This window comes from Rousettus aegyptiacus, unplaced genomic scaffold, assembly GCF_014176215.1.
Source record: "Rousettus aegyptiacus isolate mRouAeg1 unplaced genomic scaffold, mRouAeg1.p scaffold_m13_p_6, whole genome shotgun sequence".
Taxonomy (NCBI): domain Eukaryota; kingdom Metazoa; phylum Chordata; class Mammalia; order Chiroptera; family Pteropodidae; genus Rousettus; species Rousettus aegyptiacus.
Window position 1 is genome coordinate 86,146,584 of NW_023416309.1, and position 243,793 is coordinate 86,390,376.

At 46.6% G+C, this 243,793-nt stretch overlaps 6 protein-coding genes, 1 long non-coding RNA gene, 1 other non-coding gene and 4 pseudogenes across 30 annotated transcripts; 6 read left to right on the plus strand and 6 right to left on the minus strand.

Annotated features, from left to right (window-relative positions):
• Positions 1–74,870: 74,870 nt before the first annotated feature.
• On the minus strand, positions 74,871–153,741 carry MRM1 (mitochondrial rRNA methyltransferase 1). Of its 5 annotated transcripts, XR_004951290.1 has the most exons (11): positions 152,303–153,741; positions 152,006–152,099; positions 150,273–150,405; positions 150,055–150,174; positions 149,693–149,849; positions 144,058–144,120; positions 112,998–113,125; positions 106,481–106,565; positions 90,426–90,529; positions 87,196–87,338; positions 74,871–77,976 (listed from the first exon to the last, which is right to left on the minus strand). XR_004951290.1 is itself a non-coding variant. In XM_036222301.1 (7 exons), exons 1-6 carry the CDS (start codon positions 152,863–152,865, stop codon positions 144,078–144,080), a joined length of 1,110 nt encoding a protein of 369 aa, XP_036078194.1. In that variant the 5' UTR covers positions 152,866–153,741; the 3' UTR covers positions 118,870–119,458; positions 144,058–144,077. The 5 variants fall into 5 exon arrangements, 4 of the variants coding, with proteins under 4 accessions (XP_036078194.1, XP_015998822.2, XP_036078195.1 ...); XM_036222301.1 differs by lacking the exons at positions 74,871–77,976; positions 87,196–87,338; positions 90,426–90,529; positions 106,481–106,565; positions 112,998–113,125 and adding an exon at positions 118,870–119,458; XM_016143336.2 differs by lacking the exons at positions 74,871–77,976; positions 87,196–87,338; positions 90,426–90,529; positions 106,481–106,565; positions 112,998–113,125 and adding an exon at positions 127,936–130,706.
• LOC118604432 lies at positions 105,788–105,922 on the minus strand. Its single transcript, XR_004951740.1, has one exon. It is a non-coding gene; the product is annotated as a small nucleolar RNA SNORA70 (small nucleolar RNA).
• LOC118604525 lies at positions 126,454–126,572 on the plus strand (annotated as a pseudogene).
• Positions 135,849–135,967, plus strand: LOC118604290 (annotated as a pseudogene).
• Positions 146,206–146,324, plus strand: LOC118604721 (annotated as a pseudogene).
• A 116-nt stretch (positions 153,742–153,857) lies between the features above and the next one.
• Positions 153,858–162,276, minus strand: DHRS11 (dehydrogenase/reductase 11). Of its 3 annotated transcripts, XM_016143339.2 has the most exons (7): positions 161,892–162,205; positions 158,875–159,084; positions 156,431–156,525; positions 155,626–155,755; positions 154,924–155,016; positions 154,646–154,711; positions 153,858–154,521 (listed from the first exon to the last, which is right to left on the minus strand). In XM_016143339.2, exons 1-7 carry the CDS (start codon positions 162,036–162,038, stop codon positions 154,480–154,482), a joined length of 783 nt encoding a protein of 260 aa, XP_015998825.1. In that variant the 5' UTR covers positions 162,039–162,205; the 3' UTR covers positions 153,858–154,479. The 3 variants fall into 3 exon arrangements, with proteins under 3 accessions (XP_015998825.1, XP_015998826.1, XP_015998824.2); XM_016143340.2 differs by lacking the exon at positions 154,924–155,016 and having other exon boundaries at positions 161,892–162,212; XM_016143338.2 differs by lacking the exon at positions 153,858–154,521 and having other exon boundaries at positions 154,580–154,711; positions 161,892–162,276.
• A 69-nt stretch (positions 162,277–162,345) lies between these two features.
• Positions 162,346–165,090, plus strand: LOC118603841. The gene is made up of 2 exons (XR_004951330.1): positions 162,346–162,426; positions 162,942–165,090. It is a non-coding gene; the product is annotated as an uncharacterized LOC118603841 (long non-coding RNA).
• On the minus strand, positions 164,264–194,970 carry GGNBP2 (gametogenetin binding protein 2). Of its 6 annotated transcripts, none has more exons than XM_016143342.2 (15): positions 194,794–194,969; positions 194,077–194,284; positions 187,306–187,386; positions 185,471–185,724; positions 183,465–183,563; positions 179,628–179,753; positions 179,424–179,537; positions 174,615–174,824; positions 173,399–173,573; positions 172,152–172,346; positions 170,169–170,316; positions 169,695–169,820; positions 169,462–169,610; positions 165,938–166,186; positions 164,264–164,915 (listed from the first exon to the last, which is right to left on the minus strand). In XM_016143342.2, exons 2-15 carry the CDS (start codon positions 194,167–194,169, stop codon positions 164,712–164,714), a joined length of 2,223 nt encoding a protein of 740 aa, XP_015998828.1. In that variant the 5' UTR covers positions 194,170–194,284; positions 194,794–194,969; the 3' UTR covers positions 164,264–164,711. The 6 variants fall into 6 exon arrangements, with proteins under 6 accessions (XP_015998828.1, XP_036078464.1, XP_036078465.1 ...); XM_036222571.1 differs by having other exon boundaries at positions 194,585–194,969; XM_036222572.1 differs by having other exon boundaries at positions 174,621–174,824; positions 194,794–194,968.
• Positions 194,971–197,331: 2,361 nt separating this feature from the next.
• PIGW (phosphatidylinositol glycan anchor biosynthesis class W) lies at positions 197,332–202,889 on the minus strand. Of its 5 annotated transcripts, none has more exons than XM_016143349.2 (2): positions 202,748–202,889; positions 197,332–201,469 (listed from the first exon to the last, which is right to left on the minus strand). In XM_016143349.2, the coding sequence occupies exon 2, from the start codon at positions 201,453–201,455 to the stop codon at positions 199,944–199,946; it is 1,512 nt and encodes a 503-aa protein (XP_015998835.2). In that variant the 5' UTR covers positions 201,456–201,469; positions 202,748–202,889; the 3' UTR covers positions 197,332–199,943. The 5 variants fall into 5 exon arrangements, with proteins under 5 accessions (XP_015998835.2, XP_036078518.1, XP_015998834.2 ...); XM_036222625.1 differs by lacking the exon at positions 202,748–202,889 and adding an exon at positions 202,305–202,739; XM_016143348.2 differs by lacking the exon at positions 202,748–202,889 and adding an exon at positions 202,283–202,739.
• Positions 202,890–202,968: 79 nt separating this feature from the next.
• MYO19 (myosin XIX) lies at positions 202,969–231,322 on the plus strand. Of its 8 annotated transcripts, XM_016143353.2 has the most exons (27): positions 202,997–203,102; positions 203,275–203,368; positions 203,783–203,939; positions 205,154–205,247; positions 207,990–208,194; positions 208,534–208,682; positions 210,067–210,180; positions 214,420–214,552; positions 215,216–215,285; positions 215,851–215,953; positions 216,569–216,665; positions 216,804–216,880; positions 218,250–218,340; positions 218,739–218,910; positions 220,582–220,655; positions 221,124–221,245; positions 221,441–221,554; positions 221,818–221,994; positions 222,362–222,508; positions 223,531–223,638; positions 224,586–224,656; positions 225,298–225,401; positions 227,088–227,251; positions 227,388–227,517; positions 228,809–228,894; positions 229,344–229,646; positions 230,555–231,322. In XM_016143353.2, exons 4-27 carry the CDS (start codon positions 205,236–205,238, stop codon positions 230,681–230,683), a joined length of 2,952 nt encoding a protein of 983 aa, XP_015998839.2. In that variant the 5' UTR covers positions 202,997–203,102; positions 203,275–203,368; positions 203,783–203,939; positions 205,154–205,235; the 3' UTR covers positions 230,684–231,322. The 8 variants fall into 8 exon arrangements, with proteins under 8 accessions (XP_015998842.2, XP_015998837.2, XP_015998838.2 ...); XM_016143356.2 differs by lacking the exon at positions 203,275–203,368 and having other exon boundaries at positions 202,969–203,102; positions 208,059–208,194; XM_016143351.2 differs by lacking the exon at positions 203,275–203,368 and having other exon boundaries at positions 202,970–203,102.
• Positions 212,317–212,430, plus strand: LOC118604784 (annotated as a pseudogene).
• Positions 231,200–236,099, minus strand: ZNHIT3 (zinc finger HIT-type containing 3). Its single transcript, XM_016143362.2, has 5 exons — positions 235,949–236,099; positions 235,789–235,820; positions 233,861–233,947; positions 232,757–232,840; positions 231,200–231,729 (listed from the first exon to the last, which is right to left on the minus strand). Exons 1-5 carry the CDS (start codon positions 236,032–236,034, stop codon positions 231,548–231,550), a joined length of 471 nt encoding a protein of 156 aa, XP_015998848.1. The 5' UTR covers positions 236,035–236,099; the 3' UTR covers positions 231,200–231,547.
• Positions 236,100–243,793: the final 7,694 nt, after the last annotated feature.

The window sequence follows — 243,793 nt, forward strand, 5'->3', positions numbered from 1 at the left end:
CACACACACGGATATATACACACATGTATTCTTGCTCTCTCGCATCCCTTGGTTGTCCTCCAAGGTGGCTTTATGCACAGGCTTCTCCTTTGTGGTTCCAAGGTGGCGGTGGCTATCCCAAATCTCACATCTCTCAGCTTCTAGTACAGCAAGGAAGGACTGTCTGTGGCAGGCTGTCTTTGCCATGGGAGGTCACAATGTCTAACACCTCACATACACTTCTGCAATGTGACCTCGCACTTCCCCACCAAGTGGTGGAGTCTAATTCTCCTCCCCCTGGATCTGAGCTGCCTTTAGTGACTCATTTGTAACCAACAGAATGTGGAGGAAGTAATGCCAGCGTGGTATTTGAGACTAAGTCAGAAGCAGCTTTGTAACTCTTGCCTCCCTCTGTCTCTCGAAATTTTCACTTTCCAGATTCTTTCCTCTTGAAGACATTTCCCCTTGGAATCCATCTGCCATGCTTTTAGAAGCCCATGCCACAGTAGGCACTCCAGCTAACAGTTCCAGCTAAGCTCAGTTTTCAAGTCACCCCAGGTGTCACATGTGTGAGTAAAGAATTCTCCAGATGATTCCAGCTCCTAGCTGTCCAAGTCACCTACAGCTTCCTAGGTAGGGCCCAGACTTCATGGAGCAGCAATAAGCCATTCTAGCTGGCACTCTCCAAATTCCTGACAACAGAATCTGTTATAAAATGGTTGATGTTTTATATTGATAAGTTTTAGATGACTGTTATGCAACACAGTCTTTCTCAGGAGCTCCGGAACAATCCATGTTGGTTCGGGTCCCCATGGGCAATCCCCTTGCGCTTATACGAGGGGCAGAGCCAGTCATTCTGACCCTAGGGTGAGTCAGCTCCATCAGAATGAGAAGAGAAGGTGAGTGGCAAGATTAGAGGTCACGCAGACTGGTTATGCAAAGAAAGCACAAGCCAAAGAACCCACTATTCTCATCACCCGGAAACTGATGAATACTCTTCCAGTCACATTCCTGGGCCTATGTACATACATAGGTATAAGATTCATCACAGATAAAGTACACTCTACAAGATATTTTGTAACTTTTAAAAATTTAATGGATCATGGGGCTCTTCTGACATCAGTGGACACAAATGTACATCATCAGTTTTAATGGCTGCATAAGATTCCATTATACGAATGAACCATAATTGATTTAACCAGTTCTCTATTGATGGGTCATTAAGTGATTTCCATTTTTTCTTTTTCTTTTTTTCTATTATAAATAGTGCTGAGATAAACATCACTGCACATACATCCCTGGGCTCGACTTCCATTGTTTCCTTAGGATAAATTCCAAGAAGTTGAATTGTAGATTCTAAGGTTATGCACATTTTTAAAGCTTGCCAAGGATTTCTAAATTCTTTCCAGAAATGTACCTCTTTTCTAAATGCCTTCCAGAAATGTACTTCTTGACACTCCTATTGTCCCATCAACAGGGCACAAGGGTGGCCATTTCTCCACACCTGCACTGGAATATTTGCCAATTGGAAAAGTGAAAAAAAATGATTCCTCATCACTGCTTTAATTTGAATTTCTTTGATTACTAGTGGGGTCAAGCACCTTCTCATATACATATTGACTACTTCTATTTCTTCTTTTGTAATATTGCCTGTTCAAGTCCTTTCACCAATTTTTTTTATTGCAGTATTCATATATTTTATCATTGATTTATAAAGCCTTTTGGTATATTACAGTGTTAACCCTTTGTTGGTCATAAGTCTATAAGCATTTGTTGTTTGTCTTTTAAGTTTATATAGGATGGCCACTCTTAAAATAGATATGCATAGCCCCTAAACAAAGCAGAGTATAAGCCTTCAGAAGCAGTTGAATCCTGGCCAGAGAGTTAACTACCCTTGTCAGAAGGGACCAAACACCTAAAAAAGAATCCAGGGTTAGGGAACTGGAAGGGCCAACAGAACTGACCATCCTGGAGAGAGGCTCAAATGCATCCACTAGGAGGCAGGAGGTAGCAAATGATGGTCAGACTGGGGAGAAGGGAGGAAGCTGGGGACTCTGCCCTCCTGCATGGCAGCCCCTTAAAAGTGTTTCCACAGCAGATTCCATCCCAGTGCAGGGCAGCTAGCTCTGGTTGGTTCTTGCTCCAGAAGCCAGGCAGGAACACAGGCCACCTTGGGGGCAGTGTCAAAGGCAGGAGGCCCTCAGAGTCTACCAAGTTTGGAGAGGCGTTTATAAGCAACCAGAGGAATATGAGGTGATTTAGCCCCAGGGGTCATTGAGGGAGTAGGGTCATTACCAGGGAAACGGAACTAAGTGTTCAGTCTAAAAGGGCAAGTCAAGGAGCCTGTAGTGGATGCTCTGCCCAAATCCTCTTTGCTGCTGTGTTAGCTGCTAATGGCTCTTAGCTGCCCTCTCTCTCTGGAGAATTGCTTTTGGCAAATGGGAGCTGCCTCCCCTGAGAGCTTACACATACCTGGGCAATGCACAACCAATGAGTGACTGACACAAGGGAAGGAGGGGGTTGCAAAAGGCTGACTCCTTTGCCTCAAGGAAAGACCAGCCCAGGTGCAGCTGATGCCCCAGAGCTCCCTGGGGGGTCAGACTGAAGCTAGAGTCCGAGACAGCATCCTTGCTAAGTAAGCTCTTTCCTTTGCCTAATTCTGCTTCTCTCATACCCTTTCTCCTAAGACCACACCCCTAAATAAATCACATGTACTCAAATCCTTGTCTTGGTCTCTGCTTCTAGAGATTCTGACTTTTAAGAACAGGCAAGTTCAGGAGCAGAATGGGATAAGATGAAAGGAGAGAATCCAGAACCAAGGCTGGGCTATTTGAATGGGCACTGTCCTCCTTGCTGGGAGAGATGGTGTGGGGGAATATATTGCTGTTGGATGCCCAGGACTCACCACTCCTCCTCAAAAATCAAAGCCCAAATTCCCTTTGGGACACTACTCCTATGCCATCCCTCAAGTGGTTGGAAGGGACTGTATCATCCACAGCTCCAGAGACGGGCTCTGTGTCCCCCCACCCTCACCTCCAGCCACAGTGACTGACTCGAGGATGAGCAGATAAACTAATCAGAGCCAATGAAACTCTGGGGCTTCTGGGAAAGAAGTGTACCCTCCTTTCCACCGTAGTGGGTCGACATCTATCCTAGTGCAGCACAGCTATTTCTGCTGCCTTATGGAGCTGAAGAATGGAGACAGCCATGTGCAACCAAACAGAGAGACAGATTCTGGTAATGTCATTTGGGCCCTGAATCAAACTGTATCTGTACCCAGACCTATACCTGAACTTTTTCATTCCGAGAACCAATAATTCCCTCTGAAGCCAGTCTGAGGAGGGTTTTCTGTCACTTGCAACCAAGAGTCCCAACAGACATGGACACTGTGTGTTGCATGGTTAGTACGGGGATCTAAAGAAACCCAGCAAACCCATACAAATTAAAGCCAGAAGAGCACCCCTAATCTGTCTGCCTTCACTTCTATTCAAAGCAGCCTGCTCCCTCCCAGGGGCTGCCGTGTTCACCAGGGCATTTGGGCCGGTGAGGCCAGTCCAGGGCACGCCCACCACTGTTGTTATCCTTCAGCTGTAGTGGCCCATTCCTTCCACTGTGATCTTCAGATTAATCCCCCTGCCCCGGAAATTCATCACCTCTTCTTTCCCCTTCTCTGGAGTGGATCAAAGTGAGGCCATTCTAGGCAAGGAGGAGCAAGGCCATTTCGAACACATTAATTGGGTGGTAAGGACGCTTCCTTCCTCAGGTGGAGAGGTTGCCGTGCTTCCTCTCAGGGCCAGGATCCAGGGAGGTAATGGGGTGTGGGAGAAAGACCATAAACTTTGGAGCTACACAAGCTTGGATTCTAGTCCTGGCACTTCCCAGTGGTACAGCCTGCCATTTGGCCTCTCCAAGCTTCAAGTTCTCCATCTGTGAATAAGCATGTTGAGGGCCAAGGGCGTGAAGCCCATAAAGCAACTTACTGGGGTCCAGAACAGGCTTCCTTAAAGTGCATGGGGTAGGGAGAGGGGTAGGGAGTGCAGATCTCTAGGTGTGACGGAGGCAAGGGTGAGGTCGCCTCCTGGGAGTCACAGTGCGAATGCAGGGATTTGGCAGATGGGGGACCAGTGCACCCCACTCCCTCACCTAGCGCAGAACCCGGGGCTCATGGTGCACACAGGGGAAGTTAAAGGCACCCCTGGAGATAGAAAAGTGGTCCAGGCAGTGCCAGACTGAGTCCTTTCGCACCCAAAAGGAGAGGCCAAAGTGACAGGGCCTTGGAGAGAAGAAGGTGCCCAAGACAAGCTTCCTAGGCAGTTTCTGCTTCCCAGGGCAGAGCTGGGGGAGGGGCGCATTTTCAGGCAAGTCTCCTTTTCGAACACTTTAGACAAGGACCTCAGAGGAAGATCCTGGGTCAGGACCTCCAAAGAGAGGAAATCAGTGTTTACTGAGCAACTACTGTTCGCCAGGCACTGGTGCTTTAAGTCTGCCCTCTTAACTAAAGCTCACGACAACCTGGAGAATAGGCATTATGCTCCCCATTTTGCATATGGGGAAACTAAGTCCCTTTGCCCTTAAGTGGCTTGCCTGAGACCAGCTGAGGGGCAACCAGCGCCAGGATTCTAGCATAGAAGGGTTAGGCTCTAAAGCTTCCTACTTTCTCAGCCCATCTGGGCCCTGGGTAAGTGGCACAATGACCCCTCTGCAATGGCTCCTGGAGGAGGCACCTCGCCTATACCCTGCAGCCTCCTGGGAGCCCAGGCCTGATGTGTGACATATGGAACTGGCCTGGAGCCGATCAGGCTAAGCCCAAGAGGCAATCCTGGCTCAGCTGCGGGAAGAGAGAGGGAGAGAAGAGGAGGGTCCACAGGGACTCAGGAAAGTTCCCCAGCCTCTGGGACCCCACCTTAACCTCAGAACCAGCTCCACTGCTCCCTGGAGGGGTGGCCCTTGGAGAGGGATTGGGAAGGGCACCTGGCCCTAGGGGGTGGCAGGGGTGTGCCTTCCTCCAAGGACCACTTCCACAGGACTCTCCCCCTGCATTCCCAAGGCAGCAGGGTAGAACAGGAAGAAAGGACAGAGCATAAAGGTACACAGATCTGGGTTCGACTTCAGCTTTACCATGTCCTATCTGTGTCCACAGATCTACCACTTAATCTCTGAACCTCAGATTCATCATATGCAAAACAGGAATGCTGTCCATCTATCTCCTGGAATCCTTGTGAGGACTGAATGAGGAAAAGTGTGTGAAAATGCCTAGCCTCTGCTTGGCACATAGCAGGTGCCCAGCAAACATTAGCTCTCACTCTCCACTTGAAATTCTCATTTGACAATAAAATCTCATCTAACCCATCGATGTGACTAAATTATAATCAAAACCTAACACTCACTGAATATAACTATGTGCCAGGCATTATTCTAAATGTTTTATATCTGTTATCTCATTTAATTCTCAAAGTATCCTCTGAGGTAGATATTGTCATCACTTGACTGATGAGGAAACTGAGGTACAGATGTTAAGCAACTTGCCCAAAGTCATACCACTAGTAAGGGGAAGAGCCGGGATCTTAATCCCAACACAGTTTGACTCTATGCTCCCTCTACCCCTCGCCATGTTCATTGTAGGCTACTAAGCCCGTACCATGAGTAAGTGCTGTGCTGGGGGCCAGAGGGGACTAAAAGAGATACATCTTGAGGTGCTTACGGTTTGGAGCAGGAGACAAAATGCACAGAAACACAAGTAAGACGGTGGTAAATGTCACAAGAGAAAAACTGAGTTGCGTGTTGTAAAGAGGGAAAGATCAATGCTGGAGACGGAGGCAGAGGGCTCTTCAGGGAAAGGGAACAGCAGGGACAAAGGAGTAGGGGCGGGAAGCCTCTATGAGGGCAACGGTGCATAAAGGGGAGTTTTGTGGTCAAGTTTAGAAGGACAAGTTGGGGCCGAATGATGAGTCTGCTTGGGGTTTGGGCCCTGTACTGGGGGTGAAGAGAGGGAGGCTGAAGGCTTCTCTGGACAGGAGGGACACAAAAAGGTTTATGCTGTATAAACCCAGCTCTGCCAGCAGCGAGGAGGAAGCATGGCTGGACAGGGCTGAGACATGAGCCCAGTTGAGAGGCAGCTGTAATGTTGTGATATGTGCTCATGAGGGTCTGAACTAAGGTGGGGACAGTGGGATATCTGTCCCCCTGTGATGGAAGGAAGAGAGTGAACCTCAGCTGGTATCCCCTACTTTGCCAGCCCCATTCCTTGGATGGTCAGCCTGGCTTTGGCCACCTGTTCCCACTGCCCAGTGATGTGGGCTGCAAGGGTCATTAACCCAAATCATGAACTCATGCTTCCTTTCAACACATCTGGATGGACAGAGGTCCCTCCCCCACCTTCACTCCCCCTCCAGGGGAGGATGAAGCTGGGCTTCCAGCCCAACTGAGCATTTTTCTCTCTGCAAGAATTCCAGAGACACACACCTGCCACTAACATTACACTACCATACTGCCCACTAGTACCATGCACATGTACCTGAATCGCATGGCATCACAGCAGGAGCACTAGACTAGGAGTCAAGAGGCCTGGTTGCAGGTCCAATTCTGCTACTCATGAGCTCTGTGGCCCTCAGCAGCTCACTTATGCTATCTGGGCTTTGACCATCTCATCTGTGAAATGGGGATAAAATGCCTGCCTTCCAGGATTGCTTTGTGGACTGAAAGAAAGTGCACATGAACATCTTCTATAAACTTGTGAGATACTGCTTAAATATTGAAATTTGTGTACATTTTCTTTGTGTACACTAATCTATTGAGTTTGACTCTCTACCAGGATCCAGGGAGTGAATACACCTTTGCATTTCCACATTCATAATCCTATTCCAGCCTTTGTTCACCCTGTGATGGGGAAGAACTTTGCTTGAAACACGCGCTATGTTCACATCCTGTGTATGACAAATGGGAAAATGGCTTAAAGGAGGAAAGACATTATCGGGACTAACTTCCCAATGCAGGAGACTGGTTGGTTCCTGGAAATCTTCCCAGAAGAATCAATTAAGTACTTTGCCCAGAATAGACACCAAATAAATTGTTGAGTGGAATTGACTCTGTCATATTTGCTGGGAGACAGAAAAATGGATCAGATGGATTCTTAAGACCCTTCCTCCATCTGACCTTCTACGGACCATATATACATGTTTGCATGTCTGCTGCCTGGGTGAGAGTCTAGGGTTGACACTCAGATGATCCACCTCAAACTGGCTGTGTGACCTTGGAAAGATCTCGTGCCCTCTCTGAGCCTCTATTTCCTTCTCTTAATGCCAATCTGAATGAGAAACATAATGAACATCCTAGGATAGTGTGCACACTTACATTCCATAAGTGACTGCTGAATAAATGAATGAGTGAATGAATGGCACTCAGTAAGACATACAATTCATGTTTGCTCTTCTTTCCTCTCTGGACTGAGTCTGTCCACTACCAAATGTCTCCAGGTTCCCTGTTGGTTCTGGCTTCTGTGATCTGTCTCCATGCCCAAGGCTCAGGCCAGGTGGAGGGTAGTTGAGGGATTTGGGGTCTGCAACTTCACACCCAGCAGCTCAGGCTGCCCTCCCGTTTCAGGGCATGGGCAGCAGGTATGCGTTGCTGTTCCCACGGGCCGCCCAGCTTAGCTGGAGGCTCTATTTGCTGGGAGAGTAGCCTGGGCTGCAGCCCCACTCTGACCTGCTCTTAACCCCCAGGAAAGTTACACAAACTCCTCCACGCTCCGCTGGGAGCCAGGTCACATAAGGTGGGGGCAGGAACAATACTTCCCCTTGTGCCCTGGGCCTATTCCACATCAGCACACATGGGGGAGGGACACAGGAGGCAAGCGGAGGGGGCAGCCTAGCTCCGGTTTCAACCATGCCTGGAAATTGGATCTTCCTCCCTGGCCAGAACTCCCTGAAGCATGAAGGGGGGCTGGAACCCAGGTCTCAGCAGGAGCCAGCTTTCTCTTCCCCATGTCTCCCACCAAGATCAGCTCTGTGACTCAACTGCAGAGCTGATCTGCATAACTCCTTATCATTGCATCTCCCTTCAGCAAATAAACTCCAGTTCTGTGATGTACCTACATGGTGGGGAGGAAAGGGTCTGCTCTGGGAATCAGGAAGCCTGGCTATGGTAATGCTGTTCCCAAGAAAGACACCAAGGGTTAGACTAGCTGAGGGCCGAGAATGCAGGATATAGAGCCAGGCTACCTAATTCAAATTCTACCCTGTCATGTATCACCTGGTGACCTCAGATCAGGTACCCACCCCTCTGACATTTCTGCTGTAATGGTACCTCCCTCTCTGGGTCATTATGAGGAATAAATAAGTTCTTTTGCACAACACACTTAGAGTAGAGCTCGACAAATGCCAGCCGTATGGTTCGTTCTCCACACAGGTTTAGGGGAAGTAAAGGCATGTACAATTTTCCCTTAACTTTCCAGGGAAGAGCACATTGTTCAAATTGTTTAAAACAGAACTACTTAAAATACATGAAACTGGCTGTCAAAATTTTGAAACATAATCAAAGTTTTGATTGCTCTGTGACAATGTAAAAATTGCAAATTTTTCATCAGGCAAAAAAAAAAAAGAAAAACAAAGAATTACTACAGCCAACCCCGTCGCCCCTCCCGTTTGGGTCCTGCATGCCCATCTAAATTAGTTTGCTCATGTTGACACATGCACAGCTTTGCATCACTTGAGACACACATTTCTTATTCTTCAGTCATTTTAAATTTAGGCTATAGTTGGTAGTGGTTGGGTTCTTTACAGGTAACTTCAGATGTTTGAAAACAATGTCAAAACAAAAGCCTCTCCTCTTCTTGACGATCTGTTACAGTTATGTCTCTCTCTCTCTATCCCTGTGCCCTTCTCTTTTAGGGACTTGCTTTCTTTCCTGTAACCCCCTCTTCTCTTCCTTGGTTCAGAATTCCTAAAAGAGAACTAACAGGACTATCAATATCCCAGAGCGGGAGAAAGCATTATGATTTGGAATAGGAGGCATTTCAGCACCAAGGACAGCTGCACAGTGTCCTTTCCTGCTTGTTCCCCCAACTCTCAAACATTTTAGTTATGCTATGACTATACCTCCTAGAAACTCATGCGCTCTGTAGAAGCTGGAGGAGGTGGCTGAGAGGGGAAGATCATCTTTAAGGCCCATTATAGCTCTGTGACCCTAGGATTCTTCATGTTTGACTTCCCTTATCTTTCTCCCTTTCTCCCTCCCTCCTTTCCTTCTTTCTTTTTCCTTTCATTTTTTGACAGAAACTTTCCATTCATTTTAATGGGCTTACAACCATCACACAGGGATAGGGACCAAAGAACAGAGCTTCTCATGACACGGCAGCAAACTGGCCTTCAGAAACTCTCAGAACTAAAGAGTCGCCAGACTTTCCCTCTGCCCCTAGTCATAGAAACATCATGTTAGTTCTCACAAAAGACTGAGCTGCCATAACAAAACCACTGGCTTAAAGAACCTCATTCTCATGTAACAGGATGAACAGGAGGGCTGTGCTGCTCCACACAGCCAAATAAGAACCCACTCTCTCAGTGAGGTTTCCTCCATTAGCCCTTGGTGATGTCTTTGTCTGCAGAGTCATACTGGGTCACAGGCATGTCCAGGAAGGAGAAAAGGTGGGAGGAACATATGAGTATTATTTTAAGGGCTTAAAAGTAGCAACATATTGCTTGAGCTCCCATTCCATTAGTGGGGACTTTGTCACACGGCCATACCAAGCTACAAAGGGGCTGGAGAATTTGGTTCCTAGTTAGGCAATCATATGCCAAACCACAACTTCACTGCTTTAGAAAAAGAAGAGAATGGACTTTGGTTCAACAACATTATCCTCTATTTAATGGATGAGGTAGAGCTGTGGAAATTGAAAGTTTTGCTCAGGGAAAGGGAAAGGAATTTATTGAGTCAGACACCATGCTAAGTGCTTTCATGTACACTTAAAATGCCTTGGGGTCTCATCTCTCCAAATGTCCAATCCAGTTATTTCACCAATCTTTGCTTGTGCTGTTTATCCCAACTGGAATACCCTTGTTTCTTGAATAAGTTCATCCTACCCTTTCTTTAAGCTCAAGAACCACCTCCTTAATCATAGAATTTTAGAACCAGAAGGAACCGCAAAAACTAGATAATTTGCCTCATTTTATAATTGAGGACACTGAGGCCAGAGAAAGAAAGAAACTTGCCCAATGTCACACAGTGAAGTATCCACATAGCTTGATAGCCCATAGCTAGGGCTCAGGACTCCAAGACCGGTGCTCCTTCTATGTAGCACTAAGAATCCCCATCTGCTCCCACAGGCTTCTGCCCTGCTTCTCATATTTCTTTAGACAAATCTCTCAGCCTCTCTAATCTCCATATTTTTAAACTGTGGAATGAAGAGGTTCATGTTATCCCTAAGGTTTTATTAGGACACAGACCCAGTCATTTAATGGTGGGGCCACCTTGGACTTTCAGATCCTAGCCCCTCTCAAAGATGCTGAGATACCTGTAGACAAAACGGTACTCCTTTCCACCTCCTCCTATGGATGAATTCATAGCAGAATCAACAGAAGCATTTCTTTCTTCCCACCTCCCCAGAGACCAGGATGAGGGCTTTACATGTTGTATCTCACTTATTCATTTAAAACTCCACGAAGAGTATTATTCGCCCCAATTTTTAAATGAAAAAACTGAGGCTCTGAGAGGTTAATAGCTCTCTGGGGCAAATGGATTAGCTTTGATCCTGGGATCCCTAAGGTGGAGAGGCAGGACCAGTGGGGGGCGGGGGTTTCAAGGAGATTTTGGCTTAATGCAATAAGAGCTTCCTACTAGAGCTGCCTCTAGAGAGACAGGCTGTCTTGGAAGGGAGGGATTTCCTGTTCCCTGGCAGTGTGCACACACAGGGTGAAAGATCAAAGGATTTTAGCGCCCTAAGAGTAAAGCAGGGACAATGGGGTTGATTCTATCAGTGATTCCCAAAGGTTATTTCAGGAGATACTCTGACTATCATTAAAGTAACATTTCTTACACAGAGAAAAAAGTTACTTCGATTATTTTGCAAACTTTCTGACTCTGACCAGGAGGTCTCTGTTCTGAGCTAGGACAGCTTGCACCTCTCTATTTTTAGTTCCCTTTTTACTAGGAGAGAATAAGCCTCAGGTTCAGAGCTCTGGTGCAGGTGGCGGGACTTGCTGGAATGGAATAACGTAGGGCTTTCTATTTTATTTATTTTTGTGGTTACCTTCTTTCATGGCAAATGATTCTGGTTTCCCCATCATTGCTGTGATATGAAGTTTCAATTAAAAATGAATATATTCTAAGAGAATGGAAATAAATGCTACGGACTAGGAGAAAATATTTGCAAAACACATATCTGATAAAGAACTTGTATCCAAAATATACAAGGTCTAAAACTCAACAAGAAAACAAACCACCTCAAAAGTAGGCAAAAGATTTATCAGCTCATCAGAGAAGATATACAGATGGCAAATAAGCATATGAAAAGATGCTCCACATTATATGTCATTAGGGGATTGCAAGTTAAAATAACAATGAGATGCCATTAACTACCTATTAGAATAACTAAAATCCAAAATACTAACAACACTAAATATGAAGCAACAGGAAGTCTCATTCATTGCTGATGGGACTGCTAAATGGCACAGCCATTTTGGAATACAGTTCGGCAGTTTCTTAGAAAACTAAACCCAGTCTTACCATGTGACCCAGCAATTGCACTCCCTGGAATTAACCTAAATGAGTTGGAAACCTAGATCCACTAAAAAATGCACATGAATGTTTACAGCAGCTTTACTTATAATGACTAAAACTTGGAAACAACCAGATGTCTTTCAAAGGTGACTGGATAAATGAACTGTGGTAATCCAGACAATGGAATATTATTCAGTGTTAAAAAGAAATGAGCTATCGAGCCATGAAAAGACATGGAGCAAACTTATTACTAAGTAAAATAAACCAGTAGAAAAGCCTACAGACTGTACGATTCCAACTATACGACACTTTGAAAAAGGCAAAACTATAGTGACAGTGAAAAATCAGTGATTGCCAGGGTTTCTAGAGGAGGGAGGGATAAGTGGGTGGAACACAGAGGGTTTTTAGGGCAGCGAAACTATTTTGTGTAATATTGTAAAGGTGAACATACAAAATTACGCATTTGTCAAAACCCATAGAACAGTATAACACGAACAATGAACCCTAATATAAACTGTGGATTTCAGTTAATTGAATCAATATTGGTTCATCAATTATAGGAGGTATATCACAGCAATGTAAGGTGTTAACAATAGGGTAAACTGTGGACAAAGGGAGATTGAGTATATGGGAATTCTCTATACTTTGTGCTCAATTTTCTGTAAACTTAAAAGTTCTCTAAAAAATAAAGTCTATTAATTTAAAAATAAATAAATGTATATAAGTTTAAGGGGTTTGTCACCTAGCAGCTCCACTTCTAGAAATAGAAACATAAATACCCCAAACCTGTCCAAGACTCCTCAGAGCAGCGCTGTTGGTAATAGCTGAATGTCCACCAACAGAAGAGTGGATAAATCACCTATGGCACATCCATACAATGGAATACTACACCGCAATGAAAAAGAACAAACTGCTAGAACATGCGACATGAATGAATCTCATAAACATAATGCTGACTGCAAGAAGCCAAATAACAAAGAGTCTATCACATATGATTCTATTTTTATAAAGTTTTTAAAAATGCAAAACTGATCCATGATGTTACGAATAAGGAGAGCTGTTCCCCATGGAATAGGTTTGAGATTACAAGGGGATCCATGGGGGTTTCTGGGGTTCTGATAATGTTTCCTTTCTCACTCTGGACACTGGTTACATAGGTGTGTTCACTTTGTGAGGAATTCATCTAGATATTCACTTATAAGTTGTGTACTTCTCTGTATGTACACTAACACACAAAAATGTGTCCATTAACAATAATGTATGTAAACAGTGATAGAGGGTGAAACCCCACCACCCAGCATTTCCCTCCACCATATGCCCAACAGAAATGTGTTCATGAGTCCAACAAAAGACATGTACAGGGCTGTTCACAGCAGCACTGTTTTTAATAGCCCCAAATCAGGAAAAAAAAAAAAAATCACACGTCTATCAAGAGGAGACTGGATAAGTAAGCTGTGGCGTAGTAATATAATCAAATGTTAAAAGGGGTAAACTATTGCCTCACCCAACAACACAAACAGAGCTCGCAGATAAAGTGGTGAGTGAAGGAAGCAAAACGAAGTAGGCCTAGTAGACGAGTTCATTTACATGAAGTTCAAAAACAAAATTAGTCTGTGGTTACTTTTTGGGGGTGCTGACCGGGAGAAGGCAAGAGGAGGCTCTGGTACTGGAAAGATCCCATATTGTGATGGGGTGAATACACATGTGAAAACGAGTCAAGTCACGCACATAAGATATGTGTACTATAAGTTTAATAAACAGGGGAACTCGAAAATGGCCGACATTAAGAAAGTAGAATGTAGATGACTAAAGTTTGGGAAGTAGTGGACAAGAAGTTCTTTTGGGGGCTGCCTGTCCTGACAGTGGGATCCTCTAATTACAGCACCGCCACCCCTCCTCACCAAGGGCCCCAAGGCCTAAGGTCAGCAGGTGACCTACCCCTTATCTGGCCTGGTGATCAGTGGAAACATTAGGGTTTAGGGGGTCAGACGCCAGTTGTCCCCACTCTGTCCCCAGGGCCAGCTCTGAGCCCTGCAACCCGAGGCTTCAGGATCATGAGGGCAGATTCCTGCCTGAGCCTTTACAAACAAACAGGAGGGCTATGGTGGTGCCATCCCTCCCTGATTACCCCCAAGGCATGATGGACTCTCTCCTGGGCTGTCCTGGCCCTCCCCAGCCCACCCCCATCTGGGACTCAAGCACCACTGGGCATCTTCCTATGGGCTTGGCCCCAGCGTCATTTTCGTCCCCCTAGTCTTCACTAGCTTTTCTACAGACTCACTAGAGAACATGTCATGTCCCTTCCCCTCTCCACACCTCATTTCCACCTCTGCAGAATGTGAAGACAAAGGAGATTCAGGACAGAAGCACAGACTAGCCCCATCCAATGTAGGGCTCCCTTCTGCAACGTCGCAGCCAGTTAGTTACCTAGCTTCTGCCCATACACCTCCTGTCATGGGGAGTTCACCTCTGACTGCTAGTGTGCCTCCTAGAAACAAGGTACAGCCAAGATGCGCTTCTTTTTGCAAAAAATTTAAATTATCTATTTAAAAATACAGATGTCCCTCTGTACCTTGGGAGATTGGTTCCAGGACCCCTGCAGATATCAAAATCCGGGGATGCACAAGTCCATTTTATAACCTATATTCGCATATAGGCTACAGCAGGGTATGCCTACATATCACTTCATGTGGATTCAGCGTAGTGCTTGATGCATGGTAAATTCAAGTCTTGATTTTGGGAACTTACTAAATTTTTTCTTTAATATTTTTGATCCACAGTTTGTTTAACCCATGGATGTGAAACCCACAGACACAGAGGGCCAATTGTATATAAATATGTACATAAATACATGTAGATACAGATATATATGCCTAATATGCATAGATAAGCTCTCTCTGGAAGGTATGCAATAAAACAAGCAATAACGGTTGCCTCCAAGAAGGGGAACTGGGGGTCAGGTACAGGAGTAGGAGGAAGATTTATTCCCTATTCTCACCCATTTGCACCTTTTGAATTTTGTACTTTGTGCATGCATTACCTAGTAAAAGTAGGTAGAATACTTTTGAAAAAACAGTTCTAGTTCTCACATTCTTGGCTGGCACAGCTCTGGGTGAGGTCAAGGCCAGGTACACCCACCCACAAGTCCATACACTGCCTGATAGAGATTTAAGGCTTTGGAAGCAAACATCTGAGCCCCAGTCCTCTCGCCAGTATTTGTTGTGAGACTGGCAAATTGCATTAACTTCTCTGAATCAAGATTTCCTTGTCTATGAAATGTAAAATAATGTCTTCCCCACTGGGTTACCATAAGGATTAGGTAAGGCAGTGTCTGCCTCTGCATAGGTGCTTGATAAAGTCTGTTATTATTAATCTTATCCCCTTACTGTACCTGCACATATACACCCTTCGGTTTATAAAGTATTCTCCTATTTAATTCTCATGACAATGCTGGTGTGTTTATTAACCCCATCTTACAGATGAGAAACTGAGGCTCAGTGGTTACATAGACAAAAGGTTGCCAAGCCAAGAGCCAGGTCTCCTGATGTCTACAGTGCTTTCTTCCTCACCAGGCTGCCTCTGGGTCTGGGATCTTTGTTAAGCATCTTAAATTATTCTCAGAGGGTCTTGGAGATGACCCTGGCCCTCTCCCTTCCACTCTTACCTCCAGTGCTCAAGACATATCTCTTTCCTGAGTCCCTGTCCCAGAACTCTGGGCATTTTGAGAAACGGAGGTAGGAGAGAGAGGGACAGGGCTACTCCACAGCCTAGCCTGGGCCATTCTTGACTCCACAGAAAGCTGGGGTCCCCGGTACTTGTTTGCGAGAGACCAGCAAACCTGATGGTCCCAGAGCGCTATGAAGATGTCACCACGAGAGGCCGGCACAGGGCAGGCAGTTGTAATTAAGACCTCGATTGGAGGGCAGTCATTGTGGGCAGAGAAGGCAGCTCCCTGGCCTCAGGCCTAGCCTAGACACTGGAGGGCAGTGATTCCCTAGGATTCCCTCTGGCCGTAAGGAACCAGCAAGCAGGCTCACCATCCCCAGAGAGGATGTGTTTGTGGGCTGTATTGCATTCAAGTCCATCTTGCCCCTGGGCTCCAGTGGGTACAGTTCACATCTGTTACGCTCAGCACCTGGCACAGATAGAGCCTGGCACATACTAGGCACCCATTAAATACCTGTTGAATGAATGAGTGGTACCCCACAGGCTGTTCCATCCAACCCAGCCTCTGTGCATTGCTGCCTCCACTATTCGCCCGTTTCTGTGCACTCCACCCCTCCCAGTGTCTGGGAAGTTCTGGCTGAAGTCTATGCTCCATCGTCCCTGCGGTGGCCTCACCCCTGCCCCTGTACGGGAAATAGAGTGTCAGTCTAAGAACGTGGGTGATGTTTATGAGAAGCCACAGCAGAGTTACTGCAGCCCCCTCAGCTCCCGAGGTGGAGGAGAAAATCACCGCTGTAAATTTCCCCAACTGCGCCCCGCCCAGCTCCTCCTCCGAGATTCTAGCCCCTTCGCTTGTGATTTACAAAGGGAGAGAAGCAGGAGCCTCAGCCACCTCTGCAGGATGGAAGTGGGCTCCGGCAGCTCCAGCAGAGTGGATGTCCTCACCCCAGGCGTGGGGCAGCAACACTGGCCATCCACCAACAACCTCCACCTTGGCTCTTCTGCCTCCAAGCTGGGTCCCCGTCATCTTGTCCTCCCCCCATGGCTCCCTTGGAAGCCAGGAAGCATTAGGACCCCCAGAGGCTCATTCCACAACAACTCTCCCTGACCTCTAGTTTTCCAACTGTCCACTGGGACCCCTGGAGGCTTACTCGGAAATGGCGGGGAGGAGTCCGGCCAGGGCCCTGCTAGAGCTGAGGAGAAAACCACAGCATTATTTCTTTTTCATTCATTCACCCATTCACTCACTCAAAGCCAGGCCCCAGATCACACAGATAGGAAGCTGTGGAGCATCCAGAGGGAATTGGGCAGGGCCTCATTCCACCAGGTAGTAATGGGAAAGAGCACTGGACTGTGAGTCTAGAGGCCTGGATACTAGTCCCTGACCTGCCAACAACCTTGATATGCCCTTGGGTAAGTGGCCCTTTCTGATGTCAGTTCCTCCACCTGTAAAATGGGGTCCTGGGTTGGGTGGGGGTGAGGAGCCTGAGGGGCCCCTCAATCCCTCCCACCCTGGAGTCCACCTCACATCCTGGGATAGTGCTCACTGATCTGGCTCCCTAAGTGACCCTCCTGCCCCAAGTCAGTTACACAGCCCCTCCTATTTCCCAGTTCTGCAGGGCAGCCAAGGGTGAACAGCTGTCCTGGACCCGCTTATATGGTAGCGGGTGGACAGCTGCTGCTTATGTGTCCCCTTCACCTCCAGGGCCATCGCCAAGGCAAAGGGCCCCGCCCCCCGCACCTTGGCCTGAGGGCACAGGCTCTTGGAAGCCCCTCCAACACGTTTCCAGTAAAATGTCTCCTTTTTTCTCCCTCTCAAAGTCTCCCAGAGGCTGAAGCCACCGTCTGGAACTTCTTATGCCCACCCCTCATCCTGGGCAGGGCTGCATTTCCTCCAGCTCCAGTAGGAACCTGGGAGCTTGCGGAGCTTCTGAGAGGTCCGGGTTGATGTATTTCCTCTACCAACTCCCAGCAGCAGGCAGACATTGGGAGGGCCCCCTAGAGCAGTGCCCCAGGGGTCAGAAAGAGGAGTGATGATGAAATGAGTGAGGTAGGGGGCAATCACTGCAGTTCCCATAAATGCTCATTGGGCTGAAAGCAGCCAATATGGCTGCTGGGTCGTGGGCAGCACTTGGCCCATTTGCAGTAATCTCATAGTCAGATAATAACAGCAGCTTCATTTATTGAGACACGCACTATTCTAAGCACTTTACCCATAACAGCTCCTTTAACCATCACAACGAACCTAAGAAGCATGTGCTAACTATTATCCCTAATTTACAGACAAGGAAACAAAAAGTTCAAAGGGGTTGAACTGCTTGGCCAAGGTAAGAGACTAGGGTCAGATTCAAACCCCAGGGAGACACTCATGCCTGAGCTCCAACCACCACCCTGAGTGTTAGGAGTAGGGCATCTCTGCTTTCCCCCTCTGCAGGAAACAGACCTGGAGACAGGAGAAAAGTCTCCCAAGGTCACACAACAAGACAGAAGCAATCCTGTTGCTCGAACTGGGTCTCCTGAGGGTCTACTCTGAGCTCCAGTCCATTCCCAGCCAGCCCTGCAGAGCCTCCGGGCAGAGTAGTGCCCACCACCCAGAAAATGAAGGTCCGCCCTACCCTTGCCCACTCTCAGCCTCTCCGTGACACAAGGGAAGCTGGATCTCATCACGTTTGTGGCTTCTCTGTGGCTATTTGTCAGTGGTCTGTAAGCTGCTCCCACAACACAAATCCCACAGCTCAATTTATCAAAGACCAAGTGTCATTTTTATTTTTGTTTCAGCCCATGTTCTTTGGCATTAGTTTTGCCCACCTGGAATTCAGCACAGCTGTTGGTAAGGTTGTTTGCTGCTCAGACACCTGACATGGGAGGCAGGGGCCTACGTTCTCAGGGAGTGGTTTGCCTCGGACACCAGAAAACAGCATACAAACTCAGTTGAATCAAGCTCTGAGTAGCTTTTTGCCTGCAAATATATATGTTTAAGGCCTAAATTCCTCTTGTATGTTTTTCCATCTGACCGGGGCGTTCTCCCAGGATGAGAATTGTGTCTCCCTCATTAGACTGAAGGCTTTCCCAGGCCCGAGCTGTAACTCCCTCATCAGACTGGTTATTTCCCAAAGACAACACTGTGTCTCCCCATCAGACTATTTCCTAAGGATAATGTTGTCTCCCCCATCAGATGGAGTAGGGTCTGTAGCCCCCTCCAGCCAGTCCCCATCCAGGGCACAACCAAATCTACACCATTTGGTACAGGGCAGCTTCTCCCGGAATGAAGTTTCAGATGACAGGAAAACTCCCCCATCCCTCCCACACCAACCCCAAAGAACCAAGCCAGAGAGGCCTCTGTGAAGGGCCACTGGAGCCTGTCCCCAGCCTGCAGGGCCCAGCGGGGCCCACCAGGCCCATGGGCTCCTCTCCCTGCCTGCCACCCCCACTGGGCAGCCCAGCACCCCCTGACCCCATGGCCTTCCATCATGGGAGATCTATAACATTTACAATCCCAAAACAAAAGGCCCCGAGGGCCGAGGACAGAATTCATCTTCCCAGCTGACAAGCCCCGTTAATTAACGACTTGGAAATCGATGACGAGAAGGGACAGGCAGCAAATGACACCTCATCACGGCCAGGAGGAGGGAGGAAATGTCCGGGGACTGGCGGACACGCACCGCAGGGCTGGCCGGGTGCCTGGGAGAGCCACCGCACCCATCTGTCACTGTCACTTCAAACACAGTCGACTACCCCCAACCCAGAAATTCTCATTTCCCACCACAGCGGACCCCCAAGAAAAGGGGGGTAGGTGCCCAAAGAGTGAAAGGAAAGTTCTTATGGAGCACCTACTATGTGCCAGGCATTGTGCTGGATGCTCTTCATTCATTGTAACCTCTTCTATGGAAGTTAGGTTTTATTATTCCCATTTTAGGGATGAGAAAACTAAGGGCTGTAAGAAAGTCAACCTAAGGCTGAGGCTGTGTTTTAAAATGTGTTCTAGGTTAATGAAATCAGCTCTTAGATCTAAAAAGACATCCAGATTAGAGAGAAGAGCTCTGGATTTGAGGGCAAGAGACCCAGCCCTACTATCTGTAATCTCAGACAAGTTAATTTCTCTGAGCCTCAGTTTCCTCATCTGTCACAAAGAGAGAATAACCCTCACCCTACATGCCAGATAGAGGGCTCATTAATCCTTATGGATGAGCCTAGAAAGCACTAAGGCCTACACTTGGGTAAAGGATCGGACATTATTTCTTGTCACTAGCCTGCTGATTACCCCCATCCAACTCTGGGGCATGACGGATGAAATGGTATGAGAGCTGGAGGGCAGTTCTGGAGAAGGGGAGGCTTGAGAGGGCTGAAGGGTGACCGTCAAAGATGCAAGGAAAGCACGAAATAGAAATAGGCCCCCTTGTACTCACCTGTGAGGAGCTGAATCTTTCTGTAAAGAGGAGATAATAAAAGTACCCACCTCGTGAGGTTGTTGTGGACTTGAGACAAATTATAAAAGTAAATGGTTTAACATGGCCTGGCATATAGTAAGTGCTCAATAAATGTCAGAAAGGGTTGATGTCCTCCTATTCCATCTCCCTCTCCCAAACAAATGCTTGTTGAGATGTGGCACAGTGGGAGAAAATAAAGTGTATGGATCACCTACCTGATCCAGGGCTCCATGCTGAGGGCTCCAGGGAAGGGGGCAACTTACCTTCCGCTATAAGGAGCTCAATGCTGGGACAAAGACAGAGCTCTCTGGGATCCCAAGGGAGATGCTGTCTGGCCTGGGTTGAAAGAATGGGTAGGAAGTCATCATGGAGGTACATGGAGAGAAAAGGACTCAGGCTAGGGGGAAGGAGTCCAGCCAGTGCTGGTACACAGTAGATACCTTCTCGTTTCCCCTACTTCCGGCCCAGAGCTCAGCAGAATCCCAGGGGCACAAGGGAGTGCCTTGTGGCCTTTGGAGTTACGAGGGTGGAGAGCTTGGAGGGGCTGGGGCCAAATACGAACGAGCCCAAATGCCATACCATACTAGGAAGTTCAGAGCCTCCACTTCTTCATCTGTGAAATGGGGTCAGATACCAAAGAAGATACCCAAGTGGCAAATAAGCACATAGAAAGATGCTCAACATAATTAGTAATAGAGAAATGGAGGTATCACTTCACTCTACTGAGAAGGCTATAATAAAACAAACACACAGAAAATAAGTGTTGGCAAGAATGTGGAGAAATTGGAACCCTCATGCATTGCTGGTAAAAATGTAAAATGATGCAGCATTTGTGGAAAACAGTTTGGAGGGTCCTCAGAAAGTTAACCATAAAATTACCACATGACCAGCAATTCTACTCCCAGGTATATATCCAAAAGAATTGAAAACAGAGACTGAAATGGATACTTATATGCCAATGTTCATAGCAGCATTATTCACAACAGCCAAAAAAGGTGGAAACAACTCAAGCATCCATCAACAGATAAATGAATGAACAAAATGTGGTATGTCTATACAATGGAATATCATTCAGCCATTAAAAGGATGAAATTATGACATATGATACAACATGGATAACCCTTGAAGACATTATGCTAAGTGAAATAACCCAACACACAAGGATAACTGTTGTATGATTCCACTTATATGAAATATCTGGACTAGGCAAATTCATGAGAGACAGAAAGTAGATCAGAGGTTACCAGGGGCTACAGCGAATGAGTAATGGGAAATTATTACTTAATGAGTACAGACTTTCTATTTGGGGTGATGAAAAAGTTTTAGAAATAGACAGCGATGATGTTTGCACAACACTGTGAATGTAACTAATGCCACTAAGTTGTGTACTTAGAAAATGGTTAAAATGGCAAATGTTTAAATTTTTTATTTTTCAGTTAGTTGGCATACAATATTATATTAGTTTCAGGTGTACAACACAGCGATTAGACATTTATATAACTCATGAAGTGATCACCCCAGTAAATCTAGTACCCATTTGACACCATTGTTATTACATTATTACTGACTATATTCCCTATGCTATACGTTACATCCCCATGACTATTTTGTACCTATCAATTTGTACCTCTTAAGCCCCTCCCCTCTTTCACCCATCCCCCTACCCCTCCACCTGGCAACCATCAAAATATTCTCTGTATCTATGCGTTTATTTCTATTTTTTGTTCATTTACTTTGTTTTTTAGATTCCATATACAAGTGAAACCGTATATTTATCTTTCTCTTATTTATAAAATGGCAAATTTTATATTATATATATTTTACCACAATTAAATGCTTTTTTAATCCAACAAAAAACAAATGGGGCCAAGAACCTCTTTGGCAAAAAGCCTGCTTTAGCTGCCTTCTTGGGACTACTCTGGGATCAGGGGAGCTCTGCACTGGGTAAGTCAGGGTGGGAAAATGAATTGTATTCTCCCTCTTGCTTCTTTCCAGCTGCCTCAAGTCCCCCCTCCTCCCTCAGCCCAAGGTACGGAGGAAAGTTGGCCAGGACTGGGCCAGCCTGGGTCTCCTCTGAGAGCAGATGGCTTCACTCTCCTCCTCTCTCCCCACCCCTAGCCCCCTTAAAGAAGAGACCTTTCCAGAATACGTCATCTCACCGAAGCTGTAAATGTCAAGTTTAAATTCATACGTTGTATCATCTTTGATTTCAAAGAGGATTACACCTCAGTTGTGAAAGGCAGCCACAGCGCAGGGCCCGAGCGGGCCTCCTGGGCCTCTGCTGGGCCCCAAAGCATTGTTAACTCCTTCCGATTCATTAGGTCTAATCCTAGCAGCGCTGAGTAAGGGGCCCTGGGCTGCACCCAGCACTCAGGACCATATGTGTCCACTGTATCACTCATCCGCTAATCCAGCACCCGTTGTGAGCACCAGTCCACTGGAAATGGGCTGCAGCCACCTGCTCTGGGCCGGAAGGGGTCCTAGCCCTGGGGGAGGGTCAGTCAGGGTCTAATTCGGCTCCAAAACCACCACAAATCCTTTGTGGATTGAGCCACAAGGATCACAGCATAAAGAGAAAGAGGTGGGGGGGGGGGTGTCCCAGGAGAGGTGGAAAGACAGATCAATCTGTCCAGCTATGCTTCTCTCTCCCAATATATACTCACATATATACCCAACATGAAGACACCCTCGCTTTGTACACATCTGCATACTCGCTCTCATGCAATATATCCACTTTCTCATAACATCCAGCAGCTGGCAGTACACCTGTGCACCTGCACACTCATGCACCCAGACACCACCGCACCTGTACACACTTAGCCATCCATATGCTCATCACAGCCAACACCCAGCAGAATACCTGTGCACCCCACACACTCACATACACACCACTCACATCTAGACATATCACATCCACGCCCACACACCCTCAATACACCCCCACACTCCTGTATACCCAGCCACACACACATCCATGCATACACACAGACCTGGCCCACTGCCGAATTTTCTGAGTTTATTTAATAAAAGAAGAGCCCCTGGCATTTCCCCCTTGACCTTTCCAATGCCCAGGATGCTAGAGCTGGAAGGGACTTTAAAGAGAATTGGGCCCACCCATCTCTCTTACAGGTAGGTAGACTGAGGCGCAGTAGGACGCGGGGCCTGGGAGGCAGTGTGGAAGCGTGGAAGGAGCAGGGCCCCGAGACCTGCAGCAGCAGCCCTGCGCTCACCAGCTGACTGACTTTGGGTAATTCTCTCGCTGCCGCAGAGCCCGTCCCTCGTCTAACTAAAACGTAACAGCACCCGCCCCGCGGGACTGCTATGAGGACATGAGATGATGTACAGGTGTGCCTTTGTTATTGATTTAGTTCCACACCACTGTAGTAGAAGACCACAATAAAGCAAATCGTAATCCCTTTGCTGGTGGAGGGGCTTGCCTTCAATTTTTTTTTTTTTTAAGACAACATTTGAGAAGTGCAGTAAAGCAAAATACAATAAAACAAGATATACATGTATGTCCAACACAAAAACATCTTATGCAAGTTGGCAAATGTCACAAGTGGACTCCTAGGGTCACCCATGAAGGAGCAGCGATGGTAAGACTAGAACCCAGACCCTTGGGTCTCTGCCCAGGCTCTCTATTGCCCACGGCTTTTCAGGAGAGAGGGAGCACCAGCCCAGATCCAGTGGCCAGCCCAGACTCAGGGCTTCGGAAGGCATGAGATAAATGGGTTACAGCTGGGGCGGGTCATGGCGCCCGGTATTCGCTCAGGCTTCTCCCGCATGGTGATCTGAGTGTTAGGAGAAATCAAGTTTTTCAGAGTAAACTAGTCACTGATAGCTCCCCAGGCCCAGGCTCCAAGCTCCTAGCGCTCACACCCTGGAGAGCTCACTAGAACGAGGCTGGCTGATGGTGACATTCAGCTAGGATAGGAGCAGAGGCCACCAGGTCACTAATCCTGTCCCCAAAGAGGGGACATATACAAGTACAGCTCCTAAGGCCAACCACATGCAGACGCGCTAGCAGAACCTCACCTGTCTATCCAACAGTCTTTCTGCCACCTGTTCACACTCAGGGGCATGGAGGAAGTGGACAGAAGTTAAGGTTGGTGGGGGAGGGGTTGCTTCTGTTTCATCCAAAACTTTTCTCAGGTCAAGAAAAGACACGTGCACACACTGGCATCAGCTCCTACCTCACAACAGCCGATCACGCACATCTCTTCTCAAGTCCACGTTCAGGGACACATCATATAAGTAGCTTGAAACTCACCACAGTGGGAGCATTTACACCATGGAACTTGGCGAGTGTTACAAGTCAGGGCTTTCTTCCCCAAAGAGCCAACTGTCAACCATTCATCAGCACCCCACTGCATGTGTTCCCTGCTCCCACTGAAGACCTTATGCTCCATGAGTACCTTAATCACCTGAACTCCCACAGCAGCCAATGCTTCACCTCCTTCTCCCACTTCTGAGTCTCAGTTTCCTCAACCTCAAAATTAGAGGAATAATAAGAGCACCTGGAGAGACCTGCTGGCGCTTCAGTGTGCACACAGATTGCTGGAGGATCCTGTTAAAAGGCAGATGGTGATTATCAGTCCAGAGCTGGTTGAGTGTCTGTAGTTCTGATAAGCTCCTAGATGCTGCTGCCGCTGGTCCGTGGCCCACACTTCTTTATTAACACTGAATAAGCCCCAGGCACAGGCATGGAGGCGGCCCTGAATCTTTGACCTCTGATCTGACCTCTCTCCTGAGCCTCAGGCCCCCTCCTAAGGACTCACAATCTCTATTTGAATGTTCTTCTTAGACTCAAACTCACTGATTCTAAAACAAGAGTTAGGAACACAGAAGCTAACCTGAAGATTCATCACTTCATCCTGAACACCTTCCTCCAGACTGTCATTCTCCCCAGCCGCTCTCTCTCACCCATGAACATCTCCTCTGGCTCTACCAGTCGAGCCAAGCCACCACCTTCTCACCCCTGGAAGACAGGTGGCCTGTGTCCACTCAACCTTGAGTGGGTCCCCGCCACCTTTATCTTGAAGTCCCAAGACTGCTGCATGCTGACTCTCCACCCACCTTGGCCATCTTCTCCCTCTAACAAGTTAGCTTGTCCATGTCCCAATTCAATGTTGCAGTCTGCTGTCCCCAAGAGGTGCTAAAGGCATCCGGGGAATTTGCTGTATCCTTAACCCCTCTACTCTGTCAAGGGCAGCAGGACAGTGACCTCCCAGGACCCAACCTACCCTCTTCTCTGAACACCCTCCTTCGGTGCTGATCTCTGCATCACCTAAAGGGCTAAGAGCCTTTTCTCAAATTTGTGTCCTCTACCTCATTCTCCGCCTACCAGGGGCTTCCCCCAGGGCAGGGACTGTGTCTCTCCCATCAGACGAACTCCCCAGGGCAGCAGCTGTAACTCCACCATCAGATTGGGAAAATCTCTCTCACACACATCAGATCAAGGAGACCTCCTGCCAGGGGCTGTGTCTCTCCTTGTCATCCCAGGGGGTCCTCTTAGCAGAAAGCATGTCTCTTCTATCAACCTGGAATAGGTAACACCATGTTTCCTTCTGTGACTCTGTCTGTGGGACTTGGGCCTTCTCCAGTGGAGCCTGGCTGAACCCCCCTCCCATCTAGGCACCCTGAATCCCAGCTTATCCCAGATGTGGCTCTCCTGGGCACGGATGGACAAGGGGGGAAGGAGAGAGGAGGAGGGAGGTGGAGGGAAAGGGAGAGGAAAAGAGGGAGAGAGGGAGAGGGGGAAAGGGTGGGAGGGAGGAGCAGGCCACTGCAATCACTCAGAGAGTGGGGGCTCTCTGCCCAGGGCAGAGACATCCTGGAGTCCTGTCTCCTTCATCACTCCCTCTTAGGCCCCCAACACCTGTTTACAGGGCTGCCCCCTGCTCCAGCCCAGAGCTCGCAGAGCCACAAAGACACTTGTTAATTAATTGCACTAATTAGCATGATGAGGCTGGACATCTGGACCCTCTCACAGGTGAGTTCAGATCTTCAGCACACTTAAACTTAGGACGCTTGCCCAGCAGGGACACCAGATCTAGCCTTTCAGACCTGGATTTCCTCCACAGACACAGAGCACCCCAGATAGAGAAGAGGAGCCAGATAAGGTGGGGGGTCAGGGAACCCTAAGCTGCATCCCCACCAAATACCTTCTCTGCCCACACTCTGGAGTGAGGGAGGGCAGGAGTGCCTTGCCCAGGGCAGGGAGGAGCCTCTTCAGTGGAAGAGCAGCTGGGCCCCTCTTCATACACCTGCTCACTTCCCCAGCGGTCCTTTTACCACTCAGTCCCCTTCATCCTCAACACCCAGGGCCACCCGAGGTCATCTCTATTTGAATGCTCCCCTAGGATCTCAAATGCACTGATTCTAAGACAAAAGCAAAACCACAAAGATTCATCACTCCTGCGTTTATTGATTCATCCATTCCCTCACTTATTCATTCAATAAATATTTATCAAGTACTGACTATGTGCCAGGCACTATGCCAGGCACTGAGTATACAGCTGTAACTAAAATATGGTATAGACATACAATGGACTATTATACAGCCACAAAAAGGAATGAGATTCTAATACATGCTACAACATAAACGGACCTTGAAAACATTATGCTAAGTTAAATAAGCCAGTCACAGAAGGACAAATATTGTAAGATTCCACGTATATGAGTACCTTCAGAGACAGAAAGTAGAATAAGGGCTACCAGGAGTTGAGGGGAGGAGGGAATGAGGACTTATTGTTTAATGAGTACAGAGTTTATGTTGCGATGATGAAAAGTACAGGACATAGATAGTGGTGATGGTTATACAACATTGCAAATATATTTAATGCCACTGAATTGTACAGTTACGAATGATTAAAATTATAAATATTATGTTACCATGTTAAACAAAACTGAAATCTCTACCCTTATGGAGTTTAGATTCTAATGGAAGGAGACGGACAGTAAACAAAACAAGTAAAATTTATTCTATGAAAAATGGTGACAAGTGCTATGGAAAGAAATTTAAGTCAGAGAAAGGGCGGGTCAGGGGTGGGGCTACTGTAGGAAATAGGGTAGTTAGGGGAGGTCTTGCCGAGAGGGGACCTTCCGGCAAAGATGCGGAGGTGGTGAGGGAGCATGTGGACATCTTGAGGGTGGACATGGCAGGCAGAGGGACAGAAGACAAAGGCCTTAAGGTGGGAGCAGGTCTGGTGTTTGTGAGGCGCAACAAGGGGGCCAGTATGGAGTGAGTTGGGGCGAGAGGGGTAGGAGAGGAGATCGAGGAGGAGCTGGGGCCTGATCAGCTAGGACATGCACACCTGGAGTGCTTACCATGCACCCAGCACGGATCTGTGAAGATTAGTCATGGCCCAGGACCTCTCTGAGCCCAACCCCATAAAACAGTACCTCAAAGCTCCAGGAAGCAGACTGTGTGCGCATGCATGTGTGTGTGAGTGATGAGTGTGTGAGTGTGTGTGTGTGTGTGTGTTTGTATGTGCCTCCCCTGGTAGATTCCATGAGAGGTTCACACCCCAGAAGGAATGCCTACCGTGGATCTCAGTGTGGCAGAAAAGGGATTGGAGGATGTAACCTGTTGGCAGCAGCGACCTGAGCATATTCTATAGAGAAGAAAACTACCGGTTCGCTTTCAACATGCTCAGAAGCACTCCATCCCAACACCCTTCGCCCTCCACGTGGGCCTCTGGCTCCCACTGTTGTTCCCCTACAGTCTACTGTCAAGCCAGTAGCCAGAGGGAACTCACTAAGCCCAAGTGAGATCATGTCCCTCCCCTACTCAAACCCTGCTATGACTCCCCACTTCCCTCAGAATCAAAGCCTTGCAGCAACCCACCAGGGCTACCTTGTCTGCCTCCCTTGGCCTCTCCTCTCTGGCCTCACCTCCTACCACACTCTCCCTCTCTCACTCCACCAGCTTCACTGGCCTCCTTACCTCCCCTTGAATGTGCCCGACCCAGTCCTGCCTCAGAGCTTTTGCACTAGCTGTTCCCTTTGCCCAGAAGTCTCTTCCCCAAAATTCTGCATGGCTATCTAGATCAGGTCTTTGCTTAGACGTCACCTCCTCAGTGAGGCCCTCCGTGATTACCCTATTTCAAATTGAACCCATGCCCACAACACCCTCTCTGCTCACTTTCCTCTTTTCCTCTACACCACTTATCACCACTTAATGCTGTTTAGCGTCTCCCTCCCACCACCACTAAGCATGTAAGCTCCAGGAAGGCAGGCGTTTTTATCTTTGTTCACTTCTTATCCCCAGTGCTTAGAACAGTCCCTCTTACCTAGTCGGTCCTCTGTCAAATGAATGAATGACTCTACCGGGAACTACAGTGAGGATAATACTCCCACGGGTGGGGGTGGGGGCGCGGGCGCGACGTGGGGGGGCAGTAGAAGAAAAAAAGAAGAAATCTGACATTTGTCTTTGTCTTTCTGTGAGCTGAGTACCTCACACTCAGGAGACTGATGCTGAGAGAGGTGAAGGAACTCGCCCAGGTCACACAGCTTGGAGGAGGGGGAGGAGAAGTGAGGTTTGCCTGCTTCAAAACCTGTTTAATTTATCCTGTGCTACCTCCAAAATTTTGGCATCCTGACCCTCTGGATATGGTACCTCCTCCTTGCTCCCCTAAAATGCTTTTTTCAACAGTTCCTCACATAAGGCAACAATCTCGCTCCTCCCTTCCCCTACCCACACTATTCCCACTGGGAATCTTGTTCTCAAAAACCCTGAGGTTCTGGGTTCTATTACCAGAAAGGAATCCCTGGGACCTTGAGCAAGTTCCAGCCCTCCTCCACATCCACACGTGCGAGCGCGCGCGTGCACGCACACACACACGTGTGCACACACACACGCACACGCACACACCTGTCTCATTGATAAATACAAGGGCTTCATTAGAAGATGTGGTAGATCCCTCTGGGCCTGCTTTGAGCTCCAGGCACTTACCTTCTCCCGGCAGAGCTACTGCCCCCACGCTGCGCCGGGCTGCCACCAGACCACCCTCTCTGAGCCTGCGCACCTGCACGCGCCTGCGCCCTCGAGGACGCAGCTGGCAGCTGGGCTTCCAGACGGACGGAGAGGGGCTAGAGAAAAACATGGGGGCTGGGGTTGACGAACTTGGGTCCGCCACAGAGCACGCGGTCAATGAAGCCCCGTAAAGCAAATGAAGTTAATACACCTGAAAACCACAGGCCTCACTCAGCGGAAGGTGACCCGGAGTCTGTGGGCCGGCCAATTCCCTCTTCTGATTGGATCGCCCTTCTTGGCCACATCCACTTTTCCAGCCCTAGGTTTCTGCAGCTCTAGACAAAGACCGCCTGGGGTTTATTTATCCCTCAGTCTATCTAGTTTGGGTTCTGGTTCAGTCTCCTCAACTGTAAAATGGGGCTATCGTATAGCACTTGCCCAGTGCCTGGCAATAGTAAACAATAAATGTTAGCTAACGCTGGTGATGGGGGAAGGGTGATGAAATGAAGCTGCGGGGAGCAGGGGTTCCCCAAGGAGACCCACCCTCTCTGCCCCTCTTTCCAGACCTTGCAGCCTCAGCAGGAAGGACAGAAATGGGTTTAATGTGGAAAGCAGCCAGTCTAAAAAGTAAGGCCACGTGAGGAAGGGGAAGACTAGAAAAGGGAACAGACTTTTGTGAAGCAACCAGCATGTGCTGAGGGTTATCTCCTTTTACCTTCACTGCACTCTGGACCCCTGGTGCCGTGGCTTGCCTCCTGCTGAACGCGCTGTGCACCTCTGTCACAGGTCACGCCATGCTTGCATTTACTTCCTCATCCGTTTTTCCTGCTATGAACATCTGGGAGGAATCGCCGGACCTTTTCTCTATTTGTGTCCCAGTGCCTTGTATACATGAAGATAGGGTAGCTTTATCCTCGTTTTCTATAGTAGACTATAAAGACATAGGAAAGTAAGTTCCTTGCCCGGGTACTTACTTACCAACTAGACTAGGAAGCAGGTGAGTGCTGTGGCCAGGATTGGGGGAGTTGGGGAACTATGAAGGCAAACAGAGCTGGGGGTGGGGGGAAGGCAGTTGGGGATGAGAAGTGCGGCCTTACAGCCTTTCATGATGCAGCAGCAGCACAATCACTGCCATCATTATTGACCACTTTCTGTGTACCCTAAACCACGGTAAGAGCTGTATACGCATTAGTCTCATTTCACCTTCCCAGCTATCTGAGAGGTAGGTGCTATTACTAGCCCCCATTTTATAGGTGAGAACACTGAGGCTCAGGAAAGCAAAGTGACCTGTTTTGCAGCCTTTAGGTTAGACAACAGCTACCTTGCCTCTTCCAGAATGCCCCATTTCCCACAGCCTCATATTTGAGACTCATTGATTGATTATCGATGGATGCATTTGTGGTCTGGCTCTGGAGCCTCTCAGTCAGGCCCTGGGCAAGGACAGGAATGAGGGTAGAGGCGGGGGTCTTTCAACCCCAGGAAAGGCCCTCAGGCTGTCCTCACTCCAGCTTGCCTGCTTGTGGCATCCACCACTGCCAATTCAACCCACCTTCCCTCCGCCTCTGGATTTAAAGGCACAGTGACAATTAATCACCAGATGACATGGAGGGCAGGCTGCAGAGGAGTTAATTAATTAGGGAAATTTCTCCCAGCCCTTTGAAGGTGAAATGTGTGGGGAGGGGACAGGGCCAGGGACAGTTATTATTCAAGCTGAACAAGCTGACTCTGAGAGAAGACTTCAAGAACAACTCCAGGGGAGCTTTGGCAGGGTGGAGACCTCACCAGGGTAGCACAGAGCATGACTAAGACCTCCCTTCTGAGCCTAGCTCTAGGTCTCCAGCCACAGAGGGTGGGGTCCCCCTCCTTAGCCAATAGGCCGGGGCATCCCTAGAGGCAGAAAGGCCTCTAGGAACCAACTCCCTCATCAAATAAAAGCAGCCAATGATAGTGCATATTCCAAAGCCCTACAGGAATGATTTGGGTGTCATTTGCACAGCTCGGGTGTTCCAGACACACAGATCGCTAGGAGGGGACTCTATCAGAGCATCCCAGGCTCAGGGAGGGAAATCAGGGATTGAGGTCTGGTCACAGGAGTGGAGGAAGGGGTGAGTCTTCAGCCCCCTTCCCCTTCATCATTGTGGCCTTAAGGGGTTAATATCTTGTGCTGGTGGGGACTCGACGCTATCTGCCAAGCTGAGTGACTGTCCTCAGAGGCAGAGAAGGGCTGGCCCTGGGGAACCCATTCTTAAGGGCAACAAGAAGACCCCCTCCCTACAACCACATACCAAATATCACCCTCTGTAGTATCAAAACTTCAAGGCTAGAGAGACATTAAGGTTACAGAGATGTTTAAGACCTGGTCCCTACCTCGAAGGCACCTGCAAACACTTCTACACTGCTGACAGACAAAGCAAATGCCTAAACCGAAATGTGGTAGCTGCAAAGTCCCTCCGGAGCACCAAGAAGGCCATCATTTATAATGACTAGGGGATCAGGAAAGACTCAAGGAGGTGGTGTCATCAGGAGTGAACACCCAAAAAGAAAGTTGAAATTTCAACAGGCAGAGGGAACTGCCTGAGCAAAGAAATGGAAGTGGCATCTTGCACAGCACATTTTGGGAAGGGTGAGATGGTGAGCAGGGTGGCTACAATCTAGAATGAATGGCCAGGGGTCATAGGGTAGGCTGGAAATTAGACCAGAGAATCAAGCTGGGCCCGACGGCAGAGGGCCTTCCGTGCTGTGACTGGACATAATTCAGACATGGTGGGAAGTCATTCGGGGTTTTAAGGCAGGGCCTGCCAGGAATGGAGAGCTCTGGGCTTTGGAAGGAGCACTCTGACAGCTGGGGGACAATGAGGGGTGAGGCAAGATTGGAAACCAGTGGAGAGGCAGGTTTCATGGTCCAGGAGAGAGAGACGATGGCTTCAGCCAGGAGATAGAGCAAAGGGGAAGGCAACTACAGTTTTGTCCACCTACTATGTGCTGGGCACTGTACTTGACACTTTTCATTCATCCTCTCCCTTCTTAGGATTTTTATTACGCCCAGGATTTGGGGGCAACTAGGGGGCTAATTAAGCTTAGGTGAGCAGGTTTTGCACACCTGAGCAGATGCCTTTGCTCCATTCTCTCCTCTCCCCTCCCCCTCAAAATCTCCTTCCTACCCTGCAGGAGGGTCAGGGGCTTGGGAACATTCCCCCCTCGCCCCCCCCCCCGTACCCAACTCAGGGACCCCCCATGGAGAAATTGTGAAAAGCGATGCTACACAGTCCACAGTGGCCTCCCACTCCCCCATCCCTGCCCCCTCCAATCACTTGTACGACAGGAAGAGAACCTAATCCTGAATCTGAAAAACTATGTGATGGAGGATTTACAGTATTAGAAGGCAAACAGTGGCAGGTGTAATTAGGAGAAAAATTTGTCATGCTCTCCACTTGGGGAAGAGAAGGGAAGGTCTGGCATCCCAATCTCCCCGGTGTTTACCCAGCGTGCGCACACGCGCGGGGGAGCGGGTGCTGGCCACGGGCAGATTAATATTTGATGCAAGGAAGAGAAATGCATGCTGTTCATGTTTATTTAGGATATTGTGAAATACAGTGAAATTTGCAATTTTATTGGATTTGGGGGGAAGGTGTTTTGGAGAAGTCTTAAGCTGCATGGTAGGACACGCACATCTCTCTGGAGCATAGAGGCGCCAGCTTTGGTGGCGAGCCCTCTTTACCCCCCTTCCCAAATCTAAACTTCCAGTTCCATTCCCTCCCTGAAATGAAAGAGGGTGGGCCCCAGGGGCTTAGGTGGAATAAGACAGAAATCTCTGCTGGGTCTCTTAATTTGGAGTTTAGTGGCATGAGGCTGGCACAAAGAGACGCTCTCTCTGGGGAGTTCTTGTCAATTACAGGAGGGCTGGAAGCCATGGTTGGGCAGCTTTAGGTACTGGTGACCTCGGCTGGCTTTGGCAGGTGCTGGCTGAGAGGAGTAGGAGAAAGGGTAGAGTGAGACAGAGAGCTGTTCTCTTTGTATTCAAGAAACTGGTTGATGGATAGAGCCTTAAAAGGCGTGAACCCAACATCCCTCCCCCAGTTTAGGGCTCTATTCTCCCATTTTCTTTCTCCAAGTGGTCATCTAGCCAGTGTTTTCACATCTCCAGTATTGGAGAACTCATTAACTGATTCCATTGTTGGACACTGCTGATGGAAAACTTCTTAGTAACAGCTGCATTGTTTCCAAGCTACATGGTTAGATTGGGGGGTGGGGAGGGGAGGCGGGAGGGGAAACAAGGGTTAGGTCATATGAAATACTCTCATTTGTGTTAAAATAAAGATTCTAAAAGATGATAAATATTTAGATAGATGATCGATAGACGATAGATAGATAGATGATGGATGGTAGATAGATAGATAGATAGATAGATAGATAGATAGATAGATAGATGATAGATGATCGATAGACAGATAGATAGATAGATAGATAGATAGATAGATAGATAGATAGATAGTAGATAGATAGATAGATGGTAGATAGATAGATGATAGATAGATGATAGATAGGCATGATGCACAGTAAATTTTTGAACGTAAACATAAATGTTGGTAACAGCAACTTTTTTTCTGGAGAGGGAAACTGGATGGATAAAACTGGGGAGTCTGGGAAGGGAGAGAGACCAACTGTTCACTGTAACTTTTGACCGATTTAAATTTTTCATCATGCTCATATAGTACTTTTCTCAATAAAAATACTACCTACTTTTTAAAAAGAAAATGTTTTTATTCAAAGAACAGGCAGAGATAAAGAGAAAATAGTGTGGTATGAAAAAGAAATAGGATGAGATATAGGGGAGTAGATGAGATAAAGGACTACAAGGAAAGTACAAATGCAATAGCAGAATTCACACACACACACATCACATTGATCATTATATTGAACCAAAGTCTGTCTGTCCCCTTATAGCTTCTACCTCCTTTCCCACTGTGTTAGTTCTACCTACTGGGTCACATGAGGAAGTCCCTTCCCTTTGCCCCATGGCAGCCCTTCAGGTATTTGAAGGCAGAACGACATTATTGCAAGAGAACCATATCAGGCATCTCTGAGCTGGACTGAATTGGAACCTGGCCCCTGCAAGACTTCTCCCCTCCACCACGTATTGCTACTCCTTTTCTCAAGGACATGCTCCCATGAGGCTCCCGAGACCTGCGGTCTTGCCCTCAGGGCTAGTGCTCCTCTTATGCTGAAAGCCTGGAGCAGGGCTGAGCCTCCTCCACTTCGGGGCCATCTCTGCAGTTGTCGCACACTCTCTGACCTGGACAGAGGCCCAATCTACTTCAGCAACAGACTGTAGACAACTGGAGCTCGATGGCCTCAGAGACTATCCAATTCCCACATTTAAAAAATGAGTAAATTCGAGGCCCAGGACTGTAAAGAGACTGGCCTGAGATCATGAAAGCAAGATCTGTTTTGTGTCTACTTCTCCTCCTTGTGTGGCCTCTGGAACTCACACCAGCATGGAACCTCGGGCAAGGCCACTGGGGCAAGTGGGAGCAATGCCAGCCAGCCTAATGTTGGAAGTAGCTTTGTTTCCAGTATAGATGGCAACAAAACCCAAAGAGCTATGCAAGCCAGACAGCACATAGATAATTCAGACGTGTGGAGAAGACAGAGGCGGGGCAGGCATCCACATGCTTGCATGTGCCCATCTGTGTGTGTGGCGTATACATGCACACATCTACCTGTATGGGTGGGGTCTGTGTGAATGCCCACACAAATGCGTATTTGTGTTAATGCAGAGATTATGCACGTGTACACGTGAATATTGGAGAACATGTGTGCCTACAACCACCAGGGCGTGAGTGTGTGTGCACAAGCAGCTCTCTCTACAACTGCTACAGCCCCCAGCACACCGACTTGCTGCATTTGTTCGCAAGGCTGACTCCTCCCCTGAACAGCGACCTGAGATTTTGTCTTTTTAAAAATTTTATTTCAATATTCCCAATGCCAAGTACACTCCATGGCATATAGTAGGTGCTCAATCAACATTTGCTGGCCCGAACTGGATTGAATTGAATTCAACTGAATTGAATTGGATTCTCACAGTGAGTCTCTGTGCATCTGTACCAGGGAGAGGAAATGAATTTGTGGCATGCGGGTGAATGTTCATGCATTGTCTGTGCATGGGTATCGGGCAAGTCTCCACGTTTGCACGTGGGTCTGCCTGCATGCCGTGAACGTACTCTGGCATGAGAGAATTCAAACCACAAGGAGGGAACATGCAGACGTGTGTGTGCATACGTGTCTGAGTATGTGTGCACGTGCCAGCTCCAGAGCCCTCTCATGTGTGCAGAAAACCCAGCGACTCCCCAGGTTCAGTAGAGCCAGGTTTCCTCCCGGTAAACCTGGAGCAGCTAAAATTAGTATGAAAATGGTAGTGTTCGGTTAAAAGGAAGGGGGGTGGGAAGAGATGAGGGTGCCCGTGAGTGCTATTTTATTTCTCAGTGAGAGGATAAAGTGATTTTTCCTACATAATTTTTGATGTAGAGGCTAAATTAGGCCAGAGAAGAGGGACAAAGCAACTTTCGCCCTCATTAGTATTCTGGCCGCGTTGGCCCAGCCACGGCAGTTATGTATTTTTGCAAGTATGCATATAATTTATTGTGGAGAACACAATTTACATGGTAGTCGATGCCTGTTTTATAGCCTCACAAATAGATGTATGAACTCAAGCATATAATGGCCCAACCAGCAGGCGCAAATACGTTCTAAATCTTCTAAATGTGCTTCACAAAAATGTAACTGAGGAATATAAAACAGATCAATTCTTGCATGTTATATATTGGTTTTTGATTTACAAATCTAATCTGGGACATTTCTTCAGAAATGAGGGAATTTTTTCCCCCCTCCTCCTCCTCTTCTTCTTCCACCAACTTCTTCGTGCACAGACCTCGCCTCCCGGTCAGGTGCCTGCAGGCACTGCCACCTCCCGGACGTGCATGTGTGCCCACACGTGTGCCCACATGTGGTGCACGCTCTTGTTTGGCTGTCTGTATGTGCACTCAGAGGTATGTTTGGAAGCTGCAGACTTTGGATGGAAGGGACAGTGTGATCTTTGCTCCATCTGTGTGACCTCCCCCATTTGAAGCTGAAAATTAAGGGAGGAGGGCTGATAAGAGGGCCCCAGAGGGGCGTGGCACCTCTCAGATCCGATCCCTCTGGGCTCCTACCTAAGTGGCCTATATTCTCCAGGACCTAGAATGGCTTCATAAGTGACTGGAGCATAAAAAGAAAGAGTCTTAGAAATGAAAATTAAACTAACACTGGTTGAGTTACAACTTTAATTTGTATTTTATTGAAAATATTTTAATCAAGTTACCTTCTTGTACATTACTTTTATAAAAAAAAAAAAATGCCCATTCCATCAATAATTGAATGGACAGACACATAAATTGTGGTATATTCATAAAATTGACTACAACACAGCAAAGAAAATGAATAAACTACTACCTGCAACAACATGGGTGAATCTCACACACACATCAGGTTGGCGATTATCTTTGGAAGAGTTTGGTGAGGGTATGAGGTGGGCATCTGGGCAGCTGTTCTAATTCTTGCCTGGGTGGTGGTTCCATGGGTATTCCATTGGTGATAATCACTGAGTACTTCTCTTTTTATTCACTTTTCTGTACATATGTTGTATTTTACAGTAATATTTACAAAAACAGCCCATGAGGGCTTATAATGAAAACCCAATGCCCTTCTTCCCCATCCTGCTGCCTGAAGGCAGCTCCTGGTAACCAGTTCTGGTTGTTCTCTTTGCATCTCTAGAAACATTGTGAAGCTTCTTTGGAATTTCTAGATCAATGAAATTTTATATTCCTTTTTATTTCTGTAAGGTCTCCACTTCCACTCTTGATTCTAGTAATTTGAGTTTTCTCTCTTTTTTTTCTTGGTCAGTCTAGCTGAAGTGTTGTCAATTTCGTTGATCTTTTCAGAGAACCCAACTTTTGGTTTTAGTGATTTTCTCTGTTTTTGTATCCCCCATTTAATTTATCCCTACTCTAATCTTTATTACTTCCTTCCCTCTGCTTACTTTAGATTTCATTCATTCTTTTCCTAGTAAGGTGGAAGGTTATTGATTTGAGATCTTTCTCCTATTTTAATGTAGGTGTTTACAGCTATAAATTTCCCTCTGAGCACCGCTTTTGCTGCATCTCATAAATTTTGGTATGTTGTATTTTTGTTTTCATTCATCTCAGAGTATTTTCTGATTTCCCTTGTTATTTCTTCTTTGACCCATTGGTTATTTAGGAGCGTTTAATTTGAGAATTTTCCAAACTTTCTTCTGTTCTTGATTTCTAATTTTATTCCACTGTTGTCAGAGAACATACTTTGCATGTTTTCAATCTTTTAAACCTGTTGAGACTTGTTTTGCACCCTAAGATATGGTCTCTCCTGGAGAACATTCCATGAACACTTAAAAATATGTATTCTGCAGTTATTGGGTAGAATATTCTACTATATCACTATTGAAAATAGTGTCTGTTAGGACTAGTTGGTTTATTGTGTTTTCCAAGTCTATTTCCTTACTGACTTTTATCCAGTTGTTCTGTCCATTACGTCAATGGGATTTTGTATCTCATCTACCTTATAATGTGCAAGTCACAGCCCTAGGTTCAGGGGCCTACAATCAGGAAGAAAAGAGAACCTCACTTCTACTGAGCTGGGCTACCCTATCCCTGCTCTCCAATGCAGGATATTCTCCCTCACCTCCCACAATGTCCTGTAGCCTGGCTCCTTAAATGGCTGTGAACCCCCATCAGCCTCAAATCTTCCCCACATCCCCATAATTACTAACTCTGGCAGGAGCAAAGTAAACTGCAAGAGGTCTTAAAGACCATGCAAGAGGTCAATGCCCTCCTGGTACAGATGGGGGAACTGAGGCCCAGGGAGGGGAAGGATCTTGTTCTAGGTTTCTTGGAGCCAGGCCTGCTGGTGTCCCATCACCTGCTCAGCCCACAGTGCCATAAATGACCCACTGGGCATCAAGAAAAAAGGACCTGTTAAAGTCACCCTCTGTGTCATTTCCAGTTGTAGTGTCGGGTGGTGGTATAGAGCAGGGGCATCCCGGTGCACTTAGAAGACCTATGCTTCCATCGCAGCCTCACTACTCTGAATCAGGTGACTGCGGGCAAGTCACTCTCTCAACTTCGGTTTCCTCTGAAAGCATCATGATCATTGGCATCATTTACCGAGTCCCCACTTTGTACATATATAATTTCATTCGGTCCTCCCAAAAGCCTTGGAAGAGGTTTATACCTTTGGGATAGGAGGAAACTGAGACCCTTTGAAGCAAAATAACTCCTCCAAAGCCACAGGCGTTCACTCATCACTCTTTCGTGGCTCCAAAGCTATAGCACAGAGAGCTGCCCTTACCTCACGGCCTTACCTCATGGCCTCCATTCACCCTTGGAGCATGGGTTTACATATTTAATGGCAGATTTGAAGCAAGATGGAGAATCAAATGATATTCATCACTGAGATTGCTGTTCATTTTGTTAGGTGTGATCACGGCATGGTCAGTTATCAGTAAGAGATACATACTGAAGTATTTCTAGATGAAATGGCATGCTGTCTGGCATGCTTTCAACTACCCCAGCAAAAAAAGAAAAGAAAAAAAAAAGAAGAAGAAGAAGGGGCAAATGAAACAAAATCAGCAAAGCTGATAATTGTAACTGAGTGATGGGTACTTGGGATTCATAAACTACCCTCTCTAGTTTTTAATGTTTGAAAATTTTTATAATAAAACATAAACAAAAACCCTCAGAGGTGCTGACTCCAGTTAGACCCATCTAGGAGAGTTCGTGGTTCTCAGATAAACTGGCCACTACTCAGGGACGAGTCCCACACTCTCGGCATCCCCAGGGTCAGCAGGGTTCTGTTCTCCTAATGGACTTAGCTGTGTTGTCTGGCATGCAAGTGTGGCTGTATGGTCACATGCATTTCTCTTCCTGTCCTGGCCACCTGCTGGCAAGCACCTGAGGAGGCAGGAGGCCAGCCCCTGATCCTGAGACCCACTGTTCCCCAGGAAGATGGAGACAATTAATTTCTTCCTTGACCTAGTAGGGCCGGCCTGAGAATAGTAGAAGGAATGGAGGTCTTTGCTTTAAATAAAAGAGAGAGTAGATATGACCCTTCAATCCTCTTCCCAGACAAACACCCCAGCCGGGGGTCTCCACCTGCCAGGCAGGGGAGGGGTTGGAAGGCTCACGCTGGACTTCCAGGCCTATATTCACAGCCTACATCCCCATGGCAACAAGCTAGTTAGAGGGTCCTCAGCACAGCCCCCTGGGGCCACTTATCTGCCCCCCAACCCCAGGAGGGCAGCATTAATAGGCTACTCTGCCTTTCTCCCCACTTGAAGCTCTCAGGCCTTCCAAGGTGACCCCCCTACTCCATCCTCCACAGACCATCTCCTTGGGGTACAGAGCCCAGAAGACAAAGGCTCTCCATCATGACCACACACACACACACCCTTCTCTCTCTCAGATGTACACACTTCTATCACACATACACCTCTCTCTCTCTCTCTCTCTCTCTCTCTCTCTCTCTCTCTCTCTCTCTCTCTCTCTCACACACACACACACACACACACACAAACACACACAGCTTGCCTGGCAGCTCCCCTCAGCTTGTTCCTAACTGAGCAAAGCCTGCTCTGGGTTCAATGGGAAGAGGGACACAAACATTTGCTTCCACACTCATTCATGCACCCACACACAGTCACAGAGATATTCTTACAGTTATGCACAGCCTGGCAGATGTGAGCAGTCAGAGCTTCACCACCATCCTCCTACCTCCCCCCGCCCCCCGCCACCTTCTCTCCCCACCCTCCCGCCCCCCGACACACACACAGAGTAGCTCCAGTCTGGGAAGGGTCTGGGCTCTGCTGTCAGGTGTAATCACACCAGTGAGGCAAGCCCTGCTCTACCACATGGCAATAGGTAAGTTGCTGATCCTCTTGGAGCCTTGGTTTCTTCATTTCTACATTGGGAATAATTAGATCGACCAGCTGTAAAGATTAAATTAGATCATGGAAACAAAATAAGAACTTAATAAATGCTTCCTCCTCCTTCCCACTGAACCTGGGACAGGCTCTGTCTCTGGAACTTGTAATGGGTTCTGGTTTGGTTAGGTTTGGCAGTTGGACAGCCTGGAGGATGACTGTGGGTTCTGACACCGACCAGCTGTCTGATCTAAGTAGTCATGTAATCTCTCAGAGCCTCTGTCTCTTCATTCTGGGTATCTGCAAGGATCACATTAATGTAACATTTAGTACAGAGCTTAGTATATTGCTGATGTTGTTATAGTAATAATAACAACCAGGAAACCATGCTGCCGATGATAGCAAACACTGTCTGAATAGACAGCTTACTGTGTCCCCAGCTCTCTATTGATACATGAGCCCAGCTAGTCCCCATGAAGTCTATGAGGGAGATAAAATTATTTCCATTTCACAGATAGGAAGATTGAGCTGAGGAAATGTTAAGAAACTCCTTCGGCCACAGAGAAAGTGGCAGCACAGGGATTGGAGCCTAAGCAGCTTAACTTTGCTCGAACCGCTGGACCACACACACTGGAGTGTCAGGAAGTGGTATCACTGTCATTATTAGAGAGACATCGTGGATCATAGACCTGCTCAGCCTGAGGGCCAGATCCCCTCACCTGGCAGAAGAGAGAAGTGAGGTCCCGAGAGAGGCAGCTCCTTACTGAGGTCACCCCTGTCACATTCTATACCTGATATCACCTCCCCGGTCTCATATTCCCTAGAGTGGGCCCCCTGGGTCGGAGGCTGCCAAGAATCAGGGGATCTTCAGCTGGCTGGGAGGGTGCCCAGGGGCTGGGAAGCCTGAGTCGGGCTCTGGCTGACAGAGATGCCTGAATCTTGCCGTAAGTCCCCCCACACTGCCTTTCTTTCATCCTTTCCTCCTTCCTTCCTTTCCCTACCCAGTTTGACTGAGTTTCAGTTCCTTGTAAGCATCCTCTCGTGCTCACCAAGACTGTCCCCATTCTCCCTTCCCACCAAACTGGGCAACTCATGGAGGAGCTGGATTTCTCTACTTCTGCAGAATCCTTCGCCCTGGAAACCCCTGCAACCACTTGGCTTCCTCGTCTGTAAAACTTGGGTACTGCACCCTAATTCACAGGGCTGTTGTAAGGAGCAACTGAGAGAACTTGGAAAATCCCATAGCCAAATGCCTGCATGTTTTGAGCACTCAGGAAATGTGGTTATATACACTTTTCTTATTACCAGTCTCAGCAGCACCTCAGGCCCCTGGCAGATCCCAGCGCTCCTCTCCCACTCCTTCCCCTCAGGCTTGGTCCCCTGGATCCCAAACTCATGCATTTCTTCCCTCCTCCAATGATCGGGTACTGAGGGCCTATTGGAGGCCGGGCCCTGTGCCAGGTCTGGCTATGATGTTCAATGCTCAATGAGGCCTTGTCTTCAGAGAAGTGAGCATTCAAGCAAGCAAGGGAGAGCACCCACACATAGAGAAATGTGGAGACAACCAGCTCTAGGGGATATCCTCATCATGGGATGCACATAGAATCTCCTGGGATTGCCATGCCCGGGGGTGGAAGGGCGCCTTTAAGGGGCTGGTCCCTGAGGACCTTGAGGTGGGGGACCACCCACCCACCTCACTTTCAGCAGATGACACCATTATTACCATCAGTGATTGACTCGTGGGGTTCTTTACATACCCCTATGCAACACACACACACACACACACACACCCCTCCACACACCCCTCAAGGATTTGAGACAAATTGCAAAAAACACACAACAGGGTAAAATAAAATTTAAATAAGTAGAGATGAAATTGTGGAGACTAAGGAAAAATGTGGGTAGAGATACCAACATTGGCATCCTCCATTAAGTAAGTACCTGCTGTATGTGGGACACAGACTGGTGATTCTAATTTTTCAAGGGAAAGGAAGACTTGGTGAAAGAGGGGACTGGCTATTTTTGAATACCAGAGTTTTAGATTTTGGAAAAGCTCCTAGAAGTGCCTGAAGTCGATCTCCTACACAGAGTGTATGCCCTCTCCTTCATTCATTCACTCATTCGTTTATTCAGAAATCCTTACTGAGTACCTATTGAGTGCCTGCTGATAAGCACTGATAAGCCAGCCAGCCTGGACAGAATTCCAGAGATCTATTACTGCTCCATCAATCTCTGCTCTTTACAAAGTGCTCTCCAAAGGTTTCTCTCTGGTGACTCTTTGCGATGACCCTGCAGGGGAGTGAACACAGATGCAGAGGTGGGGATCTAGCCTGCCAGGGTCTCTTATAAGAGGGAGAGTGGAGCCCAGGCTCAACTCAGCTTTTCTGGGATGGGAAAGGAATTGATGCCGGGCATTTTAAGAGGCTTTTTCATGTATTATATTTTATGTATCATAATGCAGTGTGATATAGGGCTAGATACTCAACTTCTCTGTGCCTCTCTAACCTCATTTGTAAAGTGGAGATAATTAAAAAAGACCTAATGTGCCAATGTTGATTTTGACAAATGTACCATAGTTACATAAGATGTAAACATTAGGGGAAACCGGGTGAGGGATTCATAGGAACTGTCTATATTACCTTTGCAACTTTTCTGTAAATCTAAAATTATTCAAAAATAAAAGTTTATTTAAAAAAAAACTCAGACCGTCTGATGAGTTTATTGTGAGGAAGACTTACTGAGCAGGTTGTAAGTATTGGCGATTATGACTTAATGCTCACAAAATATTGTGATGGCGGTTGATTATTCCCATTTTTCAGACTAGCCTCAGAAAAGTTCCATGACTGGCTTAAGTTCATACGGCTAATATTAGGCGACATCTGGATTCAAACCCAGACTTGAAACGCTCCAAAGTCCACACAACAACCACACTCTGCTCCCTCTAATATTTTAGAACTGTTAGTGACAAGGAAATGACCGCTTCACCAGAAGCAGTTGGGACCCTTAAGAACCGATTGTTACAATGATGAATGATCCAATGTGCTCCCCTGGGGCTCACATGGGTCCACCTTCATCTACCCCTTGGGACTGGATGGCGCATATCTGCACCCTGTGCTCTAGCCAGCCCGCAGGTGTATTAAGCAGAGTCCACGTTCTGGGCTGAGGCCAAATGTCCTTGGCGCCTCCCATAGCATAGCCAGGAACTCATTGCTTGGGCCCCAATTCCAAAGGCTGAATGGATGTCCACCTCCCACCAACCTCTGTCCCATGAGCTGACCCACCTCATGTGGCCATTGTCCCCTTCACTTTAAGCAAGGGGCTCAGAAAGGGCTCAGGGCTCTGGGTGTGGCCCCTCAGAGCTCAGTCATTCTTTTCCTCCAGGGATCTGGGCAGCATGGTGCTGCTCATGCAACTGAGTAAGGTAGCTTTTGGGGAGCCTCATCGGCTGCCTGGAGGGGACAGAGAGAGCATGGCCCAGCCTGCTCCGATGTATCCACATCAGATGACACAGCATTGACGTCTCAGCGACTCTGTGCAGTGGTGTGGTTATGGGCAGTCCTATAACGTTCCTAAGCCTCAGTTTTCTCATCTGTAATGGAGAGATTAATAACAATTCCTCCTATCCCTACCTACCTTTCAAGCAGAGTCTCAAATTACATAGGGCTCCCCAGCTCTGACCCCTGCTACTCAGTCCCTATACTTCCCTATGGCCTAGCACAGCCCACATGGGACTCAACACCAATTTTCTCGTGTCTCTTCTCCCCAGAAGTTTATGATTTCTTCTGTGGTAGCTCCAGTGTTTTACTTACCATTAGGTCCCCAGTGCCTAATAAATTAACAGTAGAAAACACTTGTATAGCATTTCTCTGGGCCAGTATCAACCATGTGAGGTAGATACTATTATTAATCTTATTTTATAGAGGAGAAAGCTGAGGCACAGAGAAATGTCCGGAACTGTACCTGGCACATAAAAAGTGTGTAATAACTGTTTTCATTAGAGAGATGGAAGGGTGGATAGGTGAGTTAATGAGTGGATGGATGAGTGGATAGATAGATATATGGGTAGATGAGTGGGTATATGAAAGGTTGGATGGATGGATGGGTGCATATGGGTAGGCAGATGAATTGGTAAATGGGTGAATGTATGGGTGAGGGGGCATGTGGGAGGATGAGTACATAAATAGATGGATGGATGGATGGATGGATGGATGGATGGATGGATGGATGGATAGGTAGATGGGTGGGTAGGTGGGTGGGTGGATAGATGAAAGGAAGGAAGGAAGGAAGGAAGGAAGGAAGGAAGGAAGGAAGGAAGGAAGGAAGGAGGGAGGGAGGGAAGGAGGGAAGGAAGGAAGGAAAAATAGGTGGATGGATAGATGGTAAATGTGTGGATAAGGGAGTGAATGGATGAATGATATAGTGGATAGGTGAATGAGTGGACAAGTGCATGGAGAGCGGGTTCAGAAAGTGCTTGTGTTATCAAGTCCTAGGAATGGAGAGATAACCTTGCAACCATTTAAAGGGTGGAGGCATTTATAAATAGCAAAGGTAACCTCCCTAAAACAGTGGGAAGACACTGAAAGCAGGAGTCTCCCCACCCCACATCCTTGGGCAGGAAGCTATCACCCAGGCCTGCCGATTTCTCCTCCCTCCCCCGCCCCCGCCCCTGACACCGCCCCCGGGCAGCCCCCCACGCCTGAGGATGAAAGGTTGGCAGTGGCAGCGGGTGGGCGGGTGACTTGTTCCCTCATTGTCTGTGGTAACCTTCCTCCCGGCTGCTTGTTCTGCGTAATGTTACACTTGTCTTCCTGCAACACTTGGATACCCGAGCCAATTTTGTCATGCAAATGAATTCAGCCCATTATAAATCCCGCGGAGGGAGAAGATCTCAGAGCCAGCAGGGGCGAGGCTACGCTGAGAGCGCCACTGGCTTCCCGGCTGCCCCCTTCACTGCCACCAAGGAAGGGGGTTGCAGACCTTTGCTGTGGGTCCTTGGTCCTTGCCTCCTAGAATCCCTGACTGTGAGGGCCGGAACAGGCTTTAGAGATGGATCAGCTCCAATCATAGGTTAATAATCTGGGGCCCAGAGAGGGCCAATGACTTGACACAAACACACAGCCAGTTAGCCAGGAGCCTCAAAGAGGGTGAGTCCTGCAGGTGAGAGCAGGGACAGAGGTACCCAACCAGAATGCTGGCAGCACGCAGGGTAGGGGAGGAAGAACTGACATTTGTTTCAAGTCTGTAACACTCCAGGCGCTTTCTACCATTCTGGGGTAATTCTTGTAGTTATTGTGTGATAGGTGTTGTCACCATTTTATAGATTAGAAAACTGAGTCCAGGGAGATGACATGCCTGGCCCCCAAGGCCACATAGCCTGAGGTGGAGATTTAAATCTCAGTTGGCAAGATTCAGGCATTCCTGAATCTACGTTCTTTCTACTCCACATTCTGCCACCCCTGCCAAACCTTGCCATCAGGATTCGGCCCCTCATTGAGCTGGTGACAGCTGAAGAGGGTGGGGTTGATGACAGTAGTGGTCCTTAGCAGAGCCTGACTTTCCAGGGGGTGAGAGTTTCAAGCTATTTGGAATGCTCAGGGCTCCCAGTGATCCACTGATTGAAGCAGTCTCCTTCCCCTGATGTTTCAGGCTCTTCCCCCCAATCTTCAACCCCCAGCCCCATAGGCACACTCACAGCTCCTGGCTCAACCTCCACTCTGCGCTCCTCCTTGCCTCCATGTCTTCATACAGGCTGTTCCCTCTGCTTGGAATGCCCTTCCCCACTTTGTCCACCTTCTGATCTTTCGGGCTTGATTCAGTAGTCCTCTTGACCTTCTTTCTCTACCCTAGAGAGTGTTAGTTTCTTCTTCTCTGTCCTCCTGTATTCTGTCACTCACACCTATTACACTGCTTGTTTGTAGGAATTTATATTGTGTCGGTCTTCCCTACTAGTCCTAGAGGGCCAGAGGGATGTATTACTACCAACACTGTGGCTAGGATATGGTAGGAGCTTGATAATAGAAGGTAGAGGGAGGGAGGGAGGGAAGGAGGGAGGGAGGGAGGGAGGGAGGAAGGAAGGAAGGAAGGAAGGAAGGAAGGAAGGAAGGAAGGAAGGAAGGAAAGAACTGGGAACCAATTGGCCCTAAAAGGGAGAAATGGGGCAGATATAGGGAGTCCTGGGTTCAAATCCCAGTTAGATTTACAAGCTGTATGAGCTTCATCCTGTTATTTCCTCTCTCTGGGTCTCAGTTTTCTCTCCTGTAAACTGGGGATGGTAAGGCCTTCCTCTTAGGTGGTTGTAAAGATAACAGAAGATGAGTATGGAACTCATGACATGTAAGAAGTGCTTAACAGATGCCAGGCCCCTTAACCTACCCCCTGCCAAGGTTTGAACTGTGGCCAAGTGCCCAGATGATATGAGTGGAGCTGTGCTGAGCTCGATCATATACCAGGAGAGGCTGTGTCTGGTGCCTCCCCATTGTCCCCACTGCAGACTCTAGCCAGCCACCCTTAGTCTGATCCTCTGTATGCCTCCATGTCTGTCTGGGGCCCTTCTTCCTGTTCTGATTCATCTCCCCCCAACCTAAATCACTAAATCCCTGTGCTCATGATGCTTCTTAGTCAGCCTGAGCCAAAACAAATGTAGATCAATTAACTGCTAAAAACACTCACATTCCTGTGCCTGCTCCAGGTCATGCTCAGCAAGCAGTAGACCAGAACAGCCTCAGATATGGGCCCAGGGCCCCTGGGGCCAGTGGCATGGCCTTCGGTCCTTTCTGCCTCCCATGGCTGCAAACATCTGTGCTTTCTCCTGCCTGGCCAGGCAGAAGGCAAGAGTCCCCAAGAGCTGGGAAACCTGGTGCTTTGTCCTGGGACCTGCTGTATGACCTGGGCCAGTTCCTTCCTTCTCTGGGCCCCAGTTTCTCAACAGCCAACTGAGAGGGATAGACTCAGGAAACACCAAGGCCTCGCCATTATGAGAGCAAGAGACAAGAATGAAACATTCACTTATAGCTCAGACATCTCTCCCCAGAGCCCTCACCCTGGGCCAGATGAAAAAGGAAGCTGCACAGAAGGCCCTTAGGGTCACCAGAGGAACAGTAATTATAAAGATAGTAACAAGTGTACTGAACACTTAGTATGTCCAGGCATTGTGTGAGCAAACCTTTTTAAATAAATAATCTCATCAGTCGTTACAACCACTCTATGAAGTAGGCTACATTACCATCCCATTTTATAGATGGGGAAAAAGGCCAGAGAAGGGCCCTCGTCCCAAACTGCACAGAGCCCAGGCCTCCTGACACTTCACCATTCCCGTATGGTTTGGTCCAGCCTGAATTTAGGACTTGAAGACATTGTGAGTCTCTCTGCCCAGATGTGCCCACTCCCCTTTGCTGGCTTTTCTGGGAACAGGGGCCGGGGGGGGGGTGGGTGGGTAGAAGGAAGGTGGTTCCATGATAAATGGAGGTAGGAGGATGGCCAGTGGGTTTACACACAAAATGTGCTTGTAGCTTTCCACAGCACCTGGCTCCTCAGGGGCACTCTCAAGAATGTACCAGGGAAGGGGAGGTCTTAGGTGTTAAGAGGACATGAACCTTGCATGCCTCCATGCCTGGGTTATGGGAGGCTCGCCTCTCCAATGACACTACATGTGAGGTATGGACAAGGGTAGAGGACCCCAGGATCAGAAGACCCTGCTCTGCCTTCCCTCACCAGTGGCCTCAGACACACCCCCTCCCTTCTCTGGACTTCATCCGTGCAATGTGGAATTGAACCAAAGACCTGCCTCCACCCCCCACACCACTCTGCCACAAACCCCTGCAGCTCAGTGAGCCCCAGGGCATCCTCTACTCACACTCCTGCTGACAAACTGGGGCCATGATGCCAGAGCCCCCTTTCGCCATTCATCATGGGCCCAGGGTCCACCCGGCTGCCCGCAGTCATGACGCTGCCTTTCGCTTCAGCTGGCATAATGTATGCCCCGTGCTGCCGCTCCAGTCACTCAATCCTAGCTGGTCTGCGGAGGCAGAGATAGCCCTTAATGAGAAGGGCCCTGGCTTTATCTGCTTTCTACTTCAGCCATTATCTCCCCCAGTCTATAGACACGCAGTTACCTCTGACAATAATGCTCAGAGGCAACAAATGCTGATGAGTTTTCTATGCAGTCCGCACAATAAGTCTATCAAAACAACCTCAGAAAATTATGAACCCCCGTGACAGACAAATACAACCAGCTTCGGCGTGAATTTAGAGCCCCCAACGCTACGATTCTTTTAATTCTTCAGGCCTCCCTTATCTCCGCTGTTCCTCTTCTGGTGGGGAGATAACAGTAATTCTTCTCTGTGCTGGGCTTTTTTTTTTTTTTCCCCTCTCCTTCCACCCTCCCTTGCTTTTTTTTTTTCCACCCACTGAGTGAGATGTTTTCCGTGTCTTTCTGCTTGCTAAAGATAAAGGGTTAAAGACCAACTTATGTTGGGTGCTGGGGAAGGGGGAGGGGGCATGGGAGAGGGGAAAAAAAGTAATCAGCATTCAAGAGATTGCTATCGGAGAAACCGCGCAGAGAACAGTAATTTTGCTGGCTTCCGCGAGGGCTCTCTCTACTCCCCCCCCCCTTTTTTATGAATGCACATAATGCCTGGAGTGTTGGGGGCAGATAAAAGAATTAGCAGCAGCCAGGGGGACGGAGGCCTGGAGAACAGGGGAGAATTAGAATGTCTATCTTTGTCTCTTCCGGCTCATCCAGCCAGCCGAGGCTCCCGGCTCGTAAACAATTTAATCTTTTTGCTACAGTTAAAATACAAAGACAGCAAGCCTCCTTCTTCCAAATGGAAAAGGGAGGAGGAGCAGGACACGAAGAGGATTGGGGGAATCTGGGGGGTGGGAGGATGAGGGAGAGGCAGATAGGAAAGGGCTGAGGCCACAAACTTTTCTGCTTCCAGTTTAACCCATTGGCCTTGAGACTTCGGAATTACCCCCACCACTCACCCCTGCGCGCGCACACACACACACACACACACACACACACACACACACACCCCTGTGCTGCCTCCCCTGGGGACAAAGCCTAGTCTTAGTTTGGCCCAGTCTACCTCCAGAACTGGAGGCTCAGCCCTTGGTAGGGGAAGTGAGGAGTCTCGCCCCTACCAAGGGTCCCTGGGCAGTGGTAGCTGTCGGCCTTTCCTTACTCCTCCTCCACTTCCTGCCTCTCCTCTCCTTGGCTCCTTTTTTCGGTCTCTAGTGAGAACTCAGGTCATATAAAAATGAGCACGCTGTCTCTTCCCCACCAGGCTGCAAGCTCCATGAGGGTTGGGACTACCGGGGCCACTGTGCCATTGTGCCCCCTGCACAGGGCAAAAAGATGGGGCTCTCTGCCTAGAATGGGGGCTCCAGTTGATCTCCTGCTTAAGATCAATGATGGAGAGAGGCTAGATGGGATGTAAGCACATGCTCCTTCTCCCTCTCCTGCTCCTTCACACAAACACGTGTGTGTATAACCACACAGTGGGAAAGCAGAACTCTAGGAAAGCACACAGCCTAGAAGGAGGAGAAGGCTTTCTGAAAGAACAGATCGTTTCAAAGAACCTGAAAATAAGGCAGAAAAAGAAGTCTTCTGATGGGGCCCTAGGGATAGGTTAGAGGAGGCGGGACCCCTCCCATCCAGGAAGCTAGTGGCCCATGTGAATAACCAGCTAGGCACCCTCTAGGCAATCCAAACAGCTGGCACCCCAAGTGTTCACCATACCCCCACACCGTGGCCACTTTTAACCATTCCAGCTGCACGCATGGTACGAGCAATACGAAAAGCCCACTTTTCATAGGGCCAAGTTGGAAGATGGTTCCTCCTCTGCCTTTATCTCTCCTGCAGTGCTAATCCCAGTATATCAGCACTGAATTTATTGCTCTCTCTTGTTTGAAACTCCTAAAGGGCCAGGATCAGGTCTTCCCCACCCCTGGATGCCCAAGCCCAGCACAGCGCTTGGTCAAGCTGGGTGAATGCTTGCTTGCTGAGTGAGTTGTGGATGAAGAGTGAGTGAATGAAGTAAAATAAAACAGGGAGGGAGAAGAGGGTGGGGGAGAAGGAGGCCTCTTTGGGCACCAGGCACACACTTGAAGAGGGGCCACTCAGGAAAAAGATTAGGGGGGTGAGGGCCCAGAAGAAGGATGGGGGCGTGGTCCAGAGAGCTAATCCTCTCTCCCCGTGCTCCACCAGCTGGAGCCACTCAGTGAATGGAGGGAACCAAAGCCGTGATCAGGACTCAACCAGGTGCACCTCTGCTGAAGCTCAGCCACATGCGGAGTGAATCCCCAAACCCACTGCTTGGGGCCCTTCCCCGAAAGGCATGGGAGAAAGCATGGGACTTGGGTCAAAGGATCTAGGTTCACCTCCCAGCTCTACCCCTAGTAGGTCAATCTCTTTGATCCTCAGTCCTCCATCTGTAAAATGGAAATAATAATGACCTCTACCTTGCAGGACTGGGTTAGCATCAATACAGTAGGCACCCAGCATGTGTAGTTCATATCCAAGTGCAAGCAGCCATGCCTTGTAATGACAAGCGTAGCAGACACAATAAACCAAGGATGTCGAAAACACAAACTCATTTCAAAACTTTACACAGCAGCTTTCATTTGTTCATTTGTTTTTATTATTTATTTTAGTTATTCATTCTACCCCTGCCATTTAATCCTTGGAAAACTAAGGCTGGGCTGAGCCATGATGGGAGATAAAAGCTGCTTTCTCTAGTTCCGGTGTCCCCTCCCAAGGCTGGGGAGGGGAGACTCCAGGAGGTGAGAGTTTGTATGTAACCTGCTCTAGGGTCCACAGCTTTACAGATAACCACCATCCTTCTCACCTTTCCCTTTTGGTCCCTTCACGTTTGTGACCCGGGCTGAGCTCTCCCTCTAGTCCCAACACCAAGCTCCACTTAAATATTCATCCTTCCTCACCCTGACTCCTGTGTTAGCCTGAAATGGCCCCCAGCGTATCCGAGGAGACATGGGAGTGGAACAGAGGGTATGAATGTAGGTTTTTTTTTAATAAACAACGTTCAAATATTTAGTGTTTATATCTTAAAATCAGATAAGTTATTTTTAAATGTGCATTAAGTATATATCATTTTGGTCATGTCCTAAGCCAGACTATCCTAAATTGTCCACATGTCAGAATCACTTGGGCAGCTTTAAAAAAATATTAGATTCTGAGCCCAAACCTAGAGATTCTGAATCAATGTGTGTGGGGTGGATTTGGGGGGTGAGAAGAGGCATTTAATATTTTTTTTACTTTTTATTTTTCGATTAGCTGTCATTCAATATTTTATATTAGTTTCAGGTGTACAGCATAGTGGTTAGACATTTATGTAATTTATGAAATGATCCCCTGATTAGTCTAGTACCCACCTGGCGTTATGGGGAAAAGGGATTTCTTAAAGGAGCCAGGTAATTCAGTTGAGGACCTGAATTCAGGATCTGTCTTTAGCCACAAAGAAATTAGTCTTCATTTTATTCACTAATTCAACAAACACTTTCTGAGCCCCGGCTATCTATCCATCTTTGTGTGTGTTGGGGTGGCAGGGGTAGGGGAAATAAAAAGAAGCCAAAAGCCCATGGGGCGCAAGAAAGCAGTGTCTAACCCACTGATAAAGATTCACCACTCACCGGCCTCCATCTAAAAAACCCACCCAACACTGATTTCTCCCTTTCTTATACCTGTAGGAGTTAGTGCCCCTTCTCTACTTAGGAAAGGAACAGGAATATATAGTAAAGAGTCTACAAAGTGTCATGCTATGCATTAGGGATTTAACTATATATATGATTGTATTTAATCCTCACAAAACCGTGTGTGGCAGCTGTTATACTTGCATGTTATTAATTAGGAAATAGAGGCACAAAGAGGCTAAAAAACTCATTTACGTTCACAACGCTAGCAAGGGGCAGGATCATCCACCCACCAAAAAATAAAAATAAAAATTGTGTGCTGCTTAAGTGCAAGGTTGTGGAATCCTATTTGTTATTAATCACAGTCTCTAGCATTCAATCATTCAGTCATCCATTCAGAAAACTGATAAACCACCCACTGTGTGCCAGATACTTAACTGTGGGGGATAAATAAGACCATGCCCTCAAGGAGTGAAGAATTTAGGAGGGGAACTTGGGCAACTGCAAGAATAATTCAGAGGCAGGGTATGAGTGCCTCCCAGGAGAGAGGCAGTAGCAAGTGATCAATGTTCAGTGGAGAGAGATTCCTTCCAACATCAAGGACTCAAAATGCCAGAAATCCAAAGGTCCTTGGCAAACATTGAGGTCTTATTTCATCAGAGAGGTGAAGCACCTTACCCAAGGTCACACAGTTGGGTGTGCCATAAATACATGATGAATCGAATGAAATTATTCACTAACTCCAATTACATCTTAACCACTAATAACTTGGCTCCAGCTCCCCTAATGGGATTTCCTCCTTGGACATCAGCTTTCCCTCCCCCCTTCCCACTGACATCAGCCAATTAGAGAAGGGCAGGTGCTGTGATTGGGGTCATGGTGAGAGGAAGAGAGATGGCAAGGGCCACAGCTCACCTCTACCTAAGGATGAGAAGGAGGTGATCAGTTTGGGGTGCTCACAGCCTCTCATGATGAAGAGTCTGAGAGCCCACCATGTGGAGAGAGTCCAGTTCCCCAAACATGAATGCCCAGGGAGGACACCTGCTTTGCACTCTGCACCCTTTACCCTCCTGTCAGAGCCAGCAAGCATGGGAGAGATGTGGAGCTACAGGCAGCGAGATATTCAGGCAGACCAGCAGGCCTGAAGACAGACATAGTCAAGGAGAGGAAGAATACCGCCCCCCCCCCCCAAGAAATACACAGACTCCTGAGAATAAATCAAGTATTGTTATACATAGAGCCACAAAACTACCTTCTGAGAGAGTCACAGAGACCCAGAAAGGTGCAGACAAACACAAAAGGATTCTGGAGCAGTCATATATCCACTTGTTTACTCCACAGAAATGGATTAGGCACCTACTATGTGCAGGCACAGGGAGATAAAGGCAGCCTTTGTTCTCATGGAGCTCATGGTCTGGTGAGAGAGAGCAAGCATGGAAACAGGAATTACAATACAGTGAGCAAAAAACACAAAGATGAAAAGAAGCCCAGAGAAGCACAAAAAAAAAAAAAAGAGAGAGAGAGAGAGAGAGAGCCAGAGAGAAAGGCACAAAGAGAAACCCAGAGATGTGGAGAAAGAGAAAAGCCGAAGTAGAGACACACAGGAGTGCTTAGAGAGAGAGCAAGAGAGGGGAATCCACAGATATGCACACAGGCGAAGTAGAGACACACAGGAGTGCTTAGAGAGAGAGCAAGAGAGGGGAATCCACAGATATGCACACAGGCACACAAACACCCACGCCCCTGCTGTGCGGAAGTACAGAAGAAGGCTCCTTTCCAGGACCCCCTCCAAGCAGACGCCAAGCTTTTTCCTGTGAGGATGAGGGAGTGGGGGTTTGGGGTTGGCCAAGCTTTCTGTTTTAGGAGCACAGCAGGCTCAGCTGAGGAAAAGCCAGGCCCTGATGAAGGCAAACAAGGTCTGCAGATGTTAGGGAGACGGCAGCTGCTGGGGCTGCTTCCCATCCCCCAAGTGTCCCAGGAGCCAGGGCCGAGAACCCAGCTCCTGTGGGTTCTCGGTGACGACCCTGCCTCCCCAAACCACGAGCCTTTCAGCTGGCCCAGCTGGAGTAAGGGTCTCTCCTGACCTTAAGAAAGTCCCCAGTCACCTAATCTGGAATCATGCATGCAGTCCTGAGAGCTAACATTCTTTGGGTTTAAGTTAAATTCCTCCTACTGCAGCTGAGGTGCAATTCCAGTGGGAGGCCACAGAGCAAGTGTTCCTTCATTCTCATCACCTGCTCAGGAGCCTGGCCCACTGGAGGTCACCTAAGGTAGCACCCCCTCAGAGAACCTCTAGGACCAGCTCCATCATACGGAGAAAGAGAGTCGGTCAGGGTGGGGAACTTGTCCAAGATTTCAGAGGTGGATTTGGAAAAGGGTCCTGACTAGTCAAAGCACCCCTTTCCCCCACAGCACCGGGCCACTGGTTACTAGCAGGAATGTGGCCCCTCAAGACTTGAACACAGGAGAACACAGACCACACACGGGACTGGAGAGGGTTTGGGTGTGGTCTTGGAGAAAAGGACATGAACCCGCCCCAGCCATCCCACACGACCTCACCCAAGCCCTATCCCCGCATCTAACAGCACAGGGTCAGACTCCCAACGAGTCACTTGCCCCTCCCCACCCCAATCCCCCACTACCTCCCTCCCAGTCACCTCCCACCACCTGAGCCCTTCTAACCTACTGTCCTCAGGCTCCTTCCTCATACCGTGTTTACTTCCACTCAGCAAAGATCAGGGAGGGCCTCCTCGCTGGGCTAGTCCCTGGAATGCGGCAAACTGCAACACTCCCTTAAGGAGCCAGTAGGCGGGCGAGGAAGCTGCAAGGGGGGCAGACCCACCCAGAACAAACAACCCCGCAAAAGGCTCCATTCGGACAGTCAGGACTCAGCGCGAGGATGGGGCTCATCCTTCCTGCGGCCCCTCTCCCTCGACCCCTCCGCGCTGGCCTCTCCTGCTCATCCTCGGCCCCATCCTCCCCAGCCTGACACTCGGATTCCCCGCGTTCCCCCACAGTCCTGTCTCACCGCACCCCGACCCCGACCCCGACCGAGCGCCGCCGGGTCCCGCGCATCCTCCCTCCGCCCCGCCGGCCCGCTCCGCTCGGTGGGAGCCTGCGGAGACCGCGTGCGCGCCGGCCTCTCCCGGGGGCGCGCGCGGGCCTTCCGAGGCTGTGCGCTGCGCACCCGGCCTGCCCCCCAGATGTTAAGTGCAGGGCCCAGACTTAAGTAGCAATTAAGGCTGCCCAGGAAGAAAGAGAAGGCCAAACAGCCTGTTTATTTCCCTCCTCCCTCCACTATCCCCACCACACACACCATCTAGCTGGAAGAAGAGAGGGAAAGAATGAGAAAGGGGAAGAAAAAATACAAACCACTAAACCAAGCCTCACTGCAATTAGGAGAGCCGGCTGGGGAAAAAAGATATGTATTAAATGGATGTTTCTGCACAAAAAAACCCAGGCTGACAACATCTCTGGCCTTGTAAGGGGGAAATGACCGTGCCTCGGTGTTTACATAGCCGAAATCAGGGAGAATTATGCTGTCATACTGACAACTGTAGGAGGACAATTTTAAAATTACACCGTTCAACACCTTTAATGATTTGTAACAGAAGAGGTGTGGCTACTCCTATTAAATGTGTTGCCAAATCAATAAAAGGGATAATTGGAGTTGTTAGAGCAAATTATAGCAGCATCTCTTCTGTTGCTGTACAATGTTCCCTTGTAAACTGCTATTACAGGCAGCACCGTATTTCTCTCTTATTTGGCCGCTTTGTAATGAGTTGGCATTTTGCAGCATAATAGTTCCACTTTCTTTTATGGAGCTCTCACTTTAACTTTTTCTCCTTTGTGCAGCCTATAATTTCCTCGCCCTCCCTGCCTCCCCACCTGTTTTCAGAGGTGGCCGCACTGCCTGTCAGCAGCCTCTGGGTGATAAACTATATTATTTCACATTATTTTCAGGCCTTTTCAATTGGCAGTCAGATGGGGCTGAGGGGTAGATGGGTCTGAGGGGATGAGGATGTGGAAGAGAGGGGAGAGAGGAGACGGGGCCAGGAGGAAAACTAAAAATGCACAGAAATCGAAAGGAAAGGGAATGAAGGGGCACAAGGCTGACTTGTGCCCGGGGCGGGGGCCTGGCGCTTTAAACACAGGACTTGCCAAAGGGTTCTGAGCTGAGCAGAGATTGTGGCTGGTAGGTGAACTGTTGGTATGAGGGAGTGTGCAGTACCCTGCCAGACCCCTAGCTTCATCCTCAGCACCTCTGCCTCTCTCTGCTCCTAAAAGCAAACTGATAAATGTCTCAGAACTGAGGAGCTATGGTGTCTTCCCTCCCCCCTCACCCACCCTCTCTTCCTAGGACAGAGGCTGGCACCCAGAGCTTAGGCCAGGCCACAGGAAGAGTGTAGGAGCTGCACCTCTGGAACCACCTTACGACTCCGGATAGATGCGTCTTAGAAGATGGATGAGCCATTCCCATTGCAGACAAAGCCTGAAGACACAGGGAATTTCTGAGGCACCATGGTCACGGCAGAGGCACGGAGATGGAGACCATCACAGGCCTGTTCCTGGCAATATGTCAAGAGTCCAAAGGCCTGGTTCTAGGCCTGAAAATACCTCCTCACCTCACCCACATACAGGCCTTGGCCCCTGGCTGGAAAGGACAGTGTTTCAAGGCAGCTCAGGACCAACCTTGCTGTATGTATCATTCACTTCCTGAGACAGCGATAAAAATCCCAGACAAACCTCACTGAGTCCCTGCATTGGGCTATAGGACAATCAATCCGAATTACTGAGAGGCCTCAATGAGAGACAATTGGAAAAGAAACGCCACTTTATTACTTCCACAGAGCTGCCATTCCTGGAACCCATCTGCTGCCAAGCGGCGCGGCAGCAAAACCTGCTCGGATGAGCAGATAAGACTTGATGGTGAGCAAATAAGATCCATTTGCAATGAGCAGCATCAATTTGCTTGCCAACAATAAGCGAAGTCCTAATTCTCTTTGGTAGGTTCCTTCTGGCTTTTGGAGTGTCTTCTTGTTTTCATCCTTCATGGTTCAAGTTAACTTTTTTCCCAAGAGGGCAAACGAAAGTCGACTTGCCTAGGTGCAACCAGAAAAAGTTTTAGATTATTGAGGTTTGAATGAACACCATTCAGCCTGTGACAGATTTCAAGGTACCAGTCACCCGCTTCCTAATTTTAGCAATAATCAGTCCCATAAAATCCCAGCGAAATGAAAACATGTGGACAGTCCCGTAGCATCTGCTTTTAGTAAGAGCTGACATTTTTCTTTATACAAGTCTATACTAACAGTGCTACAATTCAAGCAATAGTTAACCGTCAATCCCAGCAATGTTAAGGGTCTCTTATATTCCAGGCACTGTACTGAGTGCTGGGAGCCAGGGGTGAACAAAACAGAAACCACTGCTGTCCTCTAGGAGCTGACGTTCCAGTGAGGGGCTGATAATAATGATGATGATGATGAAAACGATCATAACACAGTAATCCTAAAATGGTGCAAAAGCGATGGCAAAGTGCTTGGTCTCACTAGACGCCACACGGCATAGCAGTGGAAAGGGCACCGCGCGGTCGGGAAGCCTGGTGTCTAGTCCTGGTCTGCACCTTTCCTTTCAGAGCCTCGGCCTCTTCATTTGTAAACTGAGGGCATGTTTATTCATTCTACACATATTTATTGAGGACTCACTATATGTTGGGAATTACATTAAGTACTGGAAATACAATAATGAGCAAGACAAATATAAGGCTTGCTCCTATGACGCTTACAGTCCAGCAGCACAGACAAGACATCAGTCAAATAGTCGCATCAGGATATAATTACAGAATGTGATGAATGCTAGGAAACAGAAAGACATGAGCTTATTAGTAATAACCCCAAAGTGGAAACAACCCAAATTCCCAGAGAAGGCCAGAGTGGCTGGAGTGGAAGGGGGAGAATGGTCTTAGATGAAGTTAGAGAGGTGGGCAAGGGTCCTAGGTAGGTGGGGACAGACCTAGGATTGGTCCTTGATCCAAAGGGCAAGAGAAAGCCACTGACGGGTTTTAGGCAGAAGAGGAACAGGATCTAATTTACGTGTTAGAAACACCACTAGTTGAGGATGTACTGGGCAGACAGGATTGGAGAGGCACAAAGTAGAAACAGGAAAGTCAGTTTGGAGTCTTTCCAGTGGTCTGTGAGAGCATTAACAGTGGCTTGCGATTGATGAATGAAAGATGTTTCACGTCATTAGTCATTAAAGAAACACAAAGTACAACCACCACGAGATCCTACTACATACCCAACGGAATGGCTAAAACTTTAAAAGACTGACAATACCAAGGGTTGGTGAGGAGGCAAAGCAACTGGAACTCCCATACACTGCTGGTAGGAAGGTAAATTAATACAACTACTTTGGAAAAAAACATTTGGTAATATCTATTAAAATTAAATGTAAGTGTACCCTACGACTCACAATAAGGTGACCAAAAGCCATGAGCTTTAATAGCTAAAAGCTAGAAACAACCCAAATATTTAACAACTGCAGAATCGCCAAATAAATTATGGTATATCCACACAATGGAATCTTACATAGCAATAAAAAATAACAATCCATTGCTGTACAGTGGATGAATCTCGTAACAGAAGTGAAGACATTTATATTTATACGAAGTTCAAAAACAGGTGAAAGAAATCTATATGGACAGCAGTCAGAATAACTATTCTCCTTGGAGGGATAATGACTCAGAGAGGAGAAGGGACCTGCTGCAAAGCTGGGAGCATTCTGTGTCCTGATCTGGGAGGTGGCCACGCTGGTGTAAAATACATCAAACTGTTTGTCCAGGGTTTGCTCCCTTCACTAAACATACCTCGAAAAAGGTATGTAATAAAAAAATTAACAGCGGCTTGGACTAGGAAGGTGACAGAGGTGACGGAGAGATGCGAACAGAAACGATATTTAAAAAGTAAAATAATGCCTGCCTAGTTCGCCTCACCAGGGTGTCCTCGGGATTGAATGAGATAATTTACGGGAAAGGTTGTCACCCCAGTGGCTTTCTTGCTGCGAAAATTCCAACTACAACAAAAATAATTCCAGGCTCAGAGCTAATTTGTTTCGAACAGTCCCACAACTAATGCAGACTTCCCTGCTCCTCGGGGAGGAGTGTATTAAGTGTTTCCCTGAAATGTGGAGTACTCGCCTTTATAGGAGGTATAGGTTCAACCAGGAGGCTCGGCATCGGCCTCAGAACCGACTAGGCTGGGAGACACTCTGACCTCCTAAGAGTAAAGAGGCCACCTGCTGTCCAGCTGCAGCATAAAGTCCCTTCTAGTGGCTGCCCCTAAGTCCCTTCTTATCCTAATTGCATTGAATCGCGCCATTTTCATGGGATAACGGGATTTCCGTGGGTGACACGGGTTGTAGCTAAGACTGGACGAGGCTGCTGCTAGTGAAATAGGATAAGGGGTTCTTAGGGGAAGCCACAGAGAGATCTCCCCAAGTGCCCTTCCCCAAAGCCATGTGAGGCAGGCATTTCTAACATATGAGGGCACCAAAGTTCAAAAGAGGAAAGGAGGCTGCCCAGTTCAAGCTGGCAAGAGCAGAGTCGAAACTGGAACCAGAGCTTCCAACTCTGGTCCATTGCCCTGCTGATCCACTAGTGTCATCCCTCCTTCCCCCACAGCCAAAGCTCTGACAGCATCGACCATGGCCAAGCCAAATTCACCGTCCCTTACAGGCACAGGCTCAGATGTAAAGGGTAACTGGTAAGTAACTTCATTCAGCTGACCCCCCTTTTTTTATACCCTGGGGGGCCATTTCATGGCTCACTCATCTTAAAGGTCCCCCAGGGAGCAGTGCTGCTCCGAAGGAGACAGTCCACTGGGGCACTAATGATGCAGACATGGGCAACTAGTCACATCTGCTCTGAAAGTTTTTCAGGCCAAGATCATTCTTGTCGTGGTCAATGATGTAGGATTGTGGGTCTAAATCAAGTTCCTGTCTATGACCATGATGGATATAAAGAGATCCATCCTGAGAGGGAATACCTGGGTTTACCTGTAAGAGGGGCCTTCAGTCCACCCGCACACACAGGTGGGGAGACCTTTCAGGTGCAGAGAATAATTATCAGTCTCCTTAACTTTTGTCTTAGGAAGCTTTCCCCTCTTCAGGATTCCAAAACCTGAGGTCATCCCTGCCCTCAGTGAGTGACTTGAAATTCCAGGCTTCCTTTTGCATGCTTGGTGGATAGCACAGCCAGGAATGTATTTCCCCAGTCCAGATCAAATGCCCAGATAAATGCAAGGTAGTAAAGGTCTCAGTCCAAAGACTCAAAGCATAAGAAAACACTTAATTTTTCACTAAAGCATGCAATTTAATTTCCATTCTGAGTCCACATTCCACTGGCAGTGGAAAAAAAAAATCATTATCAATCATTTCTGGATTGTCTCCAGTCTCTGCCCTTTCCCTAGACTTCCTTCTAAGTTACAGGAGGCTTATGCAGTGCTGAAGCTACCATGAGATCCGTCATGTTATCTGTTCACCCAGGCAGCCCCTCAGAGGACCCTTTCTCTTGCCCACCATCCGTGCTCTGCCCTTCCAGGCCATAATGGAAGACACAGTAGTGATTCTGCACCTCTTATCTGGGCACAGGATTCTCCGTGAAGCCATCTAGATGTCAGGCGCCTGGACCCGCCTCTCAGCCATTCCCTCTCAGCCCTCAGGGGTCTGCCTGGGCTCAGACCTCACCCTCTCAGGTCCAGCAAAGCCTAAACTCTCAACCTGGAAATGTCCCTTTCCCCAAGAGCCTGAGATTTTGAAGACCAAAATCTGAAAACCTTCATGATGTCTACTTTCCACCCTCTCCAACATGAGGGGAGGAGGGAGGGGAAGTTATGAGGGGAGAAAAAAATCAATAGCATTTCAAAAAAGATCCCACCTCCAAAATGATATTTAGGAAGTACCTATATTCAACAATAAACATTTATTGAACACCTAGAACATGCCAAGTACTGTGCTGGTGTCAAGAAATAAAAGACTTAAATGCGTTAAGGAGGAGACAGTGGTGTAAAGGAAAATTCAGACTCTGGCTTCACACTGCCTGGGTTCTATTCTTGGCTCAGTCACTCCAGCCCTGTGGCCCCACACGAGTTCCTACCTAACTTTAGTTTCTTCATCCATAAAATGGACTCAACACATGGTTTCAATGTAGTAATATTTATGTTTGTAAAAAGTGCCTAGGATAGGGCTTGACACACAGTAGATGCCTAATCAATGTAGTTGTTATGCAAAGGAAGCTGTGAGAGCCTAGAGGAGAAGCAGAAGGGTGCCAGATGACATGAATGCAAAAAAAAAAAAAAAAAGAAGAAGAAGAAGAAGAAGCATTTTTACTTCAAAAATATACTTAAGTGTAGGAAAAAAAAAAAAAAAGTCAACCATAGTCCCGCTCCCACCATACAGAATTAACCATTGTTAAAATCTTGGTACATCTGGGCATCTTAATCCAGATTTTTTTTCTAAAATAAAATCGCCCTATTGTTTTTGCAAGCATTATACGTGCTCATTATAAAGAGTTCAAACAATAACTAAAAATTCCAAGCTGAGAGCAAACAAATTCACCCCAAATCCCACCACTTGGGTCACTGATGGCTCTTTAAGCCTGTGGAGCATGGGAGTGATAAGGTCTGTGATTAGAAAGATCACCGGCTGAGGGTGGAGGAGAGTCTGGAGGCAGAGCAGAGAGTATACAGGAAATGACAAGGATTCACCCTAAGGTGGTGACAGTGGGAAAAAAAGAGGATGGACTGGGTGTGGATGGACAGCTGGGGCATATGCTCCCGTGGGCATCTTACACACTTTTCTGCTTCCAGCTAACTCCCTAGAAAGCCACACACCAGCACCACATTAGGTGAGCCTCCCGTAGCAAGGCCTTCATTGAGTCTGAGCTGTCACATTGTGTCCTCGGCTTTTATTTTTTATTTATACAAGAAACACATGAAGATCAGGGCTGCACCTGCTGTAAATCTGTGATGGAAGGCTTTGTCCATTACACTGCTCCCAGTCCCTGAGCAGTGCCTCGGGTGATGACTACCTGTTTGAATGTAGTACCAGGGAATGGTTTGTCTCTCTTGTAAAAAAGTGACATACTTTTTTCTCCCAGGTAGTGGAAATGAGGTAATCCAATATGTTTACATTTTTGTCCTGGTTGCCAAGAAGCTCAGAGTCTAATTTCATGTTACATGGTCTCTATACCTAAACACACTTACCTCTTCATTGCTTTTCCATTTTAATTTCAATAACTTTGTTGCAAGTGTATCTTTTGAGAAAATCCTTTATGAATAAGAACTCCCACCTCAGAGGCTGGGGGACAATGGGTATTTGATAAGTGTCTGACGAATGAATGAAGTACTAAACTAAAAAAGCCCACTTTTAATTTTACTTTTTAAAATGTGGCTGCTAAAAAAATTTAAACTTCCACATACAATGTTGCTCTAGATCAGGGGTCAGCAAAGGTTTTCTGTAAAACATCTGGAAAATCAGATAGTAAACACTTTAAACTTTGTGGGCCACCTTGGTATCTGCCGTCTGCCATTGTAGGGCAAAAGCAGCCATAGATGATAGTGAATAAATGAGTGTGTCTGTAATTCTATTACAATAATTCTATTTGCAAAAACAGTTGTCAGGCTGAGTAGCAGTTGGCTGACTCTTGCTCTAGAGCAAGAGAAACAGTATAGTGCAAGGGCTCGAGACTGGGAGTAAGAGAAGTTTGGATTATGGCTCTGCCTCTTGCCAACTGCGTGATTGTGGGTAGGTTATTTAACGACTCTAAGCCTCAGATTCTCTGTCCAAAAAAAATGGGGATAATTAGGCCAACAGAAAGTGAGCAAAGAACATGGAAGTATAACTCACAGAATACAAATGGCCAAGGGATGTACAAAATATGTTTAACCTCACTGTAAAAGACAGGAAAGATTAAGGTAATAATAAGATACATTTGCCTCTCAATTGAAAAGTTTTTTTTAATTATAAAGTGTGCACTTAAATGTATGTCTCCTACGTGGTTAGTGGGGATGTAAATCGATATAACCCTTCTAGAAAGCAATTTGGCAATATGGTTCAAAAATCATTAAAAATTTATACCCTTTGACCCAGTAATTCCACTTCAAAGAATCTATTCTAAGGAAATAATCAGAGATGTGGACAGAGATTTATGTACAAAGATGTTCACTGTAGCATTATTTATAACAATGAAAAACTGGAAGCAAATTACACATCCAGCAATTAGAATAATGATTAAAGAAATTTTGACCTATCAATGTGATCAATATTGAGCAGAAATAAAAATTGTGTTTAAAATATTCGATAGCACAGGAAAATGTGTCCTTTATGATGTCAAGTGGGAAAAAAGGTACAAGACTGCATATAGAGTGCTATGCTCAGAGTGGAGAGAGGAAACACATATATTTGCATAAAAAAAGAGTGGCAAAAATACACCAATATGCAGGCTGCCAAGTATTATCTCATGGTGGAGGGATTATGTGTGATATCTATTTTCTTTATCGTCTGTGTTTTCTAATGTTCTTCATTTAGAATGTATTACTTTTATACTCAGAAGATTAATATTATAAAAACCATAAGCCCTCAACCTAATCAAAAAATGGGCAAAACATACACATAGATGAGATGCAAAAGGGCAAAAAAGATTGAAAAATAGCAAATAAATATAAAGGTTTTCAATCTCAGTAGTAATCAGGGAAATTAAAACAACCAAGAATTTCTTTTTCATATACCAGTTTAGCAAAAACGGGGGGAGAGGGGGAGGAGGGGAATGTATAATAGCCATTAATGGCAAGGATAGAAGGTAATGGGGTTCCTCTCATATGCTTTGGGGAGGGTGTACTGCCTTTTTGGAGGACAGTTTGGCAACAGCTATAAAAATGTTAAATGCACATTCTGTTCCATTCAGCAATTCCACTTCTAAGTATTGAGCGCATATGCATAAAAGGCCTGTATTAGAATGTTCAGGGAAGCATTGCTCATTGCATTCAATATTCCAAAATTGGAAGCAACCCACATGTCCATCAAGGGGAGAATTATGGTGAATCCATTCTGTGGAATATTAGGTAGAAGTTAAAACAGTGAAAGAGTGAAAGAGATCTATGTATAACTGAATTCAAATGAGAAAAAAGAAAAGCAAGCTCCAAAACAATACAACAGAATGATCACATTTGTAGGGAGAAAAAAATCCTACCTCATAGCTCTGGAAAATTCTACCTCATAGCTCTTTGAGGGGGAGGGAGGGAGGCAAAGTGTGATTGGGTTGGAGGGAGGCAACAGGGCGCTTCTCACTTTGATTTCATAAGCTTCTCTCTCATTATTAAGAGCTTTGGGTAAATAGCTCAAGGTCTGGAAATGGATTCCTCGGGCTTAAATCCCGGTTCCACCATTTATTGTGTGGCTTTGGGCGAGTTGCTTACCCTCCTCTCAAACCCTAAGTTTCCTCATCTGTAAAATGGAGAAATCACAGTACCCACCTCAATTAAGTTCTTGAGGGAATAAAATGAGGTAATGTCGATCAAACACTTAACGCAGTGCCTGGCATATAGTTGGCCCTCCGATGTTAACCGTCATTCTTAGAACCATTACGATTAGAAACATGGCACTCAAATCACTTTTATTAAATACTTGTGCAAAGATAGAAATTGTAAAAGGGCCAACAAATTTACATACACCCCAATGAAAATGAGGACCCCAAACTAGGGAGGGAACTGTGAAAAGCCAGGCACCTGGGACACAGCAGGTCACAAGTTCAAGAGCTTCACCTCTGGAGGCAACCTGTCTTGGTTCCAATCCAGAATCTTCCACTTGCTAGCTGTGCAAGTTCTCTGCACCCTAGTTTCTCTGCCCCTCAGTTTCCTCACTCCAGACCAATGGATAATAACAGTGCCTATCTTATGAGGTTATGAGGGTAAAATGAGTTTTTATGGGATAACATTCTTGGAAAAGGGCCTGACCCAGAGTGAGCTTTGACTACCCTGGTGTTGTGATTGACAGTATGATCAGCAGCACAGTAGTAGTAGCGGTACTGAAGCTACTACTATTACTAAATGTCTTATCTCCCCCAAGTGGCCTCCAGCCTCCTCCAGGGCAGCCACAACATCTCATTCTTGTGAGCCCCTCACCAGTGCCTGATAGATAGTAGGCACTTATATATTTGCAAGATTGCTATCACTGCTTCAGTTTGATGTATCATTTTTAAAACAGCAAGAGGCAGCCCGAGGGATAAGGAGAACACAAGCTCTGGAGCAGGGTGGCCTTGAATCCCAATCCCGGTTCTTACACCTGAGTGACCTCAGGCTGGCAAGCCATTGACTGAATCCCCCTCACCCTCAGGATCCTCACCAGTGCGATGGCTTAATAATATTATACACCGCATCAGCTCATTAAGAAAGATAAAGGAGGTGATGCATGTGACACCCCCGGTCTACAATAGGTACCTGATAGTAGCTCCTTAATGCTACCCTGTGTGCTGGCTTAGCAGGGATGACAAAGGCACGCGTGTATTAAGCCTGCTTGGAGGTTAGGACAATAATTAGACATCGCTGCAACCTATTCACAGTATGTCACCACTCAGACCAAGTGCCTACGAGTGAATAGCCACTTGGAATGCAGAATTTGCAAACCCGTGAAGGGATAGTAACTTCATGGAGGCTGGGCTGTACGAAATATGGGTGGGTGGAAGTGGGTAGAATCTAAATAATAGCAACAACAACAAATAATATTATAATAATAATAATAATAATGATAATAATAATAATATTTAAAAAAACACCACAATAGCAATAGTGTCCGTGCCAAGGACTGAGCTAAGCACCTTACATGTATTAACTTCTTTATTCTTCACAATATTCCTCTACAACCATAAGGTTTTGCTCCCAGTATAGTTACTCCAATTTACAGATAGGAAAGCTGACTCTGAAAGCAGTGAAGACACTCTCCCAAGGCAGCACAGCAGGAAGTGGCAAAGCAAGGACCTGAGCCCAGGCCTATCTGTTTCTAGGATTCAAACTCATCTTCTTCCCGTGTGCATGTGTGTGTGTGTGTGCGCGCGCGCGCACACACACACACATACACACACACACTGGCCTTAGTGCCACCCATAGGCAAGGAAGAGTGGGTGGGTCTGCAGAACCTCAGAAGTGTTCACCTTGCTTTGTCTTCTTCAGGGTATGAAAAGGGGGCATCGCACAGCACATCTAGGCAGAACTGTGGCCCTGAACCCCAGCATCAGAGCTCCTGGTCCAACAGGAGCAGCCCTTATCCTGCCTTGACACAGGCAAGTGTCCACATCAATAATAAAATTTTTAAAATGTCTATACTTTCCTGAATAAGTAAGCATTTTTACAGTAAAAAAAAAATATATGTATATAAAACAAAAATAAAGGCTCCAGGGTGTTGGGGAGCCAGGAGTCAGGTGTTCAGGATCACAGACTAGTAAAATCCAAGAATACCCAGCTGTGCTGCCCTCTCAGGGCAGGTAGATGGCAGGGGGCAGGGGCAGCAGGCCAGGGACAGAGAGGTCCCCATTTAGTCAAGGCTGCAACCTTCACCCTCCCAAGACCTGGAGTACTCACAGGCCCGGCACCCAGGACCACCCCTCTCACCCAGGCAGTGATGGGCTGTCTGATTGTCTGACAGTTTTTTGTTTCTTACAGGATGGATAGGGTCTCAGCTCTAGACATGAGGGCAGTTGCTGTCATGACAGAGAAACTGTGGCCAGTGGGATCCATGCCTCGATCTCTTTATTTAATCACCAGAAGCTGTGCTTCGTGAGTGGGCAAGGGGTTTATGTGAGCATTTGACACATGAGAACAGGAACAATACAGAACCAAGTGACAAAAGCCAGCCCAGATATGTGCACAAGTCCACATGGCAGTGTGCAAGTGTCTACATGCAAACACTCGACTGAGAGTTAGTTACAAAGGGAAGCCAGCTAGAAACTCCCTATGTAACCTTACAGGGTTTTTTTCCAGGCCCAAGTTCCTGGGTTTTGTTTTCAGGGAGTGAAAAGGAGTCAAATGGTGAAACTGCTGCATTCAAGTGTGCAAGATGCAGTGAGAGAGAGAACTCAGAAGTGTCACTAGGGGTGTGTGTCGTTTGTTGACTGAACGGGCTGGGAGAGGCCACTGCTCCTTTCCCACCTAATCAAACCTCCTGGCATTGACAGAGGTGAATTGGGGGTGGAGAGATCTGCCTCACCATTATCTCTGCTCTTGTGGCACCTTCTCCTCCCTCCCCTCCTCCCTTTCTCCCTCCCTCTCCCTCCCTCTCTCCATCCCGGCTTTGCTCCCGCCTATGAAAAATCAGCAAATAAAAAGTTACATTAACCCCACCCTGACCTCACCGACATAATACACTGCAGGCTGATGCGCTGCCTTTGGAGGCTCGCTGAGAACCTGTCACTCTCCAATGTCCCGAGCACAGCCTGGGGAGCATTTATCGGATAATTAATATATTAAATGCATGAAAAATAGTTACACAGACTTCCCCTCCCCACCTAGAGAAGGGGGTAGGATGCAAAAAAGACAGATTCAGGCTGTATACCATCAATATAAAAGCATCCCCCGAATAGCCGTCATAAAAACTGTTCATAATTTTATAGCTTCATTCCTGTTGGAGCACCATAAAGGCAAGTCATATTTTTTACACTCAGGATGCCCCATAAAAAAAAGGAGCAAGCGAGCAAACGAGAACTTGGCAGGAGGCTCTTTTACTCTCACCTGAGGGTGAGGAACAAGAAGGCGCCCCCCACATTTGTCCTCTCTGACTCCCTTCTTCCACCCTTTCTTTGGCCCAGCTGTGATTTCTGATGAGTCCATCCAAATAATTATTAATTGGATGACTTTATTACTTTTTATTTGGCCTTTCCCCCCCCCCCCCTTTGCTGACTGCATATTTGCCTTTTATAAAAATGGAAGCAATGGTGGAGGTGGGTATCTCTGTATGTCCACATCCTTCAATTCCTTTACCTTTCTTCTGAGAGGCTGGGGTATGAGGAATGAAAGGATGGGAGTCTCATTGGACCACCCGAATCTGTTAAGGTTCAGGTGCAGTAGGGAGCAGGGGCCATGAACATATCTTTCGCAGCAGACAGTAAGGGCTCCAAACGAGGTGTTGGAGAGAGAGGAAGGAGAAAGGGCTAGCACAGAGCAACGGCAGTGCCTCTGATTTCCTGACCTTAAGGTGGTATAGGACGAGCTCCTCAGGGTCTCTCGCAGAAGCAATGTGTTCCTGCGCAGGACTCTCATAAGACACTCATGCAGGAGTTCCAGATCGGGGGGAGGGAAGCATTTGCGATTAGATACAGACCCATGCCTGACCCCATCCAGGAGGTGGTGAGGGCAGCCAAAGCTCAGAAGAAGGCTGTTCCTTTCCATATCAGCTGTGACGTGCAAGAAGACATGAACAGTAAGAGACCTCCTTGCAGCAACACCCCAAATACACACACACACACACACACACACACACACACACACGCTTAGGCCTTCAGAGAAACCTGTCATGTCATCCCCTTTCTAATCCTGGAGTAGGAAAGGAGGTGAGGGAAGTATCCCCCGCCTTCACAGCGCAGGAGGGAGACGCTGACATGCACTCCCGCCATCTCTGTGAGGAGCTGCGGACGCATGGGGGAGACAGATACTCGCGGAGAGACGCGTAAAGGAGGTGGCCCATCACCTCTCACACATTCTGGCCTACTGACCCTCAGGCCCGGGGTCTTTGTAGACACAAACACATGCAGAAAAACCAGGTGGCTGGAGCCAGGCGGGCGCCAGGGCGGCTTTGCGGCTCCCACTGTCTGTGTGGCTGCTGACCATGGTTCTGAAAAAGGGAGACTTCCAGGCGCTGAAGAAAAGGGGCCAGCTGGGCTGGTTTCCAGCCTGGCCTTACAGGTCCAGCTTGGCACACCCTGCCTCCCTGGGTATCTGCCACTTAGATAAGCATTGGTTGGTTTTTTCTCAGCTAAGCTGAATGGTGTGTGCCTCCCTTCTTTGGGGTTTCTGCAGTTTGCCTGCCTTTACTCGCCCCAGGGTCAAAGCTGCCCCAGAGTGAGTAGTGTCTCTCTTCAATAAGACTGAAGGATCTGTCATTGCAGAAAAGGCTTTACCCTGATCATATTGATGCCCCCTGAGATCTGTCTTCCCAGCAGTCTGAGTGTTCCCTGAGAGCAGTCTCTGGTACCTTCCATCAAAGAGCCTTTTCTAGACTGCTACTTTCATCAGACTGAAATCTCTTCAAGATATACTTTGTCTCCCCCATTAGACTTTACTATGCCAGGAGTTATACACCTCTCACTAGATTTAGAGTTCTTGAGCAAAATCTTGTCCCCATCATCAAACTGGGAGGCTCCCTAAGAACAGATGTTGTGTCTCCTCTATCAGATTGGGGTCTCTTCAAGGGTAAGGACTCAGTTTCACCAACCAGATTGGAAGCCCTGCACCCTAACCAGAAAGTGGGTTTCTTCCACTGGACTGGAATGCCTCCCAGATAAGGGTCTGGCACTCCCTCCTAAGACTGGAGGTTCCCCACAATAGGCACCTTCCATAAGGCAGGGAGCCCCTTAGGGACAAGAGTTCGATCACCAAGCCAGAAGCTTTTCTCAGCTCAGAGGCTTGTCTCTACCATAAGACTAGGGACCCCAAGGGAAAGAACTATGACTACTTCATAGGACTCTAGGGGCTCCTCGAGGGCACTACATTCCTCCACTATATGAGAACTTCCCATGCATCAGGCTCCCCCAGGGCACGAGGTGCGTATCCTTTGTTCAGCCCTGCACCAAGGACAGGTGCTTGTTTCCTGCTCTGGTTGAGTATGACTGCACCATCTGTGAACTGGACAAAAGAGACTACATTATCAGCCACCTCCGTGTGCCAGCCATGGCCCCAGGCCCTTCGTGTCCATTATCTCATGGCCTCACCACCACCCTGCATGGTAGATATCCTTATCCCCTTTCTGCACATGAGATGAGCCTGACACCAAGTCCAGCACCAACTCGCTCACCCCCAATCCTGCCCAACTCTGCCGATCCATTCCTATAAAAGAAGCCAAGAGGGCCTGCTCAGGGCCATAATTTCAGCGATTGAAAGAAATCAGGCTTAAAGCAGAGAAGAAGCTGTACACAAAGAGACATTCTTTCCTCTCCTTGAGTATTCAGGACTGAGGGTGGCTGTGAGAGAGCTGGGCCTAGCTAGTAACTAGGGGACTCATATTCTCTCTAGGAGCCCCTGTTAGCTCTGTGATTCTGCATGCACTGAGGAAGCAGGAGGTAAATGGAGAGAAGGAGGGTCACTGGGGTACTCTTTGCAAATCTGATTTTTTTTATTTCACTTTTTTTCTAAATGAAAGTCTAAGCCCTCTTCCTCCTCCACCTCCTCCTCATACCCAGCAGTGTCTCAACACGTTGGCGTGAGAGCAGCTATTAGTATCTCTACATTATACATTATTTTTTTTTCTGTGTATGTGTGAGTGTGTGTATTTAATAAAAACAGACCTACCTCCTCTTCTAGACCAGAACTAAAAATAGAGGTGGTGGTGGTGGCGGGGAGGGGGTGTAAGTATTCTCTTCCCCAAAAGGAAAAGCATCAACTAATTTGAAAAATATTTAAGAAACTCTGGGTCGTCATCCACTCGCCTCTCCCTGCTCCATAATTACACTGCAGTGCCTGATATTTTCATGGGACATTAAACCAGGAGTCAGGTGATGGGTTCCTTCCGTCTACGCCTATCCGTTAGCCGCCAGGCCCCCGCGGACCTTGACATTATTAATAGTCCTATTCATTAAGTATTACTCTTGTAGAATGAGTAGCATAATATTGGCCTGGAGATAGGAACAGGCAGAAGGAATAAGTCAAATTAATTTTCCGGAGCAAACGCCCCGGTTCTGTAAATGACATTCTGTACTGTTAGCATTTTAAATGTGGCACAAATGGCAGGAGACACAATTTGAAAGCAAAATACTAGAAGACATGGCTCAGGGTGGAACGTGGCAGCAGGAAAATCTAAGAGCATCAGGGACCTGAGGGTGGGAGGGTCTGGCCTGTGTAGCGACAGCAAGAGGAGGATTTTTTTTTAATGGGCATTTATTTTAAATGCAGTCGAGGGAGGAAAAAGGTAGGAAGGCAGGTAGTGAGGTCTGTATTGTAAGTGTGTGAGTGTGTGGAGGAGTGTCATGTGGAATAGGAAAGAGGAATCAATCACAGTTTTCTTTCCCTTCTACTCCCTCAAGGGGATGGTCTAGGGTTGCAGCTGAGGGCTTCCTGCCGCTTACTCCCCCAAAGGGATGATTTTCACCCCTTCCAAGCCTTTCTGACCAGGTCTAGAGAAAGCTAACTCACATGTTCTTACTTAATGTGAGGTTGGATAGGTAACAACACTCACTCATTCACTCAACCCTCCATCCATCTGTTCAACAGTACATGCCAATTCTGGGAGAAACCTTGTGTTAGATTTTAGAGAGTAGGGTACACACAGATTGGTTAGGCAAGGTCCCATGCCCTCCAAAAGCTTGGAGTCAGGTGGTGGAGTCAGGTGGTTAAGACAGAAGGAGCCTAGACAACTGTGGTACAATGCGGTTTGTAACAAGGACAATGAGGGAGGGAAATGTAAAAGCTGTAGAGTGCTCACGAGAGAGCTCACTCCTTTAAAGGACACTTGCTAGCATTTAACCCAGGCTTTGAAGGGTGGGCCGAATTTGGACATAGAATTTGGAGAAGGGCAATTCAGATGAAGGAAGTAGGATGAACCAAGACTGGAGGTATCTAAGGGCAACATTAATGAGGGCCAGTGAAATGCTGTCCAAAACAAAAGGCTTGGAAAGGGTTATCATTAGCCATGAGATTGGGAAGGGCACTCTCAGAAAGTCCTGTACGTTAGGCATCCAAAAGTACAGAAGCTAGTCTGAAAAAATGGTCCTTCCTGCAGTCCATACTACTACTTCATTCTCCCCAAGGGCAGGTGGTTGCCAGGAGCAAGGGTAGAGCACTGTGGACTGCAGCTCATGCTATGGATGGTTTCTGGGCCTGTGTTCCTGAATCCACATCAGTGGCTAAGCAAACCAGCAGCCTTGTTGGAAATAAGACTGTGCCTCAACAAAGTTAGGCTGCAGGCAAGTAAAAAGATGAATGTCTACTTATGTCCCCCCACTCTTCCCACCAAGAAGCCAGAAGCAAGGCTCTTTTCTATTTAATACTCACTTACCAGGAGGCTTTTTTGAGTCTAGCATTCATCACAATCTACTTAGGTACTCTCAAGTATGTCAAACATCCCAAGAGGATGGTAGAGCCTTCATCCTGGCACCTTGCCTAGAACTGGGTTTCTAAATAACTACGTTCCTGTCTTCCTTGTCCCATCCTCATCCAAGTTTCAGAAGGCTTTTTTTTTCCTCTTTGGAAAAGGCAATATCCGAACTTACCCAGATCCTGACTAGGACCTGAGACCATTCAGGACCTGAGGGAACAAAATCCCTGAGGTACAGACTATAGAATCCACCCTTAAGAAACCTGAATAGCAGATACAAATACACAACAACTTAATGTGCTGCAATATATCATGGGGCCTCAAGGGAGGCATATTTTAAAATGTTAGATCAACGATATCTATCAGTTTCATAGTAATTACTATACTTCAGACACTTTTCTAAGTACTTTTACATATGTTAACTAATTTAATCCTTGCATCAACCTTATAAAGTCAGTACTGTTATTATCCCCACTTTGTAGATGAGAAAACTGAAATGCATAGGAGTTAATTCGCCTGGACTTACACCAGTAATAAGTGACAGGTTCAGGATTTAAATCTAAGTGTCCTGACTCCAAAATCCATGCTCTTAATGCCAGTAGGTTGGCTAAAGCCTAGGAGACTCAGAGCCAGGGAGGTAGTCTGGAAGGTTCTTGGGGTCAGAAAACCCACATGTGTTAGCATCTTAGACAAACCTGACTGACCAAAGAATTCCAAGTCCAAAGGAGGAGATGCCATTTTGGTCCCCTTGACCCATGTTTGGCTTTGGCCTGTTCAGCCAGAGAGCTGCAGAGCCATGATGGGTTGGAAGTCAAGAGCCTGGTCCATCCCTATGGATCTTGGAGAAGTCATGGCCTCTCTGAGCCTCAACTCCTCATCTGTGAGATGAAAACTAGGAGGCACTTTCCAAAGTATCTCCCTGCTCTGACACCCTACTGAAGTGATTCTCAACTTTGGGTACACATTGGAATCACCTGGGTAGCTTTTTTTTAAAAAACACCAACACTTGGACTGCACCCCTGGGCCACTTGAATCAGAACCTCTTGAGATATAACTCCAAGACACTGGCAGTTTAAAAACTGCCCCAGGTGATTCTGATGTGCTTTCGTGGTCTAGAGAACACAGGTGCACTGAAGAACAGAGGCTGCACCCTCACTCTAGCCTAGTCAGAGATCTTAGAAACTGGTGGCCAGGGCTATGGTTGGAGGGCTGTGAGGAAGTAGGTTACAGATAAGAGACCATCCCGGTGGACCCAAGAGTCTCAGAGTAACCCCAGGACTTAGAGAGGAGCAGTCTCTCAAAAATGACTGATGAGAGTCAAACCATATCTCTGTGGACAAGTTCCCAAGCTTGGAACCATCAGAGGTCTTGGGACAGTGGGTTCAGTCACTCTTCTTACTCCTGCCTTTCAAGACTCTTAATGCCTAGCATCTCTCCTCATTTTTGGAGGTGTCTCTTAAGCTTCTCCAAGAGAACTAGGGCTCCCACCTCCCTCTGGATCCCTTTGGGGCACCATATATTTTGGGGAGCAAGTTAGGGACGAGAACCTCTTCCACCCAAAGCCAGAGAGGGAGCCCCAGCTTCCCCCCACAGAACTGAATAAATACATTTAGCACCGCCTCTGCCTTTTTTTCCCAATTTAGTATTGTTTAATATGCATTTAATCAGGCCATTCTGTATTACAGCGGCTATGTAGCGTGACTCCCCCCATGGGCACGAGGGGAGGGCGTTATAGGCCATTAGGCTAAAGTAATATGTATGAGGAGTCACTTTTCCCCAGGGCGCAGTAACTATTTTTGCTCCCCAGTTGTCCCCATTAAATCATTAAACCTCATGACTATACTTTCTGAACTCTACCATGATCTTTAAAAAGCCAAGCATTAAAGGGCAGCTGTCACCCTCCACCGCCCAGGCCTCGGCCGCTTTATGTATTCACAGCATTAAGTCCTTTGTCAGTCTATACATCACTGGTGCGGGGCGAGCAGAGCTGGGGGTCGTTACAGCGCTTGAGGAGTCAACATCCGGCCCCCCAGCTTTCCCCTGGGGAAGGTGCTAGGGGTCTGGCGACGGGCCCCTCCCTCCCTGGGAGAAGGCTGGTTATGCTGAGCTGATTGGAGAGAGAGGTGAGGGCACCAGAGTCTGTGAACTGTCCGTGGTGCTGAAGCCCTGTCCTACAAACGGATGCTATCCTCTCTCTCTCTTTCTAACCACACTTGACTTTCCCAACTGACAAGTGTTATTTCATAACCAAATGCTTCCTGAAAAAAAAAAAATCTTTACTTTTTCCTGTATCTAAGGAGTATGATACTGCCCAAGGAAAGTTGCAGAGTAGCAGAAACATCTGTGGGTTAGGATTTGAAAAGCTACTAACTGGCACAAATTGAACAAGCCTGAGCATCAGCTTCTTTGGTGGTAAACTGTGTTAATAATGCCAATCACACAGGATTATTAGATGTATACGATGTTCTTTTTGTTAAAATTATTTAGAAACCATAAACACTGTACATGTAACAATACATATTAATGGATTCATGATGAATATTAATTGATACTAATTTTGTTTTTGTTATTTAGTAAATATTTTCTAGTGTTACCTATTACTTACTGTTGTTATTGTTGATAGGTGTTACTCAAGAACCATCTCCCAGGAACTTCCTTCCCTCCTAGGAAATCTCTCCCAACAGGGGTGCGAAAGAGGACTACCACCAGTAGAAAAAGGGAGATGGTATGTTTTTATTTTGTTTACTTCTTGTGAATTAAAGTGGAGAGGACCCTTGAGTCCCTTCTCCCAAGACCTAGTCCCAACCCTGAGGGGCCCCTCCCTGTCCAACCCTAATTCCAACTCCGCAATCCTCACCCCTGACACAGAGGTGCTTTTCTCACTCTGCATCCCCTTGCCAGCCTCACCGTCTGTAAGCTGGGCAGGGAAGGGTTAAGCATCTCAGCAACCCCCAACAGGGTCCTCCTCAGGGCTGGGAAACAATGGAGCCATCAGTCTATATTTGACCTTTGCTCCCACGGCGTTTATGACTTATTCCTCTCCTCCACAGCCTGCTGAGATTCAGCCTTCAATCTCCCACCCCTTGCCAGAGCAGAGACGATCCTCCCTCCCCACCCCCCACCAACATCCTCCCCAGCCTCTTAGGCCTGGCTCCTTCCCCCTTTCTCTCCTTCCTTCTTTGCCTCTCCCAGATTTCTTAGTTTCATTCCCTGTTCTCTTGTATTTTCCCCCTCCCTGTATTTCCTCTTCATGCTCTCCACCCCAACTTTCACTTCTCTCTCCTTTTCTTTCTGTTTTGCCTTTTCTTCTCCTTCCTCCCTCTCTCCTCAGTTTTATCCTCTCCTTACCATTCTAATTTAGCATTGGCATGCCAGATTTGGGTGAGGACTCTTGGAAAATCTTAACTTGCCCTTGTCTCTCCCTCTAACACTCTCAAACCTATAGACTCCTCTCAGCTCATCCCCATCCCCTGACACCATTGTGTCCAAAAATGATCATGAGTTGGCTTAATAAAGGTATAGGGAATGGGGAAGGTACTGTATCCATTCAGGGGGTGGAGGTAATGCCACCTATACTGGAGCTGAGATGAACAAAGAGCCTTATCAAAGAGGAGGAACTCTAGTATGTAGAAACAAGAAATGATCATATAGGCTTGAATATCAGAAAGAACCAGATGCCAGTCCTAGCTTAACCACCTACTAACTGAGTGACCTTGGGCAAGCCATTTATCCTCTTTGAGCTTCTTCCTGCCCTGAAAAATGGGAGTTAATAATGCCTACCTTGACTTGGCTTGCAAGGTTCTTGTACGAATCAAGAAATATAGAGTGTAAAACTGTGTTGTAAACTGTCGAGGGCTGTATAAATTACAAGGTGGGAGGAGTCTTACCTGGCCGCCCTGCCCCAATCCCCACCCCTGCAGTAGGATAAAGGAAGAAGTAATCCCATACAGCTATACAACACCTACCAGTTTAAAAAGCACTTCGACAGCTTTTTCACTTTTAAAACAGCCTTGCGGATTAAGGATATATCATCAGCCCCATTTTATAGATGTGGGCATTAAGGCTTAAAAGCAGGTTTGAAGTGACTTGTTCAGTGACTAGTAAGTAATAAAGCCAATGCTCAAGCCTAAGTTTTCAGCCTCCAAGTTTAATGCTCTTTCCAACATCCCCTGTGGCTTCTCACTTGCCCTCAAGTCCCCCAGGCTGGCGAGCACCTGTCTCACCTGTTACCTAGCCTGCACTGCCTGTTTATACGCCCACCTTCTTCCAGCAATGGCCATTTCCTTAAAAAGAGAAGACATGTCTGGTGGGCATATAGTGAAATCGCCAAGTGAATGAACGAATGAATAAATGAGCACCCCTCCCCACCCTATCACACAGTGCTGCCCCAGGGTGCTGGTGACAACCCGGAAGACAAACTACAACTTGGTCCTCTTCTCCACAACGCCAGGGAGCTGCCACATGGCCATAGAGTAGGTTGTGGTCTCTGGCACCAGAGTGTCCCTGAGGGAGGGGTGCAGCCTGCCACCCCCCTACACACATACACACATTGTTCAGCCCCTGCCCCCAACTCCATGACAGCAGCCTCTGTAATGAATGACTCTGCAGTGGGGCCCAGCAAAAGGACAGGAGGGCACGAGACAAATCATAGCTGCCAGGCGCTAATCTTCCCCTGGGAAAGTCACCTCCACCCCCCTCATCCATCACTGGGCACTGGGCTGCCACCATATCCCCTCACGTACACACCCAAGACAACTGCCTGGGCCCCATGGATACGTGCAAGAGTGCACACAGAGGCGGGTTGCAGCGTACACGCAGGAGCTTCTGCACACAGACAAAAAAGGCCATTGTTGCTCCACACAAGGTCTTTGCCTTGGCTCTCCTACCCCCAGAAAAAATAAAGCCTGATGATTCTAAATAAACCCACTGAGCCGTACATTTGTTTAATTGCCTAAGAAATGTTCGTTGAGAATCTAGTTCAAGTAAAGCAATGTGGTGCAGAGGACACATTGATGAACAGAATAGGATCTAGTCCTGAAGGAGTTCACAGCCCAGTCGGGGAACAGAAACAGGCCAAGGGACATTAGGGAGGAAGGGACACAAGATGTGAGAGAGGAAGAAGATGGAGAGTCAGGAAGGGATTTCTCCCAGCTGAGGGTGCAGGGACAGCTTTGTGAAGGAGGATCTTGAAGGATGGGTAGAGTTTGCAGGGACAGGAAGAAAATAGTCCAGGAGTAGGGAACAGCATGAGCCAAAGAGAGTGTGCAAGGTGAAGCTGCATATGAGAGAGGGCAATAAGTTGTGCATGAAGAGGGGCAGGGAAAGATGAGATTGAGACCTGTTCACTGAATGTCACGTTTCCCCACACCCATCCATTCCCAAAACACACACACAAAGAATGCTAGCATCATGAAAGAGAGGAGGAGGTCCAACTCCTGCCATAGATCAATGTCATGGAGATGTGACCAGCCACATGTACATCTTCTCCCAGACAAGAGGCTTGGAGGTGCAGACCAATACCCACAAGCCATGCCACTATAGAGCCACTCTGTGCATACAGTCACCCTCCTAGCCAGCATTCACTGAGCATTGTTCTGAGAGCTTCAAATGCATTATTATATGGGGCATCAAATCTCCGCTGAATCCCAGAGCTCAGAATAGTGCTTGGCACATAGGAAGTGTTCAATAAGCTTTCATTGAATGAATGATTGATCTCATGGCCTCATTTAATAGGGTTGTTATGCTATAAGATAAACCCTCATCCTACAGAAGGGAAAAGTCAGTAACTTGCCCAGTGGTCATGCAACTAGTAAGTGCAGGATCCTGGCTGCAAACCCAGCTCTGTCACCAATGCAAGCTGTCTGCCAGCCATGCTCAGGAGCTGCAACTCTGCGTCTGACTTTTACATCTCTGCGGTCGTTGTTATGCTTCACAGAGGCATAATTTGAACCTACTTTCTCAGAATCTGCATAATCATGAACTATTGTAACAAGGAACTAATACATACATTTATACATTTCTATAGTTACACACACTCAGTCGGCCCACTTTAAGAAAGCCCAGTACAAACAAAAACAACCAATTTCTGAAGTAGATAAATCTGAAAGGGCTCATTTGCTTTACAGAAAAGTCTTTGCACTATTAAAAATAAAAGAAGAAGAAGAAGAAGAGTCATCAAAGGGTCTTTTAAGTGGAACTTCTCTGGGCACTGCAGTGCTTAACTGGAAGAATGGGAGGGTGGAGTGCAGGTGCTGATATTCGTGGATCGCCGGCTGTATACCAGGCACTTTACTACCCTGCAGAGGAGAGAATTTTAACCCCATTTGAGAGATAAGAAAAGTGAAGGTTGAACACATTCAACTAGGACCCACTGCAGGGCCCCAGGAAATCAGATACATACAGACCCAACTTTGGTCCCCATGGCATTTGCATTCTAATGTGGAGAAATAGGTAACAAATGAGTAAATAAATGAATAAGTGACTAAATCTTCAAGAAATGTCATGTTAAGTACTATGAAGGAAACACATAGGGTGTTGAGAGTTGGGGTGTCTAATGCAGATATGGAGGCATTAGGGGACCCCTTGGGCTCATCAGCTAGAAACTGGCTGTCTTTGTCTCTGGCTCCTCAGCTCCAGTACCGGGAAGGAAGGCAGGGAAGAAGGAAGGAAGGAAGAGAGGGGGAGAGGAAATGAGAAAGGAAGGAAAGGAGGGAGGAAGAGAGAAAAGGAAGGAAGGAAGGAAGGAAGGAAGGAAGGAAGGAAGGAAGGAAGGAAGGCAGGCAGGCAGGCGGCATTCAACCTGCTCCTTCTACCACGCTGCAGGTGCAGGAATCCAGTGGGAAGAGTTGCTAGAGAAGCAAAATGTATTAGAAGCCATCGCCCATTACAGACTCATCTGAAGTTAGCTCTGAAACCTTGGCACCAATTTTCTGAGAAAATAGAAAAGCGATTTGTCCAATTTCCACTCAGCCAGCAGGGTGGGAGCACTGCAGCGAGGAGGACCGAGGCTGTGGGTGGACAGGGCGACGCGGGCCGAGGAAAGTGAGGCGTGCTGAGGGGTTCAGAGCCAGACCATCCGGACTCAACTTCTGGCTCAGGGGAAGTTTTTGACCTCTTTGCCGTCCATCTTCCTGGTCTATAAAATGGGGACAATGATAATACTCCCTTCCTGTGGTTGTGGGGCAGGTTAACTGAATCAATGTGCACCACTGCCTGACAGAGTGACAGTCGAAAGATTTTAGCATTTAGCATGGTGGAGGGGTCAGAGTAACCGCGGATACAGTTGGGGAAAGAGGGCAGGAGGAGAATTAGAGAAAAGCGAAGGGAGGAGACACCGAGGGGACTGAGAAAACACATGTGCGTAGCTACAGGTTTTCCCTTCAACTGCCCCAAAGCTTAATAGATTTCTAAATGGGCTTATTATCACCACCTATGAATTCTTTTAAAGGACCTAATTATAAAACACCAAACTAGCTAATTAAGTTTCCTGAGCTCGCCTTGACACAGGTGCAAACAGGCTCTCTGGATGGCAGTCCTGGCAAAGCCTGCGGAGCTGGATCGATGGGTGGGGGCTGCCTTTGTCCCACAGTTAGGCCTGTGATCATAGGCTCCCTCTGGCCACTGCCAAGCCTTCAGAGATGCTTGCTGCCTGGCTGCTCTCACCTACCGGGTGGGGGCAAAGGGCCTACAGAACAGGGTCCAGCTTCCCTTGATCCTCTCTGGACTTGGGGCTGAGGATGTAGCAAGTGAGTGTCCCCTGAATCCAGCTTAGGAAGGGCTGCATGTAGGTGGAGTCATCAAGGAATCAGGCCCTTGGCATTCAGCCTTTCCTTTCTGAACAGAAAGGCCTAGGGCAGGGGCCATAGAGATGCTGTGCTTGTCTTACACATTACTGGAGAAATGGGAGTACTTAGGGGGCATAAAGTGGCAGAGATGGCTATGCACACTCCCATTAGATCAGAGGACCCCTGAGGGGGAGGGGCCGAGTTCTTGCGAGCTGGGATGGCACCATGTGAAACCCTGTCTCCACTACAGCTCCAAAGCGTGTTCCTCAGACCAGTAGCATCAGCATTACCTGGAAACGTGTTAGAAATGCAAATTATTGAGACACCACCCAGGGGTGGGGCGGAGCAAACCGTGTTGTAATGAGCGCCCCAGGAGATTCTGAGGCAGCTCCAGTTTGAGAACCCCTGCTCTGCTGTATCTAGGAGGAGGCCATTAATCAATGCAGCTGCCAGTGGTGGTGCTGCTGGCTGAGGGGGTATGCAGAGAGGCCTGTTTCTTAAATTAAACTAAATGATGGCTATTAAGGGAGCATCCCCTGCACGTAATTAATTCCCCTTTTGCTAAAAGGGGCAGGTGAGAATTGGACAGCTAATGATGCTCACCGCGTGCCTCACCCTCATCCCTCCACCACCCTCGTCTTCTCCAGGGTCTTTCTCTATGGCTTCACCACTCAAGTCTGACTCCCTTTCCATGTGGTGGTCCCACCAGAGCCTGAGACTTGTGAGCTGCCAAGTGCTCACTTCCCCAAGCACCATGCCATCATCCCCTTCTCCAAGTCGGTCACCCCTTTTGCCAAATCTGCTCTGGTCTAACTCCTCTGCAGCCACACGGGGTCCCGGTGTTCCTCCTTCACCAGATCATTTCCACTTTTATTATCTTGGCACATTAAATGTGTGCGTGGAATTTTGCTTACTGTTTAAACCACAGGTGCCAGGCTTTAAGAGGTGTGGAACCCCAAAAGTGGAAACCCACAGCCCAGGCCTTTCCGATTCCAACGAAAGCAAACCAAAGTCCTGGGGCTCTAGAGTTAGGCAGATCGCGTCGTCCTTTACTAGCTGTGTGACTCCAGACAAGTCCACTCACCTCTCTGAGCCTCATTTTCACAACTCTCAGATGTGGGTGATGCCACTAATCTCTTAAGGCCATGGTGAAGATGAACAGAAACTTCATGGAACGCACTCAGACAGCACTTGTCACACATTAGGGCTGGTGTCACCATCCCCTCCTCACTTCCTCCTTTGGTTTCCAGATGGGCTCAAAGGGGGCTTGTTCTCACTGATCCAGAGACATTTCTGGGTTGCACCAGCCCATCCCCCTCTTCCATTAATAGATTTTGGAGTCCAGGTGCCGGGGCCAAGTTCAGTGTAGTGCAACAAACCTTTCATGGGCACTTGTGGTGCGCCAGGTGCTCTGCCAGTAGCAGAAGATGCAGAGACAGACGAGGAAGGACTCTACTCTCAAGTGCGGTGGGAAAGACATATTGATAATGCATCCTGAAGAAGGGATAGAAGACAAGGGAGGAGGCAGAGTGGTGCCAGAAAGTAGGGTAGCTTTGGAGACAGCCTTCGTCACTAAGTAAGCAGATAACCAGGTTAGTTAACATCTCTGTATCCCCTTTATTCCTTTATAAGAGGTGGAAAAGAATAAGAACGTCAAAGAATAAGACTTACAGATGTTGTGGGTAAGCCCCTGGCCTGTGTGGAGGCTCAGAAAATGGTGTTATTATTATTTTTATAAAGGCAGTGGGCTCCTTGTCCTCCAGGAGCCCATCCTACCTCTTCAGGGTCAAGGTCTGAATCATTCTGGTGGCCTTGGGCTTTGAGGTTAACCAGATGATCCTTTAATACACAAAGTAACCCCAGACAGCTTAACCTCAGCTGAGGCGCAGAGGGCCCAGCCGCCCAGCAAATGCTGGCCCCAAATCCTGTGCTCCATTATTGCGTCTGAAAATCCGTTAAAATTTCACACAATTTCCTGCACAGCAGTGTGCTTCATAATGCTGAGAGCCAAGCCGGCCCAGTAATTGGGACTGGAGTGGGGCAGAGTCCAAAGCAATTAATCCAGCCTCCTTCCTTGTTTGCGCCAGGATAAGCCTGACGGGGTGGAGAGTAATTGGAAAGGAGCGGCCTCCATCCCCAACTCCAAATTAATATTTTCCTGTCCTGATTTAATTCCGCCCGGGAACAGTGACACAGAGACACGCCGTGTCAAGCGCTAAGTAATCCGCCACGAGCCACCTGAGGAGGAGAGGACTTTTCCTTTTCTTTGCAGTTGGTGGGGGGTAGATGAGGATGGCAGCTAACAAGACAGACCCTCAGAAGTTGGAAGGCCTCCCAAAGACATCTGTAGCCTTACTTTTGTCCCAATGCAAAGACATGCCACAAAGGAGGGGGGAAATCAGGGACTTGAGAAGGCGGATGGACCTGAGTTCAAATTCTGACTTTACCGCATACATGCGTGACCCTGGGCAAGTAGTTAATCCCACTAAGTCTCAGTTTCCTCATCTGTAAAATGGTGATAATCATACCTACCATGAATGATCGTCATGAGGATTCATTACAATAAATATGAGGCACTTAGTGCCTAGTTGGTGACTGTAAATAGCAGCTATTTTTCTTATTTTAGGTATGATGACCAGGAGCAAAGTACGATGCTAGACACTGAGAATACAAAGGAAAATAAAACATGTGCTTCATCCTTTAAGGAGCTTGCATTCTAGTCCCATATATTCAAGGCTGGTACACAATAGGTGTTTAATATATGCTTGCGCCCTGCCTCCTGCTGATGGCATCTTCAGGCAGGTAATCATTCAATCTCTGCTTGATCACTTACAATCATTCCATTGTTGATGCATTTCCCTGTGTGTCCACCTCTTCTAGCTGCCTTGCTGTCACCTCATGCCACTGGTTCTAGCTCTACTCTAGGGCCAGCTGGAAACAGGGTCTAGGCGCAGGAGCTGGGACTCAAGAATCTGCAGGTTTCTACTGATGATCTCCCTGCCCCAATTAGGCCATTCCCCAGTAGGCTTAACAACCTTGCAGTGAAGAGGAGAGCTTCAGCTGAACCTCTCTCATCCTCGGAGTGCTCACCCCAGGGGTTCAAGGTAACCTGTGGGGCTGGGGTAGGATTAAGCTTATCTACCCACAGGGTATCCATTCCTGGTACACATCCCACCCATTCCCAGACATCCCTTTCACCTCCCAAATAAACCACCTCCATTGAATCCTTGTCTCAGGGTCTGCTTCTGGGTGACATCAAACTAAGACAACCAGGTATTCTGTAAACCCTGAGGCCTGAGCAGTCCAGCCGTGGAACCCCTTCTAACAAAAGACAGCACCAAGGAACAGAGGGGACAGAACATGCCATGTCTATCACCCTAAGGATTTCAAGGCATTGGCAGAGGTGCCTGGTGGAAAGGCAGAGGGGTGCTTATTCATGAGCACACGGAGACCCCATTCACTCAGAAACACTGAAGGATACGAGGCAGTGGAAATCTCATATACTCGCAAAAGATCAAGAACCAGGGAAATTGGTTATGTATGTTCCCCTCCCCCTACGAGGTGGGAAGAAAAAGTTCAGGGTAGGGAGGGAGGAAGATGCCTCAGTGGGCTCCAAACACCCCCGGATAAAACCATTCAAACCAAAGCAGGGAGTTACCAGAAAAACCATGTTCGACAAAACTGCAGGGAAACACTATGCAAATGTCAAACTGATGAGGAGAGGAGGGGGAAGAGAGACAGGAATAAACCAAACATTAAATCAAATCAGTAGGAGAATAATAGCTAAACTCCTTCTTACTTGTAGCACTCAATTCTGCAGTCGATATGGTCAGGAATGAATGAATGGCCTGCTCAGAGCCACATCTAAATTCAATGTGTGTAGCACCCCAAACTCCACGAGGGGAACCAGCCAGCCAGGAGCAATCCTGCCCCACTCTGCATTTCCCACCCACAGAGACAAATGGGCATGGGAGGGGGCCAAACCTAGACCTCACCAATGAAGCTGGGGTGTAGTGGAGGAGCCCTGCGCTGGGGCTAGATGACACCGATGAGTCGCACCCCTTCTCTGAGCCTCAGAAAATCAATGTGAGAGGCAGCCTGAGGGCTTTGTTGGGCATTCAGGGGCACAGAAGCCTGGTAGTCGGCTAAGGAGGGGATGAAGCAGGTCAAATGGGGCCAGATGGTCTGCGTCCTACCAGGCTTTTATTTTACTGCATGAGTGCAAAATAAGGATTTGATGATATGTATATGTGTGTATGTGTGTGTATACATATATCTGTATATATATGTATTTGTGTGTATGTGTGTGTGTGTGTGTGTATATATATATATATATTTTTTTTAAGAAACTAGGATTGGAGAGGAGGGCAGGAGTGCTATCTGGAAGGAGAGAAGAGAAAAGCCAAGTAGGTGGTGTGATTAGAGTGTGGCATGTGATGTCATCTGCTCCCCTGTCTTCCCATGAAACTTCAGTAAAATCCACTCTTCTCACCTAGACTTTGGGAATTAGATGCATGTACGATGTGTGCTACACAGTGAGTGTGAGACAGAGCAGAGGCTGAAAGGAGCCTGGCTGCATTTAGGTCCCACATGCGGAGGATCTTTCCAGTCAGCTGCTCTCTGTTGCTCCATTCCACAGCCATTCATGGACCGCGGACAATGCACCAGGCACTGTGCTAAAGCTGGGAACAACCATGTACGTGATATGGTCCTGTCCTTGGTGAAAGACCAGAGTGGAGACACAACAGACATATCCATTCAGAACCGGGGAGGAATTCTAACGGGCAAGGCCAGGTTCTAGGGCCAGAGGGCAAATGAGCCTTGCTTGAGCAGCTTCTGAAAGCCAGGATGGGACCAGCACTTACTTTTTCTCATTCAGTCTTCAGAAACTAGGCTCAGAGAGTAAAGGATTGGGCTCAGGGTCACACAGCTGGGAAAAGGTAAAACTGAATGTGAACCCAGGTGTGTAACTTTAGAAACCAGCATTGCTCACAACACAGCAAACATGCTTATGTAGAAATGAAGATGCTAACAGTGAAAATGGAGCACTCTGTCTCTCTGCCCAGGGCAGCCTCAGTGCTACACTGCTCTCCCGACATGTGAAGGACCCCTGACCCCTAGCCTTGTGCTTTACCCCAGCTGTCTCCAAAGTTCCAGGCTTGACTTAGAGCCAGAAGAGCCTCTTTACTCTGCCTTCACCCTGCCCACTGCTCTTGCCCTTGACCTCAGTGACTTCAGTGGACATCTGTGGCCATTATCTACCTAAAATCTCTCTTTTAAAATTGCATCTCGAATTTCTTTTGGAGGCTGCATCCCTCTCCCACTTTGAGTCCAGGTAATTCTGCAGGGGCAGAGCCTACTCCCTAGCTCCAGAGAAGGCTATGATCCTGAAATCCTCCCTCTGCCCCTGGCTATAGTGATTGGTTCATAAGTGGTCATGTGACCTACCTGGGCCAGTGAAATTCAGTCTTGGGAATTTTACTGTTACTACTGGAAAAAAGATGTTCCCTTTGTTGAACCATTAGGATGTGTGCCTAGTGCTACTGGCAGCCATCTTGTCACCATGAGGAGAGAGCATGCCTGAGAAAGAGGCCAGACTAGAGGAAGACAATGAGAGCTAAGAGGTGAAGACAGATCTTTGATAATGTTATCTGAACTTCTGGATCTACTTTAAGACTCCCTCGGCCTCTTCAATAGTCAACGACTGCCTTTTTGCTAAAGCCAGTTTGAGTTTAGGTTTCTACTGGCCTCTTTCCCCAAACTGAAAAGAGTTGGGACTGATACAGGCATCAACATCTTATGGGAATGGTGCCAGTGTATTAACCACTGCCCACTATAACCCCCTGGAGAGGATCTGAGACCGAGCGAGTCCAAATCCATCTTTGACAGTGGAGGGAACAGAAACTCAGATTTTTTAAAAGTAATTTTCAAAGCCACAGAGCTAGTTAGGGACAGAACTAAGATCTGAACTCAAACATTAAGACTCTTATTTAAAAAAAAAAGAAAAAAGATTCTTATTCCTATATCCTTTCTGATCCATTGTGTTATCCATTTTGTCTAATTCTCAAAAGGTTTGTATACAGAGTATACACATTGTGTGTGTGTGTGTGTGTATGTGTGTGTGTGTGTTTCAGTTTCCTCAGAGAGATACTGAGGTCCCCAAGGGCCAGGATTGTGCCACTGACATTCCTGACATCTGCCAGACCCAAGTTAATGTGGTGGGTCCCCTCAAGTGATCCTTGCACATCAAGTATAAATGGGCTTTCTGAGAATGCCACCCTGGCTTGCCCAGGGCTGGGCAGTAATGTGGTTCTAGGAATGACATGCTGTGTGTCCAGGCGAAGAGTTCAAATTCTCTGAGACTCAGGCTAATGTGAAGTTAAACGTAATAAGAATGATACCAGAGAAAGAGAATTTTCATGAGTTCTCTCTTGTGATAAAATGAGACACTTGAAAAAAAGAAAGCTACTGAGTGTGTTTCACTTTAAGAAAATTCAATACAGAAAATCTAAATTTACCTTCTGAATTTAGAGGATAAGTGACAGTATTATAAAAGCATTCTAATTGTTATACCAGCTCCCTTGATGAACCAGGGTAGGCCTCTCCAGCAGGGAGGCAGAAACGAAAACAAAGACACTTAGATACAACGGGCTGAAGCCACGCCCACTGAAGACACCCGAGAGGAAGGCTAGGATCTCAGAGTGGGTGGAAGAAATGGGTGGACAACTGTCACTGAGACACATGATTGTGTAAGGCGGGCACACCTATGTAAAGTAGCAGCACCATTCCTAACTGAGCTGAGCCAACCCTCCCCCGGTCCATCCAAACAAGATCCTGTACCCCAAACCCTGGGGCTGCCTGGACCCCAGACCAAGTGCAGGAGGGTATGGTACTAAGTATTATGTATAACATCCCTCACTCTTTCCCTACCCATCCCTCTTCCTGGTGCCTGTCTTCCTGTGGGAGGAGTATCTTTTCCACACCATTGACATTGGACTTGATGATATGAATCCTTTTAGGGAATGGAATGGAAGCACACATGCCAAATGCCAGCCACATCCAAGCAAAAATCTTAGGAGCTCATATGTTTCCACCATCTTTCTTGCTCTTTTCCCTCTATCACAGAAATAACGTGTCTTTGATTGGGGCTGCTCTGTCGTTCTGAAACCCAGAATGAAGACATATAGAGCTGAGCCATAAACGAACCACAGCAGGTATGTGCCCTGAGCAAAAAATGAACTCTTGCTGCTGTAAGCCACTGAGATTTGGGGATTGTTTGTTACTGCATCATAAACTAGCAAAAATTGTCTAATACAGAGGGCAACTTTCACAGTTTTAAGGCTGCTGCTTCTGACAACTCAATGGGATAAGTGGCTCAGACGTGTTGCTTCAGATCATCAGACATGCATGGAAGTCACGTGAGATACTTAGTAAAATGCAGATTCCTAGATCTCTCTCCTGAGATTTGGAGCCAGTTCATCTAAGGAGGGCCCCAGGGATTAGTATTTTTGACAGACTTTGAAGATGATATGTGGGTTCTCAACAGACCAGACTTTGAGAAACCCTGATCTAATCAATCTAACCTTGTCGGTATCCAGAGAGGCCCAGGGTCATGTCCAAGGTCACACAGCAAGGTGATAACATGGAACAGATCTCCAGCTCTTTTTCCAAAAGCATACTGTCCTTCTCCAGAGAAACATGGGGAAGGCAGAAGGGAAAAGAGAAACTCACAGACTGAAAATGCGACTCTGGAGAGAAAGATCAGTAGAGGCCAGGAACGCAAGTTGAGCCAGGGTCCAGGTTCCAAGCTGAGGAGGCGGCTGCCCTGTGGGCAGGTAGTGAGGAGAAAGGGGTCAGATTACAGAGCAGCGAGGCTAGAGGAAAGAGAAAGAAAAAATAAAAATAGAAGAGAAAAAAAAGTCTTCCAGCCCTGGTGAGCCCAAACATCCCCAGCATCACTGCAGGAGCCGCCCCAGCCCTCTTCGATTTTGATGTACAGTTTGAAACAAATCAATAGCAGTATAATAATACTCAGCACGCTGTGTAATTTTTATATCATTAGTTTTCATTTTCCGCTCCCCATGCATCAAAAAACTTACAACGGGCTCGTAAAGTTTATTTAGTATTCCATGAATTCCTAATCAGTTTCATTTCATAATGATTCAGGAGCCGCCCGCTGCCTAGGCCCCCGTGTCAAAAAATCGATAAAACCAACACAGTTTTCCTGATGGCGGCTGCAAAAGGATCTATTGTGGGGGAATTATGATTTATGCCCTGGCCTGAACCGTGAGCAGCAGCCTCCACCCGCGGCTCAGGACTGAGGTCTTCGCCAATAATGATTTATGCACCTTCTGCTGGCCCCACCCTAGTTCCCTCCCTGCCCAGCTGGCCCCTGACACTGGGGGGAGGGGGCAGGGCCCAGCTGGGAGGGAAGGAAGAAGGCAAAGGAGGGAGGCCTACTGGCTGTCTGAGCATCCCTGCATGGGTCCAGCATCTGCCCCTAGTTCCACCCACCCCCGGAAAGGCCTGAGCAGAGAAGCGAGGTGTTTGGGGAGCCCCACCTGGCCCCAAAGAGCTACAGAGGGAACAGGACTGGGACAGGTGTGCGTGAGTGGGGTGGGGATAACCTGGCTCTCCAGCTGGGACCCTCGCGCCCATCCAGCCTTCCTTTCTGACCTCACAGATGAGCTCTTGCCCCACCCCTCAAACCAAGCAGTCACCGCCATCCTCTTGCTGGCCCTGCCCCAGGGAGGCTGAGTGGGAAAGAGGTCCCAAAGGTCATGGAGGCAAAAGGCCACACTTGGACCTTATGGGATACAAACAAGGAGGTGGGAGATTGCGGGGGGATTTGAGTCCTCCTCTCCATGAGGCAGTTTGGCTTGGTTTTCAGGACGCTCCACCCACACCTGAACCTCCCATCCCCTTTCTCCACCTATGGGTGATTAATAGGTCTAGGAGACTTGTTAATGGGATGGGCATTAGGGCCACAATTGGTTTAATTAACAGCAACTAACCTAGCCCAGAAAGAGAGATCTCAGGGTGACTTCATAGGGGAGAGGAGGCCATCATTCGACAGGCAGCCACCAGTATGTACACTCCCATCCACCTCCTGTCAGCTGGACCTCTTGGCCTCCCCATGGTGTGTGGGGAAGGCTGGGGGACCTCATTTAGGTGGACCGAAAGAGGCAGAGATTCGAGGACTGGGTCCCTGCAGGGACTCTGCCCCAGGTTAGAAGTGGCACTCTAGCCTTAGACCCAAATTAGAATAAGTGGGCTTCCTCCTCACATCATCACTTGCTTTTTCATTCCCTCACTCACCAAACATCCAGGAGACACCTCACAAACATTCTACTCATATATGGCTCAGAGAGGAGAAGGAATCAGCCCAACCTCACACAGGTGGAAAGTGGCAAAGCCGAGGTTCTAACCGAGGTTTCCTGGGCCTGAGAACATGGGGTGCCTGCTGGCCCTGCCCCGCTGCACCCGGGCGATCCCCCCACTCGTGGCCTGCGACCCTCTCTCCTGACCCAGTTTGAGGGCAGCACCTCTCCCTCTAGTTCCACTCCATCCCATGCACACGGCAGCATAGAAAGGGCCCAGACTTTGGGCCCAAATCTGGATTCGAATCCTAGTTTTTACCACTCACCAAATGAGTGACCTTGGACAATGTAATGAACCTTTCTGAGTCTAGCTTTCCTCACAGTAAAATAGGAGTAATCATTTCTGCCCTACAGATGGTGATGAGTCAAAAGGGCAGCTATATACAATGCCTGCCCCCAGGGCCGCCCCTGGTAAATGCTCCCCGCCCTTACCACCTACTCCGTCATTGCCTCTCAGCCTCACTCACTGCCCCCAGAAAGTCAGCTGCGGGGTGTTGGAGCTGAAAGGGGGACCTGGATATGTGCCTCCTCGTCCCAGGATAGTCAGGAAACCAAAACCCAGCCAGGACTTGGGCATCAGTGGGCTCCGGGCTGTGCTACTCTGAACTGCGACGGAAGGAAAGGAGCATAGCTGATGAGCCGAGTCCCTGCCACAGCCTCAGTTTCCCCATCTGTGAGACAATGGGTGACTCCTTCTAAGGCTGAAGCGCAGCAGCCCACCGTCCTGGGACTCTAGAAAGCAGCAGCTTCTCCCAGGTCCGGAGCCAGAGGGTGGGAGGGACTGGGTGAGGAGTAAGAGCCCCTGCATCTGGAGTGGAAGAAGGGGAGGGACCCCGGCCTGGAGAAGCCCTGTCTCGCCCTCTCCATCCCCGGAAGAGACTCGAGAGGAAGCTGGGACTCTCCCCGCGCAGCAGAGTCCAAATCATCCCCCACAGAAACGAGACCCTGGAGTCTCATCAGCCCAGCTTTGCCTCTCCTGCCAGGGCCGGATCTGCAGCTGTGGATCAGGCTGCCGCTGGGTCTCCCTGGTCTCTTTCCTGCTCTCCCTGCTTTTGTCCTCCACATCTCTGTTTCTCCAGGAAGTTTCTGATCCTTCTACCTCTTCTCTTCTACTCCTTCCCTCCACAATCGCTTCACCCACTGAGGAAAATAAATGTTTCATTCTCTAGGCCAGAGGAGTTCTAACACCTCCCCCACGGCAACCGCCAGTGCTAAAAGCCCCTAGACTTCCAGGGAACAGCCTCTCTCCCCTGCTCCTCTCTTTGCTGCCCTTTTACCCCCTCAGCTGTTCCACCACCCCTGGACGCAGTCAGTGACAGTCCCACTGGGAAGAGAGCAAAGTAGGCCAGGAGGCAGGTGAGTGGCCAGCCCGGGCCCAGAGCTGAACATCCACCTGCTGCCATTGCAACATGAACGCCTCCCGCAGCTGAGGGCACTAGAAGCACCAAAGGGTCTCTCTATCCCCTTCTTCAGGCCTCCTCTTAACACACACAGGCTCCTCAGCCCCAAGAGGACAGCTCTGCACTGAGCCTTGCTTCCTCCACCTCCTCCTCCTCCCTCCTTCTCTGCCCCAGCACTCACCTCTCATTCTGCCAGAGGCCAGATCCAGCCAGGCCCATCAGGCTGAGTCAACAGTATCAGCTGCTCCAACTCCTGGACAGTGGGGTCTCCATCAGCTATTTCATCTGTAAAACGGGCTCAATGAGTTTTCTTGTCAAAGGAAAGGACCGGGGTTGGATTATGTGCCGTGGTGGCTGTGACTCCTTTAATCCTCAGAAGTCATTGCACAGAGCTCAGTCCCCAGGACTATAACCCAAGCAAGGGCTCTTCCCGAGGCAACCCTACAAATCACAAAACTCCTCAACTGGCAGATTCACTGGAGATCAGAGGCTCATGCAGGGACACAGAGGTTCATGAAGAAAACAGGAAAACTAGGTAGGACCGAAAGGCATCTGTGTCCCACCAGGGTAAGGAGTCACTGCGGCAGGAGGGAGCAGGGGTCCGGGGTCAGAGGAATCCGAGTTGGAAAGTAGATTTGGCATCAGAAGAGCATTGGACAAGTATTTCAACTCTGGGATTCTCTGTTGCTCGTTTATAGAAATGACAATAATCCTGAGGCCCCTGGAGCACCCTGTGGATTCAACAGGAAGTGACAGGAAGGAGGGAGAGAGAGATGGGACTTTGGAGGCCGAAAGAAGGTCTGAATTGCAGCCAGATGACTATCTTCCTGTGTGACCTTCAACAAATTACCTAAGATCTCAAAGCTACATCATCCTCATCTGCACAGCGAGAGTGATTATCACCCTCTCTCAAGAGTTGTGCAGGTTACAGATGGTCACGTGGCATTTAGAACACAGAGCTGGCACCTAAGAACTTTTGTGTCATGGTGACAGTGCCTGGCAAAATAGAGGGATTCGATAAGTGTTTTTTATTAGGGAGGGGAGTAAAAACAAAAATTATTATGGGACCCCATAAGGGTGAGGTGTAGGCTCTGTTTGCTCATGCCTGGAGCATCTACAACACATTTCTAGCCATTTATGTTTCTCTGTCCCCAGAGAAGGGCAAGGACTTGGATCCCATGTGGCAATTAAGCTGAGGTTCAGAGAGGTTTGGTGAATTTGTTTTCAAGATCTCACAGAGAGGGAGAGGCAGGACTAAGACCACTCAGCACCACCTAGGCAGGACTCCAGATTCAGGAATTCACTGATCCCTCCTTCCTTCTTACACAATTCCCTAGAGTCATCACCACAGACTGAGTGATTTCGATGTGCCAAGCACTTGGCTAAACACTATAACCAGTCTATCTTATTTAATGCTTGTACCATCTATGACACAGGTTTTCTTATCTCCACTTTACAAATAAGGAAACTGAGGCACAGGGATTTAGGTGGTTTGTCCAATGTCACTCTGCTCACAAGTGCTGGAGGTTATAAGTTCTGATATCCTTAGACTGCGAACTTGACCAACTCGTTGCACCAGCAAAATCAGAAGTGGCCCAACCACCTACCCACAGGCTGGTGGGTCCCTGCATAGGTCAACCCGACAATTCTCCTGCCTCCCCCAAGGACCAACCCCTGCCCTTCCCAAGCTCAGGCTGACTGCATGCGAGGGGAGCCTGAGCTCTTCCAGGCCCCTGAGAATCTAGGGAAGAAGTCCCCAAAGGCCCCCTGCATCTGCTACCCTGGGCGTTCAGGATCTGTACTCTTCCTGCAAATCTAACTTAAACCTTTCAAGCTTTAGGGAAGTTCTGGACACCTCTCACTGACCCTTCCACCATCATTTCTACATGCCCCTCCCCAACCTGGTGACAGACTCTGGAAGAAGCAAGAAATGAGGTCAGTGTCCCCACTGGGAGCAGGTAGGGTCCACAGCTTAGACCTCTCCCAGCCCTCAAGTACCCACAGAAAAGCCCAGGCTTTGCAGGTGCTGGATTGGGGGCCCAGCCCTAGTTCTGCACCCCTCAGCTGTATGACACTGAGCCAGAAATTTTCTTAATCGCCTGAGCCCCAGTTTCTTCATCTGTAAAGTAGGATCGACCATCCTTATTGTCATGAGGTTTAGGTGCCACAATGGGCTGGAAGTCTGAGCATAGTGCTTGTGGGGCACATGGTGGGCTCCAACAAATGCTGCTTTCCTCTTCATCCTTCCCTGCTTCTCCTACCTCCCCATGGAATTGAGAGGCCATTTTCCATAGAAAAGCAAACAGTGGGGTGTTTTCCAATACCCTTGAAAAGATCTGGATGGAGCTTGTAACAAGCAAATTTACCTTTTATTGGATGCCAGGCACTGTGCAGGACAGGCCTCACATCGCATCTTATTCCACTCTCTCCACACACCCCAAGAGACAGGCATTTTTACCTATAGATGATGATCAAGCCCCAGAGAGGGGCAGTGGCTTGTCTGAGGTCACACAGCAAGTAAGAACCAGGGTTAGGAATCAGTTCTGTCTGCAGGTTGTTAGAGAACCGTGGGGGCTTTCCCAGCCCAGATTTCCCCCCTCCCAGCCTCCCAGGCTACCCCAGTGGCCTGCCAGGGGGGCTCTGTTGGGAAGACGCAGTATGTTACATGAACAAGGTAAGAGAGATCATTTGCTCCTCCACTTCATAGATAAGGAAACTGAGGCCTAGCAAGGATAAGAGGCCAGCCAAGGACATGCAGATGGGAAGGGTCTAGACTCAGCTGGAACCACCAACCTACCTCAGTTAAAAGGAAGTAAATTATTCGGCTATCTGCTTCAGAAGTGACATCTTCACTCTCTGACACGTGAAGACCAACTCCTTGGCCTGCCAATCTGAGCCAACTAACATTCCTCAATTCCTCAAGACTACTGGCCTTGAATCCCAAATCCTAACCCAGCCATGACTAATATTGTCCCCTTCCTCCCACCATAGGGATGTCCTCCAGGGCTGACCCTCCTTGAGGTCAAGTCCTAATGAGGGACTACACATTTGATGGCTTTCACATTTTACAGCCGAAGGTCAGATGTCATTACACCAAGACCCATTACAATGAAATCTTGGTGTTACCAAAATATTGCCAAAACTAGGCCACGAGACATGCAGCCAGCCAGATTAGTGCCTCCTGAAAGGATTGGGTAGAATGGTGATCTGCATGTCCCCGTTTCACAAATGTGAAACCGAGGCTCAGAGAGAGCTTACAGAGAAGTTATGAGTGACCTATGTGGGTCTGGGCACAGAACTTCTAAGGCTCCTTCCATGCCCCAGCCCTTCCTGAACCAGGCTCTAATGCAGGCACCCAGGGCAAATGCACTCACTCACTCTGAGAGGGACAAACGCAGGGGGTTGCTGATACGTATGCATCCTGGCAAACATACCATGGCTCCCCCTTTCCCCATGCACATGGCATGTGCACACAGACAGGTACACATGCACACATACTCTCATGAGCACACACAGGCTTTAAGGCAGTGGTTCTCAACCCTGGATGTACACTGGTATCACCCAGGAAGCTTTTAAACACACCTGTGTCCTGCCCCACCCTGGGGGATGCTGATGGAATGAATGCATATTAGTTATCATTGCTGCATAACAAATTACCCCCAAAAATGTAGCACCCAAAAACAACACTTCTTCTCTCACATGGTTTCTGAAGGTCCAGAATCCAGGAGCAGCTAGCCAGGTGGTCCTGCCTCCAGATCTCTAATGATACTGTAGTTCAGAAGGCCAGCGGGGCTGCTGTCCTCTGAAGGCTCGACTGAGGCTGGAGGATCTGCTTCCAAGACAACCCACTACCATGGCTGTCAGCAGGCTTCAGTCCCTTCATTGCACATGGGCTTCTCCACAGGGCTGCTTAAGTGTCCTTGTGACATGGCAGTTGGCTTCTCTCTGAATGAGTAATCCAAAAGAGTGCGAAGAAGAACCCTGGTGCCTTTCATGCCCTAACTGCCTAAATCACGCACTGTCACTTCTGCGGTTGTTTGTTTGTTTGTTTGTTATAAGGAGCCATGTTCTAGGGGAAGGGAATCTGATTCCATCTCCGGAAGGGAGAAGTTTCAATGAATATGTGGATATATTTTAAAAACAGCACAGTGTGTGAAGTGGAGCCAAGGCACTGGGATTATAAACACTTCTCAGGTGACTCCAAGCGCAGTCAGGTCTGAGACCCACTGAAATGGAAAGTCACCCACTGGGTTGAGGAGGGAGACTCAGTTGGATATAACTTCAGAGTTTATTCAGACCCAAGTTCCCCTTCCCCAAGGAAGCTCACATGCTGCCTCAGCCCAGCCCCCGGGTACATAGCTTCCGTCCCTCCCTGGCCCCTTCCTCACCCCCTCCAGCCTACCTCTGCAAGAGGCCTTCTCAAAGACACCCACCCACAGCCTCCAGGCCTGGCCCCCAGCCCAGTGTCACCACCCCTGCACTTGCTGGGTTCAGGCCTGTGCAAATATGTGGGTTTGTGGGCGCACGCCTGTGTGCACATGTGTAGATGCATGTGCCAGAAGGCTCACAGGCCAGGACACCCTGACAGAAAGGCCCCAATCCATCTTCTCCTCCTCCTCTGTTGTCCTTCCCTTCTTTCCCTTTCTCTCCACTTTTCCTCTCCCCTTTCCTTTCCTTGCTCCTGACCCTTCCGCTCCTCCCTGTCTCTCTTGGGTCTCTCTCTCCAACCTGATCCTACGGTCTCCATACGTACTCCCTCTTGCCTATCAGGGGCCAGAATGGCTTCTATGTAAATATCTTGATGGAGCAGCAAGTGCAGAGGAGCCCAGAGAGGATGTGGAGTGGCACTGGACTTCCCTGCCAGTCTCCAGAAAGTCCCAGCCCCAGCCATGCTGGGGTCTCAGGTGGGACCACTTTCCTTCCTCCATCATCAGCTCCCAGGCCGGAGAGGGTGTAGCTGAGGGGTGGTGGGCAGGAGCCAGAAAGGAGCCAATGCTAGGGCCACATCCATTTGCAAACCTCTCTGCTTCTCTCTCCCACTTAACTGCCTCTCTGCTCTGGGCCTGCCCTGCCAGCCTCCAGAACCTTCCTTCTTCTCCACATTCTCTCTCCGAGTTTCTCTGTCTTTCTGGCTCCCTCTCCCTCTCTCTCTGTTTCTCCAGCTTTCTCTTGGAGAGGAGCAGGACCCTGGCCATAGCTCCGAAGGCCGTGGAAATGGGAGGGCTGCACCTCATGAGGAGAGTAGTTCTGCCCTAGTAATAAGGAGGAAAGAGAACTCTTCTAGGGAATTAATGAGACCACCAAGAACAAAAGAGGCAACCAGCAGAGGCCAGGGAGGCGGGGCCCAGCTAAGCCGTCCCCGCAGAACTGCAATAATAGAGTGAGGAAAAATGGAGTAGAGATCCCTGTGGTAAAAACTATTAGAGGAGGCGAATTATAAAACTATTAACCAGAATGTAACTCCCAATTAAAAGATGATTTAACACTGGAACCTGATGGATGAATTTTGATTAAATGGAGAACTATTAGGAGCCCAGGGATAAGGCTGCTCCTGCCAGTTCTAAAAGTTAAAAGGCAGTTTGATATAAAAATTTATAAATTAAGGTTAATTACTTTAAATAACATGGCTGGAAGCAATGAAAGGAAATTTGTCAGAATCTCCAGAGTTTGGGGCCAGATGGATACAGATGTCCGGGATGGCCCCAGAGAACCTAGAGGTCAGGGCAGGGACAGCTGAGGCCACGAGAGGGCAGGTGATGTTAGCACTTCCACCAAGGCCACTGAGAAGTGAGGGGCTGGCTGAGGCACCAGGTGAGGATGCCTGCAGGATGGAGGCCTCAGGGCCCCAGGACTATCCCAGGGAGTTAGTCTGATGGAAAGGCCACAGCCGCTGCCTGGCAAGCCCTCCCTCCTACACTAGCAGGAATTCCAAGTCTAAGATCCACTGTTTACTGAGCACTCCGTGGGAATGAGGGACAACTCATACCACCTAAGTCCCGTCCAAGCTGAAAGAGTCACTGGCATCCCTTTGCCCGAACTGCCTGGCCCTGCTCTGCACACTCCACCCCATGAGGCCTGCCTGGCAGGACAGGGCCCTACGGAGAGTCTGCAGGGTGCGGGATGCTCTTCTCCAACGCTCAGAGTGGTGGGCTATAGCCACGCCACAAAGCCACCCCCTATTCAGGGCCCGGGGTCTTTCCTGGGCTGAAGGCTGTGCTTCCAGGAGGCCCAGGCTCTGCCCACACCCAGGATAGTCTAAATATTCTACTGCCAGGTGGTCCCCTGGATGCTCTGCCCTGCACAACTCATCCCCTCCAAGACCCCTCCCTGCCCCCAAAATATGCCCGCAGCACATCAAGGGGACAGCCCTGTGGTTGACCCTGCCCATGGCAGAGGACAATACTTAGCGTGCAGCTATAGCCAGAACTTAGGAGGCTTTGAAAGGCTGTGGTTCAGAAGACATTAATATAAGGCTGGTTTGATGGTTAGGAGACTAGGCACCCAAGCCAGACTTCGTGGGTTTAAGCTCCAGCTCCCAGTACTTACCAACCTATGTCTTCAGGATTTACCTCTCTAGGCTTATTTCCCCAGCTGTGAAATGGAGATAATATTCTCTCCTTGCAGAATTGCTGTGTAAGTGAGAGGCAAGCTCTAATGCGTAGTGGGTCCTCAATAAATGGCAGTGATTCTCATCTTCTGTCCACCAGTCTCATCTAAGAAATGTAGTTGTCTGGCAGACCTCTATTGAGGCTTCCTAGCACAGCCGCACAGGGAACATTTCTCAGACAGAAGATAAAAATACCTTATTTAGTCTTCCCAACATCCTTTAGAGTCAGTCATGTTATTATTCCCATTTTACAGGTAAGGAAACCGAGGCACAGAGGGTTCAGTCACAAGCCCCAGGCCTCACAGCTGGCAATGGACAGTCAGGGATTCAAGTATTTCAGCTCCTGAGCCCCACCTCACACTGCCTCCCAGGGCGCTGGGCTGAAGGCTTCTAACTTCACTCCTTCTGTGCCTCTTATTATAAACCTCGAATAAACTATTTGGAAGTAGAACCAGTGGGAAAGAAAGGAGGAAGTGAGAGAACAGAGGAAGGAGTAGGGGAAGAGGGCAAGGAGGGAGAAGAGGGATAGGAGGAAGGAAGAAGGAGGAAGGAAGGAAGGAAGGAAGGAAGGAAGGAAGGAAGGAAGGAAGGAAGGAAGGAAGGAAGGAGAAAAGAAAGGAAAAGTTTGGCAAGTTTATTTTTTCACAAATCCCTGTGGGGTTAGAAGTCAGGACAGTGTTTAACCTTGGGGGTGACTGGGCGGATACACCAGGGAGGTTCTGCTTCTGATATGGGTGCTGATTACTTTGTAAAAATTCATCACTCTCTGTAATGATTTTACTCTTTTCTTTATGTAAAAAAAAATTATTAAAAAATTTTAATTGAATATTATAATAGATGGATTTTGTTATATAAATTATACCTCAATAATTTTTTTTTTTAAAATAAATGTAGTACACCAAAGAGCACCCTTCCTCGGCTTTGCACGGTGTACTGCAGGACTGACAGACACCCACCGGACTGGCTCGTGGTTGGCCTGGGATGAGTCATTCCAGGGACAGCTTCTCAGAAGAAGGGTGTCCTGTGGAGGTGAGCTTCAGAGGAAGGGCCAGAGACACAGGGTCCCCTTCTTACCACACATCCTGGCCATATCACTGCCCCTTTCCGAGCCTCTCTCATTTTCCTCGGGAAGAAGGTGGGGAAGGAGAGGACGGGGAGGTCAACCTGAGAAGCATGGCTGAGGCAAAAGCCGGGAGGTGAGAAAAGAGGAGCTCCAGTCACAAGGAACGGGGAGCCCCTACAGGCTGGAACTGGCCAGATTAGGATGCTTAGATCAGGGGAAAACGGGAAGGGCGATTTTCTTAAAAAAGCCCCTAAAAATCATGGACATAAAATTATCATTGTAATTAAGACACAGCTAACGTGATACCGATGATCCCTTTCACAGTGTTACTATGAAATTTCAAGGCTTCGCAGGAGGATTTTCCTGGGCTAACAAGTCACACTGTCACCTGGGCTCTGATGGCTACGAGGCCTCGGCCCGGGCCACCTTTGACCCTTTGGACAGAGCTGAGCTGATATTATCATTTTCTAGCCTAATGAGCCTCCTACATCTCCTACAACACAGAGCTTAATGGCCATAGTGGCCCCAGCCTAAGATACAGCTCTGGGGTTAGAGATTAAGGGCCAAAGGTCTAAGTCACGGCCAGATTCACCCCTTTCCCTCTCTTCTTCTCTCTCCCTCTTTCTCTCTCTGCTCACTATTCCTACATTCTCTAAAACTTTGGTTTCTCATGGTAAAATGGCACTCCTAGCTCTGATCTTGCTGTGTTACTATGAGAACTAGAGACAATATGGATGAAGGAAGCTCCTGCCCCACAGTAGGTGGTCCCTAATGACGCCATAACCCACCTAACTCTGGGCCATCCTCATGGCCTCCTTAAACCTGATCACCTCCTAAAGGCTTCACGTCCAAATATCATCACATAAGGGGTTAGTGCTTCAACATATGAATTTTGAGTGAACACAGACATTCAGTCCATAACAGCACACCTGTTACTGGACGCTACTTTCACTGGACGCTACTGGACGCTACTTTCAAAGAAGGCATTAGTCCATTGCTGAAATGGAGTTCCAAGTTTTACTGAGCATCTCAGAGGGCATTTGCATTCCTAAGACAAATAAACACTTCCTAGAGTCCTCTTTTTCCATCTCCCACAGCTCAGCTCCAGTGCCTCAGTCTCCCCCTAAACTCTCACCAAACCCATCCTCTATAGTAGGTGCCTGGTTCCCATTGCTCTCCAGTCTGCCTTTTACTCTCTTCTATCCTTCCCACCCAGGAGAGATGTTCTGCCTTTTCTGAAGGAAATGGATCTGAGAATTCTGGGCTTCTTCCAATTTTCCTTAGACCCACTACCCACCCCCAGAGCAACTGGGGCCCAAAGAGGTCAAAACACAGAAACTTCCTTAGGGGCAGAAGAAGAGTAAAGCCTGGGGATCCTTGGGTGTAAACTTCTTTTTGGTCCTGTAGTAGGGAGTTGCTATTGTCAGATATGTCAACATACGATTACTGCCACCCACAGTTTTCTTGTCAAGGAGCTTACAGGCAAACCGAAGAAGTAACCTGAAATGGTTAAACAACACGAGAATCTGAAATACATATAACAGGTGTGCTGTTATGGACTGAATGTCTGTGTTCACTCAAAATTCATATGTTGAACCACTAACCCCTGATGTGATGATATTTGGAAGTGAAGCCTTTAGGAGGTGATCAGGTTTAAGGAGGCCATGAGGATGGGGTCCTATGATGGGATTAGTGCCCTTGTGAGAAGAGAGAGACCAGGGCTCTCCCTCTCTCTTTCTCTGTCGTGTAAGGACACAGGTTGAAGGCAGCTATCTGCACGCCAGGAATCAGGACCTCACTAAGGAACCAAATCAGCCAGTGCCTTGACCTTGGACTTGCCAGAACTCTGAGAGATAAATTTATGTTGTTTAAGCTGTGGTATTTTATTATGGCAGCTCAAGCTGACTAAGATACATGTTGTCTGGAAGGAGTGGTCAGGGAAGGTGTTCTGGAGTAGGAAAGACTAGAGCTGAGTCCAAAAAAGAAAAGAGAATGAGTAGGCCTTTGACCGGGGGAGAAGCGAGGTTGTTCCTGGAGAGCACTCTGAGTTACACAGGCGCAGATAAGAAAGGGCATCAGGAACTGACCAGTCTGGAACAGGAGAAGTTGAGAGAGGCAAGGCCAGAAAGGCAAGCTGGGAGCCACTCATGTTGGGGCTTGAAAGCAGGCTGGGTAGGGGTGAGGGGTCGGTCTTGGCTGTAGTCCCTGGGTCATGGGGACTTTTGGAGCATAAGAAGGAAGCTAACTGATGGCCAGTGGAGGCAGGTAGGGAGGACAGCCTGGGGTAGGAAGCTGGTTAGAAAGACTGCAGAGGTCCAGGTGAGGGGAAATGAAGGGCAGCCGAGAGCAGGAGCTGGGGTCCTAGAAGTGAAGGGCTGGATTCAAGTGCTGACAGTGACCAGACAGGGACAGAGGAGGGAAAGGGATGGGGGAGGCCTGGTTCTAGGTGTCAGCTGCCTCCCCAGGCTGGTTCTCATACGATCCCTAGTAACTCTCCCACCCCAGTCAATCTTAGCAGCCCCACTTCTATACCCTTCCCCAACCTTGACTGGGACTCGTGTGCTCCTCCCAGCCTCCATCCTTCCCTTCGGTGACACCAGATACCACCCTGTGACTTCTCTCCTCCCCTCGAAAGCACCAGGGAAGTGTTACTGGTCAAGTGCTGCCCCTTTAGCTCACGCAGGGAAGCTGGGCTCAATGCACTCACAGGTAGGTCAAGTTTATTTACAAGGGTTCAGGGGTACAATGTGAACTTTGGAGTTAGACTGACTACGTCTGGATCCTGACTGCCACCCACTAGTTGTACGACCCTGGACAAGTTAATGAACTTCCCAGGTCCTCAGTTTACCCATCTATGAAATAGGGATGATGGTGGTACTTACCTTATAGAGCTGTCATAGGACTGAAGGAGTTAATAACATTTAGCACAATGCCAGGCACATGGTGGGTACTTGAAAAATATTGACTCCTTTTTATATAACAGGTCCCATGCCAGACACTACAGGAGGCAAGACACTTATACATATAGGGAAAGGTCCCTGCTTTCATGGCCTTAACAGGGCATGCAAAGAAATAAATGCCTTTTGATATGGCGCAAAAGACAAAAGAAATGGAAGATACCACCCACCCTTAGGGTACCGTCAGTCTGGGGGGCGGGGAAGTACGCAGAGACTCCATCTCTGTCTTTCAAAAGCTTAGAGCCTGAGGGGAGAGACACAGTCCCCACCTCCAAGGAACTTGCAGCTTATTGGGAAAGGGTGGACCTTTGCACATCAAAGTCTCTCCCTGTGGGCTGTCCCTTCCTATATGACCACCTGGAGAACTCCTAGTCTTTCTTCAAACATCGCCTCCTCTGAGAAGCCTTCCTGGCTCTCCACCAGACACCAGGAGGCTACTTTCCTTGAAGTTCCCAGAGCACTTCGCTCCCTCCTCCATCCGAGCACTTCGTACCCTGCACCGAAGGAGATTCTGTGTGTGTGTGTGTGTGTGTGTGTGTGTGTGTGTGTGTGTGTATTTGCTTGTGCACATATTTGGGTGTTTGTCTCCAGGTCACCTTCCCCTGGCCCACAAACCCCCACGTTTGCGAAGGTGGAAACCAGGGCTGCCTCTGTAATAATAATCCTGGCCCACTGCAAGTGCTGAACAAGGATGCGATGGCCTAAGTGACAGAACAGATGGATGATAATGAGAGAGACAATCTGGAGATACTGGTCTGTCAGGAAAGATGGACACTAGGTCAAGCCAGGTCTCTTTGACTCAAAAATAGCATGACATTAACTTCCCCAGGACCTCCGGAACGTCCAGGGCACCAAGGGTGATGGAGATTCCAGGGGGTACCCCTGCTTGCCCTGTTTGTACACACCAGCCTGCCCCCTGTGCCCTCCATCCCTGGGACTGGCTCTCTTCCCCACCTGGGCAGCGTGCCCCGAGAAAACCACCACAAACATAACATAAATCCATTACCAAACAAAAACATAGGGCCATAAACCCAGAAAACCCCAAAGTGTGTCCCATAGTCTCTAGAAGCAGGTTGAGGCCTCTGCCCTGGATGGTTCACACAGTCCAGAACCAATAGCAAAGGAGGGGTTTAAAATGCATTGGACAAGTAAACATCTGAGGGACCAGAGGACGGAGAGCTGGCTGCGCTTCCTTCCTCCTAAACGGGCTTCTCCCAAGAACCCTAAGGGCAACCTACAGAAGTGCTGGGTTCACGTCCTAACAGCTGCATGATCTTGGATAAGACATTTGACCTCTGTAAGCCTCAGCTTCCTCATCTAGAAAATGGGTATGATCAAAACGAGGCAAAGGGTTGTAGTGAGAATAAATATGAACTTGCACTTAGAAGAGATTTGTGAAGGATAACGGGCTGCACAAACAAGAGGCTTAGGACCATTCAAATTGTTTTACTATTATTGTTATTAGAGCAGAAGAGCAGATACTCAAGCCAGTGATCCTGAGACCAGTGCTGTGGCCCCTTAAGGGGTCCCTGACATCTGCTCGGAGCTGGATTTTCTGAAACAAGTTCCCACCAAGGCATGGAATAACTGGGGAGAGGACAGGAGAAGGGTATATGTGTACATATGCGTGTGCGTGCGTGTGCATGTGGGTGGGTGCCTCTGTGAATGTGTGCGCATGAGTGTGTGTGTGTGTATCTATGTGCCCCGGGGTAGGGAGGGGAGGGGATGAAGGGAAGAAAGGGAGAATTGAGAAGAAAAGAAGAAAAGCACAGGGAAGAGGAGAACTGAGGTATTCGGTTACATGATCTAAATTCTAATCAAACATCATTTAAAGCGTGTTTTATTTCAGCCTCGGGAGAGCCGGTCCCTCCTGGCTGCTCACCATGGCAACGGGCCGCTCATTTCAGAAGTGTCATGCCACATTATCGTCCTGCCGCCTCACACGCTCTCGCTGCCTGACAACTTCGCTCTGCCCCTTGCGACAACCATCCCCGCTCCGCTGGTTTATTTTTGGTGTCAGCCAGCCCCCCTTTCCTGCTCCCTCCTCATCATCAGTGGATTGAAAGACAACCTGGGCCCTCCAGCCAGTGAGCATCACAGCCTGTTTGGTGATAAGAGATAATTTGAGGAGATATTTGCTTACATGTGTATGAACAGTTTGCTGCATTAAGACAATTCGCTTGGTGCAGGGGGATGGGGGATTGGCTCGTGCTCAATCTGACAAAACCCCAGGAAAGAGGAGGGAGGGGTCACCCCTCACTTCTCAGGGTCCTTCCAAACCAGGGGGTGGGGGGGAGGGCCCTATGAGATCCTCATCTGGCTGCCTTTCTCGGCATCGTCTGGAGACGGGAGACCTGCCCCTGACTTGCTGTGTGACCTTGTACAAGTCGCTCCCGTTCTCAGTGCCTCTCTTTCCTTTTCTGTCAAAAGATGCAATTGGACCGACTGGAACCTGGGATGCCTGCCAAGTGTACCACTGGGTGAATCAATGATTCTAAGAACCAGGGTGGGAGCAGCAGAGGGCTGAGGACCCAGAAAGAGGACAGGTTCTTGGTCTGGCCACCAGTGTGAAGATAGATGAAGGGAAAAAAACGGTTAGCCTGACACACCTCCAGCCATATAACTGCCCCAGCTCAGAAATGGTAGAGTGTCTGGGGGATTCTAAAGCTTCCCTCTCTGGTGAAGGCTGGAAAAATCCCAGACCTAGAATTCCACCCTGTCCTGGAAAGGTCTTTTTTGAGATATCTTTCCCTGCACTACACTGAGTCATATCCAAGAGGCAACTCTGAAGCCACCCGCTCCCTCTCTATCATGTTGACACACACACACATGCTCCCACATGCATCTCCCCCAGATCAAGGGCCAGATGGAGGGACAAAGGCAGATTCGGAAGAAGCTGAGAGGAAGAAGTACACCCTGAGACCCCAGGTAGGGAGATAGGCTCCTGGCTCTCAAAGTGGAGCACAGAGATAACGGGCTGGAAGGCAAGGTGGCCCCACCTGATACCTCTACCCACTGAAAGCCAAGAACAGTAACGTGTCTGCTGAGGGTTTTCAGGAGCCAGGCCCTATGCTGAGATTAAAAGGGTTTGAAGCCCCCTTTCTACATTCTGTACCCTCCTACCCCAACCCCATGGGAGTAGGAAGTCGACCTGGTTGATTAATTCTCAGCTGAAGGAACCCCGTGCCTCCGTTCACTCTTTTATCAAATAGGTTTATAATAGTTCCCACTGTATATGGTAGCTGTCAGGATTCAGAGAAGACTTAAGAGAGTTTGGAGCACGTAGTGGGTATTCAATAAATGGCAAGTATTAGAAGTTGTCATAGTAATTAGGGTCTGAGAAACCAGGGTTTTCTAATTTGGAGACTCAGTTCCCCACAACCACAGCCAGCTGTGCACCTGGGTCCTGTGGCTGGTTTGGCTCCCACCCGGACCCTGTCCTAGGAAGGATGGACTCGCTGGGATGATGTCTACACCTGCCTCCCGTCCCCACATAATCTTTCTACTTGGTGTCTTTGGCCCCTCTGGGAGCGCATCAGACCATGGGAGGTGATCGCTCTCCCACCCTAGGCCTCATCTGGGGCATCTTCCTCTGAGACCCTCAGACCCACAGACTCTCCGGCAAGGCCCACAGGGTGACCCTCTTCTGCCTGCCCAGGGTTAAAAGCAATCCTCAGCCAGGAGCCCCCAGAGCAGCTGAGAACTCAGACCTCCACTTACCTTACCCAACTGCCCTCTGCCCTGACCCAGAATCCCGCCAGATTCCTTAGGAGAAATGGCCCAGGGAAAACCACACGAGGGAAGTAAGTGCCAGCCTCCTTACGCAGAGGACTCTGGGTGGGCTTCCCTAGGCCTCAGCGGTCGCTCCCCGTGCCCAGGACACAGTGCTGAAGGGAGGCAGTGGGCCACAGGGAAAATAATCTTTTTTTTTCCTTTTTTCCCCCCAATTACAGTTGACATTCAGTATTAGTATCTATCAGTTTTAGGCATAAAGCACAATGGTTAGACATTTATATAATTTACAAAGTGATCCCCTGATTAGTGTAGTACCCACCTGCACCATGCATAGTTATCACAGCATTACTGACTATATTCCCCATGCTGTACTTTACATCCCTGTGACTACTGTGTAATTACCAATGTGCACGTCTTAATCCCTTCACCTTTTTCACCCAGCCCCCCAAACCCCCTTCCGTCTGGCAACCATCAGTTTGTTCTCGGTATCTATGAGTCTGTTTCTGCTTTGTTTGTTTGTTTATTTTGTTCTTTGTAGTCCACATGTGAGATCACATGGTATTTGTCTTTCTCTGTCTCACTTATTTCACTTAGTAAAATACCTTCTAGATCCATCCATATTGTTGCAAATGGTAAGATCTCATTATTTTTATGGCCAAGTAACATTCTGTTGTATATATGTACCATATCTTCTTTATCCAGTCATCTATCAATGGGCACTTAAGTTGCTTCCAAGAGAGAAGGATCTCTCTCTCTCTTTTTTTTTTTTTTTTGACAGAAATAGGGATTTATTAATCGAAGAGTGGGGGGAGGGCGGCACCAAGACTCATGAGTGCAGGGCCCACCATTTGTGCAGGGGGCCATGATCAGGGATGTATTTGACCCCATAGCCATGTGGGTTGAGCCGCTTTTCAACCACGTCGTCAAACTCATCCACATTAAACTTAGTGAAACCCCACTTCTTGGAAATGTGGATCTTTTGACGGCCAGGGAACTTGGCCCTGCGTAGAGCTTCAATCACATGCTCCTCATTCTGCAGCTTGGCGCGAACAGACATGATTACCTGGCCAATGTGGACTCTGGCCACTGTGCCCTGGGGCTTTCCAAAGGCACCCCGCATACCTGTCTGGAGTCTAGATTGGAAATGGCATGAGGTCAGACATGAGTATCCACCGGAAAAGGACTGTCTCCAAGGTCCCTTAGAACAACCCATACAAACAATAGGCTGCACACACTACCGAGGATGCTGCTGTTTGCAGCCATTGCACACCGGGCCCCTACGGGGAAAAGAGCACGGTCGGCTTAATTGGCTGCAGCGGAGAAGAATCTCTTTAAGGTCAGCGGAACTCAGATCCAGTCCCGCAGTGCACCACCTCTCAGGAACAGAGTCTTAGATCGGAGGCCCAGCCTCAGCATTCTCATCTCTTAACTGGAGATAACAACACCTACTTCACAGGATGCTGGCACATTAAAAGTATACCTAACGCATAGTAGGTGTCCAACAAAAGGCAGCTATTCTGAATAAAAACAACAAACCTGTCCCAGTTGGAGCCGAGAGGCTGTTTCCCTTCCACCCACTTGAGGTCGCTGCATAGGCAGGCGGGGCTGGAGGTCGGGACCTCATTCCCTGAGCTTACTTTTCTCCCACCTCCTCCCTACTCTCTAAAGTCCTGCCCAAGCCTAGAAAGTAATGGGCTGGGGGAAATCCTACCATGTTATGACCCTGTTCAAGCAATGTACATATGTCCCAGCCTGGCTGTCTTTTTCCCTCTCTTTCTGGGCAAAATAACAAAATGAATCATATTTCTCATCTCAACATTCCACTCACGAGTGCTTGACTCAGAACCAGGACAGCACAGAACTAGCCTCCTCACCTCTTCCCAGCCTCGCAGCCTCCAGCAGGTCACTTAGCTTCCATATCTGTACCGTGGGCACAAGGCTGGCCCTGCCCCGGCAGCCCTGTGAGGAGTTAAGGAGATGGTGTGTGTGAGCTCCCCACACAACAACTGGCACCCAGGAGGTGCCTCCCACCCACCCCTTCCTGCCAGAAGCAGACAGTTGCCATAGTGCCTGGAGCTTTAGACCTTCCCTTCTCAGCTTCCCTCCTGAAGCCCCTTTGCGAGATCAGGGTGATGGAGCCATCCTTGGCCGTCCCAGGCGCTTAGCTTCCCCAAAGAGGACCTTATCCGGAAAGGAGGGACTGGGAGGCTAGGACACCCTCCTATCACATGGACCGAGGGGTGCCGCCTCCCAGCCGCAGGGACTCCGGGTTTGGGTTTGGAACTGGGGTCTAGGGAGGTATCGGCGATAGCCCCCCACGAGCACCGCCTCCGGGGCCTTGGGGAAAGGAAGGAGCGGGCTCCTCTGGCTCACCTTCTGACGGTGAAATGTGGCCATTTACCTTCACGCTCCAATGCCAGCACCTAAATCACTGTCTCCGCGCCCGCGCTCAAGGTTGCTCCCCAGCCGGCCGCCAACAAAGCTGCCTCGCTGCGGAGCCCCCCACCACCCTGAAGACCCCAGGAAGGGGACGGCCTCCCAGCCTCCTCCACTGCGCCCCCTCCGCCTTCCTCCTTCCTCCCTTCCCTTTCCTGTCCTTTCTCCTTCTTTCTTTTTTCTTTTATTATTATTATTATTATTAATTATTATTATTAGTCTCAAAGACCTATCTTAGGGACCAGGAGGCCACAGGATCCCAGCCCAAACTCACCAAGTGCCCTAAGTTTAGTTTTCTATCCCAGGATGAGGCAGTCAGGACAATGGTCTTGGATGAAGAGTCCACCCTTAGGCCACTACAACTTTAAACTTGGGGCCCTGGCCCAACTGGTGTTCACGGTATCTGAATGATTTTTAATCCAGTAACTACACTGTGATGGTCACTCCTAATGCATGGAGCTTGTGCGTAGGTTAAAAGTGTGAATCTTTGGGAGGTTAACATTTAACTCCTTGCCGTGACTCAGTTTTGACAAGGTTTCATTCACCCTGCTCCCTTCTTTTACCACCTTTTCCCTCCCTGGTTTCTTCTCTCTTCTTCAGGAATCTCCACTTGTCATCATCTAGAGGGGAGGGAAAAGAGAAGGGGGGTACAGGAGAGACCCCGGGTGGTGGTCACATAGAGCACTGGGGGCGTCTTTGGAAAAGGAGGAGCAGAGTGGGGGCTGTTGCTGAGAACCAGAACCGTGATGATGGAGAGGTCTCAATCCCACCCTGGGCTGAGGTGCCCCTACCTGTCAGTTGTGGGAGGGGGTTGGCCAAGGGGAATGAAGAGAACATCAGCCTAGGAAGGGAGAGGAAGCCAGTGACACCACACACACACACACACACACACACACACACACGCATACGTGCATGCGGGCCTAGGCCCCCTCCCTCCCATTCTGGCCCTGAGGCACTGGACGTGCCAGGGGTCTGAGTTCCGCCCTCATCCTCCGAGCACACTATTCACAGTGTCTATTTGCTCTGCCTCACATCTCGTTCATTTGCACCTTAACTTCTGTTGCTTCCGTGTGGGTCGGTGGAATTGATGTCTCCCCCATCTGACTGAGGGTTCCTCCAGGACAGAGTGTTATATTCCTCCCATCAGATTGGGTGCTCCTCAGAACAGGGGCTGCCTCCCCATTTGCCTGGGAGCTCCCCCTCGGCAAGGGATCTGTCACCCCATCAGACTGGGGGCTCTCTAGAATAGAGGCTTCTGTTGTCCTCATCAGACTGAGGGCTCTCCCAGGTCAAGAGCTATGTCTCTCTCCTCCAGACCAGGAACACCCCAGAACCCTACCGACCACAGCTGATCTAGTGTTCAAAGCCCCAGGGTCATGCCCCCACTCTCAGACATTATGGTTCCAGAAGCCTTCAGGTACACATCCAGCTTCATCGTGCATTAGCTCACGACCTTGAACAAATCGCATGACCTCTGGGGAGAATACTGCCACTACTCAGGGTTTTGTGAAACTCCAAGGAGATAGCATTTGGTGAAAAGCGCCTGGCATATAGCAGGTGTTCAATAAATGCCGCCTCATTCCCCTCCCCTCATTAGTCTGAGCTGTTCAAAGTCTACCTGCCAGCTCAGGCTGAGAAGACAGAGGGGAACCAGAATTGCAAAGGAGCACCCACAAAACACACACACATGCACACGCACACACACACATCCTCCCATCAAGCTACTGGGTAGTGGCCTCCTTCGTTAGGGGATAGGGCGGTGGCAAGGAGTTAAATGTATTAAGCAATTTACAATTAATATAGAAGTCATTCTAGAGATAGCTACTAGAAAGAGTACAACAGGGCAATTAACCCACTAATACACTAGGCTATTACATCGCTATGTCTCTTATTTTAGCCCGAGGTGATTTGAAACGCATTGGATTAGAGGATATTACAGGAGATAGCATGAAAAATAGCTTAATGTAATGAGCCATCCCGTGATGTCTGCTATTAAAGATGATTTGCAGTTGAAAACTACAACATACAGTAGTTCAGCTATTGAGGACCGAGGGGGTGGGGGCTGGGGCGGTGCTGTTAACCCTTCCCTCTTTCCAGCTGCCCCCACCCCCACCAGGCCCTCTGCTACCTTCATGCCAAGATTATCAAGTACATCTTATTAGGCGACAATGGCTTCATTGGGAGATTGGAGATTGAGGCCTGAGGTTGATAAAGAACCAATAATCTGCTAATAACCTTTAAAAAATAGATTCCCCCAGGGAGCTGTACTAATGGGCTGAGGCTAGGGAGGGAGGTTGATTGGCAACTGGGAGGCTAATGTGGAAAAAGTTGTAGGATTGGTGGGGGGGATGGCTACCCTGAGTAGGGGGAAAGTCAACATGCGCCCCCTCCCCCAGGTCCCCTGAGCAAGAAGGCAGGAAGGAGTATGGCTTATGGACTGCTGCTTAGAGGGTGTGCCTAGTATATGAGTGGGAATAATTACAATACACGAAACTGACTTTTTCTATTTAGCTGATCTTTGTATGGTGCATCACTGCTTTTAAAGGGCATTTCGCATGTAGTAGTTCTCTGGACTTTACATCCAGAAAAGTATAATACCATCAGTGTACAAAAGGCATCTGACCCAGAGAAAGAAAATAACTTACCCAAGGTGAATGCAGCCAGTTATATAATGAAAGAGGAACAGAGAGCTGTTCTAATGTCAAAGCCTATGCAACTCCAGGCTACAAGTGTGTTATTCTACTTAAGGAATCTCTGCCTACTCCAAGATCACAAAGGTCTTATATATTCTTCTGGAAGCTGTACTGTTTTCACATCTTACATTTAGGTCTATGATCCAGTTTGAGTTAACTTCTGTGTACGGTGTGAGGTAAGGGTTGATGTTCGTTTTTTTCAAGAGGACTATGAGTATATTTGCATAACCATGTGTGTGAACACATATATATGGAGAAGAACACACACACAAGTGTTGGCTGCCATGCAGACAAAGTGGCTTAATCTAAGGGCACACATTCAGAGACCGTCTAAGGTAGATACACGCAGAGACACACTGAAGGTCAAGGCTGTACACGCACCATAAGCATGAGGAGTGGGTGAGTACCCGAAGTGAGCATGTGAATGCAGACTTGTTTTGCCGAGTGTACATTGGACCACATGCGTATGTGCTGGCAAGTTTGTGTCTGTCACTGCACACGTGTTGGCGTGTGTATGTGCATGCGAGTGTATCCCTGTGCATGTGTTGGACGATGTGCACATCACAGCTGTGGGTGTCCCTGGGCATATATGTCTCGCTCGGCATTTGTAAGCATGTTGCTGTGTGCACCTGTCACTGTGTGTGAGCGTGTGTCAGGCTGTTGGCACGTCCGGTACCGTGTGTCTGTGTCTGTGCGCGCGCATCATTGCGCCCGCGTGTTGGTGTGCTTGTCTGCGTGTGTCACTTCGCCCATGTGTTGCTGTGTGTCTGCGCCTCCCCTGGTGCTGCCACCTCCGACAGCTGCAGGGCCAGCCGGGGACAGCCCCCGCGCCCCCCTCACTGCTGTCTTTTATCATCATTTGCCACGAAAGGGAGCCCAGGAGGACGGTGATAAATAAGGGCCACTTAAAATACAAGACGACCACTCTGACTTTGGGGAATATTTCTTCTGTGGAGCAGCTGGTGCCGCCTCTGTCCTTGTGGAAAGGGGTCCCAGGGGCCGCCAGCCCCTGCCCAGCTTCCTCAGGCTCCCTCACCACCTCCTGTCTAGCCCCTCCCCCATCCCTGTCTTACCAGCCCTGGTCTTGGAGGCCTTAGGAGGCCTGGGGAGGGAAAGTAGAGTGGAGGCCCACGGGAGGCCCCTGCCAGCAGGGCAGGGGTGGCCCTCAGCTTGCCCTTCTCGGGTGCTCTATGGAAGATCAGGTATCATAGGGAAGAAGCTAAGAGGAGATCAGAAGATACAAGGCCTCAACCTTGTGGGTTCCCCTTCTAATTCCCTGTCCCTACTAAAGTCAGGTGAGGGAATGGCTGGGGCGCTCCAGAGAGCTGAGATATATGGAGAGACACACGTGAACACACACATAAGCACACAGTTTGAAGCACCTGTTATGTGCCAATCCCTAAAAGAAAGACAAAAAGGCATAGATTTCATGAAGAGATAATAATGTACACACACTATACTTGCTACAAAAAGACACACACAGACGGGCAAAAAAACTTGTGTATAAGATTTGTTCTAGGAAATGAAGGAGAGGAGAAAGAAGAGAAAGGAATTGAAAGAGCTAAGAAAAGAGAAGAAATTTAAAAAACATGGATGCGAAGGGTGCGCTGCTGCATCAGGACAGAGGTGGCCCCGGGTGGGAGGGGCTGAGGTGGAGGACTGCCCCAAGCGGGTGTGCGGGCTGCTCACTGCACAAGAAGGCAAGCAAGACCTAAAGTCTCGCCTTCACTCTGCTGGCCAAGCCATGCCCTGGTATGAGGCTGTGTCCACCAGGAGGAAGGACGCCCTTTACTGTTCACAGAAAGGGCCCTCAACCAGCTATACCCTGAACGCACAGGGCTGGGTCCTCCCAGAGGGGTTGCCTTTCCTGTTTCTCACAGGGGCACGGTACAAGCTAGCTATGTCCTGAAGGAGGGGCTCTTCAACTCTATCTGTGAGACATTATTTCCTTAAAAATTAAAAAAAAAAAAAAAAAGAAAGAAAGAAAGAAAGAGGAAAGGAAGCAGAAATTGAGACAGAGGAGAAAGAAGAGAAAGAGGGAAGGTAGGAAAGGGGAAGAGAGGAGAGAAAGAAGGGAGAAGAGGAGTTGAAGGGGGGGGGGGCGTCAAACCACAGAGGCTTTTCTAATCAAAGAGCTTGTCACTGTCACTTTCCTAGTTGAGATGCTAGGATTGATCTGGGCCTGCTAGCATCCCATCCGGGGTTGGGGCTGAGGGGCAAATGGGGATTAACAGGTGAATCTCTCTCTCTCTCTCTCTCTCTCTCTCTCTCTCTCTCTCTCTCTCTCTCTCTCTCACGCACACACATGCACACTCACACATACACATACACTTCCACCCCTATACACCTCCCATGCCCACCCTTCTCTCTCTCAGTCCATCTCAGGTGGCCAGGGACCTGTCATGTCTCATTTCCTTCTTCCATGACTAGTGGTGGGAACTAAGCTGACCTTTTCTCCTTCGATTTCCCTTCCAAGCTCCTCAGCCATCAGCCACAGGTACACTGCCACCCTCATCTTCCATGACCCCCCGACACACACAAAGCCGTGTCACCACCCACTAGAGGCCATCTCGGGGAGGATGGAGGACAGGGCAGAGCTGGCCTTCTTTCTTATCTAGGGCTTTCAAACCCCAGGCTCCCCAGACTGGGGCCCTAGAGCCCACCCACAGCCTTGAGCTTCAGATCCCTGAGGGCCTCTCCAGCCCCAGTCCTCCCAAACCTTCTCCACATCCCTGGAACACCTTTCTGGCCTGCCTACCCTGTGGAAGGGCAAGTGAAGGAGAACTAACTTTGACTGAGTACTTACTAGGTGCCAAGGACTATATCATTTGATGCTCACAAGAACCCTCTGAGGTGGATTTTAACTCAGAATCTCCAACTTACAGATGAGGAAAGCTCCAGCCATAGACAGGAACACTTTACAGCATATAACTAGGACTGCAGGAAAAGAAACCCCGGCCTCTGGTCTTTAATCCAGCTCCTTCTACTAGAGCGTCATACTCTTTCCTTGCAATCTCATTCTACCCAGTCCTCTCATTTTGGTAATTCAGGGCAGACCATGTGCTAGGCACTGTGCTAAACGAGTTACCATATTATCTCATTTAACCTGACGCTCACCCACCAGGAGAATTCTATTAATATCCCCATTCCACAGATGAGTAAATTGAGGCTCAGAGAGTTGGAGTGATTTGCCCAAGGTTATACAACATGGGACAGACAGATCTAGAACTTGACTGGATCTCCTGCCTTATAATTAATTCACCTTGCTCAACATGATAACACAGATTCCGCCATTACCGCCTGCAGCCAGCAGCAGGACTCCCAGTCCAGGCCCCTCCACTCCCCAGGGCCAGCAGAGATATTTGAGTTGAGGGTGGGGTGCTCGGGCCTCTGCAGACAAAAAGAAAAAAGGTATAGGGGTTGAGCACTATGTGTCCTCTATCTTCCCAGGAGCGCCAGTCCCATTGTCCCCACAAGTGCCCTCAGATTGTCAGAGCCAGGGCCTCATCTGGCCCTCAGAATATATGGCCACTGAATAATGATAGTTGGGAGAGGAGGGCTGGGAGGCTGGGGTGGAGGGGCAAATGAAGAAGGCTCTGCACAGCCCCCAGAAGAAAACTTAATAGTCTGGGGGCTCCCTTGGGTCCTTCTCATTAAAAAAAAAAAAAAAAAAAAAAAAAAATCTCTATTTAAATGCAAATTTGTGCCGGAGCTGGGATGGGTTGGCAGGAGACAGACAAGCATCCAGACACTGACATAGACCAGCCATCGGACACTGCTCCCCAATCTCACTTTGCAATGTGGGACCTCGTGCCCAGGAATTAGCTCCATTCTCAAATATCATCCTCTCCCCATCTCCTAGGAAAGCCCTGTTCAACTTAACCCCTCACTTCTCTGACTCTCCTTGTGTCTGTCTTTCTATCTGTCTCTCTCACACACACATGCACACATTCCTTCTAAGCTCTAAATAGAAATGTGCCATGGGGGTGAGGAGGCAAGCTGTTAACTTACAGTTTTCCTCCTTAATCCAGGAGGGGAAGGAGTCTGATCCCACACTCCACCCCTCCATACACCTTCTTCCAAGGAAAGGACCTCAGTTTAAAGAGGAGGAGCAGAACCTGAAAAGCATGCAGCCAGTTTTGGCTCACCCCTCTTCTCCCTACCCTTCTCTAAACTAGAAAACCCTTGAATCAATCTCTCTCTCTCTGTCTCTCTCTCTCTGTCTCTCTCTCTCTGTCTCTTTCACACGTGTGCACACACACATGCACACACACAATTTCAAACTAGACAATAGGAGACAAACTAGGCCCTCATATCTAATTCCTGTGGGAGAAGCAGGCATTGTGGGGGGGTAGGGGTGGTAGCGGAAATCTATACCCTCCCAGCACTCACATCCTGTCCCTATCTACTTCCCACCAAAGGGGAGATCCCTCTGCTCCCCCAACCTCAATGAACCCATCCTGAGCTCCCTCCCCACCCCCAGCCTACCCACCCACCTGCCTCTCCAAGCCCATTACCTCCAGGGATAATTATGTGGGTGATTCGCTGGCCCTGGAGAGCTCTTCAGTAGCATTAACTCAGGATGAGGGAGGGAGAGAAGGGTTGCCCCTGGTTACCATCCTGCTCTCCCCTTGTCCTCTCTTCCCGCCATTGAGGGTGTTAATTTAGGGGGAATAGAGAAGGAGATGCTGTGTACATCTGTCTAGGACACCAATACAGATACCTGTCCCCAAACTTTATACTCCCATTCCTGGCTTTGTCAGGGGACACAGAGTCAAGCACCTCACCCTAAGGGAGGCACAGATGACCTTGGGATTGAGACTCCCAACATCCCATACTGGCCCTGCTTTCTCCTCCTTCCTTTTCTTTCCTTCTGCCTCCCTTCCGGCCTTTGCCAACCCTGCACCATTGTTGCTCCTAGTTGGCTGGGATGAGCCATCTTTGCCAGTACACTGTATGGAGATCCACAGGGAAAGGAGATTCAGGACCAGGGTGGGGACACCCGGGAGACCCCTTAGAGCTTCCCAGCCAAACCCAAATTTCAGACTTCTCTAGTCATAGCCTTGGCAGCTGTTGAGAAAAGGGAAGAGCCTCGGTCATTTCACACACTGCCTGCTTTCCCATGCTCGTGGTCTGCACAAGGCTCTCCTCTGGACGCCATGGGGGCTCTTGGCATTAAAAAGAAAGGCCTCTGGGACTGAAAATGGTGAGAGGAAGTGTGGGGACCTTGGGTGCCATGAGACAGAGCAGGGGCTGAAGGTCAGGAAGGGGAGAGACCCCTCATGGCTCCTTCTGAGAAATCCTGAGTAAGAGAAAAACAAACAACCAGGAGGAGAGAAGGGAAGACTCATAGAGAGCTGGGGCTAATAAATCCTCTAATGAGAGAGAACTGGGCACAGAGAGTGAAAGGAGTTGCCTTAGGTCACACAGTTGCCTTGTTGGGAGGAAAAGCTTGGAACCTGGTCTCTTGATTCTGTAGCTATAGGATATCTCCATCTATCTATCTATCATCTATCTATCATCTATCTATCATCTATCTATCTATCTATCTATCTATCTATCTATCTATCTATATCTGACAGTTTGCATACCTATGTGTTCAAGCAGTACCTACCATGTACAAGAAAGAGCCTGCATGCATTTGTTCACACAATAGTGTTGGTGTCTGAATGTGGAGGTTTGTCTGTCTAGATGTCTGTGAGTGTGAGTACATCTATGCACACAAGTATGCACACAGGTGTGCAGAAGAGTGGGGCACTGCCTGCAGGTTGAGGGCAGAGGCCACCCTGACCCCGCATGTCCCTGTATCCAGAGCATCTCCCAAGCTGATACCCTCAAACATGCCCCAACCGCAGCCTTTCAGCAGCTTCCTGCCAGAGGACCCTCCTAGAGGTGGTGCTGCTCTTACAAGTGCCTGATACGATGGCAGAAACAATTAACTGGAAGAGATAGCTAATACCCAAAGGAAAACATTTCTAGATATATTACAACCTTGCCTCAAAAATGGGACTTTGCCATGAGGAAATACAGCTTATTAGAAGACATATTTTCTTTTAATTTAATTATATAATCTTCAGTTGTGTGTGTGTTTTTTTTTAAGTGGTATAGGGTAGGGGAGGGCTAAGATGTTGAAAGCTACCCTTTGCATTTCCTGTGTACTGCCTGACCACCCAGGCACATGGGTGCAAATCAGAAGAGGCCTGTGGAAGTCTTGAGAATGGGATAGACCCAAATCTATCCATGAGCCACCCATAAAACACTGCTTCAGGAACCACCAGGCAGGAGAACTAGAAGGCGAAGCCACCTTAGGGGACAGTGGGGGCCCAGGCCTATCTCAGGTGATCCATCTCACCCACCAAATCAGGCCGTGGCACGCTCCTACTGCCCTCTGCCTGATGTGCAGAGATGCACACTCACATGCACTTACCTCACAATCACCTCACTCACACATACGCACATATACCCCATACGGTCATCTCGCTCACTCACACAGAAACTTACACATGGCAGGTCAGGCAGACCCCAACCCTCTAAATGGTGCCAAGAGAAGAAGGAAAATAAAGCTCCTCCACTTGACCATCGACAGCCTGCTTGGCTTTGGGCAAGTTGCTAACTGCCCCAGGCCTCAGTTTCCCCATCTCTCATCGGAAAGGTGCAATAGATGGTTTCTAAACTCCTTTCCAGCTTTAGAACCCCTGCCTTAAATCACTGCCCCCAGTACATGCCTCCTTCCCCCTGGGCTTTCATGATGGGGTCCCTGGTGTCAGGCAGTCATGGGCTCCGAATCTCCACCCACCACTTGTTAAGTATGTGACCAGGGCGAGTGACAATGTCTTTCCACACTACCATTTCCCCATCTGTAAATGCGGAGAACAACTACACCATAAGATATACACCGAACCCTCTGCCTGTGGTAAACACGTAATTCATGGTCTCCATCATACTCATCAGTTCCCATGGGAGACTGCGAAAGGCCCATGAATGTGCCCTAGGATGAATCCAGCAAATGCTGGCAAAAAGCAGACAAATCAACAGTGTCCCCTTCTTTGGGGACCCCATATATTTCTTGACCTACTGCTCAGTTGTGGCCCCTTCCACTCTCAATCACATGACCACTGACCTTTACCCCATGGCCAACTCCAAACACCTCTTCCATCATCCATCCTTCTCCCTAGGTCTAGGGGCCACAAGGACAGCCACAGAAACTCAAGTACCCATGCCTCCACCCCAAAGTGCCTGGGGCAGCCCCATCAGGTGGGCATCTATGGCTGCAGCAAATCTCCCCACTTAGGTACTAATGTAGTAAGTCCGATCAAGACACAGTGAAACGGGGAGTAATTTTTGCAGAAAACAATGCAAGTGATGTATGCCCGAGACTGGCATACAATAAAACTGTAGTGGAACGCAGAAAAAAAATGCACCCAGTCAATACAATAAAATCAGCACAAATATATCCGTATAAAGCAAATAAATCTCCCAATTCAAATATTTTACAGCCCGAGTACCACAAGAAGGAAGGTGAGAAGTGTGTGCATGTCTGCGCCAGTCAAGTTTTTCCCAGAAATCTCCAGGGGAAATAAACAAAAAGACCAGTGAGCCCCGCCTACCCCCAAATAAATAAATAAATCTGAAGGACTTGGTGGCTGGTTTGCATTTCTGGCCTCAGACATCTTTGACTGGCGAGGCGACTAGGGGCTGGAGGCCCCCAAATTACCATTCATCTGGCCTTGTTGTGGAAATTTTCAAGGGATTTGCAGTAATTATATGACAAAATGCTTGCAAATCTCACTCATTGCTGAACAGAAACAGGCGGGTCAGGGATTGAACACTTTCAGCTGGGTAATTTGTAAATGTCAATCAGGCAACTGGGGCAGAGAGAGAGAGAGAGGAGTGGGGCGGAGGGGGGGGCAGGGGGGGAGAGGGAGAGAGAGAATATCTAGGAAAATACTGTAGCAACCTGAGTGTAAGAGGCCTCTTCATCCTCTCAGAACCCAGAGGCAGGGCGGGAGGAGGGAGAGAAGGATGGAGGAGGGGAGCAAGGCAGAGGAGGGGAGGAGAAGGAGAGGTAGGGGGAGAAGGAGAAGGAAAGGGCCAGAGCCCAGAAACAGACACAGAATGAGAGGGGAGGGGAGTTGTGGATGGAGAATGAAGAGAGTGAATCAGGAAAAACAGTTTAAATAAAACCAGGGGAGATTAAATTAACTGATACATACATTCCAAGAGGTGGGTCGAGGGAGCAGCCATAAATACCAGCTCCCTATCTCCCCTGCTCAAGACAGCAGAGAGAGCAAAATAAAATTAAAAGATATAACAATAAAAATTACAAATGCACCTTGAAGGCCCTGCGCCCGAGGTCTGTGATGGAGGCACCGAGCAGGGTAAGCTTGGGGCACAGCCCTCACACTGGCAGGTGAGCTTCAAGGTGGGAGCTGGAAGACCATTTTCTTTTCTGTTTGGCTGGTCATTCTGAATCTCCTGTTTCATCCCACAGACTCGTACCACAAGAAGGAAGGTGAGAAGTGTGTGCGTGTCTGTGCCAGTCAAGTTTTTCCCAGAAATCTCCAGGGGAAATAAACAAAAAGACCAGTGTGCACGAGAAGGATTTGAAGGGTAATGGTTACCACCTTGACAACTGATTTGGCACTTTATTGTTTATAACGTTTTTCCTGGTCATCACCGCCACTTAAGAGAGCTGGGGTTTATTCCACCCATTTTACAGGTGAGGAAACAGGCTTAGAGAGGCTGTGATTTGGCTCAAGATGACTCGCTAGTTAACAGGTAGAACAAGGATCTGAACCCAGGCTCTCAGGCTCTACGCCCTTTCCACCAATGCCTTCAAGGAGCTTATTCCTGCCAGTTTCACTGGAGAAACTGAACACTCTTTCTGAGCATATACACATTACGCCATAACCAACCCACATGAGTGGTGATCCTGACACATTGTGAACAGAGCAAGATAACATCCTCTGAAGCAGGTGCCCAACTCTTCAGATTCCAAAGACCTTTGTTAGCATTTAAAAGTCACCCGACACCCTGCTAACCACACACACTCACAAGCATACTAGTGGTATACTTCTAAATATCTGTAAATCGAGAAAGTGCCTAATGACCCAAAGCTATAATAAATCCAGGCATACTTTTCAAGGAATTTTAATTTTGCTCATCACCATATTCTTGGGGAAAAAATAAAAGGACAGACATAAACAGGACAGAGTCTCAGTTCGTGGCAGTGTAGGTGCATCTGGGGATCAGAAGTCCAGGGCTACTTCCTCCACCAGGTCCACAGTCCAAAGGTCCCACAGCCTCTGATTGAGATGGGACTTTGAGCAACAGGGTCAGGAGGTTATGGGCTGGCAAGGTCAACCCAGGAAGACTTCCAGAGGGAGGCATATCCTGAGAAGCACTGAGAAGGAAAGCAGTGTGGCAGCACAAAGACCAATATGGGGCAAAAGTTGGGAGGAAGGAGAGCAAGATGGCCACAGTACTCTGGCCCCACAGCCACCAAAGGCCCCGATTTACACTTCTGTCATGATCTCCTAATGGGGTTGTGTTGACAGCCACATGGACACTCCAACGGGGTTGAAGGAAGAAGGGCTTTCTTCTACAGCTTTAAACTGGAGTCTCACCTGGCCGCATCGCCAGAGTGTACCAGTCACGCATCGGGGGAGCGGCAAAGACCCTAGGGCTCCAGTCGTGCACCAAGCACTGCCACAGATGCAGGAGCTACAGCGGGGAACAAAACAGGAGATGAGAAAGCCTGGTGTCATGAAGCTCCTCTTACCTTCCTAATTTCCTCAGCCTTGAAATGATTTTGTGAACAGCACAATTATATGCATTGTCTTTCATGAGTTAAAATGTTAACTTGTGGAATGTAAATCAGGTGACACTTCTGTAACCCTGTTTGGCATTTCTTCGTTTTTAAATGTATTGGAGCCTCAGAAACAGAAGAGGATGGCAGGCCCCTGGGAGACTCTGAGCAGGGCAGGGAGAAGGACACGCATAGAGCCAGCCATCTGCCAAACAGTAGATGCTACCCTCCCGAATGCCGGGGGTTCTGAGGGCTTCAGAGACACTGAGAGAAGGGCACTGGCACCCGCCATCTTCTCCACCCTCCGCGGACCCACCTCTTCTGCCTTCCGACCTCCTCTCTCAACCGAGATTGCAGCTCTGAAATTTAAGATCCCCTGCTCTGATTGGTTTATCCTCCAGACTACCTGCTCTTCTGACCCAACTACCTCCTCTCCCCCTAAAAATAAAATATCTGGAGAGAGAGAACATTGGGAAGTTTTACAAATAATCCACTTAGCTTTGATTGCATCAATTTGGTCACTGTAAAGTACAGAAGCCTTGACTCTCTTTACCTCAGCACCACCGCTTACTGTGCAACCCTGAGCAGATGGTTTAATCTCATGGTGCCTCTGTTGCTGCACCTGTAAAATGGAGGTAAATACTAGTCGCTACTCTAGCGGGCTGTTGTGAAGATGAAAGGACATAAAGCGTGTGCTCTATAAATGTTAACTATTATGATTACACTCTCCCTCTGCAGCTCTTAGCAGGATATAATCCTTGGGGGCAGAAAGGAAATTGGGGGCAAAGCTAAAGAGTATGAAGCTGTTGTTGGGAGCCAGCAGAGAGGAGAATAAAGAGGCCTGGACTGGGAGTAAGAAGACATGCGTCTGCCTGTCCTTTCTTTCGTAATGGCCTCTCTGAGTCTCGGTTTCCTCATCTGTACAATAAGGAGGTTGGACATCTGGGCTGGAAGTGTCTCTGATTCTATGAATTAGTGTTGGAAAGAATAAGAGAGGGCCCAGGACAAGCCCAGGTCAGACATGACCAAAGGTGGGATGTAGCCAGGAGTCTCTCAGGCAGGTTCTCTTTGGAAATCCCAGGCCTCAGATGAGAACACTAAGCTGAGATCACCTCAGAGACTCATCGCCGCCACCACCACCATGAGTCAGGAAAAGGCCCGTGCCTGAGCCAGAGGGTGGTACCCTACCTGCCAGCCTGCCATCTTGGAATCTGGTACCTGCTCCTGTCATTAGCTCCACCCTGAGCTGAATTTAATGAATCTGAGAAAAATTATGAAGTCCCATAAAACCACAAGTATCATAAAAAGTATAATAAAATTGAGAAAAGCTATTAAGTTATAAATACAACCAATGCATGCAACATCATTCAGTCGGGGAGGAAGTCGCTATAAAATAAAGTCATTCCACAAGTGACTAAATCTCTTAATTCACAAGGCACATGCTCCCCTTTATGGCGCCCTACCTTCTTGTCCCCGCCAGGAGTTCATGTAACAGAACTTTACGTGGCAGAGAGTAGCGGGTGAGGAAACAAAGAGATCAAGATTAGAGAGACAGACAGACAGACAGACACCGGCAGCCGGCGGGGAAGACATAGGTAGCGGGCTGGGAAATAGGGAGCGCTGCTGTGTGGTTGAGCCGGTCTTTTGATCCCAAATCACCCACTAAGATACTTTGCCAAGCAGTCAAGGTGAAAGGAAAGGATGAGCGAGAAGGAAATAGCACCAGAGGGAAGTTTGTAGCCAGTGTTCCGGTTTCTGGACCACTGGGCACTGCTGGACCCGGCGCGTCGGCGGAGCCCAGTATCCTAGGCGCGTCTCCCCAGGGCGTCCCCCTGCTGAAAGCCACCCCCACGCTATGAATATTCATAGCTGTAATTAGAGAGCGCTCCAGCGTCCATTATGGTTATTGTGCAGTCCAATAAAAACAAACACACTAATGAGCAGCTTTAATGCTGCGCGGGTGGTGCGGACCAGAGCACTACCACCGTGGCCTGGGCGGGAGAGGAAGGGAAAAGAGGAAGGGGGTGCTGGGGAGGAAAAGGAGGGATTCCCAGCCCCCATGGGGCGGGGGTGAGAGGGGAAGCAGAGGAGAGGGGGAGCAAAGGAGACCAAGGGGTGAAGGGCAAGAGCCAAGACTCCAGGGAGGGTGGGGACCACCTAGACAGGGGCTGAGTGGGTACTTAGGGGCACCCCAAGGAACGTTGTCCTGGGCTGGCAGCACAAGTGTTGGTTTCACACCAGCAGAGACTCTGGATGGGACATTCCTATATTTGGGGAGGGTGTCAGGGCTCCTGGAACACTGGTGAGTGTGAGTATTCAGACCCGACCCCAGGATGGGACGAAATGTCCACGGCGTGCCCTAGGCTGGGCCAGGTTGCACCCCAATGGTTCCAAAAGACCCTGTGTTTTCAAAGATTTTTGAGCATGGCCCATGCATGCCTAAGGCACCCCACACCTGGCCCCACTCCTGGGAAGGTTGAGAAGGAAAGCCAGGAGTGCACTGGGGAACTGACCAGGGACAGGGCAGTATTGGAGACGAGCTTTGGATTGAAGAGCGGAGGAGGTGGCAGTGGGTTCCAGGGAGGGAAGGCAGGCCAGATGAGGAGCAGGTGACAAGGCAGGATGTAAGAACAGGGTGGCTTTAATCACCTGAGTGACCTACTGGGTGTTGGAAACTACTTCAGTGGGAAAGGGGGCAGGATGGAGGGTGGGAAGGAGGAGGCTGAGTAGGAACCTAGGGGCACCTCAAGGAACCTGCACCATCCAGCGATGCTGCAGGCCTCCCTGAAGGTCAGCATTACCACCTCCACTTTCCCAGCTGAGAAAGCTGAGGCAGCCATAGGTTAAAGAAATGTATGCAATCACTTTCCAACATGTAGGTTGAACTGGGTGTGTGAGACTACACAGCCACTGGGCCGGCAGTCCTGCTTGGTTTATCTGGGGAGCTATGAAAAAGGCGGATTCCCACTAGTTTGGCTGGATGGACAGAGCTGGGGTACAGGAGGGAGTCTGAAGTCTGCTGCTCTTCGGAAAGACAGGAAAAAGGGTGAGAAGCACCAGTATTTTGTTCTCCTGCTACCCTGAACATGGCATACACACAGTAAGTACTGTATTAATATCTGCGCAAGAGATGAGAAAAGGAAGGAACCAGATGGAGGGGACTTGACGTGGGAAGATCAGAGAGTAAAGAAAAGACCTAGAAGGGAAATGGGATGAGGCCTAGAGCAGTGCTTTTCAAATTTAGCAAGATCAGACTAAAATACTAATTTCTTATTTTTGTGCATACAGAATATTATGCACAGAATTGTGAAAGCATTATTCTGATAGCCAAAAGGTGAAAACAACCCAAAAGTCCATTGAGTGGTAAATACACAAAATGTGGCATATCCATATAATGGAATACTATTCACCAATAAACGGGACTGAACTACTGATAGACACCACAACCTTGGAAATATGCATAATGAAAGAAGCCAGCCACAAAGACCACATATTACATGATTCCATTTATGTAAAATGTCCAAAATAGGCAAATCTGTTAGAGAGAGTAGATTTGTAGGTGACAGGTAAGGGGTACAGGGTTTCTTTCAGGGGTAATAAAAATGTACTAAAAATAATTGTACTAATGGTAGCACAACTCTGTGAATATATTAAAAGCTTTTGAACTGTATACTTTAAAGGGGTGAATTATATGGTATGTAAATTGTATCTCAATAAAGCTGTTAAAACAAAATATGCTAAGTAAAAGAAGTCAGACTCAGAAGACCATCCAGAAGAGGCAAATCTGTAGAGACAGAAAGTAGATTAGTGGTTGCCTAGGGCTGGGGGTCAGGGAGAAGATTAACTGCAAACACCAGGGATCTTACTAGAATGATAGAAATGCTCCCTAACTGGACTGTGGCAATTGTTGCACAACTCAATAAATTTACTAAAAAGCATTGAATAGTTCACATAAAATGGGTGAATTTTATGGTATGTGGATTATACCTCAATAAAGTTGTTTTCTAAAAACAAAGATTGCTGGGTCCTACCCCCAGAATTTCTGATTCAGTAGGTCTAGGAGGACTAGAGAATTTTAATTTCTATCAAGTTCTCTGGTGATGCTGATTCTGGCCCACAATGGTAGAACCACTGGTCTAAGGAGATGAAAGGCCAAGACCAAGAAGTGGGTGGGGCCTGTTTAAAAAAAAAAAAATGAAAGAAATACCACCAGGTCTTCACACCCACTCACTCACTGCTCCAGTGTAACCCTGGCCCATAACCCAAAGGAGCTGTAACCGAGGTTGCCAGGGGCTCTTTGTGCCGGGCAGACATTTCTACACAGCCCACAGCAACAGAGTTAATTTCAAGTCAGCCTCTCCACCATCAACCGAAATTGGCAGGGTAAATAGGAACCACCATTTATTTGCCACTTACCTCTGTTTTGTTCTGCTTTAATACTGAGGGGAAACCAGAACCATTAGGGTCAAAAAAAAAAAAATTTACAAACATGTAGTATCACCGTGTATTGGTGAAAATGATATTAGAGACTGGGCTGGGGGTGGAGGCAGCAAAAAAAAAGAGAGGAAGAGAAGAGGGAGGGTGGCAAGAGGAAGAAAAACTACCTTGCACCAACAGAGCATGACACAAGATAAAATTAAGTAAAGATCTGTTTGGTGGGTGATCCTTGTTCCAGGAAATGCAGGTGGAGTTTGGGGGAAGGGAGAGTCCTGGAGTTGTTTGGAACGCCAGACCAGGGAGCCCGTACATTCCAATTTCTGTTTTCTGGCCTGATTAGCACAGTTTGGACTGATTCTCTTCTCTGGGTCACCAGGCAACGGGTCCAGGGAGGAGACAAAAGCCAAAAGCAACCATCACCCCTACCTTGGGGTATTTCCCCCACCTCTGTGGTCTTGGAGCTTCCCTCCTCCTCCGGCTTCACGCCCAGAAGGGGCTCCCTTCTTCCCCCCTGCCCCAGTCCCTGACAGCATATTAATTGGAGGCGAGAGGAGGACCACATTTATTACCTCCCCTCCTGCTCTACACTAAATCTTGTGGCCATGCTTCTAAAAGTCAATAAAACGAGAAGGAAGATGCGATAAAATTAAGGTGGAAAGTGCGGTGGGGAGAGGAAATGGGAATCTTCTTTTTAATTTAGCTTTAATTTTAATCTTTTGTCACCTCTCCAAACAGGCAGCGTGCTGTAGCAGCAGGGGGCAACTGGGGGAGGAGCTGGCCTGGCTTTTTAAGGACTGGAGGATCACGGCACACTGGGCAAGGTGTTGGGGGCCACATCTTGGAGGAACTACAGCTGTGGGGGTGGGGGAAGAAGGGAGAACCTGCCTCTCAAAATCTTACTCACCAGAAGGAGGTGCTCACTTCTTTGTGTACTCCCAAAGCACACACTGTCCAGACTTGAGGGCTTACTGCAGCTGAGTTTGCACTCCCTGAGAGCAGGAAGTGTGTCTCAGTCATTCTAGTCATCTCTTTATCCACAGCACCTGACACATAACAGTAGTAGCAGTAACGATGATGACCACAATGATAGATGATAGTTATTGAGCACCGACTATATTCCAGGCATTGTTTTAAGCACACTTTAAACTTCCTTCCATCAACACTACAAGATAGGCATCACTATAATAGACCCATTTTACAGATGAGGACATTGAGGACAGGGAAGTGAAGCACCTTGCATGTAGGTAGTGGGAATGCTATGAATGACTAGATCATGGGTCATTCTCATTTACTGAGTGGATGAATTAATGAGTAAATGAAAATTACATAAGAGTACTAACATGTGACAAGTACGCAAGTTCCAGGAGTCCTATGGTGAGCCCCTACTCGGTCCATGAATGCTGGGGGTACCAAGCAATGCAGAGGTAGAAGTAGCTGGCCTCAGAGCTCTGTGGAGCTAAGGCTTCTTGTGTTGGCAGGAAAGCCCCTGAGATCAGGCCAACAGTCACTGTCACGTGATTTCTCTCCCATTTTTAGGAAGAATGAAAAAAATCCCTCATCGCCGTCAAACCAGATGTTCTCTCCACAATGGCCCAACTAAGGGACAGAGGCACTGTGTCTCCAGTTGTAACCTTCCCAAGAACAAGGCCCCCGAAGCAGTGGTGTTATTGGTCCTCCCTCACCCTGGCACTGGCCAGGTGTCCAGAAGGTCTGTAGCAGGACCCAGCTTGGCCAGTCAGAGGAAGCTGAAGTTCAGAACTGAAAGCTTAAAGGGTACTAGAGACTGCCAAGTGCAGTTCTGCAATTCCCACATGGAGAAAGTCAATTTCAAAGAGAAAATGCACTTCCCTCAGGTCACACAGGTGGTCCCTGATCCATAACCTGGAGGTTTGCTCTCTTTCCATTTGATGGGAGCCCCAGAGTCAATATTCTTCAACTTCCTAAGTGGACTTGTGTCTCAGCCCTTGGTGATAGCCCTCCAGGAGGCAGGCAAAAGAGAGGGACTGTTTCATCTACATACAGATGGAAAAACAGAGGCTAAGAACAGTCAAAATGTCTCTAAGACCATGTACTAACACTGGCATTGGGCTCTAGTTGTGCCTTATGAAGGGTCTGGCTATTGTCTAATCTCGACCGAGTGTGAAAAAGAAAAAACATGTTTTCTGAAGATACTTTCCTCCATAAAGCTCAGATTCTGAAGCAGCCCTGCCCGCTTCCATGCCACACTCCTAATCCACAGGGGCCGGCTGGGCAACCCTGCCCATCCTGGTTTCGCCCTCCTGTGGTCCTGAAAACCCTCAGCCTCTCCAAGGAGGAGGTGAGAAAGTATGGACTTCTTTTCTAGTGGGTTTCCTTTTGTCCGAAGTATTGTTTCCCTCATTAAAAAAAAAAAAAAAAAAATCAGTCTCAAAGACTATTAAATGGTATAGAGAAGTGTATATGAAATATTTGTAAGTTAAAAAAAAAGTTACCAGTCTACGGCCATGCTACCCTGAACAAGTCCAATCCTGTCTGATCTTGAAATCTAAGCAGGGTTGGACCTGGTTAGTACTAGGATGGGAGACCACCAAGGAAGACCAGGTGCTGTAGGTATTAAAAAAAATAAAAAGAAATTTTAAAAAGTTACCATGCAGAACATAATTCTGATTATATTTTGTTTTAAATATAGCTTATGGCTATATTTATGTACACATAGAAGAACAGACAGATAGATACCAAAATATTTAGAGTGGTTTTTACTTACTTAATATTTCTGCATTTTCCAAATTTTCTGCTGGGAACACATGTTCTTTTGTAATTATAGAAAAGGAAATTATAAATGAATTTTTAAATTCTGCCTTATTAGGTTCGATTTTTTAAAAATACTGATAACCCTCTAGCTTGCTGGCTCTGCAGTCTCATAAGCAGCAGCCAAGAATAGTTCACACGTGAGTGTGTGTGTGTGTGTGCCGGGGGGTCCCAACTCCCCCACCCTCTCCCAGTGACTGCTGTTCATCATAACCAGGACAATTAACCACCCCCTTATTATTCACACGTCATGATTACTAATCACCCTTATTAATATCCATGCTTTGCAAAACCAGGAGGCAGCTTGGCTCAGATGCTTAGAACTCCACAGGAATCCAATCCTGACCCCAGGCACGTCCCTTCCTGCTCTGTGCCTTCACCTCCTCCTGGATTGGGAAGATCTGTCCCTTCCTTGTCCCTCCACAGTGACGGATGCCCTCTGCTTCCCTCCTTTGCCACCTCATAAGAGGCCCCCAGAGGGCCATCTAACTTTTCAACTGAATTCACCATCTGAACTGCCAACCTCCCTTCCACTAGGACTGGAATAAGAGTTTCTTCCAGTAGTTGGTCCCTTTTTTCAAATTAACCACTTTATTCATAAAATGTATGTTTTGCCCTAAACAGACATATTGTGGCTAAAGACTGAACTTTATGGTTATGTCATTTAACCATGTTCAGTCTCTAAATCTTGTTACCTGTTTGGGGAAATACATTAGCAGTTCTATGTTAAGCCACCTATTGACGACGTTGGCCATTTGGCTAATATTAAATTCCGCCGCCAATGTCTGAGGCAGATTTACACTCTGGGTCAAGTCAGCCCTTGGTTTTTGATGTGCTGGTGGCTCTAGTAATGCTGAGGATGAGCGTGTTGTATATTGGTGAAGTGGGTCCAGGCTGGGCCTCGCCTGCACACACAGAATTTACACTGCACTAATATGCCGGCTCCCAAAGGAGTTGTTGTAACCTCCTCTGGGTGGAGATGAATCCAGATCCTCCCCAAGAGGTGGCTGTCACCCATCTCTGTACTGATTATACTCTAGGTCAAGATTCCAAGCACTGAGCACCACCCAACCCCGGCTGAGAGGCAGAGCCCCAGGTGTCACTCCTGAACACACGCACGAACGTACTAGAGATGACGATGACAATGGAAGCGATTTGAACAAAATAGTTACAGCAGTTGCATTTATTACAGTAAGAAATTAGACACCCTCACATACCCAACAGTGAGGGAGTGACCAAAGTGACAAGCCATCAGCATGACAGGACACCACGTGGCCATTACAATGACAAGACTGGGCTCTGCCACCCCGAACATGTTTCTGTGAGTGGATGTTAGGTGAAAGCAGGAAACGCAAGCAGGAGAGCATGCTGCCCCGGAGAAAGAGCCCTGCACCAGTGCAGGGGAGGACCGGGTTCAAACCTGGACGTGGCTGTTAATGCTGCACACGTGCCTCGGCCGTTCATTTGTACAGAGATCACCGCCTGTACCCAACGTTGTGGGAAGGCTAAGTCAGGTCACCGTGCTCGGGACCTGTAAGGTCCTCAGTGACAAAAATGCCCCTGAAGGGAGTAAAAATCTAGAAAATACTGATTGGAAAGTGAATGTTTAGAAATTAAAGTTTTTTTAGATCCTTTTTGGAGTAAGTCCATTTAAAAAAAAAAGACAGGGCCTGATTTGGGAGATGGGGCTCTGGAGCCTTGAAGATTCCTCCTGGAGGACAGGTGGCCCATCAAGGGCTGGCTAGGTTCTGGAAGAATGAAGGGAGAAAGAAATGTAGGCTCTTCATCTATGGGGGGCCAGTCCCCCCAAAATTTGACCAAAGCCACACTCAGTAACCAGGCACGAGAAATCTAAAACCAGAAGGAATAAAAGTCATCTGCATCCATCCTGTGCAGCTCATGGGAAGCACAGAGAAGCCCAAGGAGCCACATGGGATTTTTCTTGTCAAGACAGAGGGGGAAGGAGAGGCAGAGAGAGCCAGAGCTGGGAGGGGAATAGGCCCACCTTGCCTTTTCCCTTAGCCCGCATTCTTGCCTCCTGCCCGCTGTCAGTTAGGGACAGGCGCTGCCAGCCTGCACCCGGAACCAGAAAATAAAATGAGCTGCTCTGCCAGCGAGCCGCCGCCTCCTCCCCGCTCTCCTCTCACCCCCTCTCCTCCTCGCTCTCTTTCTTCCATCTCTGCTGCCCAAACACCACCTCCTTCCTTCAGTGTCCAAAAAGAATGAAGAGGCTTGTGAGCCCAGTTCGATATAGTCATTTGACATAAGTATTTCTGGCAGAGAACAGGATCCTCCCCCATGTGTATCTGCCTTGAGGGACCCAAGGATGGACCATGGCCCCGGACACCTGCAGCACAGGCCATCCCTCCTTATTACCTGAGGACAGTTTGGGGACCATCTGTCCCCCACCAATCTTCCTCCTACACCACCTTCTTTCTCTGAGGAGTGGGAATTGGGTTACAACACAATGTGAAGCTGAGGGAGAGGAGTATGAAGAAAGGAATGGAATGTTCTTCATGGAAGAACAAATTTTTTCACTGTCGTTCTTTGAGCCTGTCATTCTGGAGGGGAAGGGAAACGAAGGTGGGCCACTCTGAGGGAGCAGAGCACATCCGGGGATTTGAAAGAACATTTTAGTAAGTGTGCAAATAATTCAGCCTCCTACTCTCTTCCCAATGCATTCTACTTTTCCTTGAATAATCCAGGAATTTGGGACAATTCCCTTTCAGTTTTATCTCACTCACCCTTTGCTCTAGGAAAGCAGCCTATTTGCAGTTTTGTGATGTGTGCCCAGCCTTCCCACCTCCAGGCCTTTGCCCATGCCATTCCTTCCACCAGGTCTTCCTTCCCTTCTCCACCTGTCAGTTAGCAGGAGCCCCTGAGAAACCTAGTTTAATATTACTCCCTCTTTCATGAGGCCTTTTTGGAATCCCCCAGCCAAAAAAGCTCTTTTTCTTCTCAGCTATCTTAGAAAGGAAACAGACTTTGGGATTTTCTGCTCACACCCTATCCCTCAACTGTCATTTTGTTCATTCCCATGATGCCTTTCACCTAATCAATCCATAAATGAACTACGCAGTTGGGGCAGAAAGAAGGGAGGCCACAAAATGGCCCAAATCCTAGTTAACGGACCCTATCGATGAAGCTTGGATTCATAGTCTGAGGTGCCTCACACAGTTATCCTATGAAAGTCGCATATCCACACCACAGAGTAGGTTCCATTACATCTCATCTTGCCTGGCACACACCCAGCTAGTAAAGGATCAGAACCCCGGCTGGCTGACCCCAACACCCGTGCTCTTTCCTATAGCTAGCTCTCTTCATGGGGAGGGAGAGCGGCCCCCAATCCTCATTCTCCCAGATGGGAGACTCCTCTCCCAGTCCTTTGCTTTTTCAGCCCCTGTCCAAGATGAACTCTGGCTGGCTCCGCCACTCTGCCACCTAGTTAGGCAGGAAAGGTGGTTGGGGAGCCCCGGGCACTAATGAGCACTAATGGAGGTGACCAGGGAGGTGCAGACATCAAAAACCTCTGGGCTAGAGCCCCACTGTGTTATTTTTCCCTAGGTTGTTCTATAGCTTGGCAGCAGGAATTAGGCCTGGAGGGAGAAGTTGGTGGGGGAGAGAGAGGCTCACAGGGAAGATGATGCTCACAGAGGGGAGAGAGGACCCTCTGACTTTGGCAGACAGCCCTGCCTAGCTCCCAGCCCAGAGTTAGGGTGTGGAGAAGGGCTAATCTCCACTCAGTTTCTGAGATTTATTTCTTGACTTCCCCAGGCCTTTGGAGAAATGCTGCAGTTCTCAGCCTGGTCCTCAATTCCACACCTCTCCCAGGGCCTCAGTTCCAGTCACAAGGCCCCAGGAATAGAGGCCTTTGCCCATGCCACATGAACTGCCAGGCCACCACACATGCATCTGACAAGTTACTTGAGCTCAGGCCACCTGCAGGATAGATAAAGCACAAATGCTGGGGTCTTCGATAACACAAACATATACACACACTTTCAACTGACCCTTCCCCATGCATTATCTTAATTGGTTTAAACCTCACATCAGGGTCCTGTAAGGTGGGCAGGGCAGATGTTATGAACCCATTTCTTAGATGAGGAACCCAAAGTTCAAGGACGGTGAGCAATTTACTCAAGGTCACACTCTCCAGAGCTAGTGATCATAATAACACTGACAAAACCCACAGCAGTTCATATTGATTCAATGCCAGGCCCAGTGCTAAGCACTTTCCATGCATCTAACATTCACAATAGTCCCATGAGGAGACAGGCATCATTATTATCCCATTTTACAGATGATGAAACAGGGACTTAGAGATGTTAGGCGATTTGGGGAGGCAACTTGGAGTCCAGCCCCTAGCAGCCTGACTCTATGAACCTTCTCCCAGGGTGGGGACCTTGTTTATTGGGTCTCCTGAGTCCCCAATACCTAACAGTGTCTGACAAAATAAGGTGCTCACTAAACATTTGCGGAATATCTGTTGACTGAATAAGTCTGATCCCACTGCCCCTATCCTTGACTTACTCCTCCCCAGACTATTCCTGCCCTTCTCTCTCCTCACTCCTTGTGTGTCTCCAGCCAACCATTTGACACCTCTTCCCTGGAAGTTCAGGGTCACAGATCCCAAGATCCCCTAAGAAGGCTGGGAAGTCAATTCACCAACTCACTCCCTACACCAACCTGCAGTCGAGGATTTGTGATTTGTCCCAGTGGTTTCCCCCTTGCCTCAGTTTCCCCACCTGTACCAGATAAAAGGGAGTTGGGAAAGCAGCCTGCTGGAAAAGAGGCCTGGAGTAGGTCTGCCCCCCTACTTCCTTCTACCCCAAGGGGATGCCAAGGTTCCCCTTTCTCTCTAGATCCCTTAGAACCCCAGACATACAGAGAGGGCACTGCAGGGAGTGAGACACAGGACAGGTGTGTGGTGTGGCCCCGTTTTTCTAAACAGGGAAAATGCTGAAATATGAAGGAGGGGCTCTCTCCGTGATGGTCCTCCACAGAGTGAGGTTTTGAAAGCCCCCTTTGGAACACAGACAACTCTAGCTGCCTCCACCCCCCGGGGGTTAATCAGTCAACAGCATAGAATTTACTGGGCCTGTAGGCAGGAAAGAGATGCAAACTGACAGAGCAAGAGAGACGCCTCATGTCGGCATACTGAGCATCTCTGTGTGCACTATCTCATCTGAGCTTCCCAGCTACTCTGAGAATTATCTCCATTTCATGGAGAATGACGCAGGGGTCTGGGTAACTTGCTCACAGTCACATGGCTAGGACACAGTTAAACAAGGACAAGAATCCAAAGCTTTTTGGGTCCTATTCCTACATCTGGCCCTCAGCAAAGCTGTTCCCTCACAGGCAGCTCCCGAGGCTTCCTTTAATAGCTGGAGGCATTTCACATACTCCCCTCCCCAGCCTCTTACCTGCCCAGGGGTCCAAGGGCAAGTAAATGGGCAAGCTCCACCTTCAGGTGGGCCCTGGGATTAGAACCCCTGACTTTAACGGCCAATGAGAGGACAGCTTTCCCCCTGCCCTCAGCTGGCTCAGGGTCACCCACACACTGCTGGGCAGCTCTGCCCTCTCGCCCTCACCTCCACTCAAACACAGCTCCTTTGGTCTCTCTGTCCCTCCACCTGCTACTGTTTCAGCCTCCACTACTTGGAACTCCATGGATGACCAGGAGTCGCAAGGGGGAGGAACGGTGCTCCTGACCTCCAGCCTGACCTCTTCCACCTCCAGTGCCCCCTCGCCTAGTCCTAGGCCAAGGTGCCAAGTCCAGCGAGACCGGCTACCCCTCAAAGTCACCCAGACCTGACCCTCTGATCACTGTACAACCAGACACTCAAATGATTGAGCAATATCAGGGCGCCACCTAGTGTACCTGGCAGGCACACCAGCCCCTGCCTGGCCCTGCCATCCAAGCCCAGCCACTTTGTCTGGGGCAGGGCCTCTCATGGAGCTGGAAGGTGAAGACGAGGTGGGATCTCTAGCCTGGGACTCATACTTACAAAGGCCTCAAATCCAGACTGCTGATGTTACGTCCAGATGACACTATTCCTCCAGCCACAGACAGGCCCCAGAATCCAGTGAGAACAGTCCCTTACAATTTGAAAGCTTTGACCTAACACAAGGACAGTACTGACTTAATAATTATTTGTGAGGCTTAAAATGAGCTTTCAAATAGCCTAATCACATTACATTATTTTATGTTCACTGGTAAAACGTAAACTTCCCAAATTAGCCATGATTTTGATAAGCCCTCTTTGGCAAGTCCATTTTTAACAAGAGCCTCAAATAATGAAATGCGGCTGTTGGATCATTAGACATCCAAGAGGCCCCACCCTGTATACAGGGACTGTATTTATTTCGTGGTTTTCTCCCTCCCTCCGTCTCTCTGTTTCTCTCTCCATCCTTGACCTGGCAGACAGCATGATGAAGTCAAACAAGCACTGAGCGCAGGCAGGGAGGTCAGGCTAATCTGGGTTTGAATCCTTTCTCTGTACCAGCTGTGTGACCTTGAAAAATTCACCTAAGCTTTCTGAGCCTTGCTATTCTCATCTGTGAAATGGGGTTATAACAAGCATCATGTGAGCTAACACGTGACACCCGCAAAGAGTCAGCCACTAACCAGAGGCTCCACAATTGCCAGTCTCATCCTCCCCTTCGGGACCTCTGTGGTGGCATCTGCTTCCACAGCACCTCAAGCTGGGTCTCCATCGTTCTCTTGGTCTCAGAGCACTGGTCACACTGTATCTTGCCTGTCCATTTTCTATGGCTATGTCCATCTCCTCTCAACCTGTAGGACCTGTTCCTCTCTTGAAGCCCAGCCCAGCACTGAGCAATGGCGAAGACGTATCAGCCAGCAGGTGAACTAAATATCCCAGGCCAAACGACCACAGCCTGCTAGGAGAGCCCCTTCTCCAGACTGGGCTGGACCGCCCTAGTTTTCTAGCCCTGTCAAAACAACCATTTTCTCTCTCAGAGCCTCAGTTTCCCCCTCTGTGAAGTGGTACCAAAGCTCCTGACTTGCACAGTTGTTATAGGGATTAAAGAGAGGACAGTTTTTAAGGCTCTTGTACAGGGTGCAACACGCAGCAGGCCCTCGAGAAACAGAATTCATTATTATGGTAGCTCAAGAGGCCCAATGGGTGTTCAAAGCCATGTCGAAGAAAGACAGGAAGAGCAGTATTATTGAAATTGTGCAACTTCGACAAAGACGTTAGGGCAGGAAGGCAGAAGGCAAGATGGGGAGGGTGGGAGATGGTTAAAATTGGCAAAAATTAAAACCCAGTCAGGTCTCAGTCAACAACTTATTTAAGAGTAAGGCAAGGTAACTGGTTGGGGAACCTCTTACCTCCAGAGTGGGGATGGGGAACAGGCTAAGCGGGGTGGGGGATGAGGGGGCGAACAGCCTCTTTATTAACACAATTATTTTATTTGCCAAAAGGTAATCATCCTAAGTGAGGTCAACGGAGCTGGCAAGGAAGGCCCTGCAGGCGGCCTGCCCACGTTGCCATGGCGACAAGAGCCCTGATCACTTCCAGTAGCAGCAAGGGTTGGAGGCTCTTGAGAAAGGAGACCCACAGATCTCTCTTGTTCCCCCAGAGAAGGGCTGAACAAGACCTGTGGGTGTTTGTATTCCCCCTCCCAGCTCCAAGTGACAGACCAAGAGCCCCTGGGGGAATATCCCAGCCCAAGTTTGCAGGGGGTCCATCATAGGGGAGAGAAGCCTTTGCACCCATCTTCTTATTTCATCGCACGATAATCCTGCAAAGAAAGGACTAAGCATCTGGTGACCATTTTGTAGAAAGCTGTGGCTCAGGGGGACTAGTACTCTGTCCACAGACACACAGCACTTGAGGATTTGGGGGCTGGAGTCTGAAGCCTGAGGCACCATTCTCAGTTACCTCAAAGCTAGAGGCTGTGACAATGACAAGGATGGACTAGACCAGGGTCTCGGTTCATTAGAAAAACTGGTGTGGAGGAAAAATTGGTAACCTAAAAGTCAGAGGGGCCTGGGTTTGGGTCCCGACTTCCCCGCCTCAGGCCTCATCACTCTCAACAAATCTGCTCCAGTCCTCAGTTTGTACAATGCAGTCTGTACCAGTGACTTGCCAGTCTCTGCCTGATTAAGCAATGACCAAGACATGTTTCTCCATCTGTAAAATGGGTCACCTAAGCCTTACTCTGGGGACCCAGGATGTCAGTGGTGACTGGTCAACTTGCAAACTTAAGAAGCTAGCTCTATATTTTCACCCAAATCTCAAAGGGTGTTAGCTCTGCAGAGAAGGGAACAAAACACCCTCCTCCCCACCCCAAATCCTCCGACCCTGAAGTCTAGAGACAGGCCCAAGGAGGGGTGCGGCCAATGCTGGGGGTCCATTTTGCTTGTGCCCACAGCATCTCTCACCCTCTGGTGCGACACAGCCACAAGGGACAACTATGTAACAGGAGGGAATTCCAATAAGAGTTGGGGAGGAACGCCAGATGTGACTGGGAACATCGGGGGAGGCTTCGGGAGGTGGTAAGACTTAAGCTGGGTCTCCTGGAAGGTGGACATGGTGATGGGATAAGAAGAGAAGGCATTTCAGACACTGAAAACTGCTTCAATAAAAGTCTCAGACTGTCAGGTGCTGAGGGAGTTTGAAGGGGTAGGGGGACTGGTAGAGCAAAGGGACTTCAAGAGGCCCAAGAGGAAGTAGGAGCCAGAGTAGGGCAAATTCCAAATAGCTTTGACCCTGAAGCTAGAAAGTGTGCACTTTCCCCTGAAGGCAACAAGAGCCATTGAAGGTTTCTGAGCAGGGGCAGGATATGATCTCATTTGCATTTTAGGCATATTGTTTATAGAGAGAGTGGAGGTGAGAAGGCTATTAGAGCCACCTCCTCCCAGCACACTGTGAATAACAGTAACACCTCAAGACCTGGCTAGAGACCCCACAAGCCCGTTTTTACCATGCACACCAGGCCTCCAGCTGTGTGGTTGCTGGTCTGAGGCAGGTGGCAAGGAGGGCAAAGGTCTGGGCTCTGGTTCCCACGCCAACCCCCTTGCAGTCAGGGCCCTAGTACTGATTTAAAAGGTATGCCTACGGCCATGCCACCCTGAACGTGCCCAATCTCATTTGATCTCGGAAGCTAAGCAGGGTCAGGCCTAGTTAGTACTTGGATGGGAGACCACCTAGGAAGACCAGGTGCTGTGGGCATAAAAATTAAATTAAATTAAATTAAAAAGTATGCAAGTGCCCTGAAAGAGTGAGGGGGGTCTCTGGAAAGGAAGGGAAGAGAGAGTGGAGAGGTAGCCCCATATACTGAGGGCCTGCTCAGCTACCAGCCCTTTACTGAGGTCCTGGTGACCTTGGGGACAAGTGTCCTAAAGTAATTATCCCTGTTCCACAAAAAGGAAACCTAGACTTAACATGATTAGGAACAGCCCAGGGTCCCCAGAGCCAGGACATAAGCCCAAGTGTGTTTGACCCCAAAACTCCTCAGGCCATCAGCAGGAAGGGAAACTGAGGCCTCAAAGAAGCAATGCCCCTTCTTCTAAGAGGAGGACCACTCTTGCTCAGATACCACAGGAGGCATTCTAGAGGCCCTGTCCCCTCCTGCATCCCCTCCTAGCAGTCCTCTCAACCGGCCACATTGGGGTCCCAGGCTCCTATGACACACACACTCACAAAAGCTCATGCTTTGAGAGTTCTGGTGTATCTAAGACAGTCACAAAAATAGCAGTTCATCTAACTTTCCATTTTAGATTCAAGAACCTCATCTGAGTCTGGCAATCTGGGTCTCCATGCCTTTTGCCAGATGACATTAAGCCAAGGCTGGAGATAGTAAGGGGCTGCTCAGGATGGGGTCCATGTCCCATTGCCATAGAGGACCCAAGGTGGGAGACCTGGAAGTCAGGAAAACTTCTGAGGAAAAGGTGAGTGGTGGAAGGGAGAGTTCTTGAGAGGTCACTTCTTCCTCTTGGCTAATCACAGAGACCCCTCGGGGTGGGCTCCTCAAGGCTGACAAGGACAGCAGGTCATACAGCTGGACCTGGCAGCAACCCCAACTCAAGCCTCAGTTTTAATCAACGGAGCAAGGACTTGGCCACAGTCAGTAGCAAAGATTAGCAGAGGCCTGAGAGGAAAGGAAGGGGGGGTGGTCTGGCCAAAGAAGGGTGTGCATGGGATCTACCCTGGGTCAGAGCAGGAGCTTTCAGAGCCCCTTTCCACAAGGCATGGAGATGGGAGTCGGACTGAGCCAGGGGACAAATCCAACGCACTGAAGCTCAACTAGACCCAAAAAGTCAGCCTCCAATCTCCTCTTCCCCAATCACGACGAGCCTCAAGTGCGACACCAAGGAGAACTTACCAACCAGGGAAACCCCAGGATGCCTGAGCATGGGCAGCTCAAGGTGTTCATGCCATCCTTAATTGGGGATCGGAGGGGGGGGGGGTCTCAGCACAGGAGCTGTGGTGCCCCCATTCTCCCCTTTAGACCAGGCTGTACAGAGGGATGGACCAAATAGGTCACATCCTCACCCCTCAAGTGCACTGGAAGAGAGTGGAAAGAAGGAGGGGACAAATGGTATCAGCTGCCTAGCATAACTTATTAGCATCTAGGCAAGATTAATCAAGCCCAGAAACCTCGAGCAGACCCCTAATTAGTTGCCACTGATAACTATATTTGTCATGCTCTCCAATTATTCCACTGTAAATTTCAGAGTTTAATTGCACCTTGTTCTTCATTGAAGTGTCACTGTTTGCACACGCTCTCCTAATTCTTTAGCAAATTTGACAAAATTCAGCATTAAATATAGATTATCTTTAGATTTCCATAATTAACACAACCAAACTGTCTCAGGCCTAAATATTTCTCCCAGCACCATAAATCTGGCCTGTCCCCAGAACCCAGAGAGCTGCTCCCAGCTCCCCGGCAGAGGCCTTGGGGAGAACACACATGCACAACCATGAGCTCACACAACACGCCTGTGCAGGGCTGGGACGAGGGTAGCAGGCAAGGCTTCGTTGAGGCCGCACACCCAGAAACCATCCCACCCCCAAATTTGGAGGAGGCCCCAACAAGGCTGCTCCCTGAAGCATCTCAGTAATGTCCCAGGGCTTTGAAGCCCAGTCCACAAAATCACAAATGACCTCCAATCCTTGCAAGTAGGCTAGAGGCAAGCGGCTTGGCCTACAGTGAGGCCACAAGCCACTTCACCCCATGAAGGCCAAAGGGCCTCCGTTTGTGACTTTTTTCCCTATTAAGGCTGACCTTCATGTATGACATTATGCTAGGAACATGGCCCAGGCAGACGGGCGTGCCCCCCATACCACACCTTCTCCCTAGTACCCTTGCTGCCCAATCTTCTTGCCTAACACATTCTCTCCTGACTCACAGGTGACTATATGTCCATTCAACTCTACAAACAGCCAGCTGGGGCTCTTAGTTCAGACCAAGGCGACAGGAGGGAGCTCATGACCGACCCCCCCCCCATACCATCATCAGGCTGCAAATCTTTTCCACCAGCCCCCAAACCCCAAATCTAACACCCCAACAAAGCCAGCAAGGTGTTCACTTTGAAGATGGCAAAGAGGCAGCAGAGGTGGAATTGAAATGACAGAGAAGCTATGTCCCTCCAGATCTCCACCTAGCCCTTGGCCCTTGTTAAGAGAACCATATCTTGAGTTTAACACAAATCAAGGCCCTTACAGAGTTCAACAGCAAGCCCAGCTCCCACCCTGTACTGCATTCATGCAAACACACGCGCGCGCGCGCGCACACACACACACACTTAAGATGTATGCACATATACAGAGACAGACAGACACAGATAGAGACATACCACTGACGCCCATGGACAAACAGACACAGGCAATCAGAGCCTGACACCAATACAAACATACAGACACAGAAATACACACCCCTCTGCCCAAACCCTATAGGAGATGGGGGCCGCCAGACAGAGAAATGCTCACTCCCCAGAAATCAGTGGCATATCCAGACTCTTGCCACACTGAAGGGCCAGAGTGGGCTGGGGGCTCTGGCAGACAGCTCTCTCTCTCGCTCTCTCTCTCGCTCTCTCTCTCGCTCTCTCTCACTCTCTCTCTCTCTCTCTCTGTCTCTCTCTGTCTCTCTCTCTCTCTCTCTAGCCCTCCACACTGCTTGCCAGCCTAGTGCCCTTCTCTTCCCCTGGTAAAGATACAGTGGTGGCTGAGGGGCTGAAGGTGGGAAGAGGCAGTAACATCAAGGAGCCCCAAAGTGTACTCAGAGCAAATTTGGAGGAAAATCAATGGTCTTTAATGAGATTTGAGTTTTCTCCACAATGAGCTGGGCTGGGAGTCATATGGGGGAGAGATTTCTGGGTGAAATGTATGAGGATGAACAGGGGGCACGAGTAGCAGGGCTGGAAGCAACTAGGCAACCAAGAGTGAGGAAGCTCCAGGGCCAGCAGGGACAGGCAGAGACAGAGGACCAAGAGATAGACAGGATAGCAGGCTGCCACCCAGCCCCGCCCACTAGGCCCAGAGAGGGCCCCTAGGCCAGCTTGGGTGTTCACCACAGCAGAGCTGGGTTCTGGATCCAGGAGTCTGAATTCCCAGCCTTCAGAAGGAATGAGGGGCTGAGGTCCACTCAGCTCAGAAGCCAAGAACAGTGGGAAGTGATCAGCAGAGGGTGGAGGTTATGCAGCTCGCTCAGGGTTATTGGCTTCAGAGGGTGGTGAGAGGTGGTATCAGTGGGTTAACTCTGATCACTACAGTTTAATGCACACCTGCCAGGCTCCAGACACCTGGTACCGACCGTCATTCTACAGAAAACCCTGCAAGAGATGGCCCCTTGCTCAGAAGAGGAAAACGGGGATCAGAGAAGTTAAATAAACTTCTCAAAGCCACCCAGCCAGTGAGTGCCTGAGGCAGCACCTGCACCAAGGTCTGCTAGGCTCTAAGTCTGTATTTCCTCCATTTTGCTCACAAGCAGCACCTTGCAGGCAATGAAGGAGCCACACCTTCTCTCTCCACTCTTCCAGCCCAGGGCGCCACAGTCCTTGGGCCACCTGGGTCAGAGCTTGGGTTCAGGCTCCAGGTGACAGAAACTCAGGGAATCCCTTCCACAGCTCCACCTCAAATCGAAAGACTTCCTCAGGCACAGAGCAGAGGACATTTGTCAGTTGCAACCCTACCTGCCCTACCCCACCGGCTGAAGCTTCGAGCTCCCTCCTTTCTTACTGAATCATAGAAGGGATCAGAGGCCATAAACCCAACCTTAATATCCTCTGCCTGAAGCCCCTATGCGACATCCTACCTGCATGGTCATCTGAGTGCTTTCGCTCCTCCAGTGACAGCTCACTACCTCCAAAGTACCCCATTTACCCTCTGGAATCCGGTTAGAATGAGACACTATCTGTTGTCTTGAGCCTCCCACTGGTCCAAATCCTGCCCTCCGGGTCACTGCTCTGCCCCATGAAAGCCCCTCTGTAATTTGAATACCATGGCCACTGCCCCCCCCCACCCTATCACCACCAACAACTAAGGGGCTTCCATTTACCTAGCTAACCACTTCCTCGTTCCCTCAACTGATGCAAACTATCCAATCTCATTCCCTCCCATACACCTGAGGGTTTCAGCAGAATTGTGATAGCAGAGAAGAGTGGTTAAAAGCAACCATTTTTTGGATGGACTTGGCAATTTCTTGAATATAATAACAAAAGCACAAGCAACAAAAGAAAAAATAGATAAATTGGACTACATCAAAATTTAAAACTTCTCTGCATCAGAGAACACAATTAACAGAGAGAAAATGCAACCTACAAAATAGGAAAAAGTATTTGCAAATCATTATCTGATATGGGGTTACTATCCAAAAACTATAACGAACCACAACTCAACAATAACAAACAAAAAATAACCTGATAAAAACTGAGTGAACATTTCTCCAAGGATGATATGCAATGGCCAAAAGCATAAGATGTTTAACATCACTAATCACTACAGGAATGCATATTAAAACCACAATGAGATAACACCTCACACCCAATAGGATGGCTACCATCAAAAAAAAAAAAAAAAAAGAAAACAACAAATGTTGGTGAGACTGTGGAGAGACTGTAAAATGGTGCAGCCACTATGGCAAACGGTATGTTCCGCATAAAAATTAAAAATAGAAATAACTTCTAGGTATACATCCAAAAGAACTGAAAACAGGATCTCAGAGATATTTGCACGCACATGTTCATTGAAGCATTATTTACAGTAGCCAAGAGATGGGGGCAATCCAAGTATACATCAACCTATGAATGGATAAACAAATGTAGTATATGCATACAATGGAATATTATTCTGCCTTAAAAAAGGAAGGAAATCCTGTCACATGTTACAACATGGATGGACCTTGAAGACATTATGCTAAATGAAATAAGCCAGTCATATGAGTATCTAAAGTTGTCAAACTGATAGAAACAGAAAATGGAATGGTGATTGTCAGGAGCTGGGGGAGAAGAATGAGGAGTTGTTGCTTAATGGATATAGAGTTTCAATTCTGCAAGGTGAAAAAGGCCTGTAGATTTGTTGCACAATAATATGAACCAAAAAAGAAGAAAAAAGCAATGATTTTGGATTCAGACAGAATTCGGTTTCAGTCCCAGCTCTACCGTTTCTGAGCTGCCTAACTTGGAGCAAGTTGCCAAATGCCTCTCCAAATCTCAGTGTTTCCAATTCTACAACAGGGTAATGAAAGAATCTAATTCACAGGGTTGCTGTGAGCATTCTCTCATTGATTTCTGCTGACTTGTTCACTGCTGTGCCCCTAGCTGGCATACAGTAGGTGCCCAATAAATCCTTATTAAATGATGGCATGAACTAAGCCTTGGCCTTCTGTCCTCAGAGACCCTCTAGCCCACCCTTCACTCCCATCTCTAGCAGGATCTGCAGCTTTAAGGACTCCTACTCTCTGGTCCTAGCAGGGGAGGGGAAGCCCCATCCCTAGAAGCCCCAGGCACCCCAACTGCCATTCCATCCAGTTTGGGCACCAATTCTGTCCATCAATATTGGCTTCCGGCAGCCACACTTGGATGCCCACCCTAATCGATAATCAGCAGTTGCCATTGATCAGCCCCTGGGGTTTCAGAAACCAGGGAAGAGTCAAGGAGAAGGATGAGGAGACATAGTCCCAGAAAGGGAGGAGTAACAGGGATACTTCAGTGACCCAGCCATAGCAGGCAGACAAGACAGAAGTAATCAAAAAACAGAAAACAGAAGAATAGTAGAGAGGGAAGGGAGGCACCAAACCTTGAGCTAGGAAGGGCAAAGAGGCAGTAGACCCAAGGAAGCCCCTGAAAAGGGAGAAAGAAGAGGCAAGCAAAGAAGTTATTGAAGTAGCCTACCATGTACCAAGGGCATCTTCTCTTAAACCCCAGCACAACCCTGGGAGAAAGAGGTCTTTGGCACCATTTTATGGGGAAGAAACTAAGCTCAGAGGTTAAAAAACTTGACCTGGCCCTGAGCCTTTAGGTATGGCAGCAGAGACAGAATTTAAACCCAAGTCAGGTGTCTTTGGAAGTCAAAACCTTTTGCCACATCCCACAGTAGCCCTGAGCTGTCACTTCCGGCCTCTCCGCCTGGGCATACCACCCACAGCTGAGTGGGGAGCTGGTAGAGGTGCCCCTACCTCCCTCCACTGGGATGCCCTACTGAGAGCTTGTCAAGCTGGTTTAGGGGAAGAAAGGGGAAGTAGATGGGGTGGTATTGCATGGGGAGGGTGGCTTTGTGCAGATCTGACTTGGCCTCCTCAGCAGCAGGCCTCCCAGCAGATGCTTGGACTACAGTTTCCTTTCTTCCAACCACAGCTCCCTACCCCTCTCTCTTACCTCCCTCTCTCCCACACCCTTCTGATTGCAAGAGCATGACTTTGGCCAAGTTACACAATCCCTATGAGCCTCAATTTCTTATCTCTAAGCCTATGGTAGTAACAGTGCCTACTCCAAAACATCATAAAGATTAAATGAGAGGAAGCATGTACAACTGTTAGCACATGGTAAGTACATAATAAATGTAAGTACCATCATCATCATCATCATCACCCTGCTCCAAGCACACAGCTTCCGGAGCCCATATCCATCACAGTGAGACTGTTGTATATGTTGGTCCCAGGGCTCCCCGATTTAAACAAGATCCAGCCCCTTGCAGTGCCTGGCCCATGGCTAGTGCCCCCATCTATAGGAGGGGCTTCCGTGCAAGGCCCAGATGCAAGTGGGCCTCAGCAGGGGTAGAGCAGAGGCGGCCCACAGAGCATCCCCTCAGCCCTCCACTAGCTCTTTTGTTTCAGAGAATCAAGAGCAGCTGTGGCTGGGGCTCATTTGTGTCTTGCCTCCTCAGAAAGTAGAAGGTCAGGGCCAGCTGGAAATGTGCTGAAAGATTTGCCTCTTCAACCCACTACAGGACCCATTCATCGTTTTTAAACACCCAGGATGTGTCTGGCCCTGTGCTGAAACCTGGGAATTTCTTCCTTGATAGTCTGAAGGAAGAGGATCAGGATTTCGTGTCTGCAGAGGCCTGTGGGGGCCAAGGGGGAGTTGTAAAGGGTTGTGGGGGGCAGTAAGGCTACTTGCAAGAAGGGACCAAGTCCACTGTCAGACCACCTCCTTCATCTGCTGACTTCCACCTCGGTTTCTTCTAAAGGAAACTGTTCAGCCCACTGACATTTTTTTTTTTTTTTTGAGGTTTCAGATAAATCATGGAAGGCACCACCTTTCATGGAGTCTCCCTTCTGATACCCACATACTTCAGCAAAAAAAAGCCATAAACCCGAGGAGGGGAGAGAGGTGCAGAGGCGGAGGGAGAAAGCAGAAGGGGCCAAGTTCAGCGGGGTGGGGGGGGGGAGGCGGGCGCAGCGCTCCTTCCTAACCGCTGCAGCTGCTGAAGGGTTTTCTCTGAAATAGAATACTGTGACAGAGAGGGCACGGCGGGGCTAAGGACAAGGCATTTCCATAAGAATCCTTCTTGGAGTGCAGTGGAGGGGAACCTTGCTTAGAGGCAGCCTTCGCAGAGCCCGGAGTATAAATCTCCTGGTCCCGATTCAACAGCCGGCCCCACTCCTTTTCCCAGTCTGGGGTAGAAACTGGGACAGTAAACTGGGGCAGAGCTCACACCCTTTCTTGCTTCTCTGAACGTGTGAATGGTCCTCAGGGCTCTGGCCCTGCTCCCCGACCCCAGTTGGCTAAATGAGATTCTGCGTTTTAGAAAGACAATTCTCAGAGCAGTTGTTGTATCTGTAAAATAACAATGGCCGCCACGAGTGAAGGGTTACAACTTACCAGGCACTGTGCTACCCTGCTTAGGTGCTGGTATCCTCATTCACAGAAGACGCAACAGATACCCTAGAGGAAAAGCAATATGCCTTAGGTCACCCAGCTAGGAAGAGGTAGGTCAGGACTAGAACCCAAAACCGTGCTGTACATGCCGATTTGAAAGGAAGAAGTGGCCAGCTTGGGAAGCGGTGGGGATGGAGGGACTAGAACCTCTGAATGAGAGTTTGATGGGGAAAGTAAAATAAGGGGTAGTCTCAGGCTTCTAGGACTTAGGAGGGAGGGGACAGTGACATCCCCCTGGCTGGTGCCCCTTCTCCCCACATAAAACCCTATGTGGGTTTTGAGCATAAACCTAGGAGTGAGAAGCACTGAGCTCTGGGCTGGGGAGTAGGCAGTTAGAACTTTCTGGAGCACCTCCCCCAGCAGGATGAGCTGAAGCCCACCAGGGAGGTGTTAATGAAACAGAGAAGCTGCGAACAGAGCCAGGAGTGATTCCAATCTGACACCTCCACCCCAGCCCCCACTAGTAATGAGCTGGGACCTGCCCTTCTCCCCAGGGAGTGGGGTGAGAGGAGAAGGGGATATCCTTAGGCATCTTTGTTGCTTCAGATACCTTTCATCATTATTTTCACTGCAATAAAAAAAAAGGAACCCTCACATTTATTGAGCACCTACTGTGTCCCAGGCACTGTGCTAAGTCCTTTTCATACATCATTAACCCTCACAACAACATGCATGGTCTTATTCTTATCTCCATTTTGTAGATAGACAATCTGAGACTTAATCAGTTGACTGGCCTGAGGTAGAGCCAACATTTGGATCTGGGACTGTTCGACTCAGAAGTCTGTATTCTTAATGCTTTTGCTACTGTGCTTCTGACATGATTTAATGAGGTCCTCAGCAGGAAGGCAGATGGGGGTGGAAATGTTCCCATCTGGGAACAGGTTGGGAGCCTGACCCTGGGGGGCATGGGAGTGGGCCCATGCCTCCAGGAAGGCAAGTATGTTTGTGTGTGGCCCCAGGGCTGGAGCTGGTGTGAATAAAGGAAGCAAATCCAGCACATCATGTGTCCTAAAAGTTCCAGAACTAGAAAAAAGAACAGAATCCCAGACCCACAACCAAGCCTCGCAGTCCCTTGTGTGCTCTGTGTCTCCTTTCCACGTGTGCTGAGAGTGGGGCCGAAGGGCTCCAAGGAGGGACCCACAGCTCTGCCCATTGCCTGGGGAGGGGTGGAGAGGGGCACTGGCTGAGGAGGACTGAAGTGGTGGTGGTGGGTGCTTGGAAGACCCCTGCCTCCTGGCCAGGGAGGAAGGGGCTGAGCAGCACCCTGAGTGGGGTCCCGTGTTTGTAAACATCATTAATCAGAGATTAACAGATGGGCATGCTAATTGCACCTGTGGATGCCAGCGACCTCAAGGTTGATTACATTTACAAACTGTGGGGCTCCCTGTCGGCCTGGCCCTGCAGGAAGGAATGGAAGTGGGTATCTAGTTTAGGACCCCAGTTTGGTGGAGGAAACTGGCAATTTAGACACACACACACACACACACACACACACACACACACACACACAATCCAGCCCTGGAGGGGAACAGGGGTGTTGACAACAATTCAGCTGCTCTGGAAATACCAAGCCAGCCACCAAACCTTCTGAGACCCTTCCTCTCTTGGCCCAGGAGCCCTGACAAAGGAGGATCCTGTAAATGTTACTTCAAATCCCTCCCCTCCCCAACACTCTCCAGTGGTTCTCTGGGGTAAATCACTGAGGGCTGCAGCTGAAAGGGGCCCTAGAGCCTATGGGGAAATTGAGACCTGACTGGTAGGAGAGCACAGCCCCAGTGCCCTGACCTTGTAGTCTGCCCCCACCAAGCCCCTACGCAGTGAGAATAGTCACCATCCTCCAGGCACTGCCTGAAGGCTTCAAATGCATGATTTCATTTAACCCACACCCTGATCTCCTGAGGTAGACACTGTCATTATCCCCATTTTATGGATAAGGGAAACTAGAACGTGGAAAAGTTAAGGGACATGTCTACCACTAGAAAGGCACAGAGCTGGACTCAAAGCAAACTGCTTACCAGTGAGGACCATGCTCTTCGCCACTGTTCCCTCCTCTGGCTGCATCCTGACCCTGCCCTAGATGGACCCACACCCATCTACAGCCATGCCACCATAAACGTCCCCAATCTCATCTGATCTCGGAAGCTAAGCAGGGTCAGGCCTAGTTAGTACTTGGATGGGAGACCACCTAGGAAGACCAGGTGCTGTAGGCATTTAAAAAAAAATAGATGGACCCACACCCAGCCCCTTCATACCCTCCGCCACAGCCACCCACCCCCCGCCTACCCCCCCCCCACCCTGGTGTATCTAACCACACCTGCTGAGCAGTGTCTCCGTGTCAGGCACCAGAGGCCACTCCAAGGAGACACAGTCCTCGACCTTGGCCTTAGGGCCTCAGGTGCTTTGTCTTGGGAATGGCAGGTTTGCATGACTTAACTACACACCCTTGTGTGCAAGACAGGTAATTACAGCTTCAATTCCCTTTGGTTCATATGAACCGGTCTTCCCAGAAGGCGACCAACCAGCTTGCTGCCCAGGGGGTGAAGCAGGGAAGAGCACCCTGTGCCTGGCTGTTCACCCAGAAGAGAGGCCCTCTAGATGGCCCAGACCACAGGGACCCAAAAAGCTGATAAACAGCAAATCTAAAGCAGATCGGAAACGGTCCAGACCTCACAGAGAAATCCCTGGGCAGGTGAGGGGCTCTGGACCCCAAATACCGCCAGCCCCGACTTCTACTTTCCATGCTGGGTTTGGTCCTAGAGAGCAGAGCTCGATTCTGTACCCCTACATGGAGAGAACATGAGGACACCTGAGTTTGTTTTCATCAAGTCCGTTAGTCTGTGTTCTCCAGAGAAACAGAAACCAATGAGACAATACACACATAGAAACATACATACTACATACTGATTTATTTATCATAGATAATTGGCTCATGCAAATATGGAGGCTGGCAAGTCCCAAGTTCTACGGGATGAGTCTGTAAGCTGGAGACCCAGAATGAACCCTTGTTTTAGTTCCAAAGGCAGGACTGAATTCTTACCAGTCAGGCTTTTTATTCCACTCAGGCCTTCAAATGATTGAATGAGGCCCATCTACGCTAGGGAGGGCAATCTGCTTTGCTCAGTGTACCAATGTAAATGTTAACTGTATCCAAAAACACCCTCGCACACACCCCCAGAATGTCTGACCAAGTATCGGGGCACCCCATGGCCCAATCAAATTGACACATAAACCAAACCGTCACATCCAGGTTTGGATTATTGTGTGCTAGTCTGGGGTGCACAGTCCTTTAGTTTACAAACACTTTTTACTGATATGCTCTCGTTTTATTTTTACAACTGCCCCACTGTGGAGGGGATAGCTGGAGCAGGTATTAATGGCAGTATCCCCATTTTATAGATGAGACACTATCTAGGTAGGAAGCCATGGAGCCACGGCTGGAACCAGCATCTTCTAAAGAACCTTAGGGACAGATGAAAGGTTGCCTGGTGTGTGCTTTCAGGCATGTGCTCAAAAGCACAGGTGTGAATGATGTGCAGGACGATTCTTGGACAAGAGCAGGTGGCTCCAGGGCCAGTGATTCTCAAACGTGGCTGGACACCAGCATCTGGGGAACTCTAAGAAATGCCTGCGCCTGGCTCCTCCTCCAGAGATTCCGCTTTCATTAGTCTGGTGCCTCTTGGCATCTGGAATATTAAAAGCTATTCCCCTCCCTGACCCCATGACTCTAAAGTGCAGCCAAGGTTCAAAACCACACTAGGTTCTTAGCCAAGAGTGTGGCAGGGATGGGGGAAGCAGCGTAGTACACCCAAGGTTGACACGTGCCAGTGGAAGTCAGAACCTGTGCGCCAGTCAGGGAGAAACAGCTCCAAGTGGGGCTGATGTGCTGGAGATCTATGGAGTTTACTATAAAGGGGTTTCTTCCTTTCTTGAGAGAAAAAAAAAAAAAATGTTGACTTTACAACACTCTTAGGTCCTTTTTAACCAAATTCAAATGTTCTAAATTGGCATTAGAATTCCAAGATAAACCCATGTTACAGAGAAAAGGGTGGTACTATTTATTGAACATCTACTATGTGTGCAGCATCAAGTTCCTACTGTTCTCTGTATCCTCCCAGCAACCCAGAAAGGCAGGATTATCCCTTCACTGAGAAGGGGACTGAGGCTCAGGAGGGTGAAGAACTTCCCCAAAGTCACACAGCATTCAGGATTTGAGCTTAGCATTGCTGTCCTCCAGATTCTTGCTCCAGAGCAGTGGTTCTCAACTAGGGGTGAGCCTGTTCCCCAGGAGACATTTGGCCTTATCTGGAGGGAGTTTTGGTTGTCACATCTGGGAGAAAGGGGATGCTACTGGCATCTGTGGCTACAGGCCAGGGATGCTGTTAAACATCCTACGATGCACAGGACAGCCTCCACAACAGACTTATCTAGCCCAGAGTGTCAACAGTACTGAGACTGACAAACCTTGCTCCAGCGGTTCTCAGGGTTCTCAGCCTGGGCTGCACATCAGAGCCATCTGGTGGCTGGGGGGAGGGGAAGCAGAGGAGGGAGGAGAAGGGACTTCAAAAATCTTAATGTTCAGGCTGCACCTGGACCAATTTCATTGGCCTTTCTAGGAGTGGGTCTCAGTGTAAATTGTTTCTTAAAGCTTGCCAGGTGGTTCCAATGTGCAGCCGAGATGGCTTTAAACTACTTACACTGGTGGCTTCTGCTCCGTTTGTGGGACCCTGGGGGAGGAGCACCAAATCGGTCTGGATGGTGTAACGGCAACCCTGTCCTCGCACCTCCCAGAATCAAAGGCCAGGGCTGTTCACTGGTTCCTTCTGTGGAAGTGGACCCACTGAAGACCCACTGGTCAGGGCATGGGGGACTGGAGGGCCACAGATGTGGTGGGGGAGGTGTTGGCTAATCTTTCCCTTGCCTCTTGGGGGCCACAGCCAGGAATCTCCCCCAGGTGGCTGCGAGAGACTGTGGATCAAAGAGCAAGGCTGCCACCTAATGGAGGAACTGGACAGAATGGCCACTAGTTGAGTGCCTGCTGGACACCAAGTGATGTTTTATTTGACCCTCACAACAGCCCAGTGAGGGAGGTGCAGACAAGGGCCCTGAGGCACATAAAAATGAAGCCACCTGCTCAAGGCCCCAACAGTAGGGGAGGGTTTGAGCCTGGATTTGTACCTGTCTGGTCCACAAGAGAGCCCCAGGCCACCCTTTACATTCTCACACTGGTTCAAGCAGACTAGGACCCCTGGAATGGGCTGCCCGATTCCCTTCTGATGCCTAAACTTCTTGACATCCAGGCAGGAGCCAGGAGGAAAGAGACCCTCTGAACTAGCACATTCTAGAAATTAATGGGCTGCCATCTCTAACACCAGGTCCAAACTCCAAACAGGAAATGGAACGTCCTCTGGTCCCACCTCAAAGCTCCCTGCCCCCAGAGGCAGTGATTAATAAACAGGGCCTGGGTGCACAGTCAGGCAAGAGATTCCAACACATTCAAACATGTGGGTGTACATGCAACCCATCCCCTGCCCTCCAGCACACACACATCCTGAATAGTCCAAGTCAGCCCCCATCTTGCCTCTGTTTTTCTGATCCTGAGGACAGTCTTGGGTGCTGAGCCGCTCTGGGCCCTTCGGGTGTGACTAAGGGCTCTTGAGAGTCTTGGAGAATTTGCTCTCTCTTCCCATCTCCTGAAAAACCTTTCCTCTGGCTGCAAATGGAATGAAGAATAATTCCTACACAGACAAGACAGGGAGAAAAGAGAGAATTGAGAAAAGGAAGGACCGTGTGTCAGGCACTCCCTCATTTTATCCTCAAACTGATGTATTTTCCTCATTTGGCACAAAAAGCAATTGAGACACACAAAGACTGAAAAACTTGTTTAGGATAAAATAGCTACACATGTGTGATCAGGAGGCGAGATGGGGAGAGCAGACTCACCTGCAGCCACAGAGACATTCAAAGACTCCAGTCCAGGAGGCAGCTGTCTTCCGGGCAGGATGGTAAGGAGAAGCTGGCAGGAGGCCTGCACCTCCTGGGACAGGCCTGAGCTCTCGTTCCCTGCAGGACATGACGGCAGGTTAGGGATGTCCCAGCTGGACATGCAAGTACTCAAGAAATGAATGTCTGAACACAGAAAAGCAGGGACATCTACTTACCCAGCACTAGGAGAGTAGGCCGGTCCCAGAGGAACTCCAAGCAACTGGTGATGGGGATTTCAGAGGACTGGGAAATCTCAGGCCCACGGCAGCCCACTGTGCCAGCCACGAGCCAGCCCTGCTGGGCCTTGGCCTAGAAGGGGGAAGAAGAAATCATGTTCTAGCTCACTAACTCTCCTCAGAGCTCTGGCCAAGAAGGAGCCCAACCTTGCTATATAGACTCACTCCCTCAGTGAGCCATTCAATTCAGTCAATAGTTACTTAGCACCTAGAATGGACAGACTCTGTTCTAAGCACTGGAGAGAGGGCAGTGAACAAAACAGGCCAAAATCCCAGTATCACAGAAGGGTAGTTAGAGAGGGCCTCACTGGAGTGACTTTTGAATATAGACCTTAAGGAGATGAGGGAGCACCATGGAGACATCTGGGAAGTAATATTCTAGGCAGGGACTAGTAAGTGCAAAGGCTGAAAGGTGGTTACTTGGCATGTGTGAGGAACAGAAGGACAGCAAGGTGTCCAGTGGGAAGGGAGCCACTGAGACAGGAGAGGGAACAAAGGGCCATATGAGGTAGAACCTCGAAGGCCCTTGGAAGGACTCTGGCTTATACTTGGAGAGAAATGCAAAGGCTTTGAAAGGTTCTGAGCAGAAAAGCAACATGGTCTGACTTGTGTTTCAACAGGATCACTGTGCCTGCTGTGTTGAGAGCCAAGAGCAAAAGCAAGGAGACCACCTTGGAGTTTTCTGCAATAATATAGGCAATAGATGATGGTGGCTTGAACCAGAGTGGTAGCAGTGGAGATGGTAAGAAATGGTGAGAATATGGAAATAAATAACTTCACAGTAAAACCAAAAGGATGTGCTGACGGGTGGGACACAAAATATGAGACCTGTAAAAATCAAGGATGATACTAAGGTTTTTGGCCTAAACAACTGAAGAAATGGAGTTGCCATCAATTGAGCTTGGTAAGTCTGCAGAAGGAACAGGTGCTCTGCTTTGGAAATGTTCAGTTTGAAATGCCCTTTAGCAAAAGAGAGTTGCTGAGTAGGCAACTAGATACATGAATCTGGGGTTGAGCAGCAAGATCCAGGCTAGAAATACATTTGGGAACCATTCAAATATAGATGATATTTAAAGCCATGAGACTGGAAGACACAAAAAAGAAATGCCTATATACAAGAAGAGATTCAAGGACTGAGACCGGAGGATGGTCAGGGAACTGCCAAATGCAGGGCAATACTTCCCCCTTGTGTCCATAAAGGGAAGCACAGCCGAAGACAGCAGCACGCTCCAGGAGAGGGGTTTCTTAGGTTTGTCCTCAAAAGTTGGGGGTTTTTTTGCTTGTTTGTTTTCTGTGTGTGAGGAAGCACAGGAAAGGCATAAACTAGTCCTTGTTCAAAGAGCCTTTCAATCTGTGTCCCTACTGGAAGAACCCACGCCTCCTATCAGCTAAACACGGAAGACCTACTTAGTAGACAATGAGGCACTGTGGTAAATTCGCAGGAGGGGAAAAGAGGTATGGCCAGGGACAGAGTGCAGTAAAGGGAATGACACTAAGAAGCCCTTAACTTCAGACTCTGCTCCACTTGTGGTTTTAAACACTCTGGGATCCTTCTTTAGAAGGATGTAGGAAGTGATGCCAGGACGCTCCCTTCTCTCCCCTTCCCCCATCTGCTGCTGGCTGAGTCTGAGAGCCCTTGGGAAGGCTGTGCTTTACTTCCCCCACGCCCTTACCTGTAAAAAACCTTCCAAGTCATCAGTGGAGAACACGTCCATCACCTCCACAGCCCCTGCGCTGGCCTTGCTGACTATCGGAGTGAGTGGGCAGCTGTAAAGTTAGCCCCACATGAGGCTGAGTAATCTCAAGCTCCGTGCCCTACCCTCCTCCCGCCCCCACCCCCGGCCCCAAGGGTTATAGATGAGAATTCTGGCAATAGAGGCTTTACTGAGGGATCGCGAAAAGGTCAAGATGGTTAGGCATTCAGTTGTGCCTCGAAATTGGGGCACATGGAAAATAAGGGACGTCCGTGCCTGTTTCTCTGGCTGACGATGAGCTTCTCCACTCCGAGGAAGTGAGCGGAGCGCAGCACAGCTCCAAGATTCCGGGGATCCTGGAGCCCCTCCAGGACGAGCCACAGCTGCTGGGGGTCGCCTCCTGGCCTTACCTCCCCAGCCTCGGTCCAGGGCCGGGGCCGCAGAGGGCTCACCTCCATGCAGACGCCCTGGTGGACCTGGTAGCCGCAGAGAGCGTCCAGCTTCTGTCGTCTGAGACGCAGAACTGGGATGTCCCGTGCCTCGGCCACGCGGAGCAGCTCCGCCCGCTCCCCTTGAAGCCCGGACCTGCCAGCCTGGAGCAGGAGCCGGGCCACGCGGCGGCGGGCGGCCTGCAGAGCGAGGAGACACGGGAACAGGCCAAAAAGAAGTTCCAGTCCCCCGGCGGACCGCGAAGTCGGCGCCAGGTCATCCAGTCTCAGGCGACTTAGCCACTCCCCACCAGGCCGCTCCCCTCGCCGCGCCGCTTGGGAAAAATGACGCGCTAGGAGGTGACCGGAGCAACGCCAGGTCGTGCCCCGGAGGGCCAAGAGCAGCGTCATGGCCAATGGCCCCTGCTGCGTCCTCAGAAGCGGTCACTGCCGACAGGGCCCACTCCCCGGCCCCAAACACAGGTTAAGGGGACCCGACGGCAGCCCCCACCCCTCCTCCTCAGAGGAACAAACAGCCTATACTCCCTGCTCGAACACAGCCTAACCCGAGTAACCGCCCCTTCCCGAACCCCACGTGGGCTGCTCCGCTTCCGGGTTCGGGCGGCCCCGCCCCCTGCCCGGCGACGTACTGCGCAGGCCCGGCCAACAGGTCGTCCCTACAGCGCCACCTGCGGGCCTGACTGAGCAGCGACCTCTACCGCTCCGCGGTGATCAGCGCTGAGCTGACCCTGCTCCAGGCTTCATTCTACAGCGCTTGGAGGTTGGAGGGTCGCATTCATTCAGGCACCAGCAAAGGACACTTTAAGGGGATGTGTTCAACCAGTTCTGTGGTAGTGCTTCCCTCCCCACGTCCAGTCCACCACCGGATGCTGATTTTCCTCAGAAGCTATGGCATCCACCCCTCCGCTGAACCTCCACTGTCTTGTCAAACCCTCAGCACCAGTAACCAGGACCTAGCAATAACTTCCTATCTCGTGGCCGCTGATTCTCTAAGTGATAGTCTGTGCCTGTCCTGTGGCTGCTGACAAGCCAACTGACACCCTTGGCCCACAGGTAATGGCCAGACCCCTTGCTCAGCACTCAGACCCCCAGGGATGTAGGCAAAAGTCACCTTTTCAGCCCCATCTGACTCACGCACTACGTTCTGTGCTGTTCCCACAACACTGCATGCTCTTTTGAGCCTCCGTGCCTGTACACCCTGTCGTCTTCTTTTCTGGCTGGCAAACTCCTACCCATTTTTTAAAACTCAACTCAAACTCACGCTCCAGCAGTGAGGCCCTAAATCCACCCACTTTCCCACTTACCTGGAAGAAATTCTGAAATAACCACCCCTGAGCACAGAGCAGGGGAGAGAACAGAAAGACACTCCTGAAGCCAAGACAGGTTGTTGCAATTTTTCTTTTTTAATTATCACAGTGGAAAAGCAATTGGGAGGCAGGCCCTGGTATTTTGCAGCCATAGTTGGAGTACAGTGATGACCCTACCGGGAGCTGAGAAGCCACATTTGGACAGAACTGGGATGGGGAAGAGAAGGGGCAGTGGGCGCGGTCGGACAGGGAGAGGAGGAAGCCTATAGCCCTCGATAACGATTCAGATAGGTAAGTTCTCTCTGCCATCTCATCCCTGAGCAACATGGGGTGAGATTCATGAAGACAGGGGGAAGCCCACCTTTTGGCCACAGTCCTTTCCCCAGGTCAAAGGGAAGAGACCAAGGATTGCAAACAAAGGTCAAGGAGTCCAAGAAGGGAACCAAGAACCTGTCGTGAGTGACTGCTTTTAACAGGTAAAACAATTAGGGACACCACCTCTTCTCCCCAGCCCACTTTTCACATTTGTGGTGGAAACAATTTGACAAGATAAAAAACCTGAAACAAATTTTCTAACCCCTGGTGGGGGTAGGAAGAGGAAGTAGAATCCAGGAGTCCCGAAATTAACACCTACAATCCAGAGGCAGGAACCAAGCCGTGAGGGTCGGGAAGAGAAGGTAGGGCTCCAGACAGCAAACTAGGTCACCTGTTCCGTGGGCCTCATTTGGATGTCTCCAATCTGCAGAACACATAAGCTTTGAGGCAACCAGGACACTCTTCCTACACCCTTAAGGCCTCCCTGCTCTCCTCCTCTAGGGATGGTTGGGCTTCTCCAGGGCATGAACAGCCATGGCCAGACTTACCTGGACATGTGGGGGGGTGCTGAGGACATAGATGACAGCCTCTGCCACATCTTCAGGTTTCAGACACTGAGAGCACCGAGAGAAAGGGGGCCCAAGATGAGAACAGAATGGATCCAAGTTCCCTCCCACCACTGAGTTCCCCTCCAGCATCCACGTTCCCACCCCAACCCTCCAGGAGGGGTGACAGGCTGACTAGAAGGGTGGGGTCTGAAGGCCAGGGTTCCCTTCCCTTTGCCTTAAGAGTGAGTGGCTTCACTGGGCCCAGAGGGAGGCCCCACCTTTATGTGTTCATAGGTGGCAGCTGCCTTCTCAGGGTCCTTGTCATGGAGTTTGAAGGCGAACTGTGTCTCCACCACTCCTGGAGAGATGCACTGGGCCAACAGAGAGGGCCTGTTCAGGGGCTAGGCTTTGCCCCATCCGGACCTCAGTCAGAGGCCAGGCCTTGGGGAGTTTGGAAGTATGGAAGCCACAGGGCCCCAGCTTCAAACTGATAGCTGCTCCGTGTCCATCAGCTGCCTCCTCCCTCCAAAGCTGCCACTGGCGATTACCACAATGATATCTACCATCTACAAGGCCCTTACCATAAGCCAGGTAAATGCTTTATAAAACGTTTCAAAAAAAAACCCTCATAACCTGATATTATCATCTCCATTTTACAAATGAGAAGACCAAGGCTTCCAGCCATTGTGTACCTGGCTTCCCATAATCCCTTGCTTTCCCTCAGTCTCACCCCACCATTCTTTCCCTGAATGTTCCATTCAGGCTAGCCCCCTCCCATCTCAAAGTCAGTGAGTGGAGGAAGCTCAAGTACGGAGCAGGGCCATGCAAGTCGTGGCAGAGTCCAGGAGCTCTGTGCCCAGTACACACGCCCAGGGGTTCTAGGCAACACATTCTGGACATGGGCTCCCTGGGTAGTATGGGTGGGAGTAAGGAGGGCCTGAGCCCACCCAGTCCCCACCAGGACCAGGCCACACCCTCACCGTGGCTCGGATGTGGGTCTGGGCCTCTCGAAGTTCTTGCCTCAGTCCCTCTGTCAGTGAAGTGACGGCATACTTGGTAGCACTATAGAAATGGGCCACAGACAGGGGTGCCACTCGGTGGCCAGACATGCTGGGTAGAGGGAAAGAAGGGGAAAAAAAAGAGTGATGCTCCCAAGAGACCACCAATGCCCCTTGCTGTACCAGTCAACCACACCACAAAGATGCCACAAAGAAGCCTTCAAAAGGGAACCTCTAGAGGCCATTTTGTGGCCCACTAATTTAGCTTCTGTTATTCAAGCAGCTCCTGAACATCCTATTCTTCTAGAAGCCCTCCCTCTGCTGACCATAGAATCTACTCTCCCAGTCATGTAGGCTGTCAGAAATTTCTCGATTTCATCTGCATGTTCACTGATATGGTTCTATTAGGCGATCTCTTGGGGCAGAGGCCATGTCTCCCTCTTAGACCAGGAGCTACCCAATGATACTGTGTAGTCTTTCTTTGTACCACAAGGTAGAGTTCATTCCAGGGCCTGACAAATGGAGAACCTCGGTGCCAGCAGAACCCCCAAGCTTCAGCTGCAAAAAGAAGGGGCTGAGCCACCCATTCCAGCTAACTAGGGGCTGGCACATGACACACACTGTTCTTTCCCTCACCCTAATTATGTTATTTGGGTTTTAACTGAGTATTAAATCCCTATTTACCACCAAAGAAATAGGTCCAAAGAGGTCAAATGAGCTATAGCAGATCGCCCAGCTTGGAGGCTGAGTGGTAATCTGCACTCGAGCCCTTGGCCATCTGCCTCACCTGTTGATGTTAATGATGTGCCCGTCATCCACCTTCCGCTCCTTCATAGACTGGTAGGCTTCCCGAGTGCAGATGCTGAGGGCCAGCACATTCACCTGCAGGCCGGGGGAGGGGGCAATGGTGTGTCTCCAGCTCAGGCCTATCTGAGCAGGTGACGGAGACACAGAGCACCCCAGGGGGGTCGGGGAGAGGAAGCGCATTTCAAAACAGTGTTCAGGTCCTACCAGGGACCAGCAATGGACCCAGGACACCTTGCCTTAGGTGCTCCTCCCACTAAAGCTACCAGCCCCAGATGACAGCAGAGGCAGCTCCTGCCTGGCTGACCTCCAAGTTCCTGCAAACGGGAATGGAAATCGCCCAAATCCATCCATGACCCAGAAACCTTCCCTGTTTTGGTTGGTTCCTCTGCAAACAGTAGAACCTCTGCTTTAGGGAACCATCTGCTTTTCTTCCTGATACCCTTCTCTTCTCTGGGCCAGAGCCTCTGGCCCTGCCCTCTCTTAAACAGCCTAAAATCCTTTCTAAAATGGCTTTAAAAATCTCTCTCCTCAAGCACTGACCCTAGCCCCTTGACATCTTATCCAGCTACTCTCTGTTCCTCTCTTTTCCCCTCCCTTAAGACTACCAGTGGACAAAAGAAGGCCTAACCCTCTTTCCTTTAACTTCTGTTCCATCTATAGGACTAAGCACAGAGAATATTTAGAGAGTGGGGTATCTTGTCACAGGACAGCTGAGGACCTCCCAAGGGCTCAGGGACTTCCTGTCTTCCCTGGCCCAGCCCACTCCTATTTGCTCTAGCAGGGGTAACCCCAAATTCTCATGCTTCATGGAACAGAGCCCTGAAGAAGTGTCTCTTCTCTAAAGCTTCTGCTGAGCCCCACCCCCTTAACCTCACCCAGAAGGACAAGCAGAGATAAAGCTTTCAGCAGGTCCTCATGTCTCGCCTCTCCAGAAGAGAGGGGACCAGCTAGGAGATTAAATGTTTCTCTTTATCAGGTGTCAGAGCTAGCCATCCGGACAGAACACTCTCAGTGCAAACCTGCCTCAACATTCACGACAGGACACAAAAAGCTTTCAGCTCTGTTTCTGGTCCTCTTAGCAGTGTGGGTTGGTGGGACAGAGAAGTCTGCTCCTGAGGACAGGTGGTGTAGGAGAAACAGATTCCTTGGGGTCAGGGAATCTCCTAGGTCTGGGGGGTTAGGGGTGGGAGTGGAGAAGATGCCTCATAGGATGACCGTAATAGAATCACGTACTTCGCAAGCTGAAAGAGGCCTTAGGGATTTAATATAATTCCCTCATTTTACAAATGGGCAAGTTGAGGTCCAGGTTAGAGACCCACTTACTGCAGATGAGGGCCACAGCTTGGATATCCCAGAAGGCTGAAGGCAGGGATAGTGCTTCATTTTCACTGATTGTTTCAGTGTTCATTGTTTATTTCCTGGCCCAAGCACCTGTTAGGTGCTAAAGCTACTGTGAGCAGATATGAAAAGAATTGTGGGGGGAAAGACGTATCCTATTTACACACTGCTTTCAACTTCTCAGATAACTTTCAAACCCTAATATCGCTTCATAATACAGTCTAGAAGTTGAAAACCTATGTCCTGCAGACTGTTTGGTTCACACATAGTTTTAAAACATTTTAAATTCATTTCCAACTTGGATTGTTTCATTCATTCAAAAAAATATCTCGAGTAGTTGCAGGCTCTTCCTCTCATGGAGCTGAGGTTTTGGTGAATGGGAGGGGTATCACATAAAACCCAGGCTCCCCATCCCTCCCCAAAAAGTCATAAGGTCTGGCCACATGGCCACACTGTCCTATAGCAACAATGCTAGACTTACATAGTGGATGCCCCTGTACACGGCCGTGTACTTTCCCACTTGCTGCAGATCCCAGCAGACCAGCCTCACTCACATACCTACCTGGCTCCAGGGGACATGGGAGTTTGTGACCCCAGATATTGATGGTACAGGTGTGTTCACCCCAATTAAATATGACCTGAATGAAGCTCAGAGAGGGTGACTACCTGCCTAAAGCCACATAGTAACTGGCAGGTCTGGGTGAGAACATCGTCTTCTGTCTCTTGGTTCCTTTTCTTCCCATAAGACCATGTTCCTAAGTCCTCTGCACAGTGCTGACATGTGGGGACATTCAATAAACAGCAGTTCTCCCCCTGAATGATCTTTCTTCCAACAGAGAGAAGTCAGCCTAAACTTTAAGAACTGTACCCAGGAGCTCAAAAAAAAGAAGAATGGAAAAGGTATGGCCATTCATCTATTCACTATCTCTCCGGTAGGGAAAGAAGCAAGGGGACAATCAAGGTGCCCTGGGTAGGAATCCAAAGCTCCCTCTTGCTAGATGTCCTGTCCTGAGCAGCGTTCTGGTTCACAGGCCCTCGGCTCCCTGCTCTCCTCCCAGCCTCCCATTCCAGGCCTGCAGCCCTTACATTGAACATGTCCTTCCAACCGCTGGTGCTGCCTGAGAGCAGGGTTTCAGGTCGGGCCAAACCAGCGTTGTTGATGCAGATGTCCACACCACTGTGCTGACAGCGGATAGCCGAGAACATGGAGAGGATGTCCTCTTCATTTGACAGGTCACATCTGAAGGGGATCAAAGTCCCAGGGTAGCCTGCACTCTTACATTCAGCAGCCAGCTCCTATGAAACCCAAAAGGAGTCTAATTGGAGTGAGCTGCTCACTCCCACACTTCCCCAACCAGAGACAACCTCCCTTCGCTGTCACCACTCATAGAACTCTCCTTTGGCAGCCACCTTTCAGTCACATAGATATTGGGAATGCCCATCCCCAAAGTTTGTCCACTTTGATCAAAGTCTAAGGGATAAAAGCACTCTCTGAGTGAAGGAGAAAATTGAGATTTTCAATGAAGGAACCTTATAGATGAACTCGAGTCTTCAGTTCTGAGAAGGGGCTGAGGCTCTGAGGGGGCCAAAGAAGGGGACCAGGGATCCTGGGAATGGAATGATATTTCTTTTCTGCCTCTTTCTCAATAGGAACATCTTCTCTGCTCATAGGTAAGACACACCTCTCACTCTACCCCATGTTTCTTCCACCCGTGCCAGGAGTCACTGAGTTGGTTCTCTCCTATCTCTCCCATCTCTTCTTGAGTACTTCTCTGCCATCACCTCATCCAGTCCCTTATAGAAGGGCTGATATCTGAACTATCATCCTCCACAAATTGCAGTGGCTCAGAGCGCTCACACTGAGAACTCTCATACTTTTCAATCGAGTTTAACTGGCAGTCTCCCCTTGCCCCACCCATAGGAAGGATCAGGAAGTCAGAACATATTCTTTCAGTCCCGTGGTGCGCCACCCTCCACCCAAAAGTTTCTCTGGAGACTGAGGCAAGTCCAGTGGCAGGTGGCACTGGCAACCCCCTGTACATCACCAAGGTCCCCAACACACTAAAGAGTCCTGAGAGAGAAAGACCTGAGAAAGAAGAACCACTGAGAGATGGCTGTGAGGAAAGCTGACATTCAGAAGCAGGAAGAAACAGATATGTAGCCTTGGAAGCCAGTGACTGGGCATCTAAGCCTCTTGAAGGTGACTACATGTGTGGGAGGGAGAGAGTTGAGGGGTGTGGGGTGCCCTAGAGGAAAGCCAACTTGGCCAGCTGCCCTGGCCTGGAGCCCTTCCTCCCCCTAGACTAAGCTGGGAATAAGGGGCTGGATCAAGTGACCTAGGAAATTCTTTTCTTCTTTAACTTTCCAGGAGTTCAAAAGGTATAGCCCTCTGGGACTCAGAAGCACCTCCTTCACCCAGTTTTGCCTACTCATGACCGCCTCAGGAGATAGAGATTCTCTCTGTAGGAGGCCAAAACTCAAAACAGTTTTAATATCAGTCAGGAAGAGCAGACTGTGATCAAAGAAACCTGGACTTCACCCCACCCCTGGCAGGCAACTTTTCCCTTCCTCCACCAGACTCAAACCCCCTGCAGGGAAGCCAGGATGGAGTGACTGAGAATATATTTCTCCCTGTCACTGCCTTCCCTACCTATCTTCATCTATCCTCAAAAATGGCCTGAAATCATGTCGGTCTCCTCACAGTGGCGGCATTCTCCCCTCATTTAAAGAGTCATCATGGGACTACATGATCAGCATGAGGGTTCCCTTGGGGCTCAGGAGCCCCTTTTTCTGACTAGTTTGGGGTAGTGGAGTAGGAAGAGAAGGCAAGAGTGGCTTTAGAATTAGGGATCCAGTGTTCTAATCCCTGGCCTGATCGTCTAGGCTCCAAGCCTCCTGATATCCTCAGGGTAGAAAGCAGGGAGGGGTAGAGTGGGGCAAAGTTGTAGCCAGGTGACCTTGGAACTATCTAGGAGGCTATAAAGTATACCTTTGGTCAGCAACAGGGGAGGGGACAGTTCTCATTCCTGTATGCCTTCTCCCTCTGCTCCCTCCCAAGGCCTCCTTACCCTTCCCCTGCTGCGGGACTTTGAGCAATGGTGGAGGCAATGCCCGCAGCTAAGCACTAGCCCAACCCCTGAGAGTGACCTTGCCAGGCAAATCCAATGACCTATCATGGAAATGTCTCCTCTTCTTCCTCCATGCTCCAACATGGCCAACTTTATTTCATTTGTCTCTGAGCTCTTGTTGCTCGTGACTCAGCTCCCAACCCCAGCCCTACCTTAAGAGAAAAACCAGGAGTTCCAGTTCCACATTGCTTTATCCCCTCAGAGTTCACATGTTCAACGCCCTGTTCCACCTACTCGGTCTCACGTAGGACAGTGAAATTAGAGAAAGGTCTACCTGTGAATATCCCATCGTCAATCCCTTAGGCCTATTGGGTAGAGATTAACCCTCAGATTTGGTGGGGGAAGGGACTAGCCTCTACAGAGAAAGCTCCACTCCCCTAGCAACCCCATCATCAGACTTGGCTGGGAAATGATCACCATCAAAACCTCTAGTTTCTGCTCATCTGGCTGGCTAGCCACTTTGCTTGGCTTTGTGGGCTAGGTCTGGGGAGGAGAGGAAGTAATCCAGCAGCCAGCTTAGCCACTGAAGCCGGAAAACTTCCATTCCTTCTCTCTGGTTGCCCAGCTAGCTAGCCCCTGATCTCGTTCCCTTTTCCTCAGCCTACCAGGGCAGGCAGGTAGGAGAGGAGATGCCTAGAAGTCGAAAATTTGGACAATCAAAGACTCTATTTTGTGGTTTAAGGAAAATAAAATTGACTACGTTTGGGAAAAAAAAAAAGTCAAAAAGTTGGTACCCTAGAACAGGGGCTGTAAGGAGAAAAGGCTCCGACTGGACTTAAAATAGCGAAGGTGAAGACCTCCCCTATTAGGCATCCACATCTCCTGCCCTTGAGCCCGTTGCAAATGGCACTGGGGTGGCAGGCAAGTGAACGAAGCGTCACGGCGCGACTCCGGCCACTCCCCCTCCCCCACCTGGACCCTACCCCAGCGGAAACGACGGCTCCCAGAGCGACCGGCTCCCCGACCAGACCTTACCTCTATATTGCCCACGGTGCGGGCACAACCTACCACCTTCAGTCCCTGCTGGACCAGGGCTCGGGCCACCGCCGCGCCGATGCCTCCCGAGGCCCCCGTCACCAGTGCTAGCCGGTCACGCCACCGCTCCATGCCGGCCCTGGCCATGGTCCCGAGCCGCCCGCCCACCTCGTTCCGCGAGCTGGGCGCTAAGGCAGCGGAACTCTGCCCTAGGTCGCAGGGGCTTGGCCGCCCTCTCGCGACAACCGCGGAAGTCTCCGCCGCCGCTCGGCCCCTGTCCAAGACACGCCTGGACCCGCCTCCAACCTGACCGGCCTCAGGCCGGGACTCCACCCTCCCATCCTCCGGGACCTGCCACATCCCGCCAGAGGAAGGCCGCAGCCCGGCCGTCCCGCCCCCTGCGCCCGCCGCGCGGCCTCGGCCCCGCTCCTTCCGGCTCCGCCCCGCCCCGCCCCGCCCCCTGCGCGGGGAACTGTCTTTCAGCAGTGCCGGCAAGTGTGAGAGGGTCCTGAAAGCTTGTGGTCCTGCTTCCCTGGTGAGCTTTTCCCCTTGGGGCGGGGAAACCAGGGTTCAGCGGGGGATTGGTCCAGGCTCGAGGATGCACGTACTCTTGCCTCGTAGTAGCCCTTACCTCTTCCTGACCTCTAAGGCCAGGAAAAGAAACTAAGGGCATTTACTTAACTCCAACGTTCTCCTACACCAGAGGGTGGATGATAGGAAGGATTCAGCCTAGAGAAAAAGGCCTGCCTCAGCCATCAACTCCGGGTGGCCTTGGGAGGGGCTCTCAACTCTACTAACCTAGAACTGACAGTTAAAAATGGAAACACCACAAGTACATGTGTATTGGTGGATTCTATCCCAGTGGCCAGTCTCCAACAGTCCTAGACCCTCCCACTCTCATTAGAGCAATATATTACAATGAATTCCAATGATAAAAGCATTAGCTAACGTGGAGCCCTTACTATGCAACAGGTACTTTTAAGCACTTTAAATATATTAAATATGCACAACAGCCCTATGAAATACCTTATTAATTCCTCCATTTTATAGGACCACGGGATGTGTTCCTCACCTGCCTTCACTCCACTCTCCCTTTTGTCTCTTCCTGGATTGAGGCTTGCTCACTTTGCTCTGACCACTTAGGATACACTTCATCAAAGCACTGAAACCTGCCCCACTTCTGCATTCCTAATACAGCCATCCTTCCAAAGAAAAACCATCTCTGCATTAACTACTGGAATTGCTCCACTGAAAGCAATGAAATAAGCAGCGAATGGGGCGGGCTTATTTATTGAACAAGGATTCCTGTGTTTGGCCCCAAAGGCAGAGTAAAACAAAACAAAACCAGCCCTTGCTTTTAGAGATTTCCAGAAAAAAATTGACTGCAACAGGTGGTGGAGAAGAGACTGGGCCCAGAGCCAAGGGCTGTGGGAGGCCCTTACTCATTTTTTCTGGATTCCAGGATGAAAACAAGGGTCAGAGAGGTATCACGACTCATTTCACCTCTGCCCCAAATGCTATACAACACTTAGATTTGAAAAGACAACTCTTCTGGCCAGGGGATGGATCGAAGAAATGCCACCAACTACAAAAAAATTAAATCTCACTAAGCTTCTGCTGTTGCCCACTTGAAATCTGATGAGAAATCTGATTAAGCTGTGGAAAGCCCACAAAACTTACTCCATCTGCACAGAGAATATTGACTGTCCTGCAACCTGTCTGCTGACGACCACGTATTATCAACATGAAGACACAAAGCTCTAAACACATATGTTTATTGAACTATTGACTCAGCCTTTTAAATGGCAGCCAAATGCTACTCCTGGGGGAATCTCTCCTTCAGTAGTAACTCAGACAGCTTGTGAAAGCAGTAAAGTGTAATGCCATAGTGACTCTATTGGAAACCAGATAAGGAACATGCACTTATACAGACCACAATGTGGTTAGCTCAGTGAAGCCTTCTGATCCCAGTTTTTACCCACTGAGCAATTACTTATCAGACAACCCTTGCTTGAAATTCTGCCAAGTTTTGTTTTCATTCTTCTAATTCAACATGAACCTCTAAATTTAAGGTGCTTTCTGTTACACAGCAGGGAACTTTCAATAATAGCAATTAAGTCTCATGGGAATATAAGAAGCTAGCCAGTATTTAAATGTATCACAGTAAATTTATTCTATCCAAACAGAAGACTGGAAATTGCTTTTTTCGGTTGTCAATTCTGATCAAGGTTAAGAATTTTGTCTTCAACGATCTGTATCTCTATCCTCATTTGCTTTTCATCCTCTCTAACATCAATACTGGCCAAGTACCAAATCCACAGTGGCAAATATTAAAACACTGCCACACATTAAGTAGAAACATGTACACCAAATTTTACTATGCATATTAATAAATATTCTTTATTTTAAATTTTGCACATTGCGCTTTAACATTACATCCAAACATTTCGCAGGTGGATGTCTACTTTGTAAAACCATATATTCAGCTCATTGTCATTTCTGTACAGAAGTATAAGTACAACATTACTTTTTGCCACTAAGTTGCTTTAGTAAGTCTCACAGGAAGAGAAACATTTAATGAAAAGAGATGGCTTAAATCATATGGCAGGCCTGCGCAGCCACGCAACTAAAGACACAAGCCTGAAGGAAGAACAAACTAATGAGGTTACCTCCACCGTCTCCCAAAACAAGAAAGAATCACATTGATTTAAGATAAAATTTTGCCGTAAGTCACTAAATTAAGGTTTGTTTTTTTTTTGAAAGAGAAGGCGCAGTAGTCATCTTGAGTGTTTCATTGAAAGACAGAGCTATTTTATTTATTTAATTTGCTCCAGCCGTTGTCAACCAGCCACTACACATGGGTCTCTTGTGATCATTTAAGCGGCAGTATTTATTAAATTTCTCCTTCAGATGCTGTCGGTATTGTTCTCTATTGCTGTAGAAAGACTGGTTATTAGCCATAAATGACTGTATTTCATCTTGTGAGATAAAGATTTCCTCATCTGAAGTACATTCAGACTCATCCTGCAAATTAAAGCAATAGTTTAAGACTATGACTTAAATTAAGAATGCAAAATATTTTGCTGATGGAGGACAGCTAAAGATTAATCTAGCTTTTGTTTCAATTCAGTCATATAAAGTGTTTAATGTCATTCTGTCTTGGAAAGTAATAAGTGAAAATAAAATCCAACTTGACTTAGTTTGAAACTCTGGATCTATAATTTGTCCTAGATCTATGAGCCCAGCTGACTACCAACATACCTTTTGCCTTAAAAATGACTCATTAGAGATGGTTACAGTAATCACCAAATTTTAAATGACCAGACTTATCTCTAGCTGGTCCTATATTGAAACTTCTATCTCTACGAATTAAGTAAAATGTAACCTTTTCTTAACTTATGAAATAAGTTATACAACAATACCATTAAACTTTATAACCATGTAAAAAAGAAAAAACAAGTATTCTAAAGGATTTGGTTCCATTAGGATCCTAATTACAGAAAAGACACCATCCTTCTCCTTCCTTCCCCCTCCTCCAAGCCTTACACAAACTCTGAACTGGGACACTTGGAATCCGGTATAATTCATCTCAAGTATCAACTATAAAAGGTTTTCCAAGTTCAGATATGCTTTTATCCTATATCACACCTAAAGGAAGTAACCTAGAAGAAAGTGGGCTCTAGTTCAGATTCTATATTATTTCTTGGTCTGGAAGGGTGGCTATTATAAATTGCTACTATAAAAGCAGTTTGCTTACAATAAACTTCCTCTTCAAGGAAGCCAACTCCTGGACATAATGCTAACTCTACCCCCATCTCCCAACTAGTCTCCTTGAGACAAAAGAGGACAAGGAAATATGCTCCAGAGGGGGTGTATAAACCACTAGAAGAGGAGAAATGAAGTCACCAAAAACTAATGAAATACTGCCCCTATCTTCTTAAAAGCCTTTCCCTACTCCCAACTTTGAACCCTCAAAAATCCATCCCCTCCCACATCTACCCCATGAACAATCAGTTATCCACAGTAAGACAACATGGCTTACTTACAAGGAGTTCAACTAAGCTCTTGGCACCTTTTCCGGAATCAGGACCAAATGATGTTTCTGTAGGTTCTGCAAACTGTGGTACATTTTTCCTATGCTCAAACCAAGGCAGTGGCTGCCCACCCTTTTCGGAGCTGCAACAGCTTTCAGGATGTACATCTTTGGTCTTGTCGCGGTGAAATACTGTGTGCACGGTATTTCCTGAGGTCTCTCGATTACCTGGATCTGTAATACAGCTTCCAAGCTTTTGAATCTGAAACCACAGCAAAGGATTTCCCAGTAAAAAGGCAAGGAATAATAGCAATTATTATTTAAAGAAAACAAATGCCTGGAGAGTGTATTACATTTTTTAAAAGAATACTGGATAAAAGCAGTAGCTGAAATTCACTAGACACTTACTACATACCAGACACTATGCTAACGCATATAATCTCATTTCATCTTCATAGAACCAAATCTGATAGGGACCTTTATCTCCATTTTACAGATAGGAAAACTAAGATCAGGCAAACTGCTCAAGATTACATAGCTAATACATTTTAAAGGATTATAAAAAAATTAATTGGATTTATGACTCTCATGGATTGTCGGACAAATGACATTAGACAGACAAACATACAAACCCCTGCCACAAAAATAAGCAACCAATAAAAATGCATAAGGTACTCACTCTAAAAAAAATTCTAGTAGCTAAGCTGCACACTTGCCAAGGAAAATAGGTTGTTCTCCCCTCACAACAAAAGCTTAAGAATTCCAAGTTATGAGAGAACACTCAAGATGGCGTAAAAGGTAGAGGCTATGTACACCTCCTCTCACTACCACACCAAAATTATAAAAAAACTACAGAGCAACCAGCACACAGAGTTGCCTGAGGTCTGGCTCACCAGAAGCCCTACAAGTAGGGATAAAAATAAGAGGTCACCTCAAACTGGGATGGGGGGTGGAGACACGAAAGGACGTGGTCCCACAACCAAGTGTAGTTGTGAGAATTGGGAGGGTTATCTTGAATGCAGAGTCCTCTCCCCGACCAGAGGAGTGACAGTCTGGGCCCCACATTGGGATCCCCAGCCCAGGGTTCCAGAACTGGGAAGAGAAGTCCCCATAACCCCTGGCTGTGAAAACCAACAGAGGCTGCAGCTGAGTGAGATGGAGGGCTGCACAAGTTGCGGGCATTCCTCTTAAAAGAACCCATGCCCAGACTTACTTGCTGATGGACCTCTCACTCTGAGCTCCAGCACTGGGGCACCTGCTTGAGGAATGCCAGGGACATATTGGGAGACAATGAGTGTCATGCGTCAGGGCAAGGGCTGGAGGAGCAGCTTTCCCCCAGACAGAAGTGCTGACAGTATCCACTGCTCCTCTGTTGAGCCTTCCCCCTCCCAGCTTGCAGACACAGACACTGCCATATTTGAGTTATCAACGTGGATAACACAGGTTGCTCTGCAAAGGTGATTCCCTGAGACTCCGCCTCTCCCAACTCATGGGCCCATCCAAGCCACTTCCAGTGGTTTATTCCATACAAATGGCCTATCGTGACTCTTGCTGTGGACTTTCCTAAAATCTCTGAAAGGCTCACAAAATCCAAAGCAGCAGCGTCTGGCCTTAGTGTGCTCTGTACCTCTTGCTGAGAAGCCCCATGCCCCACATTAGTTGGCCTTGGTTTCTGGCTTGGCCTCTTAAGGCACCTATAAGCTCAGCATGGATGGCAGTAATCAATGGACTGCTTGATTAGTCTTACCAGGGATCCCTGAAGTGCACAGGCTGCAGGTGAACTTGGCCTGCAGCTGGACCCCTCCCAGGACTGTGCCACTGTGCCCCAAAAGACACCTACTATACAAAACCACTCTACTAAGACTGGGAGATTTAAGAGCCCTATCTAATACATAGAAACAGACGCAGGAAGGCAACTAAAATAGGGAGACAAAGAAGCATGTCCTACATGAAAGAACAGAACATCGCTCTAGAAAAAGAACTCAATAAAATGGAGACAGACAATCTACCAAATGCAGAGTTCAAAACACTGGTTATAGGATACTCAATGAACTCAGGGGAAGAGCAGATGAACTCAGTGAGAACTTAAACAAAGAGACAGAAAACATAAAAATGGAGATGGAAAACATAAACAGGAACCAGTCAGAAATGAAGAACACAATAGCTGAGATGAAGTGCATTAGAGGAAATCAACAGAGTGGATGAAGCGGAGGATCAAATCACTGATACAGACGATGGGGTAGCAGAGGACACCTAATCGGAAGAGCATCAAAAAAAAGAATACAAAAAAACTGAGATAGTTTAAGGAGCCTCTGGGACAAATTCAAGTGTTAACAACATTCATATCACAGAGGTACCAGAAGGAGATGAGAGAGAACAAGAAATTAAAAACCCGCTTGAAATAATGATGGAAAACTTCCCTAACCTGGTAAAAAAAATAGACATACAAGCCCAGGAAGCACAGAAAGTCCCAAATAAGATGAACCCAAAGAGGCCCATGCCAAGACATATCATAATTAAAGTGCCAAAGGTTAAACACAAAGAGAGAATCTTAAATGCAGCAAGGGAAAAGCAATTAATTACCTACAAGGGAGTTCCCCTAAGACTGTCAGCTGATTTCTCAACAGAAACTTTGCAGGCCAGAATGGCTTGGCACAAAATATTCAAAGTGATGAAAACCCAGGACCTACGACCAAAATTACTCTACCCAGCTTGAAGTAAAAATTATTTACTTCAAGACCAAGAGCCAACCTAAAAGCAAGTTTGGACCTATGACCAAAATAATTCTACCCACTTAGAATTGAGGGACAGATAAAGAGCTTCCCAGACAAGAAAAAGCTAATACCAAGCTAGTATTACAGGAAATATTAGAGGGACTTCTTTAAGAAAAAAATATGTATCAAAAATATGAATAAAGAATGACTAACTACATATTATTAACAAGTACTTCCAATGAAAAAGAATAAAATGCTCCAATCAAATACAGAGTGGCTGAATAGATAAGAAAACTACACCCTTACAGAGGCTGCCTATAAGAGACTCACTTCAAATTAAAAGACACACACTACCAGAAAGTAAATGGATGGAGAAAGATATATCATGATGGACTTAGAGGGTGTTACACTGAGTAGCCTAAATCAGATAAAGACAAATGCCATATGATCTCACAGACATGTGGAATCTAAGGAACAAAACAAACAAACAAAACAGAAACTCACAGACAGAACATTTTGAGGGTTACTAGATGGGTGGGGAGGGGGGAGTTGGGGGTGTGGGTCAGTGAAAAAGGGAGAAGGAATTAAGAAGTACAAATTGGTAGTTACAAAATAGTCGTGGAGATATAAAGTACAGCATAAAGAATATAGTTATTGTAATAACTACGTACAGTATCAGAGGAGTACCAGATTTACTGGGATGACCACTTTTTGAGTTATATTGGTATCTAATCACTATGTTGTACACCTGAAATTAATATAATATTGTATGCCAACTATAATGGAAGAATTTTAAAAAAAGATTGTAAGTTAAGACACTTACATGTTCATCACATTTCAACATCTTGCTTTTCTTTTTCTTCTTTTTATTTTTTCCTTTGGTGTTGTTCTCTTCAGAATTTGCCCAACATTCAACACAACTATCGCCATCATCCTCTTTGTCTTCACAATGATGAACAGAGGAATCATCACCTGCAGAAATATCAATAATCCCTTACTTATTTGCTCAAATCAGCCATGTAGCAGAAATAATTGGGAAGCTAAATCTGAACCTACCGTGTTCATCATGATTACAAATGCCTTCAGTGCAGGCAACATCCGAACCCTCCCGAGAACCTGTTTCACTCCCTTCCATGCTAGATGAATATCCACAATCACTACCATTACAGTGTGGAGATAAGCCTGAGAATAAATTAGGTGACAGTTACAATTAACATGCCAATAAATATATTAAGACAAAGAATGAACCAACTGAAGACCACAGAAAAATTTCAAAATTGGTGGCTTATTGAAAGTAGAAAGTACATTAATAATGAAAATGATTTTTTTGTTTATATCAAATACTCACAAATCAAATGCCAACAACTTAAATATAAGGAAAAAAAATGTTAAGCATCTGACTATATGATTTTCTTGGTGTTACAAAGCAATTCCTAAATTCTAGGTTATACCATCTCTAAAAGCTCATACATTTAAGAGAGAATAAATAAACTTAAGAGTTAATTTTTAAAAGAAACTGTTTTTACTTACCCTTCTTTATTTTAGGGGACCCCAAAAGATTGCCACTGCTAGGACAGGTACATGATGTATTTTCGTTGGTAACAATTACTTCTACACAACCATTACCATCTTCAGTGCTGCCACAGGCTTTGCAGCTATTTTCTATGAAGTCTGTTTCCTTTAAGGATCAATATTAACAGTTTTAAAAAGCTTTACCTCCATAATGACTACATTTTAATTCCCTTAATATTAACCGATTAGGAGTTGAGGTTAATAAAAAAAAACTATTCTCATGAAAAATTACTTACTTCAAGACCAGGAACCAACCTAAAAGCAAGTTAAGAGCTAATGATATCACGTAAATCTAAGATAGCAGTTCTCAGGGGGTGATCTGCTGACCCCAAGGATTCTATAGGTAAAAAATATTTTCATCTGAATACTAATACATAATGCCTTTTTCACTGTACTGACACTGAGAGTGATGGTACAAAAGCAATAGTGAAAAAAGTTCCTGGGCTATAGCACAAATCGAGGCAGTGGCAACCAAAGTGTACTAATAGTGACTATAATTCTCATTTATCAAACACTCTCAGTAGATAGATAGATCATTTCACTTGTCTTTGAAGCAGTAAAAATATTAATTTTATCAAATATCATCCCATGTGTAGATGTCTTTTTAACAGTCAATGTGACAAATGGGAAGTATGCTTAAAGCACTTTTGCTGCATACCAAAGTACAATGATTGTCTCAAGGAAGAGTACCAGAGCAACTGTTTGAGCTGCAAGCTGAACTAGCTGTTTTTTTCCTGAAACATAAATTTCACTTGAAAGAAGGAATAAGAGACAAACTGTGGCTATTCAAACTTGGATATTTAAAAGATATTTTCTCAAAAATGAAGCCAGCCCATCACTCTAAGGAAAACAATGGACAGAATCTGTTGTCAATGATATTCAAACTTTCAAACTACAATCAAAATTTTTAAAACTTGCACATACAAGCACAATAAGCATGAAGCTTCTCAATACTTAAAAGACCTTTCTGATGAGATCAATAGTGGTTTTAATGTGATTATCTGATAATGTCAGTATCTGGGAAGATACTCAGTGGGAAGATACTCTTTTATGCATTCAAATAATCAATGCATTACATTACAAAATCATGTCTGAGTAAAAGATCTATGTAAAGTATAACACAGACCAATGGATTTTAATTCAACAGAGTATGAAAAAGCCATTGATAAGGTATCAGGTTCCACACTGCAACTAATCTTTAAGAAACTACCATTTGTTGAGTTGTAATGCCAAAGAAGAGTATCCACATCTGAAAAGTTTTATATTAAAGCATTCCTCCATTTTCCTACCATATATATACATATATATGTATCTCTGAGAGACTTTCTTCATATGCTTCAACCAAGCAACACAGGGAAACAGACTGAATGCAGAAGCAGATATGAGAATCTACCTGATTCCTTTTAGGTCAAATACTAAAGATTTGCAAAAATATAAAATAATGCCACTCTTCTCACCTTTTCTTTGGGGAAGTTATTTTTCAAAAAATGTTATTCATGTTAACATATAATGAGGTTATTATTTTTAAAAGAATTAATAATTTAAATTTTCTCCATTTAAATTCTAATACAATAAATGTTGATAAGTATAATCCACATAAACAAAAGCTCATCAGGAACCTTAATTTTTAAGACTGCAAAGGGGTCCCTGAGACCAAAAAGTTAAGAACTACTCGAGGTCATGCATGGAGTTAACTTTCCACATTTGGACTTTGATCTAACAGTATACTAAGGCCAGGTAAAAAGATAACTATCCAACATTGTCTTTATAAAACAAACAGATGACATTAAAAATTGGGGCTTAAACAGATTATAGTAGGAAAAAAAAGCCAATTTATAGGCTGTAGTAGCTCACATTCTGAAAAAGCATAGTAAAAATGTCAAAATCTAGCAAAAAACAATACTATATATTCATGAGCCAATCAATATTAAGGAATACTACCTTATCTTGGCTTACTTCCTTTTCATCTGCTGTTTGTAAGGGAGTAGGAATATCACATACACATTTATTTTTTCGTCTATTCTTCCGTTTTTGGCGTTTCTTTTCCTGCTTGAGTTCTCTTACTCGTTCCTCCTCTGAAAATTCTTCACAAAGTTGTTCCAATCGGCTAATACCTTGTACTTTTTCCACAGTCATCTATTATAAAAACAGAGTTGAGAGTGAATATTGGTCAAAACTCTGGAAAATTCTCATTTGTTAATTTTAAATGAACTGATATTTCGTGCTGCAATTTTGCCAGGTAGTCTCCAAAAAGGATCTCAACATTTAATACCTTAAATGATAACAGTCTTCAAATCTACCCAGGAAGTAAATAAATAACTAATTCCTATGGGAAAGGTAGACATACATACTCCTATTCCAAACCACCAATATTCTAATTTCAAATTTCAGAATTTTCACACAAGTAAACATCCATTCATTTTTTCATACAATGAAACTTTAACCTTATTAGATGATCTAGTCTCTGAAAACACAAACATACAAAGAGAAAAGAAGAAATCTATTCAGTAGAAACTAGTACAAATCTCTTCAAACTTTCCAGAACAGTGCTTAAAGTTCGTGATGGGTCTGTAGCTTTCATACATTCTCAAAAGGGACTGATAAACCAGTTAAAGGGTTACAATCATGCCCCAGAAGTTAACAAAATATTCACTAGCCAAAAATTTATGTCTACAGGGTATAATGGGGGGGGGCAGGGGGGAAGGTTACCAAATCACAAGCACTAAACTCTACACCTGAATTATAAAGAGACTTCAGTGTGCTTCCAAGAAGTAGTTCTTACACATCATGGCATTTCGACTATATTTACTTCATATTATTGCACATCAGGAGGCAAACTGGGACTAATGGTTGCTAATTTTGTTGCTTATTTTAGGGCTGCTTTTAACTTTTCATTGCTTACGTTTCACAGCAGCATCTTCTTAAATAATCAGCTTCAGCTTTCTGCACTGAAAAAGTCTAAAAAGCTAAGGCTGGCAGAAAAACAGGACTAAAAAAACAAAGAAAAATCCACAAGCTTCTAAATTTCCATTCCTCAGGGAACCTATCCCTTACCCTCCAAAAGTCATGACACTGTATCAGTGGACTGCAGACCTCTGAGGCAAGGTCAGACTGGTGGCTTACTTACATTAAGGTTCAGTTCAATAGCTTGACTAAGCAATCTTGCACACGAAGCTAGCTGTTGTTACCTCAAAACTCTTGCGTAAAGCATCAACACCAAGATAGAAAAGCATCTGCCATGTCTGTTCTTCCGCTCGTAGTTTTTGCCAGATTCGATGCAGTCTTTCATAAAGATGAATTCCCAAGCAGGTCAGAACTTCTTCTTGAGCTATGTCTATTGTCTTAGCATGCCTTTCTCTTCGTCTATAAAGGAGAATAAATCACATATAATTCCTAATACCCTTAACTAAAACAGTAAAAGATGGATAACATTATCAGCAAGTTTGGGTTTTAAACACAATCTTCATACCTAATAACATTCAAACTCAATTAATGTATAAATATACAAAGCACACATTTATAACCAATAATAAATACACATGCAGGTAGAACTCAGTACTAAAATTGCTAAAAATAAGGTAATTCAGGAACTGGCATTAAAGAGATAGTTTTTGGGGCACAAAGAAGTCATAAGTGTCCAGCTCATAGAGGTAAGACAGTTCCTTTCATCTTCTAATTACAGAAAATGCCTATTTAGTTTTTGCTTCTTTTTTTTAAGGAGGAATACAGAAAGGCAATGCCAAAGTGATTCAATCATGGGCAAAGGCCTTCTAGGCCGATCTTCAGTAGAAGTGTTCACGGAGCTTCAGTGATAACAGAAGACTTTGTATTCTAACTGCCTAGCAGAAAGTAAGCACTCGAATAAGAGCTGGTACACAAAACACAAAGGGAAATAGGTTCAATTTATTCTATGAACTTTTTCTGATTTTATGTTTACAACACAGCCAGAGATAAAATTTTAGGTTCTAATATAATTTAATAATAGGTACAGTTCATGAATTACACTCAATAAAGTATTTCTTAAACCCCTGTTGCAAAGACCTCATTTCCTATGCAAAAACCATCATTATGAACAAAATTTAAACATGAAAATGCATGGATGGAGGGGAGAAAAAATCCCTTCTAATCATTTCCAAATGAAAATGACTAGATATAATAATGAAAGCCAACAAAAGCCTGTCTACTTCAAGCAACAAGGAGCAGAGAGGACTGAACCAAACACCATAGAACACTTTCTTCCTATTTTTAATTAAAAAATGAATGTTTTAAAGAAAGCAAAATGCTTACAGGCACACTTTAATTTATACATATATCATATGTACTGAGGCAGAAGGTAATGGAAATAAACTTTTAGTAATAAAATAAAGCAAAGCGCTAGATAGCCCATTCTAGCAAATTACATACTCATACCCTCCTGCGAACTCTGGCTCAGCACGACCCAAAAGATGTGCAATGAAGTCTGTTTCACAGCAAACATGTATGTGTCGTTCATGAGGACAGCACCGTAAGCCTTCATAAAGTGCAGCACAGTATCCTTTCTCTTTGCTGCAATCAAGTTCACCAATAAGGATATTGTATGCTCGGAGGACTTTATTTTTGCAATCAGTGCAAAACCTGTTGAAAAGAAAAACTTCAAAATTAAGAACTGGATGTGTCATTATTTCATTTCATAAGGCATTTAACAGTGTACCAGATGACGACACTCCCCTAACATGTACAGCATTAAAAAAAATCTTCATATACAATGGGAAACATACACATGTAAGGGAAATATAAATTTAGGGATTATATGAGTATAGCTAAATCTCCGTTTGTAAATGATTTTTTAAACTAGAGAAGCATAGGGGCCTAAAAGAATGAGGCAGATATGTACTTGTTAGTTCATAAAATACATGCCAAGAAAATATTAGTTGCCAAGGACTAGCATATGTCCACTTCGAAAGTTATTTGTACTGGTCAGAAATAAAACAGAGGCTACAAACGAATGACTTGTAGTATCCTTTCCTTACAGGCTCTGAAAATAGTATCTTCGGCTAGTAAACCTTGATTCAAATTTTTACAACATTTTATTTTAGTTCACCACTAGCTAAGCAGTGGGCAGGAAAGGAGGTGGAGGGGGGCGGGTAACAATGAGAGTGGGAAAGTGGTACATGTATTCTTAGTTTACTGGTAGTTTCCAAAATGTCAGATTCTTCCAAAAAATAAAAAATAAAACCATGTTTCTCAAAACAATCATTAAATAGACAACATATACATAGAAATGTGGTTTAAATAAGTGTATTTCTTCATTTTTGAATTCCTGAAACAAGGAAGAAATTGGTCTGGTGAAAAAGCCAGGTTCATAATATTAATAACTGCTTCTCTCAGATGATCACCTGTGGTAGATGAGAAAATTTTGATTTCTTTGATCTAAATTCCTCTCCTTAGGCAAGTTCATCTACCCCCATGGCTTTAGCTAACATATCTGACTCTCGACTCTACCCCTTGCCTAAGGGCCAGACTCATACTGAAAAATGGGGGACATCATAGATATCCAATAGGCAACACATTATACTCACTGTCCAAAACCAAGGGCCATACTGTTCCCGCCCTATGTCTCCTTCCATTCCTGTTAAGAACATCACCATTAACAAAGTCACCCGGAAAGGAAACAGTTAATTCCAACATCTCAGGTCCCCCGTTTAGGGTGGAATCAATTATAGGTCCATTCTTTTCAAATTTTTGTTATAAATCACCTAGACTGTTTTCTTAAAAAGCTGTTTCTCCTCTTCCTAGCTCTAATGCTTCTCTCATACCACAATAATTTTTAAAAAAACAAATCTAATTATCTCGCTCTCAATTTAAAAATCTTCTATCTAGAAATAAAATTCACACTCCTTATTAAGGCCTTTGGTGACTTCTTCCCTTACCCAACCTACTGTTTCCAGGCTTATTTCCCAAGATGCATTAGTTTAATACATACTTCTTTCTGGCCCAATAGTATATAACTGTGTTTCTTGAAATAAATATATGTTAAAATAGAGGCTCTATGCCACATGGTACACAGGCAATAATGTTGACAAGTTAAATAATTGTTTCAGTAAATGCTTCGAAGGACACAAAGAAATATATAAAAATTAACTCAAAATGGGTTAAAAGCTACAAATTAAGACCTGAAACCATAAAACTCCTAGAAGAAAACACGGGAGAAAAATTTCATGACATTGGAAGTGATAATTTCTTGGATATAACATCCAAAAAACAGGGAACAAAAGCAAAAATAAGGCAAATTTGACATTATCTAACTTAAAAACCTCTGTGTAGCAAAGGAAACAATCAATCCACTTAAAGACAACTAATGGAATATTTGTACCACATAATGGGTAAGGGAGTTAATGTCCAGAATACATAAAGAACCCCTACAACTCAATAACGAATTAAAAAAATGGGCAAAGGATGTGAATAGTCATTTCCCCAAAGAAGATATAACAAAAGGTTAACAAGTATATGAAAAGATGCTCAATATCATGAATCATTAGGGAACTGCAAATCAAAACCACACAATACCACCTCATACCCATTAGTATGGCCACTAGCAAAAAAATTACAAAATAGTAAGTGTTGGCAAGGATGTGGAGAAATTAAAACCATTGTGCACTGTTGGTGGAATTGGAAAATGGTGCTGCCAGTATGGCAAATGATATGGTATTTCCGCAAAAAAATTAAAACTAAAACCACTGTATGATCCAGCAATCCCACTTCTGGTTATATATCCAAAAGGCTTGAAAACAGGATCTCAAAGAGATATTTACGCACTACACACGCATGTTCACTGCAGCATTTTTCACAATAGTCAAGAAGGAAGAGCAACCTAAATGTCCACTGACAGATGAATGACTGATACAATGGAAAATCATTCAGTCTTAAAAAATACGGAAATTCTGTCACATGCTACAACATGAATGAAACTTGAGGACACTATGCTAAAGGAAATAAGCCAATCACAAAAAGACAAATATTGCATGATTCCACCTATGTAAATTATCTAAAGAAATCGAATTCACAGGAACAGAAAATAGAATGGTGGTTGTCAGGGGATGGGGCAAGGGTAAAAGGGGAGGAGTTGTTCAATAGATAGTTTCAGTCACACAAGATGAAAAAATTCTAGCAATCTACTGTATAACAATGTGTATATAGTTAACAATACTGTAATAGATTTAAAAACTGTTAAAAGGATAAATTTATATTACACGGGCTTTTTTTAACAATTAAAAAAATAGACATGGACACAAATAACAAATACTTCCACATTTTCAGGTTATAAATAATAAGTACATTTTCTAGTAAATAAAGGGTTAAATGTCATTCGGTAATAATAAAAAAACTTGAAATATTTTCCTCATATTTTATGGCTTCCATTTAGTAATTTAATATGTTTTGAGTATAATCAAAAGTAACCTAAGCACAAGTAAACAGCAATTTTAAATATTATATGAAAGCCAACAGAATGGGATTTTTCCTGTTTTCAAGAGTAACTCTGCACGTAAATTTAAAAAACATTTAAGGCAGAGATTTCAGTTTCTTAAGACCTCATTTCTAATACAGTAATGTACTACCATAATACTTAACTGGCCAAATTGTGTTAGTAAATTTTTATTATAAAGTGCTCAGAAAAGTCCACTAATGTAGAAGTGCCAAAAAGGTACATTATTTAAACATTTACAAATCAATTTCAACCGACTATAACACAAAAACTCAAACTGCACCAAACCAAACTAGATACACAGTAGTAACAAGGACTTGCAAATCTGGCACACAAACATTTACTATGTGCTTACTATGTGCAAGATACTGTTCTAAGTAAGCCTTACTATGTATCAAAAATCCCTACAACAAATTAATCTTATAAATCCTATGAGTACTATTATTAATTTGAAAAAAAAATTGAAGCACAGAAAAGTCAAGTAACTTATACAAAGTTATAATCAGTAGAACCCAGATTCAATGTAATCTCCCTTAATTCCTCTTAATTGTACTTCTCCCTACTCTTAAGATATTGATAAAATGCACTCTGCCTTCTTATAAACAACATAAAATATTGCCCCTAAAACACATAAAATATCTGTACCCATTATAGGAAACTCCAAAACAGTAGCTCTGGGGACTACTAATTTATTACCCCAAAAGTGTATCTTTTGGATGGACGGATTCAGTATTAAAATAGGAAGGAATCTATAATGGATCTATACATTTATATGTTTTACATCAATATAATTCCCCTCCAAAACTCCAAATAACTGACACAAATTTCTACTCTCTTGTGTATAATCAACCAAAAAAGCAAATAACAAAGTTTATAACTGAAAAAAGAAAAACACCTAATAAACTAAGTACACAGGTTAAGTCATTAGCTCATTGCCATACTAACACCAATCTTGATAATGCCAGTTTTTATCAATCACGTTTTCTAGAAGTGTCCCCAAAGTAACTATGTATATTTGTCCCAAGGTCAAAGAACACATAACCACAAACCCGACATGTGACAAACTTATATTAAAACAATACGACTCTCCCAAGAACGTCATCTCTAGATGGCTCCCTTACTAGTTTCCTTTCCTACTGCACTCTCCCCCTCCCTACAAATTTCCAAATGTTAATAACACTTAGAAAATTCCTCTCCCCCTCCCTATGAATTTCCAAATGTTAATAACACTTAGAAAATTCCTTTGTGAAGTAGTACACTAAAAAGAAAAATCTGAAGTTACTTTTATTTTATAGTACGTGAAACACACAAATTCCAACTCTATTTTTAGGTTTTGGCAATTATAGAAATACTTCAAAATATTACTAAGTGAAAGCTAATTTAATTTTCATTTTAAAAATGACATCATAAAATATTTCTACCACAAAAACAAGGAACACTAGAGTTTCCCAAGTGATTCAGTACACTTTACTTGATTCAGTCATTCTATGTTTCTTAAAAGGCTGACCTGGAACCAACAGGTAAAAGTTACAAGAAAACGATCATAAAAAAACGAGATGCTGGCTAAGAAGGCTAATACTGAGAGTCATCCCATAAAGGAACTGCCCACTCTAACATTAAGCTCTGCTTCGTTCCAGGCATTAATGGAAAGGCTGAAGCACAGGTATACGAAAGAGATCAGTAACAGGTCAGGCTGGATGACAAATAGCTAAGGAACCTTTCAACTACACCATGATGACCTTTACACTTACCTGTGTTTTCGCAGATATGTTTCTAGTGTTTCTAAAAGACAACTAGAGTCAATTAAAACAACTTCATCCCTGCATTCTTGGGACATGAGTTCCCATACGTCCATCCAACAACCTCTGCAGAAAGAAACAAATGTTAGTGAGAAGGAGAAATATATAAGGGTAAAAACATTTTAAAAGGCAGAGTAAAGGATTGCTTGATTTTACCTGGCTGTTCCCTGGAAAGGTCCATAATGGAAAATGATCCTACACTTGCTGTCCTTCCTGTGGTCTTCACTACTTCTCTTATCTGTACTTAACTTCTCTGAACTGACACTGCTACTGCTCCCTTCACTGTAGTACAGTATAGTACAAAGCTTAGTGACACTGAGATAATCTGAAGAAATAATTGCTATAGTCTATATTAAAGATCATGAACTCTTTAATACATTAAGATATTAGTAGAATAAGTTTACAAATTTGTATATATAATTACATATTCATTTTAACCATATTAAAATGTTAAACATGTGCTCTTATCTTTATATAAAAACTCTTGCTCAACTATTAAGATTACCTGATACAATTTAACAACATTTATATTAAGATAGCAACTGGTTAATATACTAAACATTTTATGAGCAAATGTACTTGGAATGTTTTAGTCAAAAGAGCTGAAAAATTATATTTTCATCTATAAACATGGATCAATATCCCACAAATTGAAAATTATAACAAGTTTTGATCTACTCAATGTGATTTTATAGCTAGTCCATGGCAACAAAACTCTATCTACCTTCACATTTACAAGTAGCTGGGAAAGTCACAGGTTAATTTATAGTAAATAAATTTTTATATTTACTAAAATAAAAAAGCAACTACAGTGAACACTTTACACAGCCTAAATTAGCAATAAGTACTATACAAATAAGTTTTTAAAAACTTACTAAAAATTTCCCAGACTCTCCCTCCCCCACAGGTTTCAATGTGGCGCTGGTCATGCATTTTGCTTTGCTGCAGATGTGCATTCCAAGAGTAATGTGTGTCTATATTCCATTCAAGGATAGTCTTCTTGATTTTTCATGATTCTGAACTGGCTCCTGCCTGTTCTTCTGTAGGTCTCACTACAGTCCTAGAAATCCATTACCTTGGATGCTTGAGATGGAAAACCTCTGAATCTTTACTTAATCTACTCTATATAACTAAATAGGTATTTCTCAGCCCCCTGCCCACCATATAAGGTCAGACATACAATTTAGCTCTCCATTCCTTCTCATAAGGGCTCAGGCCACGGTCCAGTGCTTCTAATTTTTGAAACAAATCCTTAACTCCTGCTCTGCCTTCCATGTTGCATCCTTCTACTCTCAACTCCCATATTTACTCTTATTCTAAATATACTTGAATGATCTATAAAGTCCTAAAGCTGAGTAACTTTCACACTCAATTTGTCATAACTGAGGAAAAGGTTCATGAAATCAGAGCTGGGGAATGATTATTCTATCATCAGGATATAAAAGCATTACTCTAAGAACAGCTTTAAAAAAAAAATTCTACAGCTCGAATCAAGATTTTATCCATAATCTCTCCAGACCAAATGTCTTTATATCACTCCTTCTGTTCAAGTTGAAGCTTTCTGAAAAAGAACTCTTTCCACTTCCCTGTTTTACTCCCACCTTTCACTCACAACTTAATCCATTACCTTACACTGCATTCACTTTTCTACTCATTCTGATCTGGATTCTGCTTCCACTGAACTACAGATCTGCTCATTGAAATTACCAATAATCTCAGTGTTGAGGTCCTTGATGACTCTGTAGCATTCAACATAGCTGACCAGACCCTTCTGAAACATTTTCCCCTTGGCTTCCTTCTACCTCTATAGCCACTTTTTCCTCAGGTTTCTTTACTGGCTTTTCTAATATTAAACTGAATTCCTCAACATTCTTCTCTTTTACTCTTCCTCTTAAGTGATCTTATATACATTCTCTCAGGTAATCAATCACCAACTACAGGTCTGTAATTCTGGCCTAGACCTTTCTTTTGGATCTCAAACTTACTCCTAGACGAAAACTTGGGTTTACTTAGAGAATACTCTAAGAAAGGCTGAGCTGGATTGATGCAACTGATTAGGCTGAAACCTAATTATATTATTCTTTCCCTGGAGAAAGTCTAAACAGAAAAAGAGGGGAACAGTAGAAGTATATAAAATGGAAAGTCACAGGAGCATATAACGGAAGCAACCATCCAAAGTGGAGAAGGAGACTTGGCTAAGCAGACTATACTTCCTGGGCTGCTCTGCATATGGTATGTGGGAATTACTGAAGCTACCTTAGGAGACAACGCTTAAGGTAGACTAACTCCACTCATTCTCTTCCATAATTCACCAAACAAGCTTCTAACACATTTGGCATCCCATGTGGTGGGACTATAGCTGAAGGGGGATGTGATGGCTGTGGAGGTTTGTTTTTTAAGCTGAAAGATAGGAAAACATAGCTGCATGTCAATTTAATAAAAATAGATCATTGATGACAGTCAGTGAGAACAAGAGAGGAGATATAATCCAGAGCAAAAGTGGAAGGACTGGTCTTTGAAGAAGGGTGGCAATGAGCACAGATGTGTAAGATGTTAGGATATCTGTTGCTTTTAGTTGCTCAATGAAGAATCTGCCTAACGAAAAATCAAAGGCAAGCTATTATTGTATCATCCTACTCTGTGACTGGAGCCAACAAATCATTCAGGAAAGGTTAATGTCTAATGAGAAACTGAGCCTGAATTCTGTATTCACAAAGTCAGGAATTCTCTAATGATACTGGTAAATCAGGTACGTGAAATAATTATCTTTAGATAAACCACTTTAGGTTGCTGAAGAACTTCACTGGGTTCAGAGTATTCTCGCATTTAGATACCATGTAATGTGTGGTTCTTATTTGAATCCCGATTCTAACAAATCAATGTAGAAAGACATTTTTTTGAGACAGTTGGGGAAATCTAAATATAAAGTGAGTAGTAGATTATTATAGTTAATTTTGTCAGGTGTTAAAATTGCAGTCGTTAAGAAAGAAAATGTCCATATATTTAGAGATATGTATGCATATATGTAGGAGTGAAAGAATTTGATGCCTAAATCTTGCTATAAAATGCTTCGGCAAAGAAAAAGGCAGATAAAACAAATATGGCAAACCTTGATAATTACTACTGAATCTGAATGAAGGCATTTGGGCAGAGGGAAATCCTTATATAGTCTATTCTTCTATGTGTGTGATAGTTTTCATAATAAAATTTTTAAAATATTTATTTTTGTTCCTAATTATAGAAGGAAAAAAACCCAAAAACTTTATTAATAGATTAACACACAACCAGCTTATTATCAGGTCTTTCTGCCAGACAGAAACATGTCTACAACAATGGTGTCAACACTATTAATGAGATATTCAAAACTAACTTTTAAAATTAATTCAGTAGTTTACATCATCCCTTTCTCTCCAAAAGTTACTTCTTAGAAACTCCCTTCAAATTCTATGACTTCTCCTTACCACCTACAACCCTAAGCAATTTTGTAGAGGGCAACCATGACACTGTGCTGGGAGATGGGGGCAGAAGCAGCCTTGGGCATTGTAGCACCTAACCAAGAAGAAAACTGTAAATTAGTTACATAAATAAACATTGTTATAACTGAGTCAAGCCTTTTTTTTAATCCTTGATAAATTATTAGGGAGACTTAGAGAAGAGAAGACAAGAAAAATAATTTATGCCTATTATGTAAATCAAAGAATATCACTACTTTGGACAACTTAATATTGGCTACATAAATTTCCACAAAGATCTCCACCTCTTTCCTCTGAAACATGGTATATATAAAAAACTTTTAAAAAAGTAAACCTATACTGAGACCCTATAAGTAACAAAAAAAGGCCTACAGAAGTAGGAAACATTTATTTTGAACTTTGTTATAGTGTAACCAATTAATGCAAGAAAACTAGCAGTGTGGGAGTCTTTTAATACTAATATAATCAACATTTATAATCTTAACAATGACAAAACATCTTGATATTCAATTCTACTTACCCCAAAGGTTTTGGTTTATGCGTATCTAAGGAGTGCAACTGACATCTCTTGTTCTTTTTACTTTTTGGAATAGCATCTATCATGTCATTTAGTTTGGACCTAATTAAAAATAAACCATTAAAGGTTGGATTATTCATTTTTCTTTAAAATTTTCAAAATATCTTTTACTGCTTTTTTGTAAAAAGTATAAAATATTATAGACACATCACTTACTTTGAAAATTTCTCCTCAAATTATAACTCCAAAGAGTCTGTACACCTGTCTTCCCATTCCATTCTCAGTCTGTCAAAATGTTGAAAGAGACCTGCTCTATTCAAAATACTCTTTTCCCCAGACTGCATCTCTCATTCATCCTTGTATCTGCACTTTATCTAGCAGTGTACCTGGCACTCAAATATTTTGACTGATTGCTACCTCTCAGCCACCTTACCTTGTCCAAACATTATCTAAATACACAAATTATCCTGGATGAGGTGCCAACAGAAATTTTATGCAAGCATAAAAACATGTACAACTAATATCTACATCCAGTATCCAACTAATCAGCAAAGCTTGTATACTGTAACTTTTAAATATATCCAGAATCAAATCACTTCTCAGCACCTCCACCCTTGTCCAACCTGCCTCTCTAGCTTAGACAACTGCAATAGCTGGCCTCCCAAAAGGTCTCCTTGCTTCTATCTTTTGCCCTTACATTCTAAGGCTTCACTTAGCAGTTGGAGTGATCTTTCCACTACAAAACTCACATTCTGTTATTTCTGTTGAAAACCCCTCCAAAGCTTCTTTTATCAGGCAGAGTAAAAATCCAAAGTCTCTACTACTACCTTTAAAGAGGAAAGCGCCCAGGTTTGGTCCTTGGACCTCTTTTCCTATTAATATTTTCCCTGTGGTACTCATCTCTCAACTCATGGGTTTAAATTACATATACATATATAGGTAGACATATACTACATACTATATATATTTTATATACTATAGTTCAAATACTGTATTTAGTTTAAATACTATACATATATATGCTGATGACACAAACTTACATCTTTAGGCCAGACCTCTCTGAACTCTACATCTACTTTAGATGCCCAATTGGTATCTAAAACTTAACATATCCACACTTGAGCTCTGCAAAATTGCTCCCCACAGTCCTACTCATCTCAGTAATGAAAAACATCTGTCCTATTCTTAAGACCCCCAAATCTCAGCTTCATCCTTGATATCCTCCTCCATATCCAATCTATCCAAAAATCCTGCTGGCTCATTCCTCAAAATACGTCCAGGACCCAAACATTTCTCCTCTGCAGCCACAATACTGTTATCTCTCACATGGATTAGTAAACAGCCTGTTTCTCTGTCCTTCCACCACTCTTCCACTCAGTTTCAATACAAAGGTCAGAGGAAGCCAAATTTCAAGTCAGACCAGGTCACTCCTCTGCTCAAAATCCTCCCAAATCTTCCAGTTTCACTCAGAGTAAAAAGGAAAAAAAAAAAAAAAAAAAAAAAGACCTCAGGATGGCACTACATAATTGGTCCTCCTCTGACCTCATTTTTTATTAGTTCTTTTCATTCACCTGGTTCCAGTCACAATGGCTTCCTTGCTGTTCTTCAAACATGCCAGGAAAACTAACCTTTGAACCTTTACACTTGCTGCTCCCTTTCTGCCTTCCCTCAGATATCTACATGGTTCACTCACTCGCTTCATTCAAGTCTAATAGTCAATGTTATTTTATCAGCAGAATCATCCTCCATATTAATTCCACCCACTCTTTCTCTATCTTTCTTACTGGTTTTTCTTCATAATATCATAACTGACAAATTATGTATTTGCTTATTGCTTGCCTTTCTCCACATGAAAAGAGATATTTTATAGTCACTGGTACATAGAAGTTACTCAATAAAATGGTTGAATTTGGGCTCAAGCTTTGCCCTGACCAAATTTAGAAATGCTACCACTGTCACCCAGTTTAAAAATTTTAACAAACCCATTTTTCCTAATTAATTATACTTACCCATGTACATAAAATAATGTATAAAGCTTCTTTGCATCAGTCATGCAGCTTCGAGTAACAGATAGGACTCCCTTTGGCCCTACTGTCAGGGGTTCAAGGGCAGGATTTCCAGACTCTACAAGCTGGGAAAAGAGGCGCTCCACACTACGACGACAACCAACACATGGGACAAGCTGAGAAAGTGCACTCAAGACTTCACGTGATGTCACCACCATGGCAATACTTAGATCTTGTTGCTTAAGCATACTATGTCGCTGAAAAAAAGAGGGAAAGAAAAATGAAGAGGAATCCCCAAGAAAAATATAAAATTACTTTCACTACAACTTCTGGTTGCTATCCCTGTGCATTACGTACAACCTGGGCAGGGTTTGCCACCTCTATCTGTAACTGAGTCAGAAAGGTAAGTCAGTCAGTCAGCCTTGTCCATACTGTACTAAGTTTGCTATACAGAAACCTCTGCTCTAGAATTTAGGGTATAAAAGGCTCTGCTTCGGATGTCAGGGCTAAGCAGTATGTGTGCCAGCATAGCAAAAAGAAGGATTGCATCTGGAAATTTAGCACTTGTTCAGTGAGTATTAAGCTTAGTATTCTTGCTTAAAATAAAAAAGTTTTTAAAGGGAAGAAAAGAAATAAGAATAAAGATACAATGCAGCTTTACCACATCTCAATTTTTAGCAATACGTTGTTAGCTCCAGGAACCATGTTAGGATGGTGATCATGTAGAGCAGCAACTCTCAACCAGATGTGTTATGGATTAGTGGGAGAGAACAAGGCCTATGTTACCTACGTAGAAGCCTACGAGTGAGTAGTAACTAAAATGCTGGTGCACAGGAATGTTATCTGTTGGTTATGACGAGGAAGAAAAATGACTAAGAACCACAGCTGCAGAGAAATGGGCAAAACTCTAGTAAATAACTCCTGCCTGGCTGGAATTATAGTTATGCTACAAATAACGCCTCCAGCTTTACTAAAAACAGATGGGAAAATAAGATAACTCCCAAGAAGGATTTTTCTCATAGTTACCGTTAACCATTCATTCAAAATTTTCTCCAATAGTAGAAATAGAGTGTTGAAATAAATTAACAATTTATCTTCCATTATCTTGATTATATATAGTGTATTTATAAAGTACTATATTGCTCCAGAATAAAAATAAGAAAGTCCACAATAAAGGATTAACTTTTAATTACTTGAATAAAACAATTATTACAGAAAAAACCCCAACAAAGTCTCAATGAGAAGTTGTATTCCTTATCTTTAAAAAACAGGAAAGATCACCTGGTGAAGTTAAAGCCTTACGGACATGTAAAATGATAACATAACACTACTGAATCTCCTTCTCATGACAGGTACATAAATATATCCACTGTAGTAACAGTGAAAAAAACTGCAATTTCAGTGCAATCTTAAGACCTAAAAAGCCCTAATTAAAACAAAAACTTGGGGCTAAAATTTTAAATGACTTTAAAACACACTCATACACACACACACATAAACACACCATTTAAAGGTAAATATCATCTCACTTTTTTCCCCTCTCTATAATTTCCCCTTCTACTTCCACCCCTGACCTATGGATGTTGCCATTTCCCCTTAAGAGCTGGATCTCTGAAGGTAGGGTGTCTCCTCCCACACACTAGCGGCGTGCACCTGGGGCCTGGCGCACCCAGAGTATGGTCCATGGCTCCACCTGGGGTGCGAACCCAGGACCTTCTGCATGTAAAGCACACATGCTAACCACTACACTATGGAGCCACCCCTTATCATATTTCACTTTTATGTGGAATCTAAAGAAAATAAAGAAAACAAAGAAGCTTGAGTTTTAAAACTATTACCTGAATGAACTGCTTCAGTTGTGCACCATTATTTTGATGCCCATCAAGATTTAACACATTGTCAGGAAATTCCATCACCATCTTAACATGCAAAAGAATAAAAATCAATTAATTTATATTCTTCGAATACATAATACAGACCATTATATAAACTCCTAGGACAAAAGTAGACCCCCCAAAGCCAGATCTCCACCACCTGCCATCTTGCCCTCTTCCAACTTAAAAAAAAAAAAAAAAAAATCCAAGTTATACAAGTTTCTAAAGCCAGAAATAGTATCTAGGACCAAGAACACTGAAGTCATGCAAACATGAGTTCAAATCCCAGCTCTACCACTTATAAACTATACCATAACTCTGAGCAAGTTACTTAACCTGTCTGGATTTTCAGCCTCATTTGTAAAATGAGATATGCAATAATTTTTAATATCTCTCAGAGTGGGTTGTGACAAATTATATTTAAAAGTGTTTTTGCAGTGTTCAATAATAATGGCATTTAATAAGTAAAATGACCTGATATTTCACATTAAAACACCCTGACATTTTTAGTTATTCCTCTTAATGGAATATAGTAAATCATATAATGTGAATGACCACATACGTATGTACAGTCATTTACATTATAATTATTTGTATATAATGTATATAATATATATACATAAAGTACTCAGAACAGTACTTGGTACATAGTAAATGTCTGCTCTAATTATAAACAAAATGATACACAGAGATATTCAATTATCAAAACTTACTACCAGAGAAAGAGGAATATTAAAAAGCTTAAAGATGTTTCGGGATGTCAGATAATGAGGAATTAGTAATTAGCACATTTCAATGATCTGTGACACTACTAATATTAAAAAGTACCATATTTATGTACCACTAGGAAGGAGCTATTATAATCAGGATGTCACCAAATCAGAGAAGCAACCCAATTTCCAGAGATGTTAAAAAAAAGTCTGTCTTCAAAACAATGAAATAAAGTAACATATTTATATCTTAACTAAAACATTGTTAAAAGTATTAAACATACTGTGCTAGGACAAACTTCTATTTCCAGATGAAGATGACAAGGGCCCACAAACTCCTACACGCCAAGAGTGAAGTCAGATAAGGAGACCCATTTGGTGCAAAAATAAAATGCTAAAAAATCTCACGCAGTTGAATGTGATCTTAAGGAGATTCCTCCACCAACCAGCATCAAAATGACCTGCTTCCTTAATGGAGGTGACCATTTTTTCCTCCTCCACATTAGAAATGAGAGCCTTAAAAGATATTTGTTCTAACAATAAACTGAAGACTGAATAACCAAGTGTAAGTGTAAGCAATATTTATATTTTTTCTGGATTTGATAAGGTGAAAACACTAGATATGTGAAGTAGAGAGAGCATCTGCTAAGGATGGACAATGATGCAAATACAGACTCAAGAATCCAGAGGACTTCATCGTATTTCACAGAACCACAAACCACATGTACAATATGATTCAAATATCTGCATATTTTCTTACAGAAAAATAAATAATTTATTAGATGTAGCTATCTCTACACAGTGAAAAAACGGATGACTTTTTTTATGTGTTCCTATCTTTCCCAAATTTATTACAATGCACAAACACTACTTACTATGAGGGGAAACTTAGTGTTCTTTGCTTCCAAGTCTATATACATTATACCATGTTCAGAGACATACTTCCATCTCAATAGCTTTTACTGTTCTGGAAGTTTCTTCTTCCATACTTACAGACTATTATGTCCAAGTCTCAGTGTCAAGGATCAACTGTCCAATTTTCAGGTCTTTCAACTTCTTTCTAGTTTTCACTCTCATAATCTTATTAATATCTCCAAAGAGTGGTGGTAATAATAAAGACAATTAATGTAGCTTCATATATACTAGGCATTGTACTAGGCACTTTCATATTTTAACTTATCAATAGTACAAAGTGAAACTGATTATTAGCCCACTTTAATAATGTAGCTCTAAATGGACTGGTAAGGATGACTGAAATTAGTGGGTAAAATAGCTAATGATCTATACTACCCACAGTATTTACCATATTTAATAATCTACTGAAATTTTAAAAAACATTTAATAATCCTGGTTTTAGAAATCTTGGTTCATGAAAACCAGTAAAAGAATAAAAATAGTTAATAGTACAATTAACTCACATTGTTTTCTGAAATCACCACATGGTTTAAAACTCAAAGTTAACTGTCAGGTCTTAAAAAAAGGTGTAAGATAAACTTTTAAAGCCATGTAAGTCAACAGAACACTGCAGATCATTCTAAATCTACCATTTAAGCAACTAACACCTTAATTTGCATGTTCACTTGCTTGATACAGATATATGCCATTTCCCCACATATCAATTGCCACCATAACAAAATTAAGACAATTACTTATACTATTTTAACATTAAAGCTATCAAGGTCTCTCTCATCTGGTTCATAGGCAAAATCCTAAATTCTGACTCTGTGTAAGTAAATTATTATCTGAACAACTATATTGCTTTAATAATTAAAAGTAGGTATCAAAGAATATATCTAACATATTGAGACCTACTGGTTGACCTTTATAAAATATATGTAATTTGGTAAATAATACTTGCTTTAAATATATAAAATATATGTAATTTGGTAAATAATACTTGCTTTAAAATTTTTCTAAAAGAAAAACCCCTCATTTAAGATCATTTAATTTTCACCTTAACAAGCATAGATAAATGTCAAGATTAGGTCTATTACTGTGTCTTTCTTGGATTTTGTTGGCTTGGATAATACTAAATTCTCTTGTACTTACTCTATACCACCCTGGTTAGAAACACTGCATTCACACTGAATTCCTCTGTCCTTGCCCTTAAAAAATTTAGGATAATGGGATTTTTTTTACCTTGCTTTTTTCTGGCCAATCACTATATGCTTAATGTTAAGAGATGACAATTAAAAAGGGGGAAAAAGAAAAAAGGGAATACAAAGAGGATAGTAGCACTTTTTTCCCCCATTCTTTAAAACCACTTCCTTGACTTGATCTTCGGATTCTAAGTTACCTAAAGGAAGACAGTCATGTAAAATATTTCAGGTGTGGTTTCACAGAGGAATCATTAGTGTTCAGCTTAATGATGAGGTTGCCTATCCATACCTAGCCAAAAATAGAACGAGTCATTGTCCAGCAATTATTGCTTTATAAAGTTTATTGAATCCATTACCTACTTTCACCTGTATCTGTCCCGGTTTCTCCTGACCACAATAATCTGTTTTTTAAAACATTCTCATAAGCTCTAACCAACAATATTAAGTTTATATTTATTAAAAACCACTGTCACTTTAGTTTTGCTTTTTTACGTCTTTATCCTCACAGCTATTTGTAACATCTTTCATCTTTGCTAAAATTAATTATTTAATCAAGAGTTGAAAGAAAACATTAAATACAAACTTTTAATAAATGCTAAACACCGAATTCCCAAGTGGCAATGCTACCATTTATTATCTTTTTAAAGTCTCCGTTAAGAAACCCTTATCAGAGTTTGAGTCCATTTAGATTGGTCTTAATTCAGAGGGGAAACTGCATTCTATAAATATTGTAGCAATTTGACAGTATGTATCAAGAACTTTATAAAAGGTTCTTATCCTTGATCCTGTAACTGTATTTCCAAAAGCCTGAGGAAAAAAAAATTTTAATGCAAAGATTTATGCATTATTTATATTCTTACAGTATTATTTACAGCAGAAACTAGAACTGCTTCTATGTCCAACAGAGAATGATTAAATTATGTAAAGTCACACAACAAATATATTATAGGACTATTAAAGCTGTTTAAACATGGCAAGAAAAAAATATTCTCAACATTACATTTAATGAAAAAAGATATAAAATGTTAAGAATGCACATCAACTCTGCATCTATGTGTGTCTGCGACTCGCATTACACCAAATGCTGCTGTATGCTTAGTTATCTCTGGGAAGGAAGGAAAGAATAATTTGCTTTGTTTTGTGATTATTTTTCAAGATCATTTAAAAAGCAGTATATAGTTTCATTTCATGAACTTTTTTAAGTACTCAAAAATTGTAATTCTTCAAAGATGTCTCTTAAATCTTTTCTGTCCATCTTATTTTACAATGCTAGTAACACTAAAAAGCATTTTTGCCATATAGCATGCCACTTTCCTAAATATTCCACCAACTTATTTGGAATTATCTCAAATACATGTACACCAGCACTGTACTCAAGTATTCGAACCCACTAAACTGGGCCTTTTTAATGTGGATGCAACATATCAAATAAGATGCTACTTCCTCACATACAAGCTTCTTAGTTTCATTTTACAAATACAATTTAAAATTGCCAGATTAAGACTACAACTTTCAGCTTCTGTCACTAAAATAATAAACGTTTGTAACTGATTTGTAAACACTGTAACTAGACTTAACATCTAGGAGCTAACAAGATACTAGACTACCAAAAATAAAGGTATCATAATGTTTCCAATATGCATCACCTATGGACCCTAAAACAAAATCCAAACCAAATGTTAACTTCAGGCATACACTACCATCAAACTATCAATGGACCAGTGCAGAGCATAAATCTCTGCTCTTCTCTCCCTCTTTCCCAACAGGTGTTGTTTGCTCTGCATTCTTCCTTTAAGTAATATTTGGTAGAATGGTTCTGAAACTTGCTTCCCTAACTATAATGCATTCTTAACAAGAATTTTCACTAACCAGCATTCAATGACTGTGCAAAAGTTTCAAGACAAAGCAATAGTCCCACTCATTCCCCAGTGATAAAAACCCTTCCAAAGCAAAGAAAACTGCACCCTTTCCTAAATAAAATGCTATTTTTGCGGTATTTAAATTAAGCCTACACTTTATTTGCCTTAGTCACAAGGCCACAATCCAATAAAAGTAAAACTCAACCACCAGGTTCGATCCAATCCCAACTTCTCTGGACAAATAAATACAATAATAAATCACGGTGTAATGTTACATCTTTTTCTATGGGAAATTTTGGAAATTATTATATTGTACAGAGGAAAAAAGTGTAAAAACACCCAAAAGTTGACTTTTCAAGTGCTATATAACATACATCAATACTGCACTCACATTACAGTTTAAGTGGGCATAAGGAGAGAAATCAGTGTCTATGCAAAATTTTATACTAAAATTTACATTGATTTCCCCTATGCTTTGATATTATACACTCAACAGTAATCTTATGTCCAATCCCAAAAGATTTTTTTTTAAACTTCAAGGGCATTCTGAGACAACAAGCATAAAAGGTGGATACTAAACTATGTGCTCTAGAAGTGTGTTGGAGAGGAAGAGAAGAAAATATCGATAAATGGATTATTAGTTTTCAAATTGAGAAATGCATCATTTAATTTGATCAGTGTTAGTTTTTTAACTACTTAAAATACAAGTCCGTTATACTTTTAATACAAAAACTGCAAAAATCATAACCAAGACAGAGTATTTTCTAATATATCAACACAAATTATATTTACCTATGTCAGGCCAAATCGTTCTTTTTCCATGAAAAAAAAAATGTACTTGGGTAATTATAGATGCTTTCCTTAAAAAGTTCTAGCAAATTAAGTCATTCAATACTCTTCTATTCCTTTTAAAAGCACTGCAGCTCAATCAACTCTTAATTGAAAGTGGCAAACAGAAAGGGCATAGAGTGGCATCTCTACAATGACTTGCATTTTATATAAAATTTTAAAAAGCTTCAGTAGATATTTGTAAAAAAAAAAAAAATCAGGAACAAAAGAGATCAACTGCCTTTGAAAAGCAAAAAAGCCAAGAGTGATAAGATAAAAAGACCTGCTCTTTATCAAAATAGGCAAATATATAATCTAAAGCTTCAGCATCATCAAAATGCAGACTTCAAAAGATATTCATAAGGGTTCATTTTATTTCTTAAGAAACAGTGGCAAGCAACTGCATTCATTTCCTGTTCAGAATTCAATTCAAATTTCTGCCATTTCCTTTTAAAGGAAATACTACAGCAATACAAGGCAGAGTATCTTGTAATGCTCTACTACCACCAAATTCAAAAAAGAAAACTACCCAGAATTGGGTTTTGACATTAAAGATGAGCAGTCGGCTTTTTATAATGCTCTTATACATTCGATCATTTTGCTTCTTCGAAGAGAAAATAAAAAGGCTACCTGTAAACTAAAGAATGCCAAGAAAGCCCATTTTGAAGAGTCATGGCCTAGGAGTACAATCGTTTCATAGTTTTAATGTACTAGACAATACCAGACTATTTACAATGAAATCAAATCATTTTAGTGGAATTTTTACTGACCACGATCATGTCACTCTGACCTCAGTAGATATGCTTATGTAGTGAGAGCTGTAGTATTAAGATAGGCAATACACAGGTAGCCGGGGAACTGCGACATTTCTAGATAATTAAGCCTCCCCGAGGGTAGGTGGTTTCTGTAAAAGATAGGCCCAAGATCCTTCAACCCCTTTATGAGGCGCGTGCTTTGGCAAAAGCAGCCTCTACTAAAGGGAAAAGGTAAAGGAAGAGGGTTCAAAAAAGAAGGAAAGCCTGGGGAGAGGGGCATAAACAGCGTACGGAGCGCTGGGCTAGGGGCCTGCAGAGGTTACCAAGCGACCCACTGCAAAGGCGAGTTTGCGGGGCCTGCCGGAGAAAAGGCCTCGCCTAGGAGTTGCAACACACTCTTTCTCCAGTGCGCAGCGCTCGGCTTGGGGGAGGGGGGAAGGAAACAGCTGCCAGGGGAGCGGCGAGCCCGGCCCGGCCCGCTCACCGTGAGGGTGTCGTCTATGTAGAGAGGAATCTGCCTCCTCTCAAAGGGGAACTCCTCTTCCCCGTCCCTGCACACTGCCACCAGTCGCGCCATCGTCCCCGACGCTGCCGTTGCCACCGTCACCACCTCCTCCCAGCTGCCGCCGCCGCCGCCGCTGCTGCTCCTGCTGCTGCTGCTGCCGCCGCCGCCGCCTCCTCCCAGCTCCTGCCTGCAACAGCCAAACGCCGCGAGCTTAAGCACCCGCCGCCGCGCAGCACATTCGCCACGGGGGGGAGGGAGAGGAGCAGGAGGGGACGGAAGAGTCGGGCTGCGTTTCCCATCACCCGATTCCACACGCGCTCAGCCAATCAGCGCCGAGCAGCGTGAGGCCCCGCCCCCTCGCGCCGCTCTCCCACCCCAGCCCCCACCCCCGCTGCTTTCCAGTCAGGGTCCAAAGGAGAGGCGGAAGGGACTCGCCGGTCCCGGGGCTTCCCCAGGCGTCACTGGAGTCCTGACTCCAGGACCTCACCGCTGGCCTCAGCGCCACAGCCCACTGCCCGTTTTCCGCCGCCGGGGAGCCCTCAGCCCATCGCTGACCCCTTTCTCCCCCTTTCTTGGCGCGCCCCGCCCAGCCAGTCCCAGGGCTGCAGTTGCCCAGCGCGACCCCGCCCCTGGGAGGGGTCGACCCCGCCTCGGTTCTGCAGAGTCCGCAGGGAGAGGCTCAGACCCTTTCCTCACCCTTCTCAGAGGAGGCCTCTCGGCTCTGACCTTCACTGTTTTCGTGGTCGCCTCCCTGACCCCCACCTCTGCTCCCCGTTACCGGCTGACGAGGCCCGCGTCAGGGCCGGCCTGGGCGGGAGCGCGGTTCCGAACGCCGTTTCCTCTCCGGGCTCAGTCAGCCGCTAGCGCCACGGGGAGTGGGGGAGGGAGGGCGGGGGACGTGGGGCGGGTGGGGCGGGGAGGAGCCGAGAACGCCGGGCGCGGCCCCGCGTCTTCTCGCGAGACTGTAGACCACCGCTCCTAGATCGCCTCTTTGGAAACCCTAGCGGCGCGTGTGGGGTTACCCCTCCCGCCCCAAGCAAACTCAAACCCGTGATCCGTACCTTCCCCCCGGTCCTGCTACTCAAAGCCGTAACAGAGCTGCTAGGAGGAGTGATTAGGCTTAAAACCTCAGTTTCCTAGTTGCGTGGGCTTGGGGATTGTTCTCCGAAGGACGAAAGGAGCCGATTCAGGGCCCGTTCGAAGGTGGAAACCCTGTGAGGACTACGGTAAGTGGGGAGGAGCTTAGGCTTTCAAAGTCAGTGAGAGCGAAAGGCTGGACTGAGGGAAGAGAAGAGCATCTGCGGAGTAAGAGACAAACTTCCAGGTACTTGACGGCACTTTCCTTGACACCCTTATTGACCGGGAGCCGGCCGCATTACTGCTTCCCAAACAGACCGCGCTGAGATCCCAAGGCGACTGACCGGCAATACTTGAGTGCTGACAGTTTTTTGTTGTGGCAAATAGAAGACTGTGGAGAGTGGCTGGTGCATGCGTCCTGGCCAGAGAAACTTCTTGGGCTGGGTTAATATTAACTTAGGGACTCAAACAGGACACCAGTTCTGTTGGGCAAAGTACTGGTATTGACCAATGCCCTTCCCTCTCACCCTCTCCTGAGAAGTGGAGTTACTATAAAGACAATTCATCTACACTCTTCAATGCCAACATGTGCTCAGTTCCTACCTTGAAGGCTTTGAGGGCCTGTTGTAAAGCCCTCAAAGTTGTTAGGAAGCATTTTGCCTGGGGAAGGTCTTGACGATTTTAAGGATAAATCCATTTGCTGCTCTTAACTAATTCTGACGACAGAAATGTATTTCCTGATAGAATAGGCTAAAGCTGTGATACTGACCTTTAAAAAATATTTTGATCATCACATGAGGTCTTATAGAGTCACATCAACAAAATCCCATCGTGCACCTTTAGCCATGTTGACTTATGACATTGTGTGGTCACTGTTAGGATAGGTGACATAATAAACTGGAAGAACCATTGTTCAGTCCCAAAGGTGTGATTATCCAGTATTTATGTTTTTTGATCATGTTAGAAGAGCAGAACAGTGTGATTGTTAGCTTAAATCCAGTAGGCATCCAGGATGTGCATGCAGCTTCTGACAGATTAGACCAGATTAGACTACATAGCCAAAATCTGGACATTTTTAGAGAATCTTGTGTTTTATGTAAAAACACTCCTAAGGTAAAAAGAATACTGTGGCTTTTAAGATCTAAAGGTGCTCTTATAATAGCTATGTCAATTAATGTACCTACTTTATATCTTTTAAACTTTCCTTAGATTATGGTTAGTAAAGGACATTGAAAATGACAAGCTAAATATATAGCTGCTAATTATAACTTTCGTTATAGAGTACACAGTACTAGCAAAGAACAAATTCATTCACCCTGAGGATTGAAATCTAAGTTAGAGAAGGTAGATATAAACATAAAAAATGATAAAACCCAGATATAAAACATAATAAAATGAGGGAACCACACACTCTTTCCATCTGGGATTACTTGATTTGGATTTGTCTTTTAGGTTCACTGAGCACATTGCATAGTATCTTTGGGCAGTGTTTCACATACTATAGGCATTCAATAAGTATAAGGCTAAAAAGGTGGATAATTTGCTAGATAAGTTGCTATTTCTCAAGTCTTAAGGAGGTAAGGAGATAGCCTGGGTGCTATAAATATGATAAAATCATATTGAGGGAAAATACTTAGAAAATTATTCCATTGAAAAAAATTTCTAAGTTTTAACTATGTATCTTAATTTTAGAGCAGGCACTGTCATTTTGAAATCATTTTTATTTTCACTTAGTCTATCTTCAGTTGTAACCAGTAGTGCTGCAACAATTATCTGACTAAATATCTCCTATTAGCTTACCTCTGATTGACAAAATAAGTGATTACTACATTAAAAAGCCAGTTCTTGCCTATTTTTAAATTTCAGTATTGGCATTGTGAAGGGTAAGGTCAAAGGATTTGAAAGGCTCAGAAAGAGAAAGCAATCAACAGCAGATGACATTTTGTTGGTACCTAATAAAAAACAGTTGGAGTGATGGAGATGGGGATGTGGTAAATGATCAGCTAAATACCATTATTCTTCTCAGACAGTCCCCAGTGTTTGACAGCCAGCTACAAAAATCAGGCATAAATGAGATATGACTATTCTCCAAGCTGCCAGAGTTGAAAAGAAATGAAGACTAGATTTAGTCCTTATATTATTTATCTCCATAGATTATACATAAACTCCTGTAAGTAAAGTGTGTTTTTATATGATTTATACAATGTATTGGACGTCGACATTCAATAAAAATAAAACTGCCATCTTCTAAACACAAAGCTATTGATACATGTGTGGTAGCTACCCCCAGTTTCTAATTGTGTAAAATTAAAGTCATGGGAATGACTCACTTTCTGAAAGTCATAGATAGAATAAAGTCTTAGCCCAGATTATATTTTTCCTTCTTCTCTTTTCCCCTCCCTTGTGTCCTCAGATATTGATAGTTGAAAATAGGTTAATCAGAATTTTCACTATATTAACCACATTATTTTATGTAGTAGTAAAATCAACAGCAGACTATATTTAAATTACCATGGTTGTCCAAATCTACAAATTGGGTTTTCTTTTTCATGAGCTAACAGTGGGAAGTTCTGTTGTTGTATCTGTCAAAAATAGAGACACATTTTCCCCATTTACATTTTTTGAAGGGAAAAAAAAATGTCCACAAGTTAAAATGTAAGCCCTTTGAAGGCAGAGACTTTGTCTTATTTTCATTGTTTCCCTGGCACCTATACCTGGTACATTAGAGCCCAATAAATCTTTGCTGAGTGGTCTCTTCCTTTCTTCTGTAAAGTAGAATCAAGTCAGAATGGTCTTTTTTACCAGTTTTTGTTTTTGTGAATGCTATTTCATTAGCTTTCTCTGACATGAATATCATAATTAGATGTAGAATGGTACACTTTGTTCTTAAGTTATGATTCAATATCTGCAACAGACATAAACTTACTGATATTTATGAACCTGAAAAGGATGAAGGAGCAGTAACTGACAAGCAGCAACAGTTAGACCACATGCTCATTAAGTCACCGAAAACTTACTTTAAATTACCTTTTTTTGGACAAGAGAATATGGTTAGAGCCTCTCAGCCCCCTGAATGCTTTGAGCAGGTAAGTTGTGGAATATGAGCACTGTGACATAGAGGATAACCAATCACCTTTTTAATTTACATACTATAATCTTATTTCAAGTATTCCTTTTTCATTGAAAATAAAATTAATCTGATTTTTGTTTTTACAGCTATGTAACTATCCAACATATTGATTTGAGGGGAAAATTCAGTATTAGATCACCTCCAAATATAATTGATTGTAGTTAGCAAATATAAAATGCCCTATAAATACTAAATTAGCCATCATCATAAAACTGAAGTAAACTAATATGATAGTCATATCTAACAAATTAGGGAATAAAATTAATTTTGAGCTAATTTAGAGGCAACTAAAACAGCCAATCTAGTATTTAATGTTGAGAAGGTTTCACTACAAATAATCCAGATTGCTTACCAAATATAAAATTAACTTATACATCTGACCCCTGCCTGTTGCCACAATAACCAAATTTTTACTTGAAAATAGAATGGAATATAGAAAGGCAGATTTTAATTGATTTTTTTTGACCCACTTTAAACAATATACAGGAAACAATTGAAAATGAAGAATTTTTTTAAATCTTAGATTTTGAACAGGTTCAAAGGTCTATGTAAGTTTTTAAGTGACTCGAGTGCTCAGTAGGCTATTAAACCTTAATACAGCCATAGCTTTATTAATTTAGATTAGATACCTGATGACATTCTCACTGGTTCTTTCCCCTCAACATGGTAGATGAGGCATGTTCTATATGGCCCCTGTCTGCCTCTCCAGCTCATTACCTGTGGTCTCCCTTTTTCTGAGCTCTCACCTTTCAGTTCTATCATGTGCTAGGTTCCCTCCCAACTCAGGACCTTTGCTGAGGAATTCATCCTTCCTAGACTGCTGACTGCTATTTACCCCCTCCTTTACCAGCACCCACCCCTTACTACCTAGACACTAACTCATCCTATCCACTAGCTGTGGCTCAGAAAATACTATCTGTGGAGAAAACTTTCTTGATTGCTAGGTCAGTTCTTGATTTGACACTCTTGGCAACCTATACTTCATGACTTAACACAGTTTATAACAGTTGTTTAATGTGTTTCTCCCACTAGATTTCAAGTTCCAAAATATCAGGGAAATTTTGCTTATCATCCCTAGCACAGAGTAGGCTAAAATGAATTAGTCCCAGGGCAAAGCTATTGTCTCATAATTGTTAAGCGTGTTAACTACAACATATAATTCAGTCTATTCTTTGGAGCAATTTACTGTTTTGACTTCACAGTATATAAGTATTTGATTTTAAACACTTGCTTTCTCCTATTTAGGGTTTTTTTTGAAAGATTAAAATTGAGCAGTAAAGAAGTATTGACAGTTCCACAATTCAGATTTTTTTATGTAAATATTATAAAATATATACAACAAAAAATATAAGATGGTATAAGGTGGAAAGTAAAAACGCTCCTTCCCATACTCCCGTTTTCCAGTGTCACAACTGTAAACACAGTTTCTTTAAAACATTGAAATTCAATAAATATTCTAACACGTAACAAGGCTTTGTTTCTTCTGTATTGGTTTGTTGTACATAGTGCTGTTATAGAGGATTGAAACTCTTAATTTTACAATAAAATGTAGTTAACACTAGATTGCCAAAAGCCTGTTTTCTTCATTTGATATTCTTCATTAACATTGCTCAAACCAGATACATCCTAACCCTATTGGTCACCAAAATTTTATAGTCCTATCTTGCAAGTGTAACAGATACATAATTAAACAGTTGGTAAACATATAGAGATTGAGCACAAATAAGGCCCACAACGTACTGCTGTGCAATGTATCTACCAACAGGTTGATCAGGCCAGTTGTTATATTTGACATCAAGAAAAAAGTCAACTGGTTTCTGTTCATAGCTGTGATTAAACAAATACTGGGTTTGTTTCTTTCAGCTTCAGAGACTGGAGATTCTGAATGCTTTTTGTTGGTAGCAGGAGACTGGATCAGTTTCCAAGAACATGGAACCAGAGCGCCTTGAATTAGAAATTTTGCAAAACTCAAAATTATATCACCCAATAATAAACTACTAAGAAGGAGCAGGCAAGAAGCAACTATCCAAATACAAAAGGCTAAATTGGCCATTCTTCGAGATGCTACTTCTACATTTACCTGAACTATGTAAAGAGATACAAAGAGGCTAATAGCTGTCAGTAAAATACCATATGTTACTTTTATCCAGTCTTTGATATATGATCTTTTTTTAAGTACATATGACCCTGTTTGTACACCAGCCATGTATATTGCTACATACCCCAAAGTAGAGATTATGCCTTCTCGGTTGGCGTTTAATAAACCAACCCTTGTGCCACTGCCATCAGTGCCATATAAAATTAACCTTTTCAGTGGGGTAAAGTCAAGGGCTAGCTGATATAATACAGTAATGCTGACAGCCACAATCCAGGATTTATTTAGGGGTAAAAAAATCAAAAGCAGTGATGTTATCAACTTTACAACTATTAAGGTAAAGAAAAAGTTCCAGTGAACTCCATACTCAGTTAAATGTTCCTGATAACCTATGGATTTTATAATAATTAATCGTCCTATTCCAATGAAGACTAACGGCCAAACAGAGTACAATGACTTTGTAAGATAATAAAATGTTGAACCTTCCATACATTTTCTCCTAATTTCTGGACAAACCATTGCAGTCCCAAATACAAAGCCTCCTACTCCAAAATCCATTGCTCCTGTCCCATAGAGCTCAGTTTTGGCAAATCTTCTAGGAAAAAGTGGGAAGTCCACAGCCAAAATGGCAACAGCAGTAAATGCACTGTTAATTACACGGAAACAGGAAATGGCTGGAATGTATTCTGATTCTAAACTGGTTTGTAAGAATTTTTCAAGGATTTTCTGGACAGGCATTCTGGCATAGCAAGTTCTCCTGCAGTATATTTGATAGAATAGCCCAGCCCCAAAGATAATTATAGCAAGGTACTCAAAGAAGATAAATGAAGCCAAAATGGTCAAAGTCATGACCAGGGGAACTATTAGGAAAACAAAGTCAATGACGAATCCAATTTTCCAGGTACGTGAAGAAGAACACAAGTGCTGTGAGAGAATGATCAACAGCCCTCTGCACAGGATACAGAGTGAGGGAAAGCACAAGCCCTGGGTAATTTCCAATACGCTGGTTCCATTGTGGTTACTGACAAAAGCTTCCTTCATCTGCTTGTGAGACATTTTTTTTTTCCTTCCTGTGAAAACAAGAGCAAAGGAATGCATTTGTGGAAAGCAACGTTCTTGTGGAATTGGCATATATATATGCACCTGACTTGATTTTACTCTTATTCTTAGGTTCAGATCAGAACCTAGGATTTGTGATCCCCCTTGCAAGGGTTGTGGGAAGAAGTCTAACAATATTAGGATAAGAATGTCACACTAATAATATAAAATTATTGGTTAAAAAGCTTAAGCTATTTTCAGTATAAGGCAGATTCACAAAGAAAGTGCACTTGGGATATATAACCCTGAGAATGGAATCACAGTTGGATAGAAATTCCTATTATAGAATATAGTATATGTCATGAAGATTGTAATGAAAATTGAATACACATAACTAATGACTTTAAGTCAAACGGGGAGGGCAGGGACAGAGAAGGTATTTGAGTATATGATGGAGTTGAGGGCCTTGGTTTCTCTTCAGCCTCTCTGAATCTATTGTTTCTAGTACAAAATTTAGGTCCTCCAGTGATCTGAGCCCCAGGCTGCTCCTAACATGTACAGTCAGCCAAGTTTCATGTTCGGTGTCGGAAGGTAGTATGGATGCTAATCACGGCAGCGAGGGGTGGGGGTGGCATATAGTACATACTAGTGTTAGTTTTTAAAGGATATAAAACGCCTCTCTGCCACATTAATGTTTGAGAAGTGGCACACGGGAAGAACACAATTGTTGGCTAAACAAGAACCACGTGTAATAAATGCATGCATGCATGATGGCCTGTCTGGGCCCAGCGACAATACCTCACGATAACAACCCGATCAGAATCGGCTGGCCTTAAGTACTTTACCACGGGCGCGCCGGGACCTTACACCTCCAGTGCTCAGTCTGGTTCCGGTACCTCCCCAGCTGGCCGCGGTCTACGTTGGCCCGGCCGCCGGGCTCCCACCGCACGCGCGGGGCAACACGGGAGCAAGCAGCTTCCGCCTCCCGAGCGGCGCTTCCGGCCGCAGCGAGACGGCCAGAGCTTCCGGGCCTGCAGATTCCGCGCGCCGGGAGCCCAGGGTGGTGTCCGTTTCCCACACTCCGGCGGCTCCCCACGCCTTCTCAATCAAGCGCTAGCCCAGCCCAAGTCCTCCTGGGTTGTGGCCATGGGCTGGCCTGGCAGAGGGGTCCGGAAAGGGAAAGGTGCTTCACGCGCCTCACGACTGCTCAGACCCCAAGGCGAGGCCTGTCAGAATGGCGGGGCTAGGAGCCCCTACTGAAAGACCCCACACCCCACCGAAGGCCCGTAGGCCCAGGAAGCCATGCTTACCCTGCCTCTCGCGACAGAACACCGGAGGCCTCCCTTTCACCCCATCTTACCCCAGGCTGTCAAAATATTTTGCCCCAAGTGGAGCCCCAAACCCGACCCCCGCGTCCTGGGCGAGCCACGTGCGCCCAGCGCCACTTCTGCGCGCCCCGCCCCGGGGGAGGAGCCGGCCGGCGCCGGGCCACTCAGCCCGAGAGGCGGAGGCCGGGCGTGTGTCAGCTGTCCCGGCTTTCTCTCCCCGGCTTGCTCGCGCTCCTCCTCTCTCCCCCGGCTCCTCCCGCAGCTTCACCCGGCCCTCCCGCCTTTCCAGTTGGGCCGGGCGGGGTCTGCACACTCGGCGGCTTTGGCTCTGGGACTGGTGAGTGCCGCCCCCAGCCCCAAGTCTGAAGCCTTTCGCGACCCAGAAGGGGCAAGAGAGGACTCTTTACCTCCAGAGTTCTGAGGAAGAAGAGGGCATCTCCCCCTCCTTTTTCTAAAGCGCCTTTCTCCTACCCTTTCCCTTTTCTTTTTTTGAACCCCTCGCATCCCAGGAGGAGGTAGCCGAGCTCCTGGCCCTTGCTCAGAACGAGGACCTTTCATGGTCACCCTCCACTACTCTACCTTGCCAGCAGGAGGCAGCCCGAGGTGGGGAGAAGGTCCCGACTGGCTAGGACCCAGCTCCTACTCCTCTCCTGGCCCTACCTAGGGACAGGAAAGGGGGCAGCTGTACCCGAGAGACGTCTGGGCAGCAGTGCCCTTGGCCGGGGTCACATCCACCTTCCCGCGAAGGACGTACTCTCCCTGTGCCAGGTGCTTCAGGAGCGGCATCCCAGCCCTGGGGCACCTCGCCAGGACCTGGAGTCTCGGTTTCTAGCCGGAAACCTTGGGGCAGGGCCAGCTGGGCTCCCAGGACCCTTACCCAGTTCTTTTTGTTCGCTCTTCCCCTACTCTCAGAGCCCGGGAAAGAACCTGAGGCTGCGGAGGAGGAGGAGCTGGTGATCAGGCTGGCGCTTGCCTTGATGTTTCATCTATTCATTACCATCTCTTTCCTGCCCACAGTGGTCACACCCTTTCCAGAACTTCTTGGCTGGTAAGCACAAAACTGACTGGGAGCTAGAGGTCGGAGTACTAGAGAAAACCGCTCTAGTCTGACTTGCCTCTGCCTGGAAGCTGACGCTGCACGGAATAACCAACATTTGCAAAGCACTCTCAACAGGTACTACCTAGCCTATATTATCCTGAACTCTGCATCGTGAGGTCTGGATATTAGTATTCTATTTTTGCAAAAGTGGAAATAAAGCTTAGAGAGCTCTAGTGACGTGCACCAGAGGGGGCATGGGGTTTGGATTCTAACCCCACCTGTTGTGCTCTGCCTCCGGTCCTAAGATGAACTTCCGGTTGAGAGAGTTGGTTCTCCTTGAGTTCTGGAGCCCTCTGCAAGAATTTCCCTTGGACTGGAGACCATCAGTATCCAGGGTGAATGTCCAACACAGTCCTGATGCCCTTCTCAGCCTGAGTTATCCATTTTCCTATTTCCATGGAAATTCTTATCCTTGAGTTCTTTCAAAGGCTAAATGTATTCAGAGCTTCAGGAAAGTCTTCACCAGGGTTAATCCATTACAGACCCCACTCATCCTCATCCCTCCTTGCTGGGGCAGTGTAAGGCCTGGGAAATTGAGTCTGGGGGTCATTTACAATTTTTCAGAGATTGGCCTAGGCCCAGCCTCACAATACTCCATCTCTCAGACCAATTCCCCTCCTCTGAAATCCTCGCCTTTCTTAAAATCAACACTAGGGTGTTCCATCTGATTAGTGCCCCCCAAATATTGTTGGTTTTGCTAACAAAATTCCCCCTCAAAGTGAATATGCAGATTTATGCTTTGTAGGGTGCTTCCAATGCATGACCTCATTGACCTTCACAGCTACTTGCGAGATAAATTTTACTATCTCCATTTTCAAGATGAGAAATCAGTGGGCCAGGAAGGTGATGTGACTTACAATGAATGACTGAGCTGTGATTTCCCTCCCACACAACAACTTTTCTGGAGCATCAAGTTGACTCCGGCCTCCTACCCCACCAACTACTGACTATACTAAAATAGGATATTTCTTTCTAGTGGAGAGGACAGAGTGCAAGGCTTCTGTCTCCCAGTGTCTTCATCCTCCATGTCACACTGACCCAGAAGAGTTGCAGCCCCATCTCAAGTCCCCATAGTAAAACTAACCCCAGAGAAGCCCAGGGAACCTCCAGGAGCTCTCGTAAAAGTTTCCCCTTTTCCCTAAGTGGCAGAGGACAGGAAAGACTCTCCCTCTCTGCCCAGGCTCGCTCTGGTTCTCATTTTGATTCCTTCTGCTTGTTGGGAGGAGTGAGTTTTCCTGGAGAAGCTCTCACCTGTGTTTATGGCCTTTGTCTTCTCTCTCATGCCACAGGCTCTAGAATGACTCATCTCGGATTCCTCCAGAATTGAGCCCTTTGCTGGACCCATGACCTGGCTGACCACATTGAAGCAGGATGCTCCAGCAGGTAAAACTTCACCCTTAGAAACCCAGGGCCCTCCCCATCTTTTGCTTGTCTGAATGAAGTTTCACTGTCCTGACCTGGAAAGAAGGGAAAGACCTCTTAAAGGTCTTTTCTTTCTTCAGATAGTTATTCTAATGCTTTTCACCTGTTGTCAAGCACCTCTTCTTGATATTAATTTTAAATGTCCTGTTGTATTTTTTAGCTCTATTCCCTAGGATGGGTAAGGGAATCCTGAGGACACTTTGGTGACCTCACAAGCCTAACCAGTAAGGAGGTCCTGAGAGATGTCCCTGCCATCCTAAATTGTTGAAGTACAGTGGAAGCCTGGAGCTTCCAAAAGGAGGTGTTCCTTGAAGCTGAGTCTTAAAGAATAAGTAGGAATTAGCTAAGTGTAAAAGGAAAACAAGCAGTCCAGGCAAAGAAGTCAGCCTGTGCGAAAATATGAGAGATGACCTATGTGGAAATAGAGAAGGATTCTGATGAATGGATCATCGGGTGCATGGGTTACTATCGGGATATGAAACCTACCCTTAGTCCCGAACTTTTTGCGCCTCTGAAAAGACTGCTATGGCCCCAGGCCTGCAGGGTTCCAAATCACCCTTCACTGTGAAACCTCATCTCATACCCATATAATCCCTTACATGCAGCTCTTGGTCCAGAGAGAATGCCAGTAGATAATTGCCGAGTTTTTATTTACTAAGTGTTGCCAGGCACTGGACTGAGGCAGATATTTAAGATGATACCTGCCCTCAAGGAACTAACTCATGGTCTAGTGAAGTCCTAGGTAGGTAAGTGCCTGAGATTCAGCAGTGCCTGAGCGTGAGGCCAGCCAGCCTCAAGGGAGTCATGGTAGAAACCACTGCTTGACCTTTCAGCCTTTTGGCTCATGAAATGGGCTTGAAGGCTAGAATGAGGCAGGATAGATGTCTGCTCTGGACTTTTTATTGTTTGTTTTTAACTTGTTTTTTTCTTATTAAAATAGCAGTGATATTCATTATCATAGTAGCAGCAACTCTGTGTTGAGCCTTTGCTATGTAGTAGGCACTATGCTAGCATTTTACACCTGTAATTTAGTTTAGTCCTTGAGAAAGATATGGTATTATATACAGTGCTATTATATCCTCATTTTGGATATAGGGCTCAGAGAGGTTAAGTGACTTATTCAAGGTGACATTCATCATAAGCAATGTGGAAAATATAGATAAGCAAAAAAGAACATTCAGATTAACCATGATAGTACTACCTAGAAATAACCAACATTTTAGAGAGTATCCTAGACTTTTTTTTCACCTATATATATTTTAAAAACATTTTCAAGGTATCATACTTTTTTGAAACCTGCTTTATTCCATCGTAAGGATATACTATAAGCTGTCTACTACTTGGAAATCTGTGTTTTCAGCTTTTTACAGTTATAAATGTTTTTATGTATACTGAACATTTTTATGGCCTTTACATAGGATCATTTTTTAGAAGCAGAATTTCAGGCTTAAGAGACATATATAGTTTTAAGGCCCTTGATATATTATTGCCTAATTAGAATAGCTGCTCTTAAAAGAATACCAGCTAACTTTGTGGGGCATATACCAGGTGCCTTTTTAAAATATTTTATGCGCTTATTAGCATCTATGACGTGGGTGCTACCACCATTCCCATTTTACAGATGAGGAAAATCGAAGCACAAAGATTAAGAAATTTACATAAGATTATACAACTAGTAAGTGGAAAAATCAGGATTCAAACCCGGGCAGTCTAAATTGCAAGTTCAGGCTCCTGATCATTATACTCAGCTGCCTCTGGTTGGATCAGAGATGTTCATTAATTATGGATGGGTTTGTGAGTAATTTTTTTCTCCCCACTAAAACAGAAGGATTTGCATGGGCCAGCCATGCTCTGACCTCAGCACTTATTCTGGAAGCCAAGAGCCTACCTTGTGCTTATGTAGACCCAAGTTCAGAGAAGAGGCAACCTCTTTGGAAAAAAAATTTGTTACTGGGCTTCTCGGATGACACTTGCTACCTTGAGGGGTTTGAACTTGTATGGTTCACTAGTCTCATTGAAAACTCATGCATTTTTCCTCCAAAAGCAAATTTCAGCCAGGTTACTCTCTTCCCCATTTTCCCTACAGCCCTGGGAGACTAGAGGAGGAAAAGGGAGAGGAAACATGTGGAAAGTGTTGGCACCAAGCATGAGCAAGGGAGGTTTTCCCTTGGTGCCTATTCTTGACCTCATCCGACTTCTGAGCCAAGGCAGAGGAAGCTAATTATGTAATGAGCCGGCCTAAATTTAAGCCCCAAGAGGCCGGTGATGAAAGCATGAGGCTACCTTACAGCTGATTTTTCATCTCAAGTTGAATGGTGTCCTTCAAAAAAGGCCTAAACCATGGTTGTTTTCCTTCGTGATATTCCTGTAGCAGCCCTCCACCATGGGCCCCACCTCTGCCAGGCCCAGTAAGGCTGGTAGCTGGCCAGCCTGGAAGCTGGAGCTCAGGCATAGGAGAGGGAATACCACTTATTGATTTATTGAGTACATATTGTGTGCCAGGCACTAAATGCTTTGTATATCTCTTTTTACTTTTCTTCCCCATGGCCTTGTGAGCTGGTTTTATTTTCCTTATTTACAAATAAGCTGGTTCAGAGAGGTTAAGTAACTTACCTAGGCTCATAGGTCTGGTAAGCAACAGATCTGAAATTTGAGCCCAACCACACTATGATACTAAAGGCCTTTTCTCTTTCTACTGTAAAGGCCTCTCCCTCTGCAGAGCTACCAGCTTCTCTGAGCCCCAGCTCTCCTGGCCTTGTTATTCCCTCCCAGATGAATGGCCACAGTTCAGATCCCAATGCCCATGGTGGAGAACTCAGAGAAGACTTGCAAGAGTTCCTGGGCCGGGACACCCCATTGCACCTGCTGAATGACCTCACCAAGGTGAATCCTGTGACACTAGAGACAGGTATGGGCCTCCTCCTCTAGAGTGCCATCTCCAAGAGGGTGGAGGATGATGTGGGTATTTAGCACAGCTTCCCCTGGCCAGACTGAGGCAGGCAGGACTCCTGACCTGGAGCCAGATCAGCTGTTCCAGACCTGCCTGGCAGCTGTACCTGGGATCTCAGCACAGACTTTGCTTCAGATTTGGCATTCATCTTAATTAGATCTTGTACCTATTCATCAGGGAGCTGCTGGGATCTAATGGCTCTTGGCTAATTGCAGAAGGAGCGCTGTTAGGTGGATGTTTGTGTGTACTTGTGTCTACTTTTGAGCTAGAGTTTGCTAAAGGCACCCTCTGCCTCAGTTCTGAGGTGTTTGCAGGCCCGGTACATGGCAGACATATTCTACACCAATGCTGGCTGCACCCTGGTGGCTCTGAACCCCTTCAAGCCCGTCCCTCAGCTCTACTTGCCAGAGCTAATGAAAGAGTACCATGCTGCTCCTCAGCCCCAGGTAAGATTCAGCTACTTCCTGGGCCTGAGGGCTCCCCTACCTCATCTATTGCCTCTCTACCCAACAGCCTCCTCCCACCTAGGCCTCCTTGCAGCTTCTCTGTCTTTATCCATCAATTCACTGCTGTGCAGTTATTCAAAACCTGCTGGTGCCAAAGCCCTGCCCACTAAGATCTCAAAGAATTTTGGACACATGACTGTAATACAAAGTGGGAGATAAATATTTGTTTAACTGAGTTCGAAACCTGAAATAAGGCCATAGAACAAAGTATTTTTTCTTGTTTGTGAATTTATTAATAGGAAAGAATTTACAAAGTGTATTTCTATATTTAACAAACCACTTTTTCAGAAAAGAATAAAATTATATGTGATAAGGATTGCCCTAGAAAATTCAGCACATGTTCGTCTAGGAGAATGATAAATTCTGATGGCGATGGGGATGGGAGTGGTGCAGGCAGGGAATAGACTAGTTAGTATTAAAGTTCATGTGTTCAGGGAGAGGCAAGGTCAGACTTACTGTTGGGAGGGGGCTGTTGGGTAGAGAGGCAATAGATGAGGTGGTTGGGTAGAGAGGCAATAGATGAGGCAGGAAGAGAGATAAGCTGAGGCTGGTGTCGAAGGGGCTGAAGCACCCCAGCAGGCAGAGAGAGTTTGCAAAGCCTCACCAGGAATGGAGGTGGGACTGAATGGAGCCTACAATGGGGATAATTACTCTGAAAGTTGGGGAAGTTGTGTTCAGGAAAGTGAGACAGGAAGCAGGGAGAACAGTTGGAGGCTTTGTAACAGTCCAGGTGAGAGGTGACTGGGGCAAAAGCAGATTGAGAGACAGCTCTGACACCATCCAAAACTATATATTCTCCAGGAAGCTGTGGGCAAGTGATCATTGCTGGGTGGGCAGCGTTAGGCTGGCTAGGCATTATGCAGATGGCCTGGCCCTCCAGAAACTCATGTATGGTTAAATGTCCAAGTGGAATTCATGTGAAGTCTGTCCTAAGAGCCCATATCTAAACTGTCTGCCTGCCTCCTCAAAGACAGAAGCCATGTCACTCTCCTTTCTGTTTCCCCAGTGCCCAGCTTGATGCCCAGCACATTGAGGATAACATTTGGTGATGGAAAGGAGAACAGTGGCCTTGGGATTCAAATCACATGGTTGCACTTACTTGCTTAGTGGCCTTGGAAAGGTTCTTTAACCCCTCAGAACCTCAGATTTCTCATTTAAAAAATAGAGTTAGCAAGCCAACTAATGCACAGACTTCTTAGGCCTAACACTGTTACATCCAGGAAATTTTTCTAGAGGAAGCCTCCCTATCTCAGCCATCATCGGATCAACCACTTCTTGAAAACAGGCATTTCCTCATGTGACCTTTCACCCCTTCATATTTCAGAAACTGAAGCCCCACATCTTCACCGTGGGTGAACAGACCTACAGAAATGTCAAGAGCCTGATCGAGCCAGTGAACCAGTCTATTGTTGTCAGTGGAGAGAGTGGTGCTGGAAAGGTAGGAGAGCCTCTTTCCCACCCTGTAAATTTGGTGACTTGGCTCTGTGGACAGAGAGGCAGGGGGTCATTTGTTTCACTCATTTAGTTTCTATATGCCTATTATTAAATTACTACCAAACTTGTCACCAGAGCTTTTCCAGCCTATCCAACTGGCAAATACATCATTTTTTTTTTCTTTCTTTCTTTTTTTTTTTTCCACAATGCCCTTCCTAGAGCTCTCAGATCGCCCGCTCCAGTCTGGACTGGTGGCTGTCTATGACTGCTGCCTATAGCTGTTACCTGGGAGCTCTCTGCCTCACTCTGGGTGGGGGTCAAGATTACCCTCTGTCCCATAATAAATTCTCCATTGCTGGAACCCATGGCTTCTGTTGCTTTTACTGCCTTGTTTTTATGGAGCACATCCTTTAGTAACTTCCTGACAAAGGTGGTAAATGAAAGGCAAATTTTTGCATTATTGTGCATCTAAAAATGTTTATTCCACCTCAAATTTGATATGTTTTCTGGGTTTTATAGTTTCACATTGGAACTCATTTTATTTCCAAATTTAGGGGTTTTTTTATGTGTTAGCTTGAATGTTGCTATTGAGAATCCCAATCTATAGTGATTTGTTTTTTCTTTCAAAAAGCTTTTTGGGTCTTTTTTTTCTATCCATAGGTATTAAAATTCACAGTGATATATCTTGGCATGGTCTTTTTTTCACCTACTATGCCGGATACCTTGTGTGGATCTTTTTAATTTGGAAACTCATGTTTTTGTTTGGGGAAATTTTTTTTATTATATCTAATCATTTAATCCCCTCTGTTTTCTCTTTTGGAACTCCTATTTTCTTTCTTTCTTTTTTTTTTTTTTTTTGCCTTTTAAAAAATACCTTTCAATTTTCTTGAATTTAAAATTTTTGTTTTTCTTGTTCTGTGAATATTGTTTTTCCCCCAGCATCTTGGTCTTATTTCATAGGGTTAGTGTTTTCTTTTATCCTTGAGAGTATTTCATGATTTTTACTTGTCTTCTCTTTACATTAACTCTTTTAGCTCCTTTTCTTCCCTTTATTGTTGTCATTCATGTAAAGAGTTTATGTAAAAGAACTTTATCAAATCGTTAATGATCCTTGAATTTCTGTTCATACTTGATAATAAGGCATTAAGCAATGGATTAGAATCTCTCTTTATGTATAGGAAGCCTCACTATAAGTAGCTTTCTAAACTTGTGAGACCATGAGCGTTTGTAACTTTTCTTACGAGCTTGTCAGTGTCTCCAGAATATTTTTCCAATCTCTTCATCAGAGAGATGGAAACTATAAATATTTAAATGGAAATGATAAAAATTTAAATTATGATGAACAATTTCTTTATGCTTATCAGCAGACTAGACATGGAGAAGAATACATCAGTAAACTTGACAGTAGGTCAGTAGAAATCCAAATTGAAAAATAAAGTGCATTCAAGAGCTGTAATACAATATCAAATTGTTTACCATACTTGTAATTGGTATCCCAGGAGAAAGAGAACATGAGTCTGGAGTAATATCTTACAAAATTAACAAAAGATGGCAAGTACAGATCCTAGAAGTTCAAGAAATGCTAAGCTGGATGACAGAAAGAAAATATCTAAACACATAGTGAAATTGCTACAAACCAAATGTAAAGAGAAACTCTTAAAGCCAGGAAAATAAACATTACATAAAGAGAAACAAAGAATGACAACAGGCATCTTGTCAAAAACTGCAAGCCCAAAGATAATAGAGTGACATCTTTAAAGTGCTGAAAGAAAATACCTGTCAACCTAGAATTCTATTACTAGCAAAACTATCTTTCAAAAATGAAAGTGAACTAAAGACTTTCAGAGAAACGTTAGGGAATTAATTGCCAGCAGATCCATACTACAAGAAATATTAAAGGAGGTTTTTTAGGCCAAAGGAACATGAAACCCAGTGAATATTTGGGTTGATACAAAGGAATAAAGAATACTGAAGATGTAAAAAAAAAAAAAATTTGTCTCTTTAAAGGATAATTCACTCTAAAACAAAAATGGTAGCAGTTTATTGTGGAGATACAATGGAATCTAAAATTACTAAGTTCAACCTTAATAAAAAAAGTAACAAAGATCACAAAAAAAAAAAATCAAAAAGAAATAAGATGGTCGATGGCCATGCCATCCTGAACACACCCAATCCCATCTGATCTTGGAAGCTAAGCAGGGTCAGGTTAGTACTTGGATGGGAGACCACCTAGGAAGACTGGGTGCTGTAGGCATTTAAAAAAAGAAAGAAAAAAGATGGTAGATTTAAACCCACCTATAATAATTATTACATTAAATGTAAATGGACTAACCATTCCAATTAAAAAACAATGTCAGATTGGACTTTTTTTTAATAAGCCTCAAATTACATGATATCTTTAAGAAACCCAATATAATTATTAAGACATAAATTCAAAATTTTAAAAATGGAAAAAAGATATACCATTCCAACACTAATCAAAGGAAATTTGAAGTAGATATGGTAATATGGAACAAACTAGATTTTAGAACAAAGAACATTACTAAGGTAAGGTGAGACATTTCATAATGATAAATTGGTGTATTCATCAAGAAGAGAAAATAATACTAAAGTATGTACCTACTAATGGTTGCAAAATACATTAAGCAAAAACTGTTAGAATCGAAAGTAGAAATAGATAAAATTATAGTTTGAAATTTGAGTGTTTTTTTCAAGTACACATGGAAGGAACATTCACCAATGTAGAACATATTCTGAGCCATAAAACAAATCTCAATTTGAAAAGATTAAAATCATACAAACTTCTCTATCCTAAGCAGAATTCAACTAGAAATAAATAGAAAATACCAAAACATTTGGAAATTAAAGATTCTTAAATGTCCTAAGGGTCAAAGATGAAATCATCAGGAATATTTAGAAAATTGTTGGACTGAATGAAAATTAAAGCACAACTTGTCAAAATTTATGCTTTAAAAATAAAAGCAGTGCCTACAGAGAAATCTGAAGCATTAAATGCTTATATTAGAAAAGAATAGACAATTTAAATCAATTAACTGAGCTTCTACCTTAAGAAATCTGGGGAGGGGGAGATAGAATAAGATAAACCCAAAGTAAGCAGAAAAAGGAAATAAAGTAAAAAATCAATAAAATAGATAACAAAAATAATGAGAAATGAATCATAGGCTATTTTTTTTAAAGATTAATAAAATTGATAACCCTGTAGTCAAAGACAGAAAAAGACACAAACTACCAATGTTAGAAATAAAAAAGATATAACTATCAATCTAAATAAAAATCATAACAGACTGATAAAAGATATTATGAACAACTTTATTCCAATAAATTCTACAATTTAGATGGAATGGAGAAATATTTTGAAATATACAAAATATTGAAGCTCATATAACCTGAAGTCTATAAAAGAAATTGAAGTAATAGTTTAAAATCTTTCCACAAAGAAAGCTCCAGTTCCAAGTGACTTCACTTGTGAATTCTACCAAATGTTTAAGAAAATAATGTTATTAATTCTACACAATTATTTGAGAAAATAAAAGAGATGGACCATCTCCCACTTCATAGACCTAAAGAATTTATTAAAAAGCTACTGTAACTAAAAAGTTGTAGTGAGGTACAGAGAGTTTAAGAAAGTGACAGATGCAGAGTCAATATATAAAAATCAATTGTATTTCTATATCCTAGCAACAAATAATTAGAAATTCAAGTGAAAATATTTCAGCTGATTAAAAACAAAACAGTAGAAATTTTATAATTAGATTGCCTTGGTATAAATCAGAGCCCTACTATCATTTACTAGTTATATGCTCTTCAATAAAATTTAGAATTTTCCCATAGCTCGATTTCATCTTTTTGAAAACATATAATTGCACCTGCACCTATACACTTGCTAAGAAAATGCACAGAAAGTCTTTGTTCAGAGGAACCAATATCAACTGTGAGCCATCAGAAACACTGAAAAACCTGCTGAGGTCAAGCCATGTTGTCCCTTCTCTGCCCCAGCCCTGCCCCATTGTTTTTCAAATGCATCCTCTGGAAAAGCGAGTACTCCCATTTCACAGAGGAGCGAAGTGCCTCAGCTAGAGACAGGGTCTAATTCAGCACTCACACATTTGGTCAGTACCGCCCCTGGTGGAGAAGAGGGTGCTAGTGGGCACCGTTCCCTCAGGTAGGCTGAGAAGTTGGAGGAAACTTGGGCACAGGTCCCACAGGGCTGTTTCTGCTGCAGACATGGACATCCCGCTCCCTGATGAAGTTCTATGCTGTGGTGGCTGCCTCACCCACATCCTGGGAGAGCCACAAGATTGCAGAGAGGATCGAGCAGCGAATCTTGAACTCCAACCCTGTCATGGAAGCTTTCGGTGAGCTCAATGTCCTCTGCACAGGACTTCAGTCCCATTTCCTCTGGGATTGCCACCTTCCAGGGAAAGGAGCAGTGAGACTCTCTCTTTGGGGGTTGAAGGATGAGTGTATCATTCACTGCCTTGGACCCCCAACCTCCTCCCAGGTATCCTTAGCTTTTTTCCAGCAGAGTTACCATTATTCAGTCATCCCCTCCATCTACTCTAGGCAAATTTAACAGTGATACTGGAGAGGACCTTGTTGCTCACCTAGTCCAAGTCCTGTCCCTCCATACAATTTCCTGATGGTTCAGAGAAGAAGGGGATTTGTCTAAGGTTGGACCACAATTAGTGTCCATGTTGAAACTCTATGTTGTACCTTACTGTCTAACTCAATCGTGACAGCTATTGTTTTTGACCCTTTCCCTTTAAAGACAACAGCCCCTGGCTGCCTAGGCTTGCTCATTTCAGTTCATTGCCAGGAAGTTTTAACTCTTCTGATCACACTTTCCAAAACCCAAGTACCCTTTCCCAAATGTCCCCTGTGACATGGAAACCAACAAAGGGGCCTTTAGGTGACTTCAGGATAGAGACATGACCCCAGCAGACCTGCAGCTAGCTGCCTTGACCCATAAGGATTCTATAAACACAGGGGAGTGGTATAAACAGAGGTGTGATCTGTAGGGAATGCGTGCACGCTGAGGAATAACAACAGCAGTCGCTTTGGGAAGTTCATCCAGCTCCAGCTGAACAGGTAATTGCTGCTGCCACCCTGGCTGAAGGGAGGATGGGCAAGGAGTTTGCAAGTGGCTGGGGCAGTCTCCAGCCTGTGCCACCCCTATGGGCAGAACCCTGTACCTCCTGTCATGCGTGTACGCGGGGATTCGTTAGGTACGATGAACCCTGAAGTTGAGCTTTGAACCAAAAGATCTATAACTACTTCAGCCTGGGGGACCCTGGGGGCAGTGTGCTTGTCACCTCCTCTGTATTCCTTCTGACTTCTACCATTGCTTGGGAACTTGTAGTTAAACAGCTACCTCTCTAGGCCACACCCCTGAGCTTGAAGCTGGGGCTTCTGCTCCTACCTTGGGATGAGGCAAAATGTACAAAAGCCGTCCCCGCCCACCTGAGCTGTTTGCAAAGAAATGTCCCAGAACCCCCAAATACCTATTGAGTGGTTCCTAGCCCTCATGAACTCCGTTGGATAAGTCGAAGAGCTTGGGGGTGTTGCAAGGTTGTGGTCTGAAACACAGTAAGTGCCTAATAAATGGTTATGGAATTAGTGGGTAACTAATGGGCTCTGGCCTGCTTGTGCCCAGGGCCCAGCAGATGACCGGAGCTGCAGTCCAGACCTACCTCCTGGAGAAAACTCGAGTGGCCTGCCAGGCCTCCAATGAGAGGAACTTCCACATTTTCTACCAGGTCCGTGCCAGGTGGGGTCCACAGCTACCTAGATGCAGAGCAAGGATGGGTCTACCTCTCCTTCCTGCCCACCTTCCCCCCAATGCCTCATGCCTGCCTCTTTTCCTGGCTTTCAGTGATGCCACCACTTATTCCTACAAACTATGCAACACTGCCTCTCACTGGTCCTTGGTTCCCAGGATGGTTTTGGCATGATGGTGTGTTTAACACCCTCAACCAGACCAAAGGTACTGAGGATTCTCCTTAGAATGGCAACTGTCTCCTCCAACAGAATGAGGACTTTCTTGGAGCTGTTCTTCCATCAAACTGGGAGTCCCCCAAGGCATGGATAGTATGTCTCCCTGCTCTAAGACTGGGACTGGGGGCTCCCCAGACAGGAGTTTTGCTTTCCTCATCAGACCACAGGCCTTCTCAGCAGGGTGTTTTGCATCAAGTTAACATCCTGAACTATTTGCTGCTACTTTTGCCTCCATGTCTTCCCTGGGTGCTCTACAAGGACCTCACAGTCTAGTGATGTTGTGACTATTTGTTACACCTCTCATCCCAACCCTAGGCCTGTGTAGTCCTGGGCTTCCCTCTCACCCCCAGCTCAGCCACCTGTACCCTCTCTCACAGATCTGCAAAGGAGCCAGCGTGGAGGAGAGGCTCCAGTGGCACCTCCCTGAGGGAGCCACCTTCTCCTGGCTGCCCAACCCAGAGAGGACCTTGGAAGGTAGGGGGAGCCTTACCTAGCACCCTGAGCTGGCCCAACAGCACCCACCCACCTTCTGCTCCAGACCTGCCTCCCTCCCCTCACTGCCCTTGATGACCTCTGGTCTTGACACTGGGCTGTTACTGGATTCCTTTTCAGAGGATTGTTTCGAGGTGACCAGAGAGGCCATGCTTCATTTGGGCATTGACACCCCCACCCAGAACAACATCTTTAAGGTCAGAAGGAAAGCCATGGCACTTATATTTGGCAGAAGTGAGGGGCAGCCCCTTCACAGGGCCCTTCTCTGAACTTGTCTCTTTTCCTGAGGATCTAAGACTTTGGGCCCCACTTTGCAGTCTCCAAGGGGTCCACAACCCCTGTGCGTGACTGAGCCTGGACACAGGGTGGAACCCTGTGCTAATATAGAACAGTACAGTGATTGACAGAGCTCAGAAGGCAAGGTGCCTGCGTTCACTATTAATGCAATAAGAATAGAGAAATAATGCTGCATATATTTGTCTAATGTGTTAAAATTTAAAAATCACATTTACACCTCTTAAGTCACTTGGTTTTTTTAGCAGACCTTTGTGTTTGGAGATTATTCCCATTTTAAGCTTGAGAAAACTAGAGAGATAAAGGGACCTGCCCAAGGTCAGGCACCACTAAGCCACTAAGTGATATAGAGAGTTAGTACCAGACGTAGCAATTCCAATTTCCCACCCTCCTCTGCTCCTCTCAGGACATAGTGCTGAGCCAGGTGAGTTGGGGCCCCTCACTCCCCGTAGGGGCCTCCCTTCTCTCATCCATCTTTACTGACTACCTCCCTGCCCACTCACTTCCTCACCCACCAGAGCAACAGGAGAGTGTAGATAGGATATGCTGGCAGCAGAGACAGGAAAGCCACTGTGGGGAGATGGCAGTGCAGTAGAAAATGACCTTTACCTCCAGATGGGGGCCAGTATGGGCACTGCCAGGCAAGCAGTTGGCCAGAGGGATAGCACAAGTGGACAATACTAGGGGTCTGGACAGGAGTGCTGGCTTGGGGATGGCATGACCCTCTGCTCCAGCCACACTGCCCATTGGGCACAGCAGGCTTCTTTCTGTAGCCCCAGGGGGCTCATTCACATGGATTGTTAAGGCCAAGAGGGCCCCCACTGTAGAAACCAAGGTTACAGATCCTCCCCCAGGGCTGCACTCTCAGAGCCCAACAATGCTGAGAAAGGGCCAAAAGGAGCCTGAGCCAAGCCCCACAAGCCATACAGAAGTAAGCCTGCTCTATAAGTAGCAGGAGCGTGTTCCACACTGACTGCCCTGGGAGGCATTAGAAGTCAGACTAACTGGGTTCTCATTTAACCTCTCCGCTTCTTGTCTCTGTCATGGGCATCATCAGGACACATGCCTCAACAGATGTTGAAAAGCTCAAACAAGATATTGCATGTAATGTGAATAGAATCATGTCTGACAAAGTCATGTAGTAAGTAGTAATTGGGAGCTGCTATTATTCTGTTAGCAATTATATTCAGCGGGAGAGTGGCCCCTCCCAGGCTAGGTTTTAGCTGTTGAGAAGCTGCCCACTTTATGTCATCTTTCTCCTGTCCCCTTCAGATCCTGGCTGGACTGCTGCACCTCGGCAACGTCCGGTTTGCTGACTCCGCAGATGAAGCTCAGCCCTGCCAGCTGATGGATGATGCCAAGTGTGAGGGCAAAGGGCTTTGTTCACATACCCAGGGAGCCAACATTGGTGGGATTGGGTGGGAGGCCAGAGGGTAAAATTTGGAGTCAATACCCTTGATTAAACCATCAGCTGTAGGGCCTTGTCCTGGATAAGTTACTTCTCACTCCATCTCTGGTGAGGCATCCCCATTTTATAGATGAGCAAGTAATAGTCGAGGGTTTATAAAGTGATTTGTCCCACATACAGCAGTATGCACTGGGACACAAGCCCTAGGTTCAAGTCCTGCCTCTGGCAAGTCTCTTCACTCACCAGAACCTAGGTTTTTCTGTTCTTTTGAGTGGGTCATGGTTCTACTGCAGTGACTTCACTACGCCTTGTGAAGAGGGCTGTTTGGATGGAACGTGATTTGTACCTCCTAGGTTCTGTCAGGACATTGGCCTCGCTGCTGTGGCTCCCAGAAGACCCACTTCTGGAGACACTGCAGATTAGAACCATCAGGGCTGGCAGGCAGCAGCAGGTGTTCCGGAAGCCCTGCTCCCAAGCTGAGTGTGGCACCCGCAGAGACTGTCTGGCCAAACTGGTCTACGCACGGTGAGCACTCCGTGCCCTGATCTTCTCCCAAGTTCTCCCCCTATCCAGAGTTGACCTGGACACTGTCATTCACTAGGCCCAAGCCCAGGGGAAAGGCTGCCAGGTAAAGGAGACAGGTTTCCCTCTCTGCTCCCCAGACCCTTGAGGACAGCAGGGAGTGGTTCCTGGGTTTTCGCTGAGCAAGGCCCTTGGCCTCAATTTCAGAGTACTCTGCGTGGGCAAGTTGCCACAGCCTGGCCTAATTTCAGCTCATTGTTAAGGTACAGGAGCCTGCCTTGACCTTGGTGATAAAACAGAAAGACTGCCTAGCTCTCTGCAAGGCAACCCCTAAAGTGATCTAGGGCCTTTCCACGTTCAGACCCGAGGGTAAATAGGCTCCTCTGTCTCCACGTGCCTTTGTACTTCAGCTCTTTTTAGTCACTTGGGGAATGTGATAGATGGTGGTAGAGCCAGAAGCTCAATCCAGGTCTTAGCCAGCATAACATGCAGCAAATGAGAACCCAGAAGGCGGATATCCTGGCCTTTTCCTGGTGGGTTATATGGGCATCTCCACCCTCTGGCCATGTGGTTAAGGGTGGTTTCTTACCCTGGGTTCTGAGAACCTTCAGGGTGCCATGTAAGGCTGTCAAGGGGCCCAGAAACCTTTGAAATTATGGGATAGAACATGTATATGCATGTGTATATGCTTATGGGAACTTGGGCATATGAGGAGAGGGTCGCTCTGCTTTCATGAACTTCCCAATGAGCCCAGAGCCTGAGAAGCACTGCTGAGGGAATAAAATCCTCTGAGCTGAAAATGGCTCAGGGCAGCTGGGCCCAGACTGACCCCAGTTCAGCAGGGGACTCAGTTTCCACTGCCTCAAAGCTAATTTCAGGTCAGAATTTCAGGCCAAAGATTTTTAAAGCCTTTGCATCAAGTAACTGCAAAATGAGCAGATAAAGTGTGACAATCACAGGGTGAGCCTCTAGTTGTGGAACATTTTTTATGTGGTAAACATCAGGTTATTATATCACTAGGTCACTCGTTTTTAGTACTTCAAATAAGTATTTGAAGCCCCTGTTGTGAAAACAAACTATTTACTGAGCTGAAAAAAAAAACTCGCAAAGCAATTACTTTAAGAAAAACTGTAGGAGGAAAATCCTTAATAGTGTTTATGTAGTGCCATGTTGTATAGTAACTACCCCATCTTCTCGGGGTGGAAGTGGTTCCGGAGTACAGGGTATCACTGTTGGCTCCAGGTGACTTGGGACCCACTTGTGCAGGACCCAGTTGGGGAATATGACAGGACTCGAGCTATGGCCTCCATAGGTTGAGTTTTTCAGGAGAGTCCAGTGAACTCAGTTCTTTACAAATCCCACCCAGGCCTGCCCAGTCCCTTCTAGTTAAGACATCAGCCAAATGTTGGGTCATGTGACTGAGGCTAGTTGGCCCTGTGCTCAGTCTTGCTGAGAGGACAAGGCAGCTTTATGTGTACCTGGGAATATGCATGACCATAGCCCACATTTGTAGTAGGTCAAGATAGGCTGGGCTGGAAACCAGAGGAAAGGATTTAGCCCTTGACCTGTCAGGCTCTCCAGGGTGTGGCACTCTGGCTGGAGCAGCAATTTTGCGAGCCCTCAGGCTCAACCTGACCTCCCTCACCAGAGTCCTCTCTTCCTCCTGCCCAACAGGCTGTTTGACTGGCTGGTATCCGTGATCAACAGCAGCATCTGTGCAGAACCCGACTCCTGGACCACTTTCATAGGTAGCAGGGACTCTTCCTGCTGGGAGCATGCCTTCAGAAAAAGAACAGGGGAACCCTGGGTCTACTATGTGACTGCGGACAACTCCTTTCCCTTCTCTGCACCCCCATCTTATCCACCCACCATTGTTTAGGCGAGGACATCTCTGCTCTCCGGTGCCCATGTCTGACCAGTCCTGGCTGACTCAGATAGCAGCTCTTCTATCCCAGAGACCCAGCTCCAGTCTCAGAAGAATAGTGCCTTGGGCCCTGGGCTGCCCTCATACCTCATTTGGCCTTTTTTCCTGCTCTGCATTCTGCGAGGGTGTGAGGGAGAGTTGGAAACCCTGGAGTGGGGTGTCATGCTCACTCGGCTTCATCCCCAGGCTGACAAAGATGAGGCTTCACCTTGGGCCAACCAGGGCCCCTGTGGTTCCCCTGACCACCACCTGCTCCCGCTGTAGCCTCATAGGTTTTCCCCTGTCCTCCCAGGCTTGCTAGATGTGTATGGATTTGAATCATTTCCTGATAACAGCCTGGAACAGTTGTGCATCAACTATGCCAATGAGAAGTTACAACAGCACTTCGTGGCTCACTACCTAAGGGCTCAGCAGGTGAGGCACGGCAGGGTGGAGTAGTCCTTCTCCTGTATCCTCTGTATCCTCCTGGACCTCCAGGACCTGACCAGGAGCTTTTGGTTCCTCCTTTGATGCCATTCTGGAATATGCTGTGGTGCTGAGGCCGGACGTGAGATGTCCCTTCTGAGCCTCAGACCATAGCTGCCTTCTCCCACTGCCCTTTCCCGCTAGGAGGAATACGCAGTTGAGGGCCTGGAGTGGTCATTTGTCAACTACCAGGACAACAAGACCTGTCTGGATCTCATTGAGGGGAGCCCCATCAGCATTTGCTCCCTGATAAATGAGGTAGGGAGGGTCAGCTAGTGTGCTGAGCACCAGAGTTGGGCTTTGGGCTTTCCTGGGGTCTTAAAGACTATCCTGTGCCCTCTCTGTGCCTCTGTTGCCCCATCTTCCAAATGGATTTGCTGATCCCTATACACTTTTTCTCTCAGGGTCACTGTGATGCCTGTGTAACAACTTTGCTCATGGGGGCCATGGGGTAGGGACTCACAGGGTTGTGGTGAGCCGCTCTCACTTTTGTGGCTGATTGCCCATCCTGTCCCACACAGGAATGCCGCCTTAACCGGCCAAGCAGTGCAGCCCAGCTCCAGACACGCATCGAGAGTGCCCTGGCAGGCAGCCCCTGCCTGGGCCACAACAAGCTCAGCCGGGAGCCCAGCTTCATTGTGGTGCATTATGCAGGGCCTGTGCGATACCACACCGCAGGCCTGGTAGAGAAGAACAAGGTGAGGCCGGGCCACAGCCCTGGGGGCCTGAGTGAAACGAGATGCTGAGTCACTGCTGCCATACCTGGTAGCTTCCTATTGTGCATCCTCCCTTCTGAACATCCTCCCAGAATCCAAGGTTACCTTTCGGGCCCATCTGCCGAAGGTCTCTTCTAAACAGGCATGACCTGCCCAGAAATAACAACCCATGTCACACTGGGTCTTCTGGTTTCTAGGCATCCAGTGGACCAGCTTACCTCTTGAACTTGTGCCCTGCCCTCCCCTGGAAGCCCCTCTGGGGTCCGGGTGAGCAGGGTGGCAAGCCTGTGGACAGCCCTGTTTGACACTCCACCTGCCTTTACCTGCCACTGTTGTCCTTTCCCAATAGGACCCCATTCCCCCTGAGCTGACCAGGCTCCTGCAGCAATCCCAGGACCCCCTGCTCAAGGTGCTGTTTCCTACTGAAGAGAAGTCCCAAGAGGAGCCCTCTAGCCAGAGCAGGACTCCTGTACTGACTGTGGTGTCCAAGTTCAAGGTGGGTCTGGTGGTGTTGACCTGATATGAAGTACTTGGTTCACTCATCATTCTCATATTTACCAACCACCTGATGCTGTTTCCTGGGGAGCGTTGATGAGTCAAGTAGACGTGGTCCAGGTCCACATGGAGCTGATAGTTCCATGCAGAAGACAGAGACAGGAAACATAAATAGACTATCAGTATAATTGACGTGACGGGGAGCCTAGGGGCCTATAGGTAGCACAGTGGGGTCTCTCACCCCCTGCTGATAGGGGGATTGTGGAAGAGCAATGGTTATATGAATCTCCATTCCCAGTTCTCCAGCTTTCTACTCAAACTCTGCTCTCATGTAGAGCAGGTTTGTCACCTTCTCATGGGTCTTGTGCTTACTATGTCTCAGCCCTTGCACATTCTGCCCCTCACCACAGCCCCTTCAACTCCGCCCTTACTCCTATCCTCCAACACCTCTTTTGTTTATTCCTTCTCATTCTTCAAACCTCTGTGTTATTATCACCTCCTCGAGGAGGCACCTAGAGGATCCCAGGTTTGATTAACATGTTCCTGCCCAGCCTCAGACACACCATGGAGGGTGCTCATCCAATGTATATGTAGCTCTGAGATAGCAGCAGACTCCCTAAGTCATAGTCCCAGTCACAGCATCCTACACATAGGACAGTCTTAATAATAGCCATTGCCTGAATGAATGGCACAGGATCCTGAGATTGTTCTCTTCTAGGAAGATTGCTCTGATGAGGAGGGTAGTTGGGGGTTGGGGAGAGGCTGAGACCAGATGTAGGGAGACCAATCAGGTGGAGGGTCACAGGTCAAGAAAAGTCCCTGGAGGCAGAGGTGAGGAGCAGTGGAGAGGTCAAGAGAGGAGGTGACTTTGGGCACACTCAGCAAGAGCCTCTAGTAGTCATCCCAGGGCACGTGAGGATCCTGGTCTCAGGGCTGGGAGGGCTGCTAGAGGTGTTTGATGCAGTTTGTAACAAGGGTCTAGCTCCAATCGCTGCCTGACTCCACACTCTCTCCCCTCTGCAGGCCTCCCTGGAGCAGCTTCTGCAGGTCCTGCACGGCACCACGCCCCACTACATTCGCTGCATCAAGCCCAATAGCCAGGGTCAGGCACAGACCTTCCTCCCGGAGGAGGTAATTCACACTGGGCCAAAGCTGCTTTGCATCTGGCCAAGGTCCTGGAGGGGTGAAGGGCAGGACAGCTACTCCAAATGGAGTGCTCAGAGGGAGTCTATAAGGCTGGGCCTGACGTTAGGGAGGTTTTGTCTCCCCAGCTCTGGCAGGACAGTCATGTGTGGTTGTGAGGTCCGCGTACTGCACAGTGACCCAGCCAAGTAGGCAAGTAGAGGCTCTAGTGCATCTTGCTGTCTGCTCACCAAGCCATGTACCCTGATGAGAGACTGAAGCTGCCCAGAGGAATGGGTGTCTTTTATGATTAACTGAAAGTTTGTTTCATACACAGTGTGGCTGTTTCTGACTAGAGGTTATAGTTTTGTTTTGTTTTGTTTTGTTTCAAATTTACCCAAAAGCAATCTGTGACCAGCAGTTGCCTATTGCTCAGGGTACTGGGCTACAAGGGATGTAGATGGCATGTGAGTACTGGACAATGCTGGGGAATGTCCCACAGTCAACTGGTAGGGTTTACAGCGAGGAGCATTCTGTGGTAAAGACTTGGTTCAGGTCCTAGAAGAATCTTCACAATATAACTTCCCCTGCCTCTCAGCCATGACTCACTTGATTGCCTGCAAAAATAAAAATAAAAAATAGAAATTGGGTTGAGCTGCATTATGAGGCAGAGAGCTTCTACCTTCTGGGAGTGATGAGACAGAGCCAGGACCAGTACCTGCCTCAGCTGTATCAGAAACCATGCATCAGTTAAGGGACCTGGGGCCACTGAGACCCTTTTTAGCAGGGAGATATTTTTTGAGGTCCCTTGATTTCTCACTCTCCCAAAGATTATATTTCCATCATCTGAGCCTCAGGATAGCCTGCAGGTCCACACTGGCAGGGCCACAGGAGTGGCATTTCTAGCCTGCTGGCCCCATAGTGCAGGTGCCCACCCTGTCTCCCCACCCTTGCAGGTCCTGAGCCAGCTGGAGGCCTGTGGCCTCGTGGAGACCATCCACATCAGTGCTGCAGGCTTCCCCATCCGGTGAGTGGGCCAGTCACTGCAGGGGGCCTGGCCAATGCCAGGGTGGAGCTTTACAAGAGAGAGGGGTCAGCCAGGCACCTGCCCAGAGACTGGTCAGAGCACTGACACAGGGTGGCATGGTATTTGCTGATGGCTGTGACAATTGGTATAGTACTGGGGACAGAAGCCAGACTTGGAGGAGGAAGTACAAATATCAGATCACCAGCTGTTTAGAGAAGCATTGCTGTGAAGGGGTGCAAAGAAATCAGGAGAAAATGAAGGAGGCTGTGGAGTCAGAGAGGATGGGCGGGAGACATGGCTGAACGTGAGTGTGAGGTAGGAATGATCCAGTTGTCCAGGGAGAGGCCTGCACAGCCCTTTGGAAGGAGGTAGGCTGTAAAAAGGCCAAAGCACTTTTAGTAGACCAAGGCCACAGGAAGAGCAGACCCAGTTTAAAAAACAGTCTCTGCAGGCTTCTGGATGAATGATCCTAGTAATCTCTCCAAAATGACCACCTCATCCATTCAGCGGGCACAGTCAGGGTGATACTTCGCTGGGTTGTCGAGCAGATTAAATATAGTAACTGTGGCACCCAAAATGCTGTGCCTGGCTCACAGATAAAGTCACTTTCATTTTCTTCTTCTACCTACTTTGTCTTCCAGGGTCTCTCATCAGAACTTCGTGGAACGATATGGATTACTAAGAAGACTCCTTCCTCGTACATCCCCTGGCCCCTACAGTCCATTTTCTGATGAAGGGCACTCAGGTGTGTGGGATCCATTGGTTAGTCATTTGTTCAACCAGTCTACTGAGCACCTACCTTGGGCTGTCTCAGGGCTAGGGAGTGTGGGTTCAGAGGTGAATAAAACACAGCCTTGCCTTTGTGGTTCTTGGTTCAATGGGGAAACAGACTCAAAAAAGAGATAATTAAACAGTAAGGAAAGGCAGAGCTAGGAACAGCATGCTGTGATTGGTGCTGGAGAGATAGAAAGGGGGGAAGACTTCCTGGAGGAGGTGGTGTCTGAGGACAGATGGGATTAGCCAGGTGAAGGGCATTCCACATGACAGAAGTAATCTGAACAGAGGCCTGCAGGAAGGAGATAGTGCTAGGTGTGAGGAACAATAGGACATTCAGTGTTGTCAGCTCCTAAGGGCAGAGAATGGTGGGAGGTGAGGCTCGGGTGATAGTGGGGGAAGGGGCTGGACTTTATTCTCTGGGTAGGTGGGAGGCACTTCTAGGGGAGAGGGGAGTGATGTCAGCCTTGATGCTTTCTGGAGACCACTGTAGCAGGCCATGGCTGTTAAACTGGCCAGAGTAGAAAGAAGAGATGTGAGGAGAGCCAGGAAATATTGGGAAGAAATTGGTTAGATTGGCCAAGCATCTGATTAGATATAGAGGAAGAGGAAAGGAGAAAATTAAAATTATGAAAATAATTAACTATGCCTGCCTGCTAGTGGGAGAGAGAGGTCTGGGAAGCTGCCGAGCCCTGACAGGGCACTGGGCAAGCTTTGATCTTAAGGGAAAGGTCTGGCCTGTGGCCTTGATTTGGAGATTATGGAAATGTGGCTGTCACCATGGCTGTGGGAGTGAGTGGTAAGCCCCTGGCATTGGTGGAGGGAAAAGAGAACAAAGATGGGTGTAAGGCACCCACCCAGTAGGACCCCAACCCAGTGGCAGCTGCTTCCCCACCTGCATATCTTTACCTTGGGGTCCACCAGACCCAGCTGGGACAATCCTGCTTTGTTTTTCTCCTCTGTTGGACAGTTTTGTCACTTTCATCTTTTCTCCCTACCTCTTTCTCCTCTGCTCTCCATGGTCTGCTCTACTGCTCTGTGTCTCTTGCCAAGTCCCCTGATCCCTGGTTGATTTTGCTGCCATTTCTTGTCTGCGGCATCTTCTTTGGCAGCCTGTCTCCAGAGAGGCACTGGGCAGCTAAAGGTGGTCAGAATCCTCAGGTAAATCCTCCCTCTACAGGAATCAGCCCCATGAGATACAGGACCTGCAGGGGGACTGCTGGACTGCCACAGGCCTGGCATTTGGTCTCCCTTTTCCCATCTGTGGCAGCGACTAAGGTGTCGGGTGGAGGGGCTGGCCTGGCTGCCCTGTTTGGCCCTCACCATGTGGGGCCTTGGAAACAAATGCTGGCTGAGCAGCCTGGGATTGTGGCTTGGAGTCCAGGCACCAAGTGCCCTTTGCCACCCTGCCAAAGGGGGCCTACAGGAATGGAGGCTGCAGGCTAGTCCAGGGCACAGCCACAGTGGGATTTCAAGACTCCTCAGAACAGCCAGAGACCTGAGGGACAATAGAGGGGCTGCCTCTGGTCTCCCCCAGAAATAGTAAGGGGCAAGAATAGGACAGATGCCTGTGGAATTGGGGAGTCCAGAACCAGTTTAAGGCCACAGAAATGTGGATTACAAAGCACTAGTAGGACCGCTTTCTTCCATCCCCTAGGATGGTCTCCACATGCCAAGGAGGCCACGCTGCAACCTCTGCTCCAGGACATCCTCCGCACTCTGCCAGCTCTAACTCAGGCAGCCACACCTGGTGACCCAGCTGAGGCCATGCCAGCTTCCGTGCACTGCGGCAGGACCAAGGTGTTCATGACCGACTCCACGGTAAGCTGGTTTAAGATGAGGAGCGGAGATCACGGAAGCCAGCTGTGTGTTCTCAGCAGGACAGGGTCTGGGCCCTCCTCAGGGCAGGGGGAGGAGAGGCTGAGGTGAGGACCTCAGTGTTTGCCCCTTCTCCCAGCTGGAGTTTCTGGAACGTGGGCGTGCCCAGGTGCTGGAGCAGTGTGCCCGCTGCATCCAGGGTGGCTGGAGGCGACATCAGCTCCGAAAGCAAGAGAGGCAGAGGCAGGCCGCTGTGCTCATCCAGGCAGGTAGGGGCCTTGGGCACACAGCCCTTGTTCCAGGCCAGCAGGTAGGCCTAGGTGCAGCCGCTGTCAGCGATTACACACACACCCCAAGGTGTTTCCTTTGAAACTCTGTTCCTTAAGTCCCCATATACCAAAGGCGACAGTGTCCCAGACTCAAGACATTGGTGGAACATTCCTATGGTGTGCTGGGATTCAACACTCCTGTCCACCTTACTCAGAGTTCTCTCCAATTCAGTGGAAACCAGGTCACAAATAAAGGTGCTCTGTTGGCAATAGAGGTTAAAAAGTTGCCTTTAACTCTCCTCCCCGACCTGGACAGCTGTTTATACCATCTTTCTTTCCCTTTATGACAACTCAAATCATTACCTGCTGGGTTCCAGGGCTTGTAATGAGTTTTAAGGTAAAAACAGACAAGATTTGATTCATCAGAGGAAGAGATGTAGGAACCATGTTCACAGCAACCTCATTTTTAAAAATAAAAAACAGAAACCACCCAAATATCTAACAGTGGTGGAGTCATGGCTACATTGTGGACAATTTTATGACATAGCTATAAAGTCTTTTTGAAGAGTATTCTAAATTTAATGGAAAACCACTTCCAATATGATGTTCAAACCTGGATGCCAAACTATATCATCAAGGGTGATGCCACTTTCATAAAGTGAGTTTCTGTTGTGTATAAGCATGAAAAAATTGTGTAAGAAAATACTGTAGAACTATTTGGGTTGGTGAGATAACAAGTGACTTATATTTGTCTACACTTTTTGGTTTTCTGGAATCCAAATGTATTCCTATTTAATGGAATAGCTCTGTTTCTGACTATGATTGTATCAAAAACAATCAGAAAATGCTGAAATTTCAAATTGCCACATGAGCAGTATATCATCCAGGAGTTATTACCTTTACCAGCATATGGGTGTCATTCATGGATTCATACAAAGCAAGCAAATTAAGGTTTCCAAAAAAATTAATTTTAAAAGATGCAGACAATTCAGACCCTTCTTGTTCCCTGGGTGTTATCCCAGACTGAGCCTGAGGTAGGAGGTACCTCTATTCCCAGCTGTCCCTTCAATGTCTAGGTATCCCCAAGTCTTTGGGCAGTCTGAGGGGTGTTTTTCAGAGCCGATTGTTTTATGGATTGACTTTAAGTACCTTACCTTATGTAGTGGCACAAGGTAACCATTTATTGAAAAAGTACCTGTTTCAGACTTTTACAGCAGCTCTGGTGTTGCTGCAGAGCCAAGTTACCATTAGTTCTAATGAACATTTTACTGTTTCTGGGCAAACTCCTTAGCCATTCGTTCCTGGTTAACTCGGAAACACATCCAGAGGCTGCACACAGCTGCCACAGCCATCAAGCGTGCATGGCAGAAGTGGAGAGTGAGTATATGGCTTAAGTAAGGGTTGGCAGTGCATGTTTTGGTACCAGATGGACCTGGGTTGGAATGCTGGCCCTGCCACTGCAAAACGGGTGGCCTCATGTTCCCCATGTATGAAGTGGGCATGACACCAGTTACACTGCAGAGTGGTTGTAACATGGTAGAATAGCATAAGCAACTCTGGAATATACCAAAAAATATGGGATTGTATGTTAGTGAATTTTATAATATATCAATGACCTCAAGAAGGCTTTTTTTAAGTAGCGTATATGGAAGGCGTAAGCATAGTTACCTAGGGTATGTTCAGCCACACAGAGCCAGCCGTAGTTGAAGGGATCCAGCTGTTCCCAGCAAGGTGCCCTTCAGTTCACCTTGTTAAGCTGACTTATTAGTTTGGGTTTCCATTGAAAGAGCTAATCAAAAGCTATAAAATTGTGTTCTCTTTTTAAGATCAGAATGGCCTTCCTTGCTTCTAAAGAACTGGACGATGTGGAAGAAAAACACTTGTTTCAAGCTCCCTGTTCCCCAAGCTCTTTCCCACTGCCACAGGCGCAGACATGGCTCCTGGGGGCAATAATCCGCCTCTGGCCCCTGGGACTGGTCCTGGCCAATGCAGCTATGGGTGTATGTGGCTTTCAGAGAAAACTAGTGGTCTGGGCCTGCCTGCAGCTCCCCACCAGCAGCCCCAGTAGCTACACTGTCCAGAGAGTTCAAGAACAAGCTGGTGTCGCGTCCATCCGAGCACTGCCTCAGGTAAACTATGTGATGCAATAGACGGCAATCCTGCCCACAGCTCTGCGTCCCCCACACCCCACTGTCAAAGGCGGGAGCCAAAGCCAGGAGCCCACAGTAGGAAGACTGAAGTTGGGATAAGAACCATCCTAACCCCACTGGGGAACCAGAAGCCTGAGCTTCCTGGCTGCAGGTTTGGACTGCTTCCACCATTACAACTAGGAATTTTCCAGAGCCCTTTCTAAATGTTCTAGCATTTCCTTTTCAGTCCCACTTTCAAAAAATCTAAGTTGTGATGACAGCTTATTCCCTCTAATGGCGTTGGATTTGACCTCATATGTTTTTCCTAAAATTGTTGTGTGGTTTATCTCCTTTTCTAGCTGAGGATATGATAAGCAGGTAAGTCTATGGCCCAAGTACTGTTTTTAGTATTTATGAGCAGCCAGGGAAAAAGCCAGCATGTAAACTAGCCTAATACTCAAGGATCAAGCGACACTGACAAGGCAGAAGGAAAGAAACACTGAATTTCCATACCGATTACTATAGGCCACAATCTGGGTAAAATCTCCCATGACAACATACAGGCTAGCCAGAGTATAAACAGAAATGTAATTCTTTGATCTCCCAGCTTTAAGAAGTCGTAGGACTGTGACAAGCAATATTCCTAGCAGAGGAAAGCTCCCTCCTAGTGTTTCCTCATCTGTCTCATACTGAGTGGATGTGAAATTTTATATTTTAATACCGCTTTGGGCTTTGCCACTGTTTTAGAATGATAAAAATACATTAATTCAATCCTGCTACTGCCATGGCTCTCACGCCAGTAGTTGCCCACACCTCCCTGCATTCCTAGCATTTGCCCTATGAAGTATCTTTAGGCGCTGGCTCTCCTGGGAGCCGGGGTTAAGCTGCATCTCTCTTTCTACCCCTAGGGCTCGATAAAGTTTCACTGCAGAAAGTCTCCACTACGCTATGCTGACATCTGCCCTGAACCTTCGTCCTACAGTGTTACTGGCTTTAATCAGATTCTGCTGGAAAGACACAGGCTGGGCCACATATGATCTCACCTTCTTTCCTTACCTTGGCTGGATGATCCGTGCTGCCTTTGTTTCAACAAGGCCTTTTTCTGCCAGCTGCCTTGCCAAAGACATTTAATCAACACAGAGCTGCCAAACTACTCCCACAGCGACTCCAAGCACGTGTGAGAGTGATGGCTGCCTGCAAGCCAGAGCTGCAGCAGCAAATCTACTAGTGGGCCTGGGGCTCCGTGCTCCAGCTCAAGCACTGACAGGTGTCAGGGTTAGTAGTTATCAAACCAGGATTAAGAAACATCAGGGCCACCGAGAAGTTCACATTTTAACAACTCCAATCAAACAGGTTGTTGTCCATCACTACAGTGGGGCAACCCCCACCCCATTTCCCCAGAGAAACCAGCTTTAAATTTTTGGCTGGGGGAAACTTTGCATCTAGTTCCTTGAAAAAGGACCAAAACCTCAGTTATTTAATGTTGATTTATTTAATTTCAAGCAATTAGATTATGAACCAAGGATGATGAACAATGCAACATACAACAGAACCACTGTATCTTGATTTTATTTAGCAACAATGCACAAGTTTTAATTCACATGAGTGTGAAACTTGATAAATTATATTTATATCTTAACTGTACCAAAAATAAAAACTGCCATTTGAATGTCAAATTCTTTCTCCATAAAGGTTTTGTCACTTTGAGTACCCCATCTGTCTTACACCTGAGCCCACAGCAATGGAGGTGATGACTTGCATGACCTACCCTACATCAGCTGCTCTGCATCCTGGAAATCACTGCCCTTACTTAGGGCCCCACACTAGTTGGTCTCCAGATAAAAGGAACAGGCAGGTTCTGAGAGTCAAACATGTTTGAGCAAGCAGCACAATAATCCATCTTAAAAATCCTCATTCTGGGATGGTTCCACGATCCTTAAACAGCAGTCAGCAAACTCCACAAACAAGGGCTCCTGCATGCAGGCTCTCATAAGGTTGGCCTTATTGTCCCCCTGATCGAGGCTGACCATCAACTGTCTAAGATGTGGGTTGAGCAGTAAGCTTCTTAATGCCGCAGATTCCCCTTAAAAAGTAACGAGGAAAGAAAGCCATGCATTTATATGGGAAGAGGTGATGGCAGAAAGCTAAATGTTTCAAATGTAATAAGAAGAATGCTACATCCCCATAACCTTTAAACCCACAACCCCCAATGCTTCACATAAATGAGAACAGCGTATCAAATGATTTCCAAATTAAATGGTATCACACATTCTTGTTCTTGGTATCCTTGTAAATATTTTAACTGCCATTTCAACAGCATTAGCTCATTGGCATGTTTTCTTTATAGATGTAAAGATTCTCGGTGGCGAGGACAGTTACTCTGATGCTTAAGCAAGTACTTGATCCAGCACAGAGCAGGATCAGTAGCAGTCAACTGACACATCTGTATGGTGCTTTCCAGTTAACAGAAATGTTCACTCTTATCCCCAGCTCAGCTTCAACCTCAGTCTATGGGACTGGGTGCAAAGTACCATCTGTCATGCTGACTCTGAAATAGGAATGAAAGTAACAGCCACCTTTAGGAACTACCCTGGCCCATTAATTATATAGGTAACAGAACTGTTATCAGGACTAAGCAGTCCTACACAAATGCTTGACTTTATTAACACCTACATCCCTCTAAAAAAAACAAAAACAAAAACAAATCCAGGGACTATCCAGTCTGCATTAATGGCTGGACTGTAAACTGAATACTAAGAACATGGGAATATAGGTCCCTCCCCTACAGATGGGTGTGAAGAGACAAATTACCATAAAATCTGGTGAGTGGTACATTACAAGGCACCAAGGGAAAATGAAAAAGTGTCTAATTCTGAGAGTCAAAAGGTCAAAAGTTTAACTGAGGAAAGGAAACTTGAACCAAATCTTGAAGGAGGAGCAGAATTTTGCCAATCCACAAAGGCAGCCTGATTCCAGGCTGAGAGCTGTAGAAGCCTTGTGTTGTTCATAGAACCATGTGGCTGGAGGAAGGGCATGCTTTAAAATCACATTCTATACAATAGAATAGATGTTTCTCAATGGTTGACAAAACAAGCACAGCACAAACTTACCTAAATTCTTTAAATTCTGCAAAGAAACTCTATCCTCTTCCTCGTCACTATTGAGAAAATCAGCTATAGAGTCATCGTCATCATCTGAAGAATATATAACACAATCAACTTCTTATGGCTTAAGAAAGCTCAGGTGGCAGATTTTAACTACTCCAATGGATATACTGAGCATACATGTGACAGTCATGGGTATGCAAGTAGGTAGTACAGACAAAACAAAAATAACTTTCTCTAAAATTCATGACTATACTCACATTCCTCTTTTAGGGAAGGAAAGTGAAAGAGAAAAATGGGTGACTTTAACAAATGCATCCTAGTGTTCACACACTTATGCGTTTTTCTGTGGCCACTGGGCTTAGAGACTGATTTTTCCAATTCTTATCACCCTACGTCCCGTCACCATGGTTCCAGCCTTCTGATGGGTCAATAAACTTAGATGTGTTCTATAAAAACCCACTAATGTGAATCCCATGCTTTCGAAATGGAAATTGCTGGTATTGTCTGAACCCACACAGAAGTCTCTCAAAGGGCTAAAATGGGTCATCACCTTGCTGTTAACGTTCAAGACCACTGTGGTGGCACCAGGAAGGCCTGCTTTCAGAACCTAGCACGGTGTACAAAACCAGGAGGTACTAAAGGCTGGCTGGCTGGATGGGATGACAGCCGACTACCACTGTGAGCAGTGAAGAGCCCCCAGCAGCAGCAAGGTGCCCTAGGCCAAAGGCAGCCTCCTGCCTGGGCCCAGCTCAGGTGAACTGACAGGCCCTGGCCAGGCCCATGGAGGGAGGCCTGAAGCTGTGACTGCAGAAGGCTCCCACCAGCAGGGTCCACCCCTCACCCCCAAATTTCACCGATGGCCTTTCTCCCCTCTGCCTCCTGCCCCTATTTTTCTTGTCCTGAATGATGCCTTCCGGCTTCTCTACAATATCACCTGTGACATGTGCTCCCCACTCCTGGTACTCAGGGCCAAGGATGCTGCTGCTCCCTTATGAAGCCATGGTTCTTGACTCCCTGCCCCAGCCCGAGTCTCCTCTTTCCTTTCAACTTATTCTATTGGAAACCCCTTTCTAGGTCTGTTTGTTTGTCTGAAGTCAACCAACCCACCTTTGTTTTCCATAGGCTTTATAGTTTTTGCAGCAACCGCTGATCTTATTTTTTTCTCAACAGGACGAGTTTCAAGATTGCATTGCTCTGAAAGAAACACAAAATCTCAGGTGCACACCACCTCCGTTTCAGTGACAAGGCTGCACCTCCTCACCAAGCCAGCAACTAGGTGGGAGCATGCACATGGAATAAGGGATATAGGTGGAGATAGATACAGAGGAAGTGAGAGATCAAATCAAAGAGCAATTTAACAAAAACAAGCAACCCTGAGCCTGGCAGAAGGCCTCATGGCACCTAAGACCTGTCCCGATCCTTCTTTGCCCTGCCTAATCTCACAGGGCTTTCATTATGATTAAGTGGTACACTGCCTTCAATTAGCATCAAACTATTTTCCCAGCATTTGCATACCAAGTTTGCATGTATCACGTGCCACTGGGAATACAAAGATGAAAATCATCAGGCCCACCTCGGAGGGTTTTAGTCTTATGGATGACAGCTAGAGAGATGGTAAGATGCAATAGGTCTGCTGATCTAAGTCACCTGAGAGGGCCTGGAGACAAACCCAAGAGGAGTCTTAGAGGGCAAAGTGCTGCCAAGTGAAAGACGGACCATTCCTGGTAGAGAGAAAGGTCTATGGCTGGGCTGGACCCTTAAAATAGGGTCAGGTCCAAGATGTGATGAGCAACTGCCAGCTACTTGATTGGCAGGGCATGCCTGGCAGGTGGCTAGGGCACAAGTAGAGAAAGTAGGAACAAAAGAATGCCACACACAGGAGGTTCACTTTTCTTCCCAAGACAGGTATAGGTCAGCAAGGGTGCTATTGTGTTCCAGGTGGAAAGGTCTTTAATGGTGTTAAGAGTCACACACTGCCAGGATATTAGAATCAATACCAATTACCAGAAGTACTGCCAACCCCTCCTCAGCACCTTAACATCAAAAACATTGTGACATGGAACAATACATTGTGACATTGTATCTCCCTAGAGAGAGCAATATCCAGGTTAAGAACCACTGACCTTTGCTAGACAAGAGCTTTCAAGTGAATTTCTCAAATTTACATTTCAGACAATTCACCTGGCAGCATCAGGGCCACACAGCTAAAAGCTCCTGATTGCCTTACAAGTTCTTAGAGGGGCCTCCCAAGGCTGCAGGGAGAAAGAGAAGCGTTCTGCACCCAGCTCCTCAACCCTATTTCCAGCAAAACAGTTCTATTTCTTTCCTGTCTATTTTCAGCTGAAAGGCTTCTTCTGAATTGCTCTAGAACTATTAGGGGAAAAAGTGTGTGCAAGGGTTGGGGGATGGTGGAGTAGTAAACCAGTACTGGAGAGGATGAAACCGGAGGCAAACAACTAACGAGGAACTTTAACTTAACATAAGAGTCAACGGATAATGAGGTCTTGGAAGAGGGTCCCTGAGGGCTGCAAAGAGGCACGGATTGGAGAAAGAGTTAGAATGTACAACATGTACAACATGAACAGCCAAGAGCATCGCTCCTTTTTGTAAACAGATCGACTTCATTGTTTTGAACGAGACGTTATGTAAAAGAAAACTTTCTTGTTAGCAAGACATTATTTAAAAGAACGAAAATGCCCATTAACTTTAGCCATCTCCGGTTCTGCCAAATGGTGAGGAGCTGCGTCGGAATACTAAGACGAAAAAAGCTGGCAGACTTTTCTCGCGAAAGTAATAGACTATTTTTAAAAAAGAAAAAAGAATGGTACGCAAAAAGGCAGAGCAGAAGAAAGGTTCTTGTTTAAAATCCGGAAAGACATTCATTCATAGGCAGAGGTCCCCGACAGGATGGGGCGCGACACGGCCCAGAGGGAGCGCGGCCTGAAGGGTCCATGTCCCCGAGACTGCAGTGGGATATGGGGGCTGCCCTGCTCGAGGAGGAGGCCCAGGGCTGAGACGGGGACCTGGGGCCTTACCTTTGTGTTTCCGGAAGCAGGTGACGGAGCAGCTGAAACAACAGAGCCCAGAGGCCGCGTCAGCCCCGAAGGTCGCGCGGCCTCGCCCGCAGCCCCCGACCCCCGGCCCCCGCGCGGCCCAACATTCGCCCTCTCCTTCCCCCACGACCCCGGCGCTCACTAGGGCACGCGGCAGGCGGGGCAGCGGTACTTAGGCTTCTCCAAGCATATCACGCAGACCACAGTGCTACAACTGAGAGTCGCCATGGTCACCGCGGTCTGGCTCCCACTACCGACGAGCGCGTCTCTCGGAATCCGTCTCACGTGCACACTTTTTTTTCCGTTTCCTTAACCAGGACCAATCAGCGCGCAGTACTTACTGGCAGTCAAAAGCAATAGATTAATCCTGCTTATTATTCCAGGCCTGAGAAGAAGAAAGTCGATATACTCGATGTGCCTCTCGTAGCTGCATCTGAGGTTTTCTCTGATTAGGTCACGTCGTCGAAAAACTTGCCATGGAGTCCTGGCCCTATCCCTACGCGGCCGCGTGACTTGAAGCAAGTCATCGTCATTCTCCAGTTCCGTTGTCTCGAATATAAATGTTGTTTACCTTCTGGCTTGGACTTTCTGAATTTTTGACAGGCATTGGTTTCTCCTAACACATCTCATTTGCTTACCTCTAGCAAATGAGAAGTCCAAACACGGGTCAAACAAGAATCGGTATTTACAGAGTCTGTCTCTGCCCTCTGGGAGCTTTAATGCTTAGAGTGAAAGCAAGTGGGAGAGGTGAAAGGGAAGAGACTCAGTCTTGGGGTCAATGCTGGTGCTAGCCTGCACTTGCGTAATCCGGAGAGTGAGTGTCTCCTTAAATTTTGCACCCTAGGTTCCTCACTTGCTTCACCCTAGTCCCAGCCCTGGGTGGGACAGATTCGCCGGGGAAGAGATGAGTGATTTATCTGGCCCAAAGGTGGGGATCCTGGCCTAATGAGTCCAGATAGACGAACTGTGATGGGCCTTGAATACCACCTCAGATTTTAGGAATAAACAAAGTTATGTTTAATTGGGATCCCTGCACTTCTTCAAAGCCCTGAGCATTGCCCACCCTAACCAGGTCTCCCACCTCACATGATCTGTACCCTCCTAGGGCCATAAGTCACCCTCACTCTAAATGCCTCCCCCTCTGTGTTGGCCCATTAACCCTCAGGATCCCAATACTATAAGCGCCACCCGCTAGACTGTCATCATTTGTGGAGACGACTCTGCTACAACCAAGGCAGCCATTCAAGTCATAGCTGAAACCCCTCCTTGTAGAGATTGGTTACCCTCCTTGAGCTCCCTTATCTATTAGAGTGGATGTTTGGGTCTACTTTTCTGGGCTGTTGTAAGACAGAGAGGAAACTATGTATAAAGTGCTACAAATCGTTATTTACGTTATATCTCATTAAGTTTCTATAAATCTCCTGGAGCTCTAGTCCTAACCCCATGAGTGCAGGTCCCAGGTTTGAAGCCCTTCAAGGTCAGGGTCCTGGAGCTCTGGACTCTCTCAAAGGGTTCTGCCATTGGCCTCTGTGTGCCATGCTAGAGCTAAGCATAAACTGACTCAAGTCAGCCATTTCTCCTCTAGCTTTACCAGACTGTCTGGAGGACGCTGTCCAGTCGTCCTCAGTGCTGAAGCGTCACTGGCTCCTCCGGCCGCCTATTTGCCCTGGCATGCAGCTGTCACCGCCTCCAGCCTCCAACCAGAACCAAGGCTGAAATTTAAGATGCAGCCGCACTGACCCAAAAGTCTGCAGCATTCCTTGTATTCCTCGACAGTAGTGAGCACCGCTGGTTTGAACCAGAAGCATCCCAGAAGGTCCACACTTAGTAGGCCAGAGAAGGTCAGTGACTTGTCAACCACTCTTGAATCCAGTGCCCTGTCTAATACCGGTAGAAATTTTCTCATTAGAGATATCGCCAATGCCTACTCCAGACTTTTCTTATGACTTGTGTTTGGAAGCTGAGGCCATGGAGAGTCTCCAAAATTTTCAGGGGCTCAACCTCATCTCTCAAATCCAAACCACGTTGACTCACCTTACCTTCAGTTCCAGAGATGGTGACTCCAGCAAAAAGAAAAAAATCTTGGAATTCCTCTCATGCATATTGCACATACCGAAGATAGCTTTCCCTTTACTCTGGGAGCCCCCCAGCTGCCATGGACAGCCACACCTCTCCTGCTTCAATTTCCAGGAAAGGAGGTGGTTCGGCTCTGACGGCGATGAGGTTGGGGACTACCGAGAAGCCACAGAAGCCCAGTCCAACTCCTCTGGGCAATGGCTAGTTCAGAGAAGAAAGAAAAGTATGAGTCCAGGCCCAGCAACTAGATGTCCACACCGATGTGGCCACCCATGGCAGCACCCTGGCTTTCCCTGGACCCCCGCCATGCCCATCCTAGTGGCTATCTAAGGCTACCTTGTGCCTGCTCAGCGTCAGCCTGAGGCACAAGGCCAGTCCTACAGAGAGGCTAGATAACGATAGAGGAGGAATGGTTTTCGGAAGCTTCGCCTCCTGGCAGGCGCTGTCCAGCGCGTTCCAGGTGAGCGGAGCCTGGGGCCAACGCCAAAGCCTGGAAATGCGCGAGGACGCCCAGACCCGGCACCAAACACCGCCAGAGGGTGCTCCAGATTAAGTATGGCCCTGATGCAGCCTCGCTTGCAATCAACCTTGCACGGGAGACAAAGCTGTCTCTCCGCGCATGCATGCGTAAGTCCAGGCGTTGGCCTGCCCTGAGAACATCGCCAACTGCGGGAAAGAATGTCGAAAGCGCGATGAGGAAGCAGGCGACCGTCAGCCTCCATGAAAGTAAAGCCCACGCCAGCGAGGGCTCCAAATGCAACTGGCTATCCAGGGGCAGTTCCTTGGTGCCCGCTGCCCCATGCTTCTTGGCAGCCCCAGGAAGTGGAGATCCAGCCGGAAGCTGGCCACCCACGTTAGCCTGATGAAAGTTTAACCTAACTTCAGGAGCTTTGGGGTGAAGTAACTAGGGCATGAGCCACTGCTCTGCATATTCCCCCATGCCATGATGGGGCAGAAAGATCAATCTAATCAGCCCATATGGGTTACATGTTGCCGTATTAGAGGCTAGGGATTGATAAGGTTGGGCTCTCTGTGCTGCTTTGCTCATTCTCAGCTCCTATTTGCAGCTCTAACACCTGAATGTATTCCTCCCCGGGACATGGGGAACCCAGGGCCAGTACCAGGAGTAGTGTCTGTAATGGGGTTTAGGGTACCTACTGTCATGTTCCCATCTCTCTCCTCCATTTCCCCTCTGGTATTTCAGATGTTCGAGCGAATAAGGTTGCTAGTTGCAGTCAAATAAAGGAGGCTGAGGTTCTGGTGGAGTGAGCCAAGTAATTGGTTTCCAACTCTCTGAATGTTATTTTATAGTCCTGAAATGACACTCATTCCCCAATTCTAGACAATGACAGTCTGACCACCAGTTAGACTTCAAGGAGAACTTCCAAATAACAAAAGGGATAGAGAATAATTGCATTATCCACAGTCCCAGGAGTACCCAGAGAGCGTAAACAATAAAAGTCACCATTGTTTAATGAATACACTCACCCTACCGCCCAAAACTCCACACTTTTCTTTTCTCCCACCCTCTCCCGCTTGCACATCCACATAGATCTCTCACCTTACATTCCCTAGGACAGAGATCAAAGAAATCGGGACTATCCAATCAGATTCCCTAAGAATCCTCTAAGGGTCACATGTGGAGTGGTAGTGTAGCCAAGGCTTTGTACAACCCTCTTAACTCATCTCTACCTGCTACATGGCAAATCACATAGGAACTCTGCTCAGTGAGGAGCAGAGAAGAGGAACTGAGATCCCAAGTTTCCTTCTCCATCTTTTAAAACTAAAGACAAAATAAAGACCTTTTAGACCAACAGAAGCCATGAGAATACTTTACCAGCAGATGTACACAACAGGAAAGTTATTCGGGCAAAAGGAAAATTACACCAGATGGAAATCAAAATCACAATATAATACCACCACACACCTATTAGAATTAAAAACGCTGACGATACCAAGTGCTGGCAAGGAGGCTGATACATAAACTGGATGTTTGTGCCTCCCCTCCTGTTCCCCATCCATCTGTTGAAATACTAATCCCCAATGTGATAGTATTAGCAAGTGGAGATCTTTGGGAGGTGATTAAGTCAGGAGGGTGGAGCCCTCATGCATGGGATAAGTGCCCTGAGAAAAGAGACCCCAAGGGCATTCTCTTACTCTCTTTCCATCACTGAGGATTCAGTGAGAAGGCAATCATCTATGAACCAAGTAGCGGCTCTTACAAGACGCTGACTCTGCCGGCGCCTTGATCTTGGACTTCTCAGCCTCCAGGACTGTGAGAAATAAATGTCTGCTATTTAAGCCACTCATTCTATGGTATTTTTGTTATAGCAGCCCAAGTTAACTAAGACAGAAATTGGTACCAGGAGTGAGGTGCTACTGTAACAAATAGCTAAAAATGTGGGTGGGGCTTTGGAACTGGGTAATGGGGAGAGAACAGAAAAATTTTAAGATGCATGCTAGAAAAAGCCTACATTACCATAAACAGACCGTTAAAGGTGATTCTGGTGAGAGCTCAGAATAGGAGAATAATGGAGAAAGCTTCCATTGTCTTAGAGAACACATAAGTAATCCTGAACAGAAAGTTGGTAGAAATACATACAACAAAGTTATTCTGATAAGGTCTCAGCTGGAAATGGGGAATGCATTACTGAGAACTAGAGAAAAGATGTGGATAAAAAAGGACGTATGACAAGTTCAGTAACCAAAGTAACCTCAAAGGGTGATCTAATCATAAAATTCCTAACTAGACACTATTCTTCAAGGCAATAGAAGAATGACCCCAAAGCTATTCAGGGATCCTCAGGGCTGCCACTCCTACCTCAGGCCCAGAGTACAAGGGCCCTCGCGACACAACAGTTGCAAAGGGTTTGGCTGCCTCTCTGGTTCAGCAGGCCAGAATGCTCCCACCCATGTCTCTGGAGTGATCCCCCTACCCCGCCACACACACACACACACACACACACACACACACACGCACACGCACACACGCACACGCACAGAGCCACAGGCCCAGCGGAGTCACAGGGCCCAGGCAGAGAGCCACTGTCTTCTGAGCCAAGGGGATGATAGGCCTGGAAGGCAGACAATCAGCCTAGAAAGGACAGGAGAGATCACACTGCCCCAGTTTGTCTACAGGGAAGGGATATGAGCCAAAGAGGATTACTCACAAGCCTTAAAGTTTAATGTCTTCTACCCTGTTAAGCTTTGGACTGGGGACCCATAATCCCTTTTCTTATTTCTCCCTTTTGGGTGAGCATCAGCTCTGCCTTTGACTTGGCTTCTGCCAGTCTCAGGTTGATCTTATGCTTGCCCCTATATGAGCCCTGATTTTGATCTTTTCGATTCTTCCACATCCATCTCCACACCCACCCACATCCCTTACTCCATGTGCATGCTCCCACCTAGTTGCTGGCTTGGTGAGGAGGTGCAGCCTTGTCACTGAAACGAAGGTGGTGTGCACCTGAGATTTTGTGTTTCTTTCAGAGCAATGCAATCTTGAAACTCGTCCTGTTGAGAAAAAAATAAGACCAGCGGTTGCTGCAAAAACTATAAAGCCTATGGAAAACAAAGGTGGGTTGGTTGACTTCAGACAAACAAACAGACCTAGAAAGGGGTTTCCAATAGAATAAGTTGAAAGGAAAGAGGAGACTCGGGCTGGGGCAGGGAGTCAAGAACCATGGCTTCATAAGGGAGCAGCAGCGTCCTTGGCCCTGAGTACCAGGAGTGGGGAGCACATGTCACAGGTGATATTGTAGAGCAGCCGGAAGGCATCATTCAGGACAAGAAAAATAGGGGCAGGAGGCAGAGGGGAGAAAGGCCATCGGTGAAATTTGGGGGTGAGGGGTGGACCCTGCTGGTGGGAGCCTTCTGCAGTCACAGCTTCAGGCCTCCCTCCATGGGCCTGGCCAGGGTCTGTCAGTTCACCTGAGCTGGGCCCAGGCAGGAGGCTGCCTTTGGCCTAGGGCACCTTGCTGCCGCTGGGGGCTCTTCACTGCTCACAGTGGTAGTCGGCTGTCATCCCATCCGGCCAGCCAGCCTTTAGTACCTCCCGGGTGTCGTGCACCATGCATGCCATTATTGAATGAACTCAAACAAGAGACTGGAGGTTTTGCTGGAAATAAATGATGAAGATTTATTCAAGAGTCTTAGAGTTTGCAAAGTGTAAACACAGTTAAGCAAAAACCCAGAAGTGTTCTGAAGAAGGAAAAAAATTGAGTTCTTACAGTAAAAGCCACAGGCTTGAGAATAGTCAGTCCAGCATTCTTAGCACTCTTCCAGGACTGTTATCAGTCAGATATCGGGCAGACTAGATAATGGATGCCAGGTGGTTTGGAGGATGGGTGTATCCTGAGTCCTTCCACGGTAATCAGAGGGTTATCTGCAGGTGAATAATTCTAGGGCATTAACACAGGACTGAAAAGTTCAAAAATCTCCAGGCTAGTTAAGACAGGAAAAGGAATGGTTTCTTCATGCTTCAACCTTTGTGTCGATTTAGTAGCTTCCTTAAAGTGGCTCCATTGTTTATTTTCGTCATCTTCACTCTTTCCACACTTGGCTCTGAAAGCAGCCCCTCCCAGCGCCACCAAAGAGGTCTTGAACGTTGACAGAAAGGGAATGGCCCATTTCTGCCTTGTGAGAAACTTTCATGTGGATTCAGGCAGTACTAGCCCTTCCCGCCCCTGCCGAAGCACAGGGATTCACAGTAAAAGGCGTTTACAGAGCTCCTAGTTTCATCGGGGGGCTGGAGACTTGGAAGAGTGAGTGGGTCTCCAGAGTTCACCTCAGTTATGTCATCCACTGAGATTGGTAGTTAGTGGATTTGATGTTTTAGGGGGAGAGTGGTATTAATAGTGCTTAACACTTGCATAGCTCATTTAATCTTCGTGACTCTTCTGTTTTGGACATACTCCCAAGCTGATGTAGTTTGTAAAGGTGAGCATTATTTTCATTCTGCATGGAAACAGGATCAAAGGCAGTGCTTTGCCTGGGCCCTGGAGCGCTTACTGATAGCCTGAGGTTGGAGCTGGGCTGTAGTTTTTTAGTTTGAGAAATACAGTGAGGGGTATGGAAAATTTTGTAAACTATCTAGCACAAATTATACCATTACTTGACTGCTACCAGTCCTAAGACTGGATTACTTTTTACGGCATTCATATTTTTCAGGTATACTGTCCTCAGCTCAGAGAACTTGTATTTCTATAAAGCAACAAAATTCAGCCAAGTCTCCCTCCTTTGCGCTCCTTGCCTCCTCAGGCCGGATGGTCAGATATTCCCCACTCTGCCCTACACACCCAGCGACAGTGGCCGCCTCCAGGTGTGTTTCCGAGTTAATCAGGAACTAGTTGTTAATCATTTCAGCTTCACACAGACCAAGGAGAAAAATAAAGGTGTTATTAGTGCTATTGGCAACCCGCCCTTGCAGTAATGCCAGCATTACTGTAAAGGTTTGAATATACTATTGTAACCGGAGGGCGGCCGAGTCCGGGGCTCCAGCTGCCTGCTCTGCTCAGCCGACAGACGGACACAAGAATATTTGGAATGAGCGTGCATTGTCAGAGCACTGGTGATCTGAGAAGGCAGCAGGTGAACACCTTCGAAAATTGTCATAACATTCTCAGTCCGGCTTAGGGTATTTAAGGGAAAAATCCGGGCGTTATTGCAGGGGCTGCCTGACGGTTCCGGCAGGGTCTGTTCTGCTTCACAGAGCCTTCCCTTTGGCACCGTGGTCCTCGATGGCATCAGTAACAGGAACAAAGATGGGAGTAGTCTGGAAAGAATGCTAGACCATAAAGATTGTGATCAATAAGCATAGGGATATTAATCATAAGCTTTAGGGCAAGGGACATTCCAAGCTCTAAGTCAAGCTGCAGGGGACAATCTATTGTTAAGCAATAGAGTAAGGAAAGGT

Bases quoted from the DNA above. Each gene is read 5' to 3' on its own strand.
- MYO19 (XM_016143351.2), top strand. The intron at 220,656-221,123 runs GTAGCAGGGACT...CTGTCCTCCCAG, and splicing joins CTCCTGGACCACTTTCATAG to GCTTGCTAGATGTGTATGGA. The intron at 228,895-229,343 runs GTGAGTATATGG...TCTCTTTTTAAG, and splicing joins GTGCATGGCAGAAGTGGAGA to ATCAGAATGGCCTTCCTTGC.
- ZNHIT3 (XM_016143362.2), bottom strand. From the start codon at position 236,034: ATGGCGACTCTCAGTTGTAGCACTGTGGTCTGCGTGATATGCTTGGAG. The intron at 235,821-235,948 runs GTGAGCGCCGGG...CTGTTGTTTCAG, and splicing joins CCCGCCTGCCGCGTGCCCTA to CTGCTCCGTCACCTGCTTCC. The intron at 233,948-235,788 runs GTAAGGCCCCAG...TGTTTCTTTCAG, and splicing joins CTGCTTCCGGAAACACAAAG to AGCAATGCAATCTTGAAACT.
- DHRS11 (XM_016143338.2), bottom strand. From the start codon at position 162,251: ATGTGGCAGGTCCCGGAGGATGGGAGGGTGGAGTCCCGGCCTGAGGCC. The intron at 156,526-158,874 runs GTAAGGGCTGCA...CCCGGCCTGCAG, and splicing joins GTTGGAAGGACATGTTCAAT to GTGAATGTGCTGGCCCTCAG. The intron at 155,756-156,430 runs GTGAGGCAGATG...CCCTCTACCCAG, and splicing joins CACATCATTAACATCAACAG to CATGTCTGGCCACCGAGTGG.
- GGNBP2 (XM_016143342.2), bottom strand. From the start codon at position 194,169: ATGGCGCGACTGGTGGCAGTGTGCAGGGACGGGGAAGAGGAGTTCCCC. The intron at 179,754-183,464 runs GTAAGTAGAATT...ACTGTACTACAG, and splicing joins CATAAACCAAAACCTTTGGG to TGAAGGGAGCAGTAGCAGTG. The intron at 172,347-173,398 runs GTAACAACAGCT...TTTTTATAATAG, and splicing joins CTTTACGCAAGAGTTTTGAG to ATGACTGTGGAAAAAGTACA.
- PIGW (XM_016143349.2), bottom strand. From the start codon at position 201,455: ATGTCTCACAAGCAGATGAAGGAAGCTTTTGTCAGTAACCACAATGGA.
- MRM1 (XM_036222301.1), bottom strand. From the start codon at position 152,865: ATGACGCTGCTCTTGGCCCTCCGGGGCACGACCTGGCGTTGCTCCGGT. The intron at 150,175-150,272 runs GTAAGTAGATGT...CATGTCCTGCAG, and splicing joins GCCTACTCTCCTAGTGCTGG to GGAACGAGAGCTCAGGCCTG. The intron at 144,121-149,692 runs GCAAGATGGGGG...CTTTTCCTCTAG, and splicing joins TCAGGATCAGAAAAACAGAG to GGTATCTGTTGCGTCTTCTG.